This window comes from Oreochromis aureus, linkage group 10 (genome assembly GCF_013358895.1).
Source record: "Oreochromis aureus strain Israel breed Guangdong linkage group 10, ZZ_aureus, whole genome shotgun sequence".
Taxonomy (NCBI): Eukaryota; Metazoa; Chordata; class Actinopteri; order Cichliformes; family Cichlidae; genus Oreochromis; species Oreochromis aureus.
The window spans coordinates 26,253,532-26,503,801 of record NC_052951.1 but is presented as its reverse complement, the minus strand read 5'-3'; the positions used below and the strand labels follow the sequence as shown (position 1 = coordinate 26,503,801).

Here is a 250,270-nt window from a genome sequence, read left to right as displayed (position 1 = left end):
TGTGTACAATTTGTGTATAATAATCGGTGAGTACTTTATACATTTAATTATTTTCTTGTTTTTTCCCCATTATTCTCTAAACTGTTTTGGACCAGGTTAATCTCTTTGGAACTGAAAAACATGCTGAGAAAGAACATGTACTGCTTTTATGTCAGCTCAAGAACACTTTGAGAAATCAAGACATTTGTAGATGATCTAAAATGATCTTTTCCTTTGAGAGTGTTGATTTGTTCCTGTCTACATCCCTTTCTCAGAAGCGTGTATCTGACTGGAAACCAGAGCTCCGCCTTCCCAGTGACAGTACCTATATCCTCCTGAACAGCCTGGAATGGAACACAGAGTATGAGGTTCATGTGGTGGCAGAGAATGAGCAGGGCAAATCTAAGCCCGGCATCCTCGCCTTCAAAACAGATACAGAGCCCACAACTGTCCCAGGTACTATTCCCATCATACCTACCCCGAGCATCCACACACATCAGCCACAGTGCACATAGGCTTCTACCGTGACCAGAAAATCTATTATTTGGATCTTTGACTTTTGCTAGGTGCTTATTCAAAGCTTGCTGGCTGCAGGGTCGGTCATGAATAATCTATCTCTGTCTGTCGCATGGCAGAGGTGTATTGTTTTTACTGTTTTCATATCTGGTAACCAAAAGGAAATGCACGATGCAAACCCCACTGATGCGTAAAGCAAAGACTCTATTATAAGCTGAGGGACACATAGTGTTGTGGCCTATACAGAGTGTTTGAAATGAGCACAAACTCTAAATTTCATTCCCATTGGAAATGTGTTGTTTTCTATTGTGAAAATATTTGCATATGTTTCAGTAAATCACCCATTTCTCATTTTGGGGGGAAATTTTAAAGAAAAAGTGAACCTGGTGCTAAAAGTTTGCGCAGTACTGTAACTGTAAGGTTTATAATCCAGGTACTATATATAATATCACACAAAGACTTTATCTAATGGTGTATTTTGAAGAGCTACTTTTTGGGGGTTGGGGATTTTTTAAAATTAGATTTACATTTAAGGAACTAAACTAACTTGCCCACAAAGTTTACTATAGTAGATGACCTTAAAATGCCCAGTGCAACTAATCTAACATTGTTCTACAATAGTTAATAAGCACAGGCTTTCTCCTTGTAGGCCAAAAGGGGTTTTTAAATGATAAACCAAAGACTGAACACGGCATGTGTGCACCAAAAGTTTGATGTCAGTAGAAATACACAAGTGACTGGAAGCTGGGTCATTTGAAATCTATTTTCATTTTACCCCCAGCCTACGCTCATTGTTTCTAGTTCTCTGTCAGTGCCACACTTTTGTTTTCTTTAATAATGTCATCTCCACTAAATCCTCTCTTCGTGGAGGAATGAATTTCTATGCACAGAGCACCTTTTTAAAACACTGCACTCGCTTGAGAAAATGTTGAAGCCCAGGCAGCACAAGATCAAAAGTAGCTAATGAGTCCATATGACAAGCAGAGGCATCCTCACTGCATTTCTCCTTGGATATCCGGCGCTTCCAAGTCTCATTACTTGTTATGAGGTAACTTCAACTCCTCAATCTTAATGCCCAATGATGTGAGAACAGACTTCAGTCAGACCCAGAGAAAACAGAGTTTTGTCCATTTATTCCCAAATACATCATCTACACAGGTGGTCACGGTCGGCCTTTGCTCTGTTGCTGTGTTGTGTGTAGAGTGCACTTTTTAACTTGGGCTGCCTCCCCACTTGAATTAGCTAACAGTTTAAAATTCTTTGACATCTTACACTCTGTCTGTGTTTCTTTTTTTTGTTTCATCCTGTTTTTCTTCCATTGTCACCCTCCCTTTCACTATTTGCCTGCCCTTTTCTTCCTTATGAAAGGAAGTGTTGATTGCCTCAGTCGTATTTTCTTTTAACTGTCAAGTGCACATTGTGAAAAAGATTTCCCCCGAAAAATCGAAATCGCCTATAAAATGCCCCAATCTTTAAACTAATGTGCCCGAAAACAGCCCACAAGTCATAAACACAAACTAAAATCTGTGCCTTGCTATAGATTTAAAAGTACTGACAGAACATTTTTATAAAATAATACACAAAATTAAGCCATCAACTTTTAGGACAATGCTGTAATCATTTCCCACCAGTCAAAGCAGACAACTACACTCATCGGCTACTTTGTTAGGTTCGCTTTGAAAGTGCTGAGCTGAACCCCGTTTTGTCTCTAAGAGCATCTTAATTCTTTGTGGCACATGAAGTTATATAAACTTTCCTCAGAGATTTTGTACATATTGACATGATAGATATAGACATGATTTGAGTTTTGTGGCATTGGCATCCTGCTGGAAGCAGCTATGATAAGATGGGTGCACTGTGCTCATAAAGGGATAGACACAGTGAGCAGCAATATTCAGGTAGTGTTTGAAGGATCCTCAGTTGGTACTAAAGGCTTTACTCAGAATACATACCCCACCCCCCCCACCAGCAGCTTTTGATACAAGGAAGGACGGATCCATGTTTGTATGTTGTTTAGACCAAATTGTTACCCTACCATCCAAATCTCACAATCGAATCTCATCAGACCGGGCGACGTTTTTCCAATTTTAAAAACGACCTTGCAAATTATAACCTCAACCTCCTGTTTAACTGACAGGAGTTGGCACCCAGTGCAGTCTTCTGCTATTGTAGAAGAATGTGTTGTTTTTCTGAATAACTTGGTTATAACGAGAGGTTCTACTGTTGCTACTGTATCAGCTCGAAGGAGCGTAGCCATTCTCCTCTGACCTCTGGCATCGAGAAGGCATTTTCACCCAGAGAACTGCCGCTCACTGGATATTTTCTCTCTTTTAAACTGTTTTCTGTAAACCCTGGAGATGGTTGTGTGGGAAAATCCCAGCAGATCAGCAGTTTTTGGAACAGTCTGACCAGCCTGTCTGGCACCAACAACCTTCTCACATTTAAAGTCACTTAAATCACCTTTGTTTCCACATTCTGATGCTTGGCCTGAACTTTAGCAGATCGTCTTAACTTTGTCTGTTTGATATTTGCACCAACAAGCATTTGAACAGGTATACCTAACAAAGTGGCCAGTGAGTGTTTGTTCTTTAAAGAGCTATCATCACACACATAGCTATTCATTCCAAATTCTTCTTCTGTGTGTCATTGTCACTGTAGTTGAGTTTTATTATTAATCGGCAAAGTTTACTGACTTTTTACATCCAAAATACAAATCTTGAAGAAACTATTATATGCATGCAATCTAAATTTCATCACAGTTTCAGCTTTTGAAGTTGGGTAAGTCACTATTTATGAAAAAAATGAAGTTTAATGAAGCTTGCAGATAGTTTTTTCCTAAATCATTAATGACAATACTCCATAATTTACTATCCTGCCTCATTTTATATATCATTCATTGTTTTTTGATTTGTTTGCGCTCTCTCTCTCTGTTTGTATTACGATATCTGAGCCTCTATTGCCTCTATCTTTGTTTCACATTTTCTCTGATTTTCATTCTTTCTGTCAGCATCTGTCTTCCCTTCTGCTACCAGGTTTAGTAGGTCTCACAGTTCAGGCTCCAAGACTGACCTGAATTGAAATGTGTGGCCTAGTTAGGTGGGGATGCAGCCCATACAGTGTTTGCATGGTGCCTTTTCCAGCTGGATTAATGTTTTTCTGCTCTTTACTGGAGTTGTTAAAAGGCAACTGCTGCCAGTGCATGGCACATGAAAAAACCTGTTTGGTTGTTTGGTTGGTTTTGGGGGTTTTTTGTATGCTGTAATTGTTTTTTTTATTTTTCTTGTCCTTGTTGGGCAACAGCCATATAGCAGTGGGAGGTTTGGATCACATATAAATCTACCAGACCACAAGTTAACCTTAGTATCATCCGAGTCAGCCCCCCTTTAAGTCTTCTAATTACTTTTGTTTAAGTTTTTTATTTTTTTTGGTTTTGTTTTGAGATTTTTTAGTATTACTTCCAAGCTGCTGTTGTTTTTCTTCCCTTCAGGGAGCACGGGCTATTGCCGAGGTTTATTTTTAGCTACAACATCTGCATTTAATCCCACTATTCCCTTGCAGTCTCACAGCTGTTCTTTGTACTGCTTGATCAACAGCTGCTCCTTTTTATATGCAGGGCTCTGCATGCTCAATTTTATCTGAATCTCACATTGGGAGTCCAGTGCGGATGCAAGGTTGAGCTTCAGCCTGTTTAAATTTCTGTTTTATGTTCAAAAAACAACCATATGCACAAGAATACATTCAGCCCAGTAATGTGAATGCACTTCAGCATAAAAGATCTCTGAAAACATATTGGAGTTTGTTGTTTTTTTTTAATTTATTTGACCCGGACGTGTGAAGGGGTTTGTGTATAGCTAATTTGCTTTAGGTTTAATGCACACAGGTACAGCTGAGCGGCAATTGTTTGCCACAGTCTCACAGAAAGTAAAATGCTGCCCAAATGTGAAGAGATAATTTTAAAAACAAAGTGGCACATCTTGATCCATCCAAATCTCCCCAGCTAAGGTTGACTTAGGACTAAAACTATAAAGCTAATAACATCTTCCAGGTTTTGTAACATAAGGTCATCCATTCATCCATGTCACAGACTTTACCTTCATAACCAGCGTCTGCTTTGGATGTTTGGTTTTGCATGGGCCATTCCCCCAGCCATGACCAGTGGTGTAATGCTAGATGAACAAGTGGTACTATTGTGAATATTTCCCTGTGCTTTCTTTCCGTAAGTGTCGATACTAACACAGAACAGATGTCCAGACATATTTGAACTTTGAACCACGAGGTCTGTCAACAAGATAATTTCCTTTTTATCTACTGGCAAAAAAAGGCGCCATATTGTTTTTAATATTTCTTTTAGGTGATTATCGAGTTCCTTTAGAACCCGAGTTCAGAAGCCATTTATAATTGCAGCATTCAATAGGATTTGAAGGTAATGTCTTACCTAATGTAGAAAAAACATTTTAATTAATCTATCTACAATCTGCACTGCCTTCACTGATAAGTCAAGAGCAACAATAGTAGCTAAGGCTACGTGAGCAAAGCAGTCCAGCTTCTTTCCTCTGCAGGCTCAGAGAGCTGCTGATTGGAAACCCATGCGCCAGTTTTCTGGCCTTTGGCTCAAACTTTCCAAAGACACACGCAATAAAATATAGAGACGTGTTGCTGTGTTTTTCATTGCTCCATTATTACCGAATCTGTGAATTAATGAGACTTTGGCATTCAGTTTATGCATCACTGCCAAGCAAGCATGTGCTTGCATTTACTTTATATTACACCACTGGCCATTAGGAGTGAGAGATACTAGCCTGACTCATGTGGATGTGTTCTTGCATTCAGGCTGTCATCTATCTTACCCTAAACTTGGCCGCTGCTCTGCACCATGGCTGATTTAAAACTCTTTCTTTATACTGAACCTTAAGGTGAAAACAGAGACTGTGCTGCAGTGTGTTTGAAATGTCTTCCTTATCGATGTCATCCCCCATTACCTTCCTTTGTGTGAACCTCCACCCATGCCTGCCATGAACCATGTGTCATTTGCCGTGATACTAACATGCTGTAACTTCTTTTTATTTTTACTCTTTAACTTAGACTTCCTTTTTTATTCTTCAATTCAGTCTTGAAAAGAAAAAAAACAACCTTCCAGACTTGTATTTCTGTATTTCTGACCTATTTTTCTATCTCTCTCCCTCTTTTCCCTCTTTCTCTCCTGCTTCTTTTTTTCTCCGTGTCCTTCCTGTCTCCATGTGTGATCTTCTTGGGCACCTATGGACCATGACATTGCCATACACACAAATTTCTTTCTCTGTGTTTTTACTGTGTGTTTTTTTTTTCCTTGTCACACTTTATTGCTATGATTATCACTCAAAATACTCTGTTGTGGATATTTATTTATTGTTGGTCAATGACCTCAGCCACCCTCGGTTGCCAATGTGTGACGTGCAGTCTGGCAGCTCTTCTTCTGTCCGTGCTGACTGTGCTCTGGCTCCCATAAACTGATTGCATTCAAGGAGAAAGAGGATAGTCTGAGCCGTTCAAATCTTTGGCTCCAGACCTTTGCTTTCTATGCCTTTTGACCCTTGTGCAGCCACACACAAGAAAAAAAAAAAGTTGAAGAGTCAAGACATTGGTTTCATGACGTTATTACAGGGTGCTCAGTACTTGCATCAATCTCAGTTTCTGGTTTTTAGATTCTGTTAATATTTTTTTCGTCTGTTTTCACTGTAATGTCATCTTGTGTATGAATAGATTCCGAAGGAGAGAGATTTTTAGGGTTTTGACAATGTTGCAAGTTGGACGCCGGGTGCTCTTTCAGGATACAATGTAGACAAAGTATTGTAGCTTTGTTTTTGATTTGATTAGTAACACATTCATAATGCCTTAATGTGATCTGAAGAGGGGGTGATAAATAGAATAATTACACTGTTTAATTTTGTGTCTGCAGTGGTTTAATCAGACACCGAAATTGTAAAGAGATTTTATTTTGGACTTTACTGCCTATTAAACAAACACATCCATTCCACTATTATGTCACAAGTGACATAAAAGCATGAACACTGCATGAAAGCTGACACAAGGCATGATCCAGTATTCATGAATGTGCTATGCAGCTGCTTCAAAGCTCCCCAGTCAAGCATTATGAATGTGTTAACCAGGAGATGAGTACAAATGCTGTGCCTAAATTCTGGCTGTTTTTTTTCCTTCTTCTTCTTTTATACAAGCTTGAAATGTCCTGCTGTACAAATTGAGGGGAAGATAACATTTGCAGAGAAATTTAATATCGGTTATGGTCAGAGAACTCATTTTTTCCAGACTCATTCTTAATTTTCAACATTATATTATGCTCATTTTCAAATACATTGTTATGTAACCGCCTTGTCAGGAGAGAACAGAAGGTTGTGCAGAAAAACTAATCATGTTTTGTGAAGAAGTGTACATACTCTTTTCAAACTGATATTCGAGAAATCAGCTGTTATTTTGAGGATTCATGCTCTCTTTTTACCTGAAAGCAGTGAAATGTCTAAAAAAAAAAAACCCCATAACGAAACAGCTGTTAAACACTAAAAGATTTTGTTTAAAAGAATGTGGAATTATTTTATTCTCTATTCCTGGGACATTTTTGTAAGTGCTTATCAGTGTATTTCCATGTAACCATTGTAGGGTTGAAATAAATTGTGTTTCTTTTTCTTTCACGAAAGTAATGACTTTCTGAGGCTTTGGCGACTAAACATACTAAGATATCTTTGTCTGACTCTTCTGGGAAGCTGATTGTTAAGCTGATTTTAGCCCTTTTTTTTTCTCTGGAGCTTTAACAAAATGTCTGTATTCTGCATTCAGTGTTGCATTACATCAAACATGACTGTTGAACCCAGATGTTTTGAGGTCAGGGGCTTGGCTGTAGCTTAAGTGAAGAAGATAAAGTATGCATTTTGCATAAAAAAGGAACAAATGGTAAACTGTATATTGTACAGAGGCCTTGCAGCGGCGTAAAACAGCACAAAAATATGGATATTAATATGCAAACATTAGCTAAACATTAGAATGAAGCCAATATGCAACCCTGATGGCGCTGAGTAGATTCTTTTGGCTGTTGTTAGCTGCTACGATCTAAGCAACAAAATAATGTATCCAGTGTTTACACAACAAAGAACACTGAAATTTGATTTCCTTATTAAATGGCCGACAACATTGTTTGTAAGTCTTTCCGGACCACCTTTAATTTTTGTTGACCTGACAGCCAGGCAACCTAGTTTAAGCTATCAAAGCTATCAAAGCTATGAAAATCCACAGTTACAGGATTCTTACTTGTATTTTGTGATCTGACACCACTGTGGTTATGTTTTGCAAGGGTGGATGTTATGTATTCTGTAGCAACCTAGTCCAGTAATTTTGTTTTTAATACTTTACTTGAAATATGGTACATCATAATAGCATGTCTAATGGCTAGCTAGCTTACTGCTAGCTTCTGTTTCCACGCTCCTGTGTTGTTTTTGTTGTTGTTGTTGTTTTTTTTCATGGAGGCCTGGTTTGATTGTAACACCATGGAGAACGGCCACACTAGCAACTGTATTGGAGTTAAAGAATTTAAATGTTTTAACTCTCAGTAATGCCTCAGTGCTTATTAGCTCTTATTAACTAACGGAGCATTTGGCTAAGAAATTGCTAATTACATGAGACTTAACAAGGGAATAACCTTAGGCCAATTTAAATGTCCGTCTTTAACAGTGGCAATGAAAAGCTAGAGATTTTTAAGAAAGGCTGTCAGAGTTTGGGTTACTTAAAGTCCTCTATATAGTTTCCATTTGTTCCAACATTTGTTCGTCACTCTGCTGTACAACTCATTAAAGTTTGCAGAGTCATGAGAGATGACAGATTGCAATGCATAACTTAAGAGATTAAAATCACCTGCAGCCATGATCAACAGCATTTTAGTGTGAGAGAATTAATAAAGCATTGATACATTTTCAGTAATCACACATATGTGAATGGTCATTGTTTTTATTCCTTCTTGATGAGCATTTTCCATCATAGAGGCCAGTCATACAGAAAGTCCGTTTGCTGTAACGGCTAAAGCTAGCGCGTGTTTTAAAACCATTTTTCTCTGATTTATCACAAATTCCAGCTAAGTGGTACTAAGACTTGTGCTGCTGCTGGTAATCTGAGCCATATGGTCCAGATGGATTGGAGTTGATTATGTCTGTATTAAAAGTCAGATTCGCATGGACAGATGTAACATTCATGACTGTGTAAGTGGAAGTTTCAGTAATACTGGAAATATGAAATAATTTATCTTCCCATCAAGCGTGCTCTTGTGGCTTGTGAGTGCTTTAACATCCAGCACAACACATACCTAACTAAAACTCATAAGGGATCATAGAAAAAGTGTCTGCAGAAAAGAGCACTCGAGTTCCAAGTAATCAAATGTCTCAGGCTTTTCCACTGAACGTATGATCTTTGATGGCCTTTTGATGGGACGCTAAGGTGAATCTATCCCCATAAGCTCTCTGCCTGAGCCTTAGAATAGGCAGTATCATCAAACCTGAATAACATCAATATCTGTAACACCCCGTTTCTCTGAACAGGAATGAAGGAGAATTAGGCGTGAGGAAGAACAGAGGAATTATTAGCAAAGAAAAAATAAAAGTTAACAAGGTTAGTTTCAAATGTTATTGACTTTTTTTTCTCTGAGTAGTATTCACTTTTGAAACGTGGCACCCCCGCCTTTTTATGAGTTGGGGTCTAAAATAAGATTTGTATTCCCTCCATTTATTATCCCTGGCACTGCTGTTTAATCTCAACTAAGTTCTGTCACAAGGAAAATAAGAGCTTACGACACCCTTGAGGTGTTCTTTGTCACTTTGTCCCCCCAGTTGTTCATCAGTGCCTACTGAGTAATGATAGTGCTGATCAGTGCTGAGTGATTTTCATTTTTGCTAATCAGGATCTCCATCTAAATGTCTGCATCAAACTTACTTGTGTTGCATATAAACAGAATATTTCTCTTCCCTGAAGCAATGGTTCAGGTCGCCCACTGCATGCAGAGTAAAGGGAAAGCTGCCATCTCTCTTTCTATTGGATTTTTACCTTTTTTTTTGTATAGCCTGAAACGTTTCTTCAGCTTGTTAGCTCAGTGTGATTAATGGCAGAAACTTCAAATCAAATGTTAGAGCATAAAACAATCCACAGAAAGCATCACCGTAATCATCGCTGTGTAGAAATATCTATGTTAAAATAGATAAATTTTTTTTTTAAATTAACGATTCCCCTCTTTCCTCTATAAACTTTACTCTATGGAAATGAGTCCAGAGTTCCTAACTTTCAAGCCAGCATGCACAGCAGCTTGTAGCACTTGTTTTCATACCATCTTAATTTAAAAAGGGCTGAAATCCCATCTAGCCACACACCACTCTCTGCATGAAGAGTTTCCAAGGATCTTAAATCAGAGAGGGAGTCGGTCGCCGGTTGAGCGTCACCCTGCCTCCTTGTGCCCCAAAAGAAAACTGATTCTGAAGCCGATTTTATTTTTAATGGTGGTGCAGTGCCACACTGTGGCAGAGCTTTGATGGAGGATGCAGACATGGGAATTACTGAAGAAACTTTTTTTTAACCCAAATGAGGTCAATGCAGTATCCAGAAATAAGTGTCGTAGGTGGAAAAATAGACCCAACGAAGGGAAGGAAAAGAAGAAAATAAGAGTCATGGGAAGTCTGTGATGGTGTCGTATGAACAATTTTAATGACAGTTGTTACATACAGTTGTAGAACTGGTTGAAAAACGGTGACAGCTTACGCATTTTTACACCTCAGTCAGACCGTCTGGATTCCCCGTCTACAGTATAAACAAATTTGTCCTCAACTGGGCTTCTTCCTTTACAGATGATGGGGACACTGTGTTTGCTTCTCTGCAGTCTGTTGCATGCATATGGTTATTTTAATCACTGCAATGTTCAGCATTCCACTGAATCTCAAACACAAACTGTTCTGAGACTATTTATTATGTGGCCCCTCTGGTGAAATAAAAGTTGTTAAAATGTCTTAAACCCTATTTCTACTCTAAAATTAATATTTTTTTATTTAGACTTGGCTGTTTTACTTATGGCTGAACCAATCCATCAAATGTAAAGCGAGTGCTGGAAGATTTTCAATGCATTTCTGTGTGTTTTACAGCACAAGTTTGTAAAGATACTGCAACCCACGGTCAGAGTTGCACAGTTGGACTTAAATCTAACTGCTGATATAAAGGTGTTTCATCAGGGTACAACTGCACATATCTGGCAGTCTTATTGATTTCTCAGAAATGTGTGTAGTGAAATATTTTATCACATGCGGTCTGTTTATCAGCAGTCGTCTGGAAACCTGTCTCAGTACTGTACCCAACAAGCCTGTAAAGAGAAATGTTTGTGTAGTCCACCCTGACAGGTAGATTTGTGCTTTCTCCCTCAGTGAGAGCACTCGGTAAGAACCCCCTCCCTCAGCACTGAATACATGGCACATGATTTATTGTGCCTGTTAAAATGCAAATGAAGCAATGGGCAGAGAAAAAAGTGTTTTCTGCACCACTGTAGTCACCTATAAGTACGCAGAACTCTGGCATGCTCCTGCTATTTTCATCACAACCATCAGAGAAATTGAAGGTTTGCATACCGGGCCAGCCAGAAAGAGGAAGATGGTGGATTTGAATTAAACGTCTCGGTTGGCCCAGGGCAGTGCTTTCACTTGAGAATGTATCTGTCATCAGAGTGCAGTAAGCACAAACACAACATCTTTGAGAGGCATTAAATGTTTTTTTCCTGCAAAGTCTGCAGCATAGCTGTCCATGGGCTGTGTCCCGTCAGCATTTAAAGAGTGTTATGTGTGTCAACAATTGTTTCTACTTCAAAGGCCAAGAGAATTGGAGCGTTCATTTGGTCTAATTTATGTGTTTCAGTCTCCTTTTTAATGGTACATTTGCACAGTGCTTTTATAAAGTACTTGCATTTTACATATTAATGACAAATTAGTGACATAAACTGGCCCAATAAGGTTTCATCTTCGTTATGAGCGTTCATCACTCTGTAGGCGTTTTAAATCACTGGCAGAAAGTGTGATGTCATACTAAAATGACATACATCTCATAAAGTAAAGCCGTATGTTAACAGTCAAAGATTAGCGTGGCAGTTATTCATTGCAGGGTCGCATACGAGTAAATTGGTTACCCCAAATGACATATGTGGTTAAATGTGTGTGACAGGTAAAGAGCCAGCAGAACTGTTAACATGCTCTTTACTTGGAAACAAAAATTCACTGGATCTTTAAGTATGATACTTCAGTGTGGCAGTTACTGCTTTGCTCCATTTGAAAGAGACATCGGCTTCACTTTATATATATATTTCCCCCCCCCCCACATGTGATTACTCAGCTGTACAAAATGACAGTTTTAGACACCAGTGCACATGGATTTAATGGAACTGACACTAAATCGTCACGTTCGTTGTGGTTACTTCAGATCAAAGTCTGTTTTGCTGGAGTAACTAGTGTATACTGATGTGGCAGTACATTATCTATATTTGGCCTTTTATCTAGAGAGTAGGGAATGTGTGAAACCACAAAATGGGCAGAAAACTGAAAGCGCAGCTCACAGCTCTTCCTTACAGTGGTAACGCTGCTGTCATTTATTTATACTTTAAGCTTTTAGAATACGCTGCAGGCTGTGCTGAGGCCATTATAAATAGGGGTTCGTTCTGTAGTTCCAGTGAATCACGACTGCAGAACATATTTGTCACTGGCTGATCCTTTCCCTTTTTCCCATATCCAAGGCTGAGGGTATAAACAGTTAACATAAAGATGGTCCTCAAATTGCACAGCGCTCACATTCTCCTCAGACACTTTGATGAGCCCTTGATCCTTACCAGACCCTGGCGAGCCATTACAACAGTCTTTACTGCCTGAAGCAGAGCCAAATTGATACATGTAAGAGAGGCTTTAATTTAACTGAAGGTCTTCCAATTTGATTGCCTACTGGCACGGTAGATACCATAATAACAAACATAACAGGGTTGGAACTATAATTCTCACTTTACACGCTGAACACAAACAAACATCTTTCCAGCTTTGATTTTAAATCATCTTAATGTTAAATGCATGCCTTGATTGGGAAAAATTGTGTTAATAAGTTGAGGCAATTCAGGATGTTCTGATGTTATCAGATTTTTTTCCAGGTTCTCCAGTCCAGAGGTTGTTCATTTGAAATTTACCTCAGGTATGGTTGTGAGGCAGTTAAAGTGCTTTCACTAAACTTCGGTGTGAATGGGTGAATGTCACTTGTAGTGGTCAGTAAGGCTACAGTCACCCTGGGGAAAACCGTGGCTGGAGACTGCAGCGTGACTGTGTGCAAGGAATTTGTGATTTTGTTGCCTTTGAAATCGTTGCTTCAAGGACGGAGGACGGGGTCTGCGACCGCTCACAGTCAGCTGTCATCTTCAAAGTAGCTTTAGTGCATCGTGACAGCCTTAAAATGGCAATAAGATGGAGTGAGTCTGTTATCAGGTTTGTCAGTGGGGTCAAGTTGGCAATTACATGCAAGCTGTCATAACACAGTAATTATATTTTTAACAAGTCAGCAAAAATGATCTGCGTAAACAGAAATTCACATTTAACATAATTTCAAACTAACTACTTAGATTCAGAGTCAAGCTAGGACGATAGAGATATGAAACACAAGTTCAGAAATGTCTGAACAAATAGTGAGGTAGTTGTGTAGGTGCTCGCAGCCTTGCTTTAGGAATAGAACCAGAATACAACTAGCTGAGTCGAGTCTCCTATTGCTAACAGACACATGGGAGACGAGGTTCTTTCACTGGAGCAGACTGACTCAGATTAAGTGCAACATGTTTGCAACCTTACTGCATTTATGAATTAGACTGCAGTTATTTGCAAATTTTTCCTTGTCTGTCTGAGAGTGACTGCAGACAATCAAAGCCAGACAAAGATTGTTTGGAGACACGTTGCCAGGTGACCTGTCTCTGAATCACCGGCCAACTACCGTACAAGTTTTTTGCAACACCAACCTCTCTTACGGCTCACTCTGAAGTGGGACTGACCCATAAGGGTCAAGTCCATAATGGGTTGCAAAAATGAGAAATACCACCCCTTTCTGATGATGAAGTAGAAATAGGCCCGAGCTCGGATACACCTGAATGTTATGTTTTCGTAGAACAACATTAAGTTCATTGGATAAACAAGCGGAGAATGCTTTTTGTTTCTGACAGTCTCAGTAAGAAGCCAGATGCAAGTTGAGGAAGGCCTGTCTTTGTCTTTAAGCATGGGTCCCCAATCTCAGTCCACGAGGGCCGGTGTCCCTGCAGGTTTTAGATCTCACCCTGGGTCAACACACCTGAATCACATGATTAGCTCATTACCAGGCCTCTGGAGAACTTCAAGACATGTTGAGAAGGTAATTTATCCATTTAAATCAGCTGTGATGGATCAAGGACGCATCTAAAACCTGCAGGGACACCGGCCCTCGTGGACTGAGATTGGGGACCCCTGTCTTTAAGTGTGCACTGACTATTACAAGAAATCTTGTTATACCTGGTTACCATGAATCCTGCACACTGTGATTACCTCAGTCAAGGAAATATGTGTTTTTTTTAAATTATTTTTTTCTGTTCTGTTGTTGCTGTTTAACTTATCCACATTTTTTCAGTGGAGTAGTGAATCCCTTTTATTCTTTTCCTCAGCAGGATTTTCCATTTTTATCCAAAGCATTACAGTTTATTCACTTTTTTTTCTTAACAATTATACAGTTTCTCCAGTATTCTGTTGCTGTTATCAATCAGATCTATTGTTTCTTCCAGAAGAAGGTTGAAATGGAGTAAGTCATAGTGTTCAGTGAAGTTGCACTGGCATGAATTCTGTGGCTCTAAGTTGAATCTCTGAAACAATTACAATTTACATGAAATGTCAGTCAATTTGCAAATTATTAATTAGGCATTAATAAAAGGTGTGATGCGCTAGTTCACAGACTGAGATCACTACAACAATGCATGCTCTGTGCTTTTTTTCCCCTTAAATTCTGTCTTTTTTCTAAAGACTAGCAAGCAGCAGGTTGCACGCAAAGATAAAAAAGGTAGAAAATGTAGCTGTCTAAGCTGGCCTTGACCTCCAAAATCCATCTTTATGCCATTCTCTCTATAATCTGCATGTGCGTTTGTTTATTCGAATAATCTGTAGGAGAAAATGACCTGCATTTGTACTCTGCCTTCAGAGCTGAATTACAAATGTGATGGCTGCTCACACATGCTGCTCAGGTAACCCTTCATAACCTTCACATTTCCAAAGAAAGTTTGATTGAAACTGGTAAAATGATTGGGCGGGTGTTTAAAAAAAAATGTGAATAGCTAAAACTATGAGTACACATAGAATAGTCTCCTACGACATTGTTTTCCTGTGTTGTAATATGTCCTAGTAGACTGTCATTGCAATTTATTTGCCCCTCATGCAGTTTTTGAGGCATTTTTTCTTATTGTAAAATATTTATGCAATGTAGTGTTTATATTTAATGGTGCCATATTGACACCTCAGGCACAAATATTAATAGTCAGTTGACAAATGTCTATAAACGTGTTACAAGCCTATTATGAAACGCCTAGTGACAAGAACAAGGATATGCCTAGAAGCCCTCGAAAGGCTACCAATAGTTTTGTCTGTTTGTATTTGTTTTGATTTGTTTTTGTCTTTGCAATTTCTGTGATTCTGTATGAAATTGAACATAGTGTTTCGGCCACTGGGGATGTCAAGAATAAATATAAAGTTGTTAGAAATTACGTTGGTCCCTCTTGCACCGTTCATTTTCAGCTTTTCTCTGAAAAGAGCGACACACATCTGAGGTTTTGACTGAAACCTGAAGCACTGTATTAAAAGCCTGATTGCATTCCTCATCATCTCTCTCTCCCTCTCTCTTTCTAACTTCCTTCCCATCCCCTCTCCTCTATATTTAAACCCTCTTCTCCTCTTCTGCCTGTTTTGCTTGTATATCCCCTCTCCCTGTCTTTGTCCCTTCAGACGCCATGGAAGGTGGCTCAGGCATGGGCACCGGGGCCATCGTAGGCATCCTTATTGTTGTCTTTTTCCTGCTGCTGGTGGGCGTGGATGTCACCTGCTATTTCCTCAACAAGTGCGGGCTCCTCATGTGTATTGCTATTAACTTCTGTGGGAAAGCTGGCCCAGGCGCAAAGAGCAAGGACATCGAGGAGGGCAAGGCGGCATTCACGTAAGCAAGCGTCATATTTTGACTGGAACACAGATTATTTGTGGTGTGCCTACAGAGAATTAGCACATTTTCAAAAATACCTCTGATAAACCTACTGCCCATCATCAGAGAACCTAAGTTAGAGTGTAGCTGTTGGACTTGCAGCAAATATCAACATATTTCTCAGGAGCTGACTGAGAAGAAGGCAGAGCTAAAAAATAGAATAAATACTTAAAGGGCTTGAAGTTAGCTTTTGAACCATGAATACAAATCAGTGCTTATGATTTATATAACTTTAGAATAAAGCCAGTAAAGATGTGCTTATTCAGCTCACTTTATTTTGGGGGACATTACTGGCATTTTCTGTGTACAAGGTAACCACTGGCTTCAGTGCCAAATCCACCTGGTTACAGCAAAGATAAGAAAAGTCTCTGTTCCAATCACACATGGATGCCTGTTTAAAAAAAACTCTGGACTATTGTTTTTTCAGGGTGAAGGATTCATTTTATTAAGGAGCAAAATAACTTTATGTTTTAGTAGTTTTGGGTCCTAAACCTTAACCAGCAAGTATTAAACTGCAATGGAATCAGCGGGTGAAAGCACAATAAAATGTGAGTTACAAAAGAAACCAATAATGGAGTGATAACGAAGGAAAACAAAGCAGGACATGTCTCAGAGCTGAGAAACTTGTAGATTTTATCACTCTTTAACAACTGGATCGTTATCCAGTATTGCCATGGCCAGTGCACTAAACACCCATCCTAAAGCACCACTAATGTGTTTCTGTGAGGCCAGCAGTATCTGATGTACTGGGATGAAAATACATTGGTTTAATCTAACTAAGCAGACTGAAACTACTTGTTTAACCAAATCTCCTTTTGTTTACTTATATGATTCTGAAATAATAGTTTTATATTGTGACCAGGTTATTAAAAGAGCTGTTAGTATGAGGGCTTATTAGACTCCATTGATTCCTGTGTAGATGTATGTAAGTACACACTAAAAACATGTTTTTAAGTCTTTGCCATAGAGTTTGAGACAAAAGAGAAAATTCCCAAGGTGCTGAGCTAAAGTGAAAGCAGGCAAATCTTTATATTTTATTCTTAGGGAAATTCCCTCAATTATTCAGCACCAACTATAAATATTTAATCGCGCTGAAATGCAGTTACTGCATGTTCGCCTGTGTTTGATCAAACATTTTGTTCTATGCGTCGAGATGTCCGTCATCTCGCCAGCTCCGAATCCAACAAATAAATATTTCAGCTCTGACAGCTCGCACAAAACAAATTTAGTGAAAGTGCATCATGAGAGTTGTAGCGTTATTTAGCACCCTGCGTTTAAACAGGTCAGTCCCAGCAATGCACACAGCTCAGCACAATCAGAGAGCAGTGTGATGATAACAACAAGGCCTCAGGGAAAACCACCAATCAGAGCTTACAGGTCAATGCAGGTGGAGGATGATCAAAGAGGATGATAGGGTGAGTGCGTTTGACGGCTTGAAGTGCTATTCCTGGGATTTTGTATGTTTTAGCTCATTAAAATTAACCTGTTCATTTGACATTGTTACTGCCAGATTTTTCTCTTTGTAGGGTAGAAAAATAACACACCTAGTTAAGTGCACTTAATTCATTACCCTGGTAACAATATTTCCTTTGAATAACAGCAAAGATGAGTGTAAGGAACCTATTGTCGAAGTGAGAACAGAGGAAGAAAACACTCCAAACCAAGAAGGAGGAGGTGCCACCGAGCCCAACGAGACCACGCCATTGACAGAACCTGAGTGAGTGTCAAGAGTACAGAAAGATTAAGCAAATCATTGGTTTGCTCTGAGCAGAAATATTTTACAAATGTTGGTCCGGCCCAGCTGTCATTCAAATATTGACCCAGTTCTCTTGTAAGCACAGTTATACACATCACAGAGCAGTGCTGTTAATTTACACTGCTATAAGCATTTTTTATGCAAGGCTAAAATGTCCCACTGTCTATATGTATGACCATGTATGATGCACCACACTTAACTGCCTACAGTGAACACTCGATAGAAATGATTCTGCAAGTGCTGGTCTATATGCACGGCCATGGAACCATGATGCAGGCTGTAGGGCGCTGCATTTTTGGGTCATCTCTTAACTAAGACTTTCCAGATTTTGTCATTTTATATTGAAAGTAATACATTTGCTTGACTTCCCTTTTTTTTGGCACAATTTCAAAACCATTCAAATGATATGTTGCAATGTTATTTTTGCAACAAGCAGCAACAAGCGCAGCAACCAACTTAACAATTATCACAGTACATTGTTGTTGAAACTTCAGTCGTCTCATTTCAAAGCCGAGCGCTGTCGAATCTCCTTCTGAGTGAGTTTGCCAAGGTGCATAAATCATTCAGACACATTCAAAGCAAGAACAAACACTGCCTTCTGCTGGGAAAACTGCTTGTGAAAGACATCCGAGCATCTTAATCCTGAAACTCCCTCCATTTCCTTTATAGTTTATTGTTGGATTGTTTTATGTTTTCCCCTTACAAATATTTTGTTGCTAACATTTTGATTGTGTAGTCTCTTTTTTTTTACTGCAGCACAATAGAAACCTAATCTGCTTTGTTTATCCCCCGACCTGCACTCTCCTTTTACCTCTTTTATTTTCCTTGTTGTCCTTGATTCCCTCACTTTTCTGCCCTCTGCTTCCTCCCCTGTGCCAACTCCCTATCTTTCCCTCTCCTACCTTGTTTTTCCTGCTTCTCCCCACAAAACAGGCCTGCTGCTGCAGACACCACCCCGATGGTGGTAAATCTGCTGTCCTCCACAGCTGCTAACTCAGTTACTGAGAGCTTTAGCACGGCGCAAAGCAGTCCTGCTAGTGAGAGAACCACACTAACAACCAACACCTCCAGTCCAACCCAAGTGGCCCATGCCAAGTCTCACCCTAAAAACAGCCCTACAGCCAATTCGCTTAAAGCTAACCCCCAACCTGATGTTGGACCTCTGGTTGACCTGAGCGACACCCCTAAAGTTGCCGCATCTTCCGACCCAACACCCCTTGTATCAGAGCTAGTCAGCCCACCCTCTGCTAATGCTGATGGGCCACAGAGTCAGCGGGACTCAGTCAAAGCCCCTGACAGCACCCAGAATAAGGACTCACAAGTAGACGGCCCGACCAAGGACGTTCCTAATGCCCTGTGCACAGTCTCGACCACACCAGCCCAAAATGAGTATGAGCACCTCCATATCTGTATTTTTCCAAGTATCTCTTTGAGCCTGATAGCATCCCTTTAGCTCATAAGTTTTCCATTTCAAAGGAACAATTCCACTTATGTAGTATCAGACTTCCCCAAGCAGTTTTGGACTCATCAGGCATGTTGCAGAAAATAGCAGGCAGCTTTACAGATTAAGATTTGATTCCTTAAAACTTGTTAATTAGTTTAAATTTATTTCCTGGTCTCAATATTTTCCTAAGGTCTTTCCATTGCTATTTATTTAATGATAATTCACAGTCATAAATATAAAATGTTAGAGGCCAAAGCCAAAGCCATTTAGATTTACCTTTTTTTAAAAAGGTAAATCTAAATGACTCAGCAGTGCTTTTAAGCAGTGCTCCCTTCCTGGAGGTTTTGATGGGTTTTTTTATTCCCTAAAAATATGCTGGGCTGTTGCCTGGTATCAGTGTTAGAAACTGTAGCAACGGTTGAGGCGGAGGTTAAAAACATTACCAGCAGCAACAGTTGCAGCACACCTAAATTTAAAGACAAAAACTGTTCAAATAATTATGCAATTTAAAGAAAGAAAACAGCTTTGGCTGTAAACAGGCCCTAATTTTCAAACATTGCATGAGTAGTAAACCTAAGTCTTTTTTAAAACATGTACCCATTGTTTTTAACGCTATATTGCACGTTATTCAAGAACATTATGAAATTTAGGAGTATGCAAGAGTGGAATTTTTCTTTAATGGTAGCAAGGATAATGATCTACTGGGATGCTACCAGTGTAGCATGCTACCAGCATGCCTGTCATCATTCGAGATCCACCACCTTCCTCCACCTGTTTGTTTATTCACCTAGTAGAGACAAATCTTCTCCTATCATACATCTAAGCCATCTCATATTCCTCCTCATCATGGGCAGAATGTAAGAGAATGATGCATTTCGTTCACCTTCTGGGGCATCTAGCAATACCCACTGTGTCCTAATATGCAAAAAATATATGCAATCATTCTAATCAGTTCATTAACCCGGGCTTTTATTCTTATTGGTGCCGATTGCAGGTATTTGAAACATTCATAGCTGGATGATGGTAAATGGGTTAGATGGTTAAATTTACCTGAACGTTGTAGGCACACGTCTTTCCTGCTTTAAGCTGCGTGCACATGAGTTTCCCACTACTTAGTGTTCTGGTTTTTGGCTTCTTCGTAAAAGCTGAGAAGCTGTGCACTCAACGTGGGTGAAATGGGATTAATCGCACAAGATCAGTGCTGTCACTTACATCTAATTCTTTTTCGTGTACAGAAGATCACAACTTAAATTAAATCAGCTGATGATGTAAACATATTGCAAAATCTGTAAAATCACAGTATTTAAAATTGCTTTAAAAAATTTATATTTTTAAATTAAAAGGTTGTCTTTGCTCTAAAGCCACTTGTGAAACAGCAAAATGCAAGTTTGAGTGAAAAAGACTTACAAGTACCATCTTACGAGTGCTAGACTCAGTTTAAAACAGGATTTAACTGTTCCCTTAGTTTTGTGTTAATATATTTGGGACTCCAAATCGAGCCCTGGGTGCTCGTTTTATCATAAGCAACAGAAAAAAATGATCAAAAGCTTCAAATTCATCCCTACAGTGTTAAAATCATAAATCACATGTCAGTCCTTGTAAGTCGTAAGTAGTTTTTAATTGACCTCTTAAGCTGCTATCTTAAAACAAGCAGCAGTAGGTGAATGCCAGAGACTACAACCTAAGCTAGGTGCAATTAATAGACTGTAAGTGATACAGTTATTGGTGCTTAGTTTGTCATAGCTGGGGTTCAAGTCCTGCTGCGCCATAAGAAATGTTTGTGTAGAGAACTCAGCAGAAGAATTTTCAGTTGAAATCGCTCAAATAAATTAAAAAATTCACCAAGCAGCAGCTTTACTGTGCTCTGTCCTCTTCATTGTGATAAGATAATAGATGGTGAAGGCCAAAAGAAAACTGTCAGTCCCTCAAATTTCTCCCAGACACTTCTGTTTTCTGTCTTAATTCTTGTAGAAGCTGTCATTTCAGTGGCGGTATGACAGGTTATTATTTGGAGTTTTGGCCCTACGAGTTTGCAGATTTTCCTGATTTTTCTGACAGTCTGAGTATGGCGAGGAAGCTGCAGAAGATAAATTACAGAGGCTTACTGACAGCCACTCCTCTTTCTCTGCCTTCTTCATCTCATACTTTACTCACTTGGATGGCCAGAGGAAGATGTCAGTGATGAAGTATGGGGAGTTGAGAGGTAGTTGGAAGCAGGGCTCTTGTCAGCTCAACATCACCTTGATAAAACCAAACTTGTCATCAGGGGGATTTTTCTTCATAACTCTGACAGGACTGAAGCACAGCTCTCCCACTGATCTGTGTGGTGATCCTTCTTCAGCATCCCAACACTAAAATGTCTTGTCAGACTTCTTGTGGGTTTATTGGATATCTGAGTGGTAGAGCCCTTCTCTGGACTTATTTTAACAGAAGAGACGAAATAAGAGCAGATCGTTTACTATAGAATATGTACCTTTAAGAATTCATTATTAATAGATGTTTTACACTCATTATTATTCCTAGATTTTAAATGTATCTTTAACATTGATCTAATAATGTGTCTAATGTGACCTTGACTCAACAGCCAATGCAATTGTGCACTTGTGAATAGTTTGTGATGATGTAAGAATGATTTTAAAAACTGACTAATACCCTGTGTAGTTCTTTAGAAGCTTGCACGTGCTTGAAATACAGTTAGACTCACAATGATGAGTAATTTGGTTCTCAGTGAAGTTGAGAGTAACTTGAAACTGGAGTAACTGCATAAATGACTCACAGATGTGAATTCTACCGTGTAAAGGTCAAAAGTTGAAGCAAGTTGATTATAGAAGAGAGGGTTTAAGTGGTTAGCATTGGCGCCTGTTATCAGGAAGGTCCTGGGTTCAATTACCCCAGCTGGCATGTCAAGCCTGTTGTCCCCGTCCCCACGTGGGTTCTCTGGATACTCCGGCTTCCTCCCAGAGTCTAAAGACGTACTTGTTAGGTTAATTGGTCATTCTAATAGGATAGGCAGAATTTTGAATGAGCAACAGTACAGTGCTAATGTCAAACATTGGACTGCTGCTCTGTGTGGAATATTAGTAGAATAAAAATGTGGAAACAGATGGCAGAAAATACATTTTTGTTTAAATTTTTTATATACTTAATTGCACAATGCAAATCTGTATAGTGCAGTGAAAAAGTATTTCCCCCTTCTTGATTTCTTCTTTTTTTTGCATATTTGTCATATATTTAAAATCAAATACATTTCAATATTAGACAAAGATGACCCGGAGTTTGCATGTTCTCCCCGTGTTTGCGTGGGTTCTCCCCGGGTACTCTGGCTTCCTCCCACAGTCCAAAGACATGCAGTCAGTGGGGTTAGGTTAATTGCAAACAATAAATTGCCCGTAGGTGGGGGGTGAATGTGAGTGCGATTGATTGTCTCGGTCTATGTATTAGCCCTGCGACAGACTGGCGACCCATTCAGGGTGTACCCTACCTCTCGCACTATGACAGCTGGGATAGGCTCCAGCGCCCCCCATGCGTATCCTGAAAAGGATAAGCCCTAGTGAATGGATGGACAAAGATAACCCAAGTAAACACGAAGTGCAGATTTTAATCCAAAAGTTTGAGTTTTTTGAGCCGTTCAGAGGTAGATTTGCTGGTGTGTCTAGGATCATTGTCCTGCTGAATAACCCGAACTTATTTGATGGCCAGACATTCTCCTTCAGGATTTAATGGTAGAGAGCAGAATTCATGGTTGCATCAATTATAGCAAGTGGTCCAGGTCCTGAAGCAACAAAGCAGCTCCAGATCGTCACACTACCACCACCATGTTTGATTGCTGCTCTGTTCTTTTGATTCCTTAGGGATCATCAAGATGTTTGGCGGGTTTTTCCTTCTTTTGTTCTTTTTGGTCAGCAGTGGTTTTCACCTTGGAACTTTCCTATGGATGCCATTTTTGCCCAGTTTATGTCTTTATTTGTTTAATCGTGAAGACTGAACTTAACTCTTCAAGATGTTATTCTGGGTTCTTTTGTGACCCTATTTTGGTTGTCCAGCCAGTCCTGGGATTCTCCACTGTTATGTTATCTCCATTGTGGACAATGGCTCTCACTGTGGTTCTCTGGAGTCCCAAAACCTTAGAAATGGCTTTTTAACCCTTTCCAAACCGATAGATGTCAATGACTTTGTTTCTCAGCTGTTTTTGAGTTTCTTTAGATTGTGGCATGAGGTGTTGCTTTTTGAGATTTTTTTTTAGCCGACCTTATTTTATAAGACACAGTCACACAGACACGCTGGATTCAACAGGTCTGGCAGTAATCTTTCCTGGGTGTAGCTAGTGAAATTGAACTCAGCTTTCCAAAAAATGTATTTAATCAAAGTTAATTCAGAATTTAACAAAGTGCCAAAATCACATTTTTCACATAAAACAAGGTAACACATGAAAGCATCATTAAAATACTATATGCTGGACTTACTCGGGTTGTCTTTGTCTAATATTATGTTTTGGTTTTAGGTTTTTGATGAGCATGTAAGTGCGAGAACTGTGCAAGAAAATGAAAACTCGGGAAGGGGAAAATACTTTATAAATTGATTTCACAATGCAGTGCTGGCTTCTACAACATAATAAACCTCTTGGGGGAAAAGAAGTCTTGATTCCACAAACAAAAACAAGAAAAAAAAAAAAATTTCTCCAGGAGTTATCTGTATATTATCTGTATATAACAACTGAATGAATCATAAAAACTTGTCCCAGTGAAAAAGATGCCCAGGGATAAAAAGAGACAGAAAACAGGACCGAACTTCAATCGGACACTGACTCAGTGTAGAGAGCTCCAGAGAGGGTTCAAAGCAACGTCCAGCTGACTTTTTTCTAACAGACCGAAAAAAATTAATAAACTGTTGCAATTCAGTTAAAAAATTGAATTGCAAACATAGCTAAAAGAAAGATTCCCGTGCAGTTTAAGACTGTTGAACCTGAGCCAAAAGAACTCAAAGCACCCAACAGCCTCATCTGCACCATTCGCAGTTTGAAAGTTTCCCATCCCCCAAAACTCTCGAAAACTAACAGCAGCATGAATTTAAACTGAACATTTCCCTGAAGTTTTTGGTCATCCCCCCAGGACACAAATAAAATGTAAATTCCTGCAATGTGCATTTATATTATTACATTAAAAAAGTTTTCCTTCTTGGAACACTGGGGGGAGAAAAGTGTCAAGTCTGCAAACATCTTTTTTTTTCATAATCTCCCATCCTGCTGACAGCATTTATTAGCCCAAGAGGATAGAGGCTATGTTTACCTTTTTGTACATTCTCAGTGACTGCTCAGCAAAAACTTAATTGTGTAATGTAGTAAGCAGTTCAGCCACTGGGGGATGCTAGTGGAGCTTTACAGTTTGTATGAATAATTACACCATATTTAAAGGAGTTGACACCAAACATTTATAAGATGACATCGAAGAAGGCGGCCAGGTTTAGATATATTTACAGATCTTATATACCGCACTGTCCCTGCCTTATTTCTCTAAGGCACACTAGGAGCACGATACAGAAGACATAAAAGCAATGCCCTTAAAAAAGAAAAATCCGAGCCAGAACACCAGAAAGTTTTCAACTTAAATGATGTATGGCCCAAAAGTCTCTTTCCATTGTGTCTCAGCTCAGTCCAGATGGCATGTAATCCTCTTGTGAATTGTAGTTTGTGTTGTAGGTTATGCCTCAGTCTTTCATTCCCTCATCCATTGTGCCTACTGTACCAGCCCTGTCTCATTCCACATCAGCATTCATTGTTCCTTGAAAGTAGCTGTGACATCCATGTACTCTTATTTGATGTCTGGCTAGGATAGTGAGCTTGATCCCATTATGTGTGAAATGCATTCAGTTCCAGGAGGGAAAACAAATTCCCTCAAAGCATCTTGCATGTTTTCCCCCAATTTCCCCCTCCCTTCTCTCTTTGAAAAATGATACAAAAGGCAGCTCAGAACAGACCGTTTAGCTGTGAAAGAGAGACTTAGTGATTTGCTGCTAACAGAATCTCCTCTTTTTGTCTTTCTCTGTGTCTCTCTCATTCTTACGTTTGTGCCTGTAGTGGTAAGACTGTGAAGGATGATAACACTAAAGGCGAGGCAGAGGTGAAGAATGCCACAGCTGAAGTGAAGACAGTTCCCAACGAGGCTCCTCAGATGAATGGCAACGAAAGTAAAGCGTAATCTTCTTGCCCGTGAGCAGCAGGAAGAAGAGGGCACGTAGGGTTGGGGGGGTTCGGGTTGTTGGGTTTTAAGGTTAAAAGGGGTTGGTCACAGTCACTGAAACCTCAAAGCAATTTCACACACCACCCCGTTGCATTAGAAAAACCAACAAGAAGCAACTGAAAAAAAATAAGAAAAAAGAAAAACATTGGTCTCTTTCTCTTTCTGCGGTGTCTTCTGACCAGGAATATGTAAAGACCTCATGCACTTGCCTTAGTTCCTTTACATAAGTTTACCTGTTTATTTGTCACAGAAAAAAATAGATCTCTTGTAATTCACCTTCTTTCTTTGACTTAATATTAAATTGATCAGCAGAGAAGAATCGACACTATTTTCCTGTAGATAAACATGGTTGGACTGTAGCTTTACTTCACTGATTACTGCCTTCATGATGTACACACATGTAAGTCATGTACATTACCGATACTACTATTCTTTATGCAGTATGGTCATCATCGTGGTAATGCATTATGAAAAAATGGGTCTTTTTTTTTTCTTTTGTCGATATTTTTTGTGTTTGAATAATATGCAGATAAACTGCCTATTTAGCTTTTTTCATGTGTTATTTCCAGTGCTAGAGATTAGAACATTAGCATGCCTGATTTTGCAAGTTTACTGTACTTCTGTATGTGTTGCTGTCATTTGGTTCATATTCAGACTTATTTTTTTTTTTTGTCTCTGTGTGTTTCTGGTCCAGATGTAGCCTAAGCCATGATAAATGAAAGAAAATTTATCATGTTATAAGTGCTACTATTAATTGGTTTCAACCCTGTCGTCCTAAAAATTACATTTATATACAGCAATCATGTTTTTTATAAGACACATAGCTAATGCATGCTTACAAATTATTTTATAGATTTGCTCCGAGTTAAGGGGAAGTCTATAAACAGTGCATTATTTGAATTACATGCATCAACACGTTTGGGGTAAAATACAGAAAAGGTGATGACACATACATTTAGACTGAATGTCTTTGTGCAACCTAATTATTAAGTTGCTTATTAAGTGTATATAAACTTAAGTTTCAGGAGACAAGTTGGGTTTAAATTAAGTGATGACAGTGAAGAATACAGAAGAGTACAAATGTGTTCCTTTGCAGTGATTACATCTCTTAAAGTCCAGCTTTCAAGGCTGGATGAAGTCTTGTTTCGTAGAAGAATTACTACCTTATTTTTGGCTGAATTTGGTGAAAAGCTCTGTTGCATACTCGATATCATCAGTATCCTAAAACCCACCAGTCATTTATTAATACTGTTTTCGCTCTTCACCAGCTCAAGCAAGCTAACATGTGACCAAATGTAATAGACGGATTGATCATTGATTATATATTAAATAAATGGGACCAATGAAATGGGATGCTACAGGATGTAAATAATGGAAATCTGACTTATGGCCACTATTTCTTCTGGGTAGTACTTTAGGTAAATTAAGCTATATAGATAGATCTGCAACTAATATTTTACACTGTCTGCTCTCTACCTTACATTGAAAATAATGCAACTTCCTGTGTATAATTTTTGGTCTCACTGTTTGACTAGAGCCAACCATTAGTTTTAGTCCTTGTGAGTTTACCTTGGGGTAGGAATCAGTATATAACAGAACACAAACCCATGAACGTTTTTAGATTAATGGGAGACTATACCTTTGCCTCCTTGTCTCTCACATGCTGTCACTACAAAGTCACCTTTTACAGAAGTTTCCTTTAAGCATTCTTGACCAGCTGTTTACGTGACAGCTTTGGGCTTAAATGTGACTCAGAGGCCAGATGTGTTCAGTTCAGTTTGGATTAAAAGGAGATGTTTGTTTGAACTTTAGCTTAGGGTTGTTAAATATTTGACACCGATTTGTCTTGACTGGGCTAACCTCCATCACTCACCGGGAGATTCAAAAGCTCAGCTTGTTCAGATTCGCTTACCTGTCAGTGATTTAACCATCTAATCGTCTCAGCTGTTGTTTTTACACTTGCACCACAGCTGCACTCTGTGTGAGCTTGTGTTACCACTGCACTTACCAACAAAGTCTAGTTGCTGGAATCTTTATTAAAAATGTCTGAAAGTTTGTAGATGAGTTGGCTAAGTGATCATATTGAGCTTTTTATGTAACCAGTCTATAATTGTAACTGCTTCTTTCTATTAGGAAACCTAATATCAATTATTCTCTGATCATTACAGAAATTTGTGAGCATGTACAGTACACAGACATAAGCTGCTTGTGCATAGAAACCCATACCATGAAGCTCCCGGTGCACAGATTTTGTGTTAATGCCAGAGGAGGTTTTAAATTCTGCAGTTATTGAGTCAGCAGAGCATTGGCAGCATTTACACTCTATGCGTCTCAGCACTCAGCCGCCCCGCTCTATAACTTTATAGGGTCTGCCAAGTCATGGCTGAGTGGCTGTGGTTGCTAAACCTTTCCACTTTGTAATACCACTTACAGCTCATTGTGGAAAATCTAGGAGGGAAGAAATTTCGCAAATTGACTTGTTGCAATGGTGGCATCCTATTACAGTAGGAACTGAGTGAGCGCTTCAGAATGACCCATTTTTTCACAAATGTTTCTAAAGCCAGACTGTGTGGCCAAGGTGCTTGATTTTATACATCTGCAGCAGTGGGTCTGAAAACTCCTAAATTCACAGATTTTAGACCAATAAAAATATCCAATCTGTCACAGACCATAAGCATTTCTAAAGACAAATGTTGTGATTAAAATACTTGATTAGTGACTTGAAATGAATGTACACTCTAACCTTTTTATCAAATCTTAATGAACTTGGCTCTTTTAAGCAGGAATTAAATGTATCCTTGGAAATGAAAGATCTCATTATATGTTTAGAAGTTCACCGAAAACATTTTTCCCACACTGCTATGGATTTGAAAGGTAATGAGACTATGTGTGACCTTTTTTGTACAGTGTTCCTCCTACTTTAGGCTGCAAGCTAGTACACTGAATGTGTGAAGCCATTGTGTCCTTTGTCATAGAGTTGAAATAGCTTGTGAAACATGTAGCTGATAGTATGCGACAGAATTAGCAACACCGATGTACAGAAGTCTGACAGCAGCAAACTGGAACGACACAGTGCCTTTAAATATGGAAACGTTGGCATGCGATCAGTTTCTTTCAGTGTCTGCATTAAACATTTCACATCTCCATTTCCCTGCTGATTTGCTTTTTCATTTACTGCATTTGATTTGTTAATTAAGCCGAGCTTTGTTGTCTCATATAAGTCTTAAATGGCTGTATCATTGCGTTATTATGAGTGCTTACAGTGTCCTTGTTGAAGGAGAATTCTGGTTTATTATAATTTGGTCTTGTATACAGTATTTATGTTTGGTCATCACTTCTGTCATAATAAATGGAAATTTCAAATGCATAAATACACACTTGGTGTAGATCTTTATAATTAACCTCCTGTCATAACTAATACAAGTCATGGCCAAAATTGTAAGAGCTGCAATCCTTGAAAACTTGCACCATATTACAAAGATGTTTCGAAAACACTGACATTGGAGTACAAGGCACATTGACGCTCAGGTCTCACATTCTCTATAATATTTGAAACACATTTGTCTAAAGCAAGCATGCAACATATATTAGAAGGATACTATTACGTAATCACTTTTGCTATGTAAAAACTATTTATGGCTTAATGAATTGCATTGATCTTGTGTTGTGTAACTTTGTCCTGTTTGCGCAATTTTGCTTCAAAAGAAACGTGATTTCCTTGCACAGCTCTGAAATGTAAGTTTTTTAAAAGGGTGCGGTCTCATGACCAAACCTCACTGTTTCCCCTGTGAAAGTATTGTACATGAAAACTTTTTCCACTCCAGTCACACCTCCTAAAATTCATTTGTGAAGTCACATCGGGTGAGCCGCAGGCCTTTGTTCAAAACCTCAAAAATACAAGAACGACACAGAAGCAGCCTTGGATTTTTCCTTTGACTCCACCACTTGATTCAGTCAGAATAAAGACATCTAGTTCTACTCAAGGAGTTTTTCAGGTTTTCAGAAAGATGAAAAGCATCCTTTCAAGGTTCTCTATCTCACAGAGAATAGAATAAATCCCCTGCACACAAATGTCTAACCCCAAACTTCTTCCTATTCAGTCAGACAGGAGCCTTCAGCTTCCACTGCCAACACTGGTCACTCTCTTTGATCCAGAGCTCCCTATTCTTTTTTTTTTTCTTATGCTTTTTTTTGTGTGTGTAAACATCAGCTCTATGCTGCAGGTCAAAAAATCTGTAGGCTACCACTCTTCTGTCTGTCTGCCCACTGTCGCAATTGTAAATACTGAATACTAACTGAGGCAAAAAAAAAAAAGAAGGAAAAAACATCCTGACCTTACATTCTGCCGGAAATTTTGTGTTCAATAAAATTAAAGGAAAAATGCATCTTGTTAAGGTTTTTTCTTTCATACCAAGAATTGTGCAGACACGCATGATGGGATGCTTACTACCTCGTTTGCATATTTAAACATGCATTTCAGAAAACTTGCAATGCAAAAATTGTTCTTTATGTAGGTAACCTAGAAAAGTTCAGCGGTGATATCTGTTAGTCAAATATTTTAATATGTCAAAGAAGACTGACAGCTACAGTTAAGATTAGTTATCACCTTCATGATTTGAAGGTAAACACCTTCAAAGCAGTGGCCTATATTTTAAGACAATTTATCGAGCAGAATTTCTTTTGATCTTTTAAAGGAGAAAAAATGTGGCTACTCAGCGACGGTACCTTGAATTTTATTCTTATTAAACATTCTGAAAATTGTATTAAAGTATTTTCATAATAGGAAAGAATAACTAAATATAAAGGCCACTTTTGACTGCTCCCCTATTAATAAGGGATCGCCACAGCAGGTGTTTACGTTGGGAATTTTTTTACGATGCCCTTCGTGACGCAGCCACAGAGGGATCTGCGTCTCCTCCCAGCATCAGACTGGGGTTATCTGACTTGTAAGGCAAAAATTTAAACCATTATTGTAGCCAGCTGCCATGTAGGTCAAGAAATTCACCACTACTGCAACTGATTTCAAAACACTTACCTAGACTTAAAAAAAAAGAGAATTTATTTTTTAATAAGCTTTTTGTTGTTTTAAATAATTATATTAATTATTAATTATATTTAATATATAACATATAAAGTGAATATTTGTGTTAAAGTATTAATATTTTTAAATACTGTATGCTTATATACTAGACTTGTCACATAGTGGATTAACAGAACATAAATGTTGAGTAAATAAAATACATTTACAGAATAGGTGAATGCTGCTGCAAAAGACCTTAAAATTCAGTTTGCCACCTCTTTAAATTGCTTACATTACTAATTATTTGGGGGGTTTTTTAACTAAAAAGAAGTATCCACTCATTTATGAACATAAAAATATCATTTTTACTTAACACCTTATATTAGCAGGGAATTTTTACATGGATGAAACACAAACATTAGTATTTTTTTTCTTTTTCTTCTCTTCTTCTTTGATTTATGAAGCACTCATGCTGATAAACTTCTTGTTACAAGAAGAAATACCCATTGACATACATCTATACACAGCATCAGGCCCTATGCAGTTCTCTGTAATGACCATTAGAGAGCAGTATGCTCCCAAGCTTGAAAATGGACCTGACACTAAACAACTAAATCACAGGATGAGTTAGTTTACAAGATTAGTGGCACTACATTGTTTTCTGTAATTAACATAATATTACTCTATTATCTCTTAATGTCTTTATAAACTAAATAACTAGATATTGTTGATTTCTGACAACAATAGAACATCTAATGTTAAACTCCGTTGCATTTTAGTACTAAATTAACAGCAGAAACATTTTAATGAATGTTTGTGGGACTAATTAGACCCTTACCGTCTAAATAATCAGACTTTCCTCAGTAGTTCTTATGGATATTATATGATCCTATGTTTTCCAAAAGGTGGCAGGCTAACTCCAGAAATGTTGAGCAAAAGCAATCAATACATGATTAGAATGTCTTTAAATCAGAAATGTAGAAGCGCTGTTGAAGGAATACAAATCGCTGTAAATAAAATCAGGTCACTAACACTAATGAGGTTTATGTTAGACTGGTAAAATATGCAATGTGAATTTGAGCTGTTTCTGTATTTTACACTTGAGGTATGTTTAACTACCTATATCTATATATCTATCTATATATATATATTAAACTCATGCAAGTTTACCTGTACTAGATTATTTATGCTCTGTGGAAGCACTAGTTACACCCTTGTAAAAAAAAAAAAAAAGTCCAGCATTTAAACAAACAAAGTTGTGAAGCTGTGATTCACAACAGTATGCAGGTCCGATTTTCATGTGGTTTATCAGAACCAAATATCAGCTACATAAGTAATATGACTCCTCAAAGCTCCATATCATCCCTTTTCTCCTTTTCTGTAGAGATCATTTCACTCATCTGCTCAACTTTGCACTCACCAGATTAGGGTGCTTTTCAAGGGCTCTATCCCTCCCCCCTTTCTATAACAATGGTCCAGTGTGGTTTCCCTGGGATTGATCCCATACACAGATAACTACAAGCACATAGCCTAACCTCGTGGCTACTACCTGTCTGAACACACATTTAATCCTGCCGTCGCACACACACTGCCTTATAATAGTGAAGCCATGTGTTAAGCTGATTGGTACACACCACACCTATCTCTTGTTTAGAGAGGACATTAGTCAATGTGTGGTAATGAGTTAATTAGTAAAGTGGTTGAGTCATTTATGTAGATTTTTGTCTACCTTTTGTCATTGTCAAAGTTTCCATTTGCAGCATGTTTTAAGCATTAATTTGCTGTCTGAATGGCACAAGTGAGAATCAAGATACTCGGGCCTGTGTTGAACTGAGATGGGGACAGCAAATGAGTTAACAGTAAAACCTGAGCACATAAACATCTTACCGTATAAGCTTGAGAAGTTGAATAGTGGTCATCAACAACCCAGTTTTGGGGTAATTTCCTTACAAACTTTAGGAACTTTTTCCTTCTGGTTCTTTTTAGGAGAGTTAGCATACCTGGTGTCTCTGTGATTTAAGGCACAATTTCACAATGAACTCATTTGCCACACAGAGTCAAAGCAATCAGCTTCTTCTCTCTTTGTGAGATTTCCTGGCATTTTTCTGCATGTGACTAATTTCGATTTATTCTAAGGTGCAAACAGAATTTAACCACAAGAAACAAGAAATTTCACATTCAGATATGCACATATATGTGAGAAGCATCTGAAAGTGTTCAAATGTTTCCCTGATTGCTTCTGACAGCGCCTGTCTGCTGTAGTGATTTGAGCACGATCTTGGTCTTTGAACTGCCTTGGAGCCCACCCTCAGCATAAGCATCAATATAATGTTCCCAAACAGAATGCCGGTAATATTTTGTGCCAAACGATAGAATAATTTTCCAAAGTAAAAGCCTGTAAATTGTTGTAAACAATCAAATGTATTCACTGGAGATGGAATGATTTGATGAAACAGAAGGCCACGCTTCTCATCATAGTCAGCTTTGTTGAGCAGATTAGAATGCAGTCTGAATGTACCAGACACTGAGCCTCGGTTTGTTTTGAAATATACAGAAGCAGATGTTTGCACAGCAGATTCTCTCTCTTTTCTCATTGCTTTCCTTTCAGATTTTTGAGACGTATTTGTTTTTTGTCATGCAGAGCCACGTTTTGGTCTTCTCATTTCCAGGCTGTTCCTGTCTTGTTCCTTTTTCTTTTGCCTCAGCACAGGGTCAGCCAGCCATGAATTCCTATCCAGAACACTCTGCTTCATCTCTGCTTCCCAACCTCTAAATCACATCAGTGTTACATCATAGCACACACAGACACACGCGCATAGACACACACGCACACAAACTCACACACTGTGGCCACCATGCCAAGAACTTTTCTTCTCACACAGTTTCCCTCCCCTCTCCCAAACTTTCCTTGTGAAGAGTCATCTACATTTTTAAGCCAATCTTTAACCAAGAAGAACCTGTTTTTATTGTGCCATAATTTTTGGATGGACACCGAGTACTTTTGGTCTAGATGTGCTTTTGAGAAGGCAGTACAGGGCAATAGGCATCTGTTTAATTAATTATCTTTTGAGTTAAATAGTAACAAATAGGAATCAACAATTGGGGGGAAAAAAGAAAAAGAAAAGAAGAGTTCCCCAAAATTCAGTTTTTATTTCATTCTTGAGTAATCGTAAAATGTTTAAAAGCAGGGAAAAAGTATTTTTTATTTGTTTAGATGTGAGGTAATCTTTCTATTTTCATTTCTTTCAGTCTTTGAATTTGGCCAAACCAAATCAAAATACAATATTCTAGGAGCTGAGTAAAGCAGCAGAATAAACAATAGATGGACAACATTTCATCATTTAATACTATTTGTGCTGCCGTAAGTCACTTCCAGTACGCATGCATGCTGGAAGGGAAAAAAGTCATTCTTTACAGTAAGATCTTGTGAACTTTATTTCTTTATTTTGTTTTTTAGTAGCATTCAGCAGACAGACAGCTGGCACAAAAGACGTTTGATATGCAGACATCAGTGAGATGATTATTGGATACATTGTGCACAAATAATCAGTTTTTATCTGTGTTTTTTGCACTGGGGAATAAAGCGTGACTGATACTCTGACACTGGGAAAATAACATGCTAAAAAGAAAAAATGACAAATGACCCAAAGAGCTTTCCGGATCTGTTTCAGCAACTTTCTCTTTTTGCTATGAACTCTTTATGTATAGACGACATTTATATTTTCCTCTGCATGAGCTTATTTTCCTAGTATTATGTTTGGTTTCGCATATTTTTGCAACAGGGCTGTAAAATAAAATGAAATTTATTATTATTATTATTATTATTATTATTATTATTAATAGTTTTGTGTTGCACAACCATTCTGTTTTTGATATATTAATAAATAGGATTTTTATATGTAAAGGTGAAACGAGGCCAATAATAACATTTAGATTCCAAAAAAATCTACATTTTGCAAATCTCTGTTTGAGGTAATATTAGTACCATGTGAAAGACTGACTTCAAAAATATACTACATAATGAAAAGCATAATTCCTATACAGTGTTGTACTTTTTTCTTTTTCTTTTGTGGCTGAATTCCATTATTACAAGAGGATTAGTGTTGTTGTGCTTTGGTATTTGGCACTGACCCAGCTTATAGTATAATAATAATTCAACTTTACAGACTTCTGCTTTTTATCTCAATTTCAAGACTCCTTATAAGCATTTTTAAATACAGAAAGTACAGTCATTAAAGGGCTTATCACTAACCATAAGTGATAACTAAACTTAAAAATATGTATGTATAGAAAATAATGTAATTTGGGTAGTTTAACTGTTGGTTTGGTTTTAAAGTCACACATATATGTAGAAAATTTTCAGCGTATTCACATACTTTTTTAAAAAAAAATCAGAATGCCCATTTTCTTTTCCTGTTTTGGTATTCTCTTAGTGTACTGGACCTTTCACAGGAATGCACCAGGAGTTCCGGCAAATTACAGAACCTTCGGTTTTTTATCAGCAAATCTTCAGAAGGGGGCTTCTTCAAAGAAATAACTTCCCACTTCACTTCTTAAGCTGAACAAAAACTCCTTTTAAATGAATGGCTTTTGCTCACAGCTTGTGGCCGCAGCTGGCAGTATTGTTGCCCACTCTCGTCCTCTGGTCACAGAACAGACAGACAGAGGATGAAGGGCGATGAAGGGGGTTGACACAACAGGTACACACATGAAACAACTGCAATTATTGCACCCCCCTCCTTCTCACCATCTCACTTGACAAGGCCGATTTATTTTAATTTGTTTTATTTCGTTTTATTCTCCTCCGATGTGTTTGTTGTCTGGAATGTCTGGGAAAAGTGTAACCAAGACAATCTTTGATTCTCTGGTTTGGTTTAATGAAGATCACTGAAGATCTGAAAAGCACTGCAGGCCACGTATTGTTAACACAAAACTGGAACTGGACAATACAGATTTCCAAAAGAATGATTACATTGGATTGGAGATGGATGGATGGATGGATGGATGGATGGATGGATGTTCGTCCTGTGGAGAAGATATGATGGGGAACTGCAATAACTGCCACTCATGTGTTATCAGTTCATGTGTGTAAAATAGTTAAAGCACTGTATGAATGTGTGTGGGTGTGGGTGGGTGAGTGGGTGTGCCTTGTACAGTAAAATGTTTAAAGTGCTCAACAAGAACAGAAAAAGCCCTACAGAGATCTGTTCAATCCACCAACAATCTAAAGAACTCTACCCGCATTGCTTTGTGTGTAATGACCACAAGCATGTAATTTCTACGATATCGACCTGCTCTGCTCTTTTATGAAAACATATCCAAATGCCTCAAATTACACCATGTGTTTGACAACTGTAAACTGTTCTTCAGTCGCTGATTTATCTGTTCTTCGATTCTTCGTGCGTGAAGACGTGCAGTATTTCCTCTGACCTTAATCGTCCATGCTACCTCAATTTGTTCCACTCTGTATGGGCATATTAACGCAGATGAATCTAAGGTCAAGAGCTTTTTTTCCTTTAAGTCTGAAATAGATTTGCGTTACTTAACCCATTGTATAAAACTTAACCCTGTTTTACATCATCTTCCACAACTACACAAACTTTTGAGAAAGGTAGAATTGGGCAAGAAATCTGGATGAAGGAAAGCCCTGACCTTGCTGACTATCCTACTCTGCTCTTGGAGTGATCTGATATTAAGGAGGAGACTTAAGGACAATGTGGTAACTGGCAGGTGAACACGCACTGGGGTGAGTGATGGGGGGGGGGACAAAAGAACTAACTGAAACACATGAAGGTGAGTAAATTAGAAACCAACTGGAGCCAAAAACTAGAACCAAAGCACTAAGCTAGTTTAATCTTTAAGCTTTAGTTAACAGGAAACACTATCTACATATTCTAAGTGTCAGCAAGAAACTCTTATTTTCGTTTTTCTTTTGTTCATCATCTCCGTCTGCTTTGCTAAAACTGTACCCAGTTACAGTTTATTTGAAGACAAAATGAAAAGTCCACACATTAGCAGATAATCTGTGTTGAACATCAGTATTGGTTAGAGGATAAACAAATCAAGGTTATCCTGAATGATTCATTTACAGATACTGGAATCTAGATGGAAGAGAGAATAGGGAGAAAAGAAAGAGAGAGATGTGCTAAAGGATTAGCTGTGAGAAGCTTCCCTGCAGTGAGTAGGCCTTCTTTTTTCCAGGAACACCAGGAACACTGTAAGGTGATTACTGTGTCGTTTGCCATCGGTCCAGTGGTTAAGCACTATGGACACAAGAGCTTGACTGGCTCTACTCAGCACAATGGGAATCAGAGCAAGACTTTTTTCTTTCCCCCCCCCCTTTTTTTTACCTGCCTTTCATCAACCTATGTGCAAACAAAAAAGAAAAAAGGGTGTTTACTCTTTAAATTAAATATTACCGACTGAGAATCTGGCAACTTAAAAAAGGAGCATCGAAATCTGGCAAATTGAGCCAGGAAATATATCAGAGAGATGTTTGTAATTCTGCTTTGCTGAAGAGAGCTCGGTTTTTACACTTTGTATAAGTGTGTGTGTGTTAGGTTGGAGATAGGATGAAAAATGGGTGATGAGAAGAAGAGAGGTGGTCCTTTTCTTTCCTCTCAGTGAAAGGTAGATGTGGTCTTTCCACAGGAAGTAGACAAGACGTGGTAAATGGTGGAGACAAGGAGTCAGCTCACATACACTCACCTAAACACATACGGCTCTTTAAAGTTTAATTAATAATGTATATTTTTATGCTTTACAAACACCCACACCATATGCATATGAATAAGATCAGTAATCATTTTTGTGTATGTGCATATATGTAGTGTGAGTATCACAGTTATGATAACAGCCTATGTTATTATTGTTGGGCAGATCATGTTTAAATAGAGAAAACACTTGAAGAGAATTAAAACTGCACTGGTGGATGCATATTAAAAATATTTACATTAACAATTTATTTCTTGATGGACTATTGATGAACTCGATGGAACCTGACTGCTGCTGATTAGTTGCAATCATACAACAAGACTGTGGAAGATAATGAATTAATGAGTTTCGTGCAAAGGGTACCTGGGGGCACCAGTGCTATCAGACATCCAGAATGAGCTCAGAGCGGAGCTACAGCTTATTCTTGTTGCTTCTTCAGTCTAGTGGATTTGTGCGTCTGATCAGGATTTTCCAAGAGCTTCCAGCTGGTGGGAGACCCCAGCTTAGGCAGTGAGATTATACACTATATGGAAAAGTAAAACTCTTTGGTGTTTCTGGTCCTGGAAACACCAAAGTTAAGCACATAGTTATATGGTCTAGCTTTATAAACATTTGTGAATTAAAGGGGACGTCCTAAAGGACTTGTTGAAATCAAATATCATAAAAGGATGCCACCACTGCAACAAGTTTGTGAAATTCCTTCCCTCCTCGATATTCCACGATTAACTGTAAGTTGCATCATTACAAAGTAGAAGAGTTTAGAAACCACAGCAACTTGTGCGTACTGAGACACACAGTGTGTAAATGTTGCCAGCACTCTGCTAAATCAGTGACTGCTAACTTCCAGACCTCCTGTGGCATTAACCTCAGCACAAAACTGTGCATCACAAGCTTTATGCCATTTGTTTCAATGGCTTAGCATTGAAACAAATAACATAAATGGCGTAATAGTTCTGTCTGTATATGTACTCTTATTTTAGGAAAGCTCTGGGAATCCCCCAGGTAGGGCTGAAGAATGTTGCTAGGACAACTGGACTACTTTGTCTAACCTGCTCAACCACTGTGAGCTGACTTTGGATACGTGTCAAAAATGATAGTGTCTTTGAAGCCAGAATGCACCAGCAATGCAGCTCACGCGGAATCAAAGTTATCCTTGGATTATCATTCAAAAACAGACACAACATTTACATAAACAAAGCAGATAATAAAAAATATTCCGCGTCTAGCAGTAAGCTTATACTACATATTTAAAAGCTGAAACTAGATAGGGCTTCTCACATTATTCTTTAAATGCTGCCAATATCAGATTCCAGAATGAACTAGTTACTCTGCTCAAATGACCTGGATGGCCAAAAGGACAACGACAATGATGTCACCGTTGGTGAGACCACTACAGTGCAGTGAAATGAGTCAAATTTATATGTATGATTGTGTGTTTGTGTGACAATGCAAAGTTGAAGCCAGGAGTTGTTGAAGCATGAAATGAGCGGCTTCACTCAAAGAGATTTCTTACAAAATTTCAGGATTTAAAGGACCGGTGCCTCTTTCAGCTCCTCTTCACAAGAGGAAGGCACACAGGTTATGTGAGTGATGTAAAAGTTGCAGGAATTCTGTTTTGACTGTTCAGATGATGGTTTCACTTAAAAAGAGATGTTTTTTTTAAATTAGTGTTTTATTTACGGCCTCATAGAAATGGGCTTAACTGAAAAGGCCGTGTGATTTCTGCTGTTCACATTGGCATTAAAGACACAATCACATAGTGATATACGAGTCACAGACGAGCAAAAAATAAATAACATTTACACCTAAATACCAAAAGTTAGGTTTTCATTGCATAAACTCAATTAATCACAGACTTTAAACACCCAAATGTAGTATGTGATCCCCCCCCTCTCCCTGCAATCCCTGCACCAGTGATGCCCTTTCATCTGAGCAAGTCTGATCCTGTGCAAAATCCCAGTACAATGGACAGATATGCTGTGTCACAGCGGTGTGTTTGAAAAAGGTCGTGTGGGGAATAGCGGTGGAGATAGTAAAGAGGCTTTCAAGCCACAGTAAATTACACATTTTTAAATTTATTAATATAAAGAAAAAAGTGTGTGTACGTTTCCTCTCATACACTCAGTTTACCATACATTCAAGACAAGAAGCTCCACTGTATTTTTTTAATACAGCAAAATGTAGCTGTACTCATTGCCTTCATCGAGGTATTCACCATATGCCTTAATGAACTGTGAGTTGCAAGGAGCAAACAAACAGAATGAAAGCATTGCCGAGGCTGTCAGAAGGGCTGAAAACCTTAGCTATAGTATCTTTAAAAGTGCAACCTCAATAAAAAAAGACAACTACAAAGCTTAGCCTTGATGCCAGTCGAGCTTGTGAGACTGAAATCTGTAACTTTTAGAAAGTAATTTCTGCATCGCATTGTCTAAGACTTTCTAAGATAACTGGCAGGCAACTCCAAGCAACCGACACATGAATGGGCAACTCAGATTTCGGTAATACAAGGACACTGCTCAACTGTTCAGTCACAAAGGTGGGCCTTTGGATCAGTTTGTGTCGACAGGCTGCCTCAAGATCTGCAGAATTATCACCTGTTAGGAACCTCAGCAGCTGTGAATATGTGTGACTTTCACAAATTCCTTTTGATCAATAGAGTCATTGTGATTGAAATAAAAAGATCACTATGACACATGCTTTAGTCTACTCCATTCTGCTCTTGTTTAGTGAAATAATGACATGAGCACAGCGTCTCAAAATCATGTTCTGTGGTGCACTGCTTGCAAAAAATCATTCCAGAGTTCTGACAGAACAACTCTCAAAACACCTCCGTAGCCCACAGCCTTTTAAAGCCTTCAGATTCACCTGCAATTGAATGTCTTCTGCCAAGATGATCCTTCAGACGTACATATTTTTACAAAAGAGGTTTTGCAAGTTCCTGAAGAATCTTTAATGAGGAACAAAAAATTTTCTTGACTCGCTCTTTCTGGTGATTGTTTCCTGTAATATTTCCACAGAAAGAGGCAGATTCACTTATATTCTTCAAAGCATCCACGCTGAGTACTGCTGCATGTTCTGGCAAACTAAATCTATCAGCTGGGTCGACTGCAACGTTAAAAAAAAAGAAAACAAAAAAACAGAAACTCACACCTTTCAGTTGCAAATGCTGCTCTGCTTCTAACGTAGCATGACATCACAAGTATCTATCTCTGCAGCATCACTCGCAGGTATTCTGGGAGTATAATAACAAATGTCAAGTGTGTCATGTGTCTCTTCACTTTCTCGCGCGGTTGTGACTCTGTTCAGCTCTGAATGTTTGTCAGCAGAGGTGTCTGTCCTACTGGATGTTAAACAGAAAGGTAAGACTGGTAACTTTCTTATTTGGAATTTCTGAAAACTACATTTATTTTACTCCATTCACTCCTTTTCCCACGTTATATTACTTTTTCAATTTTTCTGAAGCTTGTTTTATTGGAAATGCAAAGCCTTTAAATAGCAAACAGACATGCACATCATTTTAAAGGAAGAGGTTACTTTGAGGCAGTTCTTGCTGTTGCTCTGATAACAGCTTAACACTTAATCAAAGCTCCATCTTCTATTATCTTGCATTGCGCTGCAAAATGTTGTGCTGGGACTTTACTTTTGAAACTTGAATCTCTAAAAGCAGTTGCAACATGATGTCTAAGAACAGCAATAGTATGCCAGTGACAAATATGACAGGAAAATTAAAAAATATATATTTATATGATTATCCAAACGTTTCCCAAATGTTTTTATTTTCTATTTAACCCAGATTTTATTTGAAGGTACAGTACCAGAGGCTATTTTATTGACTCTTGCCATGGTTTTATTTTGTGTGTTTTATTCTTTTTTTATATATTTGCATGTTTTTTAAATATTTTTTGCATGCTTTCATTATTTCCTACCAACATCTTCCTAATCAAAAAAAGTTATCAACACCTCCGGAGTCACTGTGTATAAACGACAGGAAGTCTGCACAGACAGAGAGGAGACATGCAGCAGACACACAGCGGAGCTTCAGCAGAGCAAGAGGGAAGTAACAAGATGGACATTGCAGACAGACGGGATGCAAAACAAGACCTGGGATTGGCCACGGAGCTGTGTTTGTGGAACTGGTGTCGGATGTGGAGGAGATGGACCCAGTAAAAGGTGTTTGCAGTGAGACACAAATCCAGTGAAAGACTGATTGCTGTGATAATGCCAGAGCAGCATTTGTGTTGAGACTGTTGCATGCACATTATATCCAAGGCCGACTGCTAATATAATTGGTTTTAGTTAAAGGCCCTGTACTTGTTTTTATTGTAAATACATTTATTATTTCCTTAAATCTCTTACACTGGGTATTGCACTCCTTGGCTAAACCCCCCCTCTCCCCCCTAGCTGCCCACCAACTAATGGAAAAGAACCTTATTTTCCTTTAGGAGGTACAACAGACTGACAAAAAGGTGCTTTATCGTTTTCTTTTTATCCTAAATTTAAAAAAGACATATAGATTTTCCAAATTATAATAAATGTTTTACATTTATGTAAGACTTCCAGATCTCATGATATGATTGACTCATTAGAGTAGATGCCATTCATGTTTTTTCATGCATCATAATGTTTACTTGCTTCAAACTTAATTCTCGTAGTCATGTTTCCTCATAGTGTTTATCAGTGGCTTGTGTGAGTCTTAAATCATAAACAGTAATTGTAATATTTATGTAAACACTTAAACCACACATCAGATATTTATGAACAAAACATTAAAGTTGAAAAACTTTATTGACATTGATTGCTTTGTGTAACCGTGACTAGAAACTAAACTAATCCCCGTTTTGAGGGTTGGATTCAAAATGATGTTAAAAGTCAAAGATAAAAGTTACAGTCTAATCCAACTTGCTTCATAATCTGGCTCATTAGTATGTATGGCCCCCATTTGCCCATGTGTACTCCCAACATCTGGTCATGCTCCTGATGAGACAGTGGATGGTTTCCTGGGGGATCTCCTTCCAGACCTGGATCAGGGTTCCTGGACAGTCTGTGGTGTTATTTGGCAGCAATGGATGCACCAATACATAAAGTCCCTGAGGCTGTAAATTGGATTCAAGTCTTTGAGGAATGTGAGGGCCAGTCAGTGGTATCAATGCCCTCATCATCCAGGACACTTTAGCCACACGAGGCCAGGCATTGTCCAGCACCAGGAGGAACCCAGGGCTCATGGCACCAGCATAAGGTCTGACAATGGGCCTGAAGATTTCATCCCTGTACCTAACAGCTGTCAGGTTACTGTTGGCGAGCATGTAGAAACCCTCCGAGGATCTGCCTCCACAGATCACCACTGCCCCACTGCCAAACTGGTCATGCTGGATGGTACTGCAGGCAGCATATCAGTCACCATGATGTCTCCAGACTCTTTCACATCTGTCACATGTGCTCGGAATGAACCTGCTCTCATCTGTGAAGAGAACAGAATGCCAATGGTGGGCCTGCCAGCTCTGATGTTGTCTGGCGAATGGTAATCTAGATGCACGGTGCCGGTCTGTGAACACAGGTACCACCCTCATGCCACGCTCATAGAGCCTGACTATGACAGTTTGATCAGAAATATACATGAGTACCCCTCTGGAGGTCATTTTGTAGGTCTTTGGCAGTGCTCCTCCTGTTCCTACATACACATAGGGCCAAATGTCAGTCCCACTGTTGGGCTGATGCCCTACAATGGCCCTATCCCATTTCCTGGTATCTCTTCCACACTCTTGAGATTGTGTTGGGAGGCATAGCAAACATTCTTGCAACAGCAAATATGGATGTGCCATGCTGGAAGAGCTGGATGGGCTGTGCAACCTGAATGAGCTGCTTCACGCTGCCAAGAAATGACAAGGGCACTAACGAAAACCAAAACTAGAAAAAAAGGAATAACAGAGAAAGCTGACTCTGTGTTTCCCTTATTCTTTTTCTGAGTGGTATTATGCATCGCATTTCTGGGTGAATTAGAAACTTTACTGTATGCTATTAAGCATTACACCGGATCTACCAATCACTGAACCTGTGCTTTAATCTGCTTCATTTTGTCTCACTCTTTAGCCTGTCTCGTTTCTCCTTACTGCCTGTCCTTCTGCATTTATTTCTTCACCCACCATTTCACCATTGAGTTCTTCTCTTACTCATTACAGTGATGTGAGATTAATTTAAGTACACGGACTTGGCGCTAAACTAGTCTATCTCTGGGCTTTTTGGCCCTTCCAAGATGTCCATGCAATCTCCTCTGAAAGGAAAGGGGCTATTAAGCAGCGCATCACAAAAGGATGGAGAGAATCAAACCGAGGGCAATTGAACACAGGTAGACAAACAAATTCACACAGTGACACCGGGAAGAAATTGAGGTGTGCATGTGCGTGCGTGTGTGTTTGTAGGTCTTAGTTCTATTGTCAAGTATTTAACAAATACCCTGAGTGTACGGTTGCAGCATCTGTGAATACAGCAAACATATGTTGGTGTTTTAGGCTCAAAAGAAAACTGAGCATATGTAGGTTACATCGCTGTATAAAGTCTCAAAGAAAGGCGGTTTAGATGTTTTTGATAGCATGTACAGTATCCAAAAGGCAGTCATAATTACAAGAGTGTAGCAAGTACAAGATGGGGAAGTCACTGAAAATGTTCACTACTGCTTCCACTTTACATGCAAATGCAATGAATGCAACAATCGCCTAATTCCACATGCTCCCTCTATCTCAAATGATCCATCAAAAAGCAACAAATGAGTCCTTCTTATGCAAAGGAAGAATAAGGAGATCCCATGCATCAGCATTACTTTGAGTGGGATCGTTATAATATTCGACATTAGCACCACTTTACCAACAGAGCAGCTGAAAGTGCAGAAGAGAGCACAGTTCAGTGTCTTAACAAAATACAGAAGACGCTGTTCTGTACAGGTTACTGGCCAGCGTTACTTTGCTTGATTTATTCATGAAATACTTTTTTAAAAATTGTTTTTAAATGGGACTTCTTGCCCAGTGATGTCTATGTATGCAGTATATTGATCATAAAGACATTTATTGAATTAGTTTGTCAAGATTGTCCAGGTTGTTCAGTCCCCTGATGAATAATGCACAACCCACAAACTTGTAACATTCAATTTCTGGCTGCCCAAGCCTTTAATGCATCATACTCCCTTCTTTTTCTTCTCATTCCCCAGCTGTATCTCCTCAAGTGCCTGAAAAATGCACAAATGGAAAGTTGTCTGAAACCTCTTAGCTCAGGTTTCATTTCCAAGGCAGGCATTTCACCAGGCATGGTTTGACAGACCAGTAACAATCACAGCCCCAAAATATATGAAATAGCAAGCTAGCTGAGGCCCAAAGCCCGATCCATTTGAGACAAACAGTGAACGGAAACCAAAGGCTTTCTGCCAGACCTCTCACAAGGATCTCGTCTGTTATCGGGCTTAATAAATTCCATTTAATGGAAAAATGAAAAAAGAAGCACCTACTTTGCTATTTATGGATGTCATAATACAAAAGAGTATGAATTCTACTGTATGATCTTCAATGGCATCGAGTTTATAAAAAAACAAGGAAAAAAATAATGAATCTATTTAAATTCACAAAAGCACGTCTGCACACAGTGTGTGTTAGCTCACATACATACACAACATTGTACTCAGAAGAAACAGCAATTGCCTAAAAAAAAGTATAAGCGTTGCCTCAATATAAAGTCAACATATTGAAGTTGTATGGAACGCTGTTTATGCTACTTTTAGACAGTGACATGATATTTATTATTTGACTGAAGTTATGGGAAACAAGTGGCATCAAATCAAGTAGAAAGATCGTGCACAAAGTACAGATTCAATCCAAGAAGTAGATTAACATAAAAAGTATCCCGGATTAGCTGCAAGTGCTTATTTCCTATTTATTTAATGTATTAATCTTATATCTTTAAGGGTTTATAAAAAAAAGTGCAAAGACTACACGTCCATGTGCTTCCCACAGGCTTGAACAAATGTGGTTCCGGAATGGGATTTCCCTGAAGAAAGACTGCATTCGACATACAGTGAAAATCCCTCTGATTTATTTGGTCAATGTCTGCCTCATCCACTCTCACTGTACAATGCATAAGGACTACCTAAGGCATGAGAGGGAATTGATCTCCTGTCAGACTGTGAGTCGGGCTCTCTCCTCTCAGATCACCACTTTTCTGCTGTGATTTCTTCAACCGGGGAGATCAGCTGACATTTAAATGGGTTCAAATATGTTAATTATTAATGAGAAAATTACCCCACCAAAGTCCATGTGGGGTTTTGTGTTTGTCTGCCCACCTTTTCTTTTTTGCCAGCCTCCTTTTTCTGTGTATCACCTGTCTAAACCACAATAGATCCAGATCTCAAAGCTTTGTTACAGAATTTAAATTCTAGAATTCAATAAGAAACTGAATAGGAGGGATTATATAAAACTGATCTCTAAACAATACCTGGGGTGAACTCCTTCTTTCGCTTACAATTAGCCTTATCAGTGTTCATTTAGCTTATAAAAATAATATGGTGAAAAAGCGATGAGTAGACGCTGCACTCGCAGATATCAGAGTTGGAGAAATACATAAAGCTTCAAGATAAAAGAGGTTTTCTCTGCTGTCTGCCTTTCCTTCTCCTTTAAAAAATGCTTTTGTTCTTTTTGTTGTTCTAATTTTGTTGTTTTGTTCTGAATAATTTGCACTCGTGTTTGAAAATACAATGAATCATCACAGTAATGCTGCCTTCCCCTGAAAAATAGCAGGGCCGCTGTGACAGTTTGTCACACACAGACATACCAACGGTTTTTTGTTTTCCTTCAGAAGTATGGCCGCTTGCGATGCCGGGTCATAAATTTCTTCAATAACTTAGCTAGACATCACACACCGACATCACAAGGGCACATCCATTATTTTAGGGTAGACGCTATAAATGACCCAAAGTCTCACTGCAAGGATAAAGCCACTTGTTCCACCGAAGTTAGCGTTGTTCGCTTTGATTGCTTGCATTTTGGATTTTGTGCTGCTCGTTTTTCATTTTCTGTTTGTTTTTTCTGCCTCCACGCAGGCAATACTTCAAATATGCGCACAGGACATTGGAATAATCTGACACCATGCATTTACTATAAGCACAAAAGTTATATCAGTGAATAATCATGAGACAAAACACAGACTCTTCAGTTTGCTTAAGTGCTCTTCTTTGATAGCTAGTGCTACAGAAGTGTTCTAATACATGAAGGAGTACAAATAAATGATATTTTGTTAATTTGATAAAAAAGTTGGGTGGGTTTTCCCCCTGTGGCTATGTGAGAGATAATACATTTAATATTTTATCAGATTTGATGTTTAGCCAGTGAACACAGAACTAGTATGAATTATTTGAATTTTTTTTTTATGGCTTTTTGAGGTGAAAAGTGCATTCTGTTTTACAACGGAAAAATGTTATCTACAGATGATAATTTATTGCCTTTTCACTAGCAACCTTATCGCCTTTGTAATAACCATCCTTTCAACACAGTCAATGGTCTGTCAATGGTTGGTTAAGAAATGATTGCAGAGTCTTAGATCAAGGTACTCCTCACCTGAAACTGACCAAACAAGTCCTGTGTGTGGGGCTGCCATTCTTTTGCCATTCAAGACAAGAGACGTATTGATCCGGGGGATTCTCTTAAGCGCTGTAGTTTGTCCTCTGAGGGTGCAGCTGAAGGCTTGGAATGGAGAAGTAAACAGGCACTTGGTAAATAAAACACCTAGGTCAACATAGCCATTTCACCCATTAACCTGTAGCAGGTTCGACCATTCTGTCTGTGGAAGTGGACAAACCTGTAACTTGGTAAATAGAGAATAGCTGGTCATTCAGGGGTCAGAAAATGAAGTGCACTCATTTTGGACGAGTGAACTACTTTAGATTCATGCTTTTCACTTTTGCTCTAATTTGCTTACATTTGTTTTTTCTGTTCTAACAGTTACTTTCCTTGGATTTTGTGATTTATGAAAAAAAAAAGTTATTTTGGTTATAGAAATGTTGTCATTGTTAAATTAGTATAAATGCTTGAACTACAGTCTGCAGGAGATTGTGTATCTGTGGGATCAAACTAAAATCCACACTGAAAGATTTCTGGCTTTGCCCATAAGCACATGGTGACCAAAAAAAGCACCTCCTGACCAAATCCAGCAAGGCCAGAGGTGAGGGTCAGGGGTCAGAGAGGTGTGGCCTCAGTGCTGGAGACGCCCCCAGGTTTACACAAGTGTAAAAAGAGTCCATTCAGTTTGGCTGCATGGGCAGAGTTTCACAAAGGTCCACTGTGTGGGGCCTATACACACACCCCCCACCCACAGACACTCATACACAGGCGCACACACACATCACCTCCAAGCGCCGTGGCTACACAGGATATAGACAATGGGGGGTTTCTGGTCAGCAGAGCCTCAAAGATCTTAACCTGAAATATTTTCCTTCGTGACAGAACCATTAACCAGGTTTTCCTGTCACCTCTGTTTATGCTTGAGAATTTACTCTGAATCGAAGCTTAAAACCTCGTGTTCGTTAGAAGGTAGGAGAGTAAATAACTACTAAGAAACTGTAAAATTGACACAGTACAGCTAAAGTTTAAATAATGCAGTCATAAAAAAAATAACAATTTGGCTGAGCAAATACACGCCGAAGATCACCAAACATTATTACGTTAGGTTATTCTGACAGTCAGCGTGCGTTATAATATGACACCAAAATGTTCAAATGACTACCAACTTACCCTGAAAATAACTTTTGACCTTATATCTGTTTGGGGGTCTAAAAAGCTGATTTGGTGAGACCTAACCAAACACTAATACTGAAGACGAAGGCCTTGAAAAATGGGTCACACAGCTTAATTTTGATATGAGTTTAATAAGCTGTAGGTTTTAGGAAATGCTGTCCAGATAGCAGTAAAAATGCTGTTTACTTTCAGTAGTTTAATAACACGGATATGATGTCTTGGTGGGTATTTACACGAGCACAACAGTTTAAGTGTGATTGACCTGAAATTAATTTCACAATCTGTGGTCATGGTAATGAGGCAAAATAATGCCATGTTTCCCAGCAACAACATGGCTCTATTATTTTTTAATATAAAATATATAAACATAATATTTCATTTATTTTGGGGAACGGCAAAGCTCTGTGGAACAGACAAATTAAAAAATATCAGACTTTGACCGCCGACTTCAGCTCTCGTCCTGTGGTTTGTAAGGACGTCTTTCTCTTAATAAACTGCACGTGCCCAGTCTGACTTGTTTTTCCTGAATCTGTGACATATTTTGTTTTTAATTTGGATCTAATTGCTCTAATTATTTTCAATATTATGGACCTGATCACATTCCTGAGTATGGTTTTGAACAAGAAAACTGATAATTAGCCAATCAGATTCAGGAGGACTTTAATCATCCCCAGAGGGAAACTGCAGTTGCCTAAGATTGTGAAGTTGTAAAATTTAGTAATAAGTTTTAATAATTGAAAATGAATGTAAAAAAAATACAATTTAATTCGGCAGCAAGAGGATGAAATGTGTGGATGGCCACAGGAGGTTCAGGGAAGTGTTTAGTCGTTATAACTCTGGGGGTGAACACACTTCTCCGGCTGGCCAGAACAGCGTGCGACGGGTGGGAGAGGTTGTCCATGATGGAGAGGACTTTTGACATCTTTCTCTGTGCAGACTGGAGATTGTCCAGCTCCACCCCAGTGACTGACCCAGCCTTCCTGAAATGTTTTGGTTTCGTCCGTCATCAGGCTTTTGTCCAAGCAGACTACAGTGTAGGAAACGGACACCACAAACTCACAGGAGATCTGCAGCATGGTGCCACTTAAAATGAAAGTGTGGAGCCTTCACAGAAAAACAATCTTAGCCTTAGCGTACTGAAAAAACGAGTAATACTGCTTGTATGTGTTATTTTATTTCCATTTGTCTGTTTTTGTTGTTTTAACTTTTCTCATTTTATTTCACTGTGCTCTGTAAATCTCTCTGTAAATGTGTATATATGCAAAAATTATTACTCTTACTCATGATTATATTAATCCTGGATCTCCTCGTCTCCTTTATTTGCTGATGTTGAGTTGCACCATCCTTTGATATTTCCAAAAAGCATACCATGTATGTATATTAGCTGTGCACATGCATTTATTTTTATTGAAAAGCACTAAATAAGGATTTTCATTATTACTGATCACCTTCTTTTACCAAAGCAAACAACGGTAGAGTGAGCTGCAGTATATATCTGGATTGCAATGGAAACCTGTGCAGCCCAGATAACCTGCCACTGAATCACACCGGAGCCCCTATTAACTCAGTGACATTTAATGATCCCATTCGGAACCAAAACTTCCTCCAGGCAGCCCATCTTTTTTCTAACTCTTGGTATTTTTTTTTAAAGTGTAGTGATGATCTGGTTTTTATAATTTAGCCCACATCTTCCTTCCCCTCAGTAAAATGGTGGATTATTGCCAGATTAAGGGAGTGCCTTTTTCTTTATCCCTGGGTAAGCCTGCACAGCACGCAGCTCAGAGGTAATGAAGCACTCTGTGATCCGTGCCCGGATGAATCTAAAAATTCCCAGAGCACCACTGTATTTTAAAGGAAATGAGATTTCCCTGAAAGCCTCCAAACCTATGCTTCCCATTTTGAAAAGGCTATAAACTGCGGGACTGCTTACAACCTGGTGCAAGAACCCCGACTTGTTGCTGTTTTTAAAATCATTTCAATAAGCACGAAGAGGAAGTTTGACATTGTAACAAATACTGCCGAGGACGTGTTTGCTTTCTTTGCCTGAGAAAATGATAGCGATTACTAATTCCAATTGAGTCCGCTTATTTTTCAGTCTGACATTTAAATCTACGATTGCCGTGACCTTTACTGACCACCTGTTCAGTCGCTACTAAAAGATTTCTGACAGGCGGTTTATTAAAGCATCCTGGTGTTTTTACAGTCCAGGGGCTGATCCGTGAGGGCGACTGTCACAGGTACTGAGTCATTTATGTGAGTAGGAAACAAAAACTGAAATTAGAACAAAAAAAAATCTGGTTGAGCAACACAAAGCAAAAGTCATCAGCTGTTTGGGAGTTTGAACAGGAATAAAGTTTCTATGTTACCCAAGACTGTCATGCAGAACTGAAATGCTCATCTGTTGCTGGTGGCTCTGAATGACAGTCCAAAGACATTTTAGTCAAATCTATCATCTATTAAAAAAAACTAAAGAACACTCTTGATCAGTTTTTATGCCTTGGCTATGAGGCATCTTTTGTCATTTTTGTAAATATTAATGATTATCTTTTTCTTTCCTCTGGAAACCACAAGGCTGCTGTCAGACACTGACTGATAGAGGATGCCGAGTGATCTGTTGCAGACACTGAGGGACCCCGGTCTCCCCGAGAAAGTCTACTCTGACCTGACTCGTCCATTGCTTCAGTTTTATCAGCTTCAGTCAGTTGAGTGTTGATGTGAGCCTGAGGTGCGAAGGTGACCAAACTCATCACGCTGGACGATTTGGCCCTCCCAGCTTTTTTGGCCTTACAGCCGTTGTGTTGTAAATGGTTCTTCTTTAAACTGCACCACTTTGCAAAGGTTCGGTTTAGTAGGATTTTAAACTGACGGACTGTTACTGGTAAAAATATTCCATTCTACCTCAAACAATATGCATTCCTTAACCACTGAACAAATATATATAAATTTCAACTCATTTAACCCCAAAGCCATTATATTTATGCACTTTGTTAACAGAATAGCTGATAATAAATGTTTGTCATTCAAAATAACAGTTACAGTTATTTTGGAATCACACAGATTACATATGTCTGCATAGAATTATGTGCCATGATGGTGAAATATTTCATTTGTTGCTTGTAATCTTTAACCCTCTTAAAGCAGTAGATAAAAAGTTTGCTAAAGTTTTTAACAATAAAAGAGAAAACAAAACAAGGGCTGGGGAACATAAATGTTTGCACAAATGGATAACTTGGATAAGGATTTATGTACACATCATGTCCATTCTCTCAACTTCCTTCTGAGTTACGGGCAATTTTTATTTGTGACTTTAGGAAAGTAAGAGCTCTCAAGAAGCACTTAAAGGCAACGTAACAGCAACAATGAAAATATACTGACATAAAACCGAGGGTAAAGGATCGCCACTAGACGGTGATCATCATTAGGGCAAAACCATCTATCAAATTTATATCGAGAAAAGAGCCAAATTATGCTTTTACAATAGAGAGTTTTATCAAGCCAAACAATTATGAGGTGAGCTGCACACTGCATCGCTTGTTATAGGTCAATGGAAAAAAAGAGGAGGATAAAAACAATCCAGGGCTGGTAATGCACTACAAAACCATTTGGCTGAAAGTCATTCACTGCACTGATCATTTAGGATGGATTTTTATAAAACAAGAAATTAGCTGGCCCACAGCTGCATGCGTAGCTTTGTTTCTCCAGTGGTTTCCTTCCTTCCTGTTGTCAGTATTTTAAAACAAGAGGGGATCTAAGACTCAAGTGTATGAAAATTACTTCTATAAAATCACTGAAATCAGATGCAGATCTTGGATATATTTAATCACACTGAATTGTGAGCACATTCAGAGTTTTGTTGACAGTGACTGACACTTCCATGTCTATTAACCCTTTTTTTCCTCTTCAACATAACATTTGAACCATGTTGTGGTTAAATGTATTAAACTCTGGTTTAGGTATACCCATTTTTCAGACAGTCATTTACTTTGGATGGTTATAAACTTTATTCTAGCCATTACACAGTTAAATCGTGAGTATTATAATTCTGCACGGACCTAAAAATCTCCCCAGTTTCTTGAATATTCCACTATAAAATTTGTTAATGACAACAATAGTGGTGTAGTGGTTTGAATTCAGGATTAAAAAAAATAACAATTTAAAGAGTAGTTTGTAAAATGATAGAAGTGGGAGGATAGGATAGGAAGCTGGAAGCACTAATATCACAGAATATTGATGTGAAACTACATCATTGCCAGGAACACAAATAATGAAATTATAATGTGTTTTGCTTTCTGATTGTAGGTCATCAAGTCACGGAACACGATGTTACTTTTTAAGAAGATAGAAATAAAGCCTTTGCTTGAATCATTTCTTCGTTTGTTTGGGGGTTTTTTTTGGGGGGGGGGTACACTAATTGTGTGCCAGACAGCACAGCTACACAGCTTCATCGCTCCTTTGCACTAACCCCACAGTCATACCTGTCCCTCTGCTACACCAATTTTTGAACCGATATGAATGGAGTGAAAATATTAGAGGGGGGGTTTTAGGAGCCCCTCTTCTTGAGTTTCCCTCCTGTAACGCCGAACCCATAGGTCAGCTCCTGGCTCGAGTTAGAGAACAACCGCAGGCTGTGTGTGCGTTCAGGAAGCTGGAGAGAGGGCAGTGTCGCTCACCTTTCACTGCCATACTGTAACACAGGCGTTTGACATGAGACAGCCCCCTAGGTGTCTCACTTTCTCAGTGTTTGTATGGACTGGATCGCAGCGCCGGCTGCCCGCCTGCCTGCTGCTCGTCTGACTGGCTGCGTTGACGTCAGCGCCGTGTTGATTTGCTAAGGCGAGAGAAGAAAGGACTTAGTGCATGTTCTGAAAGCGGGTACTGCGAACTGCCTTACTATGCTGTAGCCCCAATCCCCCTGCACTATCCGGAATCAAAACGTGCAACTTAGGTGAGTACCAATCCGGGCTAAATGCAGCTGCAGTTTCCCGGCGACAAGTGCCAGACCCGCTACTCTGCATGTGTCTACCACTGTTTTCTTCGCGTACTTTCATTCACCATATGGATGTTTTGATGTGTTTATAGTGCTGAGGATCGGCTTTTTTAATGCGTGTCCCCGTTCAACCTCACGCTGAAGTTGACTGCAAACGCGACTTTGGCATGCGAGTTGGACTTGCGCACCGGAGTTCTGGATGAAAACAAGTGTTTACCTGATTGCGCTGCAAGGTGTTGAAGTTTGCATTAACGCACTGTAGCTCAGTGTAGAGATGTTAAGGTTGACGTAACCCCCCCTTCTTCTTCTCGGGCTCGTTAGTATTCTGGAGATCGCAGTCAGAGGACGTGAGGTCTGGCTGTTTCACGGGGAGCCAGACAACATATGACGCCTCGCTGCGTGTGACTTTGAAATCGCGTTAGCTTGTTTTGGTGGAAATTTTGCCCATATTTTTTTTTTTTTTAAGACGGCGACACTCATGCTTGTCCTTGTGTCTCCAGACGCACCAGCGTGGCTTATTTAGCCGTGATGACATCATGATGGGGGACTGGAGACACTGGTTTTTACACACGAAACAACCGTAAATCCAGTCACTGTACAGGCGCACTGCAATTGATTGACAGCCAGCTAAATGTTTGATTGGTTATCAATAATCGGCTCGCCGTAGCACGCGCAGCACACTGTGAGGTGGGGGAACTGGTAACAGATGCGATGGCAAATTGATTTGTTATCGAGTGTGTCTGATCTCTCTCTTCCCCTTTCACTCTTTTTTCCTCTTTATCCCTTAGGCAGCTTTCCCGAGACCAAACCCCCCTTCTTTCTCCTTCACTGTAACAAGGTAGCGCTACAGTGTTCATCCTGCCTCAAAGTCCACCTGTGCGTTGATCAAATGAGAGCTGGCTCAAATCGGAGACCCTTGCCTGCCGTCTGTGTCGCGTGTACTTTTTTAGCAGGCACCGGTGTCTGTTTGCCCCCCTCCCCGTACCATTTTGATCTCTCCGCGTTTGTGTCTGTCAGTGTGGCTCATGGTCTGGAATATTGAACGCTGTTTATTCTTGTTGTGGCTGGCTCGTCAAGGCGCGCTATGGCAGACAACTCGTGATCAGATTGATTATGCTGCCTCTCTGTGAAGTCGGCGTGATGTGGTTATTGTCAGCGGTCCATATCGTTCTCCGGGGAGGAAATCTCTCCAGGCTTAATGTACTTAATGTAGTACGTGATGTTTTGCGTAACGCATAATGTTGTGTATAATTTGTCTGGTGCGTCTGGCTAAAATTAACGCCGTCTAGACGCACGCAGCCTTTTTCCTTTATTAATAGAAAACAGACAAAGTCCCCAGACAGCAACTTTACATCCCAGTGAAGCCACAGTTTAGTTGATAACCCACAGAGTGCAACAAGCATTGATCATTTACGGGGCCATAAATCGGCGCTATTGGCATACCTGCAATAAAGATAATGTCGGGTTTTAGGCATGATCTCTGTTTACTGAGAGGCTAATTTCAGTTAGAGGAGAACCTGTGGTTTTATCATTACCTACATTCTACATCGATTTTTGTCAAGGTACGGAAAAGACAAACCGCCCAGTGCCCCAAAAGCCGGGAGAATTATTTTCCGTGACTCTCAGCACTAACAATAGGTGCAGCATCATTTACCCCCTGAATATTCAGATTCAGTGTGTTTAGATCATCTTATTTATATATTATAGAAGGTTTGGCAAGAAAAGGAAACCTTATCGTTTTTTCAAGGTTTATTTTTCCTTTTCAGATGATGTTTCTTCTTTCTTCCTTTTCTTTCTTTCTTTCTTTCTTTCTTTTTTCTTTTCTTTTTTTTTACAGGTGTGAAGGAAGGGAAAGAGCTGCCCAAGTTGTCTTTTTATTCCCTGTTTCATAATCTTTAAAAATGAATTTGAAGATTATTATTAATAAAAACAATAATAATATTACAAATTTAGACAGCGTGTCACTTCTCACCAGACTTCATCTGACACACTTTGTCATTTGTCATAAGCCTGACGTATTCACTCTTCAGAGAACCTAAAAATTTGCCCTCAGTGAGCTTTTGTAGGTCAAAGGCGACACTAATCTGGTGACCGTTCCTGCTTCACTTGGAGTAGGTGCAGTGGCAAATAACTGTTTAGTTAATTGGGACAATGAAGAAGCAGCATAGTTCAGTGTTAAACTGAATGTAGTGGTGAATCTGTGTATGCAATCTAAGCCAGCTTTAATTATTTTTTTGGTGCAGGTCAAAGTATAGGGTTGTGGGAGCGTGTTGCGTTGTTAACTTCAATAATAAGGTTAACAGCAGTAGGAGGAGGACAAATTTGCGATTTTCAACATTAGCGACTGGGAGCTGTGTTTGGTACAGCAGTGTTGTGTGCTTTTTGCCTCATCCTGCTTTCCTTTCCACCCATTTCTGGCCGCTGCTCTCTGCTCCCGTCTGTGATGAGAATACTGAGTAAGATGCTATTTAATTTCAGAAAGGCTGCTGATGGTCTTTGTGAAGCGAGCGGCAGTGAAAACCCACAATTCACACTTGTTTAACTGGTGTACATACCGATTAGATAACTAAATGAAGACATCTTTTTAACGTAACATATGTTGAACTGATTGGTATGCAGGTTGAGCATGTTGGATGGCTCACAAATTGTTTCCCTTCAGAAATCTACAGTCAATACTCTCTGCTGAATTTAAGAACAATGCCACTGAGCGGAGTGTTTACCACCCTGGCAGGATATTTGCAATTGCCTCACACTTGCCATTTAGAGAGAGAGGAAGAGGTGGTATGTTTTAAATAAGCATAACAAATTCATCACATTTATTTGCAGCGTGATTAAAATAATGAAAGGCACTTGTATTTTATGATAAACTGGAATTTTTAAAATTTTTCAAAAGAGAAAGCCCTTTCATTCATTCAGATTCTGAGGGGAAGAAAAAAACAACACAGACTGAGCATGTTGGATTTAAATGTGTAAAGACTAATATCTTTTTAACTCATGATAGTTTGTTCTTGCATCAGACTCTACCAGAGCTGATTTTTTTCTCCCCTCTTATCTTCCATACAGGTTTCATCTTGTTTACAAAGATAGCTAAAAACATTGTTGATCGGGGAAGGAGAGCCTCATGAGTCGGCCTCGTGGTTTGCATCGACATCATGGATTTAACTAAAATGGGTATGATCCAGCTTCAGAACCCCAACCACCCCAATTCCCTGCTGCAGAAGGCCAACCAGATGCGTCTGGCTGGAACTCTGTGCGACGTGGTCATCATGGTAGACAGCCAGGAGTTTCACGCTCACAGGACTGTGCTAGCCTGCACCAGCAAAATGTTTGAAATCCTCTTTCACCGCAGCAGCCAGCATTATACCCTGGACTTTCTATCACCAAAGACTTTTCAGCAGATTTTGGAGTATGCTTACACTGCCACGCTCCAGGCCAAGGTGGAGGACTTGGATGACCTTCTGTATGCAGCCGAGATACTTGAGATTGAGTACTTAGAAGAGCAATGCCTGAAGATCCTGGAAACCATCCAGTCCTCAGATGAAAATGATGCTGAGGTCAACGCTAACGATGGAAGCACAGAGGAGGACGATGAGCGCAAAGGTCACAATGGAGCCAAAAACTCAAAAAAGCATTCCATGGGGAGCCCCTATCTGTCAGGTACACAGCAAGTCTCTAACATGCCCGGGGTTGTCGACCAGAGTCCCTCCGTCTCCACTTCCTTCGGTGTCTCTACCCTGAGTCCCACCAAAGCTGCTGTGGACAGTCTGATGAGCATCGGCCAGTCTCTGCTCCAGCAGGGCTTTGGTGGTGAACAACTAGTTCACGGCAACTCCACCCAACTGATGACTGAGATCAAGACTGAGATGATGCAAGTAGATATGGGCGGCAATGGCCACGAAAGCCCACAGAACATGGAGTCCAGTGCCTCCAGCAATGGAGAACGAAGTGGGGAGGACAGGAACAGAGATGGTCCCGGAACGCCAACCAGGAGCAGCGTGATCACCAGTGCCCGTGAGCTGCATTACGTCCGTGATGAAGGCATGGGCGACTCTCAAGCTGAAGTCAGTCAGATGGGGGTGGAAGCAATGGCTGGAATGACTGAGAAACATCTGGCCTCTCTCTACTCCTTACCTGTCAATCATAAATCAGATGCCATGATGTCCATGCCAGTATCCATGGCGTCCGCTCTGCCCATGTCCCCAGCCCTGGCTATGTCTATGGACTTCAGTGCCTATGGGGGACTCCTGCCTCAGAGTTTCATCCAGAGAGAATTCTTCAGCAAGCTTGGGGAGCTGGCAGTGGGCATGAAACCAGACGGCAGGAACCAGCATGAACGTTGCAATGTTTGCGGTGCAGAGCTACCAGATAATGAAGCTGTGGAGCAGCACAGGTAAGACAACTTTTCTTCTAAGTATAGTCGCTTAAAAAAAAAAAAAAATATTGTTTTACTCTTGAAATTTGTGGCCCTTTTTTAGCATTTCAACTACCCTTAATTTGACTGAACTTTTGAATGTTTATTTATGGATTCTTGATGTGCATCAGAATGTGAAAGTCTTAAGTCACTTGGCTTCATTTTACTAATTCATGATTCACATTGTAACATAATTCCTATTGTCAATAATTTAAAGTGGACAGCTTTTTGCTTTGAAATTATGAGAACTAGCAAAAAGTAACATCCTTTTATAATCACAGAAACCTTAGTTTTGTGTGGCTGACAGCTCAAACTTGGAGATTTGCTCCTTCAGTAACTACCAGGCCTGTCCAGGTGACCGCCGAAGGAGTGCTGTCTTAACATTGTCCAAGACCATTAGTCACACCTTACAAGATGTGGGCGGCAGCTATCACACACACTTACCAAAGTGGAACCCCCTCATCCTGGAACCAATTCCCCTCCCCTTTCCCATAACTGCACAAGGGGGGCCTTTATTAGCTTGATAATTGGAGTAGACGGTCAGCCCAGGAAATGAGTGCTGAACCTGCGCTTTGAGACAAGGAGGTAGCTCTTGGACAGGAGAGTGACAGTAAACCAGAAAAAAAAAGGTTTTGCCCCGAAACCTCACTTAAATTACTGAAAGTTTTTCAAATCTCTATATCCCTTTTTTCTGACATAATACCCTGCTCAATTTTATATATTTTCACTGGATTTCTGTCATATTTGGATTGACCCTGGTTGAGTGCAAGCAAACTGAATATTAATCTTGCATGACTTCTCTCTTGTGCTGTCGTAATGTTTAAGAAATTTTACCTTCTCACCCTGCAGTGTTTGCTTGAATCAATGCAAAGGAATGCACAGTGGTTAAAGTTCACCGGAGGATTTGAACCTTATCGCCCGTCCCATCATTCTTGAGCTGGTATCTTGGCATACATGGCTAAGCACTGAAGTGATTCAGTCCAGACTTTCAAGTTAAAAAAATATAACCGAATAGGTTTGACTCGATGAAAGACATACAGGAAGTCACAGTGTATATATTTGTGTGGCCTTCATGATTAGAGCTAATTTTTCATTAAGTTAAAAAGGATTTTTGCTTTGACTCATATTACACGTGTCTAAAAATCATAAAGACAGAACAAGAAGTGGATTGTAGGTATATGATCAGTTCATCCTAAGCAGGCTTTTACAGCCACTTAAAAAAAAAGCACAATAGCCTCTGCTTTAGATGCATTATGTAGCCGAACTGCGTTAACGGACAGGCTACGCTCGTCTCTGTCTTGAGAAAAAGTGCGGCGTGTGAAATGGTTGCCTGTGTTTCAAGAGGAATTTCATCAATTCGCTCAAGCTGGGAAATCTTGTATCAAAGGAGATTTCCAAACCGTTTCATGCATTGATCTCGCCGCCTCACCCCATAGCATACTAATGGGTTAATTTACACTGGTTGATACACCGACACGACACTGTTTAATATTGTATGTGCTGTCCTGACAGCCTCCTGAAGTGTAGAAATCAAACATTGCATCATCTGCTGTCTGCTCTGCCATTTTGACATGAAAGGTCCGCTTCGCCTGTGATGCTTGATAATTCAGACGCTTCTCGTGTCCTCACAAACTCCACTGTGGGTCATTTGATATCATATCAAGTCCCCGCTTCTTTTTTTCCCCCTTTTCTTTATTTATTGCTTATTTTTTTATGGCTATCCTGTCACACTTCTTAATCGTCCTGATGGGTATGCAAGATGTTTTATTTCAGACAAGTGGAGTCGTGTTCCCTCTGACTAATTACGCATCACTCCCCCGGAGCAACAGTGTCAGGGTCAGCTCTGCCTCTGCAACAAACGCATAAAAAAGTTGGCAAAGTTCACTTAGGTGCAGGCAGGTCAAGTCAAACATGAGTCTAATTGTTTCCAGATGTGGCACAGGTCAGTGGTGTGAGGTGTCAATGTGGGCTTCTATGTTTAAATGAATGCACCGAAAAGTGCCCACTTCCTGTATAAATCTAGTTTCTGCAACCTTTCATAAAAACACTGAATTCATTATGTATTGGCAAAACAAGTGTAAGGAGTTGCTTATTGACTGTGGAAACATTTAAGCAGCAGAGATGCTACCTTGATATTAGGTTAATGAACACCTTATAATGTACATCAGTTTAGAATAAATTATTATAACTGGAGGGAAAAAGCTTATATTGAATGTTATGTCAGAAGTAGATTTTTGCCTGCTTTTTCTGATATGATAGCTGATCAATTAACTTTACTTTAGACTAATTCCTTTAATGATTGACTATCTTAAGATAACTATAGATATTTGAGGATTTTGCCTTCTTTGAACTACTTTATAAGTAGTTGTGTTATCTGTATTTTACCTTGGGTATTGTAATAGCACTGATGTTGAAAGTTTAACTTATCGTGCAAACAAAAATGAGCTTAATGAAAGGTTTACTCTAACTTTTAAGTGCCTGAGTTTCCTTGTATTTAATCTAAGTCTATCTGACCATGGCAACTTTTCCCCTCCACCTCCCCTCCAGCAGGCCACCAGCTCACGTCCCCACTGACAAGCCCTAGATTTATTTCTTAAAGGAAGCCCACGGTGTGCATTGTTGGGGCTTTAGGCAGACAGGATTACAGCAATATTTTAGTAACCCTTGCACTGAGAAAATAATCAACACAGGAAGGGCCTGAGTGATTATTTAGAAAACAAATGCATGATGCAGGGGGCTAATTCTGCAGAGGCAGGGGAAAGGGGGGGGGGAAGCCTCCTCTGCTTGGTATTCCAAACACAGCATCCAATTCACGGGAACTAGCCTTGGGTTTATCTCTTTCACTTAATCGTCCATTCTCATGCAAATGATTGACCCTCGCTGTAATGTACATCACATAAGTGAAAAAAAAGAGCCTGTTTGAAAGGAGCTTTTCCAGCATATAGCCGTTAAACATTACTGATAACTATCAATGCTATAACAGTGTCTTTTCATAGTACAGCCTGGGTTTATTTTTGGAGGGGCACAGGGGCGATGAATGAACGGGATAAGTCAATGAATTCCTGTTTGTCTTCTCTGTTTTCGCTCCTGTTATTTTTATTATTGATGGTAGTGTTTGGGGCAGAGGCTGGCAGCGGTGGAAATAATCACCCTCGCATTAACCTCCGCACGCGCGCACACTTGTGTTCATTACTTTTCACATACACTCCCCTCAGCAGTAGCAGGCAGCGCTCACTCTTCCATTTCCTCCTCTTTTGTGGCAAAGGGGACGGAGGGCGCTCTAATACCCCAGGCCGCAGGTGTTTAAACAGCAGGCCCAAGGCCCTTATCTGTGCATATCAGAGTGGGACAGATAACCCTTGGCGCTCCTTCTTAGTAAACCAAGAGCAGATTGAGTTCAGATAGCGGTCCAATGCATTTGTTGCAGGTGATAACAATGTATGCACATACACACACGTATGTAACCTGCACACCAAGGGGAAGCTGTTGGAAGGTATAGATGTTGTTTCCTTACACAATGACATTCGGTTGCTTTGGTCACTAGCAACAATTAACCACCACCCCCATCCCCAATTAGCTCCGATAAGCATAAAGGATGCCTGCAAGACAGTCGATGGGACTCAATGGTACCAAATGTCAAAAAATAAATACTTACACCTGTTTCTTGACAACAAAAACACACTTTTTTTGTAAATACAGTTAATTTTTCTTTTTTCCCACTCCGCACTTCGCCAATTTTTCCAGTTGTAACTGTCCAGGTTAGGGTTTACAAGAATCCGTGTGATGGCATCCAGTGATGACAACCACTGACAAAAATATAAATCGAACAGCATGCAGATGTGGAGATGCACCAAAATAAACCCCAAATCCTATGCCTTTATAAGAAGAAGCCATTTACTGTGGCAGTCACTAACTACCATTAAGTGACTGAGGCTGGGATTTTATATTGCATATTGATGTGTGAAACAAAATGGCAAAAGCCAAAGTCCCTTATGGTGTAGTCATGTTGTTATGGTTAGATAAAGTTATTTGAATACATTAAAAAAAAAAACATAAAAGCATTTAAAATTAAAATATAACTATTAACTTTTTAATTAACTTTTTAAAAATATTTTTCCTTATGGCAAAATATTTACATGCATTATATGCACAGCCGACACAAAGTGAAGGAAGTGCCATGTTCTTATCCCCATTTTTCGCCCCCAAAATTGGGTCTTTTTAACTATTGGGATCTTTGTGATTGGAGGTCAAACTGACAATTCAGAAACACGGAATAACATCCTCTGTGATATAATCGACGATCCAGTCATAGTTTCACTCATGGTGATTGATAGTGCCTGTCATAAAATTGCAGTGTTTTGGACAGTTGTAAAAATCTAGCTAGCAAAGTTCACAAAAGGACCTGTCAAAAATTTCAAACCAGCACAGCACTGCGCTCTATTTTGCGACCACAGCAGTTGTAGCTTACTGTGGTAGCCAACTACCTCGGGCCATGTCATTTTAACTCTCATGATTAGATATATTATTATTATCTCATAAGTTTCATAGTTCTTATTTCTTTTAGCAGCTAAACTGAAGACTCTACAGCACTGAGCAGTGTTGTTCTTTCGACATACAACAAAACCACAAGGTTCTGATGCCGTAAGAAATCTGTCTGTGCCGATCAAAGTGCATAACCTCACAAACCGAGAGTGTGTGAATGAAAATTAGACTGTTGCTGCTGTTTGAGAGGTGACATCCGGTATAGTTTGTGCAAAATCCCCAGACAGCAGTCCAGAGTGTTTGTTGACCTCAAAATAAGAGCCCTTCTGTATCCTGCTCATCTTAAGTGTAAAAAGTAGGGGGAAAAAACGACATGTGCTAACAATACAGGATAAATATCTGTGCTTTGAAGTAGGTAGTCACATATTTGCTTCATTGTCACAGTCTTACTTACTGAATACAGTATGTCGCCTTTGATCTTAAATAAGAATGACTAAGAGAGCAGCAGACTTTTGATTCTAACCTGTAAAACTGTGCAAGCATTTTCCTGCTTCCTGAAAGTAGCTGGGCAACAAAGCATCCATTACATGGCAGTGGATTACCCTCTATTTGAAATCACTCAGTGAGTTAAGTCTCCCCTGCTTGCACTCAGAGGTACAGTACATGTTGGTGTAATAATCCAATAGCACAAAAAGCCTCACTCAACGAAAAACACCTCTCCAAGAAACACCTAAGCCACAGACAACAGCAGAGGGCTTATTCAAGTCTGGCTGCCACATCATTTCCCTTTTATCCTCGCACAGGTGCTTTCTTTTTTTGCCCCTATTGGAGGTGCGGTGTTTGTTTGTGCCCCTAAGGAACTGCCGCTTTGACCAGGCCCATGGTGATAGCCAGAGCCGAGGCAGCTGCTGGCTGAGTCCCAATTATAGACAGGCTTTAAAAGGCTCTGGTTGAACCGTAAAGATTTACACCGCCATCGCTGTGATCTCAGATCTGGGCTCTGTCCTCACTGTCAGGATAGGGAGATGTATCGATTAAAGACTTAACTCAGGGGGCTACATCTTGTGGAATATACTACACGCACACAAGCGTGCAGATCAAGCGTCTTATTGTCGTACACTGTGATGTCATCAGGTGGCAAAGGAAAACTGTCTTTTTAGAGAGGGGAGAAAAAAGATGCTTTTTTGGAAACGGTGTGGTGGTGGTAAGAAATAAGATAAGTCAGAGAAGGGCAGCACCAAGATAGGAGTTGAGGGATACCAATATGCAGACAGTGGCTGTGGCAATGGAGGGAGGCGATCTAATCAAGCAGCAGATTAGATCGCCTTCCTCCCTGAGATAAGAGTGGAGGGAGGTGCTTGTGCAATAAAAGTTAGCAGCTTGACTCGGTGTGACCAGCTGCCTCTGTGTGGCTAACAGCGCTCAGCAGACGTGGCCTTTGCTGATGCGGTCTGGCATGGAGTGCTATGAAACAAATACACTGAGGCCCCTGTCTTTTGTCTATGTGGGGGAACTTGTGGTTTGCAGAGAGGGTTAATGATAACATACTGTACTCTAAGTTGGCCTTCTTTGTGCCCATGCAAGCATGTGGATTTTTTTTCTTTTTCTTTTTTGAGAGGCCAGGGTGGGGACTCAAGGGTAGTGCTAATTGCTGCTAGTTATCAGGTGACACGCAAATGCGTTATCACCCCTAACTTCCCGATGTGTATCTCTAGTCCCAGAAGCTGCAGTGCGAGTGTTGGCAGGCGGAGAGGCTATGGCACATAGGCTATGTGTAAATTACCGCACAGATAAATGCGTAAGCAGAGTTTCTCTATTTTACAATCTTAAATTAGACTTAAAAGTCTGCACCTCTTGGCAGACTTTTCTTACTGTATTAAGGTCCATGCATCATTGTCAGCTTTCCCATTAAATGAGAAAAAGTCAATAGAATTAGAATGATCTGGCCTTAAAGCTCAGTGGGTTTTAGTTCTGGTTCATGGAGCCCTTCCTCTGTTCTCCTGGACCTGAACGCTGTGGGTTCTAATCCCATCGATATCCCATTAGCATCCCCTCTCCGGGTCCCCGCCACATGAAAGAAGATGTGCCGGTTCCCTCTCTCCGATTCTATCACTCTGGCGGACCGTAGGGAGGACGGCCACAATGAGTAAATGTGCTGAAGCCAAAGGGCCAACCCAAGTGTGCTCACAAATGTCCTGTGAGTGTGCGTCTGTGTGTATGTGTGTGAAATAGCTGCCACCGCCACCTCGGAGGCCCCCTAGCCTCCCTGGGAAGTATCAAACCGGAGCCCTTCGCAGCTTCAAGCGAGAGAGCTACTAATTAGCCTCTTTGTTGCCATTTGAATGGTTTGCCAGAGATTGGCAAGGGGCCCCAATGGAGTGATACCAGCACACTAAGAAGCTGGTCATAAAAATTACCCCCCATTCTCTCCACCATCACCTGTCACAAAGGAGCTCTCAGGTAGGAAAATGAGGCCAGAACAGCACAACGTGAGCTTTTTATCCTTCTCTTTAGAGACTGATGGATGATGTTTGCTCAACAGGTTGATTCTGGGTTCGCGCTAGCTATCTGCTCATAAGCTGGGAGGGCGAGGCCACATATAATTGCAACAGCTTTAATGTTATTGATAGCATAAGCTCAGCCTTCGCCTCTTTAAATTGCTGAGTGAGAAGTCGAGTTAACATCGAGTAGCAAATCGATATGCAAAATCGGATTATTTTAGAAGTGCTGCTGATGTAAGCCAGGTTATTGGCTTGTTTAAGTGAAAGCACAACCACTTTTCTCTATAGGTAAAAAAAAAGAAAGTGTGGGTGAGTTTCACAAATAAGTACCCCGAACAAGAACTAATATGGCATAAAGAACCAGCTCAAATCAATACTTTGCACAAAAGAGTTGTTTGCTACAAGAACATTATCAGATTTTATGGGTTATGAGAGTTATTTGTTTTCTTAGTGTTCCTTGAGACAGTTATCCAAACAAAAGTTAATAGTTCCATATTCCCCAATTTATGCTGTAGTATTAAAATACATCAACCCCCCCGAAAGTTATTTATTTCAACACACTAATTGGAAGAAGGAGAATTTGAGTAAATAATGTTAGAGGTGGTGCTTTTTATGATTTATGATCATTGATTAACCTCTAAAAAACATTATTACTATAATAATTTACACTGAGTATTTCTTCACGGGTTTGTAAGGAATCTCAGCCCTGACCCTGAACCTTAAATAAGAGGCTACAAGAGTTAAATATTTTCTTAAAAGTTGTATTACTAAGGATGAATGTGATTATGTTATAACAAAGCAGCCTGTCTGACTGTCAGACTATTCAAAACGCTCTCCGATCCATACTTCTGCCAACTGACATGCTGCTCGGTGAGCGCCGTGGCAGGAGTGCAATGAATGTCAAGGCGACTTGCAGCTTTAGCCCTGACCGACACATTTTAAGCTCCGCTGTAATCCAGGAGGGATCAGTTGGGTAAATCATGGCATAAAGCTTAAAACCATAATTGATTTATGTATTTGCTGACCGAAGACGCCCAGAGAGATTAACGGAGGGAGAGAGCCGATGATGGATATGCCGACCCCCTCGTGCAGCCTGCGTGCTAGGTGGGGGGATGAATTCAATTGAAGGGAGATTTGTCAGCTTGAAAAGGAAGAATGTCTAAAAACAGAGTGAGAGTCTGAGAATAGTCGCACTGGAGTTGCATTTGAAACATCAATCTGTATGTAAGTGTCTGCATTTTTTTTTTTTTTTGCCAGCTTTAGCAGCTGATTAAATTAAACTTGTGCCAGAACAGGCTTGGTGTGATCAGTAAGATTTGATTAGCCTCCAATTCATTCACATATTTTAATGTTGTCCTGATAAGTGCTGAAGCACATGATAGCCACTGTAGAAATATTATCATGTCATGAATCCAATTTTTTTTCGAGAAATTAGAAAATTTCTCATGTTAATTTTTCTGTTACTTTAACTGTTATATTTAAAATCAAATGTAAATATTTTTTTTTCCTTAAGGCAGCCAAATTATTCTTCATTTAATATTACTCTAATTTAATATTCCTGTCACAGCCAACAGTATTTTTACTGATTACATGACCTTGGTGTGATAGCCGCTGTTACCCACTATTGATTTATTTTTATACATTTATAAAAATGACAATAAGGATATATAGTATGTAACTCTATGTAGCATTTACAATCCTGTGCTGATCATAGGCATGTCTTCGTAAAAAGACATCATCAATCTCACATTAATTGGCATTATAATTTCCAGATTGTCACTGATGAGCTACTTGACACTCATTTAATTGGTCAGATGGCGACCCTGGTGTAGCCAGCACATGAATTTCTCTGACACCTTATGAATCCTCTCTTTCTTGTTTACTGCCCGACTGTCAGACATCTCCAAGGTCTTTCTTGACCATTTCCAGATTGTTTCGTGTTTGTCTGTTTGTCCCTGGGCCCCGAAAGGCGAGAGTGGGATAGTAAAAAGGAGGGAGAAAAAAAAAAAGCCATTCCATTTCCTGGACTGATCGCTGAAGCGGATTGCTCTGACATGTCATGACTCAAACAGCATCATTTCTGCCACTCCTGTCTCGGTGCTGACCTTACAAATGATGCTGTAGGCTCCCGCCATATGCCATTAAGCATGCTGTAAAACAGGATGGGGTTTTATCCCCCTTCAAACGTGCAACAGCACGCGCGCACCCCCCCCACCGCAGCTTTCACTCTCTGTTCTCACCTCTCGGAAACCAAAAAGGAGATTACAGGAGTGTTTTTCTCTCTCATAGTTTTGTCCATATACTTTTTTTTCTCCTCTTCCATTCCCAGCTTGTGTTTTATTGCCTCCTGTGAGTGTTGGTCTGAGGCAAGGAGCTGAAGCTTCCCTAACAGGTGTTTGGGTGCTTATCACACACGTCTGTGCCCTTATCTCTAGCCCTCAGCTTCCTGCATCCTCTCTCTTGCGTGCCTCAGAGTGGGGATATATTTCACTTAGCCTCTGACCCAAAACCTTCCTCTCTATCTCTTTGGGTCTCTCTTCCTCCTTCGCTCGCTTGCTCTTGCTAACACACTCTCTCTCTCTCTCTCTCTCTCTCTCTCTCTCTCTCTCTCTCTCTCTCTCTCTCTCTCTCACACACACACACACACACACACACACACACACACACACACACACACACACACACACACACACACACACACACACACACACACACACACACACACACTGAGAAGGGCTTACTAGCTGATAGACGAAACGAGACTGTGAAGACATTTCATCATTTTAACGCAACTTGACTTTCTTTGATCATTTCGTTTTCTTCATATTAATCATAGCCCGCAGTATGCTCCAAAAATTGAAGATTCTTGGGAATAAGTAAGAGTGCAGCAACAATTACTTTAATTATCGGCATCTCTTCTTGTTTATTTTCTGTAATAGTTGATCAGCGGTGAAGGATGTGAGACGTCAAAAAATGGTGAAGAATTCCAGCTTTTAGCTGTTTCTAGTTGCATGTTTTGTTAATTACAAAAAAATTGTGTTGCCCCACCAAAATCAAATGGTATCCTCAAACTGACATAGGCTGTTATAGAGAGGGAGAAAAAACACTTGAATTACAGCGTAAATGTTTTAGTGGCTTTGGCACAGGGGCAGCTTTGATGTTGTTCAGACCCGTGAGTTTGATGCAGCATTTTGTCAGAGTGATTGGTCTCAGGCTTTAGCCCTGCCTCCACATTCCCTCCATCCTTCCCTACTCCCAAGCCCCACACAGGGACAAAGGCTAAAGTGTCTGTGGGATGGGGTTGTGATGGTGGTTTGGAGGGGGTTGACCCCATCCAAGGACCTGACAGGGGCCCTTCTTTTTTTTTTTTTTCTTTTTCCATAATCCCCATTCTGAGTGGGTACAGAGGGGAGAGAACCCACACTCTAACACCCATGAGAGACTCTATTGTGAGTAGCAGGCTCTGTTACAGTAGGACGGATGCAGGGGTCTAAGGCCCAGATAAACGCTGGGGTCAGCCAGGCCCCCGTTATTTACAGTAGGCCCTTTCATTGGCCGCCTGAAACAGGAGCCTGTGGTGGAGGTGGTGGCGGCGGGGCTTCAGGGGACGATCACTGTTTGTGCTCAGCCAGGCCTCCACTATAGGTCAAAGAGCACGGGGGGGGGCGGGGTCCACAGGGGTTACAGACCTGACTTTTGTCTGTGCGTTGGGGGAGTTGCTGCTTCATCGAGGAGAAGAAAAGGTGTTGGGGGTGGGAAGGGTTGTGTCCGTCCAAAAAAGCCAGCAAAGATGACTTCCATGAACACTTTTCTATAATGTGACATAACTAGATTTAGCTCTGAAGGAAAAAAGAGCAAAACTGTGTCAAAGGTATGTTTATAATGTGTGTACATTTGTTTCATACATTACATTTCTTATACAACAAAGTCAGGCACTGTACACGAAGTTTAATAATTCTAAGATCAAGGAATTATTTTTATTTATTTTACATTATTTCAAGACGATTGGATTAAAGTGTAGATATTTTTGCACAACAATATGTAAGTTAGTATTTAAATAATTGCTGTGCGATGAGGTTATCACAACAATTAATTCTGCCCCAGAACTAACAGTTTTAGAGTCTTCATTATTTCAAATTGCAGTTTAGTTGAAATTTTTTTTCATGTCTTCTGGGCTGAAGATATTGTTAGTACCAACTCAAACTGGCATTTATATTTCAGGTTTTAGTTTATTTTAGGGATTGAATATTTTATTTTTGATGTCATTCTTTCAAAAACTAATCAATTAATATGTTTTGAAGTTTCTCAGATTATTAAAGACATGTTTATTTTTGCCCATTTTATTTATGGACAATAATAGCACTTTGCTGGAAAACAAGATGAAATTCTGCAGTACTGTCCAACACAAAGAGCAATGGCAGCAGTATAAAAGCAAAATATATATATATATATATATAATTTTTTTATCGTTTTTGCCAGGTGAAAAAACCTGAAAATTCAGCACCGTCACAAATAACCGCATGCCTGTTTCAATTGTCCTGCAGTGACTCGGTGACCTACATAAGCGCAGCTAAAAACATGTCCTGCTATAGAAGGTAAAGAAACATAGCCTTTAAAAGAAAACAAAGTTGTTAGCTACTTGCTGTAAACCGATGCTTCAGATTTAGTTAGGTCATCTTCATTGTCCCGTGACATTCAATGCTCTGTAATAATCTCTTTTTTGTGACAAATCCAAAGTCCAAATGGTCAAAGCAAGTCTCCTCTACACTTAAAATAGTTGCTGTCAAGTGCATTTATTAACCTTAATCTGATGCGATCCATTACCAACCTAATTCCTGTTTGCTGTCTGTCATTAAGAAATGAGAACTTGCCAATGTCCAACATGGCACGAGAAAGTAAACTGGTACCATCTGCCAGAAGACTCGGGCGTAATCTTACCATAATCTTAGTGTCAACCTTCCACGTTATGAGGCTAGGATGGAGGGAAAGCTGAGCGGAGACATACAATAAGGGCAGCCGTCTCTCAGGCATTCATTTGGCGGAACAGATTTAGTTATTTTTTCTTGGACAAAGACAGGAGGGGTTAAAGGTCAGCAGGCGAGAACTTTACAGATGAAGTGGGGTGTGGTGGGGGTGTGTAGAAGTTTTATTTGACCCTGCACCTCTCACCCCTATTGTCCTGTAAGAACACAATAGGTTCTGTCAAACTCAAGCGGTCAGCGTTTCGGCCAAGCCTGCTGAGCCACAGAAGTGCAATCAGAGATTTTAAATATGGCTGAAGGACGCTAGCGATGACCAGTCAGGAGACAAAGACAAAGAAGAGATTTGTCTTCTCAAAAGTATTTTTCTGACATGTAAGAAAGAACATTTGTGAGTGTTTAATATTTGTTTTACTACAGTACGACTACTCCGCAACATTTATTGAAACATTGGTAATTAATAGTTTCACATTCCTATTTTACATATAGAAATGTAATGGGTGATAAAAATGAGGTATTACGAATGAGAAAGCTATAATACATGATTAAAACATCCCGTGAAAATGCATCAGTATTGCATCACACAACAATGCATCACATGAGAATTTTTCCTGATATTTAAAAGTGCAATTTTACTGAGAGCTGCCTAAAATAATAATCAGACGAAGTAAAAAAAAAAAAAAAAAGTCTTAAGGATTTATGTTTGCTTAAATCATTGTCTTAGTCATTTGAAAAGTTACAGTTTTCAATAATATCTATTATGTATTTTTCATCAAAAGAGTTTTACAATAAAATGGGGAATAATAATGCTGTGAAAATACGGGAAATAATAGTAGGTGCAAAAAAAAAGTAAAAAATAAATCATATATTTCTTTCAGTGTGATAAAAGGCAGTTGGTTGCGTTTTGATTGGCCATAAAAAGCCACATTTTTAACACAGAGCTCTGCTGCAACTAGGCTATATGTCAACAGCTACTTTTCTGTAACAGTGACTGTGGCAGCTTGCGTTGTAAATGCCAAAGTCTTGCTGACATTTTTCACCTCAAAAGAAAGGGGGAAGAATGCAAAAAAGTAAAAATATATAAGATCAGAGAGCAGAACTGCAGCGTGAAAAGGGCTCTCTGGCCTTACATTCTCTCTGCTTATGTCTTGCTTTCTGTCCTCTAAATACCCTTGACATATGGAGGAGATCAAAAGAAAGGGAGAGATGAGGGTTGCATGTGTGTGTCAAGGTACAATGCAGGCCATAGCGAGGCCTTACAACCAGAGGATGTGGTGTGGAGTTTGATTTGTCACTGTCTCTTTTTTGGTTTGCTTTGGTTGTTGTCATTGATGTATGGTTCACCAAAATGAGTTTAATTATTAAGTATTTTGTTGTCTAAACAAAGTCTTTGCATGCCTAATGAAAAGGAGATGGAAAATGTCATGCTAAATTATTATCTCTTTGAATTGTTCAGGCTATGCGTCCTTTCCCACACATTCTCTGGTTCGGGCTTCTCGAGAGGGATTTTTGGTCAGAAAATTATATTTCACAATTTGACAATTTTAAGCTACCCTTTTTTTTTTTTTTTTTTTTTTTTTTTTTTTTACTGGAAGTATCTGGATAGGGTGTCATTTTAATTAAACCTTTGCCAAAAGTCCAAAGAATTGTTTTTTTTGTTTATTTTTTTTAAAGAATTTCAAGCACCTAATATGTTTTTTTCTCTTAATGCTAATATAGTTCCATTGAATTAGCAGTGTGATTGATAGCTGCATATTCAATTGTGAGGGAAGCAGTGAAATATATATATATATATATATATATATGTGTGTATATATATATATATATATGTGTGTGTATATATATATATATATATATATATATATATATATATATATATATATATATATATATATATATATATATATATATATATATATATATATATATATATATATATATATATATATATATATATATATATATATATATATATATATATATATATATATATATATATATATATATATATATATGTATATATGTATATATATATATATATATATATATATATATATATATATATATATATATATATATATATATATATATATATATATATATATATATATATGTATATATATATATATATATATATATATATATATATATATATATATATATATATATATATATATATATATATATATATATATATATATATATATATATATATATATATATATATATATATATATATATGTATATATATATATATATATATATATATATGTATATATATATATATATATATATATATATGTGTATATATATATTTATATATATTTTATATATATATATTTTTTTTTCTGTACGTATATACCTGCGATACCAGAACAGGGATTTAACAGGGAAAAAAGCCCAGAGTATTTCCGTTCACCGTTCCAGGCTGGTGGTAGGTAACTGTTGTCAGGAAAGAGCCTCATTAAATGGTCCATTAATGAAGGCGTTATGGAATACAACAGTAAACACCACTTTGCTCACAAACATAATTTTTTGACTGGCTTTTCTTTTGAGATGTCAAGCCTGGCATAGTCTTTCTCCTAAACTCTCAAAGCTGTAAAGGCTGGTCAGTTTGCTGTAATAGCCTGCAATATGGCGAATGGGCCTGTACAGGCGTTCAGAGGTCAGTGGACATGGTACAGCTTTCACATGGCCCTGAGGTCCTGACCCCCACCTTTGTTGGCCGTAGTTACCCCCCTCTTCCCAGCAAGGACCGAAGCCCTTTGAGCCAAGCCCTCAACCCCCTGCAGTGCGCGCCCCTTCAGCACATTAATAGTGGCACTGGAACTAATTGCCCAACCTTAGATGTGCTTGAGACCCAGATTGCCTCAGCTGCCAGCGCGCCACAAACCCCCCAACACTCCACCCCAAACAGAAGAAAACCTTCAAAAGAAGAATTGCAAAATTGCTGGTTTCTCTGCCCAGTCCTTTGGTAAAACACAGCTCTTCTCCTCAAAGGGCTTCATTTATTTCTTTGTGTTACTGTAAATGTGCATCCATTCAAGCTTGTTTTGAAAACATCGCCCTCCCTTTTTGCACCGCGCTCTCGATTTTTGTCTCGCCCATTCAGTGATGGCTTGGTTTTGCTTTTATTCCTGCGAGAGGACTGACAAGTACTCACTATGTACCTCGCGCCTTGGCGAGACCTTCCCACACATGCCATCCACCGCCATTTTGTTGCTAACCCCGTCAGGCACGATAAAGCGCCAAATCACCCTTTTGTATTCGGCACACGTATCGGTAATCCATCCCATCATTCTAAAATATTTTCTTTCAGGCGTGCGCTTTGAACTGTGAATTGCAGTACTGGTGTAAAGTGGTGTCTAGCACCAGACTGTTGCTGTTCACACTGTCACGTCTGCCGTCTCCTCCGCTGCAGTCAGCCTCACCCGAGTTCAAAGAGACACTGAAAGAGAGGGAAGCAGTCTGAGGGGCGTTTTATGATTTTATTGGGTCAGAGGAAGCATTGTTGGGAAGGTGTTGGTTCGTTGTCTGTGCTCAATCTTTCGTAATGTGTCTACAGACTGTGGCGGTCTGCTTGTTTTTGGATGCATTTGCCTATAAGATATGTTCTCACAGCATTAAGTGCTGCTTTATTGGCATGGAAATGTGCGTTTCTGGCTCATCGAATGTCTCTTTGTCAGTTGCAGTAGAGAGACGGCAAAGGAATATGGTACCTTTTTATCAGGTAAATGGAAACATCAAAGCGGATCATTTCTAATGGATGGTCAGATTAGCTGCACACAAGAGAACATGTGTCATGGCCATATGTGGATAATAATAAATAATAAAGCTTTCTAATACAGTATCTTTTTCAGTCTTACACTGAACATAACATGATAGAGTATCTACAGGAAAAAATAGATTCTGGTAATAAAGCAAAGAAAAACCTTTCAGCTATTGTTGGTTTTGAGCACATGGAACAAAACAAAATGCAAACATGCTCACTGTTAAGGGCTTAAACTGTTAGATTTTCCAAAAAATACTAGCTGCCTTACACAAAGAGTCACCTTTGTACTGTGCAAACACATTGAGGGATAGGTTTTAGTCAGGGTGTGACTGGCAAAAACACGAATGATATTGTTTGACAGCCTTACTTCAACTTTATATATTCTGATGGTCTATTAATCCCAGTTTAAGGATCATGATGTTTGCCAAGTCACAAAACGGAAAAAAACAAATACTTTTAATTGTCAAGTCACAAATAAATTAATACAGGACATATTAGTAGTATTGGTAATGACAGCGTATTTTCTGCTGAAATATCCAGCTTCTAAGTAAGGTGTAATTTGAGTGCCTTGTTGACTGGTGCAGTTCAGACAGCACAACATTTCATCAACTACTATTTAGCCTGTTTAACCTTATCAGTGGAGCCATCTAGACCTTTGGCTATGATGTTAGTTACATAGCACAGACAGGAACAGTAAAGGCTGGGCTTTTTAGATGTAGAACATTTTTAAACAAAACCAGATTCAAGCATTGAATCTTACAAAAAAAGCTTTATAGCACTTCATGGAAGTCATGAGCATCAATAAAAATAGTAGTAGCCTTTTAATGCGGGAGATGGTGTCATAGAGAAACTTTATTTTCTCTATAAAAGACTTCCTTTCTTTTAATTAATCGAGTTTTTAATGTTGCTAGTGAAAGTGCATGGGTGGAAAGTAGTGCTGTATTGAATTTTTAACCAGAATTTCAAATGTCCATGTGCGATAAGATAGTTGGCACCGGTTTGGCACCCTCGCTTGTCGTGTAACGTGTATACACACACCAAACATGCTGTGTTTTTGTGGAAATTTGTCCTAAAAAAACACAGTATGAAAAAAGCTGACATGAAGCAATGAGGAGCTGGTCCTTATGGTCAAAGAAAAGGAAGAAACAGAAATACTGGGTTCTCACGAGAAGGCAGGAGCAGGGAGAAATTTCATGGTTTGAGCCATGAGTTGAAGCTGTATCACGACCGCTTTCATACGTATTTCAGGATGTCAGTGGGGCCATTTTGAGCTCTTGTTTGTGGAGTTGAGACCAGATCTGAGGAGGCAGAGAAATAATTTCAAAGAGTTGATTGACCCAGAGCAGAATCTGGTTTTGTGTCTAAGGTAAAATAGTATTATTTTACTATTTGTATTTTCAATACTGGCAGACCACTTATTTGGATCTGAAAAATCAGAAAAATTGAACTTGCAAAAAACAAAAACGCAAATGGATTCAGCAAAATGACATGGTGTGAATGCCTGTATTAAGAATAGGTGAGTTTGAAAAATATTTTTAATGCATTAACAGCCTTAAGACTCAAAATATAGAGGGCTGAATCCGAAAAAGTTGATTCTGTTCACCTGGACGTCACTTGGATAAGTGACAAAACGTTTCTCCCACTGAAAACACGACGTCCAGATGAACAGAATCAACTTTTTGGGATTTCCTTACCTGGATGTTTGAGCATGCATCAAGATATAGAGCCTAAGAATAGTCCTGATAAAATTCTGGGATTCAATTTTGTTGTGTTATCATGCTGTCGAAAATGCAGTTTGTTGGCACATGTTGCGACAATGATACTCTGCATGTCATTTAATGCAAAACAAGAAAAAATGAATCGCATTAGCTCTCCAACTTAAGCTTCCATATGGGAAAATCCCAGAAATCCCAGCTATGGCACAAAGAGATTTCGTGTCGCTGGCCACTTGCTAGCTTTTGTTCACCTGCTAGAGCAGCGTTGGATTGACATAGCAAATTGAACACAAAGGAGCAATGGCAACAGATTATTGTATTGCAGACCAAGAATGTTTGTACTTTGCAGATATAATGCCAGTTCAGGTGTGATCTAAGTCTCAGGCCATAGTGTTAAATAAAACTCTCCACTGAAACCAAAACTGATTGAATTCTTTGAGGCTTAGCAACTCTTTAAAGACCTAGTAGCAGGTCCTTTCACAAGTATTCAAGTTATGTCCTTGCTTTTCAGAGCTAGTATTTCATAATCTACGCTTTGACTGAACCAAGGTAACTGTTCCCATACCATCAATCTACATAGATTTTAAAAAATATCCATGGACACATTGTGACTGAATGAATATTTTAAAATGGCTACATTTCCTAATCTTAAAACTTTGCCTCAATGCCACAGCTTTTCAGCGTTATTTCATTTAAAGCATTCCAGACATTTATGTAGGTTGTATTCATATCCAACCTCCATCAGTGACATACGTTTATATTCAGCTGTATCCAGAAAAACAAACATTGCAGACCACATATTTCTCCCTGAAACACTCAGACCTTTTGGCTTTTCTAGGACAGCGTCTGCCCACTGAGGCTCAACACTCCCTACTCTTTATGAAATATTGCATGTCATACTTCAGTCTCCATGTTTGCATGCTCCCAAATAATCCATCACATAAATATCTTCTTCCTTCTTTAAATAAACTCTACTACGGCAGCAGAAGTAGTAGCAGCGTGTCTGCCGGCCAGTCTGATAATCCTCCAAGGAAACGTAGCCACTGACAGATGTGTGCGTTGCTATCAAGAATTACAGCTGTGATAAGAAAGATTGAACTTTATCCTCTTGTAGAAATGATACAATGATGGAGCTCTACAATGTTATTATATGGTAAATATCCTGTATATACCGTGCCCACTCTAATCCAATGACCACGCGCTTTTAATCTCTTTTTGCTGTGTATGTGGGTATGTTGTGAATCTGTGTTGTGTTAAGAGCATATACTGGCGTTCAGTTTTGGCTGACCTGTTAATCAGCTTTTGATTATGTGAGGTCAGAACATAAAGAAGTTTGAATGATGGAAGTTTATCTGGCAGCAACAAAAAGCTTCTACTAGTATTTGCATTGTGAGTAAGAGAGAAAAAGGAGGTTGGTTCCTAAAAGGCCCAAAACAATGATATCTCTGACTTTATGACATGATATTTGAGCTTTGCTATAAAATGTATGTTTGCACATGTGCTGTTCTGAGACACTAATCATACAACATAAATGTGTGCATTATATTACAGGGAGTGCAGAATTATTAGGCAAGTTGTATTTTTGAGGAATAATTTTATTATTGAACAACAACCATGTTCTCAATGAACCCAAAAACTCATTAATATCAAAGCTGAATGTTTTTGGAAGTAGTTTTTAGTTTGTTTTAGTTTTAGCTATTTTAGGGGATATCTGTGTGTGCAGGTGACTATTACTGTGCATAATTATTAGGCAACTTAACAAAAACAAATATATACCCATTTCAATTATTTATTTTTACCAGTGAAACCAATATAACATCTCCACATTCACAAATATACATTTCTGACATTCAAAAACAAAACAAAAACAAATCAGCGACCAATATAGCCACCTTTCTTTGCAAGGACACTCAAAAGCCTGCCATCCATGGATTCTGTCAGTGTTTTGATCTGTTCACCATCAACATTGCGTGCAGCAGCAACCACAGCCTCCCAGACACTGTTCAGAGAGGTGTACTGTTTTCCCTCCTTGTAAATCTCACATTTGATGATGGACCACAGGTTCTCAATGGGGTTCAGATCAGGTGAACAAGGAGGCCATGTCATTAGTTTTTCTTCTTTTATACCCTTTCTTGCCAGCCACGCTGTGGAGTACTTGGACACGTGTGATGGAGCATTGTCCTGCATGAAAATCATGTTTTTCTTGAAGGATGCAGACTTCTTCCTGTACCACTGCTTGAAGAAGGTGTCTTCCAGAAACTGGCAGTAGAACTGGGAGTTGAGCTTGACTCCATCCTCAACCCGAAAAGGCCCCACAAGCTCATCTTTGATGATACCAGCCCAAACCAGTACTCCACCTCCACCTTGCTGGCGTCTGAGTCGGACTGGAGCTCTCTGCCCTTTACCAATCCAGCCACGGGCCCATCCATCTGGCCCATCAAGACTCACTATAGTTTCATCAGTCCATAAAACCTTAGAAAAATCAGTCTTGAGATATTTCTTGGCCCAGTCTTGACCTTTCAGCTTGTGTGTCTTGTTCAGTGGTGGTCGTCTTTCAGCCTTTCTTACCTTGGCCATGTCTCTGAGTATTGCACACCTTGTGCTTTTGGGCACTCCAGTGATGTTACAGCTCTGAAATATGGCCAAACTGGTGGCAAGTGGCATCTTGGCAGCTGCACGCTTGACTTTTCTCAGTTCATGGGCAGTTATTTTGCGCCTTGGTTTTTCCACATGCTTCTTGCGACCCTGTTGACTATTTTGAATGAAACGCTTGATTGTTCGATGATCACGCTTCAGAAGCTTTGCAATTTTAAGACTGCTGCATCCCTCTGCAAGATATCTCACTATTTTTGACTTTTCTGAGCCTGTCAAGTCCTTCTTTTGACCCATTTTGACAAAGGAAAGGAAGTTGCCTAATAATTATGCACACCTGATATAGGGTGTTGATGTCATTAGACCACACCCCTTCTCATTACAGAGATACACATCACCTAATATGCTTAATTGGTAGTAGGCTTTCGAGCCTATACAGCTTGGAGTAAGACAACATGCATGAAGAGGATGATGTGGACAAAATACTCATTTGCCTAATAATTCTGCACTCCCTGTATTCATGTCTGTAACAGTAGCAGGTGTAAATTTGCTAGTAGTGACCAGTTTGAATGGCGTCCACCTTCTGGAGGCTGTTTTCTTTTCATTATGCAGAGCTTCTAACCTGTACATTGCATCTGCACAGCATCTACAGTACTTCTAATTACTGCAGCCGCTCTGCCACTCCACCACTGTCTACAAGAGTACATACAGTAAATCCTTTATTTTGTGTCAGAGATGTGATGAAAAGCTTGATATAATGCCACTTTATTGAGTGACATTGTTTGAGGCACCGAACCTCTTGATGATTGAGTAAAATAAAAGAAATATACTCACAGCAAATAAGGTTTAGTTTAATATCTATCCATGAGCTGTGTTACATAGAAGACTAGAAGAAGGATAACATCAAGATCACCACTTATTGCATCAGAAAAGAAACATCCTCCATTCAGTATTATACAAATGAAACTGTCAGAAGCTGTTTTAAATATTGTGAATAGGGCTCTCAAGTATGTGAGACAAGCTTATGACCTTGTAGAGAGTCATTATTGCTGAGGGGGAGTGCACAATCACTGTAAAAAAAGAAAAAACAGTAAAGACTTTTCTGCTAACGCTGAATATGCCACAGTTGTTTTTTCTCCACACTGCTTTTTCACAACCAAATGAACGCTTTCTCCATTTTTTTTAATGCTACAGTTTGCTATTCAAAGTGAAGTGCTAAAGCTCAAGTACCTTATCTCTCCCTTCAGGCTGAGGTATGTGTTTATTTATTGGACTGTCAGTCGGTCTGTCTCAACATTTTTGTCCAATGTAAGGTATCTCGGCAACAGCTAGATTGCCACTAAATTATCAGCATAACTTAATCATAATAGGCAGATTCTTAATAGTTTTGATGACCCACTGAATCTGTTGGAATGTGACAACATTAAAGTTCATTACCAAGGCTTTGATTAGTAGCAAGGTATCTCAGAAATATGCAGCATATTTACAGCTTTTTTTCTTTTTTTTACAGTCACTACTGTACAATACTGGAGTTTGAAACTTTAATATAACACCTTGAAAAACTTTGATACACTACACAGTTCTTATTACCACAGAGATGTATCCCTGACATTTGGGGTAAAATATTTATTTATTTATTTTCTTAAAAAGAAACTAAGCTACATAATGAACTGGCATAGTTCTGCTTTCTTCCTGAGATGTAAGGATTTAATGGCACAACATGTTGAAACTGTGACGAATTCACATTTGTTTAGCCGAGATTTCAAAACTGAGCCACTTACACAATGGGAATACAGCCACTTCAGATGTGCTCATTGCTATCAAGAATTACAGCTTTCGTAAGAAAAGACTGAACTTTATCCTCTTGTAGTAATGAAACATTAATGGCTCTACACTCTTATTATATGGAAAATATCCTGGACATAGCAAGGCCTCTCTAATCCAATTACTATGTACTTTAAATCTCTCCTCCAGTATGTCGAGAACTCTCACCAAAACAATCTAGATGGATTATGTACCTTGACATGGCACAGGAAACATGGGTAAATTTGATTTGGGGGATGAACACTTTAACTGCCATAACGTTTTGTCTTCCCTGCTGTTGTGAAAATCTGGCTCCCAAACCAAGGTTCATGGCAAACCATAGATTTTGTGTACATTCAAACAAATCTCATTCAAAATATCAATGTTTTAGTCATGTGTTGGACTCAAAATCCTGCTACTTCAATATAAATATTTCAGACAACTTATAAATCATAATTATGGTTAAGCAAACTCGAGCAGTGTCTCGGATGTGAGACAGCGTCAGTTGTTTCAGCAAATTAAATCATGTTTACATTCAAGGACCGAAGCCCTCTGCTAGGCATAGTAATGCAGAGAGAGCGGGTGACGTTGTTATAGAGCCACAGTGTTTGCGCAGGATAGACTTGGGCGGATGAATGGGTTAACAAAACATTTGACTTAACACGGGAGACTGCCTAACCATATTGTCATTCAGATTAGATGACTTAATGCTTTATTTATTATAAAGTTAAAAGTGATGTTGAAATGGCAATTAAAAAAAAATCTTGGAAATGGAAAATTTTGTTTGTGATTCTACTCTAGTTTTACTTTTGCAAAAAGAGGAAAGAGATGGAGAGAGTTAGCAGCTTTGGTTATTTTACCATCCATTAAATTTGATGAGCAGTTGTCGATGGAGTTCGGTGAGGCTGCATAGCAAAAAAAGGCAGCCTGTATTGTGGAAATCATCAGTGCAGCAATAGTTATTTTCTCACTCAGTTTTTCTGACCTTGCTGCAAAGTCTTAGTTAACATTTTTTCCAGGCAGCTAGCCGATTATTATGATTTTTGACTAGAGCTTGGTTAGTTTTTCCTCTCCCCAGATACTCGAAATACATATTTGAGAATCAGTCTAACTCTTAGCTACAGCTTCCAAAATGTGGCAATACAGAATTTAGTGATTTCTATTGGCTTTATTCTTTCTTTATATACTCGTTATAAACTCTTTATAAACTACTTTATTTTATATAATGTGTTTTTTTTCTAAAACAGATTACTGGTGTTGGGTTTAAGCTTTCCAAAATAAAATACCACAGCACTACTAATGTCACGAGTTAATTCCAAGCCTGTTTGTACCTCACGGTTTTCATAATCAATGCTACAGAAGTTCAAGGCAATCATAAAAAAATCTTCTTTTCAGCAAAAATTAGTCTCAGAAAAGCTACTGGCTGTTTACAGAAGTGCACCTTTTCATTATGTCAAGCACCAGCATAAATGAGTTTATTAACAAGAGAAAGCAGAACGTGGTAGCAAACCTGCACTTAGCTTGTTTTTGCCCTGCGAGTCAGCCACATCTTTGCCAAAAATCTTTTTTTTTTAATTTAATTTTTTTTTTTTTTTTAAATAAGCAGCATCACCACAGTTTTGTCAGTAACAGCGTAACTGAAGCGATATCATAACAGTTTATTTTCCTACCACCTCCTAATTTGTTGACGTGTGTTTTCCCCAAAATATGGAACTAATGAGATCAGCTCTTTACATCTGACTGTATCTATTTAAAACAAGCAGGCTGTGGATTTCACCAAAAACAAACACGAGTGCAGAAGAGGAGCACAGGAGAGCAAACAGGGCCTCAGTCAGTGACTCTTTTTTCCAGCCCCCCGCTTGCGATTTTGGAGATCATTTGGCCATGCCACCATGTCACTGTCACCGTCTAATCTCATTGGTAAGCCCCAGGCATGCCACACTGTCCCGGCAGCCCACATCTGAACAAACACCCTCAGAGAGAAAGACACCAACCTTTCTGTGAGGTGACAGAGAAATGATGAGCGAGGGAGGGAAGCGTTAGCAAGGGGGAAATGTACAGTGCAGTCGCCAGCACCTGTCTCGATATTCATCTTGGTAGTGCAAGAACAGAATCCCCTGTCCGCCTACAAATGATACCAGTGAGTGGCTTTAGGTAAAAGGAGGAGTGTACAGCGACACGGTACCTGTCAGGATGTATATACCAGGAGCTTTTTATGTTGTATAGCTCTTAAAAGTTGTGGGGCTGAAAAATGCTAGAAATTCCAATGGAGATTTAAATGATCATCAGTTAAAAAAGATTTGGCTACTTTCTTTAATAGTAGCGTACATATCGTAGTAATAAACACAATATGATACTGCTTTTAAGCTCGTGTTATTTTCAGCTGTCTGTTAGTTGGTTTTTAACATTTCATGAGAGAATAATAGCAATGCAGCTCACATTTAGACACACAAGGCACGAGATGGGCTTGGAAGGAATAGGCAGACGCGAGCTTCTAAAGATGATGAGCAACTGCAATACAGTGATGGGAGTCAATAATTGAGTTTTGGGAAACAACATTTATTTTGCAAGTTGACATAGCCACACTAAAAGAACCAATTAAGGTGGTCAGATGTGTTCTCTTATTGTGCTTCCTCCACCATCCCTTATTTTGTAACAAAGCTAATTAAAAATGGCGTGTTTTGTCTGAACGGCCAGTGCCAGTCACAGTGTTGACTTTGTTTGGAGGACCGGGATGTTGCCAACAGGAATGGTTCCAGCAGAGACTATTGAAAAGAAGGCTCATTTTCACGCTTCAAAATAACACCAGGGAACAATCAAGGTCGTGTTTATTAAAACACATCAGAGAGGTGGACTCCCCGCCAAAAGCCCTGCTCAGCCAAATGCAACACCCGCTCTGTGATCACAGAGAGAAAAATGCATCCAGCGTCATTTTAATAAAATGATAAGGTGGCTGGATCCACATGGCCGTGCTGGGCTTTTTTTTGTTTTGTTTTGTTTTTACAGCCTTTTGGGGGACTGTTCAGAGTTAATCCTTTTTTGTAATCAATTCCTTTTTGAATCACTTTCAACAATAAAGCGGCCCGGGCTGCGAACAAGGCAGAAGAAACATATGACAAAGAAATATTTGAGTGCTCGTGCGCACGTGTGTGCAAGTGTGCGTTTAAGCAGCTACTTCCCTCAACAAAAACACAGGCATGCAATATTTGAACTTATTCAGCACTTGGTAAAATAAGTGCAGACCTCAAAATGAGGAAGTGATAGTGACATGGAGGAGCTGCATCCAGCTCTGTTTAGGATCGCTCACGAGTCCTGTTTTATTCTTAGCACAGACATCACTGAGTTTACTAGAGTTTACTAGAGTGCACTGGGCAGCCGTGAGGGACGCCAGTTAATGAAAGAACCCAAAGTTTGTTTGTATTTTGTTTTATTTTTATTTAAAATGAATAGAAATTTTAATTCAGGTCAAATTATTTTAGAACAACTTTGTGTTAGAAGATTTTTTTGTGTGGCCACTTTCAATATCATCTCATTGCAAAGCTCTTTCCGATAATCTAGCTAAATCGCCTACAGACTGCCTTGTGAATGCAAAACCAAAAACTCTAACTAAATACTTTGTTGTGACTGCACTTTACCCTGTGAGATTTTTGTAGAGTTAAGCTGCTTCGCTGTCTCCTGTCTTTTCACGTAAGCCCAGACTAACTCAGGGCTGTGTGGGGGCCGTATCAGTTCTTGCGGAATGCCTTGTTCATCTTGTTCCTCAAGTTTTGACTCGGCAGTATGTTTGGAGTCATTGTCATGCACTGTAGAATCAGTTTCAGACTCAGCAGATCCCTCCTTAATGCTATTGCCTGATGCAGAACGATACAAATGTTAAATACCTACATTGTTTGGCATTTAGTTATGGTAGCAGTGGATGTGCAACACATGGGAAATGTGGGGACTTGTGAGATATGGTTTGTTTGGATGTCACTGTTATGTGTTACATTAATTCACCGAAAGGTCTAAATATCCTGTCACAGAACGTTCATTGTCTAAATATCCTGTCATTGGAAATTCAGAATGCAGATAGTTTTTGAGCGTATCCTTTGTTTCGTGTTCAGTTATTGATTTCTGTCCCAGCACTGCTCCATGCAGGACCATAACATATTTCTTCTTGACCAGGGAGAACTCTTTTTGGCTAGTAGTCTTGTTAAGCATGGGAAAGCTTTTCTTTTAATCTTGCCTGGATTTTATAACTGTAATAATAAAAAAAAACTTTGTATAGAGATTTAAATAAGCACTTCTGTCTCGATCTTCCTCTACTGTACACTTCCATGTGTGGGCGGTGGAGCTACATTTCAAACATTTTTGAAGTTTTTTTTCATCCTTTTTCTTTTCTTGTCTTCTCGTCACACCTGATTTTTTGGGGAAGAGCTACTGTCGCAAAACATTACTGGAACACTACCCAATACAATTTAGTATATACTTCTCCCCCAGGACTGGTCTAACGTTAAACTGGTTTCACAGAGTCTGAGCCTGAATGCTTTCCAGTGCAATTACGAGGCTGGACAGGAATGAAAAGCCTACTAGGCAAAGCAGGCCTAAACAAGACCTTGTAACCATCTGTGAGCCACAGTAGAGGCTCACGGCCTCACTTCTTCATGTCATCTTAGAGATGGAAATAAGCAATCACCCTGAGCATACACACAAACTTTTTACAGCTACGTTCAACACACACGAACACACAACACACGGAGACTTCCTTCAGACCTTGATTGACAAGTGCAGAATGGACGCCTTTGCCGATGCCATTGTCTTGTGGTTAAGCTTTGCGTCGTTTCCCTCTTGGACAAAGGTCATTCATCATGACAGCATAAAGCCCTGGCCATTAGTGGTTGATGAATGACCTGGCCTACCGGTCAAGCCTTGACCTCCCTCCTCTTTCACTCCCTCACTGGTGTAATCTGCTCTTTTTCTCAGGACACAAGGCAGAGTTTGAGGAGTGTTGGAGTTGTAAGATTGCTGTTGGTCAGGCTTTACTGTATGTATTTGCCCAGCGGCTGGTATTAGTCACACAGCACATATATATACACACAGGATGCTTTCGGTCCTTATCTCTGCTGCTTTTAGGACAGCTGTTGAGTGCAAGAAGCTGACCTCTGACCTCTAGCACCACTAGGCTCCTTCCCTCCCTTCACCACCGGTACAAGCAGCACGACAACCCCCACCCTCTATAAATTCCTTCCCCTTCCAGCTCTGCAGTACTTTGTTGTCTGTCTGGTGTTTGTCCAAATAAGACTTTTGAAACATCCTGTCTTTAGTACATTCCTTTGTACTAAAGACATAAATGCGCGCTGCCAGTTATTTGGATTATTGAAAGAAATTAAGGTCTAAACCACATTTCTTCACTTTGTCTCTTTGTGTACATTGTTTTAACCACACCATGTGTAAGGAGTTGGCATCTGCATGGTCGTTCACTTCTTGCATAAATTCCTTTTCTCCCTCCTCTCTGTGTCTGAAAACATATGTGAGGGGCAGAGGGTCTTTTAAGGTCATGCATACACCTGAAAAAAATAACAACAGAGGGTCTCTACTTTTCATCTGTGCATTGCGCCTCTCTCTCTCCCTCTCTCACTGACCACATTAAACCCATATGCTCTCTGAAGAGTTGGGTGCGGCTTTGGTTTTCGCCTAGAGGGCACTACTGCGTTTAACAGGAGCTTCCACGGCAACCTGAACACATATATGCACACACATACACACACGTACGGGGAAAGATAGCTGGACTGAACAGCCCAAACAGCACTGCTCTTTAACTCAGAAAGTGATCAGATGGACTCTCTGAGAGCTTAAAAGGTGCCAGTCAACACTTTCTAACACTGGAATTTTGGTCTGAAAAGCAATTAAATTGTACTTTATTCTGTCAGAAGGATAATTCAAGCCAGAAGAGTCACTGTACTGAGAGCAGTTTGTTTTTTTTCATATACTCATTTTGAGTACTTTGCAACTACAACAGTAACTTTTGTAAGCAGTCCTAGCAGAAATTACCTCATCTTTTCAGTGTGAAATGTTAATGAGGTAACAACACAGCTGTCAGTGAAGTAAAGCACTATATATCCTCTGAAAGTGACGATACTTACCTAAATAACAAGTGGACAAAATTACTTGGTGCTCTATTTAATTTAATTTATCCATCGCTTTCCATACCAGTGCATAAGAAATCATTGCTGCTGTGTAAGGTGTACTCATATCCTATATGTAGGTAAAAATTGTAATATTATCCCCCAAAAAGATATTGATAATGATAATGATCAGGAAGAACATCCCACAGATTAAGTGAAATAGTATCCGACCATAAAGGGAATACGCTGCAGCTTCAAAATTCTATACAAATATCTTTTACTCAGCTTCACTAAAACTAATTGCGGCATATTCGCCGCTTCAAACACATGCTTTAGTGATTGCTCGTGCTGGTGGTGAGTGTGCTGTCAATTATTGCTTCAAGATGCACTGCAAGACTGTGTTCTGTAAACCCTCAAGCTGCGCTCATTTATATTGAAACCTAGCCTGTTTAAATGCTGCAGTTAAAATGACAGAATAATAGTCCGCTTGTTGTATGCATACTTGCTGCTCATTCCAACTCATGCATGTGTTCTTTTCAGTGTCGGTGCAGAAAACATATGCTTGCATTGCTAAATACAAAGCACTAAAGATGATAATCTTACAACAAGCAGTCTCCCATTGGCGAGCGGGGCAGTCATTACAAACTCGTGCTGTTCAAACACACACTGTTGAACTATCGTTCGACTGGATCGATTGATAGATTCAAGTTTCTTATTTCGCTGCATTTTAATTATCTGAATCCAGTGTGTGTGGAGCAAAGTTTTGCAGAAAGGTGCCGAGGTATTTTCAGCAGTGATTAGCGGCAGCGCGCATCCTCGTGCACACATTCAGATTTCGCTGCTCACTCAGACTTAATTGTTCTCCTCTCACTCTTTGCAGTGTGAAAATTTGCTGAGTGCCAAATTGAAATCAACTTAAATGTTAAGCAATGAGCATGGAATAAAGAGAGGCCCAGTAAACTACACTTGACCGCTCTTGACAATAGTGCTTGCTCCCACCAAATTCGCATTGATTAATTAATTAGAATCCCTTATTAGCAAATTGACTGTCTCAGCTGATTATCAAATTCAGTTTCTTTATTAGACGCAGCTGGCGCGCCGCTGCCCTGATGCTCAATCTTTGCTCTCGGGCCACTCAGCTCCAGAGCGGCACTCACCCTGCCGTCTGAAGCTGTCCTCTGTGAACTAATGATCAGACCCGACTCGGCAACGTTGCCAGAGTGTAAATGTAAATTTATGGTCTGTCGAGAGCAGTTCTTTGTGTATTTGCGGTGTCAGATCAATACGTGGGTGTGAGGTCTTGCAGTGCATGTTTGCAATTTATCTGCATGTCATGTGCCCTGGTACCACTTAAGTCTTATGACTTTGATGGAAAGTTTTTCCATCTCTGTCCTGTTTTGGAGATTTTCTGATCTGAATTTGATCAAATAAACTCATGTAGAAACACTGAATCTGTGTTATTGTACCAAAATGTTTGGATTTGGATTTGGGTTTTTTTTAGTAGTACTTCTGTTTGTTCAAACATAACTCCAAGTCTCTTCTAGTGATCACAAAGGCTGCCGGTATATTGAATATGTTTGTGGAAATGTGGGAATGGAAATGAGGCTCTAACGCAGCCTCACAAAACCCTTTTCTATCAGAGTGAATTTTATTCCAGTCCTGGTCAGGGATGTAGTTTTGTTTGTTTTTTTCAGGGACTAAAGGAATTGGCTAAACTCAGCATTTCGCCATACAACGAAATGGTGAACAGGCATTTGGTTTGTCTGTTGTCCATTCATAGCTGGTATGTATGGTGTTTTTGCAAGCTGGAGTCATATGATGATTTGAAATGGTGATAAAATAAGTGAATAAGGAAACAATCATCTCATTGACCCTTTGGCTAATGATATGTTGACCTTAGGCAGCATTCTTTACATCCACACAGTTGTGCGGGCATCGCAGCAGGCATCTCAAATGACCCTTTTCACCCTAGCCGAGCCACAAGGAAGGAACCATGGGGCAAACACACACACACACACACACTCAGTGGAAGTGATGGCTGTGCCCTACTGGAGCCGATGGATGTGTAAGTCTGTGCCTCCAGCGCCACTAGGAATGAAAAAGCCAACAGTGTGAGAGTCCTGACTGGCCATTGGACCACATGGACGGGCCTGTGTAGAGCCATTGTGGCCACTGTCTTTGTCCAGATGGTTCACATACCTTTAGTCGTGCTCCGGGTGAGGAATGTACTCCCTCGGGACGGTTCCCGACCCTGGAAACAAGGGCCAACGTAAACACCCATCCCCAACCCCCACTATGGCCCTCACCTAAAAATCCCTTCAATCCCTGTTAGAGCTGATAATAAGGTTGCAGCAGGAAGAGGATAACGGGAAAAACAGAAAAAATGCCAGTGCTGGCTGTTATTTTCAGATTTTTATTTTATTTATTTATTTTTTTTACTTCAGAAGTATTTCCATCATTCTCCTGGAGGTTTGTGTATGACACAGTTTGAGCAGAATTAAGGGTGACAAAAGTATTTTGTCACATGATAGTATTAGGATGTAGTGTTCTAAAAAAGACGGCGTGTGTTTGTGCGCGTGTGTGTGTGAGAGAGGGAGAGAGGGAGACTAAGAAAGAAACAGAGAGAATAAATGTGAGATTACTGCCTGACTAATTACCTTGTAAAATGCCGTTTCTTCCATTTAAAACACAGCAATGCCACAATTCCAATAAACAAGCATTATTCCAAACAAAAAGCAGAGCGAGCGTGGCCTGGAACCCTCTGTTCCAGCTGTCTTGTAAACAGCGGTTGTCATGGCAGGATGATTTTGTTCCATTTTTATCAGCGAACATATAAAAAGCAAGTATTTATATTTTCCTATCTTTCGCTAGGAGAAAAATTCAGCATAAGTCTACTCATCTGTTCCCAAAGATAAGTGTTTATTCTGACATATTTGTATAGGGAGAAATTAGACACTCAGCCTGTTTAGAGCACTACTCTGCTCTTTGTGCCTCTTCTCCTACCGCTGATGGTTTTCAGGTTAGTAAAAATGTTCCCGTGCTGTGTACAGAAGAGAAATGAGAGACTGAGCAAAATGTATTGACACAGAATTAAAGGAAGCCTCCTGCTCTTGGCTGTTATAGATTTATCCTAACAGAGTATACTTGGAGACAACAGCAGCAGTAGATGAATGACATGTGATGCTAGTGTCCCTGCTGTTTTTTTTTAAACTCCTTCTATTCTGAGTTTTGCTTTAAGGGTTTCTCCAAAAGTTGGAGGACGACTGGTGTACCCTGACTGTAGCCAGAAAGGATTAAGGCAAGTCGAGCAAGTCATTTGATTTGTTAATTTCTCCCTAATCAATATTTATAGCAGACAAATTTATAACCCCTAATAAGAAATTTTTAAGGTTTTATCCTAAAACTACACTAAAAAAAAATCATTATTTAGCTGGCACTGCTTATCTTGTAGTATCAAATAACTGGATCGCAGGGTTGCACGAAAGCCAGCAGGGATGCCGATAACTGTCAGGTCTAAATCTATCTATATATTTAAAAAAAATAAGTGCATACGCAAACAGTCCTCAGGTTTAAGATGGCTTAAAGGCAGGCAGGCTACCATTTTCTATCCTCTACTCCTCCTCCGTGTCTTCCTCCTCTGCAGGTATCGAGGCCCGCACTCTCTGGCACATCTGTCGGCATGTATCCGCCGCTCAATCGCTCTCGCTGGGCCACGGCGGGTTCCCTAACAGCTCAGTATGGCTCTTCCATTAATCAAAGACACTTCCAGTGTCCCATTACAGAAACACTGCTACTCGGCCTGTCTGAAGCTGACAGCTCACCAATTCATCTTCTGTGAGGGGGAAAAAAAAGCTATTGTGGCACGCCAGTCGCCTTTACCTGTTCAAACGAAGGGCTGTTAAGAGCGCAGGAAGACCCCTCTGAAATTGTTTTCTCTAGGTCAGGCAAACAACAAAAAAGGTAAATTGCTTGTCTCAGGTAACACACACAGGGGGAGTTTGGTGGTGGCAGTTGGCGTGAGGGGGAAGTGGGGTCGGATGGAGGAGTGGGTCAGAGACAAAATAAGAGGATGGAGATGTGTTTGTTAAGAAGCTGATTTCAATGAGGCTACAGGGGATGAAATGCACCGATGCATTTTACCGAAACGGTCTAAACACTGTCCTGACACCACATTGGACCCTCCGCAGGGGCTTGCTACCACTAAGTACATCTCTTTATACATCCCCTGTCGCCTGAGGACGGCAGGTCGGGGTGTTTAGTTCTTCTAGTGGCGATGGTGAACATAGCGAGGGGAAAATCTGCACCTTTCATGTTATTTCAGGAGGAAAAAATATGTGAGAAATGGAAGTTTTTGCCAAGTTCTGTATGCAAAACCCCCATCTCAGTCATGCTGTCTCACTACATTTACCATTGTGAAAACTATTACTAGAACATCAACAAAATTTTAAAATCCGTTCCAATTTCCTTCGAGATCAAGTATTTGAATGAGAGTTTACATGATACGCATGGTATCGTTTTAGTTTTCTGGGAACAAACCAAATCACATTGGCCTGTTAAAACTGAACACTAAGTGCAAGCAGAAGTGGGCTTTGCAGGCATCATTCTCTGTTCATTCTGAAGCGATTGGCATAAAGGTCAAAAATGAAAAGGAGTTACTCATGTGAACTCCCAGCACTGAAATTGTAAGAGGCAGATATGTGCTTTAAGAGAGTGAGAAGATGTTGACAGCAAAGTTTCAGTTTCAGCCTAAATCACAGTTATTATTTTGAAGGACTTTGCTGGCACGCAGACTGTAAATAGTTTACTCTGTACAGTTTAGAGGGAAAAGGAAAAGTGAAATGTCAAAACTCGGCTGCGGCTCTGGGTGTGCGGCACGGCTGGCAGATCCAACAATTTTATTTTTTTTTTATTTTTTTTGTAGGGGAGTGAGTGGTGTGAGTGACTACACCAGGATAAAATCTGAGAATAAAAAAATACCAGGCTTGGTCATTTCTTGGGCGCTCATTGCGATGACGTTGTTGCTCTCATTAGGATCAGATCGTTCTTTTATCACGAACACATGGACACTGAATGCGAGAGAGGCAGAATGAGAGAGGACAGCTCGTTCCCTCCTTTTTCCACTCCCAATCATCCACACCACCCCACCCCCACCCCCCCCTCTGGTCGATTTGATTGGCATAATGAGGTGAAGGCTAGTTGGCACAAAGCTGCTCTGGGGGGCAAATGGAGACATTATTATTTTGTGTGTGTGCGTGTGTGTGTGTCTGTGTGTGTGTAAAAGGGTGTCTGTCTTGGCAATCACACCCAGGCCCCACTGGGCTATTAATTACCTTCTCTGTAACATGGCATCTGCTGAGAGAAAACGATAGAGCGAGCACTGCCAACATGGACATCGCTGCTCTCTCTCTGTCTCTTGTCTCAGTGGACCCCAGCTGCAGGCTTGCTCTGCGCTTATTGGATTCTATCTACATGTATGATTGATTCAACACCTGAACTGTGCTTTTCATGACAAGCGGGCCAAACACACAAACACACAGTCAGACAACACACACACACACGTTCTACAGAGAAAAGCACCCCAGCTGGCAAATATTTAACCAACCATGAGACTCGCTAAGATGCCCGCTCTGTTCAAGTAGGTTGGGACATTTTCTGAGCAGCTGTTGGATTTGCTGTTCTGGAAGAGAAAAAAAGATATGGGTTTTCTTTTCTTTTAAAAGATGAGTCAAACATGTGCGTCTGTGTGTGTTTGAGTGTGCCTGGGTTTGTTTTCTTGTATTTCTCACAATTTTGATTTAAAAGGAAGATGGACATTGAAATCGTCAGTGTACCGAAAGATGATTTTCTCATTAGTGCTCACGCCAAATTCGTCCTTGTTCAACTTTCACTATGCCCAGGTTATTCTAGAATATAAGGGGTCCAAGTATTTGCCTTTAAGTGCCGTACACACGCTATAAAGGACCCATGCCTTAAACTGGTGCTACTGAAAGTTGGGTGCGATGACTCCCACAGGTCTGTGACCCACTGGCTCTGCAAAACGATTCATAATCAACATGGGGACTATTACAGCTATAAAACAAACATATTGTGTCCATTACTCACACCTACATTATCTGTGTACATATGCAAACTCTGATATCACCGTGATGCATCAATTTGTCATGAAATTAGTCACTTCACTCAGTTTTCACAGCATGGCTTATTAGCCAGCAGAGAAAAAAAAATTATGAATTAAAAATGAATTATGAAGCACACCTGATATTAAGCATATACATTTTAGGTGTTGGGATTGTGGTGAAGGCCATTTACAATCATTTTAAGGCGGACCTGGCTGCAAGAAGTCTGGCAATCGCTGTCCGAGGTAATCACGCCGTGAGTTGTGAGCCTGTTATATATTCACAATGATGAATTTTCTTTTGTTCATTGGAAGACAGTCAGTTGGATGTCCCTCACAAGCAATACAAATGAATCTTATTTTGAAGTTTGCAGCCTTCGTTGATTGCAAGTGATGTCCTTCCCCTTCCAAGAACACAGATCATGTTCTCAGTATGTTTTTTTTTCTTCTCTTTTTTAGGAATTTAGTAAACTAAAGTGGAGTTGAGGTCATTGTGGAAAAAACTTAGGATCCATGGACTAATTTAAGACAATGCTGGATTGCATATACTGCAATATAAGGGACTGTCCATATTATGTAGTATACATGTACACTTGCGTGCTACTTTTGCTATGGAGGACATTTAAAGGTCTTGTTTATTGTTTAAATCACCATCCTGCTCCCTGTCTTCCCCCACTACCACATCTGCACACAACCACACGCAGACACAAGGGTCTGGTGAGTCACAGCATTAGCAGTCATATCGATTTCTTCCTTTATGCTCTCCCTAACCTGTTGTAAAGAAAAGGTACACCCACACCCCTCTCTCTGCCAGCCAAACCACCAAACCACAGCAGAGCCACTGCAGAAACCAGAAGTATAATAAATTGTCTAATAAATTGTCTTTTTTTATTATCCGCGATTCCTTCAAAAGTACAGTGTAAAATCTCATTATGTAACAATTCCATTAAGCAACAAAGCACTAATTCAGAGTGTTTTTATACATCCCACTCCTAATGTTTCACCACGTTGCACAAGCAGCCCCTGCTTATTGTAATGAATAACATGGTTTTGTTGATCTGACGGCTCTTTCTATAGTTACACATGTGTCACGTGTGGACAGGTTAGTACATTGTCTGTCAGATACTACATTATCGGTTGACTGTAGTGTCGTGTGATGTTTTCCTAGCTGGGGTCAGGGAAAGTCTGCTCTCGAGTGAAGGGAGCGGCCCCGGCCTGACACTCAGACGCTACTATTTCAGTGTTCTAGCCCTCCGGCCAAAAAGCTGTCAGCACATATTTTATCCTTTCGCTCATACAATATATTTCCTCTCTCTCCTTATTTTCTTGTTAGAGCTCTTGACTCGTGCTCCTGACTCTTTTCTGTGTACATAGGCTCAATGCAAGTGTTGATTAAAACCATGTGAGTTCAGAGTCCTTAAAGCCCCAATTTGTTAAGTCCTGTTATTAAAGTTGCCTTTCACAGATTTTTTTTGTACTTGTGACAGCAATATGTATTATTTCATCACTTTCCTTTGCATACTTCAGTGTGGTTTAACTCTATTAATAACATCTTAATAGATGACAGTTTGTTTTCTTAGCTGTATTTTTCTTCAATGGCTCTTAAATTCTGACCCTACTGCCTTCAAAAGCTTCTAGCATGGTCTATTTTGAAATCTAACAGTTTACCTGATGCATAAATGACACTTACTCCTTTGTGCTTTCTGCATTACTCCAATGTCATTAACTGAACTGCCACAGACAGCACAGACTGTCCCAATACAACTTCATCACTGGCAGCAAAAAAAAAGGCGGCGGAGGGGTAAAAAGCCACCGATCACTTTGTTATTAGCTATATTTCACACTCGCAAACCAAACTCACACATGACCCTCCTCTGTGCAGGCAAAGGCACTGATTCAAGCTAACAGAAATTCTTGGCACAGACCGCCCACTCTATTCACTGGCTGCCGTTCAGCTGTCATACTCACTCGTCGAAGTTTTCTCCCCTTAATGGGGGTGCCGTGGAGAGATGAAGGTACTAATATAAGCAATATGTTTATCCATAGTTAACTGCACGTTATAGGTCAGATATGATGGGCCTGAGCGGAATGCTATGTCACAGCAGCGAAGAAGAGACATCAGGTATAAATAAGAGCAGAACAAGCTCTGCTTACATAATATACACCAATGATTCCCAAAGTCAGGTTAAGGAACCTCCAGGGAACATCAGCGGGGCTTCCAGAAATAGGAGCAATTGTCATGCTTCATTATCTTTTTGCTTCCTTTGAGCTAGCTTAGTCTGTGGTAAGTCATATTTAATACAGTTCGTTTCCCATAAGGATGACGCTATTTCATTTTATTTATTTGACTAAATGAAAGTTAGGGGTAAAATCTGGATCCCAGATTTAGTAATGCATGCAAAAATAATATATATAAAAGGCTAGGACTGTGTGATTTATGCTGTGATTTTCTTAACAGCTTGTCCAATTCATGGCCACGGGACGGCTCAAGCCAATCCCAGCAGTCACTGGGCAAGAAGCGGGGTACAACCCTGGATAATTAAATATAAATTTAAGATATACCAGCCAGCATTTCCTCCTAAATGACATTTAGTGATAATCAAACATGGAGTTGATTAAACTAATCAGGAAAGGCTAATCGGTAAAGAGCAAATTACTGCAAAGGTCTAAAACAGCAGCTGTCTTATGTTGTTCTTCACATAGTTTATTGATGCATTGGGCGCAGTTTTTATAAATAGACGACTTTCTGTTGCCTACATTGTGTCTGTAACATGTTCAAGTTGGTGGAAGTACTGGCTGCCCATCAAAAAGGGAAAAAACACTCTGCTATTACAAGCACTCTGTCTGCAGGAAAAAAGCAGAGTATCACAGAGCCTCACCCCCCTCCACACACACACACACACACACACACACACACACACTGTCTGAGATGAGAGCGACTTGTTTACTGCAGCCCCGCAGAGCTCCGGCTGGGGCTGTTTGGGACGCCCGTGGGTGCTGTGCAACTCTTGGAAGGCGGACGTGCGGCGAATGACAGTGCAGATGGCCCAGCGCCACCGCTGCCACCTGAACCTCCCCAAGCTGCCCCACATACGCACATACTCTTAAGTTTCTAAGGTCCGGCACATCAAAACAACCTGCCTGCGCCCCTCTCGAGTATCAAAATAAGACCCTGCAATCTTATTTTTCTCCCAACCCTCTTTTTTCTTCTTAAAAAAGCTCTTTTATTTCTTCTGTATAAACCCAGAAAAATCCAACCAAAAGCACACGCACGCTTTGTTTTTGCTTAAGACACACGAACACTCTGTCCTGCCACTATCTTTTTCCCAGAATGTCCCGTGTAACGTGGTATACAGTAAATCAATCCCCCAGGTATTGCATAATAGTTTGAGAGCGGTATCCAAATACCAAAATAATCACCTTGTCAACTGGTCTGCTCTGGCTCACGCTGGCTACAAATAATAAAATCACAAGGTCCCTTTCCTGTTTCCAGACAAACAAGAGTGTTTACACTGGGCAGCATTATGAAGTTGGAGCTCTGCTTTTGATGAAATAGGCTTTGTGACAGTGTGCCAGGATTTTCTGAGATAAGCAACATCTGCTCAGTGGTAGCAGTAATAATTCTGAAGCAATGCGAATACACATCTGGAAGTACAGTTTGTGTGTACTGTAACGTAGCGATTGTCTGATTTAGATTGTTTGTCAGGTCTGAATTCGTCATATTAAATTTACTGCTGCATTTTCTTTCTTCTTTTTTTGTTTTTTTTACAATCCGCAGGTCTGTGTGTTCCTTTAATCTATTTGTAAAAGAATACAGTATTTTTTCACTCTTATATACTTGTTTTTGTTGGTACAAAAAAGTATGGGTGTACATTTTTGTTAATTAGTCGAACACAGCCAAAGAAAAAACACAAGAATATGAGACTATGACCAGTGAATTGTGTGCCTGTTAAAATGGATTTTATCTGCCTTTTACACAAACCTGTCACGCTGACCTGCAGAGACTATTGAATTGACCTAGGTGAAACACTGGGAACATCCTATTTTAGATACAGTACATTGTCTTGTCAATATTTCAATATGGCGTGATATGATCATTCGATTTCATTTACTTCAATCCTGTCTTGTCTTGCTCTAAAGATTGTATTTTCTTTCTCAGTTTCTTTCCATTTTCCTTTTCTTTCCTTTCCAAGTGGCCTTATTTTCCCTAAATAAAATGTTTCTTTAGCTTGTGAGCCGCCATAAGCCTCTCGAGTTTTTCCCTTTTTGTTTTAAACTGCCAAAGAACAGACAAACCTTCCCTACAAGGTCAAAGTTTGATTCTGTGTCATATAATTTATTTCAACCCTTTCCCGCATTACATGCTCCTCGCTATCTGCATTTAACTGTTTTTTTCTTTCTTTCTTTTTCTTTCTTTTTTTGTGAGCGCTGTGCCATCACACAGGTTGTTGTTGTCGTTCTTGTTGCGAAATGCAGCTTTTATTGATGTAACAGGTGCTTAGCTCGACTGTGGCAGTCAAAATAACACATCTCCTCCTCTGTTTGGCTTTCAGAATGGAAGCTAAAGTTAGACATCTTTGAGGTTTTTCTGCCACTTGATGGAAGGTGATGCCAATGCATAATGCATGAGGAGAGAGGGAAGACTTTGTCTGGCTGCTTTTTATAGACCACCAAAGCTCTGCTGCACACACACACACACACACACACACACACACACACACACACACACACACACACACACACACACACATATAAAGAGACGCACACGCCTGAGCCAACTGTCTCACTCGATGCGCTCTAACCTCTCACACATCAAGAAAGCAGGAGCAGAGGAAAAACAGGATTCGAGCAAACTGGCAACATTGTCGAGAGTCACAAAAAAAAAAAAACTGAAAAGAAATAAGAAGAAACAAAAATGTTGACGTGCTATTTTCAGACGACAGGGTCTTTTGATGCGCAAACCCAAAGAGAAGCGAGGGGAAGAGGAGCAGCGGGGCTGGTGTTTGTCTCAGAGATGGGCTTTAACAGAAATACTTTATACATGTGATCTTACATGCTCTCCCTTGTCTTTGTTCCCACTGTTTCAACACTTGAGTGAAAGTGTCTTTGGGTCTAGTTAAAATGAGAAAAATAAGGGGGGGAAAGGGGGTGTGAAATTATTTGCAGGCAAAGCCAAGCTCCTACTTCAGCTCGCAGACTTTGCAAACACCATTTGCTGCCCTCAAAAGTGTGAAGTTATTTTCTCCTTATCCCTCTAATCCTTATATAACCAGGCTGGTTGACTAAGAGCACACTGTCATTTATAGTAATGACCTGGGGAAGAAAACTGCAGGGAGTTGCACATATACGCACACTCACACCTGTGTGCTGCCCAGTACCTACAGACAGTGACAGGTCATAGCCTCTGTACTTGGCTCCATTCATCTTCTGAATTATTTGGCAGAGTTTTTGGGTCAGTGTGCGCATTCAAAGAAAAAAGGCTGTGTGTTACTCGTGTCTCTCGGTTTTCTCTTAACTGAACAAATTTCGTTTATTGTCACTTTAGCCAACAGGTTTTACGAGTTAGGTGGTTGATAACTAGCTAAACGTTCGCACATGTGCTCTTCCTGCAGCAGCGCACTTGCCTTGTGAACGGTTTTTTGTGTGTTCGTAGGCTGCTGCAAAGTTTGAATATAACATCCGGTGCATTTGAGGTGTCTTGTCACGTGTGCCTTTAACAGTCTTTGATCATTTTTTTTTTTCTGTCTCCACTGAAATTTTTTCCTCCCAGCCCGGGGATTTGAATTTCAACCTCCAGGTCATATTCTCTCTTCAGTGTCACCCATTATTGAATAAAAGGGCTTCGTCGGAAGGGGTTGGGTGGGGGGCACTTTAAATTGAGTGGAACAGTAGAAAAGAGGTTGAAATGGCATTCTGAGTAACACTGAGGGTATTAGAGAGTGAATCCTACTTTCTGCGCTTTGGGGGAATCCAGGTATCTAACTAGGATTAGGTTGAACAGTGTCTTACTGCCCGGGAAGCACAATTAGAAGTTCCTTGTTATTGTCCTCTTACCTTAAAACCAAGGCTTTCTGAACTGTGCGTGCTTAGAAGTCATGCCTGGGTGGTAATAATTAGTTTGCATTTAAGCTGATGCTTTAATTTTTTTTGTTTTAACTTTCTTTCTTTTTAACTTGTGCTCCCGTACAGCTGTTGAAACACACGAGCTGAGAAACAGCACGGCATGCTGCTGCTCTCGGCAGACTCTAGCAGGCTCTGCAACTGCATTTGAAACTGATCTCACATGAAACGTCACTGCAGTAATTTCATTTTGAGGTCTGAGGGGTCATTCTTAGTGGCCATAATGCAATTCACTGGTAAAATTTTCAAAACGGTTAACTCATAATGTTTGAAATCACAAAATTAGTATATTTGAGCAAAAGAGGCAAAAATGCAAATTGCGTATCACACAGAACAGTTAGGGAAGTGGAAAACAAATGAGATTCCTCACTTAATGTACCTCTACACCTGTGCTCTGTCTGGCTTTTATAAAATAAGCACTAGAATTTTTCTACTAATAAATAATGGAAATGTTGACAGCATTTATTAAGGGGACTCACTGAGAGGCAGGATGAGTGTCTGTCACACTCCAAACAGTCATTAATTAAGGCTTCAATACCCAAATATATATATATATATTTATTTGAACTGACAGTATGCATTCACATCATTTAATTTATCAAAGCATTTGCCTCACACGCCAGTGCCGTCATATCCAAACTAAACCATGAGGAGCATTAAGCCAAAGGGCGCCTACTGTATGTCTGCATGACTGTAAGCCAGCAGTTTGACATCCTCCATGTCTCAAAGTGGTTCAAAGTCCTTTAGCATGTTTACATTAGTTTGCATCATTAGTACCAGCTTTAACAAGAACCTTATTACTGCCATTGTGTGAAATAATGCATGACTTTACTCAGAATGTCTGATTTTAATTGCACTATTTCACCTTGGCAGTAGCTTACTAAGGCCAGAATAGAGTGGGAGAGGTGTTTTTGAAAAAATACGCAACAGGTTTTATTGGAAGCTTGGTCTTTACAGACAGAAAATGATGAGCATACAACCTTAAAGCAACGTCTGTCCCCACTAATAGCTTGTGCGGTACATAAATTAGTGCTGCAGGTTAGGCCACTTCTTGTAGGCTAACTAAGACATGACTGATTGGACTTTAATAAAACATATGGGTATCATTAATCTAACTCTTTAAAGCCAGCTGTAAAAAATCACACCCATAATGAAAAATGCACCGATCAGATTTGATGGATGTTAAGAAAAATGTCACATCTCACAACCAGACAAAAGTTGACGAGACATTTGCAGGTCACATACAGGCCGAGAAGTAGGCCGTGTGGTGAAGGGAATATCTTTACTGTTATTGTTTTTTCTTTTTACCCGACGATGTGGTATAGCATTTTTCTCTTGAGACGCCCTCAGGGCAAATTTGGGGGTGGTAGTGTCTGAGATATTATAAATAACACAATGAGGATGAAAGGCAGTGGCATTCTCCCTCCCCATCCTTCTGTCTCGCCTCTTTTCCTCTTGCCCTGCTGCTCATCTATGCTCAACACGAGTGCCTCGGCGTTCGCGTGTGTGGCTTGAATTTATATGAACGTCTCCCCCGCGGGGGGACAACGGGGGCCAAGTCATTGATATGTGCAGGAGGACTCAGGATAAACAGCCCACGCCGACCGATGTTACGCCAGCCTGCCTGATACATTTTGATTGAGCAAAGACAGAGGTGTGAGATGGGGATGGCAGGGCAATGGAACTGGGGAAGCTTAAAAGCAGGGATAAAATGATAGAGAGCTTTTTTTCCTTTTTCTTTCTCTCTCTACCTGCTTCTCCTGACTGCAACAAAATGGATGTATGTAAATGTTAAGAACTGCACATTGCTCATGAACTGCTCACTAGACCAGATATGTGTTTGCCACTGTGCTTTGGAGGACAACAAACAAATGGATGAGGCGTTATATCCTATCATTGTTTTTTTTCTGGGTTTTTTTTTAAACGCGCGCTGTTATTTATCTGACTATCAAGTTCCTTTTATTTCCTCTCTGATGGTCCTTTTGTTTCACGGAACACCACTACCATGATTATACTCTTACATCTCCCAGCCATGTTTGTTTGCGTGACATGGTCATCCCTTTAATGGACTGGAAATTCATGTTTAAAAAAGTCTCTTGTTCCTCCTCCTCTATCTCTCTCTGTCAGGGAACCAAAATAAGAGGTGGCGGCAGCACACTGCGCCACTTATGGCCGCATTAGGATCAGCCACCAAAGTGTCACTGAATTGCCTCGTGCATCATTTTGGCTTTGTTCACCATGACAGAAACTTGTGTGTGTGTGGCAGTGGTCCTTGTCCACCCTGTGCTTTTATCCCCAAATGGATATAGCATTGGCTAGGCTTTTACTTCTGGAGTGCATTATCCCACTTATACCACGGATAATTTTTAAAGTCTTTTTATTGACCTGTGTTTGCAGTGTAATGCTTATTGACCTGTCTTTTAAATAAATGTCATGTTAATAGATAAAGCCACTGTCTTTTTTTTTTTCTGCAACCAAACAGTGGTGATAAATACAGAGAAACGCTGAACGGAACAGAAGAGCAACCACAAACATAACGACTAAGAAAAAAAACATTGAACAAAAGGGTGAAATATGAAAGCCTATTAAGATGATTACGGGATACGGTATGATCAAATCTGTTTATGATAAAAGAAAACTGAAGGGGGCCACTGACGTAGGGGTGCATGTATAGTTAGATCTTTGTTTATAATACGTATTGTGTTACAGTATCTATTAAAGCTATCTCTGTTATTGTTTTTAAGTGCCACTTGTCTTTCCTTACAGTGTAATCTGATAGTAAGTGGTGCCGCTGAGATGTTTTTTTCTGTTTCTTAGCGTCAATGCGACCAATATGGGTTGCTCATATTTCCGCAACAGTTAAAATGATGTAAGATCTCCGATCGGACAAATGGATGGAGAGGCTGGAATGCTGCGACCTGAAGGCTGAGGATGATGTTTGTGAGATGTTTGGCCAGAATAATAAAATGAGTGGGCAGAGCCAGGTGGCATAAAGGTAGAATCATCTGTAATGGTTAATGTGAAATATGCACAGGAGTCCAAAGCTCAGTCCCATTTAATGTAGCTTGTGTAGTGTCATATGAGCGTTGTGTAGTTTTATATTGAATGACTTTTGAGAGAATACGTCGTGCCCACTGATTGCTGTTGAAACTGGCAGGTCTTTTTCCCAGTCTTGAAGCTTTTGTGGAGGAATATATTCAGCTTTTAGTAGAAGTTTATATAATTTTGAGAATTATCTTTTCTGAGTGAATATGGGTTTGAGTTCAGTAATCAGTGGAGGTTGTTGAAGGGTTGGCTGAAATTTTGATTTTTCCTTTTAAATAGTTTTTTAGATTTGAATATTATAATAAGAAAAAAAAACTGCTATTACCAATGTCACTGACTGTTTTAGTGTTTTCATACCCTAATGAATGTTCCAAGTGAGTGATTCTTCCTTTTTTCCATGAGTGGAATATAAGGGGTCTATTTTTTGTTATGCCAAAATGGCGTAATTTTATTTATTTATTTTACAAGACATTGTGAGCCCCCTGGTTTGTTTTTCACTAAGCTATCATGGTTCTAAATGATTTTTAAAGCAGTTATTGTGTTTAATTGACTCTTGCAAACATGTATGTATTTGAGATCATTTGCTAGGTATCTGTGTCTGAGAGCTAGGTCTCCAGACTATTTTGGTTTCTGTAGAGTAGATCCCTTAATTTTCACTTTCTTATGTTTCCAGTAAAATTTAGTTATAATGAGGAGAAAAATTATTTTAGTGAATATGGACAATTTTATTGCTTTTTTCCTTCCAAATAATCAGTTCTTCCAGTTATTGAGATCGTATTCTAAGATTTTGAGAATTGATGAATAGTTCAGAGGCAATCATCCTGACAGCTAGAAGGAAACATGTGGTTTAGCCTTTCCTCACAGTGTGGCAGACATTTAGATTTGGCCTGATTCATTAATTTTATCATTATGGATATTAGGTTAAAAACTTGTGGAAAGGCCAGTGGAGAATTTAAATAAATATAATCTGCATATAAACTGATTTCATGATGAAAGTGCCCTGTTTGTGCGTGTTTTGTCGAATACCTGCTGTGAAGGGCTCAATTAAAATAGCAAAGTGGACGTCCTTGTCTTGTACCTCACTCTAACGTCTTCTTCGAGAGGTCCGGGTATTAGTTACAACTGGTGCAGTGTGAGAGCAGTAAAGAGGTTTGATCCAATGAATGAACCAGCGCCCAAACCAAAATGTCCTTGGGATCGCAAAGAGGAAAGTCTTAACTTTCTCAAAAGCTTTTTGTGCATTTGGTGATGCCATTATGGTTTTAAGGTGGTCTCTGAGATTAACAGTCGGCGCGTGTTGGTGGTTCCATATCTACGTTTAATAAAGCCTGTTTGTTCTGAGTGAGTTAATGAAGATATAACTGTCTCTAATCTATTGGCTGGTGTTTTACTGATTATTTTTAGGTCATAGTTGGTAAGACTTAATGGTCTGTAGCTGGAAGCGAGGTCTTTGTCGGTCATTGGTAATAGTGTAATAAGAGCCGTGTGTTTATGTGTGCGGGTGTGAGTCCTGATAATTTGATTCCTTTGACCATTATGTTGAATAAGGGAGAGATGAATTGCCAGAAGTGTTTAAAGAATTCCACTGGATAGCCATCAAACCGAGAGATTTCTTGTTGGGCAATGAAGAGATGGAATTTCTTAAGTCTTCTGAAGTTTGGGTTGGTCTGGTATGTCAGGCTGTGCTTTGGATAATTTTGAAACTTCAGGAATGTCAAGGAAGGAGTGAATGTTGAGGATAATTGGTACTTTTTGTGAGTAATAAAGTCTCTCATAGTAATCATAGAACATCTTGTGATGAGGATGTTTTGCTTTGTTTTTCCTAATTTATTAGCAACAAATTTTCCATTTTTTTCTGTTTGTCCCTTGATTTTCTTTGTTTCGCAGAAACAGGGGAATGGGATTTGTTTTCTAATTCTTATTGCTTTGTCAAATATGACATGATTTGCCACCTAAGAAATGTTGTTGCTATTTTAATTATGATGGTGAGATTTCTGGAGAATGTATTTGGACAAGAAGAGAAGTGCTGTTTTATGTTGTTAAGGCTAAGGTAGCTTTTCAGATGTATGTGTATTTTGACTAGTATAGTAGGAAAAAAAATGCTTCCAATCTGCTAACCGATTTCTGTAGTGGAGAAAATTCACTTTTATCTAACCTGCTGATTCCCAAACTACAACTTGTAGACTCCTGTTGGCTTTGAAGGTTCTGCAAATGAGCAGGTTGTGTTTACAATAAATAAAAAGTACAATAAATACCTGATGACGTCAAACTAACCTGCTTTTTAATCTGTTTTGTCTCTGCTTAGCCCAGAGAAAAACACTTTTCTTGCTCAATGTTTACCACAGTTGTTTCCTCCACATATTGGCAAACTTTGTCATTTTGGTGCCAGACATGCAGTTTACATTTGGTATTTTGAAGCATTTCCATTGAAAACAGCTGCCTGGTGTGGTTAAGCGGAGTTTACCACCTGGTATAATAAAACGGTGACGTCAAACATGCATAACGCGAAGAGGATTGTAAAGTTAGACGATGATTGTCTGCAGGATTGTTAAGAGTGATTCTTTTTCACTGCTTTGATCCATTCTTACTTATGATGATATTGATTGGTGCTGCTTTAAGAATAAAGAGAACAGAAGGTGGAAAGGAATGAAAACACTTTACTAAAAGAATGGGTTCCATTTAGTTTGTGTTTTAAGCTAACACATGAGATAAATGGGATTCGCAACTCTATTTTTTTTCCCTTAATCATCAACAAATGTCTCAGATGCCCACATGAGATCCCTCTGGTATTTAAGTCCGAGCTCTATTCATTGGCCTTCCTTTTTCCCAATTATCAGTTCTTTTTCTTCTGACCCTCAGAACTAATGAACAAACAGCCACAGACACGCTGCACAGCCCTTCCTCAATTTACCACCTCCTATCAGTTGCCTCCCTTTATCTTTTAGTGCTTTCTTCTTTCCATCTTAACACCCCCATTTTTTTTCCCTGCAAAGCTTTTATTTACAAACATCATTTTCGGGTGTTTTATGGCTCCCTTTAGGAATGGAGGATGGAAGAAAAAAATGGAAAAAATAAAAGATGAAAGGATGTACGAGGATCGAGAACAACACTTAAGGCTGCCGAGGGAGAAATAGATTTCAGACGAGCAATGAGAAATAAGTGCAAGTCATCAAGCATGGTTCTGCTTCTCTCCTCTTCTGTTTTTTTTTTGTAGAATAGTTTGAATGTGGTGATATAAAATGGTTATCTGAGCTTGAGAGGATATCAGCATGAGTTTCAAGCAGAGTCATTTGATTTAACAGGGTTTGGCAGTAGTTCTGCTGCCTCTGTCAAAGCTCAATTGTATGAAATCTGGATGACCCAAAGCCATCAAAGAACCATGGAGTATAGTATTAGTATCTTGTGTGTATTAATAATGCATCACCTTATTTTGACTTTTTAAATCTGTTACAAGTAGATAGCAGGTGGAAAGCTTGGGTCTTTACAGCGCAAGTTATGATATATGGCCAGCCAAGACTGGCGGCAAAATAGGAAAGGAGAGCTCAGAAACTACATAAGGCAAGCTGTTACGGCTCAATAACACAGGCCTGTAATCGACTCACGTTTCAAACATACACACATGAAGTGAAACAGCCCTTGGTTGGGCTGGTTTTTATGAGGAAGCACTCTGCACGAGGTGATCAGCATATGTTTTGTTGACATAAATTTAAAATTTATTGCCGTTGTCAAAAGTGACTGTTGGACAAAGTCGATTATTAACTGAGTAAATGGCCTGAGAGAGTTTTATGTGAACTTCCTTAATGGGTACAGTCAGTCTGTTTCAAATCACCCTCCCTCCCCGGACTGCCACCCACCACACACCCTCGTTTAGACACGCACACACACACACCTCATCATCTATTTCAGTAGCACAACATGAAAGCAGACAGTTACGATGGGATTTGAGAAAGGGTGTGCACAGAGGGGGTCTATCTCAAGTAAATCACTAAGCTGAGACAATATTTTAGTATCCTTATGCATACCATTAAACCTTGTTAAAGCACCGAAGTGTGTGAAACAGAATTACTGAATAGCCATTATCAGCTCTACTTAAGCACACGGAGCATTTCAAGGCATATAAAGTATGCCTTAAGTACTAACTGTTTTCTAATGATGCATACTATTCTGCTGTACTGCACTGTCCCCAAAGAAGTAGGGTTCATAAATACTTGCTGTTATTAGACAAGCTAATCACAACATTCATCTTCATAAAGGTATTTTTTCACCCTGTTTCATGTATATAAAGGGTAAACCTTTCTTTATCATCATCATCATCATAATCATGGTATCCAGTCAAGTTAGACTAACTGAAACAATGTTACCCACGGATTATACCCTGATACAGATAAAGACATCTGCCGACGACATGGATGAGTAGTCATTCCCGTTATACATCTTTGAAATCCTCCCAAAGGGCGCATACATTGAGGTGCGTTGTAGTCCCGTGTCCCCATGGACCAGTCCACCAAGTGACAAAAAAAGCAGAGAGCCTTGCGCTCACTGATGACGAAATTTTTGTCGCTAGGATCCAAGTGGACTCATAGATGAAGAAACTATAGCACACCAATTAATGAGTCATGTACTGGCTTAATTATGGCAGCTGTTTATACTGCTGTTTATAAGCTGATTATACTGCATCAGGTTAGCTTGTGGAAGTCATCAGCAGCTTGAATTTTTACCGCTGCAGGAGCTCGAGGTGACTGTATTTGGATCAGAGAGTAGAACAATAAAGTTACGTCCACGGTGGAAGCAATTCGTAGTGACGTGGCAAATAGAGAACACAGAAAGTGAATGACCTTCCATGACTTCAAGTAACCGCGGGCACTAACTGCTGGCAACAGGAAGTGGGTAGGACCTCAGGTGAACTTTTCTCAACTTCCAGGCAAGCGACTGAAGCGCCTACCAATGAGAGTGAAGAATACCGATGAATGACATATGACCTGGGAGTAAACATATTAGAGGTTTCGCCTAGGCAACTGTAGCCTAACAAGAAAACCTAGCCGTCAGCTTGAAATACGAGTATTTCACTGACCAACACTGGAGCGCAGATTCAGACCAGCAGTTAGCACAATCAACCAGATTAAGCTACACTATGTCTTACATAACTGCAAATACACCAAAACATGGTCGAGAGGTCCAGTTCCGTGAGACGGTTTAGAGAACAAGAAGCAGACGACAGCTGTCAGCTACATCTTCCTGTGTTGCCATTCATCTGTCAGTGTTCATGTCTCTACACTTAAGCCTTAATGAAGTGAGATCTAAAAAAAAAAATCATCTAAAAAATCATCCACCATGCAAACTGTTATGAAGAGAGAAATAGGACAAAATCATTTTTTGAGCCTGTAAATATTCTTTTATCTGCTGTCTAGTTGGGCCTTTAAACATTTCAGTTAGCCTCAAGTGGCCTGTAGAGAATCTGCAGTTTTTGCCAAAACAAATGCAGTATTAATGTGTTTTTAAAAAGGCGGTGTTCTAAAATTCCCAACCCTTCCCTTTAACACACGGAATCACTTTAACAGGTGTTGTTGCCATTCTGTTGAACATCAAGTAATGTGCTGTTTCAGTAGGTAGTGCTAGCCATTGCAGTTAAAGTTAACACAGCCCCAGCTACAGACGTGCACACCACCCTTTGCTCATCAATGCTACATTTACGGTGAAAATACATGGCATTGGTTCCGCTTTGAGTGCCCTTAATAAGTCCATCCATACCGTTTCAGTGCTCTGTCTGGGGGGCACAATGGCCAGATTGAGGAGGGACACAAAAGGCCTTTGAAAGGCTTTGTCCTCTGTGTATGTTGTGGCTTACCACGTACGTGTGTTTTCTCCTTATCTGATTGAGAGCGTGTGAGTACATCGCATATGACTCTTACAAGAAAGAAATTCCCTTTTCCATAGCTTTTTCCAGTTGGTCTTTTGTCAAATAATTTTTCCATTTTCAACATTGTAAATTTTGTTTTTAATATTTCTAAAACAATAGGAATAAACGCTAGTCTTTGATGCCCTCGAGTAAAAGAAAAGGTAATTTTTAGGGGTTACTGTTTTGAAACCAGTCACAGAGGAACTCTATTATAAAAGCGGAGAAAAAGAGTTCACAGTTTGTCCATTGGCGGTTGCCTCAATAGAACTGAATACAATGCAGCTCTACTGCACTTGAGCAATTTGGAGTTTGAGCAATTGCTTTAGAGTTTTTCAAATAGTTGTGCAACAAAACAACATCCTGATGTCATTTTGATGCCATGTTGTCATGCCTGTTTGCCAAGTTTTTCAAATTAGATTAAGAGGTTTGTTGTATGCTACTCTTATGATGTGCAGCCGCTAAATATAACATTGGTATCTGGAGCATTATTGCCCTTTAACGATATGTAACACTCTATGACACTTTGTTTCTCCTATTTTGTTGTTTTTAAGTGTCCTCTTCCCTTTTGGGGGCAGTTAGCATTTAGAGGACCTTTTAATTGCTGACTGCATGCCAAAGGGCTGTCATTCTGCCCTTGATTTCCTGGGTCTCTTCACAACTTCTAACCTCTCTTTAATTTCATACTTCTCTGGTTTTTACCCAACTCGTGTCAGGTTTGGGGGATATTTTGCAGCAATTAATTGTAAGTGAAGTCATACTAGACTTGATAGCTTAATAACTCCCAAAGCCATTGCCATAGCACACGCTATAATCTCTTTCTGTCTGTCCTGGTCTCAATCCTCGCTTTGTCTCTTCCTTTCCCTCTCGAGGCACAAAAGAGAGCTGTAAATCAATTTGCATTCGACATCTGACATCAATCAGTCATGTTTTGGGAAAGTGGCACCACCTCCTCCTCTGTAGCTTTGTTGAGCCGCTAAGATGGATGGCTGTCATCTCACCCAAGTTGAGCAGAACTCTCATCAAGGGCATTGTTTCCCCAAGAATGCACTTGGCTGATCACTTTTTGCCACCTGACTAGTCAGTGGAGAGCGTGAGCTGTATTTGATGTTGTCTTTTTTTTGCCTGCTTGAAGCATACACTCACCTGAGTATAGAATCATGTCTTTTTCCTGTGCACTTTTTTTGGTATGGTTTTTTTTTTTTTTTTTCAGCTAAAGGCTTTTTCACAACCTGTCACTTTTTTTTCTCCCCCACAATCTAGTATTACCATCAAAAAAGTAATGCTTCATTTTTGGAGCTGTGTTGTGTGAAAGAGCAACAGTTGTGGAAGACTAAACGTGCCAAATCAGAAACAGCACAAACTTGACAATCATTACAATCATGGGTGTGTCTGTGGCTTTGTGTACCTCTCTCAAGGCGAGGTATTTGAAGTTCGCAAGATGCTTAAGGCACTGTGGCAGTTGTTTGGCAATTCGTGTCACTTTAATTGCTTTAGAGCACTTTCAGATATCTCTCAAGAATAATATGCTTTGTACTGAGCCGTGGGGTCTTTGAGGATTTGAGGAACAGAGAGAGCTGTAAGACTAGACTTTTCTGTTGTCAGATGTTATTTACTTAGCTAACCTTCAAGGCCTTTACTTCATAATCAAATATTGACCCTTAGTCTTGTCTGACCTTGTGTGCTTAAACTACGTTACAGCTTAATGACTGTCCATTTGGAAATAGACAATTTATTGCAAATCTGATTTGGCTTCAAGCTACGCAACAGCTCATAGCTTGGAGAGCAGTCGTCAAAAACTGTTCCATAAATGGTTTGTAACAGTAAGTAGAGGTCTTGTGTGTTTCTGTTTCACTATTTATTTTAGTTGATTTCACTTTACAGCATCGTATCCGTCTGCAGCGCTCTAGATGTAGGTAGCTGATAATGCCGCCTCTGCTTGAATAGCACCTTGTGATTTACAGCAGCAAGTCATGGTCTACTGGTCCCTGCAGAAGAATATGTGTGGTAGATGGATGACTTGTTACACTCATGGTTACTGTTATGTGCTGATGTTTGGACTGATGGAGTGTGACATATTCTCTCAAAATGCACAAGGCCAAACTTTCTCTGTTCTGGAAGTCTTTAGTTATGAGCTGTAAAAAGCCGCTTTGTTAGAGACACAAACGTCTATCGGAGTGGTACATTAAGCGCTGCCTAGTCTCACTGAAAGATAGTAAAATATTTCTTTTTGCTCTTTGTCAACAGAAAGATGCACAGTGGAATGAAGACCTACAGCTGTGAGTTGTGTGGGAAGAGCTTCCTGGACAGCCTCCGTCTACGAATGCATTTGCTGTCTCATTCAGGTAAGGAAATCAAACTAACCCCAAAACCACAACCCCTCGCTGTGATCCTGTTGAGCTAGCAGTAACAGTCTTTAAAGAAAAGAGCATTCACTGCTGCCGCTCTGTACAGAAAAGCGCTATTGGCAGATTTTACTGCTGTCCGAAAATTCAAACTATGACTCCAAATTAAGTGAAAAGAAGTCATTTGGAACCCCACTGATAACCCATGAAGCCTGGACCTGAAATGTCTCATATGTTTGGATCCATGCATTGAAAATGATACATTTTTAATATATCTGGTGAAGCCTTTCATAGAAACCTAAGTATTCTTTAATTCATTTAAATATATTTTGCATAACGACTGTAATTATGTAATATGTATGTCAAAAATGTAGTTGACTTGGCAATGCAATAGTGTTAAGATGAGGAGTCAAAATCTCTGTCAAATAAATTTTTTGATAAGCTGCTCAAGTGGCAAATTTATTTAGTCATTGTGACTGAATAAGGTAGCAGAATGTTGGTAAAGTGTATCACCTGCTGATGAAGCATGCAATGTTAATTCATGTGAAGTATTTGCAGGTTAAAAGCTCTGAAATGAGTTGGGGATTTTAAGTACGCACAGAAAGTGCAACTTGTCAGTCACCTTGGCACTTACCGCTACAAACAAAACGAGACCATGATCATTTTCACCATTTTCGGTGCATCAAAAGCTGTGAAGTAATAGAACAAGAAGGAGCAGCCACAGTGAGCCGTTAGATAAGGAGCTGCAGGCGACAGGCTGTACTCCACCAACTTCTCAGCGAGGTAACCAACTCCTCTCACTGTGCCCTGCTGTTTGCAGGCTTGTGCCATGTGCAGCATTAAATCAGATCTCAGTTGCTCACAGGGTGATAGAAAAAGGCCAATTAGTGTCTGACTTCTTTATTAAAATGACAGTAGTTTGTTTTGCTGCTCCATAATTTTTTCACCTGCGGTATTTGCATTCGCTACAGACGTCACCAAATCAGGAGTAAAAATACCAGAACAATACTGTAAGAAAGGTTAGAGGACAAATATTTAGGAACCGCAAGCTTGACATGTGACTAAATGTAGTTAGTTTGGCTTTTTTCCCTCTCTCTCTCTCTCTCTCTGCGTTTACTTCCTTTATTATCTATTTCTCCCAGTGACGCCACTTCACTGTCATATATAGTAGTTAGAGCCTTGGAGTTAACTCATAAAACTGTTTTATATTCCTGAAAGTAGGTGGTGTTGTAGTTACTATAGTTACTGATAGTTAATTAGGACTAATAGAAACCAAATACACTGTAACAGGCGTTCAGTATGATCAGTGATAGAAAAATACATATGACCTAATGGGCTAAACATGCATTTTAGCTTTAAACTTCATACTCCTAAGCTGTCTGAATAAACTACAGTCATAATCATGCTAGCATCTGTTAACAGATACAAAGACTGATTTGCCATTATAGACTATAAATGCATTGTGCAGAATATATTTGTTGCAAGTTGATTTTTACATTTAAGCATTTACAATAGACTCCAGTGCTGAAGTTGCTGCTGCCTGAAAGTGGAATGGAGGGAAAAGTTGACTTACATTTGCTTTGTCCGACTATAAATATTCTATATTGAACATGTGAATGTGGAGCATAACCTAGTTGCAGTGATTTGTGGATTAAATGACTCTTCAAGCTGAGCAGCTCTGGGAAACTTAACCCAAGAGGTGCCTGCACATCATCATCCTGTCATCCTACACCTCTGTGACATTAGAGGTCTGAAAGGTAGTACAAGTCAGAACACTGGACACATTGATTGGTGGAGTCTGACACTATTACACCCACCCACTTGAAGACACACACACACACACACCCTAGCAGTCTGGGTGCTCTGAGCCTACTGCTTTAATGGAATGAACCGTCTTTTATAGGCAGCAAAGAGTTCCCCACTGCTAAGGCCCTAAGTGCAGATGGTTTATTGAGACACTGTAAAAGCCATGGAACCTCATGAGGCAACACCTCCTGCACACATTCACAAAACCCCAAATTTGTGTTAATGTTGGCCCAAGGATGGAGCCATTTGTCCAGAACTCTGTTTATAATGGGACACGCTGAATTTTCTACTTAGCACCACCTTTATCGCTAACAACCACGCTGACAGAAACGGAGAAAAAGAGTGAGAGATAGGGATGCACCGATCCCGATACTGGTATCGGGTATCGGGGCCGATACTGTAAAATGTGTGCGTACTCGTACTCGTAAAAGTTAACCGATACCATGAACCGATCCTTATGTAGCCCGGATGGGAATTTGGGAGTAGATAATCATAATTCCCATGGACTTGAACGCCACATAAGGTGTTCACAGTTCACAGAAGAGAACGGCATGGAGAGATGCACGAGGTTAGCTGAACCAAAGTGAGAGACTCGGCTAGTTTTACTGAGGTTAACTTGCACAAAAGAGTGTGTGACTAGAAAGCTAACCGTGTGAGAGGTTCGCAACAGAGTGTGGGTGAAGTGACTTTTTGTTTCAACGGTCGCACCACCATCCGTGGAAAACTGTGTTTCCAGCCATGACCGCCGAGGCTAAAGGCTAGCCCGGACTGCTTGGCTGCGCCACGGAGGCAGCTGCTATGGACTGTCGGAGAGCTGGACAGTGACTGGCTAACGCGCTGCTGTAGCAGAGACAGCATCGGGTCCGCAGGGAGTGGATTTAGTGTGGGACTGGTGAACGGCGACCTACCGAGCAACGGAACTGTAAGTCAGACTTTTGTGCTCTTACTGGGGAGAAGAGGATTTTTCTCCATCGTCCGGCGTGAGCAGCAAACAGGCCTGCAACAAGTGTGAATGTGAGTGTGTGGGGCCCATGTGTGAATATTGTATGTTTAGTGGATTTATATAACGTGTTTTGGAGTGTATATTAGTGAGTCACTTACCAAAAGGTGATAACATAAGTTGGGTTGTTTAATATAATTTGAAAGGGAATTATGTCATTTATACAGTGTATTTCATTTGGTTAAGGAATTGGAATATCATTTGAGTTTAAAAAAGGGATGTGTTGTACAGTATTTGTCTCTGCCCTTACGTTCAGTAAACGTTTCGTTTGTGTTAAAGAGTTGTGTGGGGTCGTTTTTTACTACCGGTTAAGTTTAACTTGTGTGTGTAGAAGTATCGGTTTTTGTACTCGGTATCGGCAAGTACTCAGATCCAAGTATCGGTATCGGATCGGTTTGAAAAAATTGGTATCGTTGCATCCCTAGTGAGAGATAGATGTGTGTTTGAGATTTTGTGATCATAATTACTTCCTGAATAAAGCAGGGCCTCTTGTTTAAAAAGGAATCTTTTTTTTTTTTAATTAGAAGAAAGTAGCAGAGTATAAGTAAAGTCTTCTAACGGGTTCTTTTGTAGACACTGAAGTAATATTTGAATAGATTTCCAACAGAAAGCAGTTTTATCAACAGGCTAATAAAAACTTACAATTTGTACCCATTATCATGAGGTGAAAACTCTGCTGATAGGAGATCAAATGGAAAAAAGAGAGAGAGACGACTGAAAACTCTAGGAAGAACCACATACTCCACCTTGAGAACGGCAACTGAGCGGAAGATGTGGGCAGTGTATTTTTAGCAACTGTGGCAGCAAGTGCACAAACTTTTTTTTCTTCTTCTTTCTTTCTCTTTTTTCCTCTTTCCATGCGAGGCAGCCTTGACGCACGACATCAACCTGTACTGTTACACACATCAGTGTTGATTCATAGCCGCTTTGGTCTGGCGTAAAAGGCAAGACGAGCGCTTCTGTCGAGACGGGCGACGGTTAGGGAAGAGACAGCGCTGAGGCAAAGCTTCTTTGATAGTTTTTGTTGTCTTTTTTTATTTTTTGCACTTTTTCAGTTTTTTTTTTCTCCTACACCTCCGCCTCCACCGTTTGACTTTCAAGGCTTTTTCTCGGTCTGACACCACGTCTGGATTTTTTTTTTTGGTCGTGTTTCTCTGTAATGATGACACTTTACAAAGTCCCAAAACCCTTAACCTCAGCCCCTCCACCCTTCCTCCTCCTCCTCCACCGCTGCCGCCATCATCCTTCAGCTCGCTTCAGAAAAGGCAGAATATCAGGGAGATGAAGCAAGAGAGTGGAGAGGCTTTTTGGGATGCACAGCGTGTCGTGGATGTGGAGCATTTCAGACATTGCTGCTGTTGCTGCTGCTGCCTCCTCCCTCCCCTCTGCTTTCCACTCTGTCTCTCACTCTCTGCCTGTCTGTCTGCCCGTCTGTCTGTCTCTCTGTGCTTGTTGTACGGAGGACTTGGCAGCTCGCCAGTCTGGGCTGCCTGCCACCGCTGAGGGTACAGTATGTACAGTCTACCTTGTGCCAGCTATTTATTTTTTTTCTTCTCGTCTTGTTCTGTCTCAGTCCGTTCCACGTTGTTGTTTTCTTTTCTTTTTTTTCTTTTTTTTAATCTCTGCCTGACGTTTACTGTTTGACAGCCTTTGCTGAGCCAAAGCCTGCAGATGGAGGTTCGAACAGGGTGGGGAACTCTGACTCAGCCACTTTTGGGTGCATTTAAAGGACCATAATGTTATTGTTCATGAAATTGTAGCAGCACCTTTTATAGTATCAGTGCCTCAACTTAAAAGTACTGCTGAACTTTTGCAGTAAATTAGTTCGTCAATAGACCATCAATGTATTAAATCTGTCATCTGATATGTGGCCACCAGTGAGCCTGAGATTCTTGGACTCAGTGGTCTCTTAAAAAACTTATTTACCTACATTTACTCACATGCATCCGATTCTACTGTGTCGCATTAACTAAAATGTGCAATTAGAAAAAAGCAGATTCATACTTTCATTCATCAACTGCCCATTTCTGGTTTCAGTGATTGTTACAGTTTTAGATTAAAATGATTTTTCTTTATTTTTAATACATTCAGTTTGTTTTGTTTTTTTCATTGATAACTGGTTGATTTTACTGCAAAGCTAAAGTAATTAGCTTTCACATTTGATTTATGTATTTCTTATAAATTATGTTACATTTTTAAAAAAAGTATCAGCATCAGTAGCAGTGGAGAAAATGCAATACAGTGGTGCGCAGCAGTTTCTTTAGACAGGTACGCTCATTTAAAAATGGTATCGTTTCAACTAATTACCCCTCAAAAAAACATGACAGTGAAAAAGCATTGTTTCAACCATATCAAAAATAGTCGGGCTTTCAGACAGTACCCAGTTGTGCGCGCATGTGCATGTGTGAGTATTGTCGCTCACCAACCAAGACCAGACCAGACTGATATGATTCACAGTTTGTTTTCCAAGTGAGATTGCAGTATAATAACATTACCAGTAAGACTCTTCCTGAGCACCCATATTGTCATCTCTGTTACCACCAACTTTTCATCTCACTGCCTTTATAGCTTATGAAACTTAATCTTCACTTTACGTTATGTGTACATAGTAGAGAGCTCCTGGATTAGCCGGCCGAGTATGTGTATGAGAGAGAGAGGGGAAGAAAGACTTGATGCACATCGTAAAAGAAAATCCATCTTTATTTAACCAGTAGCTGTCTGTCAAGTGTTTTGCTAAAGGGCACAATGTGAAGATGTATGAATGGAGAGATGGTATCAGTAATATGCTGCTTGCTAGTAAAAGAATCAGGAAATCTACGCTGCATGTTTACTTCTTGTACGTGCCTGTTGCCACTGTCTGTTTCCTTTAAATCAGTGTTTATCCATGATTACGATACAGTATGTAGTCTTTTTGTTAACAGAAAATGGAGGTCTTTCAGGTTAAATTTGTTTTCGCTAGGGATGCAACGATACCAATTTTTTCAAACCGATCCGATACCGATACTTGGATCTGAGTACTTGCCGATACCGAGTACAAAAGCCGATACTTCTGCCACACACAAGTTAAACTTAACCGGTAGTAAAGAAACGACCCCACACAACTCTTTAACACAAACGAAACGCGTACTGAACGTGAGGGCAGAGACAAATACTGTACAACACATCCCTTTTTAAACTCAAATGATATTCCAATTCCTTAACCAAATGAAATACACTGTATAAATGAAATAATTCCCTTTCAAATTATATTAAACAACCCAACTTATGTTATCACCTTTTGGTAAGTGACTCACTAATATACACTCCAAAACACGTTATATAAATCCACTAAACATACAATATTCACACATGGGCGCCACACACACCACATTTCACACTTGTTGCAGGCCTGTTTGCTGCTCACGCCGGACGATGGAGAAAATCCTCTTCTCCCCAGTAAGAGCACAAAAGTCTGACTTACAGTTCCGCTGCTCTCGGTAGGTCGCCATTCACCAGTCCCACACTAAATCCACTCCTCCTGCGGACCCGATGCTGTCTCTGCTACAGCGCGCTTAGCCAGTCACTGTCCAGCTCTCCGACAGTCCATAGCAGCTGCCTCCGTGGCGCAGCCAAGCAGTCCGGCTAGCCTTTAGCCTCGGCGGTCATGGCTGGAAACACAGTTTTCCACGGACGGTGGTGCGACCGTTGAAACAAAAAGTCACTTCACCCACACTCTGTTGCGAAGCTCTCACACGGTTAGCTTTCTAGTCACACACTCTTTTGTGCAAGTTAACCTCAGTAAAACTAGCCGAGTCTCTCACTTTGGTTCAGCTAACCTCGTGCATCTCTCCATGCCGTTCTCTTCTGTGAACTGTGAACACCTTATGTGGCGTTCAAGTCCATGGGAATTATGAGTATCTACTACCAAATTCCCATCCGGGCTACATTAGTATCGGTTCATGGTATCGGTTGACTTTTACGAGTACGAGTACGCACACATTTTACAGTATCGGCACCGATACCCGATACCAGTATCGGGATCGGTGCATCCCTAGTTTTCGCCATTTCTTAACTTGAATCTATTATGGTACTTCATGGAAGAGAACTACATAGCGTACACTACACTATGTATTTACTAGTTATCTTCCAACAGAGCAGTGTCTTCAATCAAACACAGTATGTTGTGCACTTATTGGAATTGGGATAATTGCATTTGGCTGTGATTGACACGCCAGCTGCTGCTTTATGTAAATATTTACAACTTGTCCAGCCTCCGACTACACATTTTAAAGGCTTCTGTGTTAAAGATGACAATTTAATACTAACAAACATCAAACAGTAGCGCCACACAGTGCCTGAAAAAAAATGTATCACTGTTAGCTAGCTATCTGGAATTAGCATCTTCCCCTATGTAGCCAAAATAAAAACAATTGAGTGGTGTTTTTGACACCACTCAATTGTTTTTGACTGTTATGAGATATGACTGTTATGAGTACACCATCTGGACACAGGTAGCTGTTCTTGCCAGTATTTATTTACTCAAAATAACAAGTGTGATGGAACTATAGAGTTTGAGTCATGGCTAATATTTCTAGTGTTTCTTCATGTTAGCTCATTAGATGAACAGGCAGAACTCGCTTTCCCAGTCGAGTTTAGTAGAGTCAGTTATTTTAGTTGTTTACCAGTTGCTGTGGTGAATACAGTTTGAGCAACCACTTAAAATTCTCCATTCACTAATTATAAAGAAGGGGAAAATAACTTTTTGCCATGAATTAATGTGCAGATAACTCCAAACCCCTCTATCTTCTTCAAAAGTGATGTGCTGAGAAGTCTGGTGATTTTTTTTTTTTTTTTTTTATAAAAATCATTAGAACATTCAGAAATAATCTTACTAAAATAAATATTGTTTTAGTTCTTATAACTGGAACAGATGTTTATTACTTAAACAGTGGAAACTTTTGAACCCTAAGCACAAAATGATGATATTAAAAACACTTGACAGTATTTTGCTTTAGTGTGAATTCAATAGCTCAATATGCACTTAGTTTTTGACACGCTGTCAGAAACTTTGTGGAGATGAACCAACACAGTATTTGGTGTTTGCCCTTTGTGCAAGATTCTAAGAGTTCTTGCAGTACTACAAAATAACGAGCACGAAATAATGAACTTTTTTATATGGAACTAGTTCTGATACAGCTGGTGTTTACCCATCACGCTCTCGAGCTTAATTACAGTTTACCCACAAACACATATTATCTCAGAGCATCCGCATTATTGATGGAAACATAACTTTACATGATAATCTCTTGGCATTTTGGGGTCATGTGTTCTCATTGTGTGGTGTGTCACACTGGCCTCATCAGTTTGGTATGCTTGTGTTTGGCTTGTGCATTAGTCAGCCTGTACAGCCAATACAGTGTTATTTCCCGTGTGAGGTTTACTGTTTAGAAATGTGTTTCTAACCAGCCTGAAGGGAATTTATCTTTTGTTGGTTGATCTTTTAGGGTTGCGTGCAGAATAAGAAAAGCAGTGTTTTGTGTTTATCACATAAAGCCAATGTGTGGAGAAATTGACGATATGACATGATGAAGCTGCTCAAGTGGTAATGGAGTGATGTTGCATGAAACTGGAAAAAGTCTATTTACTGCATTATTCAGATGCTTGACCGTTGTTTTGTTTTTTTAAACAGAAGTAATAGATGAAAGAATAACCATGTAAATGTCTGTTTTAAATACCTTGCTCTGCAGCTCATTGGATTAGGACAGTACACATTAACATTGCAGAAAAATCTGGCAGAGTTATTCAAAACACTAGTTTTCCTGTTGTCCTTGACCAGCTGTTTAAGTTGGCTCCCTTAAATTGAAAGCTTTGTTCCAAGCCGATCCCAATCTGAGTGTGGGAGTAAGATGCCCACGTAAATGTCTAGAACATTTAGGTGAGGAAAAATGCAAAGAATTTGGATATGAATGCGGCGAGGCGGGAGGGCTGCTTTCCCATTGCTCTTTGTCTGTGTTTCTATCTCCGTGGCGTTTGGTTGTTTGGCAGTCAACTGGTCGGCTGTTTTGGCTTTGTGCCGGTTCTTCCCTCAGAGTGATGACGACATATTTGTGCCGGCAGGTCTGGATGTTCTGCCAGCATTCCAGCATTTATGATCGCTCGCAGATGTGAGTCCAGGAACACACTGTACTGTACCCAAACCCAGAAATTAATGAAACTTGACTGCCTTCCAGGCCAAAAATTCCTAAATGTGTATGTGTCTGACTGTGTGTGTATGCATGAGTGAGAAGAGAGACAGGAGACACAAGGGAGGGAGGGGTGGCAGGGGGGGAAGTGCTATTAAAAGCAAGTAGCAGGAAAAGAAGTAGTTCAGGAAAAAAACAAAAGTATGGCCCAAAGTGTCAAGCTTTTTGCATGTACATTTTTCTTTTACCACAGCTGATGTTCTGTCCTGCATGCACACACACAAATGCATGCACACACACATTGTTTTCTCGGGTGGGTTAACACAAGATGACAGACAAAGCAAACAGCAGTAGCTTATTCTGTAGTGCCATAACATTACTCCTGTGCAACTTAAAACTTCCCCTGCAATTCTCGCAATACTTCCCCCGACCTGTTGATTTACTGTTCCAAGCACGACTGGGATTATGCAGCTGGAGAAATCTCAGCTGGGTTATATTACATGAGAGGGCACATGGGGGACAGGCAGAAGGTGACACAGCACAGGGGTCTACTTGGAATACTATAGCATCAGGCGCTGCTGTCAGTATTTTTATTTCCCTTCCAGGGGCAGGGGAGGGGAGTATCAGAAAGGAGAACTTGTTAGACCACTGTCACGAGCAAATGTGGCTTCATTAAAAACGTGTTGGTCTGTACAGCTGCGATCCTTAGTGAGAACTCGGTGTACCTGTGCTCTGGGCTTCTTGGAAAGGCAGTGGTTTAAAGAAATAAATCATAAAAATAGCCTGGCTGAACAGAATAAGAGATGATCCTTTCTGACAACCTGGCCAGTTGGCAGCTCTGTGTCTGGAACCTCCCTTAAAGTCAATAGCCAGTGCCTTAAATGTCATTTTAGTCAGCATGACTTTACCTGACACCTGTAGCTGTCTTCCTGAAAGCAATTGACAGGGTATTACCCGTATCGCTTACTTCCATGAGTGTCTCATGCCTAATAATACGTTTTGTATTACGATATGTTTTCCAACAGAGCTGGAAATTATATTGCAAAGCAATATAATGAATGCTCTGGTATAAACATAGGTGGTATGTAGGCATGTGGAGCATTTTTGCATCAGACTTGATGATATGAAATTCTGTCCTCATGTTTATCCTCTAGTTAGTTTTTTTTGCATAGAATAACTTGTGTTGTTTGTTCAGTCCAAACCTTTTACGCTACTATTTCAACTTTAGATATTTAGACTTGCAAAATATTTTTTCAGTTTTTCTATTTTACTCTTCACTCCTTCCCCAAAAAAAACTTACCACAGAAAAAATAGCACCCTCTTCCAATTTTGTCATTCTGGCAGAACTGTATAGCAGAACTGTAAAAACAGATTTGCAACTGGAAAAGGCTGCCAGTCTTCTTTTGACAGTTGTTCTTTCTGCCAAAGAAGTCTCAATAGTAATTTGTCTAACAAGTTAAATATGAATATCTTTTCAAACTGCCTATCATTTTACAGTTATATACAGTGATTCAAATGTTTGAAAACTCCTAACTGTAAGTAAAGCAAGAAGATGGTTTTAAGTCAAATAGGCGCAGTTGTTGAAATTACAATACTCACTTAAGGTAAGGTGGTACTGTGCAGATTTGTTTTCGTGTGTCCTCACAAATAACCACCAGTGAAGAAGCAGTTGCAGCGTATTAGCCCGTAATATAATGATTATGTTACTTCAGAGAGCTCTGGTATAGGTTACTCCTAAAGCCCGTCATTCAAAAAAGTTGGACAAGAAGTTAAAAGTTGACTTTTCAGCCCTCTCTATTTTCAGAAAGGAAGAAAAAAACATGAGGACTTGATCTTATTCCTTTTATTACAGGGATATTGCAGCTTTAAATCCTTTTGGTTGCTAAGTAGCGAGTGCCCCTGTGCTCCCTTAATGGGCCTGATTTGGTATTCCGCTCTGATGCCAAGTCTTATTTTTGTATGCGAGACAAAGTGTTTTGATGGTAAGTGATTGCTGAAATGTCTGTCTACCAAAGGCTGTTTTTTTTTTCTTCTTTTCTTTTTTTTTCTTTTTTTTTTTGGTTGAGAGTGAGAGTTTTATGGCCTCTCACAGTACAGTACACTGTGTGCCTTCTGCTCAAAACAAGAACACAGTCGATTGAATTTTGGATTCGCTTCATCATCCCTCCCTCCTCCCAGCAGCTTTGTTGTCAGCGAGCAGCATGTGTGTGTGTGTATGTGTCTAAGGGAGAGATGTGAGTGCTCTGTCTATCTGTGTGTGTGTGTGTGTGTGTGGTAAAAGTCAATTATTGCAAAAGGCTGCCAATTAATTTGCTCTCCTGGAAATTCAAATGATACTGTAGAATGCACATAAACACACATGCAAATCAAGCACGCGCGCACACTCACATGCACACAAACATGTGGTGAGCTACACATACATGCATGTGCGCGCACACACACACGCACAGTGCTCACCATTAAGTCAAAAGGAGGGAGAAGATACAGAGGCTGCAGACATTTGTTTGCTCCAGAGTGTGATGTTAAATTAGGTCGTCTGTGTGTGTGTGTATGTGTTTTTGGTGAGCTCTTACTGGCTGAATAGTGAGCATTGCTCAAGGGGGCTAAAGCAGGATCAGCTGGAATTTCTCAGTCTAGTTTCCAGGTATTCTGAGAGTGTCTTTTTTTAGCCAAAGGGTCCTTCAGACTGTCTTGGGGCATTTGGATGACAGAGTGGCGGAGCTGATTGAATCCTCAGTGGTACTTATCTGGACACAATAAGTCTTCACTTTAAGCTTCTCGCCTAACATTATCATCATCGTCATCATCATAAAAAATGTAGTATTTTATATATATATATATATATATATATATATATATATACTCTTAAAATCCCCAGTAATGCAAAATGTAGTCCACTGGGATTAAAAAAAGAAAAAGATGTGTAGAAAAGTAGTAAAACTCCTCTTTGAAAAACCAGATTCTTTTACTCTGTGATTTGAATTTGGTGCTACAAATGCTACATACCGGACTATGAACAGTGCATAACGAGAAATGCAGTGGCAATAGCTTCGTGTCTGGTAGAATCAAAACAAAAGGATGACCAAGTGAAACCAAAATTGACCAAGAAAAGCTTTCAGTTATGTAAAAACTTAAAAGTGTGTATTTGAGAGTGTGTATATGTGGCACTGGCAAGGTCCAGTTGTGCGCTTCTGAATAGCAATTAGTGGTATTTGCCACATTTGGACGAGGTTCTGCTATGTGTGTCTGGCCTGCACATGTTGATATAAACCCAGTTAGATTTTTATTTTCGTTTTTATCTTTGTCTTTGATATGTAATTATTCTTGGCCAAATTATTCACAAGGATCGTTAAGTTCCTGACTTCTTGCACGTTGTATCATAGTGGGCCTGCATGCATGTAATGGTCATTTGAGATGTGTGTGTGTGAGTGAAAGCGAGGGGGCTCTTAAAGGATTCCCAAATGCATTACAAACACCCCACTCCCACAAGAAAAGAGGGGGAAAAAAAAGCAGAGGCAGTGATGAGAGGTTGGTTGTACGAGGGGTGGGGGGGAGATAAGGTTGTGAGAGCAGGAGGCTAAATTTAAATCGTAATTGGCCGACTTCCACAAGCTTGTGGGCATTTTAATGAGTCATAATAACTTCATTTAAAACCAGCTGAGCAGAAAATAGATTGGAGAGGAGCCTGTGGCTAGTATGGATTTGTGTTGCTTTGTGCGAGTGTGTGCGCAGGCATGGGTGTATTGAGCTCGACTGTAAAACCTACAAACATGCACGTACACACGCTTGTGCACACAGACAAGGATACACACTCACACACACATACGTACACATCCCAGTGCAGAAAGTAACCGGCGCGACATTTACACAGGACAGCTCACAGGACAGCGCCAAGCTCCTTTTCACGCGGTGTTTGTTTGTGTGTCGATAGACTGTAACGACACGATCGATGCATTTGTAATGCGGTGACCATGACGTTGTTTGCCACATACTAACTCTACGGTTCCAAATAATTCTCTCCACCTAATAGTCAAATTGTGTTGAGTGTGAGGATGGAAACAATCTGCAGAAGAGAAAAAAAAATGCGATGGAAGATTTGAGTCTATGAAGCCTTTTTCGGCAGAAAACACAAGCTCAAAGGAAGAACATGTATGACTGCTGTTAGAGCCCATCAATTTAAATGTATTTATAAAATATGTTGTAACTTTTCTATGCAAGTTTCAAAAAAGTTTCTATGTTATAGTTGCTGTAGGACTCATTTAAAACCCAAAATCAGATTCAGTCATTAAATTTAGTCTCTGCTCAGGTTGTGTGTAGTTAAAACAGGCCTATACTTTAATAGTCTATTGTATGACCACAGACTTTTAGTCATGTGTGCTAATATCCAAGCATGAAATGTGCTTTATGTCTAAGGGTGGTATGTCATGTAAACTGCCTGTGGTGAGTGCTGCTGAAACTCTGTAGCTGTCAGCCAGCTGAACACTTGCTGTCGTATCAAATCAGAGCTTGCTCTGACAACCCTCTCTGTGTATTGTTACCATCATCTTCTCACAAGCTGGATAGGGAGTCACACCTGGAAGTGAAGTGAGAGTTATCCATGAGATAGACGGCGTGTGACCAATTCCTGCCGGGGGCGGGGGTAAAATCGTTGTTCTCGTTTCAAAAATGCCTCAGATTGCTTCAGCATTATGTCCAACAGTAAAACATTGTTCCTGTAATGATATAACAGTGTGTCATACATTCACGCTGGCTATTAGATTTTCACTAGCACTTGTCGCACTTTCTCTAATGAGCCCCTGGTATGCACTGACATCGGCAGAAATGGAAGTTAGCCAATCAAATTTGACAGCTCCTTCATTGTGTCATGACAGTGTGTGTAATTAGGCAGGTTTCACGTCAGCGTAGACAGTCACACTCTCTGTTCGCATGTCCTGCCCAGTTGTTCTTCTCTTAGATTATCATCACGGCTGTGCCTCATATCGAGGCGGTTTTTAAGAGATTGGCGTTTCTGGGGCCAGACAAATGCTTTTTGTGTGTGTGTGTGTGTGTGTGTGTGTGTGTGTGTGTGTGTGTGTGTGTGTGTGTGTGTGCGTGTGTGTCTTGACCTCGTCATGTGACAGTCTCATGAATTATGCAAGTGTCATTGTCTTTGCCCACTTCACACAGCATCCAGGCTGCGCACCGTTTAAATTTTGCTGTTTAATTTTACCCGCTTTTATATTATTAAATCAAATCCATCAGTGCTGTTTTACTTTTTGACGGCTGGCTCCAAATTTGCTTTATATTCCCAAAAAAGAAAAAAGGAAAAGAGTTTGTAAATTTGGATGAGATGTTTTAAAGACTTTTTTCTTTTGCAAAGCATCAAAATTCTGTTACAGCCTCAACTGAGAAAGCTGAGTGAGGGGTTTGTTTGTGACACAAACGGTAATAAAAGTAAATATTCTCTCAGGCGCGACCTTTTATTGCATTATGTAAGTTGGCCAATAGCTCTGGGAAACTTTTTAGATCAATTTCGCAGCACAGATTAGAAAGCTATGAATCCCATTTATGGAAGAGCTCCCTCATGAAATGCTCTTTGAAACTTTTATATTTTCGGATGAAGAGAGAATGAACCCGGCTAAGCAAAGATCTGCCGACGGCACTTTCATGTGGGGGGAAGAAAGAAAGCAAGAGAAAGTGAAAGGAGACGGAGCGAGCGAGGCAGAGGGAAAAGATAAAAGCACTCCCAAAGCCATCTGGAAGTAGCCAGGACACACAAGGATTGCTTTTATGCTACTAATTCCACTGGGAGGTGCGACATAAAAGCAAAGCATGGATATTGTGTTATAACTGTTGAAAACAAGCGAGTGGTCACAGAATACTAATACGACTGGTCAGAAGGAAAAGCAGTTCAATCCGGGAGTAAACAGGCTTTTGGTTGGATGCCCCCCTCCACCATGCCCCCGAGGATTTCAGGGGGGCTTAGGTGGTACAGAGTATATTGATTTGGAACTATTAGTCCAGTGTCTTATAGACCGATTCGGAAACAATTTGCACAGACTTTTAGGCACCGCCATATCTATAACAGCCTATATTATATGTCTGTCTTATACGAGTTGTGCTTTAAATTCTGATTTAAATATATAAGTCTTCAGGTTTTCAACATATCAAATAGACAAAGATGCCAGTCGATCCAGAGCTCACAACATTATTGTCCGTTATCTTTCTCTTCTTAGCTCAAACAGAATGGTGAACTGTCTCCTGCCTGAACTGCCTGACGCCAAAGCAGGCAGGACTGGAACTTTTAGAATAATAAACTCTTGGAGAACTAAAGGCTGCCATGATCTGTGCGAGCATGCCACAGACAACAAAATAAATACAACACAACAGAAACAACGTTATCCTGACAGCACTGTTTGTCCAGTTATGCCTCTGGCAGTCTGTGTGATATGACATTGCGCTGCTGCTTCTGATTACCTTGTAATGTCTGCATCCATTGGCCCAAAACATCTTTGGCTTACACGATGGTTTTAAAAAGGAATTGCGTGGAAGTGTTCCCAGCCAAGACATTATCACCAGCAACCTGTTTTACAGTCGTTGTACACAGAAAAGCATATTGATGAACAAGGGAGCCACGCTCGAAAGTTCACTTCAGGCAATATTAGGGGAGGAGACAAAACTACTTGGTTACTATTACATAACAATTTATTCATGTGAACTCCCGCAACAGACCCAGCACCTCTCATGCTCTCTATTGTAGACTACTCGTCTACAGGGCTACCCTCCAAATTGAAAAATTACCTTAAATGAGCACCCACTGACTAAAATGTGCTGAGGTTCCGCACGAGCCTCAGCATGTGCCGAGCTGGAAATGAGACCACGCTCTCACAGCGCTAATTCCTCAGAAACTTTACTACAAATGCGCGCTAAATAAATAAAGAAATATCTGTGGGTTAAACTGAAAGACAAAAGAGTACAAAGACATAATGAGCGCACCCAGCATGAGAGCAGCACATCATCACCAACACAGATGTTTCTGTCAAACTGTCACCTACTTTCAGACTTAAACCAAACCTTTAAAAAAAGAAAAGAAACTCTACTGTATGTAAACTGAGGATGTTTCCATCCGTTTGGTTGAAGTGAGTAAATCGGCTCCTGAAAGATCAAAAAGCACATCCAGATGAAGAAAAAACACAAAGAAAACCCTCTATATTCTGTCACTTTTGCGGCACAGTTAAACACAGGTCATTAAAGTTTCATCTTTTTAATGTTAGACGCTCTAGAAGGTGACAAAATCTTAACCAGTTGTTAAATGTTGCAGAAAGCTTTGGTTTTATTGTTCAAAAACTTTACAACTAATGGAAATGTCACAAAAATAACCTTACTGACTTTGCGTGATTGCAGAAAAAAATGTCAAAATGTGTTGATTTTAAAAAGAAAATCATTTTTTTTAGTCATTAGATCAGATATGTGATTGCCCTTTGCATTTAGTATAATTCGGGTGGTTTAGCAAGTCTAAAGAGGCATTTGGCCTCTTTAGATTCAGACGGCACATCCCAGTGCACAAAGTCGTTGCATGCTATAAATAAATAAAATAAAATTAAATGCTTGCCCAGAAAAGAATTTCTTTCAGAGCGCTTCAAGTAATAGCAGGAAAAGAGGGGAAAAGCCCTACTCAGAGAGCAGCTAGAGAGGACAGATGAACCCTTTGAACCATACAGTCACCATTTGGCCTATTTCTGCTTCAGCTGATTGTATCCCCCCACACCAACACCGCCACCTCCACCCACACATATATACACACACTTCCCTACTGTTGGCTGCCTGCCAAGAGCTGTCATTGGCCTCTACAGTATCAGTTCTGCTGTATCTATATCCAGAGCTGTGCGCTTGCCCGTGCACAAAGTGGCGGGTCTACAGACGGAGAAGCGCTGGCAACTACTCACTTGAAAACTTGAAAACTTTAGTAAAAAGTGGAAAATGATTAACTACCTTTTTTTGCACAAGAGCTCATTTTCAAATTTATCCATGCATTTATTTATATAGCATTCAATCATACCATAGTGCCTTCTCGCACTTTATGTAATAAGTGCAAGATCCTAGGTAGATTACCTTGGACTATGTTAAATGTAGAGTAAAACTAGAATTGCTTTCAGTCAGAAACTACAATTAACGGAACGTTTCTCCCTCTTTTTTTTAATCTATGAAAAAACATATACGTAATTAAACTTGCTTGTCTTTTAACTTTATTGTCTCACAAAATGAAAGCAGCTGAGGAAGGCAGTAAGAAAAGTAATCTCAGGCTTGCGTAAATGATAACTAATTGGATCTCGGTGTCATCTGTGTTGTTCGTCTGGACAGGATTTTAGCATGGGGATTTTCTTAATCATTTCTTGAGTTCACTCAACAAATAATATCCTCATTCTGACACCCCATTCAGGGAAAAACAGATGACCTAATGGAAAAGAGCTACTAACCTCTGTATGGTGTCATTTGGCAGATAATGCAGGCTTGATGACTTCAAGTTCTGTGGTATTTTGAGGTAAGTTTATTCGCCTAAATAGCTCTTGTTGTGAGATTTCCCTAATTGATCCAATTTGTCCGTTTGAAGTCAGTACTTATTAAGTTTTATGTGGAAGATTTAACAGGGTGGAAGAGAGGATTTTGGAATCAAACAAAATAAACAAGTATGTAAATCAATGCACCTGAGTGCAGTAAAAAAAAAACTGCATGCTTCAAGTATTTCCTGTTGTTTAGCCATTCCTATCATCTGCACTTCTTTCTCCAGTTGTTCCTTTGGCTCAGCTTGGCTTCTTAGCAATAACACATGTGCAGCAATTAAATAATCTTCACACTGTGATATGGGAGCAGGTAGAAGACTGGAGAGCGTAACTAAAATGTTGAAATATTTGAAATTATCTTTTCAAAATCCTTTTTTTTTCATGTGCACATTTTTTTTTTAACATTTTGCTCTGAGCGTATACACTTCCTGTAAAATTTCACAACAGAAATCAGAGTTCCCCTTCTTTCTTACAGTTTTACTACCCAGTGAACACTGTATTCCCTGATTTCCACTCATATCTCCAACCTTAATAAACTCAGTGTTACCTTTGACAATGTCTGACTTGAAAGCAGAAAATAATGGGCCCTAAGCACTAAATCTTTACAAGTTATTGACTGGGAGACAGGGAGGGAGATTGGGATGGCCACCAACCAACTTCTGCCATAAGTTTTCATCTCATGTATCATTTTGATTTATCATATAGAGCACAGAGCAGAGACAAACGTCTGAACAGGGTAACAGTGATAGGATTTTGAAGTACAAAATGCAGAGGTGGCATAGTACAGATAGTAGTGTTAAAAAATACTCCAGTAAAAGTTGAAGTACTGATTCAGCTCTACTCAAGTAAAAGTGAAAAAGTACCGGCTCTAAAATGTACTCAAAGAAAGTAATAGGTAACGCTTTGAAGAGCAGTTTTGTGCAGCATTAACTGAACTGTGTGTTATGTTAATGTTATGTTAATAAACTAATATTAGTACATGGGAATACAAACTTTATTTAATTCTAAATTTTAATTATAATAAAGGCACTCAGCGTTAAGTAGTTAAGTAGAACATGAACAGAGAAAAAGATGGACTATAGAAACAACAGCTCAGTTTTTTCTTTCCTCCTCTGTAGAGTGACTTTGCCTCTAAACAGGAAAATTAATAGAGAAGAGGCTACAATGGGATTCAGCAGTCGGGAGAACCTTTAAATCCATCACAGTGTAGCCAAGCTAACCTGTTTATCCTGCACTAAACTGCTGAGTATTTTCATGCAACCTTTAAATAACACAGTTAGTCTACCTCGGTTTCACAATATGAAAAAAAGCATCATGTCACATGTACAGACCCCGATGTCTGATTTAAAAACACAAGGACTTACATGTAAACTTCCAGTTTATCAAATACTGCTGAGCAGTCCTTACCTTTACATATAACTTCTCTTCTTCCTCTCCTGCCCCGTCTTTCTTATCTGTCTCCACATCTGAGTGAAGTTAGCTCTTTCTTTTCTGTCCCTGTGAAATGCAGCAGCCGAACCTTTTGCTAGCATCACACTGTGTGACAACATGCACACAAACAGTTTGTGTGTCTGCTGATAATTTGTTGAGCTGATAGAAACGTTGCATTTGAACTTAAAACTGCCACTTAAAAAATTATACTCTCTTTATGCTTTTTGCTCCTCTTTTGTAGCTCTAGCTAGTTGCCCAAGTACTGCAACAGCACCTTATGGATACCTGCAGCCGTATATTTATATCGATAAATAAAAACACCGGCCCACTTTAACCCCGGACACTGGCACACAGGTTTGCCTCCTTCATCTCTTTTTACCCAGTGATTAATCCACGGAGAGGACTGCCTTTCATGTGTTACTGTGTAGACTCAGCAAATCCATTATACGTAAAGCAAGGAGCTCATTTTGAAAATGTAAGGAGTAGAAAGTACAGATATTTGTTTTAAAATGTAGAGAGGAAAAGTATAAAAGTATTCAAGTACAGATACATGAAAATTCTACTTAAATACTTCCCACCTCTGCCAAAAGGTAGGTTTGTGCCGCATGCATGTAGATATATCAGCCCTGCAATGCTCTGTCTCCTATTCCACCAGTAAAATTCCAGGAAAGCCCAGTCTTCTTTTTTTTTCCCTTTAAAAAAACAAAACAAAAAACTTTTTACCTGTTACCAAAAAAGAAGGAAATAAAAAAGCAGGGGATCCAGTGTCAATTCTATGTCTAGATTTTTTGTTTAGCAATTACCTCAAACCTCAGTCTACCAGTCGCACCCCCCAGGCAGCAAACTACAGCTAAAATGAGTTTTCCTGCTACAGTCCAGCAGCCATCTTATCCCTTCCTCTCTTAAACTATAAATGCATTTACAGCACTGTAAAAAGGATGTCAATTGCTGGATTCCCAGCAGCTGGCTGAGCAACAGTGTGTGGTGGTCGCAGGGGTAAGGGTTCAACTGCTGGTCAAAGTTGCAGGTTTGTTGCTCTGTGCTTTTTTTTTTGTTCCCAGCACACAGGGACTAAAGCTAATATAGTATGTAAATGAGCTAGCTGGCAGTGGCATGTCTGTAGCCAGGTGATGTCCGTCTACCAGCTTATCCAACATTTTCTTCAAGACCAAGGTGCCTCAACACTGCAGGCCCAGTAAACCGAGACTGTTCTCACTGGTTATTTCTCTGAAGTCAAGGAGAGAGCGTGCTTGGGTGTTATCTTTTTAAAGCCAGACTGGTCTTTTCTTAGCCCATACCACAGAGGTGTTCAATGGGGAAATACTAAATTACTGGTTTTGCAAGCAAATGGAGAAAGATTGTTTTGGAAAATTAAGAAATAAAATCTCTATTATGTAGTACAGTTTGACAGACTTGTTGCTACCAGCTGATTCTAGTGAAGTTCCTTGGACTTGTGACAAGTGTTAAATATAGACATTCTTTAGCTATATTGTTTAGCCTATTACAGTGCCAAGTTGACATTAACATTGTTGGAGTCTTGTAATTTATATACAGAACCTGTCAAATTTTGCATTTCCATAAATGTGTTTACTGCTTACACAGTGGCCACACTGGAAAGATCCAGACTCCTGGGTGGCTATTTGACAAACTCTGCCAGCTTCTGTTTTATGTTGGACTGATTTGGAAAACTTGTCACGGGTGAAGGAGCTAGTTTGACGTTTTTAGGCAGTGGAAATTTAACGGTAACAGTCTCTAGCCTCAGATGCAGATGAAATAAGTCTTAGAATTGAGCTCCCTTAGAAGAATTAAAAGAGCAAGAAAAAAGAAAAGGTTGCTTGAAAACTTTTGCAGCCACCTTTTACATTACATTTAGCACATAATGCTTGTGGATTATTGTGACCACATGCTTGCTTAACAGTATCATTTTTTTAAAAACTAGTGTTAGTCTAATTTAGAATGCATGGTAACTCATTCTCAGTGGATGGGTGGATGGACTGCTTCTGTAGCCCTGGAGTTTTTTGGTAAATCTTTTAGTTGCTCTTCTGTGAGTCATTTTGAGTTACACATTAACTTAATCCAGCATCGTACTTACAAGTTGCTATAGGCTGACCTTGAACTGAATGCCATATTGATTATATTTAGAAGTCTGACCTCACATGTAGTTCTGGTATGAGGTGTGGTTACTGATAAGACTGATAATTGCTACTTGATGGTTAGTAATCAGTTGTAAAATCCAAACATTTTAACATTGTCATGGTATAATTGTCTGCAATAAACACTTTAACATCCGGCACTGATATACTTTGTTTAGCCTCAATGCCGTGTGGTAGTGGCAGTCTTGAAATCTCTAACAGCTAAACAATGTAGGCTATTTGGATGCAACAAAAATAAAAATAAAAAAATTAATGTTTTATTTTCAACATAATATTCACTGTATCTCATCTGAAATTGCTCGTATGTATTTTAATTCAGATCTGGCTTAGGTTATTTATCCAAGCTGCATCTTTGTGAGCATTTTTAACCAAAAAAACACGAGTAACGTGTTCAACTTCTTTATTCAGACTGAAAATGCTCATTTAATCCTAATAGTATCATGTTTTTTTCTATTAATCAATATACATTCTTAGGCTACAGAAGAAGATTGTTTACATAAGCACATGTTAATTGATCACTTTGTTTGTTTGAAAAGAATCTTGCTTAGAAAACACACACATATATAAATGAGCCATAGGCTAATTTTCCTGTGTTTTTCTTTGTCAGGTTCTTTGTTTCATACATTTGTACACTTTTTCAGGATGGATATGGACAGATCTTTTGTTTCTGTCCAAACAGGGTCTATTAATACCGGATCCAGATACTTGTAAGAAAAGCCCTACTTTGGCATTTTTGAGCAACCTAATTCACTTCCTGCCACTTCACACCAAAATAGCTTCCAGTGGTTCCTCTGTGCATCCAGCTCTTGCTTCCCGCCCTGCACTTTTTTATCCTTTTCCACGTATCCCGACACAAGCACACATCATCCACCCAAGACCCTGAAGATAGCCTCATTTCTAAGGATTTCAGGAAACACGGGTACATGTCAAAACCTCATTTTCTTTTCTCATTTTGAAAATGTACAGGGGTTGAAAGCAACATCAAAAACCCTCGACATCTTTCACCTCTTGGATCAACCTGAATCTTATTTTCTTTAGTTTCCTGATAACTTTTTACTTTTCCTTACACTTCGACACAAATATCTTCACTTTCTACTCCTTACATTTTCAAAACAGCCTGGTTACTTCAGGTTTAACACATTTGAGGGGAATTAATTGATTATATTACACCAGTGGTGGGAACAATAATGCATACAAGACAGTCCTATTGGTATTTCCATCGCCAGTGCTTATTGCACACAGTGAGTTTATAGCGCTATACTCAGGGGTAAAGTGGGCTGGAGCAACTGGAATGGTAATTTTGGTGCACATGTCAATAAGTTGTGGTTGTGGTACTTCACTATCTCGTTCAGGATGGAGAAGAGGAGAGAGCACAAAGAGTAACATTTTTTTTTAAGTGGCAGGTAATTTTAAATGCAACATTTTAAACACCTCAACAAATATCAACAGACACACAAACTGTATCTGTGAAGTTTGCGACAAAACCGATTGCTACAGTTGCTTTATTCCCCAGAGAGAGAAAAGAATGAGCTAACTTCACTCAGAGATGGAGAAAGATGTAAGTGAGACAGGACATTAAAGTAGTTTTAAAGGTAAAGACTAATCAATGACATCTGATAAAGTGGAAATTTAAATCTTACATAAAATATCACAACTCATTTCAGATTTGTCGTTGATTTTGGGGTTGTTGTTTTTTTTCTACAGACATTGGTTCTCTGCTTGGTGATTTTTCATATTGTGAAAGTCTTTCAAAACAATTTGAATTGCTGTACTATTACTGTACAAAAATACAATACTAACTGTTATTGTTCAAAGTTTGTATGGAAATATCAGACAGTTTTTTGCAGGCTACACTTAATTAGCGGTACTGTGGTGAAGTTTACATTAAAGCATTACGTTAGAGTGGTGCAGTGTAGCTGTGGTGTTGATGGTCAGTGCTGGGTTACATCAGGGTAAGCAGAAAGCAGTTGAATAAATTCACTTGGTGAATTTTAACAATAAACTAGCTTTCTACTGTCTAGGGGGTGGAATTACGTCGTGAAATATCTCCTAATATAGTGATATTGTCATTAAAATTAGAATTTAAGTTGAAATTAAGTTTTTATTCCCTTGTCTAGTAATTTTATTTCATTTTTAGATTAATATGGCAGGTGGCTGATCAGTTAGCTTTTCACAAAACAGGTGGTAGAAGAGCTACTTTTTACTTTTATACTTGGAGTCTGTACTTTTTCCACGTCAGTAAAGAAGTTGCATCAGTGCTTCAACTTTAACCAGAGCATTTTTTTTAACACAGGTATCTGCACTTCTACTTAAGTGAACAATGTGTGTACTTTTGCCACCTCTGGGCATTTGCCAAGGTGCGCTAAACAGGAATCAAGCGAACATAATGGGCTTTAAAATTTGAATAAGGTAATATGTTTTCCAGTAACATACACAGAAACGAACTTCAAAATCAGGGTGGTGTCTCTGCAAAAACAAAACATAATAAGATATCAGTTGTCAGGATGTTAATACTAGCTACCCTTTGACACGTTGACTGAAAATCTGATGGTTCTAAATGAAAAAGAAACCCTCTTAAATTATACTTGTATTGATTTCCTCTTGTTTCAGTGCACACTTCAAGCCAGGTTTCTCTGTTGTCAAGACAATTTGAAAGTAGAGGGAACTGGTGAGAAAGAAATACAAGGAAGGAAGCAAATACGGGAAAGGCGAACTACCATGCCCAGAATCTCCTAAGAAGCAAAAGCTCTGGAAAAGACTTCATCATTCAGAGAAAGTAATACAAAGGCGAGGGAGAAATAAACAGTACATGAAAACAGGGAACAGTTAGGGCAGGAAACTGTCTATGACCTACTGGACAAACAAATTGGTTTGCAGGCAGAATGGATTAAGAGGTTGAGCTTGGCAAAAAAAAACAAGGGTGACTGATGTTGCAATGTGAGCTCATCCATTTTGAAGGGGGGCTGAATTTAGAGGCTTCATGTGGAAGTGTATTGTGTATTTTCCCAGTCTGTGTGTGCGCGCGCTTGTGTACGTGTGTGCATGCGAACGCTCTGCAAGTCAATATTTGTCTGCTTTGCCACGTCCCTAGACATCCCATTCGGCGCAACAGACCGTAAAGCTGTCAAATGCGACCTGAATATTCTCTGTCTTCATCTGCTTCCTTTTTCTCTCCCTCTCTCTTCCTCGTGCTCTCTCGCTTCCCTTTGATTTCTTTTTCCTTTCCGTCGATAACAATATCATCGAGAGCAAACATGTTCCTGTGCTTTTGATGGCTTGTCTACCCCTCCACCTCCCATAGAATATCTCGTCTTATCTATATTGCCATGTTTGCTCACACCATAAAGTCATTTCTGCCTGTGTAAGTCTGTTTGATACTTGTGAGAACCAGTGCATGTTTTATGGCTAGTGCAATATCATCTACTAGGACATTAAGTTTTTCCGTGTACAGCTACTTTGTTTTTGCTAGGTACACTTTGTAATTACACCGTATCAGTTCCTTTTACTACTATAGCTATTTGTCTCCTCATGTCCTGTTACAGATTCCACACTACTTATTTGTCCCATTAGCAAACAAGAGGGCTTCAAGACTTGAGGGTAATTTAGGCCATATAGCCCATGAATCTGCAAGTTTATCTAGCTAATGGCATTTCTGTCCTAACTTTAGTACGTTGCCACTCTGCTGCAATTGGGTTAGCTTTCCTTTATGGGAGCTGTCACTTCCTCAGACTGACCATAGGTGAAACCAAAGTTTTGCTCTTCTATTCGGCTCTCTGTGCAGCACATCACCTGCCATGACTACCAGTCCATCAGTCGATCTCACGCTCTACATTAGAGATTCGCAAATTCCAGCATTTAAGGCAACTCAACCCAGAAGGAGCAATCCATTATTTTCAAAAAACAAAACGTGAAGGTGGAGAGGGTGGAGAACTTCCTCCATGCTGCTTCACATATGCCTGCAAACTGCCCCAGTGCATGCTGTTAATCATGTTTGATGAGGCAAACAGAATCACATCATCTGCAAAACTCAGGGTTTCAGTTCTGACTGTACTGTAAGTGATGGCAATTCTGCAGTTTTTATGTTTACATCTTTTTCACTTTGAGGCCTTCGGGTAGATATTTAATATTTATGTAGCATAATGCCTGCATCTGAAAAAGATTGTTAAAAGGACTTAAAGTGGGCCTACTCTCTATTACCATCTCAAACATAAAGCCCTTTTAGCTGTACTCGTGCTGTGTGACCTGTGTACTGTTGTGCTTGTAGTCGTGGTGCGTTATTGCCAACTCATCCTGTTTCTGTGTGCCTGCGTGTGAGTGTGTTTTATTATTTTGAGAGGCAGCCTGGCGCAAGCCCAGACTTTTTCCAAGCCTTGATAAAAACGTGCTGGGGGCATGGCGATATACACCTACTCCACTACAGGGTACAGGCAGTACTGTGGCCTGTCCTCTCCAATTGGCAGCCTCTGTGCTGCTGTACTGCTGATAAGAGGTTGGTGTAAATAAAACTGTACAGCAGAGCTCGTTATAACGCTGAAGGTAGAGGGTGCAAGGGAGGGAGTGGGGGATGAGAGAGCGTGTGGTGTCTGTACTCATTGTTCTGACAGCATACTGCGTCTGTGTGTGTTCCCATGAATGCGTGTATACTTGTTGTGCTATTTGTGTGTGTGTGTGTGTGAGAACCAGATTGAGTTTTAGATGCTGCAAATAAGTCTCCTTTTTTTCCCTTTTTGTTATTTTGGCATTTTGGCCAACATTTCGGTTTATTTTTAAAGGTCAAGATTAACACTGTAAATCTAAAAATACACAGCAGAAATAATTTTTTGTGGTTGTGATAATAAATGTGAGTCCTCAGAAGTGTGGTGAGACCAATATGTGTGTATGAATGTGTTTGTGTGTGTGTGTGCGGGAGTGGGGGGAGGGGACGAATGGGGCTGTCTGTGTGTGTTTATGGATTTTTGCTGTTTTTTGGTACTGAGAGTACTTTCTTACGTAAGCCATTTATGTAGGCTCAGTGAACAGCCAGGCTATGTTTTTGTTGGTGACTGTGCTTGTCTGCCTCCCTCCCTCTGTCACACACACACACACACACATTCTGCCTCCCTAATCTGCCTCTCTGCTCTCTCGCCTGCCCTGTTTACACTGCTAAAAAAACCACTGAGTGTGATATTGGCCGGCCATCGACATATACACTGTAATTAGCCTTTTTAATTTCCCATTTAGCCTCTCTGACTCTTGAGAAAAGATCCTTCAGACACTTCCAGCAGAAATATGTGCGCATACAGGAAAGTATGTCATGCAAACAAATGTTGCACACGGGGATTAAAGTGGGTGAAAAATCATGTGTAAGATTATGTCATGTCAAGTTAACTTTCCTACGGCTATTTTTGTGTGTGGGGGGAAAAAAGTCATCCATCCTAGAAGAATTTCTGGGCACTGCAACGTCTCAGTGGGCTTTTAATGTCTGACCTAACTTCTGTTATGTCAAACATTAGTACAATTTTTCAGGTCACTGTGGTCCGTTCTATGTGTGTTCTAATGGGGAATTTTTACTTGAGACACCTTTTTAGGCCAGATGGCAATACCTGCTTAACAGAGCATATAAAATAGATTTCCAGATTAAGCTTCTGTCCGTTAGAATCCAGCAGATCATTTTCAAATTAAAACTTTGAGAAAACCTGAACATGTTCCTGTGACATTTTCAATAAACTATAATAGTTGTGGTAAGCTGAAAAAAAAATGCTCGAATTACAAGGTAGTTTCACAAAGTATGACAAACATGCCATTGTCTAAGCATAACTTTTGCCCTTTATCGTGGTTTAACTGACTTTAAACTTTAGAGAAATGTGGTGTAAAGTCAGGGAACTCCAAAATTGTTACATGCCTAGCTAACACGAAGCTTGGTATATTATCTCCGTGTTCACCCTTGCACATGGTAGTGCACGCCAAAAGTGAAGTCATAGCTGCTGGCACACAGTGCACTTTGGTAGTGCTTCAGCTGGTTGCCCATCACCTAATTTTTGTAACATGGCATGCACAGTGAGGTTGGCGCGTATGCAAATTGGACGAGCTGGATTCTGTGTGCAGATCGCTCCCTACAGGCTTCCATGCAATCCATCAGTGCGGGAGCATAGGGATTCCCAGTTGGCTCAAAATTCTTAAAGGGAGGTTGTTGCAACGGTTGTACAGACTGCAGCCTTTTTCACTCGACCTAGTGTGCATCATCTCTTCTATTGTTTTCCAGGGATGTAGCCGTGTCTTTTCCTGCTCAGTGACACCTCTAATTTGAAAGGAGACGTTAACAAGTGTTGATATAATTTGCGCACGCAGTGACCAATGTGTGTACAATTACCACAGGTTAGGCTATTTTTTGCAGGTCTGCACTATTAATGCAACCGCTGATACTACTGTCTTTACTGCAGTTAAGTTAAAAAAAAAGACATCTGGTAAATTATTCATAGCTGAACAGTTTGTTTATTGTGGCTTTTTTTTAGTTGTCTGTTTCTACATGTAATGGATTGTACAGAACTCTCTGTGCACAGCTCCATTGTTAAACTGTTAAGTATGTGTTTGTGTGTTTCTGTCTGTGTGTATGCTAAATAGTGTCATGCCAACTCATGCAAGTGGTCATGTAAGGCCTTTTGACAAGATATTCTCATGACTGTGTTGCAGGAAACAGATGGACTTGGCATGACTTTGCCGATTTTTAAACACTTGCTCGTTTTATCCTGTTTTTGTATTTAGGTAGGAAAGAAAAAAATAGGTAAACTGTTTCATGTGTTGCAACGGGCAGATTGATGGCTTCATCACGTTACAAAATGGCCAGTGGTTGTTACAGAAGAAAAATATTTGTTTCTTTATCTCCCATACAGGATGAAATGTTAAACTTTGGTATCAACATTGTGGCCTAGTTTTTTGTTTTTTTGTTTTTTTCGTACATTGCTATGAGCGCAGACAGACTCTGTAACTCTTATGTTTAATTCTGTGATTGTCTTTGATGAAAGATTCTGTTTAGACTGTGATCCCCAAAGGGGGGGCCATCTGTTGCAATCTTAGCATATATGATCTACCTGTGAAAGTGGGTTGGGACAACAAGTAAGTGTCAAGTGTGGGAATGTAGTTTAAAGCAAAAAGCTCCTCTGCTGCTGCAGGAAAAACAGAACTATCAGCCCAAACAAACAAGGCCTTTCTGTGTCTGACAAATTCTTTTGAATGAGAAGGGCTTCTGAATGGTGGCATTATGAGATCACATTGCTGAACTAGATGGTGCGAGCGTGGCGATGTGCGTTGTGTGTGTGCTGCTGTACCCAAATTCGTTAATCACTCCCATAAATACCCAGATGGGCAGTGGGGTTACTTTCCTCCTCCTCAGCATCATAAGAGAACGATGGTTTTCATATTACACTCAGATTTCATGCTCACATGGAATGAGTGTAATAGCAAATAAAACATTACACCATCACCACATTATTTAGGGAAATTGGAGAATGAGCACTTAGTATGTCAGGGGAAATTACAGGCAAGGGAATGCACCATCGCTTTCTTGGAAAGGCTGTGGGCTTATCCACGGTCTTCAACACATCTTAGATGTGATGAAGACCGTGTCACTGCTACGGAAACCCATAACCACTAAGTTTACTGTAAGTGAAACACCCTTAAGTACCTACAGTCAACTAGGCGCGACGGTAACCACAATTTTAAAGTGTAGAACACAACAGAGAAACGGTGAAAAAATATGAATGAGAAGATTTGTGAAATTGTTTTTGCAAGCATTATGGGAACATTAAGCCGACTCAGGATGTTTATTTTTTTGTGTGTTTTTGTGTGCTTGCTTGAAAAAAGGTTTTTGAGATACAGATTAACTCTTTGATATATAAATATATATATAGGTTATTGATTTAGTAGCACTGGGTTTTTTTATTTTCCTTGACATGACTTTCATGTTGGGCCCAACTTGATTTTCTGTTTTGTTTTTTGTAATGTATTTTTACCCAGTGCTCTTGACCATCTAAAATACCAATCTAATAGAAGGTGGGCTCTAACTTAACCTCCTCAGCAAAGGACAAAGACACCTTAAATACCCAGTAATGCACCAGCAAGGAAGAATACATAAGAATACATAAAAAGGCACGGTTTTCAGCCTGTAAATGTACATTCCTCTAACTAGAATATGCATTTACAGAAACAAGATGCTTACTTGTTGGGCACGGAGCTCTGTTCTCTTGTTCTCTTTTACTGTATTTTATTATGAAATAACTGAGCCAAACTGCTCTGCAACAGCAGTTGTGCAACATGGACAAACGAGAAGTGAAAAAGGAAGTGGCTTCAGCGGCATGTGGCACCTGATCACCACTCTATCCCCATCTCCCAACACACATGTACACACATACACCAACTCATCATGCGTTGTGCAACTTTTATTATGTCAGCTAAGGCCTGAATCTGTGGAAAAGTAACATGGGAGTCCCCGCTAACAGAGCAGATTAGGCATTTGGAGATTCCTTTATTTTTTTCTTCTTCCTCTTTTCATCCTTTAGATTTTCTGACAGATAACTTGTATTTACATCACGTTATTTTGTGAGTGTTCATTCATTTAGATGTTCCCCGTTGAGCTTCTCTACAATGCCATCATTTTTGTTAGTTTTGTGAGAATTAAAATATGACTCAGTTAAATTAAAGCTCAGGATCATTTCAGTGATAAAAGAATTTTCTTTTAGACTCTACAGTGAGGATTTGAATGGGCCCCCCTGGTAAGGCAGTAGTTTATTATTTTAGGACACAAATCACAAGGGTAACAGTGTGTGTCTCCTCTATCCCAGCTCCCTTCTCCCTCTAACTAACAAGTTCACTCTCTTGTGATCAAAGGGGGCCTCAAGATTTATCACTTTAATTTGGCACCAAAAATGGCTAATGGAGGCTGTTACCAAGTGGAGGGGCCCCCCGTTAGCACTCAGCTGGCTAACTAGAGTGACGGTCATCTGGCTGGGTGGCTGCCTGGCGGTGTGTACCCTCGATTCTTGTGCTTCCACTTTTCCACCCCCCCTTTGCCCTACATTGACCTCGCACAAGTCCATTCTCCTTGAAGCAAGGCACCATGCAGGCATTTCCTGACAATTTATGTCCTTGTGCCACAAGCAGGGGCATGCCCTGCACTAAAATCCTATCCCTGGCCCATTTAGCACACGCCTCTTGGCCTCCCAGAAGAGTGGTTATAGTGCTGCACCACTGTCTCTCAGGCGAAATCGTTACTTACTGGTTATTATGCAAGTGTAACGCTGACTACCTTGCAGACATAAATGAACACCAAATTCCACATTTCCTATGAAATAACATGTTTTACAGTAGACCTACAGGAACACGCAGCAGCACAGTTACACATACTCACATCTGGAAGCTGCAGCGCACAATCACGCTTTGGTCTGATGGCATCTAAGGAGCCCATTGGCCGTTGAGGGTCACCTGGCAATGAATGTAGGGAGTTTGTAAACTGAAACTGTATCGCTTACTTGCTTATCTTGCTTCTTAGATGAGGGAAATTAATTTAGCCTCGTTGCTACCTGGAAGAAAATCCAGGTTTCAAACCTAAGACCTCAAATGAAATGACGATCAGTAATGTAATGTATGCATGTGGTGGACAGGCTTCTATATCTAATGTAAAAACGTGAATGTGTATTTACTTTAAGTTCTGTTTAGACTCTCAACAGCATATGATAAAATTGGAGTCACAGTTGCCTTCATAAAATTGTCTCAGTTGGTCGCTGCAAGGGCAATCGATGAGCTCAAATCAATAGAGGAAAAAGTCCAAGGAAGGTTAACAGAGCAACCGCAGCCTGTAAAAATAATAATTACAGTTTCCATGATAATGAATCAGAAGTTAAAGAAGCAAAAGAGGCGCTATCCGATTAATGCAAATCAGGGACATCAGTGGGGGTGTTTGGGGGGTGGGGGGTGTTCTGTCTACACCTCCGCTACACGTCTTATTCTCCAAAGGTTAAGTGGATGCTTTTGCCGGCTAATTCGGCCATATGCTCATCTGTGCATTCGACACCAGCGCACCATACGCTCAAACAGCAAATTATGCCTCTTGAATATGCAGCCAATTAAAGAAGACATTGCTCCGCGGCTCACTCTCTTTAGTCACAAGTAGTTAAATGGAAATATATCTTGTGACGCTGCAGATGAATGCAGGATATGCTAGCTTTTATGGGTCGCATTACAGTGGCTTATGATCTTGTCACGCTCAGTGTACCATCTTTTGCATAACTTGTTGCATAAGCATGTTCTGGCAGGCACACTCTGTCATGTACGGTCCGTGTTATTTCTCCTTTTTTTTGGGCTCATTACAGTACAGGCCGTTCCCTAATGTCACTGTGGTTGCAAAACCACATAAGCCATCTTTCCCTGACTTTTTTTTCTGTCATCTAAGAATTGGCTTCCTGTTTTCATTGTGTTCTCTTTCTCTCTCTCTCTCTGGAGGTGTCGTAACCCAGGAGGCTGTGCCAAGAACAAACCAAGGTCTAGTCAGTAGAGATTGCTCTGTGCTTGCACTGGAAACAGGCACACACCCACACACACGTAGAGTCATTTTGTACACACAATATCCAGATGTTAAACTGTGTGTGTGTGCATGTGTGTGTGTGTGCTCATGAAAAGTGTGTTGCATGTACGGTGCTCATTGCCAAGCAATAAAAATTCATTTGCCGGAGCCTGATCTGATTTGCCCTTCAACAACACACTGTATGTGTACATGCCAGCCTCCTGCTTCCTTTCTTTCCTTTTTTTTAAGTTGTTGTACAAGGTTGTACACATTCGCAAAGTGTAGGTGAACATGATAATTTGGATTGCGGCTCAAGGGCTACATACTTGATCTACTTGAATTAACAGAAGTAAAGCGCGGAGCAACAAAAGTGCAAGAGCACACGACAACAACTTTATGATTTTGAGTCAATAGCCTACTTCAAGTTAATGGCAGGTGTGTCTACTAAGCCGATGCGATTTGTATGTGTATGCACAACCACTGTTGATACGTAAGTTAACTTATACGATAATTTATGTATGACAATTACAATGACAGTTTCTTTTTTTTATTTTATTGTATGTAAACTCAATGTGTTAAACCTAAACATGGACTGTTAGCCATGTTTCTAATGTAATCCCCTGGGGCAGGGATAGCTCAGTAGGTAGAGTGGTGGCCCCATGATCGGAATGTCGGGGGTTTGAATCCCCTGAACAGATACCCTGAGGTACCCCTGAGCAAGGTACCGTCCCTCCACACTGCTCCCTGGGTGCTAGATTGGTGTCTGCCCACTGCTTCACTGAGTGAGGTTAAATGCAGAGAGAAATTTCCCCATGGGGATCAATAAAGTATACATAAATATGCTAAAAAAAAAAAAAAAGACTGACCTCAAAAGAAAAACAATAATAGTAGCTGATTTTTTTAAAAAGGTTAAAATGATTGGCATCTCTGTCAGTGACCTCGCACATGGAATGTCCATCTTTTTCAGAAAGGCCCCTGGGTGGGACTTGTAACCAGGAAAATGGAGAGTAAGCTCTTTACAGACGGGAGAGTTTGCCTTTTGAACATATGGCTGTGAAAGGCTCTATTTAACAAGAACCATTATGTTTTCCTAACCCTACTCAAACCATTTGATCCAGCCACCACCTCACCTCTCTCCTCCAAATATGGGTTCTGTCAGTGTTTTTGCTGCTTTGGTACAGGCCGCTAGTGTTGCAGTTTAGACAATCGCTGGCAATCGACTTAATTTGTCACTTAGAAATGAGGATGTGTTGGTCACAGATGCTGGGCTCGCTTTCTTGTCTTTTTTTCTTTTACTGTTTGAATTTTGGGGGGGAAATTAGACTACATTAGTCAGAAAAGGATATGACACATTCTGTTGCATATTCATTAAATTTGGACCAGAAGCTGACCATTGTGAAAGTGGATAGATTGACTCATCAAGTTATAGCGCTAATTGTACTGCAGGCTTAATTATATTGTACAATCCGCTCATTAATCAATCAGATGTGGAAAAAATATGAATCTAAATTCTGAAAAAAAAGACAGGCTGAAATAATGACAGCCAGGTCTTCATAGAATAATGTGAAAAAAACGTTATCAGTCATTTTTCAGTGTCTATAGCCAAATCATATAGATATGATTTGTAACCGGGAAATGAAACTAAGTAATTCTCTCACAGGATGTGCATCAAGGTGAATGTAATTAAAATGATCTTAAACCAATATTCATTCATTCAAGTCCTCTCCACTTCCTCAGTAAACTTAAAACCTGATTATTTGAGCCTTACCAGTGCTTTTTCAGGCCAGTTATTAATGGTTTACTAGTTGAAATACCTTTTATTAGTATATTTGCAAATATATGGTCAAACATAATTGGGAAATCTTTTAATTAATTACTGGAATAAAGTGCTCCCTGGTGGACAAAACAAAGCTTTTACATTGCTGACATGTCTTAATGTGTTTTAGTGTAAACAACAAAAAACTATAATAGTAAATAAACAGGTCAGAGTTTTGAGTGAAATGTATTTTTGTCTCATCTGAGCTTTAACCCTGTTTTCCCCTCACCAGTTCATATACATATTTTTTCAGTGTGTGTAATAAGCATCCACTTTCTGTCTCTTGTGCAGCTGGTGAGAAGGCCATAGTTTGTGACCAGTGTGGCGCCCAGTTCCAGACAGAAGAATCCCTGGAGGCTCACCGGCAGATCCACACCGGTATGAACGCACACACACAGACATGTCATCATGACTGTGCACATAAACAGAAAGATTATGAGCTTCTCTGCTTGATTTTTGTCCTGAAAGCTCCAGCTGATTGTGTGCTCCATGGTAATTTATGGAACAGGTTGTAGGTACTGTACGTTAAACATATTTTAGGGAGTGAAATTCTTTTAAAATGGCGAGGGAAGAAGGAAGTCAAGTAATCAGATCAAATTTTAAAAATGAGAAAAACTGAGATCACGTTGAATTTTCTGATCCTCGTGATTCACACTCCCAGTCTATTTATTGTGTATTTTCACAAATCTGCATGCGTGTCATGGTGAGGTGTGTTTAGAGGCTCATTCAACCTTCACAGGTAAAAACAGTCTTTTTCCAGATGATCATTTTTTAGCACAGTCTCAGAAATAATCCCCGTCTATACTAAGACGCATGTAAGGGAACATCACATTTACACATTTGTCGTGTGTGTAAACATGAAGCAGAGGGTTGTTGGAAGATACTGCCTAGGTAGAACAGCAGTGGTTAAAAGAAATAAGGCCATAATAAGATGGAATTGTTTCTGAGAAACTATTTCGACTGCTTCAAACCAAAAAGCATTCGTGTGGATGAACCCTCTTCCAGCCATCTTTGGCTAACTGGAGCCATGGATTGGGAGATAGGATAGTTTGCATCATCTTGGATTAGTCCTACTTGCCCTAAATCAAGACAGACCCAACAGTAATCAACAAACCGCGAAAACTTGGCAGGCCAAAGTTGTTTATCAGTGCTCAGCTATGAAGATGGCAAGACGGGGATGATGTAGGTGCCAAGATGTAAATGGGAAGAAGTAAATCCCCCATCAGCAGATGTGTGATGGCCCAAAATGGTTTTACTGCTAGTGATGAAGTCTTTAATCTGGAAGCTGGATTGTCTCAAATTACCTCCACTTTGTTTTGCACATAATGCGCCTTGAGCATGTTTTATGAGATTCAGCGTGCATCGTGCTTGGATGAATGTGAGGTCTTTGTTTGTTTATTTATACCTTTTTTTTTAATTTCATGTTTTTTTTGTCCAGATATTCAAAACATTTTAGAAAACCACTCCAGGTCCATAATAATTAGACCCCATCACTGAGTGCCTCACAGCTGCTAATTTGAGGGTTGTTGGAAAATATTGGCACATAATATTACTCACAACGGATGTGGAGGACTAATTTGCAGCTAAAAAAAAAAAAAAAAAGCAAGTTGGTGCAAAGAGGTTAACTTTGACTCATGTCTGTCAGTATATGCTTCATAACTTAGAAAGCAGTACTTAAATTGTTTCTGATTATTTTACACTCAGACTTTATTAGATTTAAACCCTGTGAATAAGTGTGCACTTTGTGTTAAATATGGTGTAGCTGTGTGTTGTGGTATGTTGTCCACATAAATGTCAACAGCAGGTTTTATGCCAAAGCAGGAATTAGTCTGTGATAATTGCGTTGTGAAATGACATTATATGCTAAGGGCAACGTTACAGGAAAACTCATGAAGTACAAAAATGAAAAACATGTAGACACTTTGGCCTAATGGGTGCATTGAATGAAAGGGGAAGGGATTACCAACAAACCAATCAACCTGACCATGTCAGCCCTTCTCAGATTTGTCAAACAAAAGGAAATGAGAGACAAGAGTGCTGCTAGCACGCTGAGACCAGAAGCGGATCTCAAAAATAGCCACACTTTATCATTATCATCTTGTGTTTTGTCCTTCATCTGAAGCCGTGACCCCCAAGCTCCCAGTAGAAGCTCCCTTCGAGTGGCTCTACTTTTTCTTCGCTCTGCCACACACACATGCAGGGACCTCCTCAACATTTGACAGGGGAAGGTGGGGCAGTGTAGTCAGGAATTGGTGGCGGTGGGGAGAACTACTCCTAAGGGGCATGCCCTCAGCCAATCAGCCCATTGGAAGTAAAGAAGGGTTAAACGAGGCTAATGATTCAACAGCCATAACAGCGGAAAGGAGCACTCTAAATATAGGCATTCCAGTCTGGAACGAATGGAAGGGGTTGTGGGGGGGCAGCCGCAGCTCGAGCCAGACGTGTCTTCCAGCCAGACAACTGGAGCAGCAGCACCAGTAATAGTATAGTAATCATCCATGTGCTGGACCTCTGCGCGGAATAAGAGTGTGGAAAATCGGCTCTGGTGAAATGATGAGCCGGTTTAACTGCACCCTCTGATTTTCAGTTTCACTTTCTCTTTCCTTATACTCTGCTAGCCAGTATACACTTACATTATGGAACACACTACGCTGAATTTGAACACCCGACCTTTGACATCCCTGTTCTGAAACCCCCCCCCTTCTTTTTTTTAGCATGAATTTCTATGAGTCTTGTCAATGCAAATGACATATATCTGCATTTGATATCAGACTCAATCAAGAATAAATTAGTTAACTCAGAAATGAAAAAAAAAATAATAAGAATTTGGTCTAAATTGGATTTGGGCACAAAAAGGTTAATTGCAGTTCCCTGTTATAATTTCTACTACATATGTACATTATTTCCTTATGTTTCTAGTGTGATTACAGATTTATATTACAAGAGTTCTCCTTGTATTCAGGAGAGCTCTATATATATATCCAGTTTTAAAAGTTCCTAGAATAGGCAAGAATACATGAGATGCTACTGTATAGAGCTGGAGCCCCAAAATGTAACATTCATAAAGTACTCATCAGACAAGCAGCAGCTATAACCTGATAGACGTCAGTAGCATCTGTAAGCTTTTGTTTTAACTGTACTCAAGCCTCAGCTGTATAACTGTACTCCTAACTATGTTATAGTTATTGTTTGGAAATGATTAAGAAATGATAAATAGGGATACATACCAGAATGCTATACTTTTATGGCTTGCCTGTAAGATATGCTAAAGGATTTTTTTTCTTCTGACATTTTTTAAATTTATTATTTTATTAATTTAGTTCTGTTAACGTCCTTCAGCCCTAGAATTTTGGTACGTTAGGATTTATATTAAGTGAAAAAGGCTCTGACTCTCTCTATTAATCCTGTGCTGCAATGGTTTGAGATGCTGATTGTTGTAATTCAATGCTAATTTCAAATGAGAAGAATAGAAAAGAAAAAGCAAACCAGTTTGAACTTGAAAGCAAATGTGGATAAATTTATACAAAAACCAGTGTACAGTACCCAAGACACACAATATTAGAGAGTGCATGTGGTGGAAGCAGGGGGTTACTGTGGGCCATCAAAGCTAGTTTTGATCTCCGCCTGCCTCTTGGCAGTGCTTCAGCCCTTGGCTAATGTTCTCTGATGACAATATTTGGCCTCTGAAACTGTGGCTGTTTCTTGCTGCTTTGAATGGGAACCATTGTGGCATCTCTTCTGCTGGCCTGATCAGCTGCAGTCTGACTCAACCTCTGTCTCTTTCTCACTTTGTCTGTCCATGCCTTATTAAACAGCTGCCCATGCGCACACCTCTATCCTTACTCAAGTCTTATGTGACCCTAAATTTGGCAAGTCATCATCCAAAACCATGGGACAGTTTGGAGGCTGCTAAGGCATTCCTGAACTTGTCAACATTGGCAAGCTCTTTTGCATGTGTGTGTAAGTGGGTGTGGGGGCTGGATGCCAGGGGATGTAGCATCAAAACATCATGTGGCTGCTTTTATCAGTTGAACTCGTGCAAATCCACATGTACAGATACAAAACACAAACTACTGCCTGCTTGGCTGTGTTGTGAAATACATGCACACAAATCCAGGAATGTCAGTGTTCAGGAGATGAATCCACTTGTGAGTTGCATTACGTCCACTGATGGCTAATTTTTGTCCCCAAACTGGATGCTATTGCATCAGAGTCTGTCTCTTTCTAAACTGGGACTCGCTTCATGGCATTTGTAGGCAAAGAACATCATCTGTCGGGCTTTCATGGAACTCTTTCTTTAACAAAAAACCCTGCTGCCATTTATTTTGGTAATCCACTGACAGGTCTTATGCAGCATATCGAAACGCAAATCTTTCAGAGTCAAAATCTTGCAATGTTAACCAGCTTCCAAGCAAACGTAACATATAGACACGCTTTTTTATGTTGAAAACTTGACTTTTATCAGGTGGCTGTCAGGTGATTGATAGGAAGCAGGTAGCAACATGATGTGGAGCAATCACAAACTGCTATTTTTAAGCTGTGTTTGGCAGGTAGGAATTATTTAAAAACCCCACAAATCTCAGTGACTCATTCATTTAATCAAAGTTTCTAAATAGCACTTTTTGTATAAACTTTGTTATTCATATTGCTCCATGGGTGACTGACATATTAAGACAGTTCAGACATAAGCAGTAAATCTGTTACAGACATCAGTAGTGACTGCTACAGCATTTACAGGATTGCTGCACTGCTAATTTTAACCTTGAAAAATGTCAAGCAAAGATTTCATAATATCTAGCTGGCATTTTCATATTTCTTACAAAATGTTTATTCTTTTTTTAATGTGGTCGGGCTGTTGTGCAAGCAAATTTGAAACCATGTAGGTAGCCTCCAAAATGTTAAAAAGAAAACCATATAGAGATTTCACTCGGCGCTATGCCAGACTGTAGACTACTCAGTCAGTATTGTTTCTTTCAGAGACTTCTTTTTCTTCACAATGCAAATTAACATTACAAGCAGGTGCATCCTCTTTTCCACTGGAAACATATACAGGCGTAGAGGGCAGCTTATTTTTTTTCATGTAAAACAATTATGTCAATGTCAGCATGAGCTTCAAATTTTGCTGTTCCACTGGTAATGTGGTTTTTGGAATATCCCAGACTGTGCCAAAGACATTTGGCTACAATCAGCCAGTGTATCTGGCAGAAAAGCTGTAGCGGTCCATCAGTGCTGTATACAGTATCATTTCCTCTTTGTGATCAGCTGTAGGCTTTTTCCAAAGCTATTTTAATTTGGATTTTGTTCCACACCATAATATCACATGGTGAAACTTTTGTGCTCATTTAAACACGACCACTTCCAACGTGTCATTTTCAGTTTGCATTTCCAGTAAGGCCGCTCCCTTTCGGTCTGTACGGGATTATTCTCAGCTCTGAGCTGCTGCTTTTCACTCGATCTGTTTCGATCTCTTTACTTTAGCTATCTTTATCTCACTTGTTTTTTTTTTTTGTTTTTTTTCATGGGATTGTTTTGATCTCCACCATAACTTGTATACGTATTCTATTGATAACCCCACCGCACTCCCATTCCACATGATTAAAATGTGGCTTGGTGCTGAAAAGCAAAAGGTCATAAGATGCGCGCACAAAAAGTGTCTCACAAACAAGAAAAAACAAGCAATAAATTCAAGTTAAAGTAGATTTTACTACTACGGATTCATTTTACAAGCCCTGCAGCTCATTCGGACCATATATTCACAAATGCACACTTTGTAATTTGCACTGGAATCAGCACATTCAAGTGCCAAATTAGGGCTACATTCAGTATGAACAGTCGCCTGTTATTCAGCATGAGCTGCGAGTAGCACCAGAAACAACAGGGACTGGATCTCCCATGTGACTTGTGTAGAAATGAGTTTGGAGTCCACAGGCCTCAGAAGAATTTGTTGTCCGACTGTTGGTGTTCCTGTTTATACATGAATCATCTGTATGTGTCCCCACACACAAACACACATACAGACACGGCAGCACCAGAGAAAATCCACGCATAATAGGAGGGGGAGGCTCTTATTCTTTTCACTTTCCTTCTTTCTCTTTTTCTTTTTTTATCTCCCTCTGTCCTTTTTTAACATCTTGTAATACAGGGAAAATATGCAAACCATGGAGTGGCAATAGTGGGTTTAGCCAGTGGGAACACAGCGTGATTCCAGCAGGCCCCGGCCGCAGAGTAAACACTTTCTTTTCTCAAGCCAGAAATAGTTTGGCTGGATAGAGTGTGCTGGAAAGGGAGGGAGTGAGGATAGGAGGAGAGAGAGCGAGAGAGGTGGGGGGAGTACAACAAGGCTATGATGGTCAGAAAGAAGGAGCGCTTTTAAGCCACATTATTTCTTTTCTTTCTTATCTTTTTCTTCCTAGTAAATTGTTCACACTGGTGGCCTCGCAATCATTTACTCCAGATACAAAAAGACACACTCAAACACACAGACACACATACACAGTCCAGTCGTGTCACTCAAGCAAATTAGGCCAATGGCAGCGCTACACAGGGGTCACGTCAAAAGCGCCGATTGTCTCAATCACATTAGTCCAGCACTGGCATCTGTTTAGCATTTAGTTAATTGTGATGTTATTAAGTTGTCAGTGAGCATTAGGGTGGCAATAGGCAAAGCAAATATTCTTCCAGCCGAGGCAGGCAGTGCTACACATGTGCTGCTGTTACCGCTGACAAACAGGCGCATACAGGAAACAAGCAGGCAGCCTCCATGGACGCTGCAAGCGTGGATGGTTTTGCACTCAACCTTCTGATCTCTCTTAGCCGTTGTTTGCTATTTAAATGAAATGATCACTAAGCAGACCCAATAAGAGTGTTTATGAGTCATTTCAGTTTAGTGTGGCTCTTCGTCAAAGGGCAGATGTGCATTAGCATTATGACTTCTGATCACAAAATGCTGGCATGTTGAGCTTCCTGTCTGTGTCATCTGGTGAGTCAAAATGCTGATTAGCACCATGCTAATGCTTGGGTTTTTTTTATTTTTTTTCAGCGTCCCACTCATAATTGAGCAAGCTGTCCATGGTCGACAGCAGATTATCCGTCTGTCTGTCTGTGCGCGGCTGGCGAGACAGCTCACGCGAGGCATTTTGGGTCACAGTGGCTATCAGGTGCCATATTCACCATGGCAGGCCAACAGCAGGGACACAATGTTGATTGTGTTGCAACAAAATGCTGTGGTGTTTGATGGAGGGTCATATAGATCAGCGGAGGGTATTTTTTATTTATTTAATTTTATTTTAGTCTATGATAAATATATAAAGATATTTGTCAGAGTTTTCCAAATTGCTGATTTGGTCAAAAAAAACCTCAGATATATTTGTTTATTGGCTTTTTCTTCAGATAATTAACAGATAATTAAGTTTCTGTGTAGCTGTATTCACTGAGGATGTCCTCATCTTTTGGATCTGTGTTCACTCTTTGTTCGCCCAGCTCTATTTACCATCAAAACGTCTCTAAGCTGATCATTTAAGGCCCCACAGTTCACTTTACCAGTGCACCCGTAAACAAATACCTCTTTCTTGCTGCATTCCTCGATCTCCCCCTCCTTGGCACTCAGTCTCTCCCACCTTCCAAAATAAGAAGAGTACAAGTGGTCAGAGACACTATCGGTTGCTAAATTAAATCAAGCAGCACTAGCCTAGACTACAGTCACTTCTGCTACTAACCTCCTCCCTCTCCCTCAGCAAACAAATTTTTCCTCAGATAAGATCTAAATGAGTTTTTCCAGGCGGAGGAAGATCCTCTCTTTGGCTGATGGATACTGAGCAGGGCTGCAGTGTGACCAGCACCCGGTAGTAATCATCCGCCACGATCATAGGCCGCTGTGCATAACACTTACGTGAATAGAGGATGTGTGGCTTGTGTGTAAATGAGATAAAATGTGTGAATGAGAGTTGGCACTGCTACATTTCCCTGCACCCAGCTTCATTCATTGAGAAATACCCAACTGGGCCCCTGTACTGCAGAGCTTCAGTGCCGAGGCTTAGTGTCATGGTGGGCACAGTCGCATTGAGGCATCACCACAGGAAACCATGGGACAACAGCATGTCAGACAGGGAGGTAGTATTCTTATAAGGGGAAAATAGGTGGGTGGGATCCAGTAGCAAATTGGGATGTCCATAGTGGTGCAACAGTCTAGCTGCGAGAGAATCCCCACATGGATGGATCATTGTAAACCACGGACAGCAGCCACACATCCAGAGAGACCAATAAAATGATGTGGTATGGGCAGAGGGAGGGTGGGCAGTGGGGGCGGATTATAGACTCCCAGAGGGCTCTGCGATTCACGGCCCATAAAATGGAAGTCAGCAGGACACGCTGCAAATCTGGCCAGCCAATATCCACCATCCCCTTCTTCCCTCTTTCGACCCTGAGGATGCGTCTTAGCTGTACGTCACAATGCAACCCCAGTGAGCACGTCCCGTTGTCGGACAATCTTAACTCCCTTGGACGCCGCTATTCTCCCTGTTACATTTGCATGTCAGCCGCTGCGGCTTTGTTCAAGATCTGCTTGGTTAAGGGGAAAATAAAGGATAGATAAGGAAAGAGACAGAACAGTGGAAATCAACGAAGGCCTTTGCCATCCAGAGAATTAAAAGGCCGCTTTTGTTAGGAGGTTCCCTACTTTCAGATATCCCAACGCATTTTAACCTTGGCAAGGCGAGGACTTTGAATATAAAAGGATTCGCCCAAGAGAGTGAAAGAGAGAAAGAGATGTGGAACAGTGGCCCAACGTCAACAATAGCCAGGCCTCTTTTGTCCACAGAGTTATTTGAAGTAAATCTCCCTTTATAATTAGATTGGAACTGTTTGTGGACATCTTAGGAGAGCGCGTCAGTGTTAAAACAGCAACGCGCGAGGGCCATTTTAATTTACAGTGCAAATACCTTTCGATTAGCGTGGAGAGAGGTGGGGAGGAGCAGGGACTGAGAAGGAGGGACAATAGAGGAGTCTTTCAAGCCTTTTCTTTTTGTTGTTGTTGTTTGAGAGCGGGAAGAGGTTCGAGCAGCTCTCCTGTGTTCGTTAATTGTGAAGCAAGGAGATTAGTACGAGTGCTTCCAACCTTTCACCCCAAACAAAGGAGCCATCAGATCCAGTTGCCTAGTGACACGGGGTTTCACACCGGCAAATTTAGCCACTGCCTTCATCACTCCAGCTCCTTGTGGTACATCTTATGAGAAGGAATGAAATCTCCAGACTTTGCCTGTGCACCCCATGCAAACCATTTCTGTCCCTGTCCATCTGACAGCACCCTTAATGGCAAGAAGCAGCCAATCTAATGAAAATGGCCGTTCATCCTCACTCCAAGTCTGTCTCTCAGACTCATATAAAAGTTAATGTACCCGTGACAATGACATTCAGAAGACCGTTTAGCTTTGGACAAATGCTGCATTTCTTGGTGGCAAGAGCAGCCAGGCACACAGAAATGTCCTTTTACACTACGTGCAGCTCAATCAAAGGGCACTTAGCGGTGTCATATTGATTATGGGAGCTTAACCCCCGTCAATCTCTGATGGGTCATTTTGGCAGTCTTCCCATAGCTTCAGTGAATATGCCTGGCTCAAAAGGAAGAAAGGGGTTCCCTCGTCTTCAGTCGATGCTTGTGACCTCTCACAAACAATAGCCATAAATATATGTGTTTGTCAGAAGCAGGTAGTGTGTATGTGTAACCTATGGGCTTTGTGTCTTTCTCTGACTGTGACTTGAGTCAGGAGAATATTTAGTTAAAAAAAGAAGCTAACTATGACCGTATTTCATTCCTTTAAATGATCTTATCTGTAGTCTCTGTATATTCCAGGGATATCTTTCAGGGAAACTAATGTACAAACACACAGTTTCCCAACGTATCCCATAAACTCTTGCTGTTACTCAGAGTAAACCCCAGTCTTTCATTAGATTTCATCGACCTGTCGAAAAAAAGCACATTTATTTTTTATTTTTATACATTTCACTAATTAAAATGTATTTAATTAGATATTACATTTTTTTAAACTTGTAACACTGAATTTTTGGTAATATTTCAAGTTAAATATTTGTATTAATAACTATTGTGTTCCCAGAAAATATGTAATTTTACGTTCTTTTCAGGAATTAGTCTTTTCTTCCAGAAACCTGGACTTGCACTGAACAGTCTTTCTAGTTTTATTCCTGTATATATTTTTTTTCAAAGGGAATATTTCATATATCATTCAGAGCCTAATTTACTCCAACTTTTTCTTTTAAATGTAGTGAAAATATATTATTTTAATTTTTCTGTCTGTTGATGACAGATTTTTCTGACTTGCAAAGAGAAAAAAGAAATAGCCCCATTTATAAAACCTATAACCCACACATTACCTCACACTAATGTGCAGTGAAAATGAAATGATGAACCCAGATTTTTGCAATATTTTGATTATTTTTTGGTATTGAGCACAAATCACAACATAAGTAAATAATACCTCCTTTGCACCTCCAAAGACAATAATTTTCAAAATTTATGAAACAAAAATTATTTCTTTGAGAGAATGTAATGAAGTGGTGAAGTGATACATGTAAGGTAAAAACTTCTAACCTATTCACCATTGCAAGAACAGCTTTGAGGACCTGTGGTGGAAGTCTTTGTTAATACTTTTTAAGTAGTACATTTTTTTTACTTTCACAGGCAGGTATTATTGTCATTATAATTATATTAAAGGACTAAAATCTTACTCATTGAATTATTTAAATATTTTCAGGATTAAGTCTGCGTTAAATTAAAAAATCAATTCAAACCATTCTTTACTGTGTGGTTTTATTGATATAAAAAAACACATCAAAATTACAAACTCTATATTTTTGCTTAAAGAAAAAAATCTCACACTCACACTGTAGGCTAAAACAATGCCCACATGATAATATATTTCACAAACATAAGCTGATATGGATATGTAAATAAGAGAATTAATCTGTATAAAAACAGACTTCAGTGTGGTGGTTGCAGGAAATGAAGTGTAACTTCATCTCAGCTGTTCTGGGTGATGTTCAGGCCATATGTGAGTATGGGGCAACTACCATACTTTAAGACAGTTAGTAGTAAAACGGAGAGCAGTGACTGGGTTGGGATTGTCTTGATGGTGGCCAGCTAGGACAATACTCCAAAAAGGAACTCAAGTGGGACCCATTACACCCCACTGAGGGCAGACTCTTATCACTTAATAGCAGGTTTCCCTCTGAGAGCAGATTGTTTTGATAGATGGCACCAAGTCAGGCCTTTGCAACCAGCTGCAAAAGAGAGGAAAAAAAAGAAAAACCTAACAGAGTATGCTAGATGAGCTCTTTGAATGGGTGAAAAAATAAAAAGGGCATCGTATAAGAGTTAATTTGTACACGGATGCAGAGAAGAAGTGGAGTAAACTTTATTGTTTAACTTCTTGGATTCTTTGCTCATAGTAACAATGAGTCCTTGCACAGTTGCCATGATAAAAGAGAACCAGCAGTTCACCTTGCACCTTACAACATTCTTGCTACACATTACACATCTCCTGCACCTGGAATGCTTTGATCTTAGTAGTTTGATGTTGCAGTTGTATCTTATATGGCCTTTTTTAATTGATGTGTAAATTGATTTTTATAATTTCCGGGAGGCACTTTGCAATGCAGGTTTTGATACGCGCTATACAAACAGACTTTATTTATTAATATTATTGGATGTGCATCAGTTGCTATTCTGCCAGTATGTTCATCTTGTTTTCAGTAACAAAAGCTGTAATTCGACCTGCGTAATCTCTGCTGCTTTTTATGACTTCTAATCTTTACTGCCAGCAACAGAGTGGATGATGAGTTATTGTGAAGTGGGTTTCCCGCTGTCTGAATGCACGAACCAAACAAGTTAACGCTGTAGATCAGCTGTTAAATGTGTCATTTCCAACTAATTTACAAATATAACATGATACAAATGGCTGCTAAACAATCCCTGTCAAGAAAAATTCACATGACTTGGAAACATTCACACCCTTTTATACACACCCACTCACTTTATACTGACTAGCGAAGAGAGACAGCTAACATACAGCCAAGTATTGCATTATGTGTTAGTACACTAAAAAAAGGGGTTTTAGCCTTCCTTGTTTTTGTTTTTGGAATGGAATGATGATGCTTGTCTTGACATGTAATCAGCACAGAGTGAACAGTAAATCTTGATGTCATTACTTATCAGTAACACTATCACAATCTTGCCGGAGGCGACTAAGAGCTGAACACGTGGATTACAATATCAGTTTATTTAATGAAGACAGTGGGCAAAGAAGCTGTGTTCCATTAATATACATGTTAAAATGAAATACAAAGGTATGCCTTATTTAAAAGTATTAAGAACAAATTAATCCTATTAACAGTAACCGGTGTCTGTGATCACCATTTGGCCCTGTCCTTAGTTTATTTGCTTCATTCCTGTTCTTTTGATTCTAATATGTAAATGTTCTATTGAAAATTAATTTAAGATTTAATTGTGTACTTGTTGAAAAGAAAATAAGCTCAATTCAATATAATACTCCCTGGCCTTGACTAATGTTTGTAGAAACAGTGTCATTTCACTGGAGAAACATTTTTTTATAGTGTACTGATGACATGTATAGTAAAAGTACAATTAGTTTTGTTAAAATCTGTTTGTTTTTTTTAATTCAGTCTCATACTGAAACCTCTAAAAATTGCAGTAAACATTAAATAAATGCATTATCTGGTTTCCATTATGAATGGATTAATAATAATAATGAAAATCTGTATATTCAAAACTACAGCGATACCTTTAAAGAATGCTCAGTACAGCATGAAAAAAGTTTAACAGTTTAACACTTAAAATTGAATATAGTATTTTATGTGAAGTAAACGAGATAAAGAGGCTATCACATAATATTATATTTACACTATAGGTCTATTTTGTAAAGCCTGTTAGACTTGAGTGGATTTACTGTAGTCTTGAGGGACACTTAAAGAACGCTTCTTTAGTCAAGGCCAGTGCTTCATTTCAAATTTCAAATCCAGTCACATCAGAATTGAAGCAGGTCTTGTTTTGCACATAATCAACAAAGTTTGATGAAATTTGACTTTGTAGTTTTTGCTTTAATTACACACACACACAAAAAAGCCAGTGGATAAATAAGACAATAAAGTAAAAAAAGAAAATATTCAGCTACACTTTGCAGTCATGTTCAAATACCAAAAAGTATCAGCATTTATCGAGAATAAAATAAGTGGAATTTAGAGAGACTTTAAAAAAATGTGCAGAGAAATGTTATTTTAAAACATCGGTGTAATTTCTCCATCATTTATTGTGTGTGTTTCTTTTTTGCAGCTATTTGTTGTTGGTTTTATTTATTTATTTATTTAACTTATTTGACATTCTCTTCATTTTTGAAATCCCTTTTCATTGGCAAAGCATATTCTGAGCATTTGTCAATAGGAGACATTTTCAGCGTAAACAGCAGTGGAAAATTCGAGAACTATCTGATCCCTGAAAGGATAAAATCTCGTGGAAGTCTGTCTTCAGATGCTTTGAGTGCTTTCATAATTTGAAAAAAATGAAAATCAGTAAAAACTAAATGAAGAGCTTTATTTGTAGGCCACTGCGGTGAAGAGGTTCAGTTGCTTTTGGCACTTGTTTACTGCAGACAAATAATTACTCATAACCACATTTCTCACACTAAAATTAAATTTGGCAGGATAACGTTGAGGACTTGGATAAGCTGAAATAAGCCCTTTTGTTTTTTTAAAGAAAATATCTTGACCAGCTAAACATTCATTTCTGAATCCCCCTCCCATAACAAAAAAAGGAAAAAAAAAAAATTCTGCCCAGGAATGCTTAAGGGTTGGGCCGCTGGTCCGACTGCGGTGTCCTCTTACAGTCCAGCTGACCAACGGGCTCTAGGAGGTGATTGATTGGGTGGTGCTGGGGCCACCAAGGACCCTTTCTGCAGCTTTAGAGGTTAGAGGTCATCTCTTCTGCAAATCTGCTTCCTTTTGTACAGTCGCAATACCGGGAGAGCAGTGTCACATCACCCCCTCCGCTTTTCTCCCCCATCCCTCCTCCCTCTCATCTTCACCCTGGGAAAATGGGGGAGGCATCAATTAAACCTTTTCTCTCTTTCGCTTCACTTCTCTCTATCTTCTGAAGTTGCTCTTTAAAAAAAAAAAAAAGCAAATTCTTTAGGTTTAAATGCAAAGAGGCGCTCAGGGCCAAGCCACAGCGCTGGTAAAAATGGTTTGTTAAGGTTTCCTGAGAATAAAACTAATGATAATGGCGCATACAAGCTGTTGTTGGAACACTCTTTAATGGATTACTTAAGCAAGCAATTAGCAGTACACTAGCAGCTAGATATCAGCATCTGAATGGTCTAAAATATGTGTTAGTTGTAATGATGCTATGTGGCAATTACTCTTGTTAATAGATTGTTGTGAAATTGGTTGGACTGAGGCATTGATACAATGACAAAAAACCCCTGTTTTTTTTTCCTGCTGTCTCTGGCGCTTTTGACAAGCTCTCAAACTAGACTCTGCAAAGTTTAAGCTGTATTGTACAATCTTCGCCCCCACACAATCAAGAGCCAAACCAGAATCTAAAAGCATAACTGACTGATTTGGAGTACTTGATTGGGAGGGAAAGCGGAATAAAAGTTTGGGCTGTGCGGCACTCTTTACACACCAGAGCAGAGAAGACCGCTGCAATATATAATCCTTTGATATGCAGTCAGTCCGAAGGGTTTGCTGAGGGATAACGCTGCAATTCGGAAAATGTGGCTGGTCCTTGGCCCTCAGGGGCCAAGCCTTTGTGGTCACAGGACCAGGATTACACTTTAACCTCCACCACCACAAGCAACCAGCTCCCCCACCCCTCTAGCTAAGGCCTGAGGTCAGGTGAAAGGCCAGGAATCTTAAACAGGGTAGGAGAGAAGGAAAAAGAGGGTGGGGCGGGGACTAGAAAGTCCGTCTTTCTACCGTCCCAATGTGCAGCTCTTTGACTCAGTCCTGTATTTCATTTGAATTCCACAATTCAATACCACAGCTTGTGCTTAGATCCAGTCCAATTAGTACATGCAGGGTGTTTTTTCTAGACATATTTACATCTCCATTCAAGTAAATGTTAGGAACCTTTTATTTGATCTCAAAGAACTCACTTTCAATCTTACTCTGAGAGAAATAATATTGATCTCTTACCATGAGGGCTGAAAGAAATGAGACTGAGAAATTGGTATGGCTGTGACATATTTTGTCAAAGTAAGGTACAAGTTTTGAACTATAACAGAGAGGAATTTAATTTGTTGGAGCCCTTAAATTGGTCCACAACAGCCATTCGCAAACTCTGCTAACCTTGCCTATTCAATATATGGAAATAAAGTCCCTGTGTCTAAATTTAGAGTTTATCATGTCTTCTACTGGGAAAGCATGTCTTGATTAGACTACAGTCTGACTCATGATGAGAAAGTTGAACATATAGGAAATGTGTTACTTCACTAAGCGTGGTCGTCATCCATAGAAAATCAGGAGGAACTGGAGTTTGTGTGGTGGCCAAAGATGCAGGCTCTTCCACTGTATATGTTAGTTTTGAGTTTCTTCTTTCTGCCGTTTTGCTGCAAACAAAGGTCTCTTTGCACGCATCTAACATTCTTTTTTATGTACTTCTTCCAACATGTTGGAAGATTCTGGTAAAACGTGATGAAAACAGGACAATGGGCACGCCGAGCTGTTTTTCTTAAGTTCTCCAGTTACTGTTTGATGTTAAAATTGTCCCGGGGAGCCAGATAACAAAAATTATGCCCAGCCAGATAAATGGTCACATGAACCAGTTTGAAAAAGTAACTTTTCCTGTCAACAACGCATGATCAGAAATCTGAGCGTGTGTTTGCTCCGTGGACAAACTCTTTGTTGCAAAACTCATTGTGGCTGCGCTGGTATTCCACTTTCACATGCATCCAGTCAAAAAAGGCTGGCTCTGTTTGTAGCCACTGCATGTTTTCTCTCCTGCCCACCCAAGTGTGTGAGCGGAGGCTGTGTTTGCGTCTGGTGTGTGTTGCTGTTGAGTGCGTCTGTCAGCTAGTTCGTAGGCCAGATACACTGAGGAAATGGTGGGGTCAAGGTGGGAGACCCCCGCACCCTTACCCAACACACACACACACTAAAAAGCGTGGATTTATAGCAACAAGTCTGGGTCAGAGAGCTAGTGGTCTCTCCTTCCCACACCGCACTATAATTTCCTATTCTCCGACAACAGAGAAATATGGCCTAGAGACATAGAGGTAGAGGAAGAGCTAAAGATAGAGATGACAGAGCAGATGCAAAGTGGTAACACGGGGAGAGGAGGAAGATGTCAACAAGCTGCACGTTGTGCTTTCTGAATTTCCAACCTTTTTACATCGTTTTGCTCTGCGGGTAGTGTTAGCCTAATTTAAACAAACATGCAAACAAATTTTTCTACTTCCAGGTGTTTCCAGGTACGCCCAAGTGCCCTTTTTCCCCTTCTTTTTTATGATCCCGTTAGGGTGTATTGTTACTTGTTCTTACCTTTAGGATCTTTCCTTGTGCAGGATTTCCTAAATGAACTCCCTTTAGAGTTAATGAAGGCCGCATTTCCTATATATTCAACTTTCTCGTCATGAGTCAGACTGTAATATAGTCGTGACACGCTTCACCAGCAGAAGACGTGATAACAGGTCCTCTCCAAACGCTAAACTGTGACTCTTAAAACATTCTGGAAGGGATTTGTGTACCTAGAATTCTTGCAAAATCCATTAAAATGTTTGAATCATCAGACAAAAACAAAAATTATTTTTATTTTATTATGCACTTCAATGTAAAGTGTGCATATATGTGTGACTACAGGATTTTTAAAATCAACTACCACAAAAGGGCCATTTCGTCAAAATAGGTAGGTGGAAAAGGAAAAATGTCTATATAACACTGCAGTGACTTCGGTTAATTTAGCATTTTTTAGGCACAAACATGCAAACATTTCACGCAGTCTTCAGCAGAGTTGTTGCCTCTTGTTAATTCCTGAAACGGAATGAGTTAAAGCTGCTATTTAATAAGAATTTTGTCTACTGTCTGAACTATTCCCTGGGTGTATTAACTCCCAGGGAAAAAGGCTCTCAAAAAATAAAAACTGAGAATAAGTGGTAACAAGTAGCAGAACCCAAAGTCATCAAGGTTTCTATTTGTAGATAAATGTATCCATTGTCTATATATTTAAAAAAAAAAAAAAAAACATAGAATATTATGTTAGCGAAACAGAGTAGCGTATGAATCAAAGACGGTATACCATCAGTGAACCCCCCGCCCTCCCCAGTGCTCTTTAAGTAACACCTGACCCTCTAAACTACCTTCTAATCTCCATTCTCAGTCATTAAGTGTCTCAGCAGTGGACACTGAGGCTGTTAAGTCTTACCATATACCATATAAGAGGCTTTTTCTCTGAAGCCAAACTCCTGTGAACTAGAAGGTCATGTGAGGACTTCTCCCCTTCCCTGTTGCTCTGGCTCTCCCTTGTGAACCAGCGTGTGCATATGTAGAAAGATGGAGCTCCCCCTGCTGGCCAGAGGCAGCACCGAGCCCTGCAGACAGATGTCTCGCACATGCTACCCCAGCACGAGCACTTTGCTGTTTTATTCCCACTCATCTGTATCGCCTGTTCTTTATTCAGAGGTGACTTTATGGGGCCGTTTTGTTGCGATCGGCGCTATCATCGCCATTATATGATTATCTTCCACTAATCTCTCCAATGTAATAGTCCTGCAGGACCAATTTCTGGAGCAGGATCGTTTCTTATCTGCATTTTTAGGCAATCTGGGGCAGCAGGCTTCACACTTCTCTCCAGAGATGGGGGCTTAAGATGATGGTCTTTTAGTAATGATTTCATTTCTGCCTTCAGTGAATCCCAATTTGATCATCATGAGTGAGTGTATTCAGCGTAGCTCCACGGAATTCTGCAGTGTTTTGGATTAATGTATGAATTTTCAGCGGTATACAATCAATGCACATGAATGTGAGAATTACAATTCTGTGTGACTGCAAAGTTGTATTTTTTTTTTCTTCTGTTTTTGGAAGATCATTTTAGGATTGGTTTTCAATCCTCCGGGGTATCAGGCTCTTTGTGCGAGCTATTTTAAAAACCACAGGTGGGCTCATACAGGTGGTTGTTAACAGTCCTGGCACTGAATACACTTGTTTTCGTTCCTCTCTCTTTCTGTCTGAGAAGCTTTTGAGCCTCGCCGAGTTCCTCGTCTGCCTTTGATTCATCCATACAAATGTGCAAAACATGAACCTCCTCTGCTCTCATCTGCCTGAGCAATGCACGCTGCAAAGTGACTAAATCTACAAGCTGCTCATTGATATTGTGATAAGTGAAGTTCCCTGGTGCAAAAAAGATGAAGATAGGAATTAAATCAAAGCCACAATTTAGATGTGTAGCTGGACTGTCATCTTTTTTTCCCCCCCTCCTCCTCTGTCATACAAAAATTAAATATTGGCTTCGTGTGAAGAGCAGATGAGCATGTATTAATATTTGGATATCTGGGTTTTTTTTCTTCTCTCTGCTTTTTCAGTAGTTCAGATTTCACGCTGGATGAATTATAGAGTTTAAGCAGTAACTTTCTAAATTTTTTAAATATGGTTTAGTGGTATGTTATTCAATATGCACAGTGTGCTAACAGCCTGCTTCTTTTTCAATGTAATTCACTCTAATGAATAAAATATAGGTCATCACAATGATACAATATTTTCCAAAACCTTAAAGCAAAAACTGATCAATATTTATTCAAATTTTTCCTTTTCTTCTCAACATTCAATTCGCTTAAATGTGAATAAATAATAGGGTTGTGGTTATCTTAGTTTTAAAGTTCATTTATTAATATTTAGAATTTTAGACTGCTGAAAACAAAAAATGGTCAAGTCGTGTGTTAAAAATCCTGTGTTGATGCTCTGGTTGACAATGTTCTGCTTCTAAAAGTTCAAGTGATGGAATTTTAACTGAATCTGATTAACTTTCAGGAAAAAAAAAAATATAAAAATATTTATAAACAAGTTTAATTTGCTGCCTAAAGATGAATTCCTCCAGTTTAATTTAACCTCCTAAGTCCCGAACTCTTTCATGGCATGCATTTTCTTTGCTATTTGTGCTGATGTGGACCTGATGAATGTAAAAACAAAGAATTTTTTTTTTCTTCAAATTTTGATAGAACAGTGGCAGTATAACGTCCTCGTAAGTGGATATCAGGCCCTTGTAGAGCAAAATTTAGTATTTTGATCTAGACAACCCAAAATGTGACGTCCACATATGTGGACGCCAGGTCCTAGAAGGTTAAAATATTATCTAAAAAGGTATCATAGATGCTGATCCAAACTCAAATTTCTGAAAAAGAGATATAAAAACACCTTGGAAACATAACAAGGAAGAATTTTAGCAGATCTATCTTTCCATGCTGCTGGAGTGGTGGTTGTTCTGCAACAAGAAATCTTATATTCAGTCTTTCTCCCGTGGTCTTCAAGCATGTTTCAGTGTTGATAATAACAATGGTGTGTATTCACATGCTGCATAACCCCATTCAGCTGTAATCCTTATTTATATTCTGTTTTAATATTTATATTCCTTTTTTCCCCCCTTGCTACTTGTTGCTGCAGTGAGCCACTTGCCCCCACAGGGATCATTAAAGTTTCATCTCTTTTTCCCCCCTTACTACTGTATATCATAGAACAACAGCACACTACTGTATGTGGTACCACCACAAGATGCAAATAAATACAACAAGCCCATGACTTCATCACAATTGTAATAGAAAGAGAGAAGTACCCTGAGCACTTCCCCCCACACCCCAATCATCCCCACAACCTCAAAATCAATTTCCTTTAAATGGAATTAAGTGAGATTGAGGCACACCACTGTATTAGTTCTTCAAAAAGCAACCCTCCGAGCAACCCAGGCGCGCACACGCACACTCTTTTCCTGCTCGCTCTAACGGCCGCCGCTTTCCCCTCGATGGAGTTTGATCGACACACAGCTGATCTATAAATAAAGGCTTTTCTTCCAACCCACAAAGTCACGTCGGCCGCTTGCAGTTTGGCTCCAAGGTCACAGCTGCCTCCACTACCCTTTATTGCGTTCATTCCCCACTTGTTTGGGAAATGAGTTTAAATGCGCTTCGAGCTAATGTAACTCTTGTTTGATGGAAATGGACACATAAAAAGAACTAATGAATGCATATTTAAAAGTGCTTAGAGTTTTAAATTTAGCCTCTGATGCGATGCTTGTAAGCTTACCTGAATGATTTTTTAATACCTATAATTACAAATTTTCCCTTGAATGCATCACCATAAGTGAGCATCATCTTCTAAAGGCTGCATAGGAATTGGGTCTTATGAGTGAAGCGATTAGTTTTTGTGTTTAAACTGTTTTTTGTTTTTTTGTTTTTAAGACAGACAACGCACCGGGAACTTAATAATTTCTAATGAATAATTCACTTGCCTAACACCATTTAATAAATCTAATGAAATTCCTCTTTTTGCCACCTCGTTCAACAAATTACTTACATGTTCTACATATTGGCTCGTGGTGCAGTATTGTTACTTTCTTATTTACCGTTTCCTCGTCATTACTTATTTTTTCCACAGCTTCTCAGTCTGTCCGTGCCCTCGTTGCTCATGTTGTGTGCAATTTGCCGCACAGTTGCATTTCTTGTGATCTGTAGCTTTCAGTGCACTGCTGAGGTGTTTGCTGCCGTCTTTCGCTTACTTTCTGTGACTTTAGTTCGCTGCGATGAAGGCACGTTGGGTGATTCTGTCGGCCCTTTTTGCAGCGTCTTGATCTCATTGAGATGAACTTGAGTGTCAGGCGAGTATTTTTTCCCATTATATTGTTGTGCCTTTCATTCCTGGTGATGGCTCAGATGTCACGGCCCCTGCCGCTTCCTTGCGGCATGCCGATGACTGCTTTGCAGTACAAGAAGGGCACAGCCTTCACCTTCTCTCTTCTCCTTGTGTTTCCTCGGAAGGAAAAACTTTCAGTATGTATGTTTAATGTGAACCTCCCCAACAATGGAGGCTTGTAGTGCACTGTGACTTTTCTCTCAAACCTCCACCCCTGGACTCATCCTCTGCTATTCCCAACAAAAGGCCTATGTTAACTACATTAAGCTGCCCTAGAAGCATGCCATCTCCATTGTACTTAATACCTTTATAATTCAGTAGCGATTTGGCTATGGTTTTCCCTGTGTTACACTCATCAGATAGCCTCCTATTACCAATTCCAATACCTCTCATTCCTGCTTCTTTTTGTTTCACCCTTCCCTTCCTTTACCCTCTTCCCAGGCCGTCTGAGAAAACAAAACAAACACTCCATCCTGTCCAGCATGTATGCGTTGCAAAGGATGTGTGTGTGTGTGTGTGTGTGCGCGCTGAGGTTTGGACAGTAGAGTGAGGTGCTAAAAGCCTTTTGTCCAGCAGGAAAGACGGTGTCAGCAGCCACAGTGAGGGGGGAAAAAAGTAAGGGGGAGCTGGGGTCATTTGGCTTCAGCTTCTTGTGTGTGTGTATAAGTGTGTATGGGTCGAGGAACCTAAGAGCCTGTGACTAATGTGGGTTTGCAACCCCGTCACCCAGCCCCCTTTTCCTTTTACATTGTCTGCCCCCACTGTCCAGATGGCCGGTGAGAAGAATAAATCCTGGGAAGGCGAGGAGAGATTTGGGATTCCATTGCAGGACACGGGTAAAGGTGGGGGGGTGATGGGAGTTTGACAGGGTTTGGATGGAGTTGGGTAAGTCGCTACCAGTCCATCTCTCCCATGAACCTTTTATACTCGGAGCGGAGCATGTCCTGTGAAGCTTTTCATACCTTTAATTAAGTTTAGATAATAAAGAGACAAAACTGTTAGTTTAAAGGGAAAAAAGAAATAAAATTGGCAAAAACTCTCATACACGAGGCCTGTGTTATAACTAGAGATGGACCGATCCGATATTACGTATCGGTATCGGTCCGATACTGACCTAAATTACTGGATCGGATATCGGCGAAAAATAAAAAATGTAATCCGATCCATTAAGTATCAAAAAAAGCATCTCACAAAACTTGCAACACGGCGTAACTCGGCTCATAACCGTAGCACGTTGCAGCAGTATGCCTCACACGATAGAGCGGCTGTGTGTATTTGTAGCCTCGCTACCAAACCAGCATTTCATCTCCGAGGAAGTTATCCCAGAGAGAAGTAAAGCAAGTGTGTAAGTTCATCTCTGAATGTTTGTAAAGCATTCCCACGTTAAACTTAACAACCGATATATGGAGCGACTGCCTCTCTCTCCCTCACCTTCCTGCCGCTACTTCAATCGTGAAACTGCTTAATGATCAGCTGATCGGCTTTTCTGTCGCGAGTCCGTCTCTCTTCTTTTTGTTTTTGGCCCACTTTGCACCAGAAAGAGGAAACCAGCGGCTGAACAACAGCAGCACCTTTAAGCTTGATAAGCTGTTGTTAGAATTTATTTAATATTACTTTCACACCAGGAGCGTTTTCTGCGCTGACGACGACTGGTAACTGTGCAGGGGCGGATCTAGCAAAGTGCAGCCAGGGGGCGATAGGGCATGAACAGGGAAAAGGGGCACAAAGACATACTTTTCTTTCTTATTCTCATTTAAAATATGTAGCTTTTAATAAATAATTATCTGAATCTTACACCCAAAGTTTTAATCTGATGTAAAATGTATAGAAGTCCATTACTATATATAGTAACTCTTAAGTCTATATACCCTAGTAAGCTATAGTACTTTTTCCTTTGGGAAGGTACCATCTGTGAATTCTGCAATTCTGTTGAAGAAAGATGTTGAATCTATTTAATTATTCTTGAAAAATAATTTGTTTCTGTGCATTTTTTCCACCCTGCATCAAATTAAAGTTGATTACATCGATTAAGCATCATGAGGTGGAGGGTGGGTGGTTCCCTATTTTTTTTTTTTTTTTTTTGTTTGGGGTTTGCAACCCTATTAGTTAGGTTGCTTAATATTTCTGCTAAGTACTCTTTAAAATACCAGAATAGGGAGGATGGAGCAGGTTTAAGTTAGGTTTTAAGTTAGGTAAGGTTTATTAGATTGATCAGTGTTGCTGAACTATGAAATATTTTGGGTGCAGTGTATTTTTTACACACAGGTATAACAGAATAGCTTTAGTGTTGTTGTTTATTTAAACTTGAGTATGAACTTATACAAAATGCAGCAAGATATTAAAAAAAACAGTTTTATTGATTAAAAAACACAATATCGGATTCATATCGGTATCGGCAGATATCCAAATTTATGATATCGGTATCGGTATCGGACATAAAAAAGTGGTATCGTGCCATCTCTAGTTATAACTGCACTTGTTAGGAGAGACACAGAATGGAAGTGATGATGGTCAAGAGGGTATAAGAAATTAGCAGCAGTAGCACAGGTCTATATCCACCGTGAGCTTTTGGCGGAGGCTTAAGGAGACTTTGGTGGCCTCTGAAAGCCATTATGAAAATACTTATTGCAAAGCAGACCACCCCTAATGGACTGTACCTTTAATTTTATGAGCCCCCTGATGCTATATGGCTGCAGTGATCTGAGAAGCTACTTGCTTTGTTTGCATTTACCTGAGGCTGTGGAGCTGTAAATAAACTGAGAAATAAGATTACTGTACAGTATATGCAATACAAATAATACACATTGTTCATATGGAACCCGAGTAATGGCAAAAAAAGAAAAATGAAATGCGTCTAAAACGTCTAAAAAACGTCTAAAGCCTTATGTTTAATTTACGCTGTGCTACATAATTGTGTTTAACACCAATCAGCGACAAAAAGGAGTTTTTCCAATCTTGTAGCAGGATATTTCCAACACTAATTGAGTGAATATCTACGAGAAAAACACAATAACTAAAGCTATACGACATCATGTCAGTGTGATCCAAAAATATGATGCTCAGTCCAAGATCTCTGTAGCTACATCTTCCATTCACATTTTTACATTTTGATGTTTCAGCCTTGACAATGAACACCTAATAACACCATTTCTAATTTATTAGCTGAAAAATCTTCTGTGTATATCTGTATTTCTATTTAGCGCGTAGAGGGTGATGTTGTATTTAATTTAATATCTGGAGAACTGGCTAAAAATAATCTTTCATGAAAATCAGATAATGCTCCTGCTTTCTTTTAATTAATTATACATGTAAATGGATTCACTCCTTTGGTATACACCAACGAGTCTGGCTGTGGAGACTGCTTGGGTATACTGACTTGTTTGTACTGGTTATAAGGTGTTCAAGGAGAAAGAATAGTTGACCTCTAGAAAACAACATTGCAGAAACTGGGCACACATGGAAATGAGACGGTATTATGGTTACTGTTTTTGTCTTTGTTTGCGCGATCTGTAAAGTTTTAGGACTTTTTGTATTCTTATCCACCACGCAATCAGGGAGACATCCGAGCCATCTCAGATTCTTTCTGTAGTCCATGACAATGAGTCCAAACATACAGTCTTAAAAAGAAAACATCTTCAGGGATAAGTGGAAGGAGGAGTCCTGGAGCTGATAGTATAACCACCAAAGACCCCTGATCTCAACAACAAAACAAAGCAGCAGCGTACACTGAAGGGTACCATGTCTATGGATTTGATTTGAATGTTTTTTACATTGTGTAAGGTTCATTCATAAATTCATAACTCTGGGAATTTCCTTAAACTTCCTCTCCTTTCCCTCCTTGCTCGAAACAGTGCTGCACAGCTACTGTTTTCTGTCTTCAGCTCTAAATAAAGCCTTTGTTGCTCATCAGCTGTTAAATGTAGTTATTTTGTTTTTCTTCATCATTTTATAGTACAAACATGAACTCTTTTAATATACTCGTTTGACAATTGTGTTAAGGTGCTTTTTTTTAAATGGGGGGAGAAGGTGGGATGTTTTTTCTCCTCTTATTCAAGATCATTAATCTTGGTGACAGGGATTTACATCAGCCGACAGACTCACTGATATATTTAGAGTGAAAATGTCTCCATTTCCTGTTAAAGAGAAAAATAGAGCTGCACTCAAATGCGGTACTTCATCTGTAAACACACAATTGAGCATTCTATGTGGAGAAAACCGAGTATACAAATGACCGAGCTGCGCAAATTTCTCTCTGGGATACTCGAACCTCCTACTGAATGCTGTCATTTATTTTCATTGGTTTCATGCAGTAATGGACTTCGCTTGAACAGCATCTTTGTATTTAACCTTGAGACTGAAACATTTGAGTGCATATGTGCATTTATGTAGGGGCACAAACACACGGAGACACACACTTTACTATGATAATGATCATCTCCCTATTTTTTCCTCCTAATGGCACATTTCACTTTTGTAATTACCGAGGAGTTGCGGTAAAAATGAAGTTCAGTGTTTCTATTTAATGCAGAATCCATAAGGCTTTACTGGCTAACAGCGTTACATGTACAGGTCTCTGCTGCTGGAGCAAACATTGCATACCGCTATATAGCGTAAAAGAAATAAAACTCAAGCTTGTAACCAAATATTTAATAGGAAGCATCTCCGTCAAAGAGATAGAGTCTGTTTTTAAATTCGAAATCTACAGTTTTAGACTTACAAAGGTTATTTTCTCAATTTACTCAGATGTGATGATCCAGATCCAGCTGACACAGTAAAGAATTAGCTGATTTACTTTAATCATGTTTGAGTTCTGATAATTAAATATTGTCTTACAATATATTTTCTTTGTTCTGGGAAAAGCTTCCCAACATAACATGCACCTGCATCAAAGTCCAAAATGTTAATATTAAGACTTGACAAGCCTCCCATGCCCAGAATCTAATTCTCTGTTTGGTTTATTTGTCACATTTTCATCAAATATGATGAAATTAAAATATGGAGTTAGAGCCTTCTCACTGGCCCCTGCTGGTTGTTTACTGGTTTTACACCCCAAGCTGTTGAAAATGGGCCCTTGCTTGACTGGAGGAGGGGGGAGTGGAGAGCCAGTTGTCATGGTCAGGCTGGCTGAAAGTTGCTGGGGCCAGCTGTAGCACAGGAGCCGTTCCCTCTCATTTCCACTTCATTTATCTGCTCCTGCTCTTTCCTCCATCCATCCATCTATTCCTCCTTCTTTTCCTCTGCCAGTGGACCAACACTCTCTCCATGCTGAGCTCCACTGTGCCCAGTCAACTGTGGCAGAGCAAATGGCATCTCTTTGTTTCTTGTCTGTCTCCCTCAGAGTTTTATTTGCTAAAATAACACAGTGTACTTCATATATGTCGAAACCCTTCGATATTAAATACACTAACAGGTTTATGTTTATTTTCTTAATTATGTGTGACTCCTTTGTTCGTTTTCTCAGCCTCGATTTTGAAGGAATATTTATCACTTCATTGCTTCAGGTAAAAAAGAAAAATAATACTAATAATTGCGAGTAGTCGGGGTTGTATATTGGTTTTACTTATAAAAAAATTATAACTGGAGTCATGCAGGAAATAAACAAACATAAAGGAAACCAAATCACTTCCAGATCTGACCCACTGTAGAGCAGAGCCAGGTCCAGACAGAGCATTCTCTCTGTTTCCTTTTCCCTCCCTCCCTCCTCTCCTTGGTATGAATCTGCCGTATCTCATTCCCCAGCGCTAATTCCAATTTAATTGCCAGTAGCCTGAAGCCTCCTCAATAGGAGTAACAAATGGTTTGATTCTGTAGACTTCATCAGACTGCATTTTAAATGCGACACAGTAACCCGGTGCGAATGCCAATGAAGCCTGGCGAGTAGCTCCTCTGTTTACTAATTATCCTTTTTCTTACTCCAAGCCACACTGCACAAGTTGTCTGATTAAATCGGATTTGTGGGGATTGGAGGGTGGGGTAGGTGGGTGCTCCGGTGGTGGTGGTGGTGGTTGGGGCCGGGTGGATTGGATGGCAACCGTTGTCCATCTTTGCAAATGATCCCCACGTCCACAACACGAAGGGCCCGCTGGTGCGACTGTAAATCATGTTAAAGGGCTGTGCCACTGTTCTTCACATTGACATTAATTCCCAGCTTGTGCCGTTGATGATCTTTACAGTCAGCATGGTGGAGAGGAAAAAAACAAACACACGCTGGCAAGTGTATTCTAATGACATTTCGGAATTGATATCCACTGCAGTCACGCAGGGAACGGGCTTTGAGATTTGAGATTCGTGAATGTGGGTGAGATGTGCAGTTAAGATCTGAAAACTTTTAAAGAGCCATGTTATATGAGGGCAGATTCACAACAGCAGCTCTTAGCCACAAGCTTATTTGTTTCTAATGAACAAGTAAATCTCTTTTTTTAAATTGGGTCACTGTAGTATTTTGGCTCAAACCAGAGTAAATAGTACATTTGAATGAGATTATTAGAGCTCAGTGAAATTAAGTAAACAACAGAGTGGGGCAGTGTATTTGTACATAGTATAGTAACTATTTCTCTCATTATCTAACCTATCTCTAATTCACTTTTTCTTCCTGTCTCTTGTGCTGCAGTAACAAGTGAATTTCCCCCAGTGTGGGATTAAATAAAATCTCTGTCTATGTCTAAAAAAGGCAAAACAGATCTTTTAATATATATGCATAAGATGTTTTACATTTATTTGTCTGTTCTGGCTTTATTAGCACTTTGTAATTGGAAGTAGGGTAAATTCAATATTGGTTTTGGTGTTTTCATTTATTCATAATGAGGAAAATATGGATATTATTACCAACCTTATCAATTTAGCAAGCCTTAATCACAGCTACGTTTCTAAAATGAAGTAACAACGGATCGCTGGAAAACATTCAGTCATTAAGCCTCCCTTGCAATGTATTGTCCATCATAGCGCACCGCAGACACCGAGCTAACACTACAAATTTGAGCAATAATGTGCAAGCAGTAATGAAGTGCTCCAGTTGCTACAGTAGAGAGCGAATATGGCGGGGCTCTGAACGCTGTGCAGATGAGGAAATTTGCACCGCTATAAAGACCTCTCCCTGTCAACTAAATGGCCAGTTGAGCTGCCATATGGTTGTGCTGACATTATCTCTGGGTAATTAATATGGCATCTCGCCTGGCATCTGGTGGCATTAATCTAGCTGGGAGCAGTTCATCTTACAATGTCAGCGCTGCTGCGGGCCCGACGTGAATTATCACTGCCCGATGGAACAGGGAGGCAGGGACGAAACAAAACAAAACACAGCGGGGCAGGGTCTGTTGACTGCGTGGCGTTGCATCTTCTTATAATAGAGGTTGCCTTTTTACTTTGATTTCTTGTTTATTTCTTCTGCATGAATAATGTGAGCGAGTTATTGGTTCTTTGAACTGACTCCTTGGCAGTCCCATGTCATTACTGAAATGCTCATACGAGTGCGATAATGTTTTCAGTGACTCGTTTTGTTGTGTTTAATTGCAATGGAGTTATTGTAGCTCTAGTTTTGTATTTTTTCTAATTATAAAGATGCACGCTATTATATTGTAATTTTTCCAAATTTCCTTATATTCTTTAGTGGTAGTGTTGTATAAAACCAGTATATAGTATAATTACAATTATAAATGTTGGTGTGATGTTAAGGCATTGAATTCCATGTCATGTAATATTTTGCCATCCATCTTGCGTGTAGTATCAAGACGGAGGTGATTATTTTTTTTAGGACTGCCTTGATGCCTCCTCTTTTATTAATCACCCTTTTGCTGATCGACAGCCTCTCAGTTTCCTAATCCCGAGTTAAGAGTCACTGAAATAAGGTTTGTCCAGACAGATCTTAGTTTAGCAGCCGGCTTCTCCCATATGTTTTTAGAGGCTTAAATAAATTGATTTTGTGTGACCAGCTATGGCATTGCACTTGGGTGACGCAGAGGTGTCCATCAGAACTAACAGCCAGAGGCTAATTTCAATTAAGAAAAGGGTTGTTTTTCCACGCACAAGGGAAAATCTTGTTTTTTAAAGCATGTTCATGACCTCGGATAACCCGCCCCCCCAAAAAACATGAAATCTCTGCCTGGTTAGATGTAACCACTTTAAAATCTGTTGCCTCAATCCAGCGGTTTTATTCAGATGTAGAGCTCCCTTTCTCTGTTACCCCTGAAGCCTCATTTCAGCAGTCATTCCACCCTCCTCCAGTTTGATCAATAAATAATTCTGTGGAGGTGTTTTAAATGAATTAGCAGAAGCGCAAACATTCCATCTTATTTTCTTTCTCGTGCCGAATACACAAACGCGCTACAACACAGGGTGCCTCAGTAGATGCCAGACCCCTGTGTTTATTTTTCTCGTGTTATGCATCTGTGTTTTGAAGCACATGGGAGGAACTATACTGATAATGTGAGTTGAGAAAAGAGGATTTATGGGAGTGCTGCGCCTGGTTGGATAACAGGATACTCTGATTGAAAAGCGCATAGCGAACGTGGCATTCACCTACAGGTTATTATTCTGAAAAGCTGCATCTGTTGAAGTTGAGGTAAACATGAGATGTCTCCAGCAGCAACAGGTTCGACGCTAAAATCCGTAACGCGTCGAATAAACAGCTCTTTGAGGGGAAATCTGAGGAGATTTCAGGATGTAGCACAGACCACAGGGGATGAAAAACTCATAAAGTAGTCCTAACTTAGACCAGGATTGTTTTCTTGCCAAATTGAAACTGTTTGCATGCAACAAACAGATCATTTGCTAAGGGTGTGCAGAGTGATGTAATTCAGATGCAATGCACAATATGTAAACTACTTGAACAGAATGCTTATTTCCCCATTTCTGCATCTGTGTTGGCAGTTCTTCAGCTTCTACTTAGCACCATGTGGTAGCTATACTGCACAATCACTTTAAATGTACAGTTCTCCGCGATGCAATGAAAAGCTCTCAGTTTTCCACATGAATATCGATCCCCTGAACATTTTCTGAAGATTTAGTTGGCAGAAGAAACCCCAGCCATTTTTCTCTTCACTGTTAAAAACAAATTTGTTTTCTTGATCATCTGTCGGCGCGATCGTTATCATACCGAGGAGCATATGTCTAACAGTTTGTTTCAGTGGCTACGACTGAATGAGGCTAAGAGTCTGTTACTCTTTTGATTATGTTACACGGTAATGAGGAAATCCCTGAGACTGTGGAAAGGACCGCACACTGTAAAGAAATCCAGTGGCGTTAGCAGTAAGATCTTCTAGTATTGCACATTCTTACATCTTTTTCCTTGATGCTTTTTTTTTCCTGCTTATCCTTTTTTGTTGTTGTGTTTTGGAAGAAACTTTGTGTGGTGGTGCTCCAGACAGGCAACTGTTGCCCACAGGGGCAAGGATATCCCTTATAATCAATTTAAAGACCCCTTTCAGTCCATAAAAAAAGTAAATTAAAGAAGGCGTTTATTTATTTATTCATTCACTGTGAGATGCATATCTCTGGTGACACCCCACGGAGGCGGAGGTAAAAAGGTGCTCTGCGACCTTTTCAGAAAGACTCTGGCTTGATATGCGATGAAGCCTGATTGCAGATGAACAACAAACACTTGACAAAGCTAAAGAGCAGCAGGAACATCGCTGTTTCTTTGATTTCTCACACCTTGTCCTGCCAGCACAGGCGGGGATGTTGTGACTGGTGTTTGTGGAGACTGTCAGTTACATGGTGGGAGATAGGAGAGCAGCCAGTAGGACGGATGTTGTTGTGACTGAATGCTGTTGTACTGTAGAGCAGCGATAGTTCAAGGCAAGAAAATGAAAGAAGACGCTGAGATTTACGTACTAATAATCTAAACATTCAGCTGAGATGGTCACTCCACCTAAACAGGACATGCCGAGAATAATTCGCCTACCGCTAATTTCCTGTAAGGAAGCGGACTGAAAAGGTCTAGTTCGACAAACCAAACCAGCACGTCCCGGGAAAGTGTCGGCAATCGGTTGTACTGCTGCCAATGGCTTAGTCAGGTTGAGTTATTTGCGGGTGATTTTTGATCGTCACTATTCAAAATGCGCCTGTGAATGTGGCAGAGGCGCTAAAAGACGGGTAAAGTTCAAATCTGTGTCTCCGAATGTAACACAGCCAATGCTTCTGAGAATAGTGTGGTTTCCTTTTGACCGGGCCACAAAAAAAAGTCACTTGAAGGTAAAAGAAGTAAATAAAGGAAGGGTATATTCACTGGCCTTTCAGGATTTAAGCATCATGTTGGACAGCTGGGTGCATTCATGTTTTTCAATCTTCTATTTCCACATCAGGTATGAATGCTCGTTATCAAGATGAATCACATTTAGGTGACTTATCAAGGCAGCAGCTCAGAAAAGAACTCAGATCTCACATGATGTGGTGACTTTGGGATCATGTTTCTGTTATTACGCCTCAAACTGGGACATCTCCAATTAATACTAGCACACTAGGATACAGACACCTATATTTAGTCTCTATTCTGCCCTCTGTATAGATAAAGTATAGCTTGCTATAGATTGCTATTGACAAGAGCAAGCAGTAACAGAGGTTGAGGGCTGCGGTAATGGCCTGTGATTGAACACCTTGTGCTGAGGTCCCGCTGCTCTCTGCCTCATTAACTCTGGCAGTTCCTCTGTTCAGCACGCTGCATTGCAGGCCACAGTCAGGACGCATTTAACTCTCTCAACTACAGTCCAGGAAACGTGCATTCAGAAAGGATTTAAAGCAGCATAAGGACTTTTAAGGCTTCGTCTCGAAAAACGTCTGCGAGTCGTTGCAAATATCTCAGGTAGCTGTTAAGCTTCTAATCGAGGAGCATAGGCTGCTGTTATGTAGAGTATGTGAGTGGCAGCACCTTGAGGTGTACGTGGAGATTTTCAGGTGTGTAGTTACATTTTACCACTCATCAAAATCCATTTCTTCAAGCTTTAGAATCCTCAAAATATACTGAGATCCTGATGGTCCTCAGTCGTGCTGCATTCTGTCACTTCCACATTTAATTCAAATTCTGGCCACCGTGGTGGAACCTATAACCTAGAATTATAGGAACAGTCTTAAGCTGTTTTCATACATGCACTGCAGATCTGAACTTTTCTAGACATTACCCAGCAGAGCTGCAGAGCTGTGAGAATGCAAATGTCCCTTTTATCCGGATCAGACATTAAAACTGTCTTTAACCTGCCAGATCCTCTGATGCAAAGTCAGTGTGATGTCTGCACGTGTGAGACAGGTGCAGCAAACTCTGAAGAGAATGAATGAGCACCATGTGTCCAGTATCAAACACTCAAACCAGCCTTGCCTAATCCAGAGTATTTCCAGTAGAGGCCACATGTCTGAAGCAGATCTCCTGTGGTGTGCTACATGTGTGGAGAAAAGGCAACTTCATATAATGTCCCAGCCAGAATCTCCTATAAATAGTCTGATTATTATATAGTGCTTCTCTGCTCGAGCACTGAAAGTACTTTATACAACATGTGTCATTCACCTATTTACACCCATTCATACAAACACTTTTTTCAACACATTCACACACTTTCTTACTAAGATAACACACATCGCAGAGCAACTAGGAGTTCAGTGTCTTACCCAAGGATACATTGCCAGACAGAGTGGAGCAGCCAGGGTTAGAAGGAGCAACCTTCCGACCTTCAGATTACTACAGCTCAGTTCACCTGGGATAACGGCTTTTTTGATTTGTGCAGGTGACAACGGTAAGAATTTCTGAGATTTTTTGAGGCCATTAATCAAGATGGATAATTTTTCTGAATAGGTGCGTGAGTGGTGGTTGGTTACCCTGCTGCTGGAAGCACCAGCCTCAATGGCTAGCATCTAGCCACAGGCCATTTCTCTGCTCCTTGCCTATCCGGCCACTGTCACCTCCCATCGGGGAGTATTCCTCTCCATTACCAGCCTGTGTCCATCCCCCACTTAAATAACAGCAGCCCTGCCACTCCAGGCCCATTAAGATACTACCGGCACTGCTGCGGCCCCGCACACAAACAGCCACAAACTGCCCAAGCCTTTATAAATAGATGGCACGAGAAGTGGAGAGAGGCTGGTTAAAGGAGGTAAATTATTCCAAAACAGCCAAACAGGACTGAGACTAAGAACCCTCCACCGCTCTGGCTCCACGGCTCCTCCTTTCAGGTGTCACTTTGGGCTGACTCAATTTTACACTGTAATGGACCTCCTGGGTCAACTACTTTTCTCCCACCTTTCCTTCCTTTTTTATCTCTCTACTGCTCTCTTCATCTATCAGCAGCTGACAAGCCTTTTACTCACTTTACTGCAACACACAATTATTCCCTGTACTGAAGTTTGGACCGCTTAATTTTATCTAACAGTAATCAGTGTTAGCACTTTGCTACAAACTGTGCTTTGCAGACAAGAAGGGCAAACGATAGCAAGGAGGAAGCAATTTCCTACAGTACATAGACTCAGCAGCATAGGTGAAGGATCTGGGATGCAACGTGCAGTTTGTGGAAAAAGTCTTAAAGACTTTTTTTTACTTTCTGGTGTCAGATGGACTTTCTGTACTGGCTGGTTAGTCAAATCATTTATTTCTATGATGTTATTTTTACTGTTATTGAAGTTCTGGAACAGGAACAGGAACAGGAAAATATATAATTTCTGTGCTCCAGTTTGCAAACATTGCTAACATTTGGTTACGTTTAAGCACAAAACACAGCATGGTTTGGCTTAAAAAATTTAGTTTGTTAAGGTCTAGGGGTCTTGTGTCATCCCGCAGTAGTAAATATGCAGTTGTTATGTAGGATTCTAGGAATGGTCCTGGTTAGAAGAAACGGCGTTAACTAAGCAACAAATATCGATCTGCAATACAAATGTATGTAACCTTATCAATTCATCTACCCAACACAACATCCTCCCTGCAAAAATAATTGGACTTCCTCCTTTGCTGCTGTCGGAACTACAACAGGCACTAAAGTGCTTTGTATCTTAAAATGAATAGAGATGGCAATTACATGTAAATGTGGTTGTAATAAGATGCTTTAGTGTTGGCAAAATGCCTGAAACATTAGTTAATAGCAGCTCTTCAAGGCTCAGAAAGTCAAAAACTGCATAAATATGTGGTCATTTTTGATTATTTACTTGTGTGGTGTTTAGAGAGCAGCATGTTTAAACGTCCATCACTTTCTGGTGGTTTGCTTGTACTAACCATCTTTGTTCCAGTGCATTTTTTTGTTCTGTATTTGTAACGCAGACTCGTTATGCTCTGTGCCACTTTCTCAGCTAGATTGTATTTTGATAAAAGCAGTCACTGTCAGAGCTCTTTTAAAGTTGATACACACTTTGGTGATGCATATTGTTCACCATAATGCGCCGCACCACTGTAACTGCCCTGACTTCAAAGTAGTGTTTTTCATGTGGTGCTTCCACTTTTTTGTTCCACAGCTTTGTTTTTCTGTGTGTGTGTGTGTGTGTGTGTGTGTCTGCGTGTGTGTGTGTGTGTGTGTTGGTATCTGGGTTTCAGATTTCCACCATGCCTTGGCCTAAACCCGAGGTCAGAGGTCTGCTGACCTTTTACATTCCAAAACCTTTTTTTTCCCTCTAATTCTTGATCTTTGGCCAAAGTCTCCACCCAACCCTACCCCCAAGTTCGCTATTCTCTCATTTTCTCTGATGCCCATTTCACTTCTTGTGCACTTACACCATTGTTAGTTTCTTCCTTCAATAATAGAACATTATTTTTACATATTCAGTCCAACCCTGAATGTTGTGATTGATCTGATATAGCCTAAAGGAAGAAGTATTCTGCTTATGGAGGATCACTGAGTTAGCCAGACCTTAGATGGATTACAAGCTAAAAAAGGAGAAGTGAGGCAGAAAAAGGTGAGAAGTGACTAAAAGCTGGATTGTCAGTTAAAGCTATTATCGTACCTGAAAGGTCCTGAAGGGATTCTAAAAGCAATCATAGGCATTCAGTGGCCTCTTCAGTGGCCTTTTCATTGATAAACGCAGACAGGACAAGAAGACAGAATCGAAAAAAAGTGCAAGCAAGTTTAGATGTAGTTGCATTTTTTTAGTTTGCATTTTCACAAATTAGCACACTGCAGCTCTTACTCCTCACCATTGTTCAGGAAATAGATGTTCTGATCTAAGTAGTGGCTAATTTCCAAAGGGTGATCCTCAAGGTGGCATGAATATGCTCGGAAAAATTAAAAAGCAAAAGGTTGCAGAAAAGCTGCCCTGTGTTTGGGGGGGAATAAGTTGGTCAGCAGCACATTTGGAGTTATCCTCCAAGGAGCATGAATATAACTGACATCACATGTAGGGCTGGAAGATTAGTACCTCGGGCTTTCAGTCATGAGTGCTCACCACGGAGCTAATGAAAACTCTACACTCCTGTAGACAAGCCTGATTCCTTTCATGTACAAGAGAAAATGAGAAATAGAGACAGTCCGAAAGTCAGAAGGGAAAGGTTTGTCAATATTTATTTTTTCTCCACTACTTGCAACAAAGTGAGAATTTTTTTTTCCTCGCTTTGCTCTTCAGCATCACTTTCTTCTGCTACAAACCGAAATCTCCTCGCTTTACCTGCTTTCCAGCAACTCTTCTCTATCCTTCCTCCTATCATCATTCTCCAGCAATATACTCCCTCCCTTCATCCCGGTTCTTTAGCGTGTAGAGCAGCCGAGACAGTGATTGATCTGGTGTGGAGGCTGTCGTGGGCCCGCCTCCTCCTCCAGTGGTTATGAACATGAGGCGGGCTGCTCTTCATAGATTTTTAAATTAGTGTCAGCTTTGCCCCAAAGATGTGTTATTGACTGATGAAATAGAAACTGAGCTCCAAACACTCAGTCCTTCCCCAGAGTTTTCCCCAGCCTGGTAATTGAAAAAGTGTGAAGGGAGTGTGTTCAAAGGAGCGTGCAGTTGGGTGTGTGTGTGCGTGTTTGTGTGTGTGTGCGTGTGTTCTGCTGTGTTTGTGGGCTCTTTATCTCTGCTGGAGAAAAATGCACAGTGCTCGCTGGAGTCAAGATTCGATTGAAGTATTGCATAGGAGATCTTTATCTTTCTACACACCCACCCTAAAACATGAATGCTGCATGCAACTTTAATCCTATAAATACAGTATTTTTTACGTGCACTTGTGAAAAAGTTTTTTGTTTTCCTGGGTTTTTGCTTTTTCTTCATTAAAATTTGATGTGCTAAAGTTCTCGACATCATACCTGTGTTGTTATCCTCTATTTTAATCACTGTAAGGATACACAACCGTGTGTGATTGGTTTGAGAAAAGCTGGCTTTGGCTGTCACTCTGGATCTACATTGAAGTGCTGCTGAATAGCTCCGTAGTGACAGTGCTTTATTTTTCCTGAAATAACCACTGCACAACTTGGATCCAAGTGTTTTTTAACACAAGCACCTATAAGGTCGTACTCATCCCTTTAATTGCAAAAGAACGGATACACAAAAAGACATGCGACAAGTCAAGAAACATGAGGTTGGATGACTTTTAATAAATGATGTTTGCCTTGAATTAAACTGTGGTGTTTTTTGCTCCGCAGGCTCGGACATGGCCATCTTTTGCCTGCTTTGTGGGAAGCGCTTCCAGACCCAGACAGCGTTGCAGCAGCACATGGAAGTCCACGCCGGGGTTCGCAGCTACATTTGCAGCGAATGCAACCGGACTTTCCCCAGCCATACTGCACTCAAGCGTCACCTACGCTCGCACACAGGTCAGTGAAAGCGGTCATTAGCCGCCTTGGCTGTGGTGATAAGGCGGCGATATCATTTCACCGAGGTGTTCCACAGGGCGTTATCTGTCTATTCATATCCAGCCTTTTCTCTTGGTCTGGGATATGCGAATGCTGTAACAAATTAAGTGCAGTAGTCCATAATACATTCTCAGTCTTGATCTTGGGCAACCCTCATGTACCCACACCAAGTCGGAAAGGTAATCCCTTTGCTCTTTTTTTCTGTATCCCTCTTCTCTGATTTTAATTCAAAATACCTCCAAAAGCAGGATTCATCATAATTAGATGTCTAAACCACCTCCTTCCTAATGCTAAGGAAGCACATCCAGAACTAGTCCCTGTAATTCCTAGCTGAGTAACAGTCACCTTCCAAAACTTTGAGTATGTGGTAGACGAGGGTTAGACTGACTGAAACACGAAGAGCCGAGAACTGCTGTCATTTGTTTTGTTAAATTATCAGTGCGCTTATACAGCTTAACCTTTTGATTCATTTCCTTAGCGTATTTGACAAAAACAACTCAAATCCTTCAAATAAAATGGATGGCATTGCGCACTAAGAAGTAGTTGATATCTTTAACTTCTAAGTAGTTTCCGTGAATGGCATGCTAGCTCATGTTCACAAAGTCTGTAGTTTTACTTTTTAAGGTTTCTCCAAGTCCAAAAGCTGCTGTGTGTTTACTTTAGCATGGGAGTTTTAACTTTCACTGTCCAGGACAACTGGGTGTGATAAGAGAGAGTAAAAGAAGTGATGCCACTGCCTTTATTTCCTTTTCTTTAGGGAAACAAATACGATACATAGTTTTTTCAGTAGCTGTCACAATGAAACTTGCACATATTTAGGCTCGTCATACAACAAAGGGACTACATCACATATAGGATGCCTACATGGAAAGGTACATAGACCCATATGAATGGTAGTGAGAGTATCACTCCCTATCAGATATCCAGTTCTCTTATCAGTTAGCCAGGAGTGGAGCACGTGTATGTAGATAAATGGACTTTCAGGTGGAAGCCCTAGTAATCACCAAAGTATTGACTATTGGAGAAATGATTAGTAGGAATTAATACTGGCAGAATACATTTTCCACCCAGCTCATACTGATGCCAGATTTGCGTTTTATTTACCGTGCATGCCCACACCCGCTAGACCAAAGGGACGTGCAGTCCCCATGGTATCATAAAATCTACATTTAGTATTATTCCAGCTGATGCTCTACTTATACGGTACATATTCTTAATTTTTGTGTTTGTTTAATGGAGGCTGGTATAATGTCGAGCAGTGTCCCGTAATTCAGGTCATCTGAGTTCATTTTTAGCATAAAATAAAATATAATTGATTCTCAAACAATACGTAGGGATAGGGTAGCTAGTAAAGCACAGCCAATGTAGAGTTGCCATCGACGAATATAGGTATACAAATAAAGAATTCATGTTTTGTTTTTAGCAAATTTGAGTGAATTATGTTACCACTTTCCCGTTACGCTGCTGTTTTTGCTCATCTGAATAAACAGTATTAATTCAGGTCAACACAAAATGAATTCTGCAGCAGTCACAAAAAGCGTATTTACAGCAACTATTTTTTTCTTCTTGTTGCTGTTGTTGGGTTTTTTTTGTTTGTTTGTTTGTTTTTTTCCCCCCTTTCTGTCAACTTGTAATACTCACAGTGCTGGCTCTCTACTGAGATGAGGCCAGGATACTAATACGTTTTTGCGAGGGAGCAGAGGTAGCCTGACGGATGCGGCTATTCAGAGTAAAGAGAAAAAAGCCGTAGCCATGACAGAATATGAACACATGGAAATGAATCCCATTTCACTGGCAAGGGGATGGACGCTTTTTTCCTTCCCCCTCTCTCTCTCTGTCTCTTAGCCAGCCGCCTGTCTGCGACCTTAAATAACAGTCTCACTGTCAGAGCCGATTTAGCTCACCGGCTCACGGATAAATATTTGAAACGAAAGGCAGTGAGATGAGAGCAGTCGGCCCTATTTACAAGTCAGGCGAATACACCATTAGTGTGTGATGGTGGTAGAAGCCGGGGGGGGTTGAGGTGGCGGAGGAGGGGGGGGGGCGGAAGGCGGACGTGGCTGCTTGAGCCGCCTGTACAGTAGCGGTGCACACATCTGTTCTATCTACCAGACATTGGAGGGGACACATGCAGCGTCTCTGATCCACCTGCCCACCCGGGCGACGCAAATGTCACCTCAGCTCGTCAGTGGAGCTGCAGATGAGACTTTGCAGCCTCCTGCCACTTTGAACCTCATCCCACTGTGGGCGTGTGTTAAATCACAATGAGCCAGCCGTGAAAGCAATCGTTTAAATATGATGCAGAGCCTTTTGTCAGGGGATTATAAAGTCAGCAACTCACACAGCCATCATAGGCGCCAGAAATAGGTCTAATTTACCCTCCAAAAAAAAAGTAGAGGCATGGTGTTCCTCTGCATTTACACTTTGATGTTAATAATCTCATTCACACTTTGCTTGGTAACGAGGCAAAAATAGTGCTTAAAAACAGACAGCTAGACAGCGTATCCACCTTAGAGAATCAGCCTTATAACTTTACCTTCATGTGATGCAGAGACACGTGCACTCTCACCTAGTAAAGTTCAAGTTTGGATTTTTGTCTAATTCTATTCTTTATATTTTGTCATTTGCTCCTTAATTTATCAGTGTTGTGTTTTCAAGTTTTATAGGATGCATCAAACATGCAGAACCCATAAAAGGGTTGGTTGGGTTAAGATGTGGGAACGATTCAATTAATAACGCCCTAATTAACTTATTTTCACTTGTATCAAACGTTAGATCTACACCTTAACTAAAGTGCCATCCTCGCTTGTTTTGTGCATGTATTTTCTAGGAGAATATTCCATTCAAAAAGAAATATAGATTAAGTGAGCATGCAAAGGGGTGTATCTGTAAAGATAAATTAGACGTTAAGCCTGTCTGAATGTAGCCCTAGAGGCAAAGCTGCAGTAATGTAAGTCTGTAAATGTAAATAAATTATGTCCATCTGTATGCTCTTATCAGCTAGGATCTTTTCTCCTCTGGATTCTGTAAGACAGCTCAGCTCAAGACATTTGAGTGATTAAAAGCAAATTGCATAAAGAAAGCTGCCATGTATTGGAAAGGAAATCTTTAAAACAACCAAAGTTTCTGCAGTAATGTGCATTTGCTTTATTTATTTGCTTCAAGTTAGCTTTATGCAAGCACCAAAAAGCAGATAAAATGGGAACCATTGGCTCTTCCTTCTGTAGTTTTGGTTATGGTCCTAAAAACATCAAAACCGTCGTCATATTAGTGCTGATTAATGGCATACGCTATCAAAGACAGTTTTATCCATATTGCAAAAGCTAACAGTGCTTAGTAATTGCTAACTAATTACTTTGATAAATGGAAGTGGTGACTAAGAGATGTTTCCATTTGGTGTCATATTTTGTCTGGATTAATAAAGGCTCATCACTGAACACATTTAAATTTAAGATCTGAGATATGTGTAAATTACTTTTTGAATGAAGGTTCAGCTCTATAGGTTTTCTCTCGATTTAAAAATGATTCCTTAAAAAAAACTGTCCTTTAAAATAATTTTTTTTCACCATGAATTTGGTTCATGTAAACTCCAAAATTTAAATGTAAAAAAGCATACATTATAATAATTGTGACATCATTGTATATTTTCATATAGTATTATATTATATTATATTACACTTGCATTATATAGTAAAGCAGCACAACAGTGTCCCTGTTGAGAAAACCCGCTTTGCAAAGGGAGGAGAAAAACCTTTCACCTGCCACCATTTTTTTCTCTTTGTTTTGCTAATTTTGGGAAAAGCAGTTAGTTATATGCCAAGTTAAATCACAAAATTAATTCATTCTTCTTGTCTGTTCTCTTATTCTGATTTAGTGATGGTTGACCTGTTTTTGTTTTTTTCGGAGGGGTGCTGTTCTTACAGATTTAGCCTTCCGCTTCATTCAGACCTGGAAAAATTGTACTTCCTCTCATCTGGACTTAAGGCAGACACTGAAAGTAATGGAAAGTAATTGAAAACAAAACACTGCAGGAGAAACGCTGATCCATATTATATTACCGTAATAATGGCTTTTCAGTGGCAGACTTTGGCGTTTAGGTGTGACAGTTGTGTGGTAATTGAGGTTTGGATGAGGTGTCTTTGTTCCAGTGCGCACAGCTGTTTCCAGCACACAAATGTATCATGGACGCACTGGTTCCTGGCAGGTATTTTCCCAGAAGCACGGCTCAGTTTTGACAAAAAATCCCCAGTAAATACCAAAACCTCAATTCCCGGTATTCAACCTTAATTTTTATGGACAGACAATGGCAGCTCATCTTCCATACAAAGCATTCTAGATATTACTTGGTTATTGGTTGACTCACCATTCGGTTGTATCAGCTGACAGCAGAAAGCAGCAAAAGCACTTTTATGAACATTCATTACATGTGCTTCATTTTACCTGTCTGCAGCTTTATCTTTTGAACGCAGCCTTGCTGGTGCGGGCTTTGACACTGGATCACCGTTTAGGACAAGGAAGCAGAAAAAAAACAACCTGATTTAATGGTGTTTATTTCAGCATCTTAATCTTGCCGTCTCTCTTTCGCCTCCATCACTGTGTTTTCATTTTCCTCCATCCACCTGCGGTTTCATTACCTTCCCTTAACATCCTATTGCACATTCTTACTGCGATGTTGCCTATCTGTTTTATTTATTTTTGTCTTTATTTCGCGCATGTAGTACAGTATAGGTTCGAGCACTCTTGCACAAATGCACAATGTTGGCTTATAAAAAGTGGCAGTCATAGCAGCTGTGTTATTTTTCTTCCCCGGCACCACATGCACACAGACATACACACTCTCTCTTTACAGACCAGACCTTCATTAATATTCTGTTGTTGTGCACTGTCTGTGTGTAAGTGTCTGTTTTTTTTTTTTCCTTTTTTTTTTAAACTCTGGGCCAATTTGCTGTCTGCTGTGGCGGGGTGTTTTGTGTTCGCAGCTGTATTTGATAGTGCTACAGCCAGAAAGAGAGAGAGAGCGAGAGAGGGCTGAATTGAATTTAGAGAGAGAGAGAATGAGGCAGTTCTGGTCCTGGCAGTGATGGAGCCTGGTGATTTACAGCCTCTTACCGTATATAATGAACACGCACCGTGTGCCCATGGGCACAGGAACCCTCAGCAGTCCTTTGGGGTGTCAAAGGAGGTGATGAGGAGGGGTCAGGAGACGCAGGTGGTGATGCTCGGGGGCACCCTTGGGTTCAGTCACCATGCTGTGGTTCCACCTCACTTTGCCGGGTCCTCATCTGTCGCGTCCCTGCCATGTGGTCACACCACAGAGGGATGGAGAAATGGAGAGAAAAAAAAGAGGAAAGCAAGGATGGAGAGATGGGGGAAGTAATAGTAGCAGATTTGGGATGGACGGAGGACGTGTTCCTATTATTCTCCACCTCCCATGAGAATATCCTGACAAAATGAAGCCTTGTCTGCTCCTTTACATTCTCACAATGTGATTACAGAATTGTGTCTGACTTATATAAAACTCTGCAGTGCAACTTTGCACTTTGGCGTCCCCGAGTGGCAATGGGAGATAACATGCGTGATGAGCATCCAGCAACAGGGTGCTTGAGTGAGACCGAAACCCCTCCGTATGTTATACCACGGTTATTTTTTAGCTTCTGCTGATACCAGAAGCTCCTTAATTAGATTTACACTGGGTCTCTAAGCCTGAATATTATATATTTGTTGTCTATTTATTATATATAGCTAAAGCAGTAGTAGCCAGCACAGACTAACAGAGGCACCCTTACTTTAGCGCAGTAACTGTAGCATTGATTTGTGTGCTTGGGTATTGGAAAACTAGTTTTTTGTTTTACATTGTTGTCAAATATGATTTTGAGGTTGTTTTCTTCTTGCTTTTTGTTTATTGCTGTTATTTTTTGTAAGATTTGAGTAAAAGTCTGTAATAACATGAGATAAAGTCAGTGTAAATGGGTTAAATTGAAGTGATTTATAAACCAAATCTAGGCTTCAGATCATTTACAAAGCTATGAGAGAGATCATGGACACTCTCCAAAACTCTTTATTGTGTTTTCCAATTTAATTTAAATAGCACTAACTCACCATCACAAACATACAGAATACATATTGTGTAGAAATCTGTATTGTGCAGAAATCCTTTATTATATTATCAAATAAATCAAGTTCTTTCCTACTAATGGAAGATTTCTGATGTTTGCCAACAGCAGACGTTAGCACAGAAACACGACTCTAAACGTAAATAGCCCTCCACAGACATTCTTCGAGTATTAGCATCCCACTTGCTGGTTTGATCGGAGGCCTTAATTAAAGGCAGGTGAATCTGAGCTCAATTATTATTCTTGCAGCGTCGTGCAAGCCCACCGAGCTCTGTGATGGATTGTGATCTCTGCTGTGGTTGAAACGCTAGAAAGAGCACAATGTCTTACAGCGGGAGCCACTGATAACTTCATGCAGACAAATAAAGACTGTCACTTTTATTGATTTTTACCCAGCCCCCACCACTGCCACCATATACACCCGCATCCCCTGCTCCATCCCTGTCTCAGTTTTATCCCTCCCCCTTTACCCCCTCCAGTCCCCAGCATTCCCTTTAATGGGAATGCATCCAGCATCAGAAGGCTTTGAAAACGTTTCCCTCCTCAAAAGTATAACATACCCGACACGTGATCAACATTTAAAGAGTATCCAGTTTACATTCCTTTCCCATCCTTTCTTTGTCTCTCCTTCTAAATAAACCAGTTACATGTGTGCATACTCTATGTGCATACATAAAATCTCAAATAAAATATGCAGGATGGAAGTGAAATAGTCTCTTAACAGCAGGGCAGTGGTAGCAGCACATAACGAGAAATGCAATTTATTCTCTGGCACGTTGCTGCTTGGACAGGCAGATAATGAAAGGCATAGGTCACTGATGGTGACTTAAACCTGCAGCGGTAGAGTGAAATACATTAATAAATATCCACAACATTACTTGGATGGAGAGTGTAACACTGGGGGGAAGCAAATGACGCAAGAAGCAGCCCCTCATCAAACACGGAAATACAATTAGTCTTTGGACTGCTGGTGAGAGGCTCCTGCAAATCATAATATCCGTGATCACTGACATCTGAATATGCATTACAGCAGCACTGTGGGGACCTGTGCAGTGGCAGCATGAGGGGGAGAATGTTATCATTTTCATTTCTGAAAGCATGCATGCTATACAACCGCCAGCAGTCTGATGCCTACAATAACTGCGATGTCTCAGGAAGGAAATATGATGCTATCTAAGGAAAAATTAAGGAAGGGTGGAGACGGGGCGTAAGGAGGCTAATATAAGCCAGTCAACATGCTGCCAGTGAATGTTAAGACATGGTACATTTATCTTCATTTACATTTTTAGGCATTGTCATTTAACCGTGATGATGGTGCACTGTCTAAAATACAAATATTGTGTTTTAGGTGCGGCTACATGGCAGTGATCGAGGTTGTAGAGTGATTTGGACTCTACGACTAAACCAGTTAAAGACAAATGCCTGAATTTGGGTCTGCTTAAACACATATATCCAAGGATAATAGATTCTGTGATGACAAACTCACTTCTTTATTCTAGGTTTAGCACATTAGTCAGGTGATCCATTAGTGCATTGTGACACTGGGTCTGCATGGTCAATAATACATCTCGAGGCTGGTGAGCAGCCATGACAGGCTACAATTATTTAAGGCTTTGGACAAAGCAAAACAACAGCGCAGGTGATTTGTAGACAAAGACAAAAGATGGGTTATATTTGTCTGCTGTTATTAAAGCCTTTATGTAGCTACGCATTGGAAGATAATGCATGCTGCTCTTGCATTGTGCCCAACCCCGACAAAATAATCAGATAAAGTAAAACATTTTGCTATGCGACTTCCTTCACAGTACCATACTAATTTTTTTGAAGGTGGAAGCCATTTTCAGACATTTGGCGTTCTTCTTTGTCACAATTACTAGAGTAACACTTGAATTGTTTGAATTGTACATGTAAATAAAGACAAAACCTAAGCTTCTTGGTGCTGTCATTTGCACTCGGTTGTCGTTAACCCTTCAAGCTATATTTTCACGAGCTAAACTAGTGCAGTCTTTAGCTTTTTTATGATACAATGTCATCAGCAGTTTGTGTGAATGTGTCCTATTTTTTTCTTTCCACATTTTAGCCGGGGACCACCCATTTGAGTGTGAGTTCTGCGGGAGCTGCTTCCGAGATGAGAGCACGCTGAAGGGCCACAAGCGCATCCACACCGGAGAGAAGCCCTATGAATGTAACGGGTGTGGGAAGAAGTTCAGCCTCAAGCACCAGCTGGAAACCCACTACCGTGTGCACACAGGTACTGTGACCAAAATAAGTCAAGGCTCTAGCGATAATGGATAACAATCAAAGCATTCGGAACTATTTATTCTCACTTGATTCTGTTTTGTTTGCGGTAGAAGATGAAAATCTATAGTGTGCAACACAGTGTAGCATCACAACAACTTTAGCTTTTTGTTTCAGAGCAAGAAACTGTAGAACGTCCTGTTCAACATGTTCCATATATACTAAGTTAACAAAGGTTTTGGGGTCTGTAGAGGCCCAGTGACCCCCAAGCTTGGGCAGGACGCTGCCAAAAATGGATGCCAGATCATTTCAGATACAATATGTTAATAAATTAATTTTGCAGGTGATAGCAGCTATGTGAAAAAGCCAGACTAGTGTTTTACACTTGCTTTTGAGTCTTTTACTGTGCTAAGTTCTGCTCACCTCACTTGCAGAAAGAGCATAAACTGCAGTAATGAGATGTTCTAAAACATATGGTGCATGATGGGGGAGCCTGTTAAAGGACTCTCTTCTAGAAAATCCAAGTTGCAAGGCGCAGACCAAACCAGATGAATATCTTTGTTGCTGAGATACAGTAGATGAATGTCTCAGAAGACTTTGTATTGATCTTAGTATATTTAGAGCCCCATAAAGATGTTGACACAGTGATAAGCTAGGTGCCCTGGAGAATGAGTGCGTGCTACGTAGCAAAGTGAGCGAGGATACCACAAGTGCTCACCAGGATGGCACACAGCCAAAGGTTTATGCTTCCTCACCATCCCTTTTTCTCAAACACACACATAGCAGCACCCTCCCATCTCCCATTCAATAAACCAGCTGTTAAGCCACACTATCAAGGCAGCCTGTCCAATAATTGGCTTCCCCCCCATCCACCCTTTCGCCTTTTGTGTTGGGGAGGGGGGCTTTGCGTTAAGCTGGAGAGCAACAGCAGATAACAAGAGCAAGTGACAAGCTCACAGTCAAAGGCCACCTCGCACAAAAGGGAGCTGCTTGATGAATCATCGACATTGGCAACCCAACCCCTCCCCGACCCGTCCTCTCCACACATTCCAAATGCCAATGGCGGATCAATACCTGGGCCCTATTTGCAATTCATTATTAGCTGGTTATTTGAAGCGACCCTGTTTACAGTCTGGTTATCAATATCAACATCATGCAGGTGTCCACACTACTACAAAGAAGCGCGGGGCCTGCCACACTGTATTTATGCTTATTGGCTCAATGGAAGCGTAACCCGGCCCCTGTGGAGGTCAAGGTTAACCGGGGATTCAAAGGAGCAGACGGGCCGGGCAGCAGAGGCACAAAGTCGGACGTTTCGCAGCACACATGCGCAAAGATCTAGCTGAAAGGTGACAGCGAGCGCTGGGCCAGATCACTTCCGACAGCTCATTTCAAATGCCATTGGTAAAGGTCAGCATTTACATGTCTAATTTGCGTCTGCCGGCTTGAGCGCTGGTGGATTATTCCCTGCCATCACTCAAATCATTAGCACATTTAGGCTGGCCGCTGTTGCTGAATTGAAATGTGCCTCTGGAATATAGCAGCCCCCACAGCAAGAAAGCAGTGTTGCACTATGATTTATGACACTTGCAGGAGTTCTCTGTGTCGTTAGCTGTATTTTCTTGTTATGTGCTCTAGATTAGTTGATTAGATCATATTCTATAAAAGTAAATACGCCTGGAATTTTTTTCTTCTTCTGATTGTACTGACTGGTTCTTATCACAGGTAAACAGGTGATATGATTTAGAGAGTTTCTTATAACTCCCGTATTCTCTAATTTGGGTCGTTTTGAGCATATTTCTACTGGCTAAAAGAATTTTATACTCACTCTAATAAGTACTAAGAGCTGAATTTTGGATTTCACAGTTTTTACAAGTAATAACAAAGAAAGTATATGTTAAATTATTCTCTGCATGTACTTTAAAACTGCAGGCACAATATTCCATGTATATTAGTTTTAATAGCAGAACATCTCCTTTTCTTTTTCTTCTGTTGCACAGCCCGATGTAACTAAAACCTTGATCCTTCCAATATCTCTTTACACTGGGGTATTTTAATAAAATAATGGCATGCAAACAGTTCTATCCCTTTAAAGTAAGAATAATTAGTAAACAAAATCATCATGTGTGCTGCTGCTGTGAGGGGATACTTTGACTGGACCTGACGGGTATTCTATTTATTTCTCAGAGGTGAGCAAACTGCACTAATATACTTGGAGCTTTTTATTCTCCTATCGCTTCTGATTTGTATCAATTATCGAAGGCTGTTAAGAATGACTTTAAAGAGTTACCATTATCTTTTACTGGGACACAGTGCCGTCTGGAAGACATTCGGGATTTCACTTCTGGGTTTTGACTTGTCACTTTTTTAGATGCATCGTTCAATTATCATAATAGCGTCAATGTTTCTTGTGAGCCACACAGAGAAAAAAAAATCTCTTATTAAGTGGTGATGGGATTTTTTTTCTCTCCCACAACTTTTACTTCTTTGGTGCAAAAAACACCATGTTTTAACTGTCGGTAGACAGTTTGGGTTGGTTACATCTTGGGTCTGGCTGTTGTCCAAAGAAGCATAAGGATGGCAACACGAGTTTAAAACAGACCACCATGTAGTGAAACCAAACTGACAGGGATGAACAGGGCATACAATACTTCAGCACAGCTACAAACCACTTTGCAACCCACCTTCACCTTAGCTCCTCTTTTGAGGCAATGTTTAACTTGATGAAAATCTGTAAGATTTTACTGACATCCAGATATTCAAAATAACCCCGTATACCTTTGACTGCTGTGGCCTTGGTGATTGAAGACACAGAAGAGTAGCTGAATCCTCAGAAGCAGCTCAGACAGTTGCTAACCTGTTGGTTCAATTGCTCTTTGTGTGTTTATCTGACTTTTGTTGTTTTTTGATAAATCAAGCATCAAAACTATGAAAAAAAAATAACTCAAATGTAATTTAAAACCGTTGGCTGTAAAAATACACACATTTTTTACTGCATTTTGAACAGCAAGGATTTTTCTCATTGCATTAAATAAAGTTAATACGTTTTAAGGCAAAGAAGCAGAAGCTGATGCACTTATCAGTAACATCTTACAGACTAGTACAGCTTTTCCGTCCCTCTAATAGATTTTTAGTACTGAATTCCTTTATTTGCTGTTTAACGTCACACTTAGGCTAACACTGTTGTCTTCCACCCCACCCTATCATCTTTAGGTGAGAAGCCATTCGAGTGCAAGCTGTGCCACCAGCGATCCAGGGACTACTCGGCCATGATCAAGCACCTGCGCACCCACAATGGCGCCTCGCCCTACCAATGCACCATCTGCCTGGAGTACTGCCCCAGCCTGTCAGCCATGCAGAAGCACATGAAAGGCCACAAGCCCGAAGACATCCCCCCAGACTGGCGTATAGAGAAGACCTACCTGTACCTCTGCTATGTCTGAGTCCAGGAAAGTGAATGAAGAGGGTAGGGGACGGGTTGAGAGGTAAGGGGAATGTAACAAAGCGGATAGGAGGCATGAGTGTTGACGATCGAGGAATGTCAACGACAAGTGACTGGAAAGCAAGAGGGTTTGTTTTCTATTTTTTGTTTTCATGCAAAGGCAAGCGATGAGGGCGGGGTGGGGGGAAATGGTGGTGATGGTGGGGCAAACGTGCTAAGAAGAGGAAGTCTTGGACACGGAGATCAATTCTCCACCATTGTTCGGATTCACCGGGTCATTCACTACATCTGCAACTGTGTTATTGTTTCAGGTCATTTCATGCAGCGCCATAAAGTGAGCAAGCTGCAAGGAAGTGACTTCTTGGATGCTGCTGAGTTGAGAAAGCAGATTCTCAAGGGCTATCTGAACCTCTACATCCATGCTGTCGGGAGCCTTCACTGCGTTTTGAGGTCTTGTTTTGCCCAAAAAATGGAAAACTTTTTGGGGGATTTTTTGTTCTGCAGTGGTACATTGTGCTTTCATGCTCAAAGTATCACCGCAAACCTACATCTTTCTGGTTACGAACTACATAAAAAATATCTCAGAAGAAGACTGAGACATGTTTTTTAACATGCATGCATCCTGAAGAAACTAATACTCTGGAGTAAATGAACAGCTTTGGGGGGACATACACGCAACCCTCTCCTTTTCCAGTCTAGGATGTATAGGTTTTGTCACCTTTTTTGTTTTACGCATGAGCAGTTTTCACAGAAATCTGCCCATTAACCTGTCCATGTCTGAAAAACCTTCAGATCCCAGCGGTGGCAGTGAGATAGCCCCTGAGAATCAGCAGCAGAGCCGGTAGGCTTATGCAGTAGATGAAAACAGTTGAACTGGACGAGTGGAAGCATTAATTTAATGCTGCAAACCAAGCACCCATTTGGTTGTGAGTGGGGAAAATGCTAGCGCTGCTCTTTGTCGGAAGTGTCGAAAGTGTTCTCAGTAGTCTTCCTCGTTCTGCATCTCTTTCAGATGAGGGCTGGAGAAGGTTGAGTCACAACTGGCCACTCACGGTTCTCCCCAGAGAGCCACAGGCTAACTTGTGTTACTTTTTCATCATATATATACATACATATATATATATTTTTATTTTTTTGCTCTGCATCGTAGTTTATTACGGCTTGATTGCACAAGTAAAACAAACTACGACAACAGTCTCTGTTTGACGTCAGCAAGGTATATACTTTTTTTTTCATCCGCTCATAACTCGCTACAATATTTCACATTAAACCCTGCCTATTCACCTATTGAGCAATAGATAACTGGACTGCTTGTATCCATGTACGTTTAACCAGATGACTATCATTTTTCTCACACTAACAAGAAAGTACATAAACCGACTGACACGCAAACACTTCAACTGCAAGAGATCTGTCAGTTTACCAGAGTGATTTGAAATCCAAGCAGCGGAAAGTGACTTGGGAAAAGGTTTCTGTCTGTGAGAGTCCTGTGACTTTACCTGCTAGTTGTAAATGTTGAGGATGCCTTAGCTGCACACCTTAATGTTTGTCATAGGTGGTGTGGCAGTTTGAAGACTGTTATATGGCATAGTGACATGAATGTGAACGCTTGTAAGCCCGGCTTCTACTACCATGTAAGCATACATACTGTAGCAGGTTAATGCTGCCTTTCAGTCAGTAATTCCCAGGTTATGATTAGTTTCCAGTGGGTCACACTAGAAGACTTTCTCCATCCAACATTAACAGCATGCATGCTTACGTTCCAGCAGGCAAGACTTGCTGGGCTGCACACCTTTTCATCCACGAGCCCCAGGTCATTGTGTGGAAGTGAGGTTTATTTTGGAATGTGCACCACTTGAGTACTGGCAGGTCCTGCGTTATGTTACAGATATTGTATTCAGATGATGCATATTCCCAAATGTAGTTGCACTGATTTGAATTACCACTGGGGCTTTTGGCAAAGATATAGCTAAAAGGATGTGTGTTGGATACCTGTTTACAACACGGCATAGGGAAAAGGGTAACAGCTGTAAAGCAGGCGTGATATTTCATGCTATGCTGCAACGCTGACCTTGGTTCTCTTGGGATAAAAACACATAACCTGAGAAACTCCTGCTCCAACATTTTCTCTGACTACAAGTCGGCAAAGTCTTTTCTTACACCTTTGAAATGCAGCATTAGACCTTTACAGTATACGCAGTCAGGTATTATGGTTGAACCTTGGGAGTTTTGATGAATATCACTGCACGTCACAGCGTTGTATCTGGTTGATCACATATCCAAGAAGGGGGAGATCACTGATTGGACGAGACACAGCCCAGCAGCTTAGGGGGCGACCAGTAAGATGACAGAATAAATCAACTCTTTCTCTGTGGTTTTTGTCCCTGCACTTCGTCTCTCTCTCTCTCGTCTTCTTTTGTTGTTGTGGGTTTTGTTTTGTTTTTTTTGTTATGATTTACCTTGAGTTTGATCTCAACACATTGTACTTGAATTACCTCGTTTTTGTGACCTCATGTTCCTTTTGTGTATTTTAATTTTCCCTTTTGTTTCATTCGTTTTGTTTTGTTGTTTTTTGGGGAGTTTTTCTTTTGTTTTTATTTGTTAGTTAGCGTGTGTTGGAAAGGTGCATTGCGAACACGATTGAAGCAATGCGTACGCGGAAAAAAAATAAGTGCCACGGCGAAGAGATTTGTTTGTTTTTTCTTATGTTGCGTATTTCTTTGTGCATTACTCGTTACCAAACTTGGTATTATTAACCCTGCTTGTTAAAGAGCTGGAAGGTTTGGTCATTTGTTATAAAAGCTACCTCTAAGTTGTCGTGTTGTTTTTTTCTTTTTCTTGTTTTTTTTCTTGGTAAAAGCACATTTTTTTGCATTTGTGTTTTGCATTGTTTCATCTCATGCTTTTTTTTTAAGTTGATTTATGATTGTCTGTTTGGGTTTTTTTTAAAGCAAAATGTATATAAAAGGGTGAGAGATAACAAAAGTAGAGGCTGATAGGATGAGAAATGCCAAATGGATGTTTATTCTTCTCTTATAGTCCCCCCCCCACCTGCACCTCCAACCACAGAAGAGCAGAGCGAATGGAGGGAAAAAAAAGCAATTTTGAAGCCTTAAGTGATGAGGGATACAGCAGATAAGAGGAAGTACTATTGCTTTTAAGAGGGTTTAAAAACAAGAATCTAAACTTGAACATATGTGAATAGAATTGTAGTTTTGTAATGTGAAAAAAACAAAAAAACCAGAAGGTTCGTCTAAAAAACGCTGAACCACCCAGGACAGGTCATTTTTGCAGTGATGCAGAGTGCGTTGGACAATTGGAACTGGAAGTGGTAATCAAAAAAGGAGGCAAAAAAAACCACACATAAAACAGAAGGTTAAAAATAGAGATTCTCTCAGCAGACAAGCTCTCTTGAGAAATGAGTGTATTCCTGAACAAGAGCCAATAGAGGCAATTTGATATATAAAAATTGTGATATTTTTGTATTCAGTGTCAGTCCTTTTTCCATTTGTGGAGGGTTATAGCAGGGCACAAATATTTGTATTTCTTTTTTCTTTTTTTTAAACCTGTTTTTTTTTTTCTCTTTTTGGGTGTGAATCATTTTATTTGCCTTGCTCCTCTTTGATATTGTTGAACAAAAAAACATGTGTGTGAACATATTGTAATAATAAGTGTTGCTTTCTGGATGTCAATTGCATTGTAGGTGAAGGACTAAATCTATCCGCCACAAATTTTACGAGTGTGTGTGTGTGTATGTGACAAAGTTAAGAGAGGAAAAAAAGAAGAAAAAAAAAAGATGATAATATGCGGGACGGCAGGGGGACGCTGCCAAACCGACCAATTAGTACTTGTCATTCACGATTTTTCAATCAAACTTGACTGTCGACATGTTTTTTTGTTTTGTTTTTGTACTTGAAAAAAAAAAAGAAAAGAAGGGATGGCATGTCCCGTGGTGTCTTGCCATTTTATTCTCTAACACTGTGATTTGAGGGAGCTTTTTTTCACCCTCGCATAATATCCACCCACTATAATATACCCAGTCACGGTTCAGTCTGAACACCACAATGCAAGACCTGTTCAGTCACATTATTCCTATCATCGTCCTCTGAATGTTTTCTACTTTCTTGTGCAGGTGAAAGAGTGCATGAAAGCGTGTAACAGTGTGTGTGTGTGTGTGTGTGTGTGTGTGTGTGTGTGCGTGTGGGTGTGTATTAGTGGAAAAATGCACTAAACAGATCAGATACAAAATAAATGATATTCTATGCCACTTTTTTTCTGTGGGAAAAAATATATATATACATTGGCATTGATATAGTTCTTCCCTCAGTGTTTCTCCGATGTTTCTGTACTATCTTTGTGCCTAAAAATGGAAATTGTTCAACAAAAATATCCATCTATATCTGCTTAGTTTCTGTATTTTCAGAAGAAAATAAAAATGGTGTCTCCAGCGCCCTAGGGATGTCATGACGCTCTAAAATGACCTGATTTTCTTTCTTTCTTTTCTTTTTAATCCTGAATAGAGCAGTGCTTATTCTTTTCTTTTTTTTCAAAGACTGCAATAAACCCTTAATGCTATTGAAATAGCAAACTAGGATTGTGCATTTGCTGCTCTATGATTGGCTCCCAGAAGCATTTATTTAGCAACACAAAACAAAACATGGGGAAAATTAGCTGAAATTTGTGCTGCAGTCATGAAACTATTAGAGACTTTTGGGGACAAGATCTGCTTTGTGATTTTTATTTTTTCTGTTTTCTTGCGAGCAAACGAGGCCCCGAGTCTGCTTCTCTAATTCTAATTTTCTCTTTTTATCAGCAACAGGTTTGCTGAGCAGAACATTTTATTGTTCTGGGAAAAAATGTAAAAAAAAAAAAATAAAAATGATAAAGAAACCTCCATTTGGGTAGGTTAGCACCGGGGTATTACCCTTCTGTTGTTTCAGTTTTGTTTGTTCTTTAAGTACTTTTTCTTTGCTACAAAAAAAGCATTTAAGAGGGGATGTTCAATTCGTCAGAGAGGAATCATGGCATCCCTGGAGCTGGCACTCTGTGTTTTGGTGTGGTGTTTCTAGAACAAAGTAGCCATTTCATGCAGTGTTGCAATGCATGTGTCATCGAGGTCTAGACTAAACTTGTTTGAGTAACAAAGCACCAAGACATTGTATTTTTTTATATTAGCACTGAGGACCAATTGCCCTGTCGGACCAAGCATAACAAAGCTTTTTATGTAACAAAGCTTTTCTCTCTCTGTCTTTCCCTGGCTTGTCTGTGCTACTTCTTTCCTCCATTGTTGTGACAGCACAAGTGCCAGTCAAGTTGCTCTATATTAAGAAAATAGTGTTTTTATTATGATTTGAATGGTTATAGTTTTTGTCTACCTCAGCACCTAATCTTAGCCTAATCTTAGAAGGTGCCCAATTATTATTTTTTATTTTCTTTATTTTGTTCTCTTATTGTTGTCAGGTGTATAATTTTTTTTTTTTTTTTTTTTTTTTAAATTGGCATTAGAGCTTTGCAAAGGTCCTTTGTCTTTTCCAGCGACAACGTGCTATTTCTTTCTGTGGCAGTACGTTTCCTGTTGAGCTGTGCCACCAATCTATAGCCACTGTCTGTTGATATAGAAGTTGTTCTTTTTCGTTTCTTTCCATGTAGAATCAGACACATCTCTTTGTAACATTTCAGTGTTCTCTGATGGAGTGTGAAAAAAATAAAAAGGAAAAATAAAAGAATTATGCTGCAGGTTTTCTTCTCCATGTTGTCGATAAAGTCAATGTTGTGCCTTTGATAGTGAAAATATAACGATTTTTTGTTTTGTTTTTTACATCCTACTAACAGTAGATTGGTTTTTTGTAGTGAAAATTTTTTGTAATTTTATTTATGAGTCTCATAACAGAAATCAAATCATGATGTTCAGTTGTATACTTTCAAACTGCAGTTAGAAAAAAAAATAAAAAATGGACTTCATGTTGTCTGTGTTAGCCCTCTTTCTGGCTCACTATTTTATTTACAGTAGCGGAAACCCTGTTTCACGAGAGACAAAGACTGACAACTTTTGAATCGTTGTTAAAGTTACATACAAACTTTGGCAAAAGTAGGAAAAAGTCTGCGGGGAATACCTGCAGACATCTATCAGGGTAGATGGGCAGTACTTCCACATTCAGTATTATCCTAAAAACTAAAGGCATTAAATAAAAGAGTGAGGTATTGTATATCTCAAGGAAAATAACTATTATACTGCAGATGTGAAATACCAAATAAATAAAAGCCAAAGATGACCGGTTACATTTACAGGACCAGTGAATGTGAGATGTTATTTTATCTTTATCTCATTTTATCTGAACACAACTCACTATATGCTGTACTTTTATTTTCAGAATAACTATATATCAATAATATTATTGTATAACTAGTATTTAATCTGGTGGAAAGACATTATTTTTACTCATTTTTAAAACTAAGATTTCGTCCACTCTTGCTTTACTTTATAGTAGTGTGGGCAGGGTCATGTTTACGAGCAGCAACACATCCTTAAAGCAAAAAATAAATATCCACATTAAGTAACCGGAATCAACGTTTTATAACCATTTCAAAGTATCTGACTGATGCCGCCATCAGTTTTCTGTGAATCTGCTTTATTTTTCAACAAATGCTCAGAGCTGAAGTGCATTCAGTTGTCTGGCTTTGCACTCAGCATCTGGCTGTTTGCCACCAGTTCTCACTCATAATGTACTAACGGTAACTGTTGCACCACTTCAAGCCTGACTGCCTTTTGTCTGTTCAGTCGCTAATGCCATAGAGGTCATAAATGCTATCATTAGATATGCAGGGGCATGTTTATCTGCGCACCTGTGCTCTCACACAGGCATGATTGTCATTAGAGAGGAAGCGAAACAAGACACAAAATGTTCCGATTTTGCACAAAGATAGACGACCCCAAACAGGGGTTTTTTTTTCTGTGGCAAGTTATAGCTGATGTTTATCACTTGTTATCATTTTGTATCGTTGCTCAACCTCACATCAAAACATCAAATATTTTGATATACAGCAGATATTGAATAATTGTTCCACGGTTTTAGAGCAGTAGATCATTGTGAAGCTAAAGAAACAGCCAGTATTTAGAGAGGCTTAATCCCTGTCTTTAAAAGTAAAAGTAAAAAAATATTGTGACTCCAATATCTGTTTCAGTGCAGCGAAGTCTTCTTTAATTAGGAGAAAGGGGTGAGAACTTTTAACAAAAGGATCACAATGAAACTTTTGATCACTTAAGACAGTTTATGACAAATTTGAAAGTTTGATTCTGCACATGAGCCATATTTTAGCATTTCTAATATTCATAAACTAGATTTAACTGTCCACTATTAAAGGTTTTTATTAAGCGATAACACCATGAAATTTTCCTTTTTTTTTATTCCAAGTTTTCTGAAATGTTTACCGTAATTAAACAAATGAGGTATTTTATTAGTTATTTAGCAATTTGCAGACACTGACAGAAGAATTACAGGAAAATGAACACAGAAATGTGTGCTTTGGGTATTTTGTGAACCCTAGTTTGACCAAATATAACAAACCAAAAATCACCTTTGTGTTGCTCATTGGATTTGTAACCTCTCCTATTGCAGGGACTCTCCGTGATTTGGTCTTAGAGCTGAAGATGCTTGTCAGATGAGAGGTGAAGCATCTTCAAGAAACTTAAAGAAGTCCCATCAGTTTTCCTTCGAAGCTCCTTAGATTACCATGAGCTGGGTAACTGAGAACCTACACACACATAACAACTGCTATTGTTTCTACACATGCTTCACTAATAAGACATTTTGTCACTTTGTCACTGATGCATATCTCATCTGAATTCGACAGCCAATTAAAACAGTTACTACTTTTGTCAGTCAGACTTACAGATTTTCTCCTTAATATAGTCCAGCATGACGTTTTTTGTTTTTTGGGTTTGTTTTTTTTTTTAGTCAAATCAAATATGTATGAAAGAGTAAAGAAAGCACTTTCTATTTTACTTGAGCACTCAAAGTGCTTTATACAACATGCTTCATTCACCCCTTCATGCTTTTTTTTTTTCCAGTACAGCATTTTTCCAGTCTTCTAATATCCAGTTTGAAATGTAGCCTCAGTTTTCTGACCTTAGCTGAGAGGAGTGGCACCCTGTATGGTCTTCTGGTGCTGCAGCTCATCTGCATCAAGTTCCAGTGTGTTGTGAGTGTTCTGCATACCTTGGTTGTAATGAATCATTATTTGAGTTGCTGTGACCTTCCTATCAGCTCAAAGTAGTCTTCTCCTTTAACCTTCGCTGTCAACAAGGCTTTTTGTTTTCTCTTTTCTGACTGTTCATTGTAAACGTAAGAGATAATTGTGTGAGAAAATTCCAGTAGATCAGCAGTTTGACCAGCCCATCTGGCATCAACAACCATGCCACACTGAGTCACCTTTCTTCCTAATTCTGATACTTGGCTTGAATTTCAGCAGCTCATCTTGATCATGTCTGTGTGCCTAAATGTTTTGAGTTGATGCCATGTGATTGGCTGATGAAACATTTGAGTTACAGTTTTTCCTCAACTGGTTTGATGCAGCAGAAAAGTCGTTCTTACCTCTCTTAATGCAGTTCTCACAACAAATCAGGTATTTTTCATAACGCAGAATCAGCTGTGCAAAAGACTCTGCAAGATTCAAAATACCCTTTTCACATTTATCAAAACATGAATAGTGAGTCAATCACTTCAACTCTGTGATGAAAGAATCAAACCCTTTCACCACTCCTCAAAGAATTAGTCATTGAAATGTTTAGTTGTTTTTTTTCTCAAACCCTTAGTGACTTTGAGAGATTTCTGCAAAAATGTGAAGGATTTTTTGACACTTTACAAAATTGCTGAAATTGAGAAAAGCAAAATAATACCCATTAAATTCTATGCATCAGAAAACAGACAAGTAAAATATATATAATCTGAGATCTGAACACCAACTACTGTGTGGGCCAGTAAAGTCACGCTACATACATTCAGCAACCACTTTAATAGATATGCTTGTTCCAACGCTTGTTACGGTAATCCAAATATCTAATCAGCCTTTAACATCAGCAGCAACTCAAAGTATTTAGGCATGTAGACATGATTAACTTAAATAACTACTCATTAGAAACAGGCTAGGCAGAAGAGCATCCCTCGAAGTACCACATGTCTGGCCTTGAAGCAGATGTGTACTTCAGATGGGTACAGAAGACCACACTGGGGGCTACACCCATCAGCTAATAACAGAAATACCTAGGGCTACATTGGTGAGTCACACAGTCTCACCAAAATACAGAAGACTGAAAAAACTGTACTCCAATGGCCTTCAGTCAACAGATTTCAGTCCAGTAGAGCATCCTTGGGGCTGCTTAAAAGGGAAATTTGGATGAGCAGCTGTGACACTAAACTGAAAGTATGCATTTCTATTTGTTGCAAGTAAACCTCTGAATGGGTCTTACTGTATTTGCTCTTTCATACATGCTTGAAGTCACTGGATTGGAAACATCAATGCAATGCTAGACAGTATTAGTAGAAAAAGGGTGTTTTCATGTTCAAGTGACATAATTTCCTTAGGGATTATTAAAGTATTCTGATTCTGAAGTTCATCAAGACAGTAACAAATATCTTTAGTAGTGTAACAATAGCAGTATCACTGGACAATTTATTAGGTACACCTTTAGGTAGTTCTGTCTAATACTGGTTTGGATCCCAATAGGCGATTCTATTGTGTAAAATTTTTTATTCTTCATATTTCATTTTTGGGTCTGAACACTAATTTTTTAGGGCCAGTAAAAAAAAATAGTTGGTATTTGTTGATAAAAAGTAGAAAAACATTTGATGTCGAAGTCCTAAAACAGCAGTGAGTAAAGGCTTTTACTCAGTGGTCACAGTGTTTAAGTGATCGACTGCATTTTCTAACTCATGTGAAACAAGCTTTGATTGTTGAACTGTATCAAAACAATTGAGAAAACTTAAAAAAACAAATATGGTAATTATTATTCATCATTTTACTTACATTATGCTTACGTTAAATAGGATTATAAACATAATCATGTTCATAATTTGGTGAGGGAGCAGGATTTATTTGTCTCCTCTGGTGCATTGGACATGTTTTTTTGTATGAATGCTCTAACAAGTGCCATCATCGGGCTAAAATCTCCACATGCTACTCTTTCCAAACAAAACACAGCACTGAAGGTGGATTGTATGACATTTGATGAGAAAATGTATGTTTCCTGAAAAGAAAATCCTTTGAGTTCACTGATTTGAGGGTCTTTTCTGTACCATGATACTTAGAGCAAGCTTTGAAATTTCATCCTCAGTGCTGGTGAGGCTCAAATGTTGCATTTACATCACACAGGCAGGAGAGGAAAAAACAAAAGACATCCCTCTAACTGTCCTTTCATTGCTACAGTCAGCAATTAAATGTACTAACAATGAGGTGTTCTGACATCAGTATAATCATCCTGTCTGAGTGTGCATTACTGCGCAGCGTATAATATATATGGAGTATATTTTGTAAATGCTTGTAGTGTTGTGTGTTTGTAGTTAATGTCATCGCCGCTCATATCTGGGGTAATAAACATTCATTGTCAGTTCTGTGTGGTTCCCAGAATTTTATGCCCAATAAAACTAGAGAAGGCAAGCCCGGCTGTGTGTGTCCAACAAATAAATACAGTGTCACATCAAAAGTGTCTCCAATATTTCCCAATAATCCTCCTATATTTGCTCATTTCCTCTCTCTGGCACACGAGATCAGATCTTGACTTCAGCGTATTGGAAACTAATGAGGCAGCTCTCCAGTTTCCCTGTTCATTTATGCAGAACACTCCAAAGTATTACATCCAAAACACATTGCAGATTAGTGTAGTTTTTCCCGTTTGTTTTTTTCTTCTTTTCTTGTTTTTTTGGGAGAAAACAAAAACAGGAAATGAGGGCAAAAACTAACTGTGAGCAGATTTGTTGGACTTTGATGTGACTTTCATGTTATTTTGGGGCATGGGAAAGGAAAGGGCAGCGCTTAGTGAATGGTTTGTCAGGATGGTAGAAGGAACAGTGTAGGGGCTTTGTTTTACAGAATCAGGTTTGAGTGCTGATCTTTGACCCACATATGTAAAGAGTGGATTATTAGAGTGATGACCCCGAGGTTCCCTGTTTGGTGCAAGGGAGGTTTAATGATGGTTTAATTCCAACTATTAATCGCTTACTCAACCAGACTGCTTTTAAATACGACCACATGAACTACGCCATTGAAATCTGAATCTGAAATCTTGTCAGCAAAGGAGTAAACAATTCAGACTTAACCCCAGTCATCGGACAATGATTTAAGAGGAAGCTAAGATGATATATTTTAGAGCTTTTCCTGACCCTCCTACCACAAATGAGCACCAGAATCCCCTGTTTCCCATTTCAATCAGATATGATGTTATCATCACACTACATTTTAAATAGCACATACCTTAAGTTGCATAGCTTATTGCTCAGAAATAAAATAGAAGCTTAAGCGAGTCTTAACACTCAAGAGATCCTTAATTCCTTTAAATTTTGCTTCCAAAGAGACGCACTTCCTTTTAATTTTTAAAGTGGTCATGAGCAATAGTTCTTCAGGCTTTCAGTCACTTTCAGTCCAATGCTTGTACCTGACCAGAGCAATGCTTTGTTTGTTTTTTAAGCCACTTAACACTTACCTAAAAAAAAGGTTCCTAAAACTGCCAATGCAGAAAAAGCATACCCGGATAGAAAAACACACAACAGAACACTGCCAGTCATAGATTGGCCTCCCCAGTATCTAGATCTCAGTATTACTGAAGCAGTGTGGGATCATCTTGACAGAGAACAGAACAAAAGGCAGCCAACATCCAAAGAAGAGCTTTAAATGTCCTTCAAGAAGCCCAGACAACTATTCCTGAGGACTACTTAAGGAAATTGCGAGAAAGCTTTTCTCAGAGAGTTCAGGCATGTATTGAAGAATAATGGTAGTCATAACCAATATTAACATTTGAGGTTATTGGAATTGTACAAACTCTTTTTGTGTACTTTATTTCCATGAATGTTTGCATGGGTTGCTGTACCTATTTCCCATTTTCCTGAGAGAAAAACAGAACTAAGGAAGAGCTATACTTTAAAATGATTATTCTTCTTTTAGCATGCAGTTGTGACGGGGCTAGGGAGGAGACCTTAAATAGTGTCATTCATCTCATTTGCATTGTGTTTTTGCACAAAGAGCTACAAGTTGAACAGATTGATAGGCCGTGTAAACTGATTTAATTAACCTTTAACGTGACACTGTCCAAAATGTGGAACATGAAAGTGGAAAGAAAATCCACAAAATGCATTTAGTCTAACTTACATAATCATTTAATCAGAGAAAAGGATGGCAGTGAATATTCCCCCTCTGCTATTACTCTAAACATTCTCTAAAACTGATAAGAAGCATCTATGCGGGCCACTGATAATATGCACATCAGAACTTCAGTGACTCACTGCTATTGAGGGAAACTGATGTTATTGTACATGGTGCCATCCTCTGGCAGCTGTGGTGGACTGCAGGCAGAAATAAAGCTAAAAAATCTATTTTGTTATAAACTGCATATCACATGTTACACATACAGTAGTGTGTGTGAGTGTGTTTGTCTAATATCTGTGGGTTCATTTGCAAAGCACGTTACAGCTTCAGTTCAAAATTATGATTCTTTTTGTGATAAATTCTACGAAAAGGTGTGTTTTTCTCTGCTACGATTTTTTAAAACTGTGACCTTCAGCGTTATATTTTTAGTAGAGTGGAACAATGCAGCTTCCGAAACCTAAACTATGGAAGTCATTTTTCATTTCATAGTGAGATTGTGTCCAGGTGCAAAGACATATCTTTAAAAAACTTCATTTTACACACCATTACATAAATGGAAGCTCTTATAAATGTAGTTTTTATCATTTGCTTTGTGTGATTTTATGTTTTATTTGACTATGTATTTTTTAATGAAATATTGTGGCACACATGGACTTCTATAAAAAGCAAAGATTGCATTTTTTTTTTTTTACTTCTTTTATTTGATGACTACCCAGTGGTATTTTTAACTGGCTGTAAATCAACATTATGCATTTTACATTTTTTTTAACATTATACATTTTTTCAGTGTATAATTTTACAGACATTGTGTTTTTTCACTGTATATAATTATATATCATCTCTTGATGGCACAAAAACACCAGAAAGTGTGAAATAAAAAGAATTCAATAGATTTCACATATTTCTCATGCTTTGAAGCATGAAAATAATTAACAGTCTTCTGTCCAAAACAGAAACTAAATAAACAAACAACATCGCTCGTATGCAAAGCAGTTATTAAAATGGACTTCTTGCCTCACTAATATAAATTAATGTACAGATAACACACATGCTGGATATTTGGACTTGCATTTACATTGCACTTTTCTTGTATGCACGTTAAGCACTTTATTTATCTCACATATATCTTCTGCTCCCAGAGCCTACCACTCACCACTTAACCCAACAACAACGTCTGTAGACTACTTGAGTTCAAATTTGACACAGCAACATCTGCAATAACAACCTTAATGTCACCACTTTTACCGATTTTACTTTTTTTATGTGTATCTCCTGGTTTGTCACAGCAGTTTTGCTATATTCATCCAGGTTTTATGCGATATTTACCTGTATTTTATGCTGTATTTTCATGTATGTTTGTCTTGCAGATCTCAGTCTCATCCTTCTGTTCTTGCTTCTCATTCTTTGTAATCCCTCATAATGATGGATAGTAGTTGCATTTTCATGTGTGTGGGACTATTTGTATTGTTTCATATCCAGTTGCTATGTGAGTGCCTTAATGTATCCTATGAGCTACATGTGGCACAGACCGACTAACTCTGGCATTCTTGATTTCCTGCTTCAAGCTTGTGCCCACAGCAGTACAGTGGTATAACTTAGGCGGCCTGCCAAACAGACCACAGTGTGCCCAGGGTGATGCTGTAGGCCACCACGGCCACCAAGTAGACTCTGAAGAGCAGCACGTCAAGCACATAGCCAACCTGGAGCCACTCCTTGGCAATTTCACGGCACTTGTCCCTCTTCTCCAGGAAGTGACGTATCGTTGTCACCTCTTGCAGGATGTTGTCCATGAGAGGTGGGACGTTGTCCTTAGCTGGAGTCAAGTGCAGTCCAAGCAGCCCACCTTCTCTCTCATGCTGGCTGAGCTTTCGACCGATTTCACAGGTGTGGTGAAGTGAGCACGGGGCTGTAGGGTTTGATTGGAGTTACAGGATTATTCACAGTGCTAAAGCTTAAAAGCATTTGGGGATTTTTCCTTACTTTCTGCCTTATTTAAGTACAATTCTGAATTATATTAGCCACTTTACTTGTTTTCTTCTGTACCTACCAGTTCCATAGTTGTTTTCCTTGTAGTTCTCCATGTCAGTGGACTGAGAGGAAAGTCTGGAACATAGCCGGTGCTTTTTGTGGATGCAGAAAAGGACTGGAGCTCTTTCCAACACCAGATACTTCAGCCACTGGGGCACAGGGGGCTGCAGGTCTTGTTTGTGGACCAGACGTACAATCAGCACAGTTTCTGTTAGGCTGATTACTAGGAGGGCCATGCAAACCACAAAGTACACACCTGTAGGACAGATAAGATTAAAAAAAAGAAAAGAAATTGTAGTTTATAAATGATAAAGGGTAGTATGGTAAATGGTGGAAGGATGTGGCCCTGCCTGACACCCAATCCATCCTGGAATAGTTTTCAGCTCAGGTGATGTTTTGCCCTCAACCATCTGTCACTGCATGCTTTACTACAAACTAATAGCTGTTCATGGTGTTGATCTCCCCTGTCATATTTTTCTCTGTTTTGTTTACCCATACATTTAAAGAAAAGTAAGACTGCCTTCAGGCAAAATATTTTAAACTCATATCTTCATAGTAGTCGCAGAAATGCTCATTTGAATACAAACTGCAGGTGAGTGTAATTGATTCTAGTCACCAATTAGCGGGGTTCCTATGGCAGTGGCAGGCAGAGTGTCAGACACAATGATGAGGAAGACAGAGTAGCCCAGCAGCAAAGTGATCTTGAATGAAACTCTCTCTCCACTGTCTGGTGGCAGATAGAAACCCACAATGTCCATCACCATTAGGAAGATGCTGGGCAGCAGCAGGTTCACGGTGTAGAATAATGGTCGCCGTCGGATCACCACCTGGGAGATTTAGTTTAGAGTCAAGTTAAAATGTGTGCTATCAAATGAGGCAGGACATGTTTAGCATTTCTTTTCATAAAAACTGGGAATCTGGGGAACAGATGGGAACATGTTTCTTGTTTCTTGTTGGTATAAGCAGTTTATCAACAGTGTTATCACCTGGGCATAGATTTTGAGCAATTGTACCACAGGCAATGAGAAAAATACACACAAGGTAAAATGATTTTTAAAAAAGACCCTTCAGCTTTCACTATAAATCATAATAAGAACATTAACTAGTGACCTATAAAGCATGATGATGAATATATAGTCAGGTCCAAAGTTATTTGGAAGTATTTGAACAATTGTAATTTTACCTCTCAGGACCACTGCAGTGGATTTGAAATAAAACACTGATAATTTTATTAAAGTGAAGACTTTTTAAATTCAAGAGGTTCAGCAAAAGTGTTGCATTAGTTGTTTAGGAATTATACCAATTTTTATCCATAGTCCCCTATTTTCACAGGTTCAAAGAGAATTGGCTTGACAACATTTCACGGTCAGGTGATGCCTGTCTTTTTTCAATTGCAAGTATTGAACTTGCATTTGGTGCCTGTCCAAGAGACATCCAAGAGATGTCTGTGCAAGTAAACAAGGCCATCATCTGGTTGAAAAATAAAAAATAAACCTATCAGAGAGATAGCAAAAGCCTTTTTAGTGGCTTTTGCTGCAGTTTTGTATGTGCTTAAAAAGAATGAATGCACTGTAGTTCATCATCAAGACCACAAAAGATAACTAAAGTAGATGATCACAGAATTATTTCCATGGTTAAGAAAAAGAACTTCACAACACCTTGCTAAGCCAAGAACACTCTCAAGAAGGTATGTGTATCATGATCAAAGTCTCCAATCGAGAGATGGTTTCATCATCGTAAATGCAGTTTACAACAACGTGCAAACCACTTGTTCCACTCAAAAAGCAGAAGGCCAGATTAGATTTTTCTAAACATCTAAAGGAGCCTGCGCAGCTCTGAAAAACAAATCCAAATCATGAAACCAGGATTAACTTGTAACAGACTGTCTGGAAAAGAAACGTATGGAGAGGCAAAGGAATGGCCCACATCATCTTTCAAACATGGCTTTCAATAAAGACAGGTCACTGGTGTTTAGTGATGACTCAACTGCTGATAAAAGTATCAGGATGAATTCTGAAGTGCAAAGGGTTACACGTTCTCAGATTCCACCAAATCCTGCAAGCCAGACAGCGTTTCACAGAGCAAATGGCTAGTGATGCAAAACAACCTGCAAAAGCACCTCACAAGTTTTTCAAAGCAGAAAAATGGGATAGTCCTTAATCGCTGGAGGAAAAAGATGATGGCCATGGACTTCAGGCAGTCAGTGAGTGCAAAGAATTTCATCATAAAAACAATTCTTTTTAACATCGGGGTTGTCCAGTTACTTCTGAACTTCCAAAAATGAGGGACTTTGTATAAAAATGGTTGAATTTCTAAAGAGTTAATTCAGTACTTCTGATAAACCCCTTGAATTGAAGCTGAAATTCTTATGTCTATTTTTTATTTTTGGTCAGTCTATTTTTTCCACACTGTTTCTCTATCTTGGCCTATTACATTGGTTCTAAGTTTTTGTATGCTCTATACAACTTAGTAAATCTTTACACTCACATGAAATTTCATTTCAGCGTAATACTCTTCTTTGTCCACACTGAAGTTCTTATATTTGGATAGTACATGAAGTAACTCCCACTCTCCTTGGTTCATGAAGACACTCTTGTCTTTACTGAGTTCCTCGGGCTCTCGCATCAGGGTGATGTTGATGTCATCAACTACAAATCGAACACAATATTGGGAGCAGCGTGAAACAGCCATGGCAACACGTCAGCCTTCACCTACCTCTGTGCTCTCTCACAGCGGGAGAGAGTTGATGGATTCATCAAACAGAGCAGTTGTTCTAGCCAAGACTTACAAGAAGTGGTGCTGCTTCAAAGACATTGATTGGATTTAGCTTTTTTTTTCTCTTTAGTTCAATTTGCATGCAGGTAATTAATAAATATGAACTATTCATTGCATTTTTTAAAGCATTCAAAAATACTTCTAATCTAAAATGTACCTTTGGCTTGTTAGAGCCTTGTTAGCATTCTTATACATGAGAATACTTTTAGGAATAAAAATAATAAAATGTTCCTTTAAATGTTGTCATACAATAAAAATGTTTTTAGAAAAACAAAATTGCGAGAATGACTGTTATTTAATGATAACTTTAAATTCATTAATAACTCAGTGAAATATCTTACTGGTATGGAGCCAGCTTTGGAAGGTGAGGCTGCAATTCTGTACATCAAATGGGAAGTTGTAGATATTGAGAGTGCACGCTGTTACAACCTGGATGGGCTTGTAGTTGCGCACAACTCCATCATCTGTGACATAAACGTAAGGAATGTCTGGAGACTTCCCCACGTCTACACTGCAGGTCACAGACAGAAATAACGGTTTTAATCAATGTAACAGAAATGCGAGAGGGTCTGTGTATTAGAACTAGTAATAGGATAATCTTACAACTCATTGATGAGGATGTCAGGAACCCAAACATTAGCCGTGGGTATGGAAATTTTTTTGACTCCATCAAAGTCCTGTGAATCCCACATCAGGAACTCATCTTTCCATGACTGAAATATTCAGGAGTGCAGAAAGAATGTAACAGAATGTAAAGATGTTTTTTTAATTGCACTATGTCAGAAAATATGGACTGAGTGTGGTTTCATGAAATAACTGAACACAAAGGAATACAAAGAAAAGCAAATACAGATGTAAGTTAAAGCAAACATATTTTATGTAACACTTTATAAGTTGACTAATGTCTAAATTTTATAGATAATATTTTGTTGCTTTTAATGGCATGTTTATTGATTTAGTCATTTGTCCAAACAAAGACAAGCAAACATATGGTTTGTTTGTCTGTGTTTATGGCACTTACACAGCCCCATGAGAAAATGTCATGGTTTCAAAGAGGAAAAAAAATCAATCACAACTGAAAGTTTTTTGTTTTAAATGGCATGAATGTGAATACTAAAACTTATTGTTGAGTAACCACATATTTGCCATGTCAAATAGATAAAATATGTGATAAATGAATAATACCACAATTGCAGATAAAGTAAGCAAACAATATACACCAATATACACTTTTTATTTTTCTTACCTGTCTATACCAGACGTATGTTGTTAACACCTGATTCTTCTCATCCTTTAACACAAAACAAAACAGAGAAATCAGCGCAAAAACAAAAAATGTTATACGGTCCGTGTTACATTGGTGCTTCTGTGTTTTTTTAATCCAAACATGTCAAAGCAATAATTTAAATTCAGTTTTACACAATGACTGTGTATTTGTGCATGCTCACGTATGCATAATTATGACACATTGTATACTTAATGATGATTTCTTTAAAAAATATAACACACGGAAAATAGTAATTGGTTTGTAGACAGCATAACTCACCACATTAAGGATAGAGTATACCATGAGGTCAATTTCCACGTTAGTAGGGGTGTTCCAGTCTTTCACTGGTCTCACTCCTTTCTTATAACCGGCACTCAAAAATTCTGCCAGTCGCACTAAGGTGGCATTGGCAAATCTTCCAGTGCTGCTGCCTGGTTTCTTTGCTAAAAAAAGTTACAGTGAAAATCTGAAAAACCAATAAAAAATCTAATAGACACACTAATATAATATATATAACAATATATGCACATATATATATGCTGTTAAAGAAATAGCTGAAATCACAAATGACAAACAAATGTGTAATAAGATCAGTTGCATCTGTGGTCAGCTTCAATAAAAATAAAAATAATTAGAAGGAAATCATTATGAATATTAAATGCACTGATCATTTACAATGAGAATATTGTTAAACTAAATGTATTTCATAAGGAATATGCATTTCTTGTTTCAGATGACAGATAAAAGCTATTTAATTAAAAACCTACATTTCCAAGCATTCATAGCATAAATGTTTTGAAGTTCCATATTGTATTTCACCACAAATATAACAGTACTTTAAGTTTTCATGGCTTTTTTTTAAATATCTCAACATATACCTATATCTCTTGTATGTACCATTAATGTCAGCTGTTTCTGCAATATTTCTTTCTTTGTTTGAGACACTTTAATTTTATTTTATTTAAATTATAGATATACAGAATTATTAGTTACTAAGATTCATTATTAAGATTCAACTTTTTGCAAAAATACTTAATTTGTTACCAGAAAGATGTGACTAAAATTAAACAGCTAAGATTGGACTAGAAAATCAAATGAAGACTAGCAAAAATATTACACAGCTAATACCATTTTAAGCTATCATTAATATTTTCCCTGATATTTGGTGAACCCAAGGCCCAAAACGGGCTTAGGTTAACAATAAAATTAAATACTTTGGTGTACCTGTGCATTCTTTTGAGGCTTCATTAATCAGAAGGAAGCAGAGTGCTGTCCAGGCTGATGAGAATCTCATGCTGCTAGTTCACCTGTGTTTTCTCTTGTTGCTGCTGAAGTCTGCCTGTCGCTCTGACGAAAGGCCTCAGGATGCCTGGCACCTATATCCTCCACATCCATCCACTATATGCATCGCTTCACTCACATCCACTATCAAAACCTTGTTAGTGTCACTCCACTCATGAGGGTGTATCCGTCTGCTCTGACACCACTCCTTGTTCAATAAAGCAGCAGCTCGCTCAGATAAATGGAGCCAGAGTTCTGCGACTGGATCATATGTCATGTCTGAGAAGTTATTTAATTCAATAATACGATCCCAGGCCAGTATGTTACAATGTTTACCAATTAAGAAACCATTAGGCAAGAGTGTCATCTCATTTTAGTCTCAAAGTGTCAGCAATTAATGCCTTAAAAACAATTAAAAAGGAGCGTGGCGGTGTGAATTTTTATTAGCCAGTTTTCAGCTGTCCTCAGTTTTACATCAGGGTACATTTTGTTTGGTAAATATGCCCATTAACTTTTAAGGAAAGGGCATAATATTTTGTTTATGAAATTCAAAACTCAGAGCATATTGCAAAGGTTCGTGGCCAGGATTGCTCTATCTACAGTACTTACAATGAGTAAACTGATTATGTGCCGCATACAGCCCAGTTATCTGTACAACACTGAAATAATCTTTGCTGGATCTGCCTTCAAAATGCTCAATCATCCCTAATACTACTTAGTCTACTGTCATTACATATGCTGTACAATCTTCAGACTACAGTGAAGTCCACAAATACACGTAGGCTTCACATGTTCGGTGCTTTTGGATTTAAACAACAGTAGCATGTTGCAATTTATCAGGATCTAGAAATACTATTTACTTTCAATACATTTTCATGGCCATACAAGGAATAGTGGTATACCTTATTGAAAAATTAAAATGATTAATGAATCATTTGCAGCTGTTACCCTTTGCAAAGTAGCAAGGTGAACTGGGCTCTTTGGCAGGCCAGTTCTATTCAATTCAATTCAGTTTTATTTATATAGCGCCAAATCACAACAACAGTCGCCTCAAGGCGCTTTATATTGTAAGGTAGACCCTACAATAATACATACAGAGAAAAACCAAACAATCATGTGACCCCCTATGAGCAAGCACTTTGGCAACAGTGGGAAGGAAAAACTCCCTTTTAACAGGAAGAAACCTCCGGCAGAACCAGGCTCAGGGAGGGGCGGGGCCATCTGCTGCGACTGGTTGGGGCGAGAGAAGGAAGACAGGATAGAAGACATGGTGTGGAAGAGAGCCAGAGATTAATAACAAGTGTGATTCAGTGCAGAGAGATCTGTTAACACATAGAGAGTGAGAAAGCTGACTGAAGAAGAAACCTAAACCTATTGCAGCATAACTAAGGGAGGGTTCAGGGTCACCTGATCCAGCCCTAACTATATGCTTTTGCAAAAAGGGAAGTTTTAAGCGTAATCTTAAAATCTTAAAATTCGGGCCTCTGTGCCACATGTTTAGCCCCTGATCTTAACTGCACCTTGAAAGAGGACAATATTGTAGTTCACTTTCACACTGACCATATCTAAAATACTCAAAGTTTTGGTTTTTGACTTATATAATGTAAGTAGTTTTCAAATTCAGATTCCAATTCAAACAAAAACAACTAGGTTTGATTTGGATTGAACCTTTAGCTCTAAGCCATGGAGGGTTGTAATAACTCTTTAGTTTCATTCATGTGAAATTTCCTAAAGAAAGGTTTTGTGGCCTACTTTTTCACTCGCCTGCTCTCCGGGTTTCAGAAATAATGAATATGAGCAGCGAAGCCTTTGAGGGCTTGTAGCTGTCTCTCTAAATGGATGCATACTAAGTCTGTAATCATGTGTATTTCAGAAAGGCAGGATCCAGCGTTCCTTTGCCTCACAAAAGCTTTCGTTGCTTCTTCTGTCATGTTTTATCTTTGCAAAATAATCACATTCTTTTTGTGGTTATTATTTTTATTTAAAAAAAAAACAGACACAAACATCTACAGATTACATTTATATCCAAAACAAAGCGAATGCAGACATCTTAAACAGCCACTGGAAGCCTCACAGAGACACTAACAAAGCAATGATGAAAGATTTATTTTCAGATGTGTTGCATAACATCGTGTAACCAGATATACTGGAAAAAAGAGGTTGCTGATACCGTCAAAACTACATTAATATTGATCGTTACACTGGCAAGTTTTCTGTGCACATTTGATATTCTTATTAGGACTATTAGGAAACCACCAGGGAATAGAGACACAGCAGCTGAGCTCTGAAAGGTTTTCACTGATCCATTTTGTGGCAGTAGGATGGAGATTAAAGTATGAATACAATATCATAGCATCACACTGGAAGTGAGAATTTTCTCCTGAGAGCTACTTTATTGTACAGTATCTCTGAGTAAATCTTCACTGCCGGGAAACATAATAACAGAGCCGATACAATAATGTCTTTGTCAGAATGATGATACAGTGCTACGATGGCTAGAGCGGTGGCGGTTACGCGAGCAGCATATTTAAAGAGTAGCTATTGCTCCAGAAGACTTCAAGTGTACTTTTTGCAGTTTTGCCAAATATTTGTACTGGCTATTTAAAAGGCATTACTCAATCTGTCAGTAATAAACATAGTTTTTTTTAATAATTTATATAATCTGAATAAACTGTTGTTTTGACCACATCCTGTTCTTAGACCCCAAAGATCCAAAACTGTGATTAAAACTAAAAACAGTCAAAAAAAAAACAGCCACATTGCAACATATAATCATCATTTTAAAGCACTGTGTCAACAACAGTGATATGCAAATAAAGTGTATTGTAATCAGTGTTTCTTAGGTTAAATATATATGAGCACTTCTTGAAGTAGCCTATATTTTTATTTAAATCAGGTTTATTCTATACACAGCAACAGCGCAGTATTTATCTCTGCAAGTACAGTGGACATAGGCAAGGACTGTTTTTAAATGTGCAGTTAAGTCAAGCAAAGCTCCAGTTGACCCAGAGCAGCAGTAGCGTTCCAGCATACAAGCCCAGAACCAGCAGATAAAGGCGAAACAGGAAGCAGTCGAGCTTAGAGCAGAGGGCCAGCCATTCGCTCTGAGCTGAAGACTCGCTGTCCTCCTGGGAAAAAGCTAGACGGAGGGAAACCAGCTCTCGGAGGAGCCCCTCCAGCCCAGTGGGAGTATCCTGGATCTCATTCAGGGACAGCAGATCCTCATCCAGTGAGTTTTCAAGCTCATAGTCTAAGAAAAAAAAACATTACAATGTAAGTAATGAATATACATTTATGGAGTAGGAGACAGTTTATATCCTTTACTAGCTTTATATCCTGTACAATAGCCCCATTGACTTGGCCCACTGTGCCACCCTGCTGCTATTCCACCCTCAACTATTCCACTAATGCATTTTTGTCCTACTTTCAAAAAGACTTTCCATACGCTTTGGCACAGTGTGTATTTCTATTTCTATTTTTAGAGCTTAAATTTTCCCACAGATAAGATGTGCCTTGGCTCCCGTGTAAGTGTTTTTCCTCCCATGACTCATGATGTTGTTTTCAATTTTGCTGAAGCAAAGTAAAAAAATAAAAAAATGTACTCTTATATCCGCTGCCAATAGCACATTTGGGAAAACGAGTCTTAAAGTTTACCTCCAGACGGGTTTATGTGGTCGAGGGTTTTGATGGAAGTTAAAGCACTCTCAGTAAAGACATGACCAGCTGAGCCGTACTTGTCCAACAGGCAGGCAGACACTGACATTTCCTTGACCTCCTTCTCACTGTAGTGAAGCAGCTTCACAACCAGTATAGACTTGATCAGACTGAGCATCAGCAGGGCCATGCACACCACAAAGAATACCCCTAAATGGAGATTGCATAGTTCAGAAACTGGGTGGAGAATATAGAAACACTTACAATAGTGTCTAGTTACATAAAAGCCAAACTATAACCGATATTTACAATAAAGCTTTACTGATTGCCCAGACACCTATTTCCATGCTCACAGTCTGATTCTACCTCAAACTGCCTTCATATTGTGCCACACTGCCAGTCTTGGGGTATTTAGTCTAAGAGTGATCTTTTCTATGGTTTAACATTACCCTTACTCTTTATAGGTTTTTCATGGAGCACTCTATTTAAGGCAGAGCAGGTTTGCAGCCTCCCCAGATAAATTACTGTGTGTAAAATTAAATGTGGGGAGCACTCAGAGCTTCATAATTTAATTAAGGTATTTCAGATTCTGCTTCTTCAATTAGGCTCCACTTGTTTTTCCTCTTGTATTCCCCCAGTACTACTAGACATACTATTGTCATTCTACAAATTAATGTTTTGCAGACAGTGCACATTGGAATTTATTTTACATTAACCTTTCTGTCTTCAGTTACAGAATAAAAAACAGGATATAGGTTGTTTGCTTTACATATGTGTGTCTTTAAAATCCCACCAATGAGTGAAGTCCTGACAGCAGTAACAGGCAGTTCATCTGTCATGTTGACTCTGAAGACGGTGTAGCCGAGCAGTATGCTGATCTTAAAGGTGATGCGTGTACCGCTGTTCAGAGGCAGGTAGAAGCTCATCACATCTACCAACATGAGGAAGATGCTCGGGATGAGGAGTCCTACCACGTACAGCAGGGGGCGCCGGCGAATCAACACCTGAATAAAAGATGAGGCCGGTGAGCTGAGGTATGAAGGACAGAAGACAGACAGAAATAATATCCGCAAGTCTTGACAGTTCACACACCTAATTTCAGAGTCACTTTTAAATATAACCATGGAATATTTGTTTATCTCTCCAAACAAACAGCTGTGTGCATGAAACACTTATCTCTGATATTTCTGCCTCCAAACCCACCTGAATGGAACTGAGGGACATTTTACTTAGGACACAGAAAAGCAGCAGCACAAAATAAATGTCCTTATTATTCTGTATAATCTACAAAACACATTATCAGCTGTAACAGAGAGGACAACCAGACTAAAAAAAATACAGTTTTTATCCACAGGCCATCAGGCTACTGAATCAATGACTAATTGTTGAACTGTAATGATCTTTCACCTGTAAATTTGCAATTTTGTACATTTATATACAACATAACACAACTTCATACAATATGAACATTTTAATATTGCATACTCTGCATATATTACACTGTGACAGTGTTGCAACTACTTGCACTTTAAATTCTGACTACACCTACACATAAGCTGCACTTGTTTTACTTTATTATTATTTTCAGTGCTATTTTCTATGCTCAGGGTTAAGTTTACACTTTATTTTAGTTAGTTGTTATTTAGTTGTGTGAAGGGAACCTGCAAAGTAAGAATTTCATTGCTCTGCGTAACCACTTGTATTTTGTGGTGTATATGACAATAAACTTCATTAATCTTGAACATATTTTCACTGTCACTCCATCCATTTTCTTTCATTTATTCTGTGTTGGAGCGTATCCCAGCTGCCATCGGGCAAGAGGCAGGGTACACACTGGACAGGTCACCAGTTTGTTGCAGGGTTAATTCATTTAGAATCACCTAAATTGTCTAACCCCACTGACTGCATGTCTTTGGACTGTGGGAGGAAGCCAGGGTACCCGGTAAGAACCCACACAGTCATGGGGAGAACATGCAGACTGCACACAGAAAGACCCCAGCCAGATGGTGGATTTTAACCCAGGGACTTCTTGCTGTGTGGTAACAGTCCTAACCACCGCTGCCTGTTGGCTCCTGTGTGATAACACGAGTTAACTTGTGTGTTGAGTACTAGTAATAATCTAAAATTCAATTATGTCTGATTTTTGATAACCAAACACCCTGAAAAACCTCCAGTAAATCTCTCTCTAGTGTGTTCATGTGTCTGAGCTGCCGTGATGGTGATTAATGAAAAACTAAACATAATCCTGTTAGAAAGTTTCCCTTCATAACAAGTTGAAACCATGCCTGATAATAATTACCAGCTAACTGATGTTTCACTAGCTGCTGCTGTGAGGGAGCCTTTCATTACTCTCTCTGAGAGAGTGAGTCCCTGAAGTAACTTCTGTTTACACTGCACTCGTTAAACTTTGTTAGCATTCACAGCACATATGATATGTAATCACAGGAGTGTCTTATTCACTACATCTAGGACACTCTCTCTCAAAGTCATTTTCCATCGTTCTCTGCAGAATATCAGCTGTCTACAAACACGTCTATCACTCAGCTGGTCTCAATTTGTCAAGCTACAGCCTGCTTCACAAAGTGATTTATGAGCACTACTCTGGTACAGATTGCAAAAATTGCTGGCATCCCAACTTATCATCACTCGCAAATTAAATATAAATTTGCAAGTCTGACAGTCCTTTCCCATATTCGGTCATAGGATTCAAGGTTTTCATTTCTTCAGATCAGTTAAAAGTGACAAAATTAGTGTGAAAGTAGTTGACCCCAATTGCCAAATTCATGAAATGGGCCCCAGTCATCAACGAGTGATAAAAAAAGCCATAGCCATTATTATTTATGTAACAACAATATAACAGTGTGCAGTGACATCAAGTGGCCTACTGTTAAATAAGCTTGTGTTCCAAGGCATGAATAGACATCACTATGAATGCTTTAATGCATTTTTTTACTTCCAAACTGGAATGAATATGTTTGGATTTCACTATGACTTTTCATTTCGATGAATAGAGAATCAGCTCTTCTCAGGCTATAGATGTCGATTCTGAATGTGTGTAGATTTGTTTGTTCATGTTCAAGTATTTGGGTTATTAATAGCAGCTGAATGTTGCTCTGTTACTTTCTCCAGCTTGTGAAAAGCAACATTTTCTCAGAAGTCAGACGTTTTTATATAAAATATCTATTGCACGCAACAACACTGTCACAGTGTAACAATATCCCAGTGAGCCATGAAATGCTCCATTACAAAAAAAACCCTTGGCTCTTTGAGCTGGATAACTAGCAGCCCTCCCTGCTCTCCACCTGCAATGGGCTATGGGGCCATTTTGCTCCCCGCTAACAAGAAGTCCATTGATCAGGCAGCCACTGAGACAGTCTCATTATGGTTGCTCACCCTCCCCTGTCTATCAGCTTCTCTCTCTCTATCTGTCTCTTTACTTGCCAGAAACAGCCTCAGCCTCATCATTTGGCATTAGCTCTCTAGCTCAATCCATGAAGGTCGCAGCCAATTGCTTTACACTTTACAATTCCACCGCAACGCTTCGGGGTGTAACCCGCAGAGAACTACAGTTTAAAGCTCACCATCGACTAGCAATCAGAGCCATCACGGCACAGTTACTCTCTCACTTGTTACGGAGCGGTTACGCCTCTGAAATAATAATCTATTAGACACCAGAAATATTAGTATTTGATTGCTGTTAGATTTATAAGATAACCAGTTTCATTTAAATTACTCACAATAACAGTAAATGTGATGAATGCACACTAAGTACGATAAGTCACGTACGTTAAATTGGATGTAGGCATATTCAGTTTCGTTTTGTTGACTCAGCCGGTAGCGTGAAGGAATGGACAGCAGTTCCCATTCTCCATCATTCATGAACTGCTTTCTATCATTAGCAGTGGTGTTTTCATTCCTCAAAAGGGCCAAGTTTATTTCTTGCACTGCAGAGGGAGAGATAATGAAGAATAAAAGATGGCAGAAGAAACAACAATGAGCGTAGTGTGTATCTGCTATCTCCTTGTACTGTGTTGTCACCTTTGTCTCACAGTGGCGGACAAATCAATTTCAAATTATTCAGTTTTCCTTCTACTATCCACAGATTTTTAAGCAAGGTGCATGTCATCTGTCAGCTGTGGCAAACTCTACAGCTGAATGGCATGATAAACACTGCAAATACGAAATAAAATAAGTTCAGCATTTCACTCACTGTCTTTATCAGTTGATGTCTTTCATCAGTTGTCCAAGAGATGGTTCAGTTTTTATCACAGGACTGAAGCTATGTCGTTTACAAGGCAATGATAACTGATGGTTGCAAAGGCATATGAAAGAACACTAGCTGAAAATACAAAAACATTAACTGCACAGCTTCTACAGTTTGACTGTTTACTGCTTTAGTGGATCACCATAGTCTTTAGCCTTTAGTGGGCCAGGTCTTCAGGCTTTGGGGAGAGATTACGGTGATAGTGGCTAATGAGAAATGACATTTCAATTTATAAGGATTTGAAATTTCAGGATAGGATGCATGATGGTCTAAGGTAAATTAGCAGTGTCCATCTTGGTATTAAATGGGAACCACCCTCAAGATTGTTGAGACCAGAAGTCAGTAAGAGAAGAAAGACATGCTGTGGCTCTCGTCCACAGCATGTCTTTCCTCCCGTCTTCCTTCTCTCACCCCAACCGGTCGCAGCAGATGGCCCCGCCCCTCCCTGAGCCTGGTTCTGCCAGAGCACAGGTGTCGAACTCCAGGCCTCGAGGGCCGGTGTCCTGCAGGTTTTAGATGTGTCCTTGATCAAAGAAAGCTGATTTAAATGGCTAAATTACCTCCTCAACATGTCTTGAAGTTCTCCAGAAGCCTGTTAATGAACTAATCATTTGATTCAGGTGTGTTGACCTGGGTGAGATCTAAAATCTGCAGGACACCGGCCCTCGAGGCCTGGAGTTTGACACCCCTGTGCCAGAGGTTTCTTCCTGTTAAAAGGGAGATTTTCCTTCCCACTGTCGCCAAAGTACTTGCTCATAGGGGGTCATATGATTGTTGCGTTTTTCTCTCTGTATGTATTATTGTAGGGTCTACCTTACAATATAAAGTGCCTTGAAGCGACTGTTGTTGTGATTTGATGCTATATAAATAAAATAAAATTGAATTGATTTGAATTAAAAGAATAAGACAATTTAAGTATGTTTTGTTGAACTTTATGCAGCAATAGATATCTATGATTCTAGTAACAGATGTAAACTGGGATGAATTCATTAGAACTTTTTGTTAGATTTTCTAACTGTAATATATTGTAACATTTAATTTATTTTACTTAGTTACTGTTCTTACTTTCTTCAAGCAACTGTGACCACATAATTAAAGTTTTCTGATTCTGAAATTATAAAAACAAAAGTTCAATTTATGTGACACTAAATAAAAACACTGTTGATCTAATCAGCTTCAACCTATTGAATCACCATAGGTGCTCCTAATTTTCTAATTTCTTTATTTTTATTATTATTTTATTTCTTTGTCTCCCTCCCTCACTAACATAGGCTTTTGGACTGAATAGAGCCCGATACTTCCACACAGCAGCCCCTAAAACACACAACATACACACACCTACACACACTCATATATCTCGTCACATCCTGCCTTCTCTTGCACAATAAAAAACAATAAAAACACTGTTGTTTTTTAGATTAGGCAGATACAGCAAGTGAAGTAATTCTGACTGAATTTCTCTACTTAAAGCTGTTGAAAGTCTCCACCACAGGTATGAAAACTGTACTCTCCTGCTGTAAACGTAGGCTGAGTTTACAGACCTGAGTGCAACAAACTTCGGAAGGTGAGGCTGCAATTCTGCTTGTCAAACGGAAAGGCGTACATCTCGAGAGTGCAAGCTAGCACTGCCTGGATGGGCCGTTTGTTCTTTACTGAGCCAGAAGAGTTGACGTAAACGTAGGGGATCGGAGGGGACTTCCCTTCGTCCACACTGGAATGGATATGAGGAGAAAGAGGGGAGAACAGGTGAGATATGAACATCAAGAACGGGCTCACCTTTTTGTTGAGATGATCCATAACTAAAGTGGCTGTTTCCTGCACCATGTCCCATGAATGGGGACATGCTAAACCGGCACCTAAGAAGTGCTCATGTTTAACATGAATTCTAACCTAATTTTGATTAGAGTTACTGAGATTTACTAAGATTGAGACGTACATAATTTACTCTGGCATTAATAAAGTATTCTGATTCTGATTATTTCATGATTACCTCTGGGATGCCAAAATACAATTTCTAATACAGAAACATGACAATAGCCATTACCAGGAAGAGGTAGTTTCCTAACAGTTTTCAACTAAATAAAAAAAATGTTGCCATATTAAAAGATATCAGAATATTTTAATGCACTGCATGGTGTTTTGACTTTGACTTTCCATATATTTTTTGTAATCACAGGAAGCATGTCTCTGATCTTGTATTCTCCGGTGAAGCACCATCGGACATGGCCCTTGTAAAGCCGCAGTATTACATTAGCATTCAGTCAAGGCAGTCGAGGATACAGGCAAGTATCCAAAAGTAAACCATCTTCTCAATTTATGTATTATTGCTTTAATACAATACAAAACAATCAGATCAGTAGGATTCCGTGGTATGTTTCTAAAATCTAAGAAACGTAATCATGTTTGAGACTTGGGTAAAATTGAAGGACACTGCACTGAACACGAGAAAAAAGTTTGTGCAGACACTTTCTTACAATTCACTAATGATAACATCAGGTATCCAGATAGCTTCAGATGACAGCGAGATCTCTTTGATACCCTCAAACTCGTCTGGATCCCAAACCAGGAACTCATCTGTCCAGACCTGAAAAGAGCAAAGGATTTTTCAGCTAAACTAAAAAGCTCTTTTATCTATAAAGATATATATTTTATTACACTGAAAAATGCCTTTTTTCTTAACTTGTGTAACAAGAAACAAAAAGGAAGCACAAAAAGGCTATTTACCTGTCTGTACCAAATACTTGTAGTGATGCTCTGAGTCTTTCCATCCTGAAGAAAAGAAAATGAGTTTCAACACAATTTCTAAAACTTTTCTTATATATTAACTCTTCCAAGGTTACTGTTTGAGTTTCTTTGTAAATGACAAAGAAATGCATGAAAAATGACACTGAGTAAAATGCAATATCATAAACGTTAGGAGCAGTACAAACACAGCAGAAAGCATTCAAAGCTGACATACCACATCAAGGACAGACCGTAGTGTCAGGTCTATGTAGACAGTAGTAGGAGTGGTCCAATTGTGAACAGGTCGAACGCCGCAGTCGTAGTTCCTCAGCAGGGTCCTGGTCAGCTGGTTCAGAGCTGACCTCTTTGGCTTTTCTGGCACACATTCAGCCAGATGGGCTAAAAGTTAAAGAAAGAGTACCACTTAGACAAACAGCTGACAGGACACAAAGGCTAAGACAGTGTACTGCTGTCCAATTGTGCAGAGGAAAATCTAAGGCTTAAACTATTACATCAGTGGATTACTAAAAAAGATATCATATCATATCATGCCTAAACTCAATATCTGTTGCCTACTTGAATTTACACAACACAAAAAGAATGGGGTAATTAAGTTTGTGGTAAGCTGGGGGTATCAAAAAGTCCCTTTTGAATTTCCTGGATCACTTATTAAAAAAAGGCAGAGAGGTGCATGAGGAATTCATTGTTCTGCATTCCCTTCATTTTGCCACTTTAATGTAAAGCAATGAGAATAATGTAAGGAAATCCACATTTTTAAAATAAATTTTTATGGATTTAAACACAATGTTAAGAGGATGCTTTATAATAACCATCAGCCAAGGTGACCTTTTCTTTATCACTGCATTTAGCGTTACATCTGAATGTGTCTGGTATTGTTGACCAAATACAATAAGCAAAGCACAGGCTCACAAAATTAAAACGATATAAAAAATCAGGACATGTGACAGCTGCTTCATTCTGACGTAAAATGCCACAAAGACGAAGCATCTAAATGAATTCATGTGGACCTTTCATTCAATTACAAAAAGAGCATCTTACCTGAGAACAGCAGCATCAGCCAAATGAGAGACATCAAGCTAAAAACCAAGATTACAGGTGTTATCCAAGAGTCATACCCAAAATGATTGCCCTGTTAACGTAGAAATATCCACAGTTTCATCAAATAAGTTCAACAGCAGCAATCCTGACAGCAGGGGAGGAGCAATGAACAGGGTAGAGCAGACATTTTTTTGGTTGTCATTGATTTTCCACTACCCGGGTAAGGTGATACATATGATAGAAACACCCCAGAGAGAAAGCTCCCTGGAGGTGTTTTTAGTGCCAGTTTACAGCTTCGGATGATTCTAAACACTTAAGTATGTGTTGTAAAAGTGCTGGAAGCATCTAACAGAAGAACTAAAGTATGGACTGATGGGTAATTGTACGTGTCTGCGAACCAGAGAGTGGAAAATAAAGCCATAAAATGCAAGGCATAAAAATATTTCACATTACAGATTGCCGTGACTGTAATACCATGGATATAAATGCATATTATTTATATTGCAATCACATTGAGTTTCTAGTAAGAAAAGCAGTAATGCAATTACAAAAACAACAATAAGGCTCTTAGAGACGAGGAAATTGTTTTGTTGTTTTTTTCTGTAAGAGAGGCGGAAGTCACCGTATTGTAAACTAGCTACATAATTGCTGCAAAGCCATTAACGATGGACAATAAATCTGCCATAGACTCTGGAAGTATTTCATTACCTGAGGAAACGTCCCGACAATCACGTAACGGGTGCGCGCGGGTTTTAAGTTAGCGACCATTGACTGTAATTAGCGATCGCTCCAAGGCACGCGCGTGTCTGGATAGGTGAGCGCGCGCAGCTGGCCTGTCGCTCTCGTGCCTGACAGATGGAGCTGGTTTGAGTCGGAGGCAGTGCTGGAAGCATTTGGGGGGGAAAAATCAGAAGGAATTCATGTTTTCGTCTGCAATGAGAGCCGATCAGTCTGAAAATGGAGAAAACTCAACCAACTCGGTGAGAGCTCAGGATGATGGAGCTGCTATTAACACAATAAGTGGCATGTTTGTGACTCCTGAAGAGCTAACCTTAACACTAACCCCTCTGTTGTGTGGGCACAGCCCCCGGAGGCCAGTGTGTGTTCAAAAATCTGCGATTTTAAAGTTTCCTCCGATATTCTTTAATGTAACCCAAAATAAAAATACATTTTAAAACGTTTTCAAATTTTAAAAAATAACGTTTTTGAAATCGGCAGGCATAATACACTTTCTATTTTTATTTTTAAATCAAACTTCTGACATGGCTTTTTAACCCGATGTGACTACTTAACTGAGCCTTGTTTGATTGAACTTTAATTTTTTTTGCTCGTTTAGTGACTCCTGGTCAAAATTTTCCAGGAAATATATTAATCATATCCAACAAATAAAATAATAACACTTTAATTATGCAGAGTTTCTTGTATAAGAATACATATTTTATTAATAATTCCCACTAGTTAAACGTAAACTACGTAACATTTACATTTAAACAGTTATTTGGCTCAGTAACTATTAATCCAACCGATTGCTCTTTCAATAGGCTTTTGTAGTTATTCTAAGACAGTGTGTGGAGCTTAGTGATGTTATACTTAAGGGAGGGCTTTCCTCTAATTATATATGATGTGGTGTTAATTAAATGCAATAGAAATCTAAACGTTTATTACACTTTTTGGTTTGGTATTGACACAGGAGGTGTGTTTGAAAGACAGAAAGAGACAGACCCACTACTGCCCTCTCACCATGCCTGGTGGCATGGTGAGAGGAATGATAAACAGAAGCTTGTGCTATCCATGTCAGTAGCTGAAAATAGAGGCTAACCAAGAGGGTCTCAGATAGCCCCTGGACTCCATATAAGTCTGGTCAGCCTGCTCCTGGCTTCCTTTGTGTGTGTAAGAGAAAGATACCATGACATGTGCACCTGGTGTCAGGGTTGCAGGCTTTATATAGAGCCTCTAACTCAGTAAACTCGTGTTATTTCTTTTTTAAAACTTCATGTGTCTGTGAGGTCAAAGTATATGACTGCCTGGGAACACTTGTGTTTGCCTGTCCATGTGTGGAACAAATAATGTGGTGGTGGGAGACTGACCATGCAAAGCCCGCTGGCTAAGAGAGGGGGATCTAGTTGGAGGAAGGGTACCTGAAAGTGCCCCTGATTGGCCAGTGTCCCTGATGCACTGGTCTGCTTAAAACATAGGTGTCAAACTCTGGCCCGCGGGCCAAATTTGGCCCGCAGCCTAATTACATTTGGCCCGCGAAGCCATACCAAATTACTATTAGAGCTGGCTTACTGGTATTATACAGCTAATATATATATTGTTTAGTATTAAGCTTTGCTTGTTCCATATTCAGTTTTTCAGCTAAATGTGTTTGAGTCCATAAGAAAAGATTCATTCTTATATCTGGAGGAATAAATATATTTCAATAAATATTAACGTTAGCCCGCGACTTTGTTCTAGTTTTGAATTTTGGCCCACTGTGTATTTGAGTTTGACACCCCTGGCTTAAAACTAAACAGAGAAGGCAGATACACAGACTGACATCCCAGCAAATCGCTAAGGTTCAGACACTTTATTCAGGTGCTCCCTTTAGGAATCTCAGTGGATCATTTCCCTCCATCTCATTATCTCCCTTGCATCCTCTTCTGTCCAGCCAGTCTGCATGTCCTCTTTCAATACATCCATTAATCTTCTCTGTGGTCTTCGTCTTTTCCACCTGCCTGGCAGCTCTATCCTCAACATCCTTCACCCAGTATATCCACTATTCTTCCTCTGCACTTGTCCAAGCCATCCCAGCCTTGGCTTTCTCACTTTGTCTCCAAACTGCTCAACCTGAACTCTCCCTCTAATGTATTTATTTCTAAAGCTGTCGATCTTTGACATCTTCATCTACATCTCCTGGCTTTTCGTCAGTGTCTGATCTAACATTTTGATCAATTGATCCATTTTGTTGTTGTGGAACTCACCCATAAATTACTGCCCTTAATATCACTAGCTATTCCAAACCTTCTCCCAACTATGTTTCAGTTCTACTCATTGGAAATGTAATTTCATTTTTTGTTTAACTGTTCCTACTCAACAAACTGCCTATGTAAGTCACAGAATAGAGATGAGCCACACATGAGCCATGCACTTATGTGGTCCTCAGTTTGTTCCACTCCATGTACATGAGGCAAGGAGGACTGTAAGTGGGATGACACACTAACCTTGACATCTTTTGGTTACCACAAGTGACTTTCTTAGGCTGTGTACCCTCAGTACTGGTGACATATAGACCAGACATCACTTTCTGGCAGAAGTAATGCCAGCCGAATGATTGTGAGAGCCCCTCTGAAATCCTGGTGTTTTCTCTGCTGAGGGAATGCTCATAAGGAAGTTGACTGGTGTTTTACTTTTGAATTCCTTTGGATAAATCATCTTTTTGCCTCTTCTGACAACAGGGCTCTTTTTTTTCTTTTGAAAGTCAATTTTTCACATTTTTCTTTCTTTGAGTGCCATTTCAGCTATCAGAGAAAACTACCAATAGCTTTTGGTGAGAACAAAAGCACTATTCATTTATTTTGTTGGTGGCATATTCTTTACAACATATTTCATTCTTGATGGAGGACAGACTTGCATAGTGAAAGCGAGGATTATTGAGCCAATCTAAATGGAGGACTTATTGTTGCCATCGTTACTGTTGTGATATTTATTTTGTAACAGTTGTAACTTCAAGGCCAATAATACTTCCAGTGGATCGCCTACTTGTGCTACAGTTATGTCCATTTTCTCTGCCCAAATGGAAATGAAATGCCAGCCCATCACTTCCTCTAATGTATAGATCTGATACAGGAAGTTGTGTGTAATGGTGATAGAAAGATCTAAAGTCTGCCTGGTGTTTTCGTTCTCTCAGCAGAGTGAAATGCTGATCAGCCAGCTGAGGGAGATCACTGGCATCCAGGACCAACAGATCCTCTACAGAGCCCTGAATGTAAGGCCCAACAACTTAGCATCAGCTTTTAGAATCTGCAGCATCACATGTTTTGGGTACTACAGTTGTTTGACACTATGACTTTCAGACAGTAGGACAACATTCACGGGATTCCCATGGCAGAGAAATTTGTAGTTTTAATGTGATTAAAAAGCTTGTAGGCCATTTAAAACACCATGAACCACAAACTGATAGAGCTAATACTATATCTTATTTAGCCTGGTCAGCAGACCATCCTCAACAAGTATCTGCTGTTTCACTACATTTTAATATGATTGTCTGTATAGTCGACTAACGAAGGGGTTTAGGTCATGCTGACCTGAACCTACATTTCATGGAAGGAAAGGTTTACACTTTTTCTTCCACTCATCAAGCTTCTCTCTCCCTGTTGCCACAATATTTGAAACGTGTTATGGGCTATTGTAAAAATGATGACATTATTAAAGGTACTAAATGGACACGATTTATTCCAGACATTCAGGAAATTGTTTATATTTAAAATGATTTTTGAGAAAGAAATGAAATACATAGAGTAAAGACTAATCAGAGACTGTATAGTGTGTGTATTTTTTAATTGATTATTTGTCCACATCTCACAATGGTAAAGTATCCTTACAAACATTCCTAGATTAAGATCCAGATTCCCTAAAAATGTGAAACATTTCTAAGTTATGCTACGTCTGGTAAATGCATCTCCATCCATAACTTTATGAGTAATCCTGCTGACAAACAGATAAGCTAACAAACATCCCGAAGCCATGCTACAGGTTCTAATAGTTATTTGTAAAGAAATCCAAATGGTAATCTGAGTAATGGTGAGAATTCTGCTTTTAGCTGGAGAAATATATTAGACAGTTTAAAAGGTAAGAGATGTTATTTAGCAAGATTTAATACCATGAAGAACATGAATCTAAAAATGTTATACTGTAGCAATCCATTCCCGCACTATTAGCCAGCTAAAGAGTCTTTGAAGTGTAAATTATGTTAAAGACCCCATAGGGTCCCATTTTTTCACTCCAGCACTCTACTTCAAGCTTACAATGTTTAAATACAGCTGCATATGAAAACCCCATTAAAAGATTGAATGAATTGGAACATCATAAAAGTAACAGTTAAACAAACAGTACATTAAACACACTGGTTAACTTTCACAGGCATCGTGTAACCAATTGCAGACAGCAGCAGGGTTATGTATTCGTTGAGTCATACAAGTCTAAAATTGTTGTTTAAAGCACAATCGACTGGATATGGCCATGTATTTATATTTTGATTTGTGTGTCTTTAAAATGTGTTGATTTATTTTTGTGATGTATTATTAGATGTTGCAGTCACAGATAAAATCCTCAATATTTGTTCTTTTATATATTCCTTCTTCTCTCTCCTCAAGGTCAGTCAGGGGGACATTGGACATGCTGTTGGACTGCTGACAACCCAGACCGCAGAGCTTCAGGACCCTGGAGAACCACAGGAGTCAGGGACATCTGGAGAGGCCTGGGAGGGCCAGAAAGGTACCCTGAGAATGCAAATTCACACAAGGCTGATAGCAGAAGTAACACTTCCAGCACAAATGCAAACTGAGCTTTATGGATGAATATAAAGAAAGCTTTACTATGAGACACTAAAAGAGAAGAGAAGAGAGCAGTAAATGCATTCAGTTGGCCAGCAAAAGGCTGTTGGTTTGAGTCCAGCCGGAGACACAAATCTCCTTTGGGGTGGCGTCAAGAAGGGCATCCAGAGTAAAACTCTGCCAAATCAAACATGTGGTGACCCCTTGTGGCAAGGGGGCAGCCAAAACTAGCTACTGCAGATTTGCCAAAATTGATTGACTTATGTGTGGCATTAGGGAAATTCAAACACAAGTAAAATGTAAAAAGAATGAACTTTTCAAGGTGAACTTACACATATTTTAATATACATTTAAAGTATTGCCATACATAGCCGTCTGTTTGGGGATTTTAAGTAAGCTAACATGAGAATATCTGAGCAATGTTATGGGTCATCCATTTAGTTTAGTTAGAAAACAATGTTTGAGTGAAGGCAGAGTCGCATAGAAGAAACAAAATTTTATTATGAGTGCTCAGTGTGATTTTTACATTAACCCATTTTAACTTGAATTATAGGATCTCTGTTGTAACGCTCTTGTGGTTTTTTTTGTTCAGGGCTTCCTAAAGATGAACTGCAGACCGCCATAGAACTCAGCCTGCAGGAGTCCCACAAAGCCCAGGAAGAGGAGCGAGAATTTCATAGGTAAAGGACATCTTTTCATTTGATACAACACTTGTTTTTGGTTTAGTTCACTTTTTAATTTCAATAGAGAGAACTATGAAAATTAAAATGTTAGTGGCATGAGTGTTTTTCCTCTCAGGCTACTGAATGGCCATGGATGCCACAACTATTATCTTGGCTGTGTAAGCGTTACACAGTCAAAACTCTCAGCAAAGGTCACTGCTGACAGCTGACAGTTCACACACAAAACAGTGTGGTCTAGCAGTTAATCTGACATCAAACATAGATAAAATAGCAAAGAACTTTTAAGTGTCTGGCTACACTTTCTCTCTAGCCATGCTGGATGGATTGAAATGAAATTTCTTTCAGATGATAACCATCTATCAAAGACCTTAACTAATTATCGTAATGGTGATTCATTGACTTTTGATGAAGAAGAGATTTCATTTATCCAATCATAGATGGCACTAAGATGATTTAGCTCCATGTCTTTGGGGAACCTCAGTTTTCTTAACGTTTCATCCCATGCAGTGTTTCAGTTTACACTGAAAATGGGTAGTTATGGTGGTTTTGGTCCAGCAGTTCCCCACACAGTTTACCCAAGGACACTTGGGTAAACTGTGTGCAGCTTGGGAGCTGCAGTTTTAACACTGAACCTGGAGTTGCTTCCAGTATAGAGGTTACATTATACTAACCCTAACCCAAAACAATGGGAATGAGTTAACCTGTGTTCAATAGCGTTGTCAGATAAACCATTTTAAAGTGGTAAACTGATGTTGTGCAGGGCTCTGGAAGCCAGTGCAGAGGAGAATGCTGCGAGAATAAAGAGGAAGAGATGTGAAGCCCAGAGTGAAATGTGTAGCCCTGCAGAGTGGATCCGTCAGGACGACTGGCCTGTGGGTATTCGTAATGTAGGAAACACCTGCTGGTTCAGTGCTGTCATCCAGGTAAGGACAAGGAGCTTTTTTCACCTAACAAATAATAAGATGAAAAAGGAGCATTTTGGTTACAGAGGTCAGATTAATAACAACAAATGTCCATAAATATAACCACTATCATGCTTCACAGAGAGATACTAAAAAATCAAAATGTTGCTAAAATCTATTATTGATTGTAAAATAGTGTAATTTATTTAGAATGAAAAAAAAACCTCAATCATAAATATGATCAAATAGGAACACATGACATTGTAATGCCATAAACGTCCTGAATATGTTGATATAGAATGAGATCCATGTGAGTTTAAGCAAATGGATGTTATACTGTAATTGACTTGTCTGTAACAGACTTACTTAAAATTCCATGTAAAATAAATCTTAAAATTTAAGTATTTAAGACAAGTTTAAAAAATATGGAAGAACAATTATGCAAAACATAATAGAGAATCTGTTTACTTATTACAGATATTTACCACCAATTCGAGGAGGAATTAGGAGGTTGAGGGTTAGTATTAGTCACAAGTGTTTTAATTTTTTTTTTGACTTTTTGTTTTAAGTTGTTTCATTTAGTTTCCTAAATTGATTTTCTTGGTTCATTTTTGGTTGAAAGCATTTTGAGTTTCAGTCTTTATAATTATCATTGTATAAAGGGCATATGTCAGAGGCAAGATTTAGGAAAATCAGTTCAGGTATTACAATAAAAACACAACTGTTTTTGAAAGCAGCTGACTCACAATCTTGTAAACATCCATCGTCTCAAAAACAAGTCCATCAAAGCCTCATCAGCCAAGCTGTAATAGCTTAAGCAGTAAACAGTTTTAAGTTTAACTTTAGTTGACTGTAATAACCCTGATACCCACTGTTAACATAAATTAGTGTGGTATTTTTAATGTAGTGTATATATAACACATGTCGATGTTAGACCCATATCACACTTGACCACCAAAGTATTCAAATTCGTATTCAGAAAACATAGCGACACCTAGCATGTATTCTGTTGCATGAAACTCATCACCGATCTCCACCTGTTCTAACAGAGTCTCGCCTCTGTTGCTCCCAAGACCTAAATAGCTCTCGCACTTAGTTCAACAAACATTTATAGACTTGGAGTTCCCTTTCAAAGATTTCTAACTTCTTTTGATCCAGTGTCAATCACCACATGTCTGTTTTGCTTTCAGCAATATCCGTCACCTAGTTTTTCCATGGTAAAATTTGACCACAGTGGGTTAAAATGTACAGTACAGACATCTTTTTAAAGCGAAAGCACAACCTGTTCAGCTACACAAGAATCTCACGTCTATCTCACCTTTTCATCAACCCTCTATCATGCTAATAAAGTTCAACATCTTCCCGGTGAGTTTGAGCATACAGTATTAATCTGAATCTTAATTCTATTATAAGTCCATTCCAGCTAACTTAACTTTTCCAGGCCTATCGGGTAGCTCGGCAGAAACCAGAACCCTAACTGAGATACACCGGCTATGTTGATAATTAAATAGCGAGCGAGGACGGAGTGAGCGGTGGCAGCCTGAGTATAAAGTAAACAGAAGAGACTGTCTCTCTGTTAAACTCAGATATGCTTCCATATCCGTTAAGAAGTCCCACCCGCATATGACGGGCTTTTATCTGGAAATTGAAATGGGGAAAATAAGGCAGTGTTGTTAGAATACAAATGGTGTTCAGATCATACCTTTTTTTTTGTCTGTTTATTTTACCAGGGTCACTGCTATGTTTTACAACTGAGCTGTTGTAGATTCAACAGAGCTTGACTCGTCGTCTCCCCTAGAAAATTTTTGTGCTATCAGATTGAGGCTGAGTGTCCACGTGACTCAGTTGTCAGCTCATATTTCCTCAATTATCCTTTGTGGACTAAATTGCAGTAAAACTGAGATAAACCGTAATTGAATTTCCCTCTGAAATGTAAATGCATATCTTGATACTCAGAAGTGCTTATAAGCTCCCATCAGCCCTGCACATGACACATAAGATTAGTATTAATGCATTTAGTTTATCCTGAGAAACACAGGTATCTTATGACAAATTGATATGGGGTTTGTTCCTGGCTGTAAAAATATTAAGCTATTGACATATACCGTTATAAAACCTTATTTTCCGACTTGCTGACTTCTTGGTTTTTTGCATATTTGTCACACTTACATGTTTCAGATGGTAATGAACTAGTGATTTGATTCAGGTGTGTTGACCCAGGGTGATATCTAAAACCTGCAGGACAGCGGCCCTTGTGGCCTGGAGTTTCCCCCACCCCTGTTTTACATCATCAATGTAACATTTTTCCCTCCGAAAAAACCTAAATAAATAGCACAATACATTTTTAAGGAATAAATTGCACCCAAAAATTACGTGATGTAGCCAATTTATGTGTCTTTTATTATTATTATTTTGTAAAAATTGTCAGAAGATTCAGTAAACATTTCTTTTTCAAAAAATTTTAATTTTCTGGCAATAATTTCAGGGTTCAGGCTTTAAAGGGTTAAACAGGCTGTTCATCCTCAAAAACCCTCCAATGTAGCTGAATTAAAGCAATTCTGGAAAGAAGAGTGGGCCAAAATTCCTCCACAGTGATATGAAAGACTCATTGCCAGTGATCACAAACACTTGATTACAGTTCTTGTTGCCAAGGGTGGCACAAGCAGTTATTAGCTGTAGTGGGCAGTTACTTTTTCACATAGGGTTGGTTAGCTTTTTTCCCCTTAATAAATATACTCATCATTTAAAACTGTATTTTATATTTGCTCAGGTTATCTTTGTCTAGTTTTTTTTCATGATCTGAAACATATAAGTGTGAAAAATATCCACAAATAAGAGATTAGGAAGGGAGCAGGTACTTTTTCGCAACACTGTATGTGAAGAAAAAAGAATAACAAAAAAACAGAGGATGTTGGCTAGACCCTTAGCCTGTTTTTCCCAGGTGCCCAGGTGAATCCAGGTGAAACTACACCACAGTATACATATGCAGATCAGCCACAACATCAAAACCTTCCACCTAATTATTTAACCACCAAAATATCTCTGACCCGTTGTGGCATGGATACGGGACTTTGGTTGCTCTTTGTGGTTTTTGCAGTTGATGCTTTGGAAGTTCGGATGCTTGGTCGCTGCCTGTGCCTCATGTATTCATAAAGCCATTCCCAAGCAACTATTTTTTGCCTGCAGAACATTGCATTAAAAAATAGAACTGATGTCATTCGCCTCACCTTTCACTTATTGTGATGGTTGTTTGCTGTGTGAATACTTGATCTATTTAACACTCGCATGCAAATTTCCAAACAGTAAGCTAAATGTCAGTGGCAGAACATTAGCATTGTTCTTTGTTAATCAAGCAACATATTTGTAAACATATGTCCACATTTTCTCCACAACCAAGTTACAATAAATGTTCTGCCGTAGCGATGATCTGCCATCTGGTAATCTCCCACATCCAACCTTCAGTGGATGGCTGGATTAATGTGCCTTGTTTTGCTGTCTTGTTACAGTCACTCTTCCACCTGCCTGTGTTCAGGAGACTGGTTCTCAACTACCATCTGTCTGAGAAAATACTGGAGAAGTGTAAAAGCCATTCAGTAAGTAAGCTACTGTCACCACTATATACAGAACAGGATAACACATAACTCTTCTTACTTTGCCGCTGTGATGTAAGGGTGGTGAAGTTTTTGAGTTTATGTTAACAGGACAAGAGGAACATAGCCTTCATGCAGGAGCTGCGCTGCCTGTTTGCCCTCATGGTGGGCTCTACCCGCAGGTTTGTGGATCCTTCTGCTGCAGTGGAGTTATTGCGTGATGCCTTCAGGACCAATGAGGCCCAACAGGTACAACATATGTACAGTATTTGTCTTTTTAAGGAACAACCTAACTCCGCACCTGCTTTTAATACTCTCTGACTTGCTGATAAAGCTGAGGTGCTCCTGTCTCAGATACAGACCAAACCAGAGCACATCTGTCAGCACCTTTTCTGCAGGGCACTTCAGACTTCTGGTTTCTCTGAAATTTGTAGCCACTGCCTCATTGTTTCTCATTAACTATAGGGACATGTGGGCTTTAATGGTCAGCAGTCTCTCTATTTTTCTGCTGCTGTCCTTCTCAGACTCATTTTCTTTATTTTATCTATTTTCCAACTGAATATTTTATTTGTGTCTTTGAAGGATTTATAATGTTTTAACTTTTCTAAACCACCATGACAGAAACCAGCCATAATTTTCCAGAGCAAGTCTGCCCACAAACTTTTTTTTTTTTTTTTTAGTGTCCATTGTAATAGGATCAGCAGACGGCAGGCATCATTATTTAGGTTTCGCACTGAATCCATTAAATTTACATGCAGGGCGTGTTTCCCCTGACCTGCTCTTAGCCCAGTTCTGTCTGGGCCACTTTAGTCAAAAGAGGTTTGTTACTTCATCTGCAATAATTATGAATTTTAGACTGGGACCTTCCAGTCCTTCTCCCTGCATATTTGCAAAGTCTGCAGGGAGAGCAGCAACAAGACTGCTTAAGTGAGAAGAGCAGGCATTAAAGAAAGGGGCTGATCTCTGGGTGATTTCAGGAGGACTGCTTCAAGCTGATAGGAAAGCAAAACTCAAATAACTTCATAACTAGTTACAACCAAGGTATGCAGAAGAGCATCTCTGAATGCACAATATGCTAACACCAGGTATGACTTCTGTCAGCTAAGAACAGGAAACTGAGGCCACAGTTTTTATATACTCACCAAAACTGGACAATAGAAGATAGCAAAAATGTTGCCTGGTCTGCTGACTCTTGATTTCTGCTGCAACATTTGGATAATGGGGTCACAATTTGGTGTAAACAACATGAAAGCACAGATCCACCCTGCCTCGACTCAATGGTTCAGGTCAGTGGTGGTGTTGTAATGGTGTGGTGGATATTTTATGGCACGTTTGGGCCCATAGTACCAACTGAGCATTGTTTAAATGCCTCAGCCTATCACTTGTTGCCAACCAGGCCCATCCCTTTAGACCATCGTCTGATAGCTATTTCCAGCAGGATAACGCACCATGCCACAAAGCTCAGATCATCTCAGACTCGTTTTGTGACATGACAGTGAGTTCACTGTACTCATTTGGGCTCCACATTCACCAGATATCAATCCAATAGAGCACCTTTGTGATGTGACTAAACAGGAGATGCTCGTCACGGTTGTGCAGTCTACAAATGTGCAGCAACTTTGTGATGCTATCATGTCATTTCCAGCACTTTGTTGAATCTATGCCATAAAAATTAAGGCAGTTATGAGGGCAGTATAATGTCCATTCCAGCACTAGCAAGGTGTACCTAATGAAGCGGACGTTGAGATTATAAGCAGGCTGAAACTGTTTAAATAGGATGCCCATTTGAGAATTTTTTTTCCCAGTAAAATTCACAGAAGGGAATCAGCTGAAGATTTAGCTGATGTGGCTGACTGAGTTCAAGTGTTCAGCATGCCAGAGGTAGTGCTATGCACACCTGGTCATCATTTAGTCTTGGTTTAAGACTTCCCAGTGGTCATACAACAGGTGGTCATACACTTAGACAAGCTCCATTCACTGGGGAAGACCATGAGATGATACTGAAACAAGTTGATCTTTTATTAAGATTTTAATTAAGAGCTAAAACACTTTTTTTCTTTATTAAACTTTCAGTGAAGATTGTCATGCAAATGTAATAATATTTAACCTTCCCATTTGTTGTTTATATGTTTATGTAGATTCAGCACATACTAATGCTCAGCAGTCCCTTTAGTTCTTAGACAGCCCTTCATTAGGTCTTTATACATCAGAGACAGAGTACCGAAAAAGCACATAACAGAAAGACAATTAAAGAAATGAGTCAGACAAGTAAATTGCCCTTTTTGAAATGTGTCCCTTTTAGGATGTCAGTGAGTTTTCCCACAAACTGCTTGACTGGCTCGAGGATGCATTTCAGCTGGCTGCCAGTGGAAAGTAAGTTTTAAGCTGATGGCACCCAGAAGCATGTTTAGTCATTGTCATCTTTAGTGCACTTCTGCTTGCTAAATTAATTTAAAATAATGCCATGTTTTACTTTTAGAAATGCAGAAGATAAACAACATAACCCCATGGTCCAGCTCTTCTATGGTACCTTTGTGACAGAAAGAAGACACGAGGGTATGAGTTTGGTTTTTTTATTGGTGTTGTCATCAATATGATTTTCAGTCATCCTCTGGTATCTTTGTGATTTTTTTCTCAGGTAAGACGGTATATAATATTGAGCAGTTTGGCCAGTACCCCCTGCAAGTCAATGGCTTCAACAATCTTGATGAATGCTTAGAAGGTGCTATGGTTGAGAAGGAGATTGAGTCGGTACATTCAGAGCATCATGTCACATCTGGACGTGAGGTGAAGAATTTGATAAACTTCAAATTTAATCTCTCTATGTGCACCATGCTTGGCTAGAGTTTGTGAAATTTAATGATCTGCTAAGAAACTCTTTATTTATTCATGTTTTCAGAGATGGTTCAAAAAGCTACCACCAGTGTTGACATTTGAACTTTCGAGATTTGAATTCAACACCCAGCTTGGGCGCCCTGAGAAGATACATAAGAAACTGGAGTTTCCTCAAATCATTTATATGGACAGGTGAGTTTAAAACAGAGGAGGGTGGTTCCAGACTAGGCTTGTTGATAAGACCAGAATGGTCATCCAGTTTTATTCCGTTGGTATTTTATGATGTGTGTATGGTGTAAATATTTCAGTATAACTTTGCCACATTTTTAATTGTGGGAATTGTCTTGTTCTTTTGGTTACAGATATCTTCACAAAAACATTGAGCAGACCCATGAGAGGAGAGGAGAAGTAAAGAAACTAAAGGAGCAACTGGCAGTCCTTCAACAGAAACTTGAGTGGTAAGTGACTTGAAAATGTTGTTTTATTCCTTTTTTTTTTAAGATCAAATCTCCATCTAATTATCTGCTTTCTTTACTCGCAGTTATAAAAACTATGGCTCGGGACCTACAAAGTACCCTCTAGCTGACATGCTCCAGTTTGTGCTGGAGTTTGCTACCACCAAGCCGACTAGCGTTTCCCCAGCTGAAGACTCGAGACAGGCCGCATCGTCACCGACTCCTCCAAGTGCCCCCCTCAGTGAAGCCATTGCCAAAGAAAGCAGGTGTTTACCTTTTTCAACTCTACTCTTCTTGTTTATAGCAACAGCATTATACTCACCGAGGCCACAAGTGGGATCTCGAAAATGAAATCATCTTTTAATAGATTTAATTTATTCTCAGTTAGTGTGTTTCCACACAGTCCTCCTGTAGTCCTCTCTTTAAATGGGACATCCTGACATGCTTGCAACTGCTGTGTCGTTGTTCTTGCCTTCTTTAGTGATCCCGGAGAATCAGTTTCATCAGAGAGCCTGGGTTCCAGTGTTTCCAGTTGCCAGAGGACCCCCATATACAAGCCCTTCACTCAGTGCCGACAACCCATTGACTGCCCACCACACCCAGCCCCCCACAGCATCACAGAAGAAGAGCTGCACTTTGCTAAAACCTGTCTTCAGCGTTGGAGGACTGAAGTGGAGAATGACATAAATGGTATGCTAATGATAATTCTCTTTTTATACCCACATTGATATTACCTTAAAGATTTAGTTATATTGGTTTGTAAGCATCATATGAAATCATAATATCCTTCAGCTTACTTTGTGTTATGTTTTCAGTTGTTAAGCTGCAAACGATTTGTCTTTTGGTGCCTTGCTTGAGGGTTGATAAGTTCAGAGTGAGCAAACCAAAACAGTCAAGCTGCATAGTATAAAACCCAAACATGCATAGAGTAGAGTGGGGTCATAAATCCCCTTGGGTTTGTTACCTTGTCTGGCATATTCCACATTATATAAACTCACTTGAACACCCAGTAATAAAAACACTGTGCTTAAAGATATGCTTTAATAAAACTGCTGCCAAACTGGAAACAGCAGATGATGATGATGCATTAATGTGGGTAGCCTTGACAGTGAAATTGCAATGAGCCCCACGCTTTCCAATGACACTTGGTCTGCTACACTTATTCACCATCTTCAGTGGAATAAAATACATTTCATTAGATATAAGTGCTGCAGGTGAGTAAAGAACAAAAAGTGTACTGGCACAGAGCTGTGCACCTGCACAAAAATAGAGCCAATGTTCTTCTGCTGACTGTGACTCATTCAGGCGCAGACAATGCATCAGAATATGTTAAATGTCAAGATGAGTCATATTTCTTTGAATACAGGTGATAGACATTTGCCCGACTCTCTCAACTTTCCCATTACGGCACATATCATATAAAATGTAGGACAGCTATGCAAGCATGCAAATTAGTATTATTCAGATTGACTTGTTTTTGCTCCAACAGTTGTGAAAATCATTTCCTTTCAGCGTCTGTGTTTATTTTTTGCTTGTTTGCCAGAACTAAAGGCCAGCATTGACAGGCTCACTCAGACGCTCGAGGGCATGTACTCAGACAACAGTCTCTGCCAGGTAAGGCCTGCACACTCACCTAATTTAGCAATTCAATTACATATTTTACATCTGAAGCTGTAGAAAGTGAATGAGCTGAGATTAGATTAAACTTTACTGATATCTACAGAGAAACAGAAAATAGTGTAATGTAAACAGGACAACAGAACACAAATAAGAACAGGTCAACTGAAGGTAATGTTGCAGTTCATGGAGAACAGCTGATATTAAGTTGGGAGGCTGGATTCCAGCGTTATTTCCGCACATCTCTTGTGTTACTCTTAGGCCCCCTACAGACTCCATGCAGTGCTTGTCCATGAAGGCCAGGCATCAGCTGGTCATTACTGGGCTTACATCTATGACCATACTAACCAGCGCTGGCTGAAGTACAATGACATAAGTGTCACTGAGTCATCGTGGGATGAGCTGGAGCGAGACTCCTTTGGAGGCATGACCAACGCAAGTGCCTACTGCCTAATGTACATTGACGACAGGCTACCTCAGCTCATCACAGGTACACCTACCTTTCAGTTATTTTATTTTTAAGAGGAAATGAGAGGAATGAAAGCAATTTTTGCAGAGCGTTCTCCGTTTACTTGATGCAAAGAGGCAGTTCAGAGGTTTCAGCTGCTCTCTCCAATGCAAAGATTCCTTCATCCAACGTAATATTCAAGAGAAGAAGGCTATCAAACACCTGAGCAGAAACCAAAGCATCACCATAGTGTAGCCAACAAGGGGAGGTGTACCATTCAGCTCAATTCAACTGAAATATATATATTTTTAAACAAAGATTTATCACTTTATAGATTTATAAATGTATACCAAACAAGTACATTTCATTTACCAAATTCAAGTGAATTTAAAATTCACATTGTATTTATGAAACAACATGCTCAGCATATCATTATAAAAAGGGTTTGTCAAGAATTCCTCATTCCAGTATTCAGTTCAGTTCAACAATAGTCGCTTCAAGGCGCTTTATATTGTAAGATGATGGATATAAGCACTTAGCGACAGTGGGAAGGAAAAACTCCCTTTTAACAGGAAGAAACCTCAAGCAGAACCAGGCTTAGAGAGGGGCTAGAGGTGAGAGGAGGGGGAGACAGGACAAAAGAGATGCTGTGAGGGTGCATGAATACATGGAGAGTGAAAGAAGAGTGAAAGGATGGTTAGTGAAGAAGAAAGAACACTCTGTGCTTCATTGCAAGTCCCCCAGCAGCATAGGTCTGTTGTAGTGTAACTAAAAGATGTTTTTTTAAAGTCACCTGATCCAGCCCTAACTAATCTCAAAAGTAGCGGGGTTGTCTGTTTCCTGAAGCTAAACTGGAAGCTGGTTCCGCGGAAGAGGGACCATTCTGCTTATAAATACTGTAGTCACCACGAGTACGCCAGCAGTCTGAGAACTGCTGAGTGAGTCTGTCGGGGTGATACAGTGCTATGACGTCTTTAAAATATTCAACACCTTGTATGTGAGAGGACGCATCACTAGATAGACAGCATCACTTATGTACGTACTTATGTAAGTGTTAAGCAACATTAAGGATCACAAAATATGCGTTTTTTTCCCGTAACTTGGACTTATGTAGTGAAATTCAGTAAAGATAAAGGAAACCGAAATGAAAACAATTTATTTATAAATTATATGGATTTCACCCAGTTTAAGTAGTGGCAAAAGTTTTTGTAATATAACATTCTTAGCTTACCTGATATGGAGATGCTGTTCTATAATACTAGAAACTAGAACAGTATTAAACACTTTTCTATGCAAACATTTTAAGTATAGTAACATATTAAAATACCTATTTGTACAATGGATATTAATATGCATGAATTCAAATGGAATTACTTGAAAGGCATTAAAATGATAATAAATGATAATTTCCTAATTTCCTAACTAAAAATGTCTTGCATCCCACCCAGAAGACACAGATGATGAGACGGGCCAGGTGCTCCATGGCATGGACTCTCTGCCACCCATCCTCAGGCGCTATGTCCACGAAGATAACCGTTGGTTCCAGCAGGAGCTCAGCGAATGGGAGGAGCAGTTCTGCCAGACGGCAACCCCGCAGGAAGAGTCCACCGCCTCTGCAGAGCCCACAAGTCCCAGTCTGGATAATATACAGCAGTCACCTGTTGAGCCAGCACCACAGTCAGGACCTTCCACTGAAGAGGTGGATGAAGGAGTTGCTCCAGAGCCACAGCCAGACCCAGAAGCAGAGAAAGAGCCAGAACCTGATCTCAGAAAAGAGCCAGAAGGTCTGTAGTGATGCCTGAAGAAGTAAGAATGACATAAAATATTTCATCACCACTCTAGATAATGTGGAGATGTATTCATTGTAATTCTGTTCACACAACTAAACCAGTTCAGTCAAATCTTGAACCTCTTTGAGGAGCCCAATATATACAGGATGAGACTTAAGAAGCAGATTAAAACATAAAGTATTATATATCTGTTCAAGCTTTAGCCTAAGGAACCCAAAGACAGCAGTAGGTATTGTATTTAAAAACAGTATGGACCCAAAATATGATTAGCAAGGATAAGCAATTCTCAATAGAGGAAAATCTAATTCTACATGAAATATTGAACTAGTTGATTGCACTTCTTTGTCCAATTAAGCAGGTGTCAGTTATCACTCTCTCCAACAAAATCACCTACCTCCAATGTAGTTTTATTTGCTGTGTAACAAGAGCCCATCAAAAATGTAATCAACACTTGTTACTGCAGAGCTTTCTTAACTCTAGACAGAAGTCTGCCCTCAGGCTGGACGAATAGACTGTATCATTGCTCAGACCTTCTAGGTAGGGACTCTAATACCAGATGAGATTAGAATATATCCAGTAATCTAATTATATATTTAGCAGTTCTTCTTTGCAAAAGACACATGTAGACTCACAGCCTGTCTTTTTTTTTTGACCGTAGCGCAAACAGATTTATCTCCCCCACCACCAGAGGGCCCTGGCTGCCAGCCAGGTGATACCAGCACTCCAACAGTCACTGACACCACGGGGGTCAGCCAGAGCTCTGATTCAGATGAGAAGGAGCTGCAGAATCAGGTGAACAAGTACATGACACCTCGCCCTATCATTCCCTACCCATGTTGAATATGGGTCAGAAATTCTAGGCCACAAAAATAAAGTGCGTCCATCTGGGTCAGCGATCAGATTTCCCCAGTTAGCATGGTGATGACCCTTCAGGACTTATGTAGAGCTTATTTAGAGACTTATTTAGATTAGTGTACAGATAACAAGTAGTTATTTGAAGTAGTTTTTGCACTTTTTGTTGTGATCATAATATAAACATAACTGTTTTTGCTGACCCAGATAGCCCGCTTTTGTTGAATGCAGATAACCATTCTGAATCACAATATTTCTCACCATGTTTCTCATTGAATACATTTGTTGTTAGAATTGCAAAGTACTGTAAATTAGCACTTTGAGACACACTGTTCAAGCCAGGTACTAGACTTCCAGAGCTTACTGGTATACTGACAAGACCCTCAAAAGCTGTGAAAGCATATGCCGATAGAAGAGAATATAATAACATGTTCTATCTGAAAACTTTCTCTGTCAGATTCCTGGCCCTGATGTAGAGCTTTGCAATCAGACACCATCTGACATCCACATAGAGAAGGATGACCCGGAGGTGGCCGGCCTTGTCTCTGAAGCTGAAGAAGAGCCCCAGGCTTCTGGAGAGGCTCCTGAACCTATCGCAGAGCAAAGCAACGAGGAGCAGCAGCAGCAGCAGGAGGTTCCAGCCAGACCACGACAGACTGAGAATGAGGTCTCAGAAGTGGAGATCCCCAATGTGGGCCGGATCATGGTGAGGGCGGATGCTGATGGATACAATGAAGAGGTAAGGCCTAATGTCTTAATGGAGTGTGATTTAAGCAGCTATAATTACATACTTGCAGCTGATAGCTTTCCTAGTCAGTGGACACAAATATAAGCTAAATGATCAAATGTAGGGTTAATGTAAACATTGATGGTATGTATGAGATTTAAAGAGATACAGTAGGTTGTGGGTCATATATCATGTATGTCATATATGTTTTTTTCTTTCTTTACTCTTTGGAGTAATTATCTATCATTTCATGGTGCAATCATTCTCTTTTTTCTCTACATTGTCATGTCATTTCCCAGATGATGCTAACTCCAGCTATGCAGGGTGTCATTCTAGCCATAGCCAAGGCCAGACAAATTTTTGATAAGGAGGGTCCTGAGGCTGGCCTCATCAAGGTATTTTTTTAGGGATACTGATGTTCTTTTCATCTCACATCAACGCTAAATTCCAAAAAATCTGTAAAAGCTGTATGACTGATTTAGTTCTTTAGACCCAGATACTCGTAAACTGTCCTTGGATCAACCCGTGCTCTAATTGCAGTTTTTATCTCTTTGCGCGACAGTTTTATTAAAAATCCACACAAACACAAAAATGCGCATTTTATGGGACTTCTTAGCTAGCAGTTAATCCCTGAAGGAATTCCTTTTATCTTAAACTGGAGGTTCTCTTGCAATAAGCTCGGGAAGCAAGATTCACTTTGCAGGGTGAGAAGCCTCTTGAAGTATTCTTTCTGTATTTGATAAAGAACTTCTATGAAGCGCAGTGTTTCATATCTAAAAAGATTAACATCAATAGCAAGACGTGTATTTTAACTTTGTCACTAAAGTCATGAAATCCCCATATTCCCTAGATTTTAAACAACAAAGAAAATACTTTAACTTGTGAAATGTTCGGTCCCTGTATAAGTCATACTGAGGTTTAAAGTGTACAATTAATTAAATAAAGCATTAAAAACATTAAAATTTCCCGTGGTTCTTTCAGGCTTTCCATGAAGAGTATTCCCGCTTGTATGAGCTCTCCCAAGAGGAGACTACACCACAGGAGGATGCACGTCTGCAGCACGCTCTGGTCTACTTCTTCCAGAACAAGGCACCCAAGCGTGTCATTGAGAGGACGCTGCTTGAGCAGTTTACTGACCGCAACCTCAGTTTTGATGAGAGGTGCACACAGTCCTTGAGTGTGTCGGAGTGGCCAAAAAAATTGGAACACAGATGAATTTTATCCTAGATTACCCCAATTTAAAATAAAACACTTTATAAATGAACTAACATAAGACAGAGGCATTTCAAGGTTGTAGTGTGTGTGTGTATACAGGAATAGGAGTGTAATACTGTGGCTGGAAAGAAGGTTTTTACTCAAAGCAGAACGGTAACTAAAAATACAGTAGAATATATAGCATGCATATTGTGCCATCTAGTGTCCAGAGTTCAGAGCTGTAACTTGAGAGTATCTTCTTCCCATGCATTTGCTGTTAAACTTCATTTATCATTTTTGGTACTTACAGAGCCATCAGTATCATGAGAGAAGCCCGGGCCAAACTTCGTCTTATTAAGCCAGAAGACATGGACATGGAAGAATACATGGTACCGTCTCTAGGCTGAATGGATGAAATGTTTGATTCTTTTACGCAGGGAAATGTAACATCATAAATATGCAAATACAGAAATTAGTATAATTTTCAAACAGATATTTGATGAAAAAATGTCATTAGGTCCATGATGCAATATGGCAGTGATCTGTAACAGCAGCTGAGACTTGCCCCCAAAACAGAACAGGGGCAGACATCTGTTAAGTAGCTTTACTGGGTTGAATTTTTGTTCCACTGCGGAGCATCCGTGGAAAATTAGTGGCTCTGTTAACAGATTTGTGGCCAGATCACCTCATTCTTGGCTTTAATAGCAATAAAAGGCTAAAAATCCAAAAGTAAAAATAGACACCCTGCACTGCTCTCAAATGTCAGTTTTATTAAGTATTTTATGTTTATAAAAATATTATTACATGGTTATCTCAGCGTTATGAAGGAAGTTTGTTTGTGTTCAGTATATTAAATCCCTAATCTGTGTTTATTTGGGTCTGCGTGGTTGACATTCCAGTAGGGAGCATGTAAACCCAGTGACATTTGTTCACACTGGAATGAGAACTATGTATGTTCCAGCATGGAAAGACAGCTGGGATGGTGAAGACACCAATCACAGACTGCAATAATAAACTGTTTCTTATATCAGGAATATAGCATAAACCTAACACCAAACTTGTGTTTGATTAAATGATAGGTCTGGTGATATTCTCTATGTCTTTATATCTGTGTAGCCTCTACCAGTCTGATTTTACTTCTTCTTTCTTTTTTTCTTTTTACAAAATAAAAGTTTTTATTCAAATACTGTCAAGTGGAAAAAACAGGGGGAGTGTGAAAGAGTGAATTACGTGATGTTTCTGTTTGCTCTCTCACAGCAATGGCATGACGATTACAGGCTGTTCAGGACGGTCTTTGTCTATCTGTTGACTGGGCTGGAGCATTACCAGCACGGGAAGTAGGTGTCGAATATTCAACACAACCCTACCCGATCAGCATGTGTCTGACCACATTTTTCCAGATTAATATGTGGTTGTTTGTGCTCATTCGTGCGTTACACATAAAAAAAACAATCTCACACATCACTGATCCTTTTGACACTGCCTATTAACTTGTGCATTCTTTACATAGAGTAAAGATGCACTCATTTAAAGCCAGGATATACATACCAAAGTATAGTTAATGATAGTACAGTTCAGATATCTATATCCTTGAATACTATAACTTTAGAGTAACATAACACGAAACAATTTCTAAAAGCATAGGGACCCTCATTTTAAATACTTTTCATATGTTTTCAGATCATAAAACTAAATATTTTTGCTTACATTTTGATTACATTGTGTGGGAAATAACCATTTCTTTTCTTACAAAAAGTGTATTTTTTGTGTAATATGACAGCAGTTGTTGCCTCTGTGTACTGCAGGATGCGGGAGGCACTGAATTACCTGGCCCACGCCTATGAGACCAACGCCACCCTGCTGCGAAATGGAGAAAAACGTGGTGTGGACAAGTCTCTCATTGCTGTTTACAGGAGGAAGTGTCTCACTGTAAGTAGGACTATTTTCCACTCCGTCACATCGCAGATAGATCGCTGAGCTCGATCCTTCTCTATAAAGTCTGAAATATCAATAAAGAAAATTATCTAAAAATAAGAGGTTTGGTTTGCTTAAAATAAGATGTTTGCGGATCATTAGAATCCATCCTCTGGGAATGATCCATGTCCCCCTGACATTTTCTAAAATATATTTCTTTGTACCAAAAATGTGGATAGAAGGACTGACTGGCCAAGAGTGCCATATTTAGGCTCTGACAATAAAGAGGAAATTTTTTCATAAGCTGCGCTTGGTTTAGTTTCCCATTACAGCTTGTATTAAATCTAGTCGGACAGTATTAGAGCAGGAGTAGATTTGTTCTCCAGTGTATTGAATTTTATAAAGTATATGGACTTGTGACTATTAAACCCAGGTTCATTTATTCTTTTTTATTGGAAACGACGGTTCTTTAATTGCTGTTTTGCAGCTTTTGATTGTGTCACTTGAACCTTTACTTTTAAAATGCCCTACATTTAAAATAGTTTAGTATCAACCTCATTTTGAATTTGATGGCAGCAACACATCTCAAAAAAGTTGGGACTAAAGCAACAAAACGCTGGAAGTGTGAGTGGTGCTAAAAAGAAACAGCTGGAGGAACAATTTTCACTACTTAGGTTAACTGGCAACAGGTCAGTTACATGATTGGGTAACTGAGCCTAGTCAGGCAGCGTTTCTCATAAGTAAAGCAGAAAGAGGTTCACCAATCTGTAAAAAGAAAATGTGTCTACCAATTGTGGAAAAATTTCAGAATAATGTTCCTCCATGTAAAATTGCAAAGACTTTGAATATCTTATCATCTACACTAAAAAATATCATGAAAAGGTTCTGAAAATCTGGAAAAATCTGAATGCCTGTGGTCTTCAGGCCCTCGGGCAGCACTATAATAAAATCAGGCCTGATTCTGTTATGGAAATCACTGCATGAGCTCAGGAAGACTTCCTGAAACTGGTGTCTGTGAACACAGTTCCTCATATTATCTGCAAATGCAGGTTAAAGCTCTGTCACGCACAGAGGAAGCCATATATGAACATGATCCAGAAAGGCTGATGTTTTCTCTGGGTCACAGCTCATTTAAAATGGACTGAGCCAAAGTGGAAAACTGTTCTGTGGTCATGGGCACTGCATCCTCTGGACAAAAGAGGAAAGGGACTATCCGACTTATCATCAGCACTCAGTGTAAAAGCTTGCATTAGTGCCTATGGAATTGGCAGCTTACACATATGGAAAGGCTCCATCAGTCCTGAAAGATATATACAGATTCTAGAACAACTTGTGCTCCCATCTAGATGACAGCGTTTTCAGGAAAGACCTTGAATATTTCAGCAAGACAATGCTAAACCGCATCCTGAATCTATTGCAACAGCATGGCTTCATGGCCTGCAGTCCAGACCTTACAACAGCTGAAAACATTTGGAGCATAATGAAATTAATAATATAAAATACGGAAGCCCGGGACTGTTGAGAAAATAGAATCCTCTATCAGACAAAAATGAGACAACATTCCCAAAAGTCCAGCAGCTGATCTCCTCAGGTCCCAGATGTTTACAGACTGCTGTTAAAAGAAGAGGAGCGGCTACACAGTGGTTCCGGTGCTTGTGACTAAAATATAGGGTGATAACATTTGCAAATCATTTAATTCTGTTTTTTTAACAATTTACACAGCATCCTAGCATTTTCAGAACTGGGTTTGTACACACGTCCTGTCATCCACCACACAGGCACTTAATGAGAACGCATCGCAGCTGTTTTGCAGCGGTGAGGAGGCCAAAGTAGAAGAGGGTATTGCCATCATGGATGAGGCCGTCATCCCCTGCCTTCACCTGATGAGCCGGGACTCGACTTTACCCCAGGAAGACCGAGATGCAATGGAGGCCATCCGCAGCCACTGGTGCTGCTGCCTGGGCCGAGACATGGATCGTAAGTTTAGATTGTACATCAGTCTGTACCGTCCAGCTCTATTATTCTTATAGCTGTATACATACTGTCTCATATGATGAGCTAGAAATTTTAATTACAGTGGATCAAAAAGAAATAAATATATAAGGTGGCTTGCTGCCATGCTTTTTTGTGCATTTTCTGCAATACCGACTTTTAGGATGCTTTTAGGTTGCTGTAGGTTTTGCATCAAAAATGTCAAAATACACTCAATTATTTTTTAACTTTCAATAAACACAAATCGTTAATTTTGAATTAAATGCAACTGAAATATATGAAAGCAAAGGTGTATTTATTTTTATAATTAATCATTGAGGAAAATGTGCTTGATGTAAACTGGATGTATACCAGTAAAGTAAATTTCATTTGACCAGATTCCATTAAATTTTACATTATGACTTATGTAACAAAATTATATGGAAAATTCACATGTAATCAAATTACTTTAAGCCAGCATGTTGGTGCATCTTGAAAAATATTTTATGTGTATACAGTAGATGAGGATCCCTTAGTCTGAGAGTTAAAAATACATTTAAATTAAAAGGAATGTGGGACAGGGGCATAAAGACTTATACTGAGTCAATACAGTATAAAATTTGCGTATTCAAAAGTGCTTTCCTGGTACAGTAGGTGCGCCCTTAGAGCACCTTTTGCTGTAATTACACACACATATTTAATACTGTACCAGTAACGCTGCTAGCTGATTAAAATTTAAACCTTGAATTGAAACAAAACTGCAATAAAGAAAATCAACAATAAACTAAGTCACCCACTTCTGCTGCTCTTCCTTTGTGTTCAGACTCACTGCAGGTGAAGCTCGGCGAGTTGCTTCCCAGAGTTCTGGACGGTTCAGCTGACACAGTAGTGCTTAAAGACCCGCCCAAAGTCCACGTCACCCAGGCCTACGACCTGTGCAGTCGCCTGGCTGCTGTCATGGAATCCATCCACAACACGTCAGTGGTCATTGTGAAGTGAAATCCCAACAACTCTTTTTAAACTGTGTATCTTAACTGAAAGTGTCTCGACTGATGGTTTCTTCTCTACTGACAGACTGTAGGGCTGAGATATCATGTAGTTTTAGCACAGTTTATTTTAGTATATCTGCTGTTTTGCATTACACACTTGCCTTGTTCACATAGCAAACCCTGTGGGTAAATGATGGACCATGCAGGGCTGTCACCACACGAATACATTATTACAAGAACACCGCCATATTGTGGCATTTTACCCCAAAAGCCCCAAAAAGATCAATGTTCTTCTCAAGAATATTAAGGTATGCGCTTTGACTGCTCACCATACACAAACAGCCATAATGTGTAAAAGAGGTACAAACTGTACTTAAAATTTTAAGGACTACATCACAAGGTTATGCAAAAAGAAGCCCAAAAGACTGCAGTATTGCTGTATTTTACCTGGTATGAGATGGAGAACCAGCAACTCTAAAGCAGGGATTATCTTTTCAGGTAACACCTAAATGTTTGAAACTTCCTGTTTCAGACTGTCTTTATGTTACCCGCAACAAAGAGACCGATAAAGGTTTAAGTAGCTCTGACCATCTCATTTTACAAAACCAGCTTGCAGGAGAACAGTGAGGCATTGAAATTCTGATTGGTGCAAATGTTCATATATGGAAATGTTTAGCTGGGCTACCCCGTTAACTTGAAAAAGTGTTAACAGTTGTCCTGTCGCTCAGCTCTGCAGTAAGTGACTGGATTGATATTTGGATTGTGAATATACAATGGGGCCTTTTTACAAGACTAAAAAAACCACAAAATTTAGACTGCACAGAAAATAATAGTGTTTAATAGATTTTTTAAAAATATATGTTTTATATTACTTTTTATTTTTCCAAAACAGATTTTAGGAAATTGTACAAGCAGGTGAAGTTAGACAGAAACATATCTCGATTAGTAGTGTTTGTATAAATATGATACAAGTTTAAAAGGAGCTTTTGCCTGCTCCGATCGAAAAAAAAAAAAAAAAAAAACTCCACACAGGAACAATAGCGAGCAGCCACTGTCACAGTAACCTGTTGGACAGCTCCTTGGGTATGATGTGGCTCTCTTTGAAGGTCTGTCTGTAAACGCTGTAAGCCTTTTGAAAGGAGACTTGAGATGGAAATCCTGTTTTGTGTCGCAGATGCAACACGTTATCGTGAATGAATGAGGATTTCTAGATGAGCTACTGTAACAGCCATATTTGGCCACTGATTTCAGTCTTTCACTTGTGCTCTGTGATGATACAAATAAATGTTTTAAATACTCTCTGTGTGCTTGTTATTGAGACTATTATTGTGACTTGTGTGGGCAGGCTTTGAAGCCGTTCCAGCTGTTGTTCCTTCCCAAAACCAAAGCAGCATCACAAACACCCAAACAGAATTAATCCACCTCCGTCCTAAGGAGTTTGGCTGTTCCCCAGTCAGTATTAAAGAAAAATAAATCAGTGAGTAACAATGTTTGGGGGTTTTTTGCATTATAGTAAACATCTTATTTTGGATAGATAGCACATATGCCATGTGTTTTAATCCACAGAAGATAATTGATAATACCCATTTCCAGGCTGGCTGCTTCTTCGAAGGAGTCATACTTTATTGTATTTTTTTTTCAAGTTGCCTTGTGCACTAGTTGTCTTTATGCATATAAGACAAGGCTCTGTCATGGTTTGGGGCCGTATTTCAGCCATTGTTGTCGGAGATTGATGGAATTATGAACACAGAAAATAAATTTTGCAAGATTATGTAGAAAGTATCTCACTAGCAACAGCTTCAACATGGCAATAATCCAAAACACACTGTGCAGATGCAGTAAACGCTTACCTGGTTAAAAAAGACACAATTGAACACTATCAGCCATGGATTGGCCTCCTCAGAGCCCAGAAGCAGTGTGGGATCATCTTGACAGAGAGCAGAACAAATGCAGGCAGCATCCAAAGAAGAGCTTTGAATCTCCTTCAAGACCCCTGGAGAACAATTCCTGAAGTTACTTAAAGAAAGTACAGGACAGCTTCCCTAAGACAGCCAGTTCAGGATAAGCTGATGAGTAAAGGTGGTCACACCAACTATTGATTTTCAAGCTCGTTAGAATTGTATAAACTATCTTTGTCCTCATATATTGTATTTTCATTGATGTTTGCATGCTTTTTTAACTACAGCACCTATTTTCCTAGAAAAATATAATGAAATAAGAAGGGCACCAGACTTTTGCACAGTACTGTAAATCTACATTAAGAACCAGTTATGTTACAGAAGTCAGACACACTTACCTCTCATTGGCCTATTAACAGATTTCTTTACATTAGGATAATACCAGATTTAGTTGGGTTTTTCCTTTTTCTTTTACTCCCAATGAGTTAATTTCATCTGCTGATTAGACCACGTGTAAATCTATTGCTATTTATGATCTCTCCACCACATGCATCCATTTGGTTTTGCATGGATAACACTGGCATTCCTTATTTTACAGGCCATGTGCTGTCTTAAGTTCTGGAATTTAATGTTATTTTCATAGCTTTGCTTGGCAGTAGAACACATAATCCTCCAAAATCCACATGAGCACTTTTATCTGTGCATACTTACCTGCTACGAGCATGTCATTATGAAATGAAGTCTTTACTGTTATTCAGGTTTAATTGGACATTAAAGATGCAGTTATACTCAGATTAAGACAATAATACTTGAGAGTCAGAGTTGGCACGAGGTGGATTAAGATCTGATTTTCACTAGTCAGCCTTGTTGAAGGATGTCAAGGGGGGCTGTTGATATGTCTACAGCAGTTTGAAGTTTTCAGGACATGTAGTGTTTTGTTCCATCTGAAGTTCATCATTTGAGGAATGGAGCAACATTTTTAAAGGAGCATAGAAGTC

At 39.6% G+C, this 250,270-nt stretch overlaps 5 protein-coding genes and 1 long non-coding RNA gene across 18 annotated transcripts in view; 3 read left to right on the top strand and 3 right to left on the bottom strand.

The window, feature by feature from the left end:
• The window catches only part of ncam1a (neural cell adhesion molecule 1a), a 258,851-nt gene extending 229,255 nt beyond the window's left edge, over positions 1 to 29,596 (top strand). For 3 of the 11 annotated variants that reach the window (XM_039617944.1, XM_031747586.2, XM_031747585.2), the window contains 4 exons: positions 255 to 435; positions 15,528 to 15,735; positions 17,378 to 17,494; positions 25,051 to 29,596. In XM_039617944.1, the coding sequence (XP_039473878.1) occupies positions 255 to 435; positions 15,528 to 15,735; positions 17,378 to 17,494; positions 25,051 to 25,171 (627 nt within the window). In that variant the 3' untranslated portion in view covers positions 25,172 to 29,596. Of the gene's footprint in view, positions 1 to 254; positions 436 to 5,900; positions 8,905 to 15,527; positions 15,736 to 17,377; positions 17,495 to 18,466; positions 19,141 to 25,050 lie in introns of those variants that run through there. The other 8 variants (XM_039617939.1, XM_039617940.1, XM_039617942.1 and 5 more) reach the window with 8 other exon arrangements.
• Positions 29,597 to 46,547: 16,951 nt separating this feature from the next.
• Positions 46,548 to 53,151, bottom strand: LOC120442243. Its single transcript, XR_005614579.1, has 3 exons — positions 52,918 to 53,151; positions 52,384 to 52,541; positions 46,548 to 46,663 (listed from the first exon to the last, which is right to left on the bottom strand). It is a non-coding gene; the product is annotated as an uncharacterized LOC120442243 (long non-coding RNA).
• zbtb16a (zinc finger and BTB domain containing 16a) lies at positions 52,509 to 196,258 on the top strand. Its single transcript, XM_031747627.2, has 7 exons — positions 52,509 to 52,658; positions 55,764 to 57,090; positions 108,480 to 108,577; positions 142,310 to 142,396; positions 178,465 to 178,635; positions 186,868 to 187,038; positions 190,239 to 196,258. The coding sequence occupies exons 2-7, from the start codon at positions 55,853 to 55,855 to the stop codon at positions 190,466 to 190,468; spliced, it is 1,995 nt and encodes a 664-aa protein (XP_031603487.1). The 5' UTR covers positions 52,509 to 52,658; positions 55,764 to 55,852; the 3' UTR covers positions 190,469 to 196,258.
• Positions 196,259 to 204,305: 8,047 nt separating this feature from the next.
• Positions 204,306 to 210,286, bottom strand: htr3a (5-hydroxytryptamine (serotonin) receptor 3A). Its single transcript, XM_031747628.2, has 9 exons — positions 210,199 to 210,286; positions 209,171 to 209,334; positions 208,871 to 208,915; positions 208,228 to 208,337; positions 207,966 to 208,135; positions 207,337 to 207,497; positions 205,466 to 205,676; positions 204,865 to 205,105; positions 204,306 to 204,681 (listed from the first exon to the last, which is right to left on the bottom strand). The coding sequence occupies exons 1-9, from the start codon at positions 210,284 to 210,286 to the stop codon at positions 204,417 to 204,419; spliced, it is 1,455 nt and encodes a 484-aa protein (XP_031603488.1). The 3' UTR covers positions 204,306 to 204,416.
• A 1,918-nt stretch (positions 210,287 to 212,204) lies between these two features.
• htr3b (5-hydroxytryptamine (serotonin) receptor 3B) lies at positions 212,205 to 222,658 on the bottom strand. 2 transcript variants are annotated; one of them, XM_039618950.1, is made up of 10 exons: positions 222,582 to 222,658; positions 221,874 to 221,911; positions 221,050 to 221,213; positions 220,815 to 220,859; positions 220,565 to 220,674; positions 219,632 to 219,801; positions 217,613 to 217,770; positions 214,620 to 214,830; positions 213,827 to 214,036; positions 212,205 to 213,422 (listed from the first exon to the last, which is right to left on the bottom strand). In XM_039618950.1, the coding sequence occupies exons 2-10, from the start codon at positions 221,905 to 221,907 to the stop codon at positions 213,157 to 213,159; spliced, it is 1,368 nt and encodes a 455-aa protein (XP_039474884.1). In that variant the 5' UTR covers positions 221,908 to 221,911; positions 222,582 to 222,658; the 3' UTR covers positions 212,205 to 213,156. The 2 variants fall into 2 exon arrangements, with proteins under 2 accessions (XP_039474884.1, XP_031603489.1); XM_031747629.2 differs by lacking the exon at positions 222,582 to 222,658 and having other exon boundaries at positions 221,874 to 221,961.
• An 18-nt stretch (positions 222,659 to 222,676) lies between these two features.
• Positions 222,677 to 248,675, top strand: usp28 (ubiquitin specific peptidase 28). 2 transcript variants are annotated; one of them, XM_039618949.1, is made up of 26 exons: positions 222,677 to 222,853; positions 225,766 to 225,840; positions 227,228 to 227,348; positions 228,000 to 228,087; positions 228,851 to 229,013; positions 232,499 to 232,585; positions 232,694 to 232,831; positions 234,885 to 234,955; positions 235,062 to 235,138; positions 235,221 to 235,369; positions 235,482 to 235,609; positions 235,780 to 235,875; positions 235,959 to 236,138; positions 236,354 to 236,562; positions 237,416 to 237,486; positions 237,751 to 237,979; positions 239,386 to 239,721; positions 240,386 to 240,519; positions 241,037 to 241,318; positions 241,606 to 241,701; positions 242,288 to 242,466; positions 242,811 to 242,889; positions 243,758 to 243,837; positions 244,306 to 244,429; positions 246,193 to 246,391; positions 247,209 to 248,675. In XM_039618949.1, the coding sequence occupies exons 1-26, from the start codon at positions 222,794 to 222,796 to the stop codon at positions 247,382 to 247,384; spliced, it is 3,627 nt and encodes a 1,208-aa protein (XP_039474883.1). In that variant the 5' UTR covers positions 222,677 to 222,793; the 3' UTR covers positions 247,385 to 248,675. The 2 variants fall into 2 exon arrangements, with proteins under 2 accessions (XP_039474883.1, XP_031603479.1); XM_031747619.2 differs by having other exon boundaries at positions 225,763 to 225,840.
• The last annotated feature ends 1,595 nt before the right edge of the window (positions 248,676 to 250,270 follow it).

Bases quoted from the DNA above. Each gene is read 5' to 3' on its own strand.
- zbtb16a (XM_031747627.2), top strand. From the start codon at position 55,853: ATGGATTTAACTAAAATGGGTATGATCCAGCTTCAGAACCCCAACCAC. The intron at 108,578-142,309 runs GTAAGGAAATCA...TCTCTTGTGCAG, and splicing joins GCATTTGCTGTCTCATTCAG to CTGGTGAGAAGGCCATAGTT. The intron at 187,039-190,238 runs GTACTGTGACCA...TATCATCTTTAG, and splicing joins CCACTACCGTGTGCACACAG to GTGAGAAGCCATTCGAGTGC.
- htr3b (XM_039618950.1), bottom strand. From the start codon at position 221,907: ATGTCTCTCATTTGGCTGATGCTGCTGTTCTCAG. The intron at 217,771-219,631 runs GTCTGTAAACTC...CTCCCTCTGCAG, and splicing joins CCGAAGTTTGTTGCACTCAG to TGCAAGAAATAAACTTGGCC. The intron at 214,831-217,612 runs GTACGTGACTTA...TCTTTTATTCAG, and splicing joins ATGCCTACATCCAATTTAAC to GTGTTGATTCGCCGGCGCCC.
- usp28 (XM_031747619.2), top strand. From the start codon at position 222,794: ATGTTTTCGTCTGCAATGAGAGCCGATCAGTCTGAAAATGGAGAAAAC. The intron at 235,876-235,958 runs GTAAGTGACTTG...CTTTACTCGCAG, and splicing joins CTTCAACAGAAACTTGAGTG to TTATAAAAACTATGGCTCGG. The intron at 240,520-241,036 runs GTGAACAAGTAC...TTTCTCTGTCAG, and splicing joins AGAAGGAGCTGCAGAATCAG to ATTCCTGGCCCTGATGTAGA.
- htr3a (XM_031747628.2), bottom strand. From the start codon at position 210,286: ATGGATGTGGAGGATATAGGTGCCAGGCATCCTGAGGCCTTTCGTCAG. The intron at 209,335-210,198 runs GTGAACTAGCAG...AACTTTTTTTAG, and splicing joins AGCAACAAGAGAAAACACAG to CAAAGAAACCAGGCAGCAGC. The intron at 207,498-207,965 runs GTAAGATATTTC...TTCGATTTGTAG, and splicing joins CCAAAGCTGGCTCCATACCA to TTGATGACATCAACATCACC.